General features: G+C 46.8%; 8 protein-coding genes across 18 annotated transcripts; 3 read left to right on the top strand and 5 right to left on the bottom strand.

The window, feature by feature from the left end:
• Positions 1-14,218: 14,218 nt before the first annotated feature.
• Positions 14,219-18,127, bottom strand: DNAJB13 (DnaJ heat shock protein family (Hsp40) member B13). 2 transcript variants are annotated; one of them, XM_021550098.3, is made up of 8 exons: positions 18,011-18,127; positions 17,477-17,580; positions 17,087-17,248; positions 16,546-16,703; positions 15,712-15,825; positions 14,932-15,045; positions 14,769-14,845; positions 14,219-14,434 (listed from the first exon to the last, which is right to left on the bottom strand). In XM_021550098.3, exons 1-8 carry the CDS (start codon positions 18,076-18,078, stop codon positions 14,287-14,289), a joined length of 945 nt encoding a protein of 314 aa, XP_021405773.2. In that variant the 5' UTR covers positions 18,079-18,127; the 3' UTR covers positions 14,219-14,286. The 2 variants fall into 2 exon arrangements, with proteins under 2 accessions (XP_021405773.2, XP_021405774.1); XM_021550099.2 differs by lacking the exons at positions 14,219-14,434; positions 14,769-14,845; positions 14,932-15,045; positions 15,712-15,825; positions 16,546-16,703 and adding an exon at positions 16,724-16,967.
• A 107-nt stretch (positions 18,128-18,234) lies between these two features.
• Positions 18,235-27,744, bottom strand: PAAF1 (proteasomal ATPase associated factor 1). 2 transcript variants are annotated; one of them, XM_021550084.2, is made up of 12 exons: positions 27,587-27,744; positions 27,469-27,509; positions 26,970-27,073; positions 26,583-26,672; positions 22,828-22,926; positions 22,031-22,181; positions 20,812-21,006; positions 20,387-20,478; positions 19,990-20,105; positions 19,343-19,425; positions 19,016-19,098; positions 18,235-18,648 (listed from the first exon to the last, which is right to left on the bottom strand). In XM_021550084.2, exons 1-12 carry the CDS (start codon positions 27,631-27,633, stop codon positions 18,571-18,573), a joined length of 1,179 nt encoding a protein of 392 aa, XP_021405759.1. In that variant the 5' UTR covers positions 27,634-27,744; the 3' UTR covers positions 18,235-18,570. The 2 variants fall into 2 exon arrangements, with proteins under 2 accessions (XP_021405759.1, XP_021405760.1); XM_021550085.2 differs by lacking the exon at positions 26,970-27,073 and having other exon boundaries at positions 27,587-27,634.
• A 7-nt stretch (positions 27,745-27,751) lies between these two features.
• COA4 (cytochrome c oxidase assembly factor 4 homolog) lies at positions 27,752-28,483 on the top strand. 2 transcript variants are annotated; one of them, XM_021550129.3, is made up of 2 exons: positions 27,752-27,795; positions 28,150-28,483. In XM_021550129.3, exon 2 carries the CDS (start codon positions 28,156-28,158, stop codon positions 28,402-28,404), a length of 249 nt encoding a protein of 82 aa, XP_021405804.1. In that variant the 5' UTR covers positions 27,752-27,795; positions 28,150-28,155; the 3' UTR covers positions 28,405-28,483. The 2 variants fall into 2 exon arrangements, with proteins under 2 accessions (XP_021405804.1, XP_031361631.1); XM_031505771.2 differs by having other exon boundaries at positions 27,791-27,826.
• Positions 28,484-29,459: 976 nt separating this feature from the next.
• On the bottom strand, positions 29,460-33,929 carry MRPL48 (mitochondrial ribosomal protein L48). The gene is made up of 8 exons (XM_021550093.3): positions 33,820-33,929; positions 33,062-33,114; positions 32,778-32,815; positions 32,383-32,468; positions 31,622-31,794; positions 30,361-30,463; positions 29,769-29,858; positions 29,460-29,677 (listed from the first exon to the last, which is right to left on the bottom strand). Exons 1-8 carry the CDS (start codon positions 33,838-33,840, stop codon positions 29,603-29,605), a joined length of 639 nt encoding a protein of 212 aa, XP_021405768.2. The 5' UTR covers positions 33,841-33,929; the 3' UTR covers positions 29,460-29,602.
• A 3,233-nt stretch (positions 33,930-37,162) lies between these two features.
• Positions 37,163-80,172, top strand: RAB6A (RAB6A, member RAS oncogene family). 2 transcript variants are annotated; one of them, XM_021550171.3, is made up of 8 exons: positions 37,163-37,487; positions 62,176-62,234; positions 64,693-64,746; positions 66,288-66,393; positions 68,190-68,301; positions 69,015-69,108; positions 74,965-75,031; positions 77,125-80,172. In XM_021550171.3, exons 1-8 carry the CDS (start codon positions 37,418-37,420, stop codon positions 77,187-77,189), a joined length of 627 nt encoding a protein of 208 aa, XP_021405846.1. In that variant the 5' UTR covers positions 37,163-37,417; the 3' UTR covers positions 77,190-80,172. The 2 variants fall into 2 exon arrangements, with proteins under 2 accessions (XP_021405846.1, XP_021405848.1); XM_021550173.3 differs by lacking the exon at positions 66,288-66,393 and adding an exon at positions 66,115-66,220.
• A 4,124-nt stretch (positions 80,173-84,296) lies between these two features.
• PLEKHB1 (pleckstrin homology domain containing B1) lies at positions 84,297-90,045 on the bottom strand. Of its 3 annotated transcripts, none has more exons than XM_021550105.3 (7): positions 89,951-90,045; positions 88,919-88,978; positions 88,310-88,462; positions 87,355-87,457; positions 86,498-86,537; positions 85,649-85,754; positions 84,297-85,573 (listed from the first exon to the last, which is right to left on the bottom strand). In XM_021550105.3, exons 2-7 carry the CDS (start codon positions 88,953-88,955, stop codon positions 85,437-85,439), a joined length of 576 nt encoding a protein of 191 aa, XP_021405780.2. In that variant the 5' UTR covers positions 88,956-88,978; positions 89,951-90,045; the 3' UTR covers positions 84,297-85,436. The 3 variants fall into 3 exon arrangements, with proteins under 3 accessions (XP_021405780.2, XP_021405781.2, XP_021405782.2); XM_021550106.3 differs by having other exon boundaries at positions 88,919-88,981; positions 89,951-90,023; XM_021550107.3 differs by lacking the exon at positions 89,951-90,045 and adding an exon at positions 89,824-89,872 and having other exon boundaries at positions 88,919-88,981.
• Positions 90,046-92,214: 2,169 nt separating this feature from the next.
• Positions 92,215-221,172, top strand: FAM168A (family with sequence similarity 168 member A). 3 transcript variants are annotated; one of them, XM_077781204.1, is made up of 8 exons: positions 92,308-92,407; positions 157,938-158,025; positions 205,596-205,676; positions 210,315-210,440; positions 212,589-212,731; positions 214,233-214,407; positions 215,730-215,859; positions 216,543-221,172. In XM_077781204.1, the coding sequence occupies exons 2-7, from the start codon at positions 157,956-157,958 to the stop codon at positions 215,840-215,842; spliced, it is 708 nt and encodes a 235-aa protein (XP_077637330.1). In that variant the 5' UTR covers positions 92,308-92,407; positions 157,938-157,955; the 3' UTR covers positions 215,843-215,859; positions 216,543-221,172. The 3 variants fall into 3 exon arrangements, 2 of the variants coding, with proteins under 2 accessions (XP_077637330.1, XP_021405809.1); XM_021550134.3 differs by lacking the exon at positions 92,308-92,407 and adding an exon at positions 131,368-131,455; XR_013339444.1 differs by lacking the exons at positions 215,730-215,859; positions 216,543-221,172 and adding an exon at positions 131,372-131,455 and having other exon boundaries at positions 92,215-92,407; positions 214,233-214,345.
• RELT (RELT TNF receptor) lies at positions 220,791-227,414 on the bottom strand. Of its 3 annotated transcripts, XM_031505784.2 has the most exons (12): positions 227,224-227,414; positions 224,969-225,064; positions 224,689-224,746; positions 224,341-224,430; positions 224,104-224,258; positions 223,937-224,022; positions 223,448-223,681; positions 223,216-223,296; positions 223,044-223,125; positions 222,777-222,962; positions 222,579-222,701; positions 220,791-221,978 (listed from the first exon to the last, which is right to left on the bottom strand). In XM_031505784.2, exons 2-11 carry the CDS (start codon positions 224,992-224,994, stop codon positions 222,614-222,616), a joined length of 1,086 nt encoding a protein of 361 aa, XP_031361644.2. In that variant the 5' UTR covers positions 224,995-225,064; positions 227,224-227,414; the 3' UTR covers positions 220,791-221,978; positions 222,579-222,613. The 3 variants fall into 3 exon arrangements, with proteins under 3 accessions (XP_031361644.2, XP_077637329.1, XP_077637328.1); XM_077781203.1 differs by lacking the exons at positions 224,969-225,064; positions 227,224-227,414 and adding an exon at positions 225,242-225,553; XM_077781202.1 differs by lacking the exons at positions 223,937-224,022; positions 224,104-224,258; positions 227,224-227,414 and having other exon boundaries at positions 224,969-225,186.
• Between the last annotated feature and the right edge of the window lie 1,046 nt (positions 227,415-228,460).

Here is a 228,460-nt window from a genome sequence, read left to right as displayed (position 1 = left end):
TCAGGAAGCTCCCAGGAGCAAGAAGGCCACTCAGAGACACCCCCAGGGACAGAGGACAACCCCCCAAATAGTTTTTTCTTCAAGCCCCTCTTTGCAAACCGGGCATGAGGTTTATTTGTCCCCAAAAATGGTTTAAATTCAATGGAACTTGCAAGGCCCTCATCCAGCAGAGCTGAAGTTGCTGAGAGACTCCCTTAAAAATGCATCAACCCAGAGATCAAACATATTTCTGCCTATTTGTAAAGTGCTGATAAATCATGAGACAAGCACAAAAAATAATCCAGGACACTGAAGGTTTTTCCACACTACTCATGGCATGATCATTACAGAAGCATAAATAGAACAAAGCCTCATACTCGATAGTCTTGGCTTTTTTTCTTTTTTGCACTAGATGAGCCACAGATGTCCTTTACAGAATAAGTTATAAAATACATGTAAACATTTGTCACTGTGTGGGTTTTTTTTTTTTAATGTCTCACTCCTGCCTTTCAGTGGGACTTTGATTGGACTCCTTAGGAAAAGCAATGAGAAAACTTTAATTAAAATTTTGCTGCTCCCTGGACATCTGTTGTAGAATGTTATATAAAATATTTCACATGGTTATAAATACACATTCATCTTTTATTTTAAACACATTAGTAATTGGGTTTTATGGGGCCATGGGGATTTATTAGGCACAGGATTGCAGCACCAAAGGCACACAAAGGGATGGGGACATGGATGGGATCCTGGGATGATCCAGCTTTTTATAAAAAACCCCCTTTTTGGGGAAAGCTTTTTGCCAGCTCCCACATGAGCAGTGCGTGCTTTGCTTCTGGGGTTCCAGTCACACTTGCCACTGCTCTGCCACTGCAAAGATGACTCCAATGTCCTGTGAACCAAGGGTATTTGGGGACAGTAATGGCCCACAGCAGCTCTGGTCCTTTCTGGAGCTCTATAAATGGCTGTCTACTCCAAGGCATTCCATGGAAAGTAGCTCCTCAGGATGTGTTTTTTACCCCAGCCAGTCAAAACCAGTGATGGAGAGCTTTGCAGTCATTGCTGTCACACTTGGAAACAGTGCAAAGAAGACTGTGAAGGCTCATCATTCCTTTATTCACCTCCTCTGGATGACCCAATCCCAAAATGGGATGATGTCTTTTCCAGAAAATTCTGAGAGATGTTGCAATGAGTTTAAAGATGCATAATAAAATCTTGCTTAACAACATGGTTACCAACACAGCCCATAAGCATTTCTGGACTAAGTCTCAGACTTTCTGAGGCTTCTCTCTGCACATCATGTCAGAAGTGCATTGCTAATTAACAGCAGCTGATTCTTGTGTTCCATTAATTACCAGCTGGGAGGTGCAGCAGCAGAACAGCTGCCAGGGGAATACTGCTCCCTCTCCAGGTCCTGCTCCTGAGGAGACAGCACCAGGACAACTCCTCTTCCACCAGCTTGAGCACTCTAGCCCCAAAGCTGGAGGTGATGAATAGAGCAGAGCAGTGCAGGCCGAAAAGGAATCTTACTTTTCCTTCCAGTGTCACATCAGAGCACGCAGGACAAGGGGAGCAAGTCAGCTGCTGCGTGGGTTTGTCATATTGGTTGCTTGTTTGATTTGGGACTTTCCCTGACCTCCCATTCCTCTTTATTTTCATTTTTTTCCCCTTCTGCACCCTCTTCAGAGCTGTCTGCCATGTTGGCCTCTCCCAGCCTGCGCAGATGAGCTTTCCAGCTCCAGGTGGAAGCAGCAGCCCTGTGCTGCCGACTCGCTGCAAAAGGAACATTTTGCCTGAAACAAGCAGCTTCAGTGAGCTCATGACCCACTCCAGTGCATAGGACGCAGACAGGGACCTGGGGCAGACTCCCAGGATTTCCCCGGAGCTGGTGTCCCTGTGGGCTTGTCCCCTCCCCACAAATGCACTGTAGGAAATCCAGGCTGGTTTGTAAAGTTTCCCAGCCATGCAAGAGGGACTTCCAATAATTCCTTATCATTAAATCACAGAAACCCAGAATGGTTTGGGTAGGAAGGGACCTTAAAGTTCATCTCACCCCACCCCTGCCATGGGCAGGGAGACCTTCCAGTATCCCAGGCTGCTCCAAGTCGCATCCAAGCTGGCCTGGGACACTCCCAGGGGTCCAGGGGCAGCCACAGCTGCTCTGGGCACCCTGTGCCAGGCCTGCCCACCCTCACAGGGAGCAATTCCTTCCAGGCTTGAAATTTAGGTCATTTGTCCTTGGTCCCCAGCTAAAGGAGGAATTGTTTTGTCTCCCTGCTCTGTGAAGAGAGCTCGCCATCCCCTCATATGAAGCTCAGAAATGCACACTAGAGCTGACACATCTCCGCCCCAGACCCCTGTCCTCAGCCCCGGCTAGCTCTCCTGCGGGGCGAGTAGGGCAAGTGGAAGCACCCTCCGTGTACCCGGCTGGGCTTTGGAGAGTGCTTGGTGGGTCCTGAGGTCACTGCTGATTCCAACGGCGAGGAAATGAGGAGAGGCACTTGTTGGGGGCAAAAATCCGATGTTTATTGAGGTCCTGCGGACCCAACAGCATCAAAGGGGGCCAGCCAACAAGAGCCACTGAGGGGTGCTGGCAACAGGTTACATAGGGAGAGGGAGGGGGGCCGATCAGCCAATGGGGGAACATACAGAAGTGACTCTGTGGGGATTGACATCTGGGGGATCCAGTGAGGGGGAGACAGGGGAGGGGTCCCAGGACCTCATCCAATCACTCGGTGCCCTGGATGGAAGTTTCCAGAGGTAGGGGAAGGGACACCGAGTGGCAGACAAGGCACTTGGGAGGGGGCAGGGAACTGGCTTGGCATTTTCTAGGGAGACTGACACATGAGGGAAGGCGGGAAAACTCAGGGAGAAAACAATAAAATATGGGGGTACACTGGAACAAACCATGACAGAATAAAGATGTAATAAAACATATAAAAACGCAGCTCCACAAAAGCAGCACAGAATCTGAAAAACAGAAAAACTGAAAACTGAGGCATCACCACTGACTTCCCAAAGCACAGCTGCCTCCCTGGCATGCTTGGGCTGCCCTGCCCTTGGCCTTTTCCTCTCCAGCCTCCCCTCTGTCCTCACTGTGAGCAGTGAGCTGAGGAGGAGCCCTCGTCCCCTTCCCTCCTGCTGCCAGGGACCACTTGAAATCATCTGGGGGAGGATTTTAACCTGCACTTGGGTGGATAGCTTGCCATGGCCCTTGTGCCCACCTGGGATCCCTGCAGTTGCTGCCACTGTGTCACCTGGACCCTTTTTGGTAGTACCAGGCTTGGGTTTGGAGATGGATGGCCACCCTCCTGTGAATGATGCTACTAAAACCCAGCCAGGGCACTGCAGAGATGGGACTTCCCACTGCCCTAAAGGAGAGGGAAGCAGCCACTGGCCACCAGGAATTGTCACAGGCTGAATCCTGGTGGGAGAGGTGGAGAGGATTCTTCCCCCAGGGGAAGAACATGCCTTGTTTCATGCAGAAGTGGAATTGGCAAGCCTGACCTACATTTTGGATGGCTCTGGTGCAGCAGACTGGAAACTGGGCGGCAGCTCCAGATTAAAAAAAAAAAAAAAAAAAAAAAAAAAAAAAAAGGAAAAAAAGTGGGGCAGGCTTTTGTTGGATTATAGAAATTATTAGCATGAAACACAGCTCTGTGTCTTATTTAATTGCATTAATTGAATGTTCCCCCCTCGTGTTTTGTATTCAAGATGCTGCTGGATATTGTATGGTAAATAGCCGCATACACTCTTTAGCCTGGCAGGGACAGAAAGGTTGAGCTTTGTTTTTACTCTGAAAACATATCTGGAATGAGCCCATACATTGGACAGTCCCACTAAAACCAGAAGCAGCTAAAGAATGAAAAGTGCCAATATTTGCATTTTCATTGTCAAGTTCCAAAATCAACACATTGAAATGCAAGATTAAGGCAAATTGCTCCTTCTTTGGATACAGCCAGCTCATCTCCAGGCTGCTGTGGTTTGCTACGCCTTGGGCTTTAAATAAAAGGGGAGGGATGGACACAGACATCAAGGAGCATCTTGGAAAGGGACAAAAATCAGGAGAGCTTCAAGTGCTGGGCAGCCTGAAGTCTGTGATCTCCAGAAGCACCTGGCTGATCTCAGGGAAGTTGTTCTTTTGAACACCAGGGATGTTTTCTGCTCCTTCCTCCCCACAGCTCCTCCCGGAGAAAAGCGGTACCGAGTGGACGTGGGGACAGCTGCTCCGACACAAAGATTTCCAAAGGTTGGGATGCTGACATCCTGAAAGGGAAAAACAAAACCCGTGGGACATCTCCTCCTCACACCATGGAGAAGGTTTTGGGGTCTCAGAGAGCCTCTTGGCTCTCCCTGTGTCTGCAGCTGAAGAGGAGCCGGGGCTCCTGTGCTGGGGAAGGCAATAATTGCTTTTCCAGCTGCATTACCCGGCAGCATCCTCTGCTCCTCGCAGGCACCAGGAGGTTTTATTGAGCCCTTCACGGCTCCTTTGTTCACCCACCCGGGGCACAGAGTCACTCAGAGAAGGGCCACGACAGGGACATGGCCCTGGCAGGTCTCTGACAGAAACTCGGGAAGGATTCCAGAGGACGCTGTCATTCCCCTCTGGGCACTCCTGTGGATGCTCAAACGCTTGGCTGAAATTCCTGCACAGAGCTCACCCAGCCCTGCAGCCCTCACGGACAAGGCGTGGATCCTGGGAGAAAACGCAGTTTGATTTGAGGGAGAGCTTTAATGGTCAGGTGAATGGCGAGGCAGAGGGACAGGAGAGGTGTGGAGGGGCAGAAGGGAAGGACAGTTCTCACCAAGGCTTCCTCTGCTGCTGGACCGGGCAAGCAGGGTACACACACACACACACACACAGAGGTTTCCCCCTTTTCACTCCATAAAAGCAGTTCTGCTGCTGTTGAGCTGTTGAGGATTGTCTCCAAAGAGAAATGGAATACTTTCCTTATGGTGAACCACAAAAGAACGTTACTGCATCCTGTTTCCTATGGCTTATAAATAGAAGGAGGGGAGGAATGACTGGTTAACTGTTTGACCTCAGCTTGGGAGGAAGAAACCTCCCAAGAAACCTCAGGAACTCACCCCATTAAGCATACAGGAAAATGGCACAGATCTGGCGCCTTAATTATATGCTAATGACATCCGACTGGGAAGAAAAGCTTCAGAGGTCTGAAGGAAAAATACCTGACTGAGTTTTTTGGGTTTGTTTTTGTTTTTGTTTTTGTTTTATTTTGTTGGGGTTTTTTTTTGTTTGTTTGTTTTTTTTTAGCATTTAAGAAACAAAACAAAACAAAACAAAGCAGACTGAAGAAGCAGGTGAACCTTTGACATTTGTGTTTGATTTTCAGCCCTGAAGCACAAACTGAAAACAAAACAATCCTGCTGCAGAGAGGTTTGTCAAATGTACAGATTTTCAATGACCCTTCTGTTCATAATCTTTTCCTGACTCACTTTTAGCTAAGATTGCAAATGGTCTTCACCATCACCTTCTGGTCAACTTGTCTGCAAAATAATTAATATTTTCCTATAAATTTATTTGCTCCACCTGGATTAAAAAAAAATCAGCTAATATAAATAAGTAGCAAGTTTAAGGAAAGTATCATCAGTTATGCAATCCAAGTATCTGTTATGATTTTTTTTACTTGCTGGTTTGTTTGAATTATTATTTCCCAACAACTTTGCACTACACCTGGATGCTGTCAGAAGCCTCTACTCATAGCAGAAGCTGATGATGACAGTTTTACTAATTCATATTTACATTCATTCTCACGTGGTGCATTTTTTGGGACTGAAATTGGACCAAAAAACCCCAACCAAAACCAGCTCAGCTCTTGGATGGATATTTTGCTTTTCAGTAGATGAGGTCTATAATTCTCAGCAAAGGCTGTGTGACAATCCCATCAGGTTTTATTTCAGATTTGGGAAATAGTTCTTGTACAATTCCCATACTTGTACAATAAACTGATGTTTGTTTTCTCCTTCGGGGCATAAATTGGATTAACTAGATTTCACTTCTTAACTGGGTTTAAAAAAAGAGTTCTAATTTATAAATTACACTAAAAATATTAGCCTCGTGTGTGTCACTGGGAGCAGCAGTCATGGGACACACCAGCAGGATTTTGAAAAGACACAAAAAGGAGTTTGCTTTGTTTACTGTGATGTAACCAACCCTGTAGGCAGAAGCAAAACCCCATGGAAGTCAGCTGAAGGGCATCAGCTTAACTTTGAGATAGGGCAGCCAAATCCTTCTATTATTGGGGCTCACCTGAGCAGGTTGGTTTGAGGGTGAAACAGAACTGGGTCCCTCTTTGCCACCTCTCAGGGCTGTCAGATTTGGCTGGCAAAACAAAGGTTCACCTTTTGTACCTTCTCATGTTGGAGTCATGGAACCAAATTCCATCTGGTTGCATCCCAGCCTGGGATGGTTTTGTGAGGGAGTGTGCTGAACAAAGGGCTGTGGCCCCCTCTGCTCTGCCCCACTGCTGCCTGCTCCTGCTCCATGGGGCTAGGACACAGATTCCTTTAGCAGTGTCTGCAGAGCTGGGCACTTCCCTCTCTGGAGGGGGATTCCTCTCCAGAGTTGGAGCACAGCAGCTCAAGGACAAGTGAAAGGGACAGAGAGGTGTTTTAGGAGGGAGGCCACACAGTGCCAGCAGTTCTGCTGGCTCAGCCAAGGATCCCAAGGGTCAGGATGGCGAGGAGACATTCAGGCACCATCAGCCTTTTGTAAAAGAAACATGTCCACGCATTATTAACACCCCCCCACCCCCCCAAGACCTCACAGCAAGTTTCTCTGCCTGGGGAGAAGTTTGAAGGCAGGTTCTTCTGCTACCTCCATCCCAGAGGAGAATGTTCCTTTTGATATTCCTTGTGCCAGCTCTATGCACACAGAGCCATCCCACCCACAGGGTGCCTCTCTCCAGCTGAGGATTCCCTGCCTGCTTCCAGCACGGTTGCTCATGGGATCTACAGGAATGCTAAGAGGGAAAACAAACCTGGAGGTGTCTGTGAGCACATGTGGAAGCGTGTGGCCACGGGTGACAACGTGGCTGCACACACATGTCCACAGGCTTGATCAGAGAGCGAGCAGCCTGCTTTGGGGGCAGCTGGAGCCCCTGGGAGTGGGGATGAGCAACAGGAGCTCCCATTCCATGGAGACAGGCAAAAGGGAGCAGGGAAGCTGTCCTCAGGTGCCTGCTGATCCCTTCAGCTCACACAGCAGCACTGGGCACTCCTTGCTCACCTCTGCTCTGTGGAGCTGCTCTTTGCAGATGAAGGATGTTTATTTAGCTTATGGATTAAACCAGCTGCTGCCACTGACAGGAACCTCACGTTTTTCCAGAGAGACATGAGAACTGGCCATGGTTCCCCTGTGCCCCCCTTTCCAGAGGGAATAACTGCTCTTTGTGACCAGGCTTGTGTTACACCAGGCTCTGCAGCTCCAGGGCTGAAGGCATGGAGAGGAAATGAAAGCAAGTTTTCTTGAGGAAAACCCCTAGAACTTGGGTGGCTGCTATTTTATTTTTTTTTTCTTTTAACATGAAATTATTAATTTCCTTTAGTATGGAAACTGAGATGGCATCAGAGAATACAGCCACTGAATCAGCTTGACTTGTTAAAATCTTTAATTACCTTTGGTGCATAGATGTGATGTGATGCACTAAACAAAAGGCTCTGGGCTTGAATAAAAGAGAGCAGCAGCCACAAACTCAAACACACAGCATAAAAACTGCAGGATTTCTCATGAAGAAAAGCTCCTGATCCCCACTCCCTTTGCTAATGCTGCAGCAGCAGCTCCAGCTGCTCCATATCCCACATCACACCCACAGCAGATGAAATCTGTCATGTGCTGCAGCCTCTCTGTGGGTCCAGAATGTACAACAATTTAATTCTGCCCACTTTTCCCTCAGCAGGACACCATATAATTTCCTTACTGCACTGCTGAGTTCCACAAAGCCTCGGAGACTCCTGAAACCTGGATGAAATTCCCATCAAAAGTTCCTGTAGGGAGAAACAAATCAACAGGCAGACAGGAGAGCCCACTTCCATGAGTAAAGCCAAATAAATCCTCTGCAGGACTGGCACAGTGCATGTGAAACACCCCCAATGGCCAGCCTGGAGGAGAGCCAAAGCCAAGGTGTGACATAGCAGGGACACCACTCTGCTGTGAAACAACCACCCCACAACACTTCCAGAGGGAGGCCCTGGGGGTCCTGCAGGCAAAAATCGAGCAGCCTGGAAAGAAATTGCCTCCTGATAGGGAATTCACCTCGGGGAACATGCTGAGGAAGCAGAATCCAAGGGAGGACATCTCTCCTGCACCTTGGAGCAGCTCCTGCAGCCTGATGCAACATGATGGCTGTGAAACACAAAAGATCCCAGAGGAAAAGATGAAAAGGTGAAATACAAAAGATCCCAGAGGAAAAGATGTCTCATGCCACTCTCCCTGCTGACTGACACGTGGCACCACATCTCCTCAGGCTCCTTTGAGCCTCCAAGGCTTCTGAGCACACCAAGCAGGGAGACAGAAAGCAATTCTCCTGCTGTGGGATGCCAGTTTATCTGTAATGCAGCTATAATTCCCCCAGTGTCCTTATTTCTGCTTCCCCAGGAAGGAAGGAAGGGAATTAGGGCTGTGCGGAGAACCAGAGTGCATTGATGAGATGATTGAATTAGTGAGCTGTTTCAAAGTTCACTTCAGCAGAAGACTCACAGTGCTTGGTCTTTGCTCCTCTGCCACCAGTGGCAATATCCCCACTAGATTTGGTGACAGCAGGAGCAGAGCTTCAGAGCTGACACTTCTAAAACCTCTGACCTAAGTTACCATGAGAAAACAGGGACAAGCCTATGGAAAGGCAGGCTTAGCCCAGGTTAAAGTTAAACTGAGCAAAAGGCGCAGCAAAGCAGAGAGAAGTAAGTGAAGGCACAACACTGTTCAGTGCTGATGAAAATCAGGCGAGTTTTAGTCAAGTTTTCCACAGGATATTTGAAAGTTTTGGCACTCTACCTCCTCTCTTTCTGATCAGCATCAATGTGGCCTCTGGTAGAGCAACCTAAGGATGTCCCAGTCAGGCTCAGGGATCCATCCTCTGGAATTTCAGTTCTCCCTGCAGATCCAGCTGTGGGCTCCCAAACTACGGGAGACTGTTCACTGACAGCCCTTCCATGGCACTGTCTGTTCTCAAAGATAACATCCATTTCTGCCAAGCAGAGCAGGAAAACAAAACACAGCACTCTTCAAGGAAAAGGATGTGATCCCCCCCAGAAACTGTCCTGTGTCACCAGGACAGACAGAGGAAAAGGCAGCAATTTCAGAGTCACTATTGCTCCTGAGGCAAATATCCTGGAGTTTACTGGAGAAACAAAAGAGGAAGCAGAAACGAGGAGGAGGCAACTTTTGGATTAGTATTTTTGGATTTGATTAAAACTTAACCAGCAGATTCTCCTGCCCTGTGTGGTGGCAGCCACTTCCTTAGCTGGCTTTCCAAGATGTTAAAAAGAAAAGAAAAATCAAGGGAAACAGTGTGGTTTTCCTGGCATTTAAACTATTTGGGGTTTCTGTTTTCTGAGCTATCTGGATGAGATAACAGCCCTATCTCAGAGTTTTCATTGCTGCTCCCTCTGCTTTGGACAGCTCTGTTCTGTGTCCTGGCAGGGTGATGTGTTTCTGTGCCTCCTGACCAAATTTACATATACCATGTTGTTTAATAAACTTTACAAACTGTATTTCCTCCTGCCAGTGTTGAAATTATCTGCCTTCTCTGAACGACAGACCCACACAGCCCTGAATTATCCAGGGCCTTGTGAACCCATTCCTAGCTGATCCAAAGGCTTTTCCTCCCAGCTTGGTGGAACCTTTTGTTGTTAGAAGCAACCAGAGTTTTTTAAAGAAAAGTGCCCTGAAGGGAATGTAGCCCCAACACCTTTTGGTGTATTTTTGGATTATTTCTAAATAAAACCTTTGAGGCTCAGAGGCACCACAGTCAGAGCTCAAAAAGGGGAAAAGGGGTTTGCTAGTGGTGTCCCTGAGCCCAGGGGCTGGGTTTGTAGCCCAGCAAGGGGCTTAAGAGATACTTTAAGCCTGGAATTTCGCAACAGCCTGTGAAGGAAGACTGGCACAGCTAAACCAAGCCCTCTCTCTGTCTCTGAGGCCGGCTGGGAGATGCCCTAAGAAAAGGCTCCAGAAGCAGCAGCCAGGGAGAGTTTGTGTGTTTGCAGATTGCCTGCAAGCTTCGCTAATCCCCGCTCAAACACGGAGCTTTGTAAGCTGATCCCTCCTTTCACACCGGTGTAAGACAGAGCGGAGTTCAAAGAGCAGGTAGCAAAACCTCAGAAAGGCCAGCTTTCAGGGGCTCACCCTGACCTCGGCATCCCCCTCTGGATGTGGGCTGCCCCTGGGAAGTGGGAGACTGGAAATGGAATGCTCTTCAGTGGGAAGATGTTTTGGTTCCCTCGGGGGCTGTCTGAGGCTCCCCGGTGTGGGAATCCAGGGCTTCCCTCTGGCTGCCCTGGAAGGTCTGGGACCCTGGCAGGGGTCAGGAACCCCCTGGACAGAGCCCCCAGAGACACTGTCTGGGATCTCTGTCCATGGAAAAGAGTTTTCAATCTTACAGGATGAATTACCAGCTCTGAGTGTTTGATATGAGTAATAATTAAGTGTGGCACGGGTGCAAAAGTAAAATTTTAGGATTCTAGATTAGGGGTCCAAAGGGGACAAGATGGAGGAAATTGGGTGTGTCTTGTCCTTTTTCTCCTTCTTCATGCCCCCCAGGTTTCACTGCAGTGTTGGCATTTTCTGTTGGTTTAGGCTGGGGACACACTGTTCAACGTAGGTGACAGATATTGGCACATTATTGTAAATCCAGCCCAGGGAGTTTCTGGTATTTAATGTTTGTAACATCCCACTGAGGGCAGAGCCCCACACGCTGCCCTGCAGGACAGAGCTGGGCAGGGCAGCAGAACATGTTAGAGATAAACAGAATAAACAACCCTGAAACCAGCACAGACCAATTATGGCTTCTGCTTTGGCAGTGGGGCAGAGAGACAGAGACTTTCTACAATCTCGGAATCATCAATACCTCAGATTCCGACACCCCGGCAGTGTTAATTTGCTGCTGCTGGAGGGTGAGCAGCTTGCCATTCAGCACTTCGGCTTTTCTGGAGTATCGCAGTGACACTGAAAACTCATTCAGGGGCTGTCTAGAGAAGCTTTAAATAGGCAAGTTTTCGTGTTTCTGACCTCACTCTCTAAAGATAAGTGTAATGGTTTGAGTTGCTGGCAAATAATGAAAATTTGCTTCTCAGCGTGGCTTAAGTGAATGCTTGCTACATTTGATTACTTCTACAGCATGGATCAGAAACAAGAGACAGATGTGAGTTGCCATGCACTCTCAAGATCAGAAAAATCTGTTTTTTGCAGGGTTTTGGGTTTTTCATAGGGAGCATCCCAGCGGTAACAGCACATCATCCCCCAGGAACCTCAGGGAAGGAACAGATGAGAATCCTGCAGGCTCCATCTGAATAATCCCGAGTCCAAACAGATTTTATTCCACAAACCTCCCGCTTCCAAGTGGTAAAACGGAGCTCCAGCTTCCAGCCAGCCTAGAAATTCATCCCGAGGAGCAAAAAGGGGGAGAAGGAAAGCAAAAAAACTGCAGCACTACGTGGTGAAGCCCCAGGGTCCTGAGTGAGCAGAGCGAGCTGGAAAATCCTCACTGGCACTGCTGAGCAGCAGGGAAATAAATCCCTGGTGGAGATGTGCCCTCTCCCGGCCTCCCCGGGAACGCCTACAGGGATAGAGGTGCCAAAATACTGCCCAGAAAATGATTTTGGGATGTTTCAGGTGGCGCAGCTCAGCCGCCAGAGCAGAGCCAGGTGATGGTACTCAGGAACACGATGGCGTTTTGACACTCTGGCACAGACAAGCAGCGAGTTAGAAAAGCAAAATGCACTTCTGAGTTTTAATTCCTCGTCTGAACCTTCCATCTGCCACTCTGAGAGAACTGGGAAGATTTTTCGAGAGGTGAAACAATTGATGACACTGACAATACATTGCTATCCTCCCTTTAAGAGGAACCAAGTGTTCACTCCTAGTGTAAAATTATATCAGTTCCTGCAGACCATAAGGATATTGAGCAAAAAAACACCTTCAACACTTAGTTCCTTTTGCTGTTTCCATCCTGTTACTTTTTTCACTGAGAATTTTGACTAATTTTCAGCAATTTCCTCTTTTTAAAATATGGAATATATATTTTTTTGTGAAGTGTAAGAGACAAGGAACATTTTTGAGGAAAATTCTGAGGTAATCTATAGCAACAAAATGAACAGTTTAGGCATAAAAAAATCTGAATTAATCTGTAGGGGAGATAATGAGGATTTTGATGTAAAAATGAGGTAATTAGAAGTAGACAGGTAGTAAAAATTATGAGGGTAACATCTGAGGTAATCTCCGTGGTAGAGAAGGAATATTTTGAGGTAAACTGAGGTGATCAGTAGTGGAGAGATATGGAAAATTTGGGGGTAAAACTTGAGTAGCTCTATAAAGCTACAACAAATATTTTTGAGGAAAAATCTTACCTGGAGGGGAGAGACTAAACATTTTGGAGATAAGACAGTTAATTATGAGGTCTCCAGGTAATAAAACATATGTCAAGGAAAGTGATTTGAGCTAGGAGTGAATGGGGAGCCCTTGGTGTTTGCCTGCTTATGGCAAATATCTGATATTGGCAATATTTGAAATTGGCAATATCTGATATTGGCAATATCTGATATTGGCAGTGTGGCTTTGTGCTCAGACAGGGATTCCTAGGAGGAAGAGGAGCCTTGGCCTCACCTGCACAGCTCAGGTGGATGTGACAGAACTGGGGTGGCCTGACAAGGCATGAACGGATTTCTGGGTTCTGGACTTGTTAAAACTTTTCACTGTCAGGTTGTAATGGGTTTCTTCTCAAGATTTCCTGTAGTACAGCATCCCTGGTGTCCCTTATTTCATCCAATGTACAAAAATAAAGGATTAAGTAACTGACAAATGGAGTCAGGGATGAAAATGGTTCCAATAAAATTCGGCAAAGCATACAGTAAGAAGACCGAACATCCTTTTAATGGCTGGAATAGGTAGGGATGAAAATGTTGGACAGAAGGGCACTGTTTTGTTTGAACTGGTGTCAGCTCTGGCTGATCAAACCCCCAGTGAGCGGTCAGAGTGGAGCTGTGCCAGCCGGGATGCTCCGAATCCTGTCATTCCTGTTTGCCGGGCTGCGGGATCGCGGCGGCGCCGGCTCGGTGCTGCCGCCTTGTGGAGAACCGGAGGCGCAGCAGGGCTGGGACCCTCGAGGCTCCGCGGGGCGATCCCCCGGGATCACGGAATTGTGCTGCTCACGGTGCAGGGGCTGCCGCCCTTTGGAGACATTTCAAAATAGCATCCTACAACATTTTGGACGCTGTTCCCAGAATTCCATTTGTAGCTGGATCTCGCTCCAAGCCTTGGTACAGCCTGGGGCTGGAGCAGGTTTTCCGGGAAGTGGAGCTCTCTGAGGACTGGTGCCCTGTGCATCAGGTCCTAGTTATCACAAAGCTGAGATGAACTTTGTAAGGAACCGGGAGTGGGTTTGGGGCAGCACCGGGACCGAACGGGGGTCACAGCCGGTCCCGGAGCCAGGACCGCAGCGGGTACAGCGAGCGGGGCTCTCCGCAGGCAGTGCTGCCCTCCTGTGGACACACCCGGTGCTGCAGCCCCGCGGGGCGATCCCACAGCCGAGAACGGCCCGAAACCCCACAGCCGCACGTGTTCCCTTCAGTACTGCTTTTCCCAGCACAGCATCCCATTATTCCTTATGGGCACAGTAAACCACCACAATGGGGTCTGATTGCAGCAGGGTCAGGATTTCCTCCCCTTCTTAGGGCACTCTCCCAGCCCTGGAGTGCCATTGGAAAATACAAGCGGTATATACAAGCGGAAAATACAAGCCTCTCCCTGCACTGTCAGGGCTCAGATTTAGTAGGAACAGATTCTGGGATTAGGAAAATAAAGCACTTCAGATGGTTGGCAGGATCTTGGCCACGGATGCCTCCCTCCACCCTCCTCAGGGCTGCAGAACTGCTGCTGCAGGGTGGGAGCTGGAGAGCAGAGACCACAAAGCCAGCTGGACCTGGGCCAGGCCTCAGGGCTCTTGTTTTAGGGTGATCCTGTGTCTTAGGGTTCCCTCCATTTGGAAGAACTTCTGTCTAGTCTGAGTTCTGGCTCCAAAGTTTATTGGGGGGAATAAGGCAGGGGGGAGAGGGAGAAGGTCACTGTCCCTAGGCCTAAAGGATGCTTTGCAGGAGTGTTTTCACCTCAGGGCTGAGCCTCCTGGGGAAGAAGATGTCAAAGTAAATGTAGAGGTTCCCCTTGCGCTGTGGGTCCTGGGACAGCGGCATTCCTTCCCCAGGCACCATTTTGTAGGACCTGGGTCTGCTGGGCAAAGGAAGGGGCTGAGAGGAGCTGTGGGATGCCATGATCCCCAGCCCCACCTGCAGAGCCCCACGTGGGTTTCTCAGGTTATTTGCTCCTCCAGCTTCACTCAGGGCCTGTCCTCCTCTTCCAGGCTCCAGCATCCACTCTCATCCACCCACACCCAGCCCTCTCCTTGCCTCTGCTCCCAGGAATGTGGCCCCAGACCCAAAGAGTCACCCACTGTGGACATCATCCTCCTCCTCCTCCAGCCCCACATCTGCTGGAAAAGGCTTTGGAGCACCCCAAGTTCCTCCCAAGTGCCCGCTCACCCCCATTTTGCCCTGGCACTTACTCCACAATGTCGTTGATGGGGATGTTCAGCAGCCTCCCATCCAGCATCCTGATGTCCAGGGTGCATCCAGTCAGTGCCTGCCAGGCATGGAAGGGCACCAGGAGCTGCTGCTGCAGCCCCAGAGTCCAAAGGTGAGCCTCTGGCCCCTTACTCAGCCTTTTACCTTTGCCAGGGAGATGCCGGCAACATAATGGAGGTCATTGTCAATCCTTTTGAACCTTGGGTGCAGCTTCTCTTGTACAACAAAGGTGATGTCAGCTGGAATTATGTTTGGGCCCTAATTGAGGGGGGAAAAGATCACAGAATCATGGAATGCCAGGACGGTTTGGGTTGGAAGGGACATTAAAATTCACCCAGTTCCACCCCCTGCCATGGGTAGGGACACCTTCCACGAGACCAGGTTGCCCCAGGCCACATCAAACCTGTCCTTAGAAACCTGAAAATTATATTATACTGGGAAAACTGACACAAATTCTTGCTCTTTTGTTGCTGTTTTGGCTACAGAGAAGAGAAAGGTATTTTCTTTCCTTAAGAGAAAAAGGAGTCTTTTATCCAAGATGCCTGCCCAGCCAAGGGCCAATCCCGAACTGTGTTTCTGCCAGGAAGAAAACCAGCCCTTTCAATTATTTTTTCTGTAATCTGTTCTGAGGAAAATCCAGGCAGGGATGGCTCCTCAGAGTGCTCCTGAGCACAGTAATGCTGAATCTCTCTGTTGGTCACACTGCCAAATGCCCTCAGCAGTGGAAAACCAGAACTTCTTCATGGAAGAATTTTTCCACGGAGTGGGCACAGGACTGAACAGCTGCCCAAGGGGAACATGGAGTCTCCTCTCTGGAGACATCCCAAACCCACCTGGATGAGTTCCTGCCTGTGCAGGGGTGTTGGATGAGATGATCTCCAGGGCTCCCTTCCAAACCTGATAATTCTGTGGTTCTGTGCTCACCTGGTCTCCTTCCTTCTCAAAGGTGATCCTGGTGCCACGCTGCCATCCCGGCTGCACATGGATGGTTAGGATCTTACACCTGATGGTGCTGGTCTGCCCGTCCTCATTCAGCACCTGGGCGTGCACAGGGAGGGGCACAGAGTGGGAGGGTCAGCAGCACTCTGCTCGCCAGAGGAAAGGGTAAGCCTGGCTTGTACTCCACACCAAAGTGGCTGTGGGTACAAACAGGATCAGATCACAGAATTGTGGGATCATTTAGGTCAGAAAAGATGTCCAAGATCATGGAGTCCAGTTGTTCTCCCAGCATTGCCAGGCCACCACTAACCCATAGCTTTAAATACCTCCAGGAATGGGGACACCACTACTACCCTAGGCAGCCTATTCCACTGCCTGACCACCCTTTCAGCGCAGAAATTTTCCCTAATATCCAACCTAAACCTCCCCTGGCACAGCTTGAGGCTGTTTCCTCATGTCCTAGAGCAGGAGAGACTCAGGGCTGGGTCCAGGAGACTGGGACAACAAGGAGGGGGAACAGAGGTCACCAAAGGCACAAAAAGGAGACACAATGCAGTGTGAAAATGGAATTTTGGGAGCCCAGAACACGAGCTCCTTCTCACTCATCTCCGAGATCAGCCCTTGCTTCCTACCAGCTCCCATGCTGAATTCCCTTTGCCAAGCTGGGGGGAAGAACACTGGTTCAGCTCCTCCTGGGTTTGGTTCTGATCCCTCCCTGTGACAAGCTCCTGGGGCAGGGCCATCCCCAAATCCCCAAGGTCCCACAGTGAGGGCAGAGCTCGCCCCCAAAACCACCCCCTTCAGCCCCACAGCCCCTACCCTGCGGGAGAGCTTAATCTTCTTGGTGCAGCCCTGGTACAGGTCCTCGAGGGACACGTAGAGATCCTGCACGATGGGGGGGTCCTGCCGCACGGCCCCCCGGCCTCGGGGCCCTGCAAAGGGTAGCAGCACCTTTGAGCCATCCTCGGCAAAGAACTCTGTGGGAGGGAGCAGAGGGACAGTCCTCACTGGGGTCAGAGCTGGGGGGCTCCTCCAGGCTTGTTACCTCCCAGCTGGAACCACCCCAAGTGTGTTCTTTCTTTATGGCAGCATCATCTCCCTAATCCCTCTTTATGATGGGAATCCCAGGAAGGGTCACAGGAGCAGATGGGGAAAGCTGACAGCCTGAACAGCACCTCCAGGTCTCTCCCTGACCCAGGACTAGGGGAAGTCAGGATCTCTCCTCCAAGCACCAGAGGGCTCTGAGAGAAGTTGGGGAGGAAAGCATTCCCAGAAAGCTTGATGTTCTGAGCTGGCAGCTGCCATGAAATCATGGCAGCCACAGAAAGACCTCAGCCAGTCCCAACGTCTCCCAACCTACCTGCAAAGGGGTTGTCCCCTCCAAAGAACTCCCTGAAGACTTTTTCAGGGTTGTTGTGGAACACGTATCCGACGCTCCAACGGTTGCCACCCGCATACTCCAAGGGGATGCCACCTTTGAGCCCCTCTTCCCCAAATTTGTCGTAGATGCCTTTCTTCATAGCTTAGGGAACAAGGAAATGTTGGGAAATGAGGGAGAGCCCCAGCCTGAGATCCAGGATTTGTCTGGGTGGAGGCTGGAGAAGAGGGTTCCCTCTTCTCCAGGGGAGACAGACATGGGTGTGCCAGTTCTCAGCTGGGCTGTGGGTCACGGAGCTGCTCCTGCCAGGGAGCAGGAATTCCCAGCCCCTTCCTGCCCCTGCAGTCAAAGGAAGGGAACAGTCCCACTTACGGTCGCTGAGCACATCGTAGGCCTCTGCCAGCAGCTGGAACCTCTTCGGGCCCCAGGGCTCCTTGCATTTCAGTGGGTGGTACTTCAGGGCCAGCTTCCGATAGCTAAGGAGCACAGGATGGGCTCAGGGGGACTTCAAAGTCCATCTCCTTCCCACCCCCTGCCATAGGCAGGGACACCTTCCACTATCCCAGGCTGAACGGGGCTTGGAGCAACTTCCAGGGATGGGGGCGGCCACTTCTCTGGGGAAGCTGTGCCAGGGCTCACCACCCCCACAGCCATGATTTCCTTCCCAATCTGCCACCCATCCCTGCCCTCTGGCAGTGGAAGCCATTCCCTGTGTCCCGTCTCTCCAGACGCACCGGCCCCATTCCCACACCCAGCCCGGGCTGCCCCCAGACCCTTCTCCCCCTCGCAGGCCCCACCGCGGGGCAGGGGGAAACCAAGGCCAGCCACGCACGGGGCCGCCCCGGTCCCGCCGCCACCCCGCTGCCCCCCGCCCAGGGTGTCTCTCTGATGCCGGGGGTCCCTCACGCCTTCCGGATGTCGTCGGCGGTGGCGCCGCGGTCCAGCTCCAGCACGGCGTAGTAGTCCAGCCCCATGGCGTCCCGTGGCTATGGCGACGCGCCCCGCGCCGCGCGAGGCACCACGGGAAGCGTAGTTCTCCCGCTCGCTTTCGAACTCCGCCGGGCCCGCGCACCCCTCACCCCGCACCTCTTCTTCTTAAAAACCCCCAAGGCTTCATGCATTAACACAGGTGCTATCAAAGCAGCGGTTTATTTCACTCCATACTGTGACAATCACTTTCACTGCACCCCCTCGCTCCCTTTATTTATTTATTTCCCCCCCACTACAAACAGCACATTTTCAGCACTGGAAATGCAACCACAACATCATTGCAACACAAGATCCTCTTTAAATTAAAAATTGATCCCAGCTTTTTGTGTAGTAGCAAAATGTGACCTGTTACAAAAACACTGTGTATGGATCCTGGTCATCACAACAGCCTCAAACTTGAACACACACATCCCAGGAAAATCAGCTTGGAAGAGCCTTTCCCAGACGCTTCTCCTTTATTTGGCTCCTTCAAACACTTAAAGGTCAGAAAGTTGGTATCTCCTCACTATCCCATCCCGGCAGCATGTGTAGATTTCCTTCTCCCAAGAAGCCACCTGAAGAAGGGAAAAAAAAAAAAAAGGGAACAAGATGGGTCAGGCAGCACCATTGCTTTTACCCTCAGGATTCTCCCAGCACTCTTTATCCACATTTTTTATAGGAACATAGCTCTACCAGACCTGCTCCAACTCCACCACTCCAGCCAGCTCCTGCACAACCAAGATAAAGACAGGGAATTCTGCAGAGGATTGGTTTATGCAAAATATCAGGATTATTCAGGTAGAAAAAATAAAGATAAACTCAGAAGTCAACTGTGTGAGGGAACCTGCTGAGGTGAAAAGCCTGAGATAAAGGCAGCTGCCTCCTGCCTGGCATCAGCTTTCCCTGCCAACCTTCTCCTCAGGGATACCTCACGTTCCTCACCTTGTACACAGGGTCGCAGTCGGCCTCGGTGAGATCCAGGACATAATCCAGGTCCTGCTGAACAATGAAGCAGGTGCCATCCCCTGCAAGGAAGGCACAGCAGCCAATCAGTGAAACCAGCCACGCTCTTCATTACTGACAGAAACTCCAGCGGGAAAAGGCTCCGGTGTGTGAGACGTGCCTTGGAGGCCCCGTTGTGGAGGGTCACGAGGGATATGGAGGCCGGAAATCCCAAAGCAAAGGGGCAAAAGGACAATGCCCAAAGAGCACAAAGCTCCTTGACTCGATTATAGGATTTCTAGGGGCAAAAAACAGCCCTGGAATTACCTTGGCTGGCAATAAATCCATCTCGGTACGGGAGCAGGGAAAGCACCGGTGCTCCCGATCTGTGGATCACCTGGATTGGAGCACTAGGAAAAGGAAGAGAAACAAGGGATGAGGATTGTTGTTCAGAGCAGCTGTGGCTGCCCCTGGATCCCTGGGAGTGTCCAAGCCCAGGCTGGATGGGGCTTGGAGCAGCTTGGGCTAGTCGAAGGTGTCCCTACCCATGGGAAGGGGTGGCACTGGATGAGCTTTAAGGCCCCTTCCAACCCAAACTATTCCATGATTTTTTCCTATGGACTGAGTTAGCAGGAAACAGCAATAAAACTCCACAGCTCAGTTCCAGTCCTGTGCTGGAATGAGGATCAGCGTAAATGTCAGGATCCACATGAGGGAAAGAAATGGGCAGTATGGGAGGGGGGAATATTGATAAGAACTTTTCTGCCCCATTTATCTACACGTATGCGCACACAGATTATACTTTTATAATTTTATAATTTTATATAACAATACACACAGCACACCAAAATAATGCAAGAGGCTCAGGATGCAATGGGATGCATCCCTTGGAAGTGGCACCGCCTGGCAGCACCCTCTGCCTGACTCTCTTTTCCAACCAAAACACTGGCTGTTTGTCCCAGGCACTCACTCACTTTGTGTTTCTCACATCCAGCTGGTAGATGTTCCCATCTTGAGTCCCTGCCAGAATGTAGGTGCTTGACAGGAATGTGCAGCAGTTGAAGGCATCAGATCCAATAAAGAGGAACACCTGAGGATTTGGGAACAAACCAAGTGTCAGGCACGTGGGACACCCACAAGAGGGAAGCATTTATTCAGAAGACAGTGCAGCTGCCACTGTTTAATTTTAAATACTGTCTTCTCTGTTCTCAGGTTAAATCCTGAGCAATTCTTACTCTTCACATAAAATTCTGTCCAGGAGGAAGGAGAGAGAGCATCCTTTTATTGCATCAGGCTTTGGCCTCTCCTCCAGTTTAGGTTTAACATAGCTCAATTCCCCATCCCAGTGCTCTGACAGCCCCAGATCCTTACTGGCTGCCTGCTCTGCAGTCCCACTCCTTGAAGCTTCTTGTCCTCTCGAGCCAGCAGCAGGATTTTCCCTTCTGTCCCCACCTCACGTTCACCTGGAAAAAGGACAACAGCTAATTCCAGCTGCACAACAAACCTTGGTGGGATCAGAACCCAACAGCTTGGATCGCCCCAGCTGAATTGTGGCAAGATTCCTCCAGATCCCAAGACACCAGGAAGGCCAGCAACCATGCAGAGCTCAGTCTTCATCACTCAGTAATGATGAAGGTTGATAGGGCTAAATTCCACCCAGGATTGGAGCACTCTGTTCCCTTCCCATGGTGCTACAAGGGCATGGAGCAGCTTTCCCATCACTTGGGATTACTGGGGACAAACCTAAGCAATTTGGGACAGGGAGATGAGGGGTATTTTAAGGGAAAGGCCCTTACTGGGAGGTTTCTCGGGTGTGCCCAGGTTCAGGGAGTTGTCAGCAGTGCCCACGGCAATGCCATTGACAGGAGAGCCACAGTCAGCGATGATGCCCAGGCACGCAGACTTCCCACAGTCCCAGAGACGGGCAGTGCCATCCCTGGAGCAGGACAGGACATTCCTTCCCCGATCCACAATGGCAGTGTCCAAAACACCTGCATGAAACCACAGACTGTGTTCATACTGACACGAAAAGCACCCGATTTCCCGAGCTGAACGCGACTACTGGCTCCAGACTACTGTCCCCAGTGACAGCAGTCGCACACAGACAAGTTGTGCTTCTAGAAAAAGGTGCCTGTGGAAGGCAACAGCTCCCAGAAAACTCCACAGTGTGGAACCACAAAGGGAAGATATTATCAATCAAATGATCAGCAACACCTCACCTCAGCCCGAGCTGGTTCCATGCAAAATGAACTTCTAATTTGGCACTTTTAAACGTTCCCATGTCCCCCCCCCGCCCCGGATAATCCCAAAAGCATCATCCCTGTTGTCCAGCTACAGCAACATCCAAAGAGCAGTGTCTGCTGGCACTAAGATCCCTTAACTACTTTATTTTACTGTGGGCTGTAAATTTTGGATCTGAAAAATGACAGTGGTTTTCTTAGCAGGGAACAGCCAGGTGGTCAGAAGATTTAAATGCCACTTTTCCTACAGAAGCTCAAAGGACAGGATAAGCCAAGCAAACAGACTGCAGCAGTTTGAGCTGAAGGAATAAGCAGTGACTAAAGTCACCTGGAGAGTGACTGGCAGCATCACTCTGACCAAGGTTCTGCCACACCCCCTGGTTTGGGTTGGGTACATGGCTGTAAAAGCATTTTCAATGCCCACAGATTATAGAATGTCTTGGGTAGGAAGGGGCCTTGAAGAACAACTTCCAACCCACAAATCATGTAAAAACAATGGCAGGTTCAGCACAAGATGGGTTTTTGAGTGAATCAAGTTTAGGGCAGCCAGCCATGGAGTTTATTAACCTCTCAATCAAGCCCAGCACCTCATGGGACAGGGAAAACCAGAGCCTGGACACAGCCATTGGCAGCTCAGGGAAGAGAGAATCTGGGCCATCTGATGCCACATTCTAGACATGAAACACAGAGTGCAGCAGGCTGGCAACTGGACATCAACCCTGGAGTGCAAGGCAAGTACACACACAGCAAATAAAGCATTTTAAGGGCTCTGTACCTCCTTTGTGACCTTTAAATGTTACTACACAGCTGGCATCTTCTGCTGACCAGATCTTTAGCTGGGCATCCATTCCCCCACTCAGAACCACGAGGCCAGATGGGAAAAACCTGCAACAATTCACATCATACACATGGCCTTCCAAAAGTCTCTGGAAAAACAAAGAACTACGTGCTAGTTCCATTGTCATCATCCTTGTGCCGAGCAGTTGTTGAGTTATGACACTGGAAATCTTGGCATTCTCAGGTGGGCAAAGGATTAAACTCAAATCCTCTGGGTCTGCATTGCTGGAATGGAGTGGTCTGAATTTTGGGCAAAGTGCTGACTTTGGGCCTCCTTCTACCATTTGAGCAGCTAATTACATAGCAGAAGATACAAACACAGGTTAAATGTCTTTATCCTCTGCCAAACAAGAAGCTGACAGGTCAAGCTCCACAAGAAGAAGCTTCCCTCTTTACTGGGAAAGCCACAAGCCAGGATGTACCTAATCCAGCACCAAAATCTTTTTTCCTCCCCTCTTCTCTTTTTCATAAGAAATTCAGTGCATTTACCATGCAGGTTAGGGGTTGTCAGTGACCTTTTACTCCTGAGTACCTCTCTGAGCAACATCCCCCTTGGGAGAGGCCACCTTTTCCAGCAGATTTGACTTAAAGCCTCCAAGATGTCCAATTTCAATTAGCTTTTCATTAAAAAGCCGGATTCTTCACAGGGTGTGGACAGCCTGACCAAAGCCATGGCCTTCAGGACTTCAGGAATGTCACAGACAACACAAAAATATCCAAGCCAGATGTTCTTACTCTTATTTCTCCATTTGCAGCCTGCCATATTTTCATGGTCCCGTCTGTGCTGGTAGACACTCCGAGTCCTCCACCACTGGATATATCAAGGCAGGTAATCTGCAGGAAGGTAAAAGCACCAAGAATTAGCTTTATATAATTCCGTATATAAATACTTCTGCTCAAGAGCCTAGTTCTGTACAGGGGAAGACCTGCTAAGCATATTCACTGCCTGTGACTCTGCAAGGCCAGAAAAAAAAAAAGGAATGCTGAGGCAGAAACCTGCACAAGAAGAAGCAGTTGCATTCCAGGTTTATCCCAGGTGGAAAAGAAATCTGGACTTTTCTAACAGATCCTGTAAACAGATGAGAAATAAGAAAAGAGCTCAGGGTAACTGGCCTGACTCACAAGCCTACAATACACAGTTTGAATTATTTATGAAGCCAGATTCACAGCCTAAATTTGCTGAAACACGGAACCAAAACTAGTTCTTTATATAAACTAGGGCCCCTCAGAAGGAGGACATTGAGGGGCTGGAGCATGTCCAGGGCAGGGAACAGAACTGGGGAAGGAGCTGGAGCACCCAGGAGAGGCTGAGGGAGGTGGGAAAGGGGCTCAGCTCCCAGGAACAGGGACAGGAGAGGGAACGGCCTCAGGCTGGGCCAGGTTGGACATCAGGAGGAATTTCTCCATGGAAAAGGGTTTTAAACAGTGAAAGGGAGGTTTCTAGTCCTCATCCCTGAAGGTATCCAAGGAAGAGCTGATTGTGGCACTCAGTGTTCTGGGCTGGGGACAAGGTGGGCATCAGGCACAGCTTGGGCCCGGTGATCTCAGACATCTTTTCCGACATTAGGAATTCTATGATTAGTGAGCTGCATTTGCATTGCGTTTTTTGAACTGAATTTTCAGGCTGTGGGTGGGGGAAAAAACCCTCTACAGCAGCAAAAGCCAAGGACAGGAGGAACAAGAAATGCAGATGGGCTCTAGACAGGACAGGGTTAAGTTTTCCAGCGGCAGGAGGGGCAGGGCCAGGAGAAGGATGTTCCCACCTCTCCCTGCGGCGGCGGGAAAAAGTTCATTTTTTTTCCTGCTTCCTTTCTTCCCGGCCAGGTCCCCGTGGTCGGTCCCAGTGCCATTGCTGTTCCCAGTGAGTTGCTGCCTTCGGTGTTCCAGTTCCCCTATCCAGCCTCCCACCGAGCGCCCGTAGGAACGCTAAATTCGGGAATACCAATCCCAAATCACCAGTCCGGCGCCCAGGGGTCGAGATAAGGACAGCTCTGCCTGCAGCGGGTTGGAAGCAAGTTTGAGCTGAGCGTCTGGAGTGTTAGGTACAGTCGCTGGTCACGATGTGGCTTAGTCAGCTCTTTGTGAAGTGGTACCTGTGCAGGTTTATATTTCCCTGCGTGGTCCTGATAAAGCACTTTAAGAGTTTAGAGAGATGGTTCAAGATTCTTATGTGCATGGATTTTGTGGTGACAACTTGTGGCATGATACACTACCTCCAGGAGATTGCTAATATTCCTTCCCAGTCCATGGGGGGAACGGGGGTTGAATACTTTCACAACCTTTTCTCCTCCTTTAACTCCTTTAAGCCTTTTAAAGCAGCTTTTGAGCTGCTTCTGAATACTGAAGAAAGCACATTGTCATTCAGTCTGCTGTATCTCCTCCCTCTGGTCTACATCACCTTTATGGTCTACTTCGTCTTTAGAGTTACAAAAGAGATTATTGGGAAGGTCTTTCAGAGAGCGGATAGTGATGAGTGGCATGGAAGGTGGGAGAAAATTGGCCAGGTTTTGAAGGAGTATTCGGCTCCAGTGGTTTGGAAGTTCACCCCTCAACAAATACAGGATCCCGTTAAAGTGGCAGATTACCTGAAAGAGAAACACTGTGGTGGTTCCAGGGAGGAACAACTTACTGCACTGTGCTGGGCCCTGGCTACTCTTTATCGGACACTGCTGGATACCAGCCAGTCCCCTCAGGAGGAAGAGGAGGAGGAGGAGGAAAACACAACAGGCACCGTGGCCACTCAAACTGCAGCTGCACCAGAGGAACAACCCATGCCAGGAGCAGTCACTCCTGAACAGAACACATCCAACACCACATTAGTTTCCTTAGTGAGGGATGAAGAGGATGACGATGATGAAGAGTCCTCAGAAGAGGAGGAAGAGGCAGAGCCAGAGATGATCAGCGAATCCCAACGTAAGCTGCAATTAGCCCGAGAACGTTTCACCCGCCTTCCAGATCAGTCCTTACTGCTGTGGCTGTATGAGTGCTGGTTTGCAGGGGCCCATGTGGATGTACTGCTGGACAGCTCTGAAGCCAAGCAGCTGGGATCCCTGCCCCGGGACGTGGCCATTGCCAGGGGTCTTGGGAGAAGGACAGGAACTCACAGCCTCTGGGTGCGACTGGTGGGAAGCGTGAGGGAAGCGTACACCGCGGACGAGCTGCTGGTGCAGCGGAAGAGGTGGAACACCAGGCTGGAAGGTGTTCAGTACCTGACAGAACTGTCCATGGCAGACATACTCTTTGGGAATACACAGAACAGTCAGTGCCTCAACGATCTGGACAGAGCCTGCTGCACCTGGGACATCTGGCAGGCGTTCAGAAAGAGCGCACCACTGCTCTACGCCAAGGCACTGTCATCGATCACGTGGAACAGGAACCTAAAGGTGCTAAAATTAAAGGCCTTCATCTGGGATTATGGACTGAAACCCTCTTCCCCTCCACAGGACAGCTTCTCCTATGTGGAAACACAGCCCAAGGAAGGTGCAGCCTCCGGTGATGATCCCTGCACAATATGCCATGAGGAGCTAGGCAGAAACTCGTGTGAGCTGGAGTGTGGGCATGAATTCCACAGAGAGTGCATCAGGACGTGGCTCCAGGAGCACTCCAGCACCTGTCCCATCTGCCGTGACTACGCTGTCCTACCTGCAGCTGTCTCTGAGTGTCCTGCACAGAAAAGCTCACAATGCTACCAAGCCAGGCCTTGGAAAAGATCACAGTTTTAGAAGAGCTCCCAAAGAAAAGCGCTAGAGACCAAGGTCTTAAAGAATGGACTGGATTGATTTCATAAGGCTCAGAAGTACAAGTGAAAAAATGGCAGCAGAAGAATCTTAAAGTCAGTTAAAAAAGCCCCTGGATACCAGTGAGAGGGATTGGAAGTCCACTGGTGACAAGGAAAAACAGTATAATGGATATAGATACATATCCTGAGACATTTAGGAGGGACAGCCTTTGATTAAGGAAATGATTCCTGTGCTTTTGTGTGTACAGTCATAGTTGGGTGGTGTGGGATTTGGGCATGAGGAGATGGGATAGAATGGAGGGGTGGGGAATGTCCTGGTTCTGGCCAGGACAGGGTTAATTTTTACAGACGCATGGGACATTTGGGATATTTGGTGGCATGCGTTTTGGGCTCCTCATGGTGAGTGGATCTGTTCGCTGTCCTATGCATTTTGTTAATTAACGCTGTTGCTACTGTTGCTTTTTTTATTCCATTGCCGTTCTCAGTAAATTGTTCTTATCTCAACCCCAAGCTTTGTCTTTTGTGCCTCCCATCCCTGTTTCCACCCTGCTGAAGGGGAAAGGAGTCAGTGGCATGTGGTCCAGGGTTTTTCAGTGGGAACACCATCCCTAAACCAGAAGTTCCATCTCCATTGCAAGCCCTCACACACAGATCCACAATCCAGGCCACACCTCGCTGTTAGGGCACCACAGACAGGGATATGAGAGTTGCCAGTCACACCCAGAGATTCCCACCTCACAAGGCTACTCACACTTTTCTGATGAATCCTATAAAAACTTGTGTATGGAGCCAGGAACTTGGTGCACACATTTTCATGAGGACAAGAAATGAGGATGCTTTTCTAGGGGGGGAAACAAGGAAAAAAGGAATTAGAAGTGCTGTTAGTCCTGAAACAGAGGTTGCTGAGGTAGAACTGTGGCTTGGACCCAGCTGTGGGATCCCAGAGCCTGAAAATTGACGGGAGGGTCACTGTGGGGCTCATCTCCTCAGGGTGCAGGTGGGATGGTAGGGACCAGCTCCAGGGCTCTGCACAGCAGGACAGGACTATGCAGGGCACAGGTGACAGCTTAGGCTGTCAGAGCAGCCCCCTTTATGCACGGGAAATGGTCACCAACCCTTCTCCCCTCAGCCCTGGCACCTTAGTGACTTCCCCGACCACGAATCCCTCGGAGGCCACGATGTCTGGGACGCCGTCGGAGCTGAGCCCGCGCCGGGTGACGCTGCCATACAGGGTGGGCTTCCCTGGGGGACAGCAGCCGTCAGCCCCAGCACCCGCAGGCGCCCCAAACGTTCCCTCCCATCCTTCCCCACACGAAACTCAAACACCCCCATCCCCTCCTAACGCCCTCGGGATCCCTAAATGACCCCGCACCCTTTAACACCAAAGGGATCCCCAAACCACCCCAATCCCTGCCAGCCCAACACCCGCATCCCCGTTCGAACCGCAGGGCACCCCAGGAGCCCCATTCCCTGCTAACACACGGGGCACCCCGCCACCAACCCCTGTCCCAAAGGCTGCCCCGGCCACCGCCATCCGTTCCTGCTCTTTGAACACCCTTCACCCCCAGGACCCTCTCGATCCTCCCCGATCCCCTCTCACCCCCACGGCTCCCTCGAGGCCTCTTCAGGCCACTCACCGGGGCTGCGGCAGCTCAGCCACGCCTCGCCCTCGTCCCTGCTGCAGAGACAAGAAGCGGCCGTGAGCGGGGCAGGGAGAGGGACAAGGACAGAGACAAAGAAAGGGACCGTTCCCACCTCAGCACCCGGCTCCAGTCGCTCTGGATCCGCAGCGCCGCCGCCATCTTTGCCGAGGTAACGCAGACACTTCCGCCTCTTCACTTCCCGTCGGCCCTCGCGCGAGCAGAAAGGGGACAAACCCACCAATCAACGACCGCCGCCGCGGCCGTGCCACGTCCCGGAAGTGCCGAGCCGAGCTCCCGCCTTAAAGGGACCGCGCTGCGCTGGTACGGGGCTGCCCCCATGGGTGGGGACTGGGTAGGGTGCTGGACAGCCCTGGGAAACGGGGAGCCTCGGGACGGGATCCCCCGGGAAGGGGGAGCGTGCTGGACATCCCCGGGGAACGGGGAGCCTTGGGAGGGGATCCGCGGGAATTGAGGAGGGTGCTGGACATCTCCGAGGAATGGGGAGCCTTGGGAGGGGATCCGCGGGGATTGAGGAGGGTGCTGGACATCTCCGAGGAATGGGGAGCCTCGGGAGGTTGAGGAGGGCGCTGGGCACCCATGGCTGGGGTGAGGTGCAGGGGATGCAGAGTGCTCCGGGTGTCCCCGGAAGGGCCCCGCCACCTCGGCCGTCCCCAGCGCCCCATGGCGAAGCCCGGGCACGCCTGGAGCCGCGCGGCGGCGGAGCGGGGCGAGGCGGAGGAGGGCGAGGATCCGCTGGACGCCAGGATCGCGCGGACCGGCTGCCTGGAGCAGCACCGGCAGCTGCAGGAGTGCATGGCGGAGCGGCAGGACTGGCGGCACTGCCAGCAACAGCTTCGCGCCTTCGGCGCCTGCATGGCCCGGCGGCAGCCGCGGCAGCGAGGGCCCAGCCCAGCCCAGCCCCAGGACTGACACCTTTCTGGCTTTATTTTCTTTCAACTGCTTGGAAACCCAGGTGGAATTGTTGGGAAATTAAATTTGGAGTTTGTCACCCCTCGGCTCGGTCTGTGTAAGTTGGAGAGGGTGGCTGGTTTGGAGGGTACAGCATCAAGCTGTAGCACAATCGGTTCAGGTTGGATATCAGGAGAAATTTCTTCATGGCAAGGAGTTTTAAACATTGGAAGGGACTGCCCAGGGAGGCTTGGAGTCCCCGTCCCTGGAGGTGTCCCAGAATGACTGGACATGGCACTCAGTCCTCTAGGCTGGTGACAAGGTGGGAACTGGGCACAGCTTGGACTCATTCCAGAGGTATTTTCCAACCAAAATGATTCTGTAATTGTGGATTTCCAGCCCAAAATGTCCCAATCCAGGAGCATTCATAGTACTCAGGCTGGGTCTTGGCTCCAGAACAGCCCTGACATGGATTTTTACTCCATGTCCTCTTGCCATCCTAAGGCTTTTCCCAGCAGTGATAAGCTCATGTCCCACAGGATGGGATTTCTGGGCAGGGGATTTATTTCCTGGGAAGCCACAGAAAAAATAGAAATGGGAGAAAAAGGGATTCTGATCTGACCACCACTTGCTGGCAAATAAGCGAGGAGAAAGAAAATAAAATTGCTTTTTGCATGTCTTTTGTCAGAAGGAAGGTTCCAGGCTATTTCCCAGGGATGTGGGTGCATGATAGCACAAGCAACCCTTGGACAGTCCCAGTTTGGGGAAGAGTGTAAATTAATGAGTTACTTTCTCTCTTTTTCACAAGCTGGTCCTTAGGGAGGGAGAGAAAAAGCCTCCAAACAAAACAGTTTCTGGAACAGTTTCCCCTGCCATCCATCAAATTTGGTTATAACAATTCCTGGGATTGTTGCTGCACAGCATTATTCATGCACAGTGGTTTCTGCAGAAATTCCCACCTATCAAAGCAAAATAGACAGGAGTTAAAAAAAAAAAAAAAAAAAAAAACAAACGGAAGGAAAGCAAACCCACATTCCATTGTGGCACCTTTGTTCCCAGTACAAACAAGTCAGAAATAAACATGTTACTTATTTTTATTGAGACAAGCTAGTTGCCAATAGTGGGACTTCCTTCCAATTCACCAAATTATCAGTACAGAGCTCATGGAAGCACCCTCTGGAGGCTGGAACAGCCCATGCACGGCATATTGTTCCTCACCTCATGACATTTCTGCCAGCAGCTCTTCCAGCTCTGGTCGAGACTTCAGTCGGCTCTTGAAATCAGCTTCTGTGTGCTGTGGAGGAAGAGAATACCACCACAAATCAGGATCACACAAACCCTTTCTCTGCTTCCTAAAGGGAGAGCATTGTGAAGTGTAACCATACCTGTTTCATCAACAGATGCACCCCCTCAGGCTGGCTACTCTGAATGATTTCCAGCAGTATGGGAGCAAATGTAGAGCTCAAACCGCGGATCTGAAAGCAGAAATGACAGAGCTGCAGGAGAACGATCCCAGGATACTCTGGGTTGGAAGGGTCCCTAAAGATCATCTAGTGCCACCCCTGCCTTGGGCAGGGACCCCTTCCACTCTCCCAGGTTGTTCCAGCTTGGCCTTGAACACCCCCAGGGATCCAGGGGCAGCCACAGCTTCTCTCAGCACCCTGCGCCAGGGCCTCCTCACACTCACAGGGAACAACAATTCCTTCCCAATATCCCATCCATCCCTGTGAGTATCTCCAATGACCCAGCCCCAAACATGACTTTTCTACCCCTCACATCAATTATTCAGCAGAAAACAGATAATAATCTTCTGCCTGAAACACAGAGCCAGGAAATCCTCCTGGGCTTCTAGTTCAGGAGCAACACTCAGCAGAAAACGTAACCAGACTTTTTGCTTCCATTTATGCCAAATATTGCCCTTATTCTGTTAAATGTTTGAGGGGTTTGGGGAGCATGTCATAGGATTCCAGCTCCTACCTGGACAACCCTCTGGTGGGTGGTAAGGACTGCATCCAGCTGCATTTTGGATCCCTTCTCTTCCAGGAACAGCACCTCGTTGGTTTTGGTGGGCATGGCATAGCTGCAGGAGTCAGAGGGCAGTGCTTAGGACAGGCAGGATATCTGCACCACTTTACAGAGATAGATGAATCTCTCTCCACAGCAGAGAATGGGGAAGGAGATTAACTTTTCATGGGAAATTAATTATGCAAAGGATGTATCTTGCAAATCAGGTCCTGGCAGAGGCTGGGTGTTTTGCTGGAAGGAGATAAGGAGGAAGCTCTGCAGCACCACTGCCAGCAAAAACCTGGACTGGCTACAAACACCATCCGGAGAACTTTTAACTTCTTCACAGTTCAAGAAAAGCAACAGTTCTGACTTGTTTTTTGGGACAGAGCTAAAATCTGCTGCTGCAATGCACCACTCAAAATACATTGTTGGCACCTCAGATTTAATGGGAATGTGACTGGGAGTGGATCAGACTACTCAATACTCAGAGACCTCGGCTTCCTCATCCCCATTCCCACATCCAAGCTCCATTCTACTGCCCACCTTTTCCCCTCAATTCCCAGTCTGAAGGGCAAATCCTTTCTTTCTCTACACACTGAGCCATGTCCAGCCTCAGAGGTACAGGTGAAAAGCACACATTTTAGACAGTCCCCACAGGTTTTATTCCCTGCTGGCAGCTCAGTGCTTTTCCCAGTGCTTGCAGTTCCCTGGGAGCACTTCAGGCACCAAGGTGCTGCCTGACATTCCTCACGCATTACAGTCAGTGGAGTGGCTGTTGGAATACACCTGTTTTGGAGAACTAGGGTGTTCCTGAAGCATCCTATCCTCCTCAATTGTAGTAGCAGGAAGTTCACCCAGCACTTTCAGGGTTTTCCCAAGCTCACTCCACTTTGGATAAGCAGGGTGGCATGCAGAGCCTGTATCACAAACCATGAAGGAAAACCAGCAGCAAATGTCAGCGATTCTCAGGCTCTGCACCCACAGGCTTAAAGCCTTTTCCTCAGAGGAAGGAGATGTTACAGCCATTTTTTCCCTTGGAATCTGCTCAAGTCAGCACCTGAAAAATTCAATGCTTCTAAATAAAGCATCCAGAATTGTACAGATACACAAAAGGAGAACACAGGGCAGGTGAGAGGTTTGGATTGCCATCCAGATGGGAATCCCTCAGGGAGACTGGAGTGCGGCCTGATGTGCAGGGGATCATAATCCAGAGGGACAGATTTCCTCATACCTCTCATTGACCCGGATGGAGAGACGGTTGCAGAGTCTGTGGACATACTGAGCAAAATGCTCCACCAGGCACAGATCATAGGAAGTCATCTGGATGTTGATGTCTCCATACTGGTACTCAGTACCAGCACTGATCTCTTTCATCTGCACTTTTTCCTTTCTCCTCTTTGGAACCTGTTTTCCAAAAGAAAATACAACCAAATAAAATACAGGGTATCTGTTTTGAACACTGCTGGGGATAAAGGTTCAACTCTTGGATGGTCTCACACAGAAAACACACTCAGGCTGTGATTAATTTCTTCCAGAGGAAGGAAAAAAGGAGCAAAACCAGTAGAAATAAACCTGCAGTTTATTTCAGTTCCTGCCTAAAAGGCAGCTGACTGCTTCTTTCCTCCTTCCACATCTCAGGGAGTGTGAAAAGGTCACATGCAAGTAAGAGCTGCTCACAAAATTCTGGAATGGTTCGGGTGTTAAATTCAGCGTCACGAGATTCCAAAGCTACTCACTCTCACAGGAACATACTAGACAAAAGGAAGTATTTCTGCAGTGTGGTGAGTGAGTACTTCATGGAGTCATGGAATAGTTAGGATTGGAAGGAACCTTAAACCTCATGCTATTCCAACCCCCTTCCATGGGCAGGCACACCTTCCACTATTCCAGGTTTCTCCAAACCCCATCCAGCCTGGCTTTCTGAGATGGGGCATCCACATGTTTCAGGATTACCTTGGGAAAGCAAGCACAGAGGGAACTCCTTCTGCCTACCTCCTTTGGGAGCAGGTATTTAAACTTCCCAATTCCGTGGGTAGGTCGGGACCTGTAGGATCTGTGGCAACCCAGGACTGCATCACCTGAAAATGAAAGCAGAGCAAATGCGTTTCCAGCTGCAAACAAACATCTACAGGTGCTCTGAGAGCCCCAAATTATGGTCACATTACACCACAGCTGGTGCCATCTGCTTAGCCAAGAAGAGGGCAAAAATAAGAAAATATTAGAAAAAAACTATATGGAAGTGGCAGAGCACCTGCTCTGGTTATTTAACCAGCCAAAAGCTGGCTAAAAAAAACACCCCAAAACAAAACAAACATGCTCCAATGTTTAATATTTATTGGAGGGAAGTGAATTTTTTGCCTCAAAGCTAGGTTGACAACAGACCTTACCTGCAGCACACAGACGGTTTTCTCTGGCTGTTGCTGCTCTGTAGGAAACAAAATAATGATTAAAAAGTCTGTAGGAAACAATGTAATAATTAATAACTCTGATTTCTCTCACTTATGAAAAACACGTGGCCAATGTCCTTTTGCAAATGTGTGGCCTTATCCCCATCCTACAGCCTTCAGCTCCCAGCTCAAAGCCTTACCTCCACTCTTAGAAGATTTGACAAAAAAAAAAAAGTAAAAAAGAAAAAAAAAAGGCAATTTTTTGGTCACATATGTTTTCTCACCTGCTGAGAGCCAACACCTGCCTGAGCAACACTCCCTTCTCCAAGCACAGCACCTGCAAGGGTTAAAACATGGCAGGGTGGAAGATCTGCTGGGAATTTTCACCAGGTTACTACACCCCTAGGATAGGACACGCGGGAAGGGCTGGAGCTGTGCCAGGGGAGGTTTAGGATGGGTATCAGGGAAAGGTTCTTCTCTCAGGGGTGCTGGGCACTGCCCAGGCTCCCCAGGGAACAGGCACAGCTCCAGCCTGACAGCTCCAGGAGTGTTTGGACACCGCTCCCAGGGACATGGTTGCATAGTTCATGAACAACCCTCGTGCTTGTCCCGCCTCCAAACGGATGGAGGGAAACACTCATCCATCCGGCAGAGCTTTGCTGTCGCCAAACCAGGGGGATAAACACCGATGTCCCAAATGTCCCAGTGTAGAGGGACAGGGATCCGACAGTGATTACGGAGTCGAGGGTTGTAATCGTGTTGGGTGTGTGAGGATGGGCAGCAGGGGTGCGTGGGTGCCTCAGACCCTGGTCCAGGAGCACCAAGACAGACCCAGGGCACGATCTGTAGGTCTGGACCCCTCAGGATCACCCCCACACTTCCGAAACCAAACCAGGGTCGGATCAGGACCTCCAGCAGCAAGGCTGGGGCTGCCTCAGCTGTCCCAAGGACCAAGGCTACTCTCCGTTCCTGTTCCTTCCCTTTCCTCTGTCCCCGCGTCCTTCCCAGTCCCCACTCCCCTTCCCCGTGGCCATCCCGCTACCTTCCGCACCGCCGCCATCATCCGGGACCGCGGTCCGTTGCTCAAAGCGCTCCCCCTCAGTGCCCCGGTACGCCCCCACTCAGCTCCCCCCGTCTCGCGGCTCCCTCCTCGCGTTCCGCCCACCGATGCCTCCCGGGAATTCTAATTTTCGGACAGCTCCCCGCTCCGCCCACCGAGAACTCCCGTAGGCAACAACTTCTGGACAACCCGCGGAACTTGCGGGGCCCCGGCGTCCTGAAGGAGGCAGCGGGGAGGACGCGGGGATGCGGGCAGTAATGGCGGACACCTCGCTCCCGCCTGCCCACACAGGGCGGGCAGAGCCGCCACGCGGCAGCGGCCGCACAGCGCAGCCTGCCCTGCGCCTATCACCGCGCGCCCCGCCCCTCGCCCGTCCTCGCGCACTGATTGGCCCCCAGCCACGTCCATCAGGGCGCGGCATGGCCACGTCGCAGGGCGGCGCTGGCCCCGCCCTAGCGCGCTGCAGCGGCCACCTTGAGTGGGCCGTGCTGGCGGCCATTTACTTAGGCCTTCAGGATCGCTTAAAAAATTCACATATTTACAATCACGAAATCCTAAGCATAGGAAGGCTGGGCTGGCGGGGACCTCCTCTCTGAATTCCCAGTGGGAGAGCAGGTGGGCAGGGGGCCTGCCTGGGAAGAGATGGGTCTGTGGTCCTCTGCCCGCTGGGCCTGACAGTCTGGAGCTGGCTCAGGAAAACCCACCCTGTGTCCCACTGCCTCTTCCACACAAATCTTAATTTCCCACAAGCTCCCTTCCCTCCTCCTGGCTCCCTTCTCTCCAGTCTGGCTCCAGTTTCCCCCTTCTTCCATAGGAGGTGCTCACTCTGGAGCCCACATCCCTGATCCCTGTTCTTGGAGCTGTTCCCTGCCTGGGAGCTGGATTTTGAGTCAGGATTTCCCAATCTGCTGACTGATGGCTGCTCCAATTTCTCTTGCTGGAGCTGTCAGAGATCCCAATGGACTTTCTCCCTGCAGCTCATCCACGTGGCAAGTTCATGTCCTGCTCTGTGACCCAGCCCTGTCCTGCATTTCTCAGTGCCTGGAGCTCCGGACACACACTGGACACCCTCGCTGTCCACCCCTACTGTGCTGCTGCATGGAGGGGACAGAAAGACTGTGAAAGGACAAGTTTTGTGTGTCTACCTACCCAGCACATGGAGAGAGCAGAGGGGATCCACAGCACCTTTGCTCTTTGCTCCACAGTGCAAGGGGACACGTGTTCCAAACTCCAAGCTGTGTTTTCCTTGCGATCCCAGGACATGACAGAACTGCCCACGTGGATGTTTTCCTGCCCTTTGATCCCACCTGGTGAGCTCCAGGCAGGGCCAGCTTGGGAATGAGGCTTGTGTAAGGATCATGTGGGAATCTGAGCTGGTTTAAGGCTGCACTAACACTCCACGAAACCTGCGCTTCTCCTCCCATGATCCTTGAAGCCCTGGAGGAAATTGAGGAGGGGCTGCTGTGACTGGAGGGGACTCACTGGTCCTGCTTTGTAGGGGAAGCTGGAATGAGCACCACGATTAAGAGCGGGTTGAGGATGACTCCTAATTCCCTGCCCTCCAATTCTGTGTGCCCATCGAGTGGGACTGCACCCCTTAATTCTCTCTGCCCCTCCTGGGGACTCACCTTTCCTCCACCCCCAAAATGTGGCTGAGGAGGGAGCGTTGCCCCAGGCTGCGTTTGGGGTAGGGCAGTAGCAGATTGCAGGGATTGTTGGTGTCCTCTGTGTCTGCATGAGAAACAAGTCCACCTCTCCACTGAGGAACATCTCTGACATCTATCATAGATGGATACATTTTAAGGCCAAAAGGGATTGTTAAATAATGGAATTCACTCTCCTGCACGTCATAGTCAATAGGTTTCCAGTGACTTATGGCTTTATGGAAGCAGATCACTCCTCTCTCTGTGAAAGCATCTTTCTCACAAAGGTTCCTCTCGATTTCCCCTGATACAAAGATAGTGCTGCTCTTGGCAGCTTGTTCTGGTGGCTGAGCACGTTAGGACACAGTCCTTATTTCCAACTGGAATGTGCCTTTCTTTACCTTTTGCATCATTTCATATCCCTGCTGCAGGAGCACAACTTCCAAACCTTTTTGTGACATTTACATGGAGAAGCTAAGGGGACTCGATGAATTCCTTTTTCTGCATCACACTAAAAACTCCAGGAAGCGCTTTCTCCTTTTTAAGGCTTCCCATGCCTTGCGTCCACTTCTTTTCAGATTCATCCAGTGATGAAAACAATCAAGTTCAAACAGAAACAGTGAAAACAATCAAGTTCAAACAGACCTTAGAAGAAAACCTCTGTTTTGCACGTCTCCTCCTCTGCCTTCAGTTGTTGTTTTCCCTGGGAACCATGGGAAGGATCCTGGAATGAACCCTGACACAAAAGCAAGGACAATATCTGCATTTAATATTTGAGATCACGTCAGGCCAGTGTGGATTCCCTTTCCTCCTGCAGAAGAGCAGCCACACAACCTGTGTGGAAGCACTCCCAGATGCCAGGTGCAGAGCTGGATGGAGATTCTGCTCATATCTATTAAAATTTAATAAATTTAAATTTATTTTAAATTTATTAAATTGTTTAAATTTAATCACCTGATTAAAAACACATTTTCCTTTTTTAGTTCTCTTATACTTCAATGCCTGGGTGAAAAAACCCCAGCCCTTGGTGAAACAGTTAATCACATTGAAGGAGTATAAATGAAACAATCAAAATTAGAAAGGCTTTCAAAACTAAACATGTAGCAGATGCCATTTCCCTGACTATCAGAGCAGCAATACTCTGGAACAATCTCCCAGTCAAAGTTTAAAAAGGAGGGGCCAGGACGCACCTGGAAACCTCCTAAAACACTGACCTTTGAGGGTAGAGTGGGGGAAAATGGGCAAAAAATAGTGAAAGGAAAAGGTGGAGGGCCCTGAGCCACTGTTGAAGGATGTCAGTGGGGATCACTGACATTCCTGGGAAACATCACCCTGCTGTGAGGGATCTGCTTCTCAGAGACGCTCCTCTGAAAGGAGCATCTGTGCCAAGTTAGATTCATGAAGCCTTTGCTTTTAAGGCCTTTGCTGGCTCCCCCCTCACGCTCTTGCCGAGAGTGAGAGCCGGGTACACCTTGCAGCCCTTACCCTGGTGCTGAGGACTGGAGGGTGGGCAGGCCCTGGCACAGGGTGCCCAGGGAAGCTGCGGCTGCCCCTGGATCCCTGGCAGTGTCCAAGGCCAGGCGGGACTGGGGATGGGAGCAGCCTGTGCTGCTGGAAAGCGTTCCTGCCCACGGCAGGGGTGGAACGGGATGACTGCCCCGTCCCTCCCAAGCCGCACCATTCCCGGCCCGTAGCAGAGGGAAGCGCGCACAGCGCGTGCGCGGGGCAGGCGGAGCGCCGGCTCCGGGAGCGCGGGGGGGCGAAGCGGCGGCACCGACACCGGCACCCGCACCCGCACCGGCGCCTCACCGGGGCTCAGCAGCCTTCGCCGGGGAGGAGGAGGACGAGGAGAAGAAGCAGGCGGAGAGAAGCGGTCGTGGTCGCGGGTGCCGCCGCGGGGAGCGGAGCGAGCGCGGGGCGGCGGCGGCTCCTCCATCATGTCGTCGGGCGGGGACTTCGGGAACCCGCTGCGGAAATTCAAGCTGGTGTTCCTGGGCGAGCAGAGCGGTGAGTCACCGCCCGCCGCGGGCCGGGACCCCCGCCCCGACACCCGTGGGGACACCAAGGGACCCCCTCCTCATCCTCCCCGACATCCTCATGAGCGTCTGTGACACCCACCCCCTCGTATGGGGTCTTATGGGATCCCCTCCTCGTTCTCCCCGACACCCACCCACTCTTATGGGGTCTGATGGGATCCTCCTCCTCACCCTTCCCGACACCCACCCACCCTCATGGGGTCTGATGGGATCCCCCTCCTCACGACACCCAGCCTCTGTCATGAGAGTCCCTTACACCCACTCGCCCACCCTCGTGGGGCTCCGGGGGTTCAGCTCTGGTTTAACCCCCCCACCCACCAAAGCCCGTCTGCAGAAACAGTTGCTGATTCATTCGGACCCAGCTCCTCTGGTTTTTGGGGGGCACGAGTCTCAATCCACAGTGTTAACTATATAAATACAGCGTTTTTCCATAATGGAGCTATGTCTTGGCAGAGCGATGCTCTGAATATTTAATTCAGTCAATGAGGTTTTCTTCCCTGTCTTTGGAATGAAAGAAAAAAAAAAAAAAACAACCTAAACAATGTCTCCTCCTTCCTTAGCGGAAGGCCTCTATCTCCAATACTGCATTCCAAATCTTTCCCTTGGAAGAATTTTCTGAAAAAAAAAAAAAAAAAGCTCCTTTATGAGATGCTTTGTGTAATCCTGGGTAGATACTGAGTGATCTATGACATAATGAATAGGTGCAAAATATTTTCTGTCTTGGGGCGGGGTATTTGCTCCCTCAGCCACCTTTGGTCTGTGTGGTAGGAGATGATGAAATAGTAGTTGGTTTTATTTTTTGGCCAAATTACTTGTATCTTGGTGTTTCCTCACTCAGATGTGGATGAGCTTGGTGATAAGGCTGCTGTTGAAATTATTTATCTGTACATTGGCAATTTCCTTTAGTCTCTTCCTTGAATCATTATCTTTTTAATTTGTATTTTTGGGGTCGAAACAGCTCTTCTCATATTAGGGATTTGGGGACCTCAAGTGCAACTCGATTATTTATTATTTTTTGGGTAAGTCATCTGATCTGCTTAAGTAAGGTGCTATTTGGCCAGCCATTTTATGAGGATTTTGGATGAGGGTCATGTGTAGAAAATGCTGGGGTTTTTTTCAGTGATTTTTTTTTTTTTTTTTTTTTTTTGTTGTTGTTGTTGTTGGTTGTTTGGTTGTTTTTTTCCCCAGGTATTTGATAACAGGAATCTGAAATATTAACAATGCATTTGCAAAATCCTTGGCTTGTTTACTTGTATTTCTGAGCTTCAATATCATGAAGCTTTTCAAATACCTCCATTGAAGGTTGTGGCACCTGGTGCAGAGCAGCTCTTCGTTCACACGTGGATTGCTTGTCTCCTCTAGCAGACATAATGTCAGATATCTGCTTCCTCTAAGATTTTTTTTTTCCCCTCTCAGCTAATCATCTGTTTTTATACTGGAAGGTTTTAAATAATTCCCAGTCACAGCATCAAACCTAGGGAGGAGAGAAGGGCTTCAGTGGGTACAGCACAGCGAAATCCTCCTGTCTGAATATTCCCAGCCCTGCAACTGCTGCCTGGGCTGGGGCTTAGGGATGGGTGGGAGCTGACTGGAATGCAGGGTGGGCTCCAGCCCTGCCTTTGCCTTTGTCTGGGATGCTGGGCGATGACTCTGTGCCAGCTCCGTGTCCGCGCATCCCGCGGGTGCTGCAGCGTGGGCATGCTCCGACACGGTGCTCTGTGAGTCTGCCTCCGATGGAGACACATCCCTTCCTGGATTGAAGCTCTTCAGATGTCTTTGTCATGATGTCATTCCCTGTCATTTTTTTATTTTTTTAACTGCCCGAAGGATGCAGAGCTCTCATTCCAAGTGGCTCCTGGAGGAATAAACGCCCTCATGATATTTGGAGAAAACTGCGGAGGGATCCGGTGTTGCAAAAAGGGAGCTGGAGTGGGCTGTGCTCACACCTTGTTCTTTGTCTGGAAGGTTAAGGGAGATGCAGAAATAAAAGTTTTTAGGATAGCAGCTTTCCAACCCAGGAGATCTTTGTGCAACTGTTGCGCTGGATTGCAGCATTTGCTTCCTGTTCAGATGAAAGGTTCTCTGCTCTGTTGGAAGGCCATAATTAAAGATATGCTCTGGCTCCAGTGGGGAGGCTGAGTGCTCTGGTTTCATTTACATCCAGGGACTTCAGGATGACAAGTGAAATGGTACAAAGGGCTGTGATGGCCATTAGCTGCCTCAGCATCCAGAGCTGGCTGGTGGCAGACCTGTACTGGCTGTACACATCCTCGCCAATAAATGTGTGTTTTATGGCTGAAGAAATCTGAGCTGCAGATCCTTACTGGGCAGGCTTTCCAGCCCTTCCATGGGAGATCTAGAAGCATCCCTGGGCATTTTATTTCCATTTGAGAGTGGGATTGCCTAGAGGATGCAGTGTGTGGTTTCCCCTGCTCTCCTCAGCCATGTTGTGGGAGTTCAGTGCTGTATCCCTCAGCATTTGCATGGACTGCAGTGTCTCTGCCTCGTGCCGTTCAGCACTAGCTGCAGATGCTCTTTCCTCTGCTAAGATGCTGATTTTCCTCGCTCCTCAGTCCCCCAAATCTTCTTGTCTCTGGGGCTTATGTCCCCCACGCCCCTCCCAGGCCCAGCCTGGGGACTTGCTGCATGTGCTGTAGGTGCATCATGAGCCTGCAGCACCATCTGTGCCCAGCCAGAAGAATCTTCACCTCTCTTTCCATTTCTATTTTTATTAACTTGTAGAGGGATACAGCACTAGCTGGCTAGGAGAAGGCAACTTCACCAACACTCTCCTTAATTGAATTACTTTTCTCAATGATTGAAGATTATACAGAGTTTAGCGGTTTTAAATATGCTAATCTTTGCTAAAAAGGCAGGGAGAGCTCTGAGTGCTGAGGGATTAGATAGAGCTATTGTGTGTGGGGAAGTGTGTTTCTGCTTTTGATCTGGTTTTATCAGGTGATTTTCATCAGTCCTAACACCTCAAGTTTAAGGAATTCTGATTTCTGGGTCACCTCAGGGAGTGGACACATCACCTACATTGGGGTAGCTCACAGTAAATGTGACACATATTTAAATATTAATAACTTCTTTAGTTCTGCTTTGCACAGGAACATCTCTACTTCTTAATAAATGGATTTTTTTTTTTTTAATTGAGTGGGCAGAAGTGAATGCTGGGGCACTGCAACAGAAATATTTGTTTGTCATGTGAGTTTCTACTGCAGCTTTCATTGGCGAACAGATCTGAAGGGCACCAACGTGTACAGAAAGCAAAAGAACTCCTTGTTGTCCCTCTGCCAGCATTTCTGCATAAGTTATTGAAGGAAATTAGAACCAGTTGCATTTGTTTTTTTTTTTTTTTCTTTCATCAGGAGCTGAGATTTTTAATATTGAAAACCCACTGATAAGTGCAGTGTAATAACTTTAGAGATATAACTGGAAAGCACTAATGAGCTGTTCTGTTGCATAACAATGTTGGTACAGGCACTGCTGAGCAGTGTGATGAGTCTCATTAGATAACTGGGGAGCTGCAGGTGCTCCGTGTGTGACATGGGGCTGGTGTAGCGCTGCTCACAGCAGGCACAGGCTCATTCCTGTGCTGCCTGAAACTCTATAGTTTCTAAGGGATTCACAAACTCCAGAGAGCTATTACCTTGTTGCACTAGTGGTTTAAAAGCTTATCTCCTCCCCTCTGGGTAATTTCCTAACCTTGTGGTCTTCCTGTGGCTGGGCCTTCAGATATTTGGGGTTCTGTTTGCGCTGTATGAATTTTCCATGAATTTCTAAACATAGACTTCACATCTGGAAGTGGAATATCAGCAATGCATCCCAACAAAGGGGTAGTCAGGCAGGAACCACCAGGAGGGCTGCATGGGTGAACAAGGAACTCCTGGACAACCTCAAACCCAAAATGGAAGGGTGGAAGTGGAGGCAGGTTGCCTGGGAGGAATGCAGAGAAATTCCTGAGCAGCCAGAGATCAGGTTAGGAAACCCAAAGCCCTTATAGAATTAAACCTGGCCACTCATCAGGGCCAGCAAGAAAAGTTTCTGTATCAGTAAAGGAGGACCAGGAGAAGTATGGTGTCTCTCCAGAAGGAAACAGGAGGCCTAGTTACCCAGGATACAGAGAAGGCTGAGGCACTCAATGACTTTCTTTGCCTCAGTCTTTACCTGTGTTCCTCAGGGGTCAGTCACGGGATTAGCACTGTTTAGCATCTTTGTTGGTGGCAGGTCCTTTCCCACCAAAAGTGTTCTGGGATTCTTTCATAGTGCAGTGTGCTTGGTGTCTGATCCTTCCTCGCTGTCCTGAAGATCTTGAGCTCCACCATTTCTCTTCTTTCTCTTCTCCATCTGTGAAAAATCCCTTCCTACAGCAACGTGTGGAAGAAGCACAGAGAAAAAGACATCAGTGTTTTGTGGTGCCTGTTCTCACAGTGCTTTTTGATCCCTGTCTATTTGTGGAAGCCTCTGAAGGAGCTGTGTCTGTTCTTGAAAGGAGGAGTAGCTGTGCCTTTCTGAACTCTGCTGTGCTGTTCTCTCTGCATCTCAGAAGTAATCTGTGAATTGGAAGGAAAATGATCATCTTTTTCTTGATGTGACTAATGGATTTTCTATCTGCAGCTCTTGGGGCGGTGGTGGTACCTGGCATAGGATGCAGGTTCTGGAAAGCAGATGCCTGAAAGCTTTTGCTGGAGCTGTAGTGGGACTAATGGAGAAACAAAGGCAGGGAAGCTCATCTGAGCCCACCTTAGCAGATGATGTGGCATTTGGGAATTATCAGAGCCAACAGCCATTTTTCTCAGCTTCAGTGATGGTTAAAAATCTGTCTCCTCTAATCAGTCTGTGAGAAAAGAGCTGCCTTTTAGTTACCTGCTAATTTAGCCCAGATGTTTAAAGGCGTTTTGTTGTGTTCATGCGTATACAAGTACCTGTTGTGTACACTAATGATTATAAAACCCCAAGCCAGCCAATCAGAGCAATCCAGCTAAACCCTTCAGTGCTTTGAAACGTGGCTCAGAAAAACCCACATGTTGCTGCCTCAACATGAGCACCATCATATTTTTCAAGTCAACCTCCAAAATTTACCTGTGAGTCCTGCAACCTGTAAGAACAGTAACCTTGTGATACATGAATGTTTCTGAACAGGCATGGAAATGCTGATCCATCTCTCCCAGTATGAAGCAGTGAAAAGACCCCTGAGATCATTGGGTGCAAGCCTTGGCTGATCAAGGACTTGATGATCTTGGAGGTCTTTTTCAACCTAGATGCTCCTGAGCGTCTGTAAAAGCACTGTTCTGAAAATTAACAGATATCATCAAAACGGTGATGGGTTTGACACATTAGTATAAATTATTTATGGAAGTAGTTTAAATGAAAAATGTGTGTCTTGGCAAACAAACAGCAGCCAAAAAGTGGACTTGCAGTGCAAGTAAATTTTTTCAGGTCTCTTTGCTTGATTTATTTACTGAGCTCACAAAAGTTGACAAGCTAAATGAATTCTTTGTTTTCCCCTCAGCATAAACCAAATTCTTCTGGCTCTAATATTATGAAAGGCCCAGGGACAGTGAACAATTCCATAAATTATTTTATGTCAGACATTTTCCTTTAATGTTCAAACCATGTTCTGGAATATTTGGGTGATATTAACTGGAAAAAGTGCTTTTTTGTGTGTTTCAGTACTTTTTAGTTCTTATCCAAATGAAACCTAGCGCATCACAAAAAAAAAGATAATCTGGGAAGCAAATATTGTGTGAAACTTAATGTAAATAAATTTGGTGGGAGCTCCAAGTTGTCAAGCCCCTTGCTTGCTTCTGCTACCTCCTGTTGGGTCTGGCAAAAAGGAGCTTTGGGAAGGAAGTCCTTATTCAGCTGTCCAGCTCAATAGTGCATTTAATTAATTTAACTTCTTATAGTGAGGGTGTAATGTGCCTGTTTTTTCCCCTGGTTTGTGTGTCCTTTCTGCTGGACCTGTAAACCAGGATGGGCATCTGCTGGTGTCACCATGGCATCCGCTGCCCTTTGAAGGAGCAGGGATTTTGGGGCTCACTTGGAAGAGTCTCCATGCCATGAACAGCTGGCAGTATCCCCTGGAGATGGCACCCAGCTATTCTGAGATTTACAGGCTCGTAGTGTTCTCTCATCCAGACGTGTGTAGGTGTTACCAACACACAGAATTAAGGCTTTGCTTTAACTCTAGAGCATACTTGCCCAGAATTGAAAGAGTTGGGAAGAAATACTGGAGCAATACTGATGGGCAGTATTTTGTCTTCTGGCAGAACCAGGAAGGGGCAGCTAAACCTGCTAATGGGAAAATGTCTTCACTTTCAGTTGGTCTTTTCTTTGTCTTGAATTGTGACCCTTTAAACCTCTGTATTATTAACATTTGCACCATATAGACGAGTGCCATTTATTCTGCTAAGTGACTTTCCTTTAATGGTTTGCTTCTTCAGGAGCAATCAGCAATTGCTGCAGAAAAAAATGACCCACTCCAGCATTTCTGTAATTAATGCAGGGGCCAGTTTATTCCATTTCACTAAATGCTTCCTGCTGTGCTTCCTGTCTATGCCCCTGTCTAGGTTTGAGTTACAGCAAGTTAATTTTCATAATATTCTTGATATGTGCAAGACAAAGAGAAGGGGGATTAAAGCTAGAATAGATGTGTAGCTAAAAGGAGAGGGGCCATTGGAGGGTGCAGCATCCATGGCAAAGCTCCAAGCAGTGGCTGATGCAGGATTGGCAAAATTTCCTGTCAGTGTGGGCTTTAGGTACCTGTTGTTGGAGTTGGGAAAAGAGAATTCTGTTAGCAGGTTGGGCGTCCTGGAGCTGCACAGGAGTGGGCAGACAGCATTGGAATAATGTGAGTGCAGCAGTGTTTCTCTGCAGCTTCCTTTTTTTAATGGAGATGTTGCCTTTTCTGGGAGTAGAAAATACTCATTCCTGTCCTCCTCTGCTGGTACAGAATTGGCTGTGGGAACCCTTAGTGTCAGTGACTGGAGGATTTTTTTGAATGGCCTGATGGAAGGAAGGCTTGGTAGAGAAATCTGAACTGGCTGGGTGGTGGACTCATCCAGTGGATGTCTGAGTGGTAAACATTCTCTTTTGGTGAGATGGAGATGGAGAACATTTTCTTTTAAAGGAAGTTCTGACTCCTTTCTGACTTTTCTCGGCAGCAGTAGGCATATGTTCATGCTAGAAGGTTTGCTGCCTTCTTTGTCTTGTCTATAGTAACTCACTGTTTTTTCCCCTTCCCCTTACTTGATTCTGCAGCAGTTTTTGGGTATTTTGTCCTTGGCTCACTCAAAATGGCTGAAAAGTCTCTTGTGTCCACATCAAACCCAGGATGGCTTTCCTCAAGCTGAGCTGGTGCTGCTGTTTGGGATAAAGCCAGAGGTGAATCCTTCAGCAGCGGCTGGACACAGCAGGAGGATGGGCTGGTGTCTGAAGACAGTTGGAGTATCATTGCAAGGAAATCCCAATCTTTTTGGTTTTTTCCTTTTTTTTTCCTGACCTTGGAATGCTTTACAAAGAGGTTTTCACAGGGTTGGTCTATTCCTCTCTCTCTCAGTGCTGGACTCATTCACTGGTTCTTGTAATTTCTTCTCAGCTTTTCTAGATGCCCTTAATATTAAATATTTATATATTCAAATCATAATTATATTCCTATTCTTTCTGTTCTTCCAGCCTCACATTTTTCTTCCCTAGCCGAGTTATCTTTCATCTTTTTTCACTGGGCAGTCATCAGAGTGGCTTTTCTCCACCACTGTACAATCATGACCATAATTGTCTTCCACTTTTTAATTTTTATTTCTAGTTGCTCTTAAACCACAATGTGACTTGGGGAAGAGGATGGGTTTTTTCCCTGGTACTGCATAAACACTAGGCAGATCAAACACTCGTGTCCCATAAAATTGACCTCTTTATTTGGATGCTGTAGTGCAACAGCAGACTTGAAAAAAGCTTTTCCTAGTGATAAAAGCTTTTCCAATCTTGGTGTTAAAATATTTCCACCCCTCTCTGGTGAAATGCAGAAGGCTCATAGGTTGCCTCTGTTTCTAGGCTTGGTGGACTCTCTGCTGTCACAGTGAGTAATTTACAGTTAAAAATAAATTCCTTGGCCTTGGGAATTTTACATTTTCACTTAAAAATACAAGAGAGATATTAGGAAACTCAAAAGGAGCCTTGTGTGACTTACTACACATTGCCTCTAGTAAATCCTGCCATCTAGAGAAAAATTTCCCTGGGGGATTGTATGGCTGATATTTTAAATTTGATTGTTTAGTCTGTGAAAGCCTTGCATGGCTTAGAGCAAGGCAGAGATTTGAGATCTGGTTTTGCCTGCCTGGTTCCAGATCCCAGGAAGAGCAAAGGCTTTTTTAGCATTACCTTTTGGAAACTGAAGGAGCAGAAAAAGTGTCTTATATGAGATGTTTTTAAGATGTCTTCAAACAGATCTGTGCTTTTGCCTGGATTTGATGCTTCTCAGCTGCTTGCCTAAAGTGCAGAGTCCAGAGCCAGCCTTGTGGTGCACTTAAAACTGGTTTTAGGTAGGGCCTGAAGACCCCAAAATATTGAATTGCTCAGGTTAGAAGCAAGTCTTAGAGAATAAATATTACAATTAAGTAGGAACTTAACTAGTATATATTCTTAATATGAAGGAATTGTTCTGGAAAATACTGTTGGAGGAGAGTATTTATTTCAAGATACTGCATCCCAGTTGGAGTGTAGATAATTCTTGTCTAAAGAATTTTCTGCTCCAAACCCAGTTTCTTATCGAAACACTTTTCTTTTTTTTCTATAGTTGAATCCCACAATTCCTTCTGGAATATCCATTCATCTAGAAAAGATCAGAATAAAACACCAACAGAACTTGTTCCGTTTACTACTTGGAACTAAATTTCTACCTTTTAAAGACTAGCTATTTTTATTTTTAAAATCCATAGGGATGAACATCAGACCTTGGGTTTGCAGACCCTTCAGGCTCTGTGGCCTTTTCCCAAGGCATTTGTGAAGCATAGCTGGGAAGGAACAAGTTTATTGTCAGCTGGCTGAAACTCCTTATGGAGAGGTCAGTGTCTCAGTTAGGAATAAGTTGGAGGAAAAGAGGAAGATTTTGGAGGAAAAGTTTCCCATTTAAAATGTAATGGTTTAACATCCTTTAATCTTAGAGTTCTTAATTTGCAGTGTGGGCAGCAGGAGCATCGAATGTCTGCTGGCCTCTATCCTGCCCCAGTTCCCAGGAGAAGAGCTGGGGCAGCTCAGGAGCAGGAGATGTGAAGGAGAAAAGGACAGTGTGGTGTCAGGATATCCTTCCCTTGAATCCTTCATGTCAGAGATTTGTAGGACTGTGCTGCCTGGACCCACACAGGTGTCTGAGGAGCCCAGAGCCTGCAGCTCACTCCTTCAGCTGTGCTGATCTCAGTTTCTATACGCTTTGGCTTTCTGTTGCTAAAAAACAAATTGTGGTTGGGGATTTTTTGGTCCAAAACCCCAGGATTCTGTGCTGCCTAGCCCACTGCCTGGTGTCCATGTCCTGTGTTTTACACCAGCTGTTTTCCCTCTGCCTGGCCAGGGAGTTTCATCACGTGCACAAACGCGTGTGCATCGGTGCAGCTCTGGTTATTTTTGCAGCAGTCCCCAGGTGTTCTCCACAGCCATCCCTGTCAGCTCAGATCAGCAGATGCCTAGAGGAGAGCTGCGCCTAATGAAGGTACTCCAGGCACTTTTTTCCTTACAAGTTGCCTCTTCATAAGCCAGGCTGCATCAACCTTAAATCAGGATTGTTTTAGGATCTTGCCCAAACTTGCTTCTGAAGAAGCACTCACCTGGGTGTCTGCCTGGAGAATGAGTTTGAGGGAGCTCCTGGGGAAGCTGTTCTGCACCTCCTGTGTGGAAAGAGCAGAGGACAGCTCCTAATCATTCCAGTGCTGCCCAGGAGATGGTAGGTTGTGGGAATCAGATGGAATCACTGAGTTCGAGAATGCTATATGGAGCTCTTGTCCCCTTCTTCTTTTTCTCCTCCTCCTTTTTTCTTTTCCATTTCTCATTCCCCCAGCAAGAAAATTGTCACCATAGTGTGAGAGAGCAGAAGTTTCTTTGTGGCAGTGTAGGGAGTCGGGAGAGGAGGGAGCAAGAGGAAGCATTTACTTGTTTTGCCAGTGGGATAATGGTGCTGGAGAAACATTAGGCAGAATTTAACTGAGTTAAAGGATGGAGGGAAGGGAAGGAGATGGTAATCCCTTGCATTTTAATAGGTCTTCTGACACTTCTCTAATTCCTGGCTGGAAATGGCTGACTTAGCAGTGCTTGTTGTTCTTTCAAGGGCAAAACATCTTTGGGAAAGAAGCAGGAACTTGTTCCAAGGGCTCCATTTGGCACGTGATCCAGGGAAGCAATGCCTGGATTCCCTCAGCTGGATGTTTAGTGCTCAGTGCTCAAAGCAGGGAATGTTTCCCTTCAGAAGTGCATTCTCAGGTGGCTGCTCCTGCTGCCTCTCTCTCTCTCTCTCTCTCCTGCCTCAGGAATAATTCTGAAGAATCTAGGAGAGTGTTTCCATGTTAGATAATGCATTAGCCTATCATTTGCAGTTTATTTAACAAAAGTTACTTTTGGGAAACATTGTTCTGTTTGAAGATTTTTATCCAGATTTCTGTCTAAACTGTCCATGAATATGGTTTGTTATGGGAACAAATACTGTGTTAAAGGTATTTAAACCAGAATTTCATAATTATGTTTTCAGTGTCGGCTTCTTCTTTCCAAAATGGTGTAGTAGCATTTAGTTTCTGACTTAAATTGAGGACATAAGGTGGCTGTAAATTTGAAGTCAGTTGAAGGGATCCCTTGTGCTTCAGCTGATGGAGGAGCTCTTGTCTCCTTCCCCTTTTGCCCATGTGGAATTTGTGCTTTCTAGAGCCACCCCCCACCCTTCCAAGGTAATGTCTGTCCAGAATGGCTTAATTATTTTTGCTACTTCTCCATATGTGGCATTTTATTTCTTTAAAGGCTTTTACAAACAGATAATTAGGTACTTAAAAATAAAATACTGGGATGTAAAAATTGGATCTTATGAATGTTTAATTACCAAAAGTCTCCTGGTGGGTTTTTGTTCAGTCCTGCACTGGTTTTTAATGGAAATTTGGAATCATAGAACATGGATGCAGTAGATGCTTCAAAAAGTGATTTCACCCCCATGGGCTTTAACTACCATCATATATAAAGTGAATATTGAGCCACCCTTGCATGATAATAATCAAACTTCACTATTGGGCTCTGAAACTTGATAGGCCAAATTTTTGTGTGAGAAGCAAGTGGAATAGAATAGAATTTACTAGAATTGAATTGAATTGAATTTTTAGAGGTGTCTCTAAAACCATTTAATTTGTCTCATTGTGCTCACAGCAAAGCTGTAATAACCTGGGATAAAGTTGAATTGTTCTGAAATTTCAACATAAACACTGTGATCCAGAATCCATACTTTGTCCAAAAATTGAGTTGCTGAGATGATGTTTATCTGGAATGGTGCTATTTGGATTGTTGGAGCAATAATAAGTGGGCTGTTTCGGGAAGAAGGAAATAGTAAATGCCACCTGCCAGGATGTCACTAGCTAGGATCTATCACTCTTCCTCCTTCCTTTCTCCAGTCATCCTCCAACTCCTCTGCCTCACAGATATGCTCTTCAATATGTTTTTTTTTTCTCACAGGAATGTGCTTAGAAATATCACCTAGCTAAATGCTCAGTATAGGAACTTCTTAGGATTTTCCAGTTGTGGAAAACGTCTTCTCAGAGTGAAACCCAGTGTTTAAAACCAGAGTGAGGAGTCCAAAAGAGGTGACTTTGCAAGAACTGCTGCTGTTCATCACCTTCAGAAAAAATAATTTCTGAGATGCAGGAGCATCTTCCCAGTGACATCTTCTACATGGAATGTCTTCCTCTTTCCAGTTTGTGCTGCACATGCCAGCTGAGTTGATCAAGTCCATCTGGAATTCCCACAGCTCAGAGCTCCTTCCTCCACTCACTCTGCCTTGCTTCTGAGAAATTTTGGGTTGAGACTGTGGTCACATGGACTTCTGGACTAAATCTTCCTTCTTTGTTAGCTCCTCAGTCAGCCACACCTGGTCGGGAGATCCCTGGCATGTGCTTTACAATATTTCCAAGTGCTGCTTTATGTTACCAGTGCTAATGGCTGAGGGTTCTGAGGCATTTTGTGAGCAGCAAAGATAAAATCCTTTGGAGAATATTTGAAGCCTCTTTGGAAACTATTTTAAAAACCTTAACTATATAAGATAAGAAGGAAAGCAAACTCCTCAGGGTGTGGTGAAAAAAATATCCTTGTGTGTCTGTAAATTTTGAAGTTTTTCTTCATTCCTGGCAAATAATGAGAGACTGCACAGAAGTCTTTGAAATGTAAAGGTGCCCTGTGAGTACCTTTTAGTTAATTAACCAAGTGATATCCATGAAAACATGAGTGTATCCTCCACAATTCCTGTTCTCTGGTTGGTGTTCAACTCATCCCCATAGAAGTGAAAGGCATCCTAATGTGGATTTCCCTCACAGCCACTGTACTGTAGATTTTAGCTGTCCACTCTGATCTGTGTCCTCCAAAGGGCCCCAAGATTTCTGCCCTGATGCTGTGGCACAGGATGGGACACATGGTGTCTTTTGGTCTTTCCATGCTTTTGTCACATGTGTCCTACATCTCTTAGGAGTCAGAACTGCTCGGGACCTTTCCTTTAGGTGCTTTGTCTCATTCCTTAGGGCTTGGGCAAAATTCTAGTGTCTCCCTGTTCTTTTGTTTTCCTTATCTGCACAGTTCCTGCAAATCTTAAACTTCTGGTTACCCTATCTTGGGTTTGTTCTTCCTGATTTGAATGAAGCCACATTTACCACACAGTGCAGCAATTGGCACGTGAGTTCACAGGCGTGTTTCATTTACCCCATGGCAGTATTTGGTTTTCAGCTCTTCACAGGATTCCAAGGCTCTTTCTTCAAGCCAAAACTCCTACTTTTCTTGGCTGTAGGAAGTTGAAGACAGTTTCTGACTTCCACACCAGTTTAACTTAAATTAAATTAAAGAAAAAAAAAACCACCCAGAATTCAGAAACACTTCTGAAGGCCTCAGTTACCTTCAGCCATATTTAATCCGAATATTTGCCCTGTCTGTATTAAATGATGGGAGATTCAGCACTCTGAACATGAGAGATGGCAGCTTTTCCTCCAACAGAAGACTGGAAGTCTGCCTCCTCACGTGGCTGTGTCACTTCCCAGAGGCTTGGTGTTATCATGGGGGAGGAGAACTGGGATTGCCTGGAGGTCTTCCACTTGTGACACTCCTTTTGGCTTTGTTGCTTTTAAAAACCTTTCAAACCGTGAAAATAGCACTGGTTATGTTACAGGCTTGGCTTGGAATTCCTCTGCAGAAAACCAGAAAAGAGATTTTGTCTCTAGGACATAAGGTGCAGATTTTAAAATTAATTTTTATAGCTCTGCTTAGGAGGTAACATTTCCATGTTTTTTTTTTATTTTACTATACTGACGGAGTAATTGAATTATTATATTTAATAGATCTGCTCCTTCCTGTTCAGCAGTGAGGGGTTGACTCTTGTTCATTCTTTTCTCCAATGGGATGGTAAAAAATGGCCCAGTTTTTATATGAAAACTTTTCAGTGTGCACCTTCATTGTTTATAAGAGCTCCAAGGTGTGATTTTGAGACAGAACCAGAGGCTGACCCGTTTTTACTGTTTCATTTCTTTGTGGCTGTGACTGAACAAACAAAACAAGATTTGTTTGCATTGTGCTCTTTCATTTATTTCCCATTTTGGGAGGAAGAGTCAAGCTAATTACTGACAAAACCCACAAGAATTAATGAAGCTATTTATCACTGGGTATTTTTGTCGCTGTCACAAGGCTTGGTGCAGATCCCAAAGGAAATCTTGCCTGTGTATTAATAATCAGGGATATTGTTCTACTTTTATCAACTCTGCCAGTGCTGATTAGGATTTGCTTAGTGGGAAAGAGTTCTGAGTTTGTCATTAAACTTGTAATGAGCCTCTGCACATTTTTATTGATCTGTGTGATCCTTTCACATCCAAATTGCAAAGGGGTGCTTTTCACAGCTTTATGTGTCCAGGCTGTGCCTTCTACCTTGGGGCCAGTCATGATCGGTCTTAACTTGTGCCTTAGTTTATTTCTGAGAAATGCAGATACCAGCTAAAACTAACTGGAATCTCCCTCAAGAAAAAAAGTGTGTAGTGCTAAATAAAACAGGATTCTAAATTGCCTATACACAGCTAACAGGCTGATGTTGCCTTAGAAAAAGATGGATAATACAAAATACTCTCTTCTGCCTCTTCCTTTTCCCTTTAGCTACTGCTGAGCTTTAAACACAAGTGACAATTCTTTGCTTCTCTTGCTGATTTTAAAATGCCCGGGGACTGCATAAAATGCATCCATATGGCACTGAATGCTTGGATCAGTGGCAGAGCAGGCTTTCTTCTGGTTGTCCTTCAATGTGTAGCTGTCAGCTGTGAAACCCTCCTGGGTTTTTGTATAGTATGCCTGGGAATGGTTGTGTAAAAGGAAGGATCCTTTGGGAGAATTGCTGATCTGCCTGTTAGAGGCAATTTCTTGTCCACTGGAGATGGACCAGTAAATACAAGTGAGCCAGCTCAGCTGTCTGAGTGGGAGGAGGAATCTTTAGGTGAGATGTGACCATGAGGAACAAGGGACTGTCCCTCTTGTCACTGTCTGCTTACATCTTTTCCAGTGGCAGAATACTCTTGGGGTTCCTTTGAGGAAGGGAAGTTCCACCTGAGCTGTTTAGAGTGAAAACCACAGCAGGGAGCTTGGACAGGATGATCTTTAAAGGTCCTTTCCAACCCAACCCATTCTGTGGTAACTCTTTTGCCAAATCTTTGAAGCAAACTATGGTACTGTAGAGCAGGAATTAGACCAGGGAAATGTATACTGCAGGATTAGGAATAAAATGAAATTTTTTTCATTTAAGGAAAAAGAGAGCAGGTTTTTAATAACTTTAGCTCTGCATTCCTAGTTACAGAGACTAATGTTCAGCTAGATTTAATCCCGAGTGTTTGTCTCTATCCAGATGTCTATCTAATCTAAAGCAAGGCTGAGAGCTTCAAATTTAAGACATAAGCCAGCCTTGAACTGGTAGATTTTGAGAAGCATCTCTTGGAAAGAAAGAAAGTAAATTCTTGATTTCTGCATTATATTGAATTTGACTAAAAAGCTGGGGAGTGGAGTTGCAGGCCTTGCTGGGCACTGCTGTCAGCAACACCCTGGGAAGAAAAACACTTTCTAGGTCAGAAAAGTGCATCAGCCTCTATTTCCTTCTGTCTTGGATGAATTATTGTAGAAAACAACACTGTGAATGTGCTCTGAGGTGCCCAAAGAGAAGAATGAATGAGAATTAATGAGCTTTTCAATCTAACACATATTTTCATAGTCATCTTTTTAATAAGGCAGTTACTGAAGTGTTAATCATTTGATTACTGGTTGTTGTAGATAAGGGAATAATTGGTCCCTTTTTGTAAATTATGGAAATACCTGACAGGAAGGGGCAGGCATGAAAACTCTTGTTTTCATGGATTATTACCCAGAGGGATTGACTGGAACTAAAACCCTTTGCTCTGATGACAACTGTGTGGGTTTTAGATTTAGTCAAAGAAAGAAACTGAGAGTTTCTAGCCAGGCAAAACGTCTGGGAAAGTGCTGGGAAAGAATGTAAATAATTCTTTATCTCTCTTGTTTTTCACATTGTTTATAGTTAAGTTCTATCACTGTGCGTCAAGCACTCTGCACCAATGGTGGTGGGTTGTTTTCACTTCAGAACCAATGGATTTGGTCCTTGCGGAGCTCTGTATAAAAGAGCGGTGCATTTTGAATAAACTGGAGTTTTACTCTCACAGCCTTCTGAGTCAGTCTCTTCATTCCCGTCCTGCCTCGACAGCGACAAACTGGATGACAACAAAATTCTGTTTCCTATGCTTCTCAGTAGCAAGGGCAGGTCTTTAACCACGATCCCAAATGTGTGTGAAACCTAATTTTTGGCGTGGCTTGAAATGAGTATTATTATGGATTTCTTTTAGAAGCCATTACAAATGAGCCTTTGGTGGTGGCCAGGGAGAAGGGCTGAGTCTCAGTGTCACTCCTCCTGAGTGCCAAACAGCTCTGGTGCTGTTTGAGAACATTTCCCTGAGCCTTGAGGACCTGCATTTCCCTGTTTTCCTGTATCTGTAATGTATAGAGCAGATATTTTTTAGTGTAACTCTTAGGAAAATCAAGTTATACCCTCTCTCCTGGGAAGAAAAAGCATGAGAAATGCAGGATCAGGCAGCTTTTTTCACATCCTTAGAGTTTAGAATGGTGCTCCTGTGCAAAGGGCCTGGCTCCTTCCTTTGTATCCCCGTTTTTGTAGCACGGGGGAACGAGCTGCAGATGATCCCAACAATTCTCTGAACAGCTTTCTGTGTGTTCATCTGCTGGGTAGGTGTCATTCCTTGTTATTCCCTGTTACATCAAGCCAGTTCACTTCACTACATGCTTCCCTTCCTGCTGCTCTGCACCAGACACTCATAAATATTCATGTGCACTTCCCTCCATCCATTTAGGCTTCTATCCCCGGCTTAGGGTCTGTTCCAGTTTGCTAAGTGCGGCTTTTTTTACCAGTGCTGAGGGCTGGCTGAGGGAGCTAAAGGCTGATGTCACACTTTCTCCTTTAGGAAGTTGCTGGGATGTTTAAGCTTTAAAAGGTTTTGCTCAGAATTTTCCCATCACGAAGAGCAGACCGAAGTTCAAGGCACCTGATTGCCACAGGGTAAAAGGAAAATGGAAATTTCCTCTGCAGCAGCAAAATTCTGGCTGTGCTGTTTCTTACTTCATTAAATGAGTAAAACTCACCTCTTCACCTTCAGCTCTAATAAAACTGTCTCATCTTGCCTTGAAAAGTCCAGTCCAGATAGAATCTTTGTAAGGACTAAAAGAATTGAATTTACAATGAGCAAGTAATCAACTTTTTGTTCAGGATCTCTCAGTACTTTGAAATACTCAGAGCTGTGTATACAGGGCAGAGGAAAGAGGCAAATTTGGTTATTCCACTGGTTCTTTGACCACATGTTGCATATCAGTAAATTCATCCCCATTTTGTGTGGAGCACTGGGACAGTGCTATTAGTGATCATCTGGAAAGGCATTAAAACCTGGGTTTTAAAAAAATAAAGTAGTTTTAAGGGTCTCAGCACTCTCCCATGAATCACAGAATCCTAGAGTGGTTTGGGCTGGAAGAGAACGTAAAGATGATCCAGTCCCACCCCCTGCCATGGGCAGGGACACCTTTCACTATCCCAGGTTGCTCCAAGCCCTGTCCAGCCTGACCTTGGACACTTCAGGGCATCCAAATGTTTCAGGATTACCTTCAGCTTCCAAAAGTCTCTCGTGTTCTCTGGTCAGTTTCTGTAGAGCTTTTAATTGTGATTGTTTCTTCTATAAATAGTCTTTGAATAACTGTGGTGATAGCTGTGAGGAGTTACTTCTTATGGCTTTGTCAACTGATGGCTGAGAAATGGAAAATAGGGAAAGGCCAAGTCCACCTTTCCATGGAGCTCAGCAAGGCTGAACAGGCTGCTCTGGAAATGGAATTGGACTATAGGAATCCTCCACTGCCCATCCCTGGATTTCTGTGTGTTTTCTCCTCTGCTCTGTGGGTACAGACCAGCCATTCTCAAATTGAGAGCTCCAGACTGCCAGCAATCCGTGAAGCCAAAGTAATTGATCCAGGACTATATCAAACAGTTTTCAATATTGCTTTTAATTAAAAGGCAAAATAAAAGCTTTGTTGTGGTGGTGACCTGAAAAGAAATAAAGGATTGGCAGGGATTCATTGGTCTAAACAGGCCAGCTGCAGTTGTTTGACATTGTTATTGATTGTGTCTGCCTTTCTGGAGTTCCTTTTCGAGGTAGGAGGCCATAAAACCTCCACAAAAGAACTGCCAAAAACCCGTTTTGGAGGTGGTTGCTCTGCTGCTGTCTGTCCTCATTTCCCCTACAGTCACGGACAACCTGCTGCCAGCAGCATCCTTGTGGCTATTTTTCATTGCAGGAGGCTCAGAGCAGGTTCTGCAGCCTGTGTCTAAGTTCTTGGAGGGCTTCGCCTTATTTTGGGGCTGAGGTTTGCCATGTGGGTGTTGTCTGCAGCCCTTTGAGAGCTGCTGGATCCCCATTGCTGGAGGGATTTAAAGCCCTGTGGATGCAGCACTTGGGGCCATAGGTTGGTGATGTTCTTGGCAGTGCTGGAGGAACAGTTGGACTCCATGATCTTGGAGGGTTTTCCCAAACAAAATGGCTCTATGATTTGTTTTTTTTGCATTTTGGAAGTATCCTTGTGAATACTACAAAATGTGTGCTGAACTGCCAAAGAAATACCTAAATACCAATATTTGTCACCAGCACATTGTGTGCAGGCTTCTCACTGGCCTGTGGTTCTGTGGGAAGCAATGCAGCTACCAATGTCCTTTGTCAGAGGAGCTGCTAATAATAAAAGAGAAGGACTAGGAGTGCTGGAATTGTGCTGAGGGGACTTGGTGTTCTGAGGGTGCTCCCTGTGCTCTGCGCCCTCCAAGCTGGGCGCATCTGCGGTCCCTGCTTTAATTTCTCTTGCCTGATCTCCGTGTTTGATCTCTGCCATGAGCTCCAGGCCATTGTTTGTCCCTCTTGGAATGGGTATCAAACCCAGAATCAGCTAAAATAAAGGTGAGTTGTTCTCTGGGAGGAATGAAGTCATATATATGTAAGGTAGAAAGTGATGGAGCATCTCTCGAATTCAAAAACAATATAAAGCAAACCTAAATTGTTCCCTGTTTTTCTGGGTCTTGTTTCCCTGGGTATTCTACATTAATTTCTTAAACAGAATCTTAAATAATGAAGCACATTTGTATAATAGGACCACAGTATAATTTATAACCTAGATCTTTAGGTTGGGAATACATTATCTTAAAAGGGGCTGTTTGAACCGTTTTGTTTATACTACTTAGAGGGATCCATGCATGGATTTCAATAAGGTTTATATTTTGCAGGCTTTCTACTAATTTTAGTTTTTCTTGATTTAAAAAAAAAAAATTATTGAGGACTGAAAACTGTAAGGAATTGGCTCAGTGGTCCTTTGGTCTGATCTCATCTCCCATCAGGAAAGAAATGGCAGAATAAAATAGGTTTGACAATAGAGCAGGAGTGGAATCAATAGTGAAAAAAAAATCAGGGTAAAAAATCCTTTAATTAGAGGAAGGAGATGAGACCTCCTCAACTGTGGCTTTTGCCTCTGCTCCCTGGAACTAAACTGGATTCTATCCTCCATGTTCCTCACTGTGACTGAGACAAATTCCACCTGACTGAGAATTCCTTGGATGAATGCAGTCTGCTGTCTTTGCCAGTGCCTTTGGATAAAGAATGAGTTTGGTTTCTTGCTTTGAGGGAACCAGATGAAATTTCCATAGTTTGACAGCGAATAGCAGAGGAGGATGGGGGTGTGTTTTTATTTTTTTAAAAGAAGCTGCTTTAATCACTTTAATACAGCATTTCTGTTTCCAGTGCTGGTAATGACAGACCTAAAAATATTCTTACTGGCTCATACAGATCATTTAAAATCAACTCTGTGCATCTTCCTTTTGGGGCTTCTTTTTAAACACAAATCTAAAAATGGTTCTGAGGCATTCATAATTGAGTACATCGTTCTTAGCAATGCTTTTCTTTTGGTGCCTTGGGTTAGTTTTTTTATTTTTTTCACAGCAAAATAATTCCAGTGAAGATTTTGAGGTGAGCTTATGTATGAAAAGAAGTTGTAGTGTCACTGGGGTTTATCCTTCAATCAAATCTGAAGGAGTCATGCAAAGGGCAAGTGAAATTTTGGGATTACACAGTGAGGAGAAGGCTTTCCTCATTTTCCTCCCTTTTCCTCTGGCTTTCAGCAGGCTGGATCTCTTAGCCAAGGCTGCTTCTGAGAGTTGGGAGAGGCCAAGGGCAGTTTTCCAGTTGAACAGTCTGGACGTGTTGATCACTTTTAGGGTTATTTTGCTTTAAAGATAACTCTTGGGTTTTTTTTTTTCCTGATTGCTGATGCTTTGAAAGTTCTGAACAACCACTAGGATGAAGTCAGTGATTTAAGTGTGGCTTCTCCAGAAGAATCCTTGGAGAGGTTGTGAATCTCTAGTGTGAATCTCTAGTATGAATCTCAACTAAGAAAATGAGAGGGACATGTCAGACCCGTTCCTCGTGCATCACACAGTCCAAGTGGCACAACCCCAATTCCTTTTCCTTGCAGGTCACTCCTGGCTGGTGCCTGAGCCCTTTGCAAATTCTGGCAACAAATGACCTTCTAATCCCGTGCTGGCAGGGAGGTGATTTGTGTTATCTGAGGGGTCTGGGCCCTCCTCCCCAGTGCCTCGTTAGAGCGTTCCACACGCGCTGTGGGAGCCCACCATGGATCCATGTCACTCCTGGGGCTGCTGCTGGTGGGAGCCCACCATGGATCAGTGTCACTCCTGGGGCTGCTGCTGGACACATGGATTTCCTCAGGAGCAGGCAAAAGGCTGCCTGGAAGAACCTGATGGAGCGACCTTGGAATGTCTCCAGCGGCCGCTGTCGGATCAAAGGGGCTGGAAGTACGAGATCAGCGTATTGATTCTATCTTGCAGCTGAGTTCTTGCTGTGAAATCCCTGCCAGGCAGTGGCTCCAGGCTTCCAGACAAAAGGGATTGACCAGGGTGACTCCATGAGCTGAAGGCTTGGAATTCAGCCCTCCTGGTTCATGGCAATTCCTCTGATAGGATCTTCACAACTTCTGTCTCAGACATCTCTGGTACTTGGCTGTTTGCTGCCACAGTTCAGTTGCTGATTCAGGAGGGTGTTGGTGTTTGGGCATCTCCTGGTTTCTCTGCTGAACCAGTGATCAAACCTTTCCTTTTAGGAGTTTCCTAATTTTATCTATCAGAACAGCCATTTTCTTCTTGTCCCAGAATATATGGGAACACTGCAGCCTTGCAAAATTCATGGGGATGGGGTGAGCAGCCAGTTCATGATGGGAGCCACTAGATCCAGATTCTTCCAGAGCTGATCCAGCTGAGGAAAACCATCTAAGCAAGTCAGATCCGAGCTTAAAAATCCCTGTTGCAGCTGGATCCCTTCAGAAGTGTACATTGATAGTTAAGATGATAGAAGGTGCTCTGAGGGCTGGAGCCAGGATGGGAGAGCTGGGGGTGTTCACTTGGAGAGAAGAAGGCTCTAGGGAGAGCTCAGAGCCCCTTGCAGCACCTGAAGGGGCTCCAGGACAACTGGAGAGAAACCTGGGACAAGGGATGGTGGGACAGGACACAGGGAATGGCTTCCAACTGCCAGAGGGCAGGGAAGAATGGGATATTGGGAAGGCATTCCTCTCTGTGAGGTTGGAGAGGCACAGGGTGCCCAGAGAAGCTGTGGCTGTCCCTGGATCCCTGTTCAAAGCCAGGTTGGACAGGGCTTGGTGCAACTTGGGATAGTGTCAGGTGTCTCTGCCCATGTCAGGAACTTGGGATGAGCTGGTCTTCAAGGTTCCTTCCAGCCCAAAATCTTCTAGGATTTTATAATCGCAGCAATTACTTAATGTTTGAAGCACAAGCGTGTGATTAGGAGCTATTTGATGTGGATTTTGTTGGATGGAAGGCTGGAAGGAGTCAAGAATTCATCTGGTGAAACCATTGTTCAGCCTCTTAATGACAGAAAAATGTCCACCATGTCAAGCTTGGTGTTGAAATAAATGGTTTCTTTGGTTAATCATTTCTTTACTTGGCTTCCTTCCTCTTCAAAAGATGCCTTGGATATAAATTTGTAGAGTGGAGTGACATTGACAACTTTGCGTGCCAAGGAAGGGAGGAGTATCCACTGCCCAGCTGAATTAGTTATTTTGAGGTTCAGTTGCCTCAATTTCCCAGTTCTGTGCCCTTCCTGCTCAGATTGTCGTTGGACTCGGCTTTTAGCTGCTAGATCTTGATCTGCAGAGGGAAAAGTGGCTGACAACTTTCCCTGAGCAGTAAGTCACTTGTGCCCCTCACCTTTCAGCTGCTTGCTGTGAACTCTGCAAGCTGCCTGTTTTTGTGCCAAAGAGTTCCTTCTCAGTTCCTGAATTGTTTGAGATTTTCCCTCGCTTCCTGTAGCTCTCAGTGTGTCCAGTCACAGCAAACCCCATTCCCAGCATTTCCTCCCCCCACCTCTGTCCCTCCAAGGATGTGATATTGACCTTTTTCTTGGAGTTGTTCCAGCAGCATACCAGGAATATTTTGGCCTAAAGGATATTTATTGAATTGCTGACTAGTGCTGCCCTGGATGTACTTGTGTGTGGAAATTTTTCCAAGAGATTAAATTAACTCACTAGATTAAAAAAAACCCAAACCAACATCTTAATGAAACAAAGCTGAAGTCTTGAGTGTCTTATCTGTTCCTTGGGCTATGACCGCTGGATTACTTATCCAGTTGTTTCCCATCTGGATTTTAAGCAGCTGGTTGTTCTTGTCTCTGTGTACTACCTTGTTCTGCTTCTCCCTGCTGAGCTTCATTTGCCTCCTGAGGTCATTTTGGCATTTTCCAAGATGAATTTGAATTCTGAATCTGTCCTCTCCCTTGCTTGTAGTCACTCCCAAATTAATGCCTTCTGTGAATTCATGGAACATACGGCCAGCAAGGCAGAACAGAAATTAGAGATAGAGTGTCAACTGTGGGCTTTCATTCCTGCCAGGATTCTAAAAGGAGTCAGTTTGGGTTTTTTAAAAGGAGGAATGGCAATGCCTCAGTATTGATGGAATTAAAACTTTGAGCAGTTGGTGTTAATACCATCTTGATCTGCTGGCTGTCAACATAAACCTGGGTCTGTTCAGAGAAGAAATGTCTTGGAACTAAGTCCATTAGGATGCTCTCTCCAAATGTTGTTGAAGCAGATACTTAAATATAAACAAGCCGAGCAGTACTTTATTTTCCCCCTCTTTTTGTTAAATGAGTGAAGGTAGGGTAGGGAGACTCCAGGAATAAACAGAATATGTTCATATTTTATGCTTTGTGGACAGATCCTGTCTAAGACGTGGCACTCAGAAGGGAAAAAATTTCTGGAACACTTTATTGTCCTTCAGGGGTCACGAGTTACCAAAGCAAATAATTTCCTGGGTGAGACTGGACCCATGAAGAGTTAAATGTGGCTGTTTGCATCAGTGGCCACGTGAGGAAAACCAGCTTGTTTGTGATGCTGCAAATCAATTCCTGGGATTCAGCCTGTGCTGCAGCAGGAGGGGATTTGGTTTGCTTCTCTGTGTCTCCTGAGGATTGTCACTGGGCCTGGAATGAATCCCTCCTCCCCTCACAGCAGCTCCTGGCTGTTTGTCCTGCGCCAACTCTAGCTGTTCAGCACATCCATGGGGCAAGTCTGAGTAAGGGATTCAGGAATCATTCCCATCTGGGATGTGCTGCTTCCAAAAACATACTCAGTGAAGGGAGTATTTGCTCTACCTTTGTGAAGGCAGCTTTTTAACTTGGTGGGAAACCTGATTCTGCCTCCGGAGCAGAGTATGTTAGAAATTCACATGGGAATTCAGATTTTGACTTGGGAAAATCTCACCTCTCAGAGTCTGCCTGCTGGATTCCTGTTTGTTTAGCCCTTTTTCAGGGCTAACTGAGGATGAAAATGTTGCTTAGTGGGATTCTGGAGATTTTGGTGACACTTCTGTGTTAAGATCTAAAACAAAGAGACAAAAGCCCCACAAAACTCACCCCAGAAATCATAGAATGGTTTGGGTTGGAATGGACCTTAATCTTGCCTTAAATCCCTGTGTTTACTGGATGGCCACCCTGGCAAAGAACTGAAATCCTTGGAATATTGCTTGGAGAACACAAGCTCTGCCTCAAGCACTCTTTCTTACCTTTTATCTGCACATGCAGTGTTTGGTGTCCAGCACAAGTCACAGAGTTCCTCTCCTCTGCCACTGAGATTGCAAATTCCAGCTGCAGTCAGGTTGGAAAAAAACCTGGGAGGTGATGCTGCCCTGAGAAACTTCAATTCCTTCCTAAATAACTGGCCTACAATTAAGAGGATTTATACACATCAAAATGAGGCAGCTGGAGATGTTCCAGTTCCTGTGGCTCTTGCTGATCCCTCCAGGTGAAGATACAGGAGAAGGAAAAAGCCTATGAAGTATAAGTTAGGCTTTGGCCCAGCTCTGCTGTGGTGTTTGTCTTAGAGGAGTAGAAAAATAAGTGTTGTAAGGATGATGGGGTCTGAGAGTGAGTAAATCCCATGTTTTATGAGTGAGAAGAGCTTTTTGTTGCTAATAATTAGTTATGGGGGCTGTTATCATTCAATGCAACTAAAATTACTGAATTACTTGGTAGAAAACAGAGCAATGAAATTAATTTTCATCTCAAATCACAAATATTTAAGGGTAAATCTGATGATTAGGAATGATACAGGAAAAAAATAGTGACTTTACAATTGTAAAGTCAAATAACTGCTCTTGTCCTTTTGGGAAGTTTAAGTGCGCATGAGGGATGTATAGGACACAGTAAACCATTTTTAAACCACATGCTTAAAACTTGCTCTGAAAGTGGTCCTTGAATCCATGGTTTTTTCTCTTCTTTTAGTGGGGAAGACTTCCTTGATCACCAGGTTCATGTATGACAGCTTTGACAACACCTACCAGGTAAATGAATCCATATTTTTGTCTTGTGTAAGAATCCTCTGCTATTGTGTCTTCCATTGCAGGAAGAGTAATTCCAGACAAGTTGGGGCACTGACCATGGACTTGCCAATTGTAAAATCTTAATTTTAATCACCAGCCAGAGTGTCACTTCTGGGTTGGATTCTGCTCCAGGAGTTTACCTGCTGCTTGCAGCAGGATGAGCTGTGGTTCTAAAGGAATACCCAAAGCACAGCCAGGGAATAGCAGTTGTTAAGTCTGCCAGGGTTTGTTTTTTTCCCTCCACCATTTTCTGCCAGACTATCACAGATCTAATGCCTGTGTGTGGATAATATAACAGTTACCAAGCTCTTTTAAACAACAAGTTGACACAAGCTAGAAAATAATACAAAATGTAAAAAAAAAAAAAAAAAAAAAAAAAAAGATGTTTACAAAACAATTTTACAAATCAGCACAGAGCAGTCCAGGAGAACACTCAGTGTTGCTCGCTCCCAGAATTCAGATATAAAAGTACTTCAGTTTCCTGAAGTGTGTCTCCTCCAAGTAGAACGTGTTTCTTGACTTGGTTACAGCTAGTGATGTTCTGGATACACGAAACTGAGAAAAATCTCTTCCCTTGTGCCTGGGGGGCGGGTTCAGGAGGTAAAAAAAAAAAAAAAAAAAAAAAAGGAAATAATGATTCTCCTTTTCCTCAGTGTCTATCCAAGGATCTCGTTGAACTGAGAGATTTCCCTCCTGCTTCCTTCAGTAATTCCTCCTTGCTGCTGCTAGGAAAAACGAGATGGGAAGTTCTCCCTGAGCTGTGAGAAGAGCCATGTTTCCACAGTGTGGGAGGGTTGGAGCACACGTCACTGCTTCCTCCCAAATTCCTCCCACTGTAATTACATGGACATTGAAGGCAGTTCTTTTATTTAAGCTGGGATTTTATCCTCCTCCCCCCAGTATTTTTCTTTTAGGAGTGCTTCTTTTCCTTACTGAGTTTGTGTCCCAGTTCTTCCTTGAGGAGCTTTCACCCTGTGTGCTTTAGGATGTCACCATGGAAAGGTGGTCTGATGTAATACATTAAATGATTGCAAAACCAGTGAGTGACACTTATAACAGTGAGAAATCCTAAGGGCTTCCAAGATAACTTGGATTTAGGCATCAGTGCTGCCTGCCCAGTTTGGGTGTTAATGGAGTTGGGTCAGAGCCATTCATCCAAACCCCTTGATTTTCCTGGAGTTGTGCCCGAGGTGGGGCCATACCCTCCTAGTGTGTGCTGTAGCTGGAAGAAGGAATCAGTCACAAAGCTCCAGGAATTTGGCCAGAGTCACACTGCCTGTTGGTGTCAGCCCAAACCAGACATTTTTGGATGCCCAGGATTCTCTAGAGACCCCTGAGACCCCAGTATTAATGCACCTGATCATGGATATCTGAAGCAGGAGGTGAGTTCAGGGATGATCTACTAGTTCTGGATGTTTCTGGCAGATTTTGAATGTATATTTTTCTGAAACCTATCATTTGAACATGGGGTTTTTATGTTCAGCTGTTAAAAATAGAAAGCTGCCATTTAGTAAAATACGTGCTGTGCATTGGATTCCTTCTGCTCACTGCTGGATGAGAGGAATTCAGCTGTGTCCCTCTGTCTTATCAGTAAGAACTTGCTGTGCTGTGTCAGAAACCCAAACATCTGCAATAAAGCCGTGTGATTGGAGGTGTTTATTTTACCAGGAGTCATTCCCCTCCATGGACATGCTGGGAATGATTTCCTTTGTGCTGTGTCCCCACATATCACATACCATAGAAGATCTGTTTTAGTAAAAGTCTGGTATATTGAGCATGCTGGAATCCACTCCTTGATAGTGCTGCTTCCCTGTGTTGTGGTAGGACAGGCTGGGAGAGGAGAAGGCTCCAGGCAGAGGTCAGAGCCCCTTCCAGTGCCTAAAAGAGCTCCAGGAGAGCTGGAGAGGGACTGGGGACAAGGGGGAATGGTTTCCCACTGCCATTAAGATGTTCTCCAGGAAGCTCCCACTGGTGTTGGGAAGTTCAGGTGCAGCTCTGCTACTTTAGGATGAACCAAGCTTTAGTTAGGGATCATGTAGGTGTCTGCCTTAATCTGCCTGGAAGAGTGAAGATCCATGGACATATTTGTCACTTGGGAAGAAGGCAGTGTGCCCATATATCCTGATTGAGCTTGGGGACACCAGTTTGTCACATGCATAAAAATCCCTGCTGCTACCCAAATAAATGTGTGGATTAAACTGTCAATATGCATGAACTGAAGTCAAGCTTAAAACCTTTTGTGCTTTAAGGAATTGTTCTGGTCATGGATATATTAAAGAGATTGCTTATTGAATCAAGCTGTATCTTAAAAATAAGTAGCCCAGCCTGTTTTTCTTGCAGCTTCTGCTGCTCCCCTGAAAATCACTGCAGGTGTTCCAACATTTTTTTAAGGGCTCTTGGTTTTCTCATCTCTTTACAGGCAACAATTGGCATTGACTTCTTATCGAAAACCATGTACTTGGAGGATCGAACAGTGAGTAAGATTTTGTTGCTCTTCTCTGTGAAAAGTAGAAATGAGGATCAGCATCTGGTTTTTGTGGAGCCCACACTTCTGAGATCACTGGGAAGCACAGGCTGAGCCTTCATCTCCCAGCTGCTTCCAGGCTGATGTGTGGTGTGGAGACACAGCAGTGGGGATGGGAAATTTAATGTCATCCTCTGTGAAGAAAGAGATGATACAGATAATTTGAGGGGTGAATGATGGTGGGAATCTGGAGAAAGAGGAACCATGCTTAACCCCTTTAGTTTTTGATGCCACAAGATGGGTAAAATACAAATTGTCAGATGTGGCCAGTTAATAGCTGGCTCCATCTTCTTAATACTCCTTGTTTAAAAATAAGGTGGCCTCTGATGAGTTCACAGATGAGACTTGTTTCCTTGCTTGGTGCAGTTTTAGCTCATCAAGTGAAATCACTCCTCTGTGCAAGCAAAGCTGTGGTTTAAAATGAGCTCAGATTCTTAATTAAGAAATTCGGCCTCAGTTCAGCTATTTGAAGAAACAAAACTGCAGTGCTGCAGAAGCTTCTGGTACTGGATAAACTCCCAATAAATGGGATTGGATAAACCCCCAGTAAATGGAATTTCATGGAAAGTGCCTGAGGATTAAGATGTGCTTTCCATGGCCCAGCTGGCTCTTGCACACCTTGCCAAACATGTTGTTTTTAGTGTGTCTTGCCTTTTCTTCCAGAGCCTTGCTGGTAAGAGCCATTCAGCCTCTCTGTGCACGTCACTTTGCAGTTTAGAGTTACAACAAGCATTTTATCCTTGAAAAACTGACATGAGTAGCCTTTCCAGCTTTTCCACCAGCAACCATCCTTCATGCTGCTGGAGGCTGCCTGTATGAATCCTGAGGAAGGAGAACAGAGCATGAATTTCTCCTGTAGGGAGAACTGCAGGTGAACATTTCAGAGAATGACTGAGACTGGAAAAGCCCTCCAAGATCAAGTCCAGGCATCCCCCAGCACTGCCAAGGCCACCACTAACATACATCCACACACTTCTGAGCACTTCCAGAGATGGTGATTCCATCACTTCAGCTGTAGCTTACTTGTTGGTCCTCTCAGTTTGGAAGCTGAGCCATTCCACTCCCCATCTTTTGGAAGGGAAGCATTTTTTGGGAAGCTGCACCCCCCCAGCTTGGCTGCTGTTACCTCTCAGGAGAGATTGCTGTAGGGAGACAGTGTTCTGCTGCTCCCAGTCCCCAGGCACCTCCTGCATGAGTTTCTCCTTTTTATTTAGCTACTTTTTGAAAAAAAAAAAAAAAAAAGAAAAAAGTAAAACATTTCTTTACTCTTTTATTTTTAGTGGCAGTTTGGCTTTTTTAATTTTCTCCCACCCACAGATCAGGTTGCAGCTGTGGGATACTGCGGGTCAGGAACGTTTCCGTAGCCTCATTCCCAGTTACATCCGTGACTCTGCTGCTGCTGTAGTAGTTTACGATATCACAAGTAGGTATTTTGCACTGGGTTTGACCTTTTTTCTTATTTTTCTTGCTTGTTTGACTGATTTTGTTAGGTACGGTTGCAATTATGGGACACAGCAGGTCAAGAGCGGTTCAGGAGCTTGATTCCTAGCTACATTCGTGACTCCACTGTTGCAGTTGTTGTTTATGATATCACAAGTGAGTGGGGGGAATTCTGCATTTCTAATACTCTGCCCTTTTCATCCTCTAGCTTAGCTTTGCATGTCCTCTCATGTCATCTGCTTGGACTTCATTCTGGCATGACAAAAACGTGGTTTCTTTGCTTGTTTCACACAAGCCCCGTGGTTGCTGCTGTTGTAATGTATAAACTGTCTCACAAAATGCCATTTTAACCCTTCCCTACCTCATTTTCTTCAGTCCTCCAGTCCTGCCTGCTCTTGTTGCACTCTTTCATCTGCTTTTCGGTCATAACATCATCTGTGACTTTTGGTCTTCATGTTCATGGGTATCTGAATTCTCAAACTGGAGACTTTTGTAGCTTGCTCCACTTCATTCACCCTCCCCCACCAAATGAAATCTGGGCATGGGCTGGCGGGGAGAACACATTAACATCACATTTTCCTTGGAATCAGCCACTCTCATATGCTGCAAGATGTAAAACTTACTACTAAGCTCTTACCCTTTAACAATTGCTCTTTCATTCCTTACTAAGGTATGTACATTTTTGTCAACTAAAATATTAGTGCTTCTTCAGCCCTGCTCCTTCTGTCCCTCCCCTCAGTCCAGACACCCCTTAACTTACCAGTTCCTGCACTGACAAAGAGCAGAAATTCTATTTTAGGGGAACTAAACCTGCAGACAATTTCAGTTCTAAACCAGGATTGACTGAGAACAATGGCCTAATTCTACACAAATGCATAAGGTCTTGTCCTTTGATTTATAAATACTAGAAGATTACAGCCAGGAATAGGGGCTTTACCTAGAAAAGCTCTAATTGTTAAAAATGGCACCTTCCTTTGAGCTAAAATTACAAGTTAGCTGTGAACTCTGAATTTTTTCCTGACCCAGCAAATTCAATATTGCCAAGCAGTAAAGGGAATTAAGGCACTGGCAAGTGATCAAGTCTTGGCTGTCTAGCATGCAATATATTACTTTGCAGTAGAAGCCATTAAAAAAAAAAAATCAATACTTTTCAAGAACTGCTGCAGAGGCCCCCCCTTTTTAAGTACTGAAACTACTTTGGCTGCTCAGATGCTCTTTGTGTCACTAACTGGCAAATGCTGAGCTCTGTGGCAGCTTCCCTCCAACTCCTTTTTCCCTCTGGGATGCAACTTCTCAAGCACTATAGAGTCTGAAATCTTTACCTTGCAGCTTTTAAGGGTGTAGCATTAAGTGCCTGCGAAGAGGTTAAATTTTTCCTTCTGGTTTTATGCAAAGATTTAGAAATTGTTTTGAAGGCAAGTGTTCAGTGCCATGGGAGTTGCTGCTATCTTGTATAACCCTGGGATTCCTTAGAGAAAATAAAAAGGGATTGGTTCAGGTGTACAAAATGCAAGGCTGGGATTGAGGATTTTTGAGAAGCAGGGGAACTGTAGGAACCTCTGGAGGTGCACAAGGCATGGGCTGTGAGGAGTGCAAAAATTAATCCCCACTCCCTACAGAAAATACTTCATGTTGAACTAAAAAAATAAGGAACCAAAACACAGTGATAAGACTTCTCATTTTAGGTGCTGTCAAAACCAAATTATAGATGGATTCAGTTCACTGTGGGGCTTTGAACCCACCTGTAATGAAGCACTTGCCCATCTGAAATTAATGCCAGAGCTTCTGTGTCCTTTAGTGGGGGTGATTCAGGGTTCCACTCGCTGATTCTTCATCACCCTCCTCTGCCGACTCCACAGAAAATGAAGCTTTTCTTTCCAAGTGCAGATGTATTTCCTGGTGAGCTGTGAGGGACACCTGCAGTGATAACCCTCTCCACTGTTCTCTGATAGATGTAAACTCCTTCCAGCAAACCACAAAGTGGATCGATGATGTCAGAACGGAACGGGGCAGCGATGTCATCATCATGCTGGTGGGAAATAAAACAGATCTAGCAGACAAGAGGTATGGGGGAATCATCCAGCTTTCAAATCCAGCTTTTCTTACTCTGCTGCTGTTTGCCCTTATTTTAAGGACTGTATTGTAATGTTTGTTTTTTTTTTTTTTTTCCTGGAGATGGTGTGACTAGAGAAATCTCAATTTTAAACCCTCTTTCTTTTGGCTAAGCCAAATTTCCATCACAGTTCTGTGAATGAGTTGAAAAACCATCATCAGCTTGTACAGATGTCAGGAGAAGAAGGGATTGTTGACTGCAGCCCACACCAGTGAATGAATAAAGTGGTTACAAATATTTGTTCTTAATGATGTTCTGCTTAATGGGTGGAACACATATCCAGGGAGAAACAGGACAAAATCCCTCCCAAATGAGATGGTTACACTTGGAACTTTGTTAAAACAGCTTGGTTTTGATGATTATTTTGGGACTGTGATTGCTAATTGTTCAGATATAAAAGCACAGCTTCCTGGAAAGGGATTTTGGGGGTGAACACTTGGCTGTTCTGTTGGAATGCTGAGTTCTGCTTGGGTGAAGTGGTGATACCTATCAGCAGCTGTACATTCCATGCAGGAAAAAAACCCAAAACCTTTGAGTGCTTTCAGATAAATCACTTAAAGGTTTGGGGTTTTTTTAAGTGTAATAAATCTGAATTATTAAGGTATTTGTCCAGATTTGGGTTTTATGAGGTTTCTCCCTCCTAACTCTGTGTTTTCTTCCCCAGACAAGTGTCCATTGAGGAAGGAGAAAGGAAAGCCAAAGAGTTGAATGTAATGTTCATTGAAACTAGTGCAAAAGCAGGATACAATGTAAAACAGGTGAGTGGCTGCTGGTAACGCCCTCCTTGTGGGAGGAGCACTTCCCTGGATCTTGGGACGCTTTGTCAAACGGGCCAGTGGGAATTGTAGTCCACACACAGCAAGCAACGCCTCAGAGCTGAATTGCTGGCTGAGGTTCTGAACGATCTCTGGCCTTGCGTTACATGATTTGGGACTTCCGTCCCCTTAAATAACAGGGGAGTTATGGAAGAAGCTTTGTGTGAACAGGATCTCACTTTCCTGGGTTTGTGATAATCCAGATTTGCTGTTTGGACTGAGAGTGAGGCACAAAGCTGGGGAAGCACAGGTCTGAAGACTGTTTGTGATTCTGTTTTAGTGAATGAAACAAACCAGTGAAGGAGGAACATGATGGCTTAAAATGCTTCCAGTGCACAGGGAGACAGAGCAACTGCTGTTCCCACTCTGTTGGAAGGCACTGGAAGTGGCAGAAAACATTCCTGGACAATCAGAGCTATTTATTTCTAGAAGATTATGAGTTGCTTTTGAATTGGGGAAAGCGGTGAAAGGTCTTTTGAACTGATGGGGCTGCAGAAAAATGAGGATTTATGTCCTGAGATGAGCTGTGGCTCTTTAAATCCAGACCTGGAGAACACATAAATTCATGGGTGTCATGGTCTAAAGGGGCTCAAGGAGAGCTGGAGAAGGACTGGGGACAAGGGGTGGAGGGACAGGACACAGGGAATGGCTTCCCACTGCCAGAGGGCAGGAATGGATGGGACAGTGGGAAGGAATTGTTCCCTGTGAGAGTAGGGAGGCCCTGGCACAGGGTGCCCAGAGAAGCTGTGGCTGCCCCTGGATCCCTTGAAGTGAACAAGACCATGCTGGATGGGGCTTGGAGCAACCTGGAACAGGGGAAGGTGTCCCTGCCCATGGCAGGGGGTGGATCTGGGTGATCTTTAAGGTCCCACCCAAATCATTCTGGATTCTGTGTGTATGGATGACATTCCATGTACATTTTATATATGTAGTTACACAAATGGTTTCTGTGCAGAAGGATACTAGGAGTGATAAAACAGGATTATAAACTACTTCACATTCTAGACAGAACTAAAGAGTCTGTTATTAAAATGTCCCTTGACTTTGCCTCTAAGTAGCAAAATGATTCCCTATATAATGGGATAATTATAGCAGTGTTACCTCAGAGCTGTTTCACCGCATCACCCACCATGGATGTGTTGGCTTCCAGGGTCCCCCAATTATCCTGTTACAACAGAGGCTGCCTTGTAATTAAGGTTTGGATTCTGTGCTGCAATATCTTAATGAGTGCTTAAACCCGGGGGTGTGCACCAAGAGCAGTTGCCTCACCAAGAACAGTGATGATGATGATGATGGTGATGAAGGAGCTCTGCACTCCCTGTTTCCTTCAGGGAGTTTCTGTGCCCTGTCACATTTCCAGAGGTTCTGTGTTACAGTGAGCAATATGTTCTTAAAATGTTTTTTTCCCCTTTTAGAGAAATCAATTTTGTTACTCCTTGTTATTTTGTTCCTTGTAACCTTGGCGTTCGGGATCCTGTGTCATTTAATTTTCAAGGCTATCAAGGGTCTCATACCTTCTACCTCAGAAGTCAACCACATAGAGCTGGCTAACCTGTGGAAGCCTGACTACGACACCAACTGTAGGTGGTGGGAAACCCATACTCAGGATTGAATCGAGCCCAGTGAATTCCTGTAACCTTGTTTAACAAATAAGGGGGAGGTGTTACAGTGAACTCATGGGTACTCTATTTCCCTTTCCGCGGGACCCTGTGACTCTGATCAAGATAACCCTGGACCCCTCCTTCCTGTCCCAACGGGGTTGACAGAGAGCCAGGGAAGTCCACCCTGTCCAAAGTCTGTATAGACCCCTGACATTTCCTGTTCTTCCTCTTTTGCCCCGCTCTCCCCTGGGACATCACAGAATAAAGAGAGCTGAACCATCATCTCTCTGGGGGTAAGAGCCTCTTTTGGGAATCTTTGCCATCTCCTGATATTCCTCCCTTCACAGCCTGCTTACCTCTAAGCTAGCCTAGGATATTTTGGGAGGCTGTGCAGGGGGGGGAAACATCAGCTCTGTAGCTAAGCCTCTGAGGGAGTTGTGGCTTTCAGGGCCAACTGGAACCCTGAGGATTTGATGGTGTGCACAGAGATGAGTGGATATTCAAAAATAATTAAAAATGGATTTTTCTTACAAGTTTTGATCCATGTATTGCAGGCATGGAGTGGGATTCTTGAGGATTTCAAAGCTATTCTATATTCTAGAATATTTGTAACTTTCATTTTTTATTAGTTTAATAAGCAGTTGTTTAAGCAATTATCAAAGGATGAGACCTTTAATACCACTGCTTAGGTAGCTCCCTGTTTCCTTGCAGCTTCTGTGCTAAATGGTGTGAATTTAATTTATAACTTAGTAATAAATTCTCTCCCAGTGAAATGGGAAAGTACAGCTGCAGAATGGATCTCCTTCCCATAACCTGTGTGAAATCCTTAATAAGCTGAATGCAAATTTGACCTTCCCATAACTGATAACTTCTCTCCACAATATATCCTCATCCTGCAGAACAATCACTATCTCAGTTAGTTTTCCTACAGAATTTTCATCCAGAAACAGCTGAATTTCTTGTCCTGCTCAGGGAGGGAATGACTGTGACTCTTCCAGCTGCTCCTCCTCAGTGGGAATCCAGGGGACTTTTGTCCTTTAGTGCTGCTTTTAGGTTCTGGTTCATCCTTTTCTTCTGGAAGAGATAGGAGGGAAAGGTACTGCCTCCAGCTCCCTGCAGATCCAGAGGGCCTGGCTTTGTGCTGGGACCCCAGTAGGTGAGATGCTCTGTACTTCCAACAGCAACTATTCCCATGCCAGGACCTTCCACCAGCAAGGAGGCAGAGGGAACTGTGCTGCTGCCAAGCTTTTCCTGCCATTCCCTGTGTCAGGAAAGGGGAGAGCTCTGAGGATGGCACCTCAGGGCTGGCTGCTGTTGGATCTCTGACTACAGATCTGTTTGCAGTCCCTGAGGTTCACATTTACTGTTCCTTCTGCCTTTGGGCAGGGAGTGTTGAAGGAAAAATGAATGGATATTAGGGAATAAAAGCGTTGGTAGTATCATTGTGGGGTTAAACCAGTGCAGCAGAGGGGAAAAGACTGGCTTTTGGATTCTGTAAAGACTGATTGCCACGGGAGCTTTAAGCTGGAGAAGAGAAATAGATAACTTGCTCCTTTTAATGCAGAGAGCTGTAGTCTCTGATTCATTCTGTCAGCCCTGAATAAGCTTTAAAAGACTTGGCGATTCCTGTTCTGTCTCGGCACTCTGTATTTCAGGGAATCTTATTGTTAGTCCATGGATTTCATGCCCAGAATATGTCAGGGTTCATTTTGATGTCTTGTAGAAGGAGAGGAGAGGGAGAGCTCTTGAATCGCTCCCTCCAGCAGTACCTGGCACACTCCACGCTGGCCCTGGAAGAGCCAGGGGATGAATGTGGTCCTTGGCAGAAGAACTTTCTCACGGCAGCAGCTCTCTGAGCACAGCCCCTCTGTGACCCTGTTCTCACAGAGTTGGGCTCTTTCTCCTGTCTTCTGATTCTTACCCATCTGATGGGCAAGAATTACCCTCAGAGTTGCGGAGAATGAGAATTAGGGAGAGATTTTTGTTTGCCTTGCGTTGGGGAACAGGTTTCTTGCCCGGCTTTTCCATCTGGACAGTGATCCTCCCATCCTTTCCATATTGCTGCTGGGGTGTTTATGCCTGCAGTCCTTTGTGACCCTGATCTGGTGGGATTTATTGGCTGGAGTAGCAGGAAAGGCACAGTTTGGCAAATGACTTGAAACTGATGGTGAGAGATGAGGCCTCTTTCCAGAGTTTCTATCAGGAAGCAGATTGCAGAGTTGAGTGCTGAAAGAGAGTTTGTGTGGCTTTTAGTCTTTCAGCTGCTGCATTTAACTCCTGCCTTGGAAAAAAGTCCTGGATGCTCATCAATACTTGTGTCTTTATACCCACACAAACATTGAAACATGTACATGTGTGTACAGACACACACTGGCTCGGGGCTGACAGCACCAGGAAGCTCAGAGGGCCCTGTGGGAAGGCTGCTTTCCAACCATCAGGAAGTTTCCCTAATTGGATTTATTCACATATGCTGGGGCTGATAAGCAGAAGGTTAATAAAAACTAAAGTTGAATTTTCTTAGTTGCCAAATTCCTATTTTTAGTCAGATAATTTAGGGGAGAAATACTGCTAAAAGCATCATTTTATTCCTGGTCTTAATGTAAAGAAAGGATTACTGTCTTTTAAATAGCCTTTCTGTCAGCAGTGTGGTTTAAATGCAGGAATTCCAGTTGGTTCCATCAGCTGAGGATTTTTTAAATACTCCTCACCCTTCCTCTGTGTGGACATTCCTGCCGTTGGTTTAGGTAGAGTTTAGCATCTGGAATTTTGTTACTTCCTGGTTGGCCTGTGAGGATTTCCCTGAGGTTTTCAGGGAGGCTGGAAGGTCCAAAGATTCATAGAAACATAGAGGGAGGCATACTAAGATTTCTTACTTTGGAATTGTTGGCTGAACTTAGGGAGTTACATCAAGTCCTGACTTCTCAGACCCATCCTTGGCTCAGATTCCAGTGTGTGCCAGATTCCTGCCAAGAAAGATCCCAGACAGACCTGGGGGCTTGCTCGTGGTGAGCTTGGAGGGGGCTGTCAAGCAACAAAGTTGCCTTGGGATGGTGGGAGCATCACTGGAATACTGGGAGCTCAAGTGGGGAAAGCCCGTTGGCAGGGACCTGTGGGGCTGGTCAGGTACCCACATCCCTGATGTAAACAGGCTGGCAGTGGCTTGGCTGGGTTTTCTGTGGAAAGTGGGTCACTGGGAATAAGTGGTTTAGCTTTGTGTCATTTGAGGAGAGGCAGGACAGCAGTGGAACACGCCAGGTCTGACGTCAGGCCCGCGGCACGCGATCCGGGACTCCTGTGCGGCACCGGGGATGCACTGGGAACATGTGATGGAGGAAAAGCATCCTGTGCAGAGGGGACAGGCAGCTGAATTCAGGTCACTTCTCCTGCATTATCTACAGGGTCCTCACCCAGAGGGCCCAGGAAGAGCCACGTGGTGGGAATTACAAGTCTGAACCTCAGGGGCAAAGGTAGGAAATGCAGGAGAGAGAATTGGTCCCATTCCATTTTGCCTCCTTCAAGTGGAATAAAACCATCAGGAGAATTGGGAACTCAGACCTTGCTGGGAAACTGGAGGTGGTGTTCAAGTGAGAGGCTTTGGATGCCTTTGTTCTGTGCTTTATACCCTGAATGTGGATATAGAAAAACCATGGAGTGGGCACCAAAAGATGAGGATTAGGTTTGGCTGCATTCCTTTATCTGTTCCATAGGAGCCTGAGCCACAGATAGGTGAGGCTTGGGAGAAATCCTTTCCATGCATCTCATTTTTTGACACTCTTCCGTGTGTGTCAGCTTGGCTGGTGTGGTGACAGGCTCCTTGATGGTGTGTTTGCCTTCAGCAGCATGTCCGTGCTCCGTGCTCCTCTGAAATCCTCTGGGGAGGTGTGAAAACCTAATTCCCACCTGCCATGGGGAGGTTGTTGGGGTCCATGGACATGCATGACAGGTGTGGAGTGAAATGCTGGATCCCACCCATCCTGTTTTCAGAGAAGGTGCAGGAGGTTTGCTGATCACAGCTCTCTGATCTCCACTAACAAGAGCTGTGCTTTGCCCTTTTCTAGGAATAAAGGTTATATTTGGTGTCAGGATTTTGGGGCTGAGCAGTGTAAATAGTGCTGGGGGATGTGTTGAGTCATTGTTTGAACTGCCTCAGCCGGGGGGAGCTGTTGTTTTCATCTGTTCGCTGTGTGGTTCTTTGCAGCTTTTCCGACGTGTGGCAGCTGCCTTGCCTGGGATGGAAAGCACACAAGACAAAAGTAGAGAAGACAGTATCCTTTCTGTGCCTGTGCCAGGCGTTACCCTGCACCAGGATAATCCACTGCAGCTCCTGGACATCGAAAAGAGAGGGGGAATAGGGGCAAGTAACCTTTGAGCTGAGGAAGGAGGATTGCTAGCTTGGAAGGCTTGGGAGCAGGGGTGCTGAGGGTGGAGGCAGCAGGGGAAGGAATGGTGATCCAAAAGGATTCTTTTCTGGTTTTTGAACGTGTGGAAGGTGGGAGAAAACAGCTGCAAAGAGGTCTGAACAAAACCCCCGTGGTTCTTGGAGACCTGACAGAATCCAAAACCAAGCTGTCCTGGAAGGGACCTCTGAAGCCCCTTCTCTGATCCTCCTGCTCAAAGCAAGGCTGACTCCCAGACTGAGCCAGTTTCTGCAGGTCTCATTCAGGGAAACCTGGGAAATCTCCAAGGATGGACATCCCATTAGCTCCTAGGGCAGCCTGTCACCCCAGGCAGCGTCTCTGTGGGGGGAGGAAGATTCAGCTGATGGGATCAGTCTCAGCCAAGGGAAAGCAGGTGGCTTGAGGGATGGAAAAGGCTTGAAAAGCAGTATGGCTGCACTGGAATCACCAAGCTGGCCAGGTGGGTGTGCTTGGAATAGCAGCTTTTCCAGGGTTGCTGGTTTTATTTGCAGCAGGGATCATGGAGTTGGTAAATAGAGGAGAAATTGTGCCTTGGAGGAAGGAGATTCCAGGAACTGTGGGAGTGGGACAAGGCTGGCACTGAAATTCCATCAGAGCATCTGATGCATGGGGAAAAGAAGAGTTTGGGAAAATGGGGATTGCAGCTGCTGAGTCACAGGCTTTGTGTGACTGGGACTTGAGTGATCAGAAATATTTGTTAAGGAGGTCCCCAAAAGGTTAATGAGCAATAATCTTTATTAATAATGTGGGATAGAGTGCACAGGCAGGGGCTATGGCAGGGAGTTGCATCAGCAGTCTCTAAATGGGAGTGCATTTAGGGCACTGGGAATTTGGCTTCCTGCAGCCTGCAGATAGGAAGGATGGATAAGGATCCTCTCTCCCAGGCAGCTGCATTAGGATTAATGGAGGCACTTCTGCAAAACAGGGAGGGTTCAAGGATCTTGACCCATTCATGTCCTGAGATGAAGCTGGCAAGGCTCATGTCAAGCGTCTCCAACTTAAACACACTTTAAGCTTTAAGTCAGCCTAGTGGACCAAACACTGGAGATGAATTGCCTGTCTTTCGTTTCCATTTCCATGTTTATTTTCTCCAAACCTCTTTAAAAAGCAACTTCAACCCCCTAAAGAAATAAGTTGGAAGCACCAGCTGTGTGATCTCTTTGCCTCTGTGTTCTGTGATAAGGAGAACGCTGGAGACTTGTGGTGAACAGCTCTGAGCTGGGGATTAGCATTCAAAGCCAGGGAGGCTGTAGCTGGAGGGCATCTGCTGGGAATTCCAGCGCTGCAGAGGGAGTCGCTTATCACAGGCAGGTTGTGAGCAGCCAGCTCTGCAATGACCTTGTAGGACATCAGCTGTCCTGGAAGGGGAATTTCAGGCTTCTGGCAGGGCTTTGCTGGCTGCGGGGGGGAGCAGAGAGGTTTAACTGAGCAAGGATTCGTGAGGAAGTCGGGCTGGCACAGCCGGAGCTCTGGGGGTGCACGCTGTGTGGTGGTGCCTGGGAAGTGGTGGAGCCCCCGTTCCCAGAGGGATTTAAAGACGTGTGGATGTGGCACTTGGGGACATGAGATGCTGGTGGCCTTGGCAGTGCTGGGGGACTTGGAGATCTCAGCAGGCTCTTCCAGCCTGAATGATTCTGCGGTTCTGCAGAAGCAGTGATCAGACTCTTCGGTGTATCCATCACTTGAATTTCCACAGCAAGTGATCAGTGGGGTTGCTGGGAAGAGCAGACTGGTTAGAGACGCGCATTGGGTTCTGACGTATTTTCTGCTGCAAATCTCATGTGCCAGTGCCAGGGCAGGAGGGGCAGGTGAGAAACCTTTGGTTTGGAGCTGGTCTTTTCCAGTATTTCAGTGGGAAGCACTGAAAATGCCATTCAGAATTCTGCTCTTGGTAGGGAAACAGAGTTGGAGATCAGTTTGCCTTAACTTCCTCCTTCCAGTGATTGACATAAAACTGGAAAAGCCTCAAGAGCAGCCTGTCAGTGAAGGAGGCTGTTCCTGCTAATACCATGTGGCTTCCACCTTTCTCCAGAACATCACTGCTTTCCCTCCCTGTCCTCTTCATTGACTGCAGTGTGAATATTGGCTTGAACCTTCCCCTTTCCGTAATAATGTATCGCAGTTCATCATCGCTGGCTGTCTCGTGGAGATGATCTTTAGCTTCACAAGCACACCCCCCACACATACACACACCCCAACAAAATGTCAGTGTCTTCATTATTTATAAGAAAAAAAAAAAAGCCAAAATACTCCACCGTATTCTAGGTATAACTTTAAAAAAAAAAAAAAAAAAACAAAAGAAAAAAAAAAAAGAAAATCCAAACAAAAAAAAAATAGGTACAATTTCTTAATATTTGTTCCTTTTTTAATATGTTATGATATTGCACTTTGAAATGATGGCAACTGAGTAAGTTTGGAATTGGACCTAGATGAGATGTATGTGCAGAAGAAGGCTTGCAAATCTGACCCATTGGAATTTCTCTCAGAAACTGGGAATGCGTAGACAGCAGGCAGAATCATGGGGGGAGGCAGCAGATGCCGAGGGTTGAAGGTTTATCCTTATAATTAAAACCAAATTAACCCCAAGCTCTTAATTGCGAGTCTGCCTGGTGTCCAGACCCAGCCTGGCCTTAGCAGGGCTTGGACACCGCCAGCTGCTGGAGCTGGGAATTCTCACCGAGGCAGCGGAGACACATTTCCAAGGAAGCATTACTGGGAAATACGGACGGGCTCTTCGGGATGAATGGCTTCTGGAGGATTTTGGGGGGAAGGAAAGGGTGGATGTGCATTAGCAAAATACTTGCAGGGAACAGTGAAATAGTGTTTCAAGTGCAAAATGAATTTTCAGAGTATTTTTTTTTTTCCTTTTTAAGTAGAAGACCAATGAAGTGAATTATTACTGCCCAAGAGACGGGAACGTAACAGTTCAGCTGTTTGGAAGAGAAAGCATTTTGCTTCTTTGTGTCTTTAGGGAAAATATTGAAATCAGGACTGGCACTAAAACCTGCCAAAGCTGATTGAAACCTTGGAAATTTGGGAGAAAGAGGGAAGAGCAGCTGGCTGCCCCAGCAGAGGGGGAATGGCACCCGCTTTTCCAGAGCGTGGGCATAGATCGGTGGGGAAGGGGTGTTTACTTTGATCTTACAGAATCCTAGTTGAGACATCTTAGATGGAAAGGGAGGGGCTTGAGTAGGATGGAAACCAACTTCTGATTATGCAGATTTATGCCTTTATTTTTTAGCTCTTTTTTTTTTATTTTTACGTTCAGTCTTCCAAGTTGGTTTAGTTTGGTTCTCTAGAGCTGTATAGTTTGGTTAAATAATTAGTAATTTAGTTTTCTATGGAATTAGGCTCAAAATTAACCCTTTTTTCTTTGATATTTATTTCTTGGCTTTAATTTTTTTTTACTCTTTTCAGTGCTGATTTTGTTGTTTTCCTTTGGCTGAGGAATCTGTGTAGAGCTTTGCTGATGTTGCAAGATGTAGCTACCTGAGAAACACGGAATGAAACACACTAGAAGTGCACCCTTTTAATCTTTACTAGTCATTGTGAAGTTGCTGTGTAAGTTAATAAACACAATTGTAAATACATTGTTTGGTGGGCGACTCTGGCCGAGTTACAGTGCAGGAAGGAATTCTTGAGTCTGTGTTGCGATTGTGATTTAAATGGACAATTGCAAGGGAATTTTCAGGCTCCTCCTTGGTTCTCTTCTGCCCCTCTCTCTACCATCTAAAATAACCACCCTGGGGGAGAGGAAGGGAATCTTCCTCACCACCACTTTCCCCAGGAAGCGGGCATAAAAGAGTTGGAATTCTTCATTCCTGAGGTGAATGCCAGGCTCATGTCCCGCCCTGGGTTTCTAGCAACTCTGCACAACAATAACTTAAAGGCAGAACGAGATGTAAAAGTGCTTTTCTAATGCAATATTAAAGGCGATTTTTTTTGACGTGGCATGTCTCGAAATAAACATCAATGATATGTGACAAAGGATCATTCTTTATTTAAAAGAAACTCTCTGGGGGAAGGAAACCTGGCTGCTTTTCCTTTGTTGTACTGTTCTTAACCGTGCTGAAATGCTTCATCCTGCTGCTTCTTCCTTTGCTTTGGTTTGCTTTTTTCTCCTTTGGTTCTCCATGCAGCTTCTGTTGGTCCTCATTTGGCTGTTCCCCACAAGCACATCCTTTTTTTCTTGCTTCTGATAGAACCAGCTCCCTCTGCTTCCCACAGTCCCAGGCTTTAAGCACTGGATTTAAGGAACTGGCTTAGTCCTTACGGGCTGTGATGGACCAGCAGCCTGGATGCTTTTCCTGGAACACCTGAGAGCAGGTTTGTCCAGAACTTGCTGGAAACAAAGGTCTGGAGAGCAGCATTCCCACAGCTCCGTGTTCAGCACGGCCTGGGGGCTGCAGGAGCACAGATGAGCCAGGTACGTTCAGTGCATGTCCTTCCTGATAGCCTGTGCTTAACAGGGCTCAGTCCTGTTCTCATCCCAGCTCTCCAGAGAGAGCACACTTCCAAGGTGAGCACAGGAGCAACGCGGTCTTTATATTAATTTTTTGGTTTTGTTTTGTTTTGTTTTGTTGTTGTTGTTGTTGCTTTGTTTTTGTTTTTCTTTGTTTTTTGCCATCTGTCTGTCAGGTTTTAGATTTAATTTTCTTTTGCTCTGTGGGCGTGGCCAGTGGGACCATGGGGACAGATGTTCTTAATGCTGACTTTTGTGCAATTTTTTTGAGTGAAGGTCTCGCCTCTGTTTCTTTTCTCCTCCCTGCTCTGGCTTGTTCGTTGTACAGTCCATCATGCAGCTATTCCATGCCTCACATTTTGTCTTGATAAAAGTAGTTGAAGAAATTGTGTAAGGGGAAAAAAAAGGTTCCTTTTCTTCATGTTGGAATGTCACTGGTACCTCAGCTCTGTTTGATAATATGAACCAACAACAAGAGAACAAATCCTTAGTGCTTGAACGAAATAAATACCTGTCTCATTGGAAAGCTCTGGGTCTCTTCTCTCAGCACGTGCAGCGCAGCGTGGGCGGGAGGAGCAGCTCCTTGGGGGGCTGAGGTGCTGCAGGAGGCTTTTGTGCGGTCAGGAGGAGTTTGGGGGGGCTCTGTGTCACCGGGGAGGTGCTGCAGGGGTGTGTTTGCTGTTGCTGTGGTGTCTCTGCCATTGTTTCCAGCGCCCAAGGAACGATGCCGGGGACGGAGCCCGGCCTCTGCAGCTGCAGCTGTGCCTTTCTGCTCCCTTCCCGCTCCTTGCATCCAGCTGCTGCCTCTGCTCCCTTCCCAAAGGCACCTTGTGCAGCCTCACCACTGCCTCAGCTGCCCTGGCACACGGGTGCACCAGGCCCAGCTTCCCTGAGGAGGATCCTCCTCAAGCCTCCTTCCTGCTGGAGATGGCATCCTGGTCTGTGGGGCCAGGGAGGTGAGTAAGAGCTGCTCTTTGGTGAGTTACCCTTTGCTTTCCTGAAGGAGAGGATCCTGGAATCACAGCATGGTTGGGTTGGAAGGGACCTTAAAGACCAACCAGTGCCACCCCCTGCCGAGGGCAGGGACACCTCCTAGCCCAGGTTGCTCCAAGCCCCATCCAACCTGGCCAGTAGAGAAGGGGAATTACCTGGATTTGCTGTGTGCCCAAACCTCGGTCTCTTGGTCAAGCTCTTTGCAGTTAAAAGGGCCATGAATAAATGGGTCGTGCAGCTGGAAAGTACTGGTGGAGATGTGCTGGAATTAGGGATATGGGAACAGTCATGTGGGGGGGACGAGTTCCTGGAGAAGGTTTTTGTCACCAGGGGGAGCTTCCCTTCCTTGTAGCCGGCACCTCCAGGTGCTGCCCTGGGTGGGAGCCTCTGCAAACACCACCTTCACCTCCTCGATTCCTCCAGGCTGCTGCCGTGGATAGCCTTGGGCTCTCACCTTCCACTGGGATCCCAATTCCCAGCTTCCCTCTGATGAAGGGGGTTTAGATTAAGCTGCAGGGACAGGGCTGCTATGGAGCAGGGAATGTGTGGGAAGCACCCACCAGCTCCAGAGGGTGCTCCTGGCTGCTCGCTCATGGCTGCACTGGGTCGAGCTCCCTCTCCCAGCCCAGCTCCAAAATCCAAAAGGGAGTATCTGGCTGGGGTTGGAGGGTGCTGATGGCTTCTTTGCTCGCTGGTGGGGCCAGCCCCGATGTTTCCAGGCTGGAGGAGCCACAGCATCCACCTGGCAGCATCTGCAGAGCTGCTGCAGCAGCCAAGCTGTCCCCTCGCTGCAGTTCTGCTTCCAGCGGCCGAATGCTCAGCAAATCAAAGTGCAAGGGCTCTCCCTACCTGCTGCAGCAGCACCTTTCTCCATGCTGGGCATGTCCCAGCTGCAAAGGAAGATAAGTGGGGCGGGCAAGCTGCGGCACAGGCTGCTAGCGCTCCTGCAGTCAGGGAGGCAGCTGCAAACACCCGGACCTCGGAGCAGCCTCTGCCTCCCATCTGTGCTGCCTCCTCCTCTGCTGCTCTTCCCTCTGCCTTTCTAGGCTTACTGGGCTTGGGGTTTCACCAATAGAATTGTTTTTTTCATCAGTTTGATTTTTCATCAGTTGGCAAAAATACCGATTTTATTTTCCTCCCCTCTTTAATAATTTTCCCCTTCCCCACCCTGGACCGAGTGCGTGGTGAAGTCAAATACGGATTTTTATAAAATATTTAGGATCCTCTTGTAGGAGCAGAATGTAGCTGACTGCCCAGATGGATGCTGGAAAGGCTGGGCTTGGGTGTGTCGGGAATTAAACTCCTGTGGAATTAACAGCTCTGCCCTTCCCGGGAGGATGAGTGGTAGGGAAGGGCTGGAGGCAGCTGGGTGATGATGCTTCTGCTGCCCTGCAGCTCTGCCCTGCTGGTGCTGTTTCCAAATCGAATTTTCCAGGCTTGCCACCTGTTTCTGAGGGTTTGGATATAAATTAGAGCCATTTGAATGCTTGCTGTTGGCCACCCGGAGAGCACGTCTGGAATTAGGATGTTATTAAAGGCTTGATTAAAGTTATTGCTAATTAAAACACTGAAGTGTCTCTCCCACAGCCAGGGGCTCCTCGGGTACAGAGAAGGGAGAAAATCGGATATATCCATACTCCCAGCACTGGTGATTTGGCACTGACCTTTCCTGCATTTATCCCAGCTTGGGAAGGGGGGCTGTATGAAAAAAGGAGGTTTGATCCTGACATTTCCTGAGTTGTTTGATTTCCAGAGAAGTGGGTTTGGATCCCAGCGAGGGTCACATGGCCCCCAGCTGATTCCTGTGCCATGGGATATTGTGGGATTAATTTTCTAGGCAGTTTGTGAGCACTATGGGCTCTAATGACTCGTGCCTGCTCCTTACTGCAGATCCTGTTTTTCCGAGGGGTTTTGGAGCTGTTCTGAGCTTTGCTCCGTGTTTGGAGCTTCAGCAACTCTCCCTGCTGGGAGAGAGGAGTGCTGCGAGTCTGGATGGGAGATGGGAATACAGCAGGTCAGCCCTGATCCCTGTCCTTCAGCATTCCTTGTCCCTCTGCTCCTACCCAGCGCCACTCCGTGCACCACAGCTCCTGGGAAGTCCCTCCTGGGTGGAGCAGACCAAGCCAGGTACTTTTGTGGGCTGTGGATCAATTGTTTGTGCTTCCAAAAGTATTTATATCATATTTAATTGCTCCTTCATTTAGCTCCCTAGTGCAGGGCCTTCCTGCCACCGGCAGCATGAAGAGCCTGGGAATTGCTGCTGGAGGCTGCTCCAGCACTGTCCTAGCCTGGATTGCTCCATGTCCCTGGATCTCTGGGAGACCAGCACAGCAGGAGAGAAGCAGGAACAGTTCCAGGATGTTCAGGTACTGCAGGGATGAGGAGCATGGGTGTCTGAGCTCGGGAAAAGGAGTTTCTACAGGTCAGCAGCTGGACGTGGCATGGGAAGAATGGACAGTTTCTAGGTCATGTTGCTATTGGTAACAAGTTTCCAGATCTTTCCATGTCCCAATCTGTCTCACCTGGGATTATGCACCAGGTCAACCATAAAATGGATATTGGATTGGTAAATTAGATCTTAGAGTAAAATTCTTCCTTGTGAGGGTGGTGAGGCCCTGACACAGATTGTTCAGAAAAGCTTCCCAATATTGCATCCATTCCTGCTCTCTGGCTGTGGGAAGCCATTCCCTGTGTCCTGTCCCTCCATCCCCTGTCCCCAATCCCTCTCCACCTCTCCTTTGGGCCCTGCAAGGGCTCTGAGCTCTCTCTGGAGCCTTCTCCTCTCCAGGTGAGCACCCCCAGCTCTCCCAGCCTGGCTCCAGCCCTGGAGCAGCTCCATGGATTCCTTCAGCAGCTCCAGGTGCTGCTGCTGTGTCCCCAGGGCTGAGGCAGCTCCACAGGTGAGGTCTCACCTGGGCACAGGGGCAGAATCCCCCCTTTGTGCTGCCCAGACTGGGGGATCAGCCCAGTACACGGGGATTTTGGGATGCCAGCACACGCAGCTGGGATGTGTCACAGGTTGGGAATGGGGACAGTGGCCCCGTGTCACAGGAGCTGTTTCACTCCTGTGCCCCCCCCTCGCAGCTGCAGTAGCTGTGGGGGCTGGATCCATGGCCCAGGATCGGCAGTGCCACAGGGAGGTGCTGGTGAGTGAGTGCTGCGGGCTCACAGGCACCAGGGTGAGGATGCAGTGGGGTGCATCCTTCTCTTCCCCCGTCCTTGAGAGCTGGGCTTTGTGCTGGAATTAACAGAGGTATGGAGGGGCTGAACCCCTGCCTTAGAAGCTGGGAGCCAGGTGTGGCTTCTGCTCTGCACATCAAACAGAACCAGGGGTTGTGTTCCACCACCTCAGGGGCTGGCAGTGCCTGACCCTGTGCTGGCCCTTCACAAGTGGAGATGCCTCATCTCATGAATACATGATACAGAGGAAGGAGCTGCTCTGCCAGCACAAATGGTGGTTCTCTTGCAGCTGAGCAGGATTTTTTGGGCAGCTTTGTCCCTTCTGTGCCACACCCAGAGGCTGGAACTCCTGGTTGGAAAGGCAGTGAGGCCAAGGGGAGGTGGCGACACCCCTGGGCAGCTCTCCAGGGAGACACAATCCTTCCCGGAGGTGGCCGAGGCTAAGCGTTCCCTCCTCATCCTCACTCACCCACAGGCTGTTTTTTCACTACCTTTATTAGACTTCAAAGAGGTTTTTTGTATTTTTTTTTCCTCTTTTCTGGGAGCAGGTGCACAGCAGGAAGGAGGCAGGGAGTGCAGGAGAGGATGAGGATGGTGTGTTGGGATATCCCAATTCCCTGATGGGCACAAGGATGAACTGACCCAGGGCTCTAAAGGCAGGAGCAGGCTGGGGTGCTGGTGTCACTGGTGGTTTTCTATCTAGCTGTGGGGCTTGTAATTCCTAAATTCAATGTTAGTCGTGGTTCTAGGATATCATCCTGCCTCTTAGGGGTGACACTTGGCAGCTGTTCCTCACCTCTTCCATCGCCCAACCAAAACCCTGAGCTGCTGCTTGTCCCCTGGCCTGACTGTGTGTCCCCCCTCAGTCCCAAATCCCTGCTGTGAAGATCCCGGCTTGGCTGCCAGAAAGGCTCCCTGGTCCTCGTGGAGAGCTGCCCTTCTCCCCCTCCCCAAAAATCAGTATGAAACTGAGGATGCTGTGTGTCCTTCCCACTCAGCTGGAGACGATGGGATATTCCCTGGGCTCTTCTCAGCCTGATTCCCAGGGGTTTAACTCCAATTCCTGAGGGTTATGCAACATTTCTCCAATTTGGCCAGGCCCAGGGGACCTGTGCAAGTTGGAAAGGAGTGGAAATCCTGCAAAGGTTTTCATCCTCCTTAATCTTTTACCCACCTCTTGAGCATCCCTGTGGTGCTCTCTGGTGCTGGAGCCTCTCCCCAAAAAAACACTTTAAAAGCCTCTGTATTGTGGGGTTCACCCAGTCAAATAACTTCCAGCCACTTCCCCCCAAATTAAATAAGTCTGTCCCCCTTCTCCCAAACCTGGAATTTCTGCAGCCAGCTCCCTGTGGAGATTTGGGATGGGGAAGCTCTGCCGACAGCCCCGGCAGCTCCCGGGCACTTTGCCAATGGGAATCGGGTGCTGTGGGATTCTGGAGTGGCTTTTGGGGAACTCTGAAGCACTTGGGGGTTATTTAATGCAGAAGCTAGGGCTGGGGGTAGGGTGTGTGGGGAAGTCTGTCCCCAGGGTGTTCTGGAGGGGCTGAGGGGTGCTCAGGTCAGGTTCCAAGGCAGGGCTGGGGAGCAAAGGGAGCCCGTGGCCCAGCCTGGTGGGCACTAAAACCAGCAGGGCATCCACATGAAGGAGCCCAGGGCGGCGCCGGTGGCGGCCCCGGCCAGCAGCCCCAGGGCCATCTGGTCCCCGGAGACGCGGTAGGGATCCTCGCGCACGATGACGTGGGTCACGCCGGGAGCTGCCAGGGAAAACGGGTGTGAGTGGGGGAGGGATGGCCTTGGCCACTCCCCCCCGGGGCCACTGGGCCACCCACCTCCGTACTGGTGGCCATAGTGGCCGGAGCTGATGTAGGCGGCCTGGTGGGAGTCCAGGGGCACGGTCTGGTAGTAGTCGTCGTCGTAGGGGTCATACACGTGCACCTGCGGCAGCGGCCGTGGGGGACTTTGGGGTCAGGCTGCCCCGGCAGGGAGGGGTCCCTTGGGAGGGGAATCTGAGCAGTCCCAAGGGCTGGGGACAGCCTGTGCTCAGGCCACGCTGACTCTGCCCCTTCCTTGTCACCTTAACAGTGTCCTTCTCACCTTAACAGTGTCCCTGACACCTTAACAATGTTCCTGCCACTTAACTCTGCTCCCATTCCCTTCACCTGTCCCTGTCACCTTAACTGTGTCCCCATTCCCCTTAACTGTCTCACTATAACTTTAACATCATCCCTGTCACCTTACCCATGTCCCTGTCATCTTAGCTGTGTTCCTGTCACCTCACCTCTGCCCCCATCCCCCTTAACAGTGTCCCTGTCACCTTAACTGTGTGTCCTTGTCACCTTAACTGTGACCCACCACATCAACTCTGCCCCCTTAATGGTGTCCCTGTCACCTTAACAGTGTTCTTGTGTCCTTACTGTGTCCCTTGTGTCCCTGTCACCCTCCACTGGTGCACAGGGTCCCTGTGGCTCTGTCACCTGCCATCAGTGGTGGTATCCAACCCATCCCCACCTTCTTCCCTGTGGCTCGAGGGAATTTACTCCCTGCGCCCCGAGGCTGCACTGTGGGTGTTGGGGAGCCCCCCAGCAAGCTCAGGGTTGGGGTAACCTCTCCGTGCCCAAATCCTGAATCCCAAATCCCATGCCAGGATGGTGTCCCTGCTCAGGGGGACAAAGCCTCACCGGGGTGGATTTAGCCTCCAGCACGGCCATCTTCCAAGCACTGCAAACAAAACAGAGGCACTCATTTTTGGTGGGTGCTGGAGGGGTGGGAATTGTCCCCTTCCTCCCCATGGGGACCTGGATGTGGCACTACTCTTTAATTCCCTATTACATGAGTGCTGGGTTAACAGTTGGGATTGGGAATGTGCTGGGAGGTACCCAACACCAGAGGGATGGGCACAGGGCAATCCCTGGGAATGGCACTGGCTAAAACAAGGGCAGGCAGGAAAAGGACACCTAAATTTGGGGGAAGAGCACATAATGGATGAATTTCCACTCAGCTGAGGTCAAGCTCAGTTGATGAAGTTCTGCTTGGCCACAGCATGTTTCCCTCCATCCAAGTTCAGCTGAACATTTGCCACTGCTAATTTTAAAAATTTTTATTTTAAAAAAACCAATTTATATAAAAATAAAATTATTTTTAACATTTAATTTCTAATTTCTTTTAGAAATAAACAGAAGTGGAACAGTGCTAAAAAGGGTAGTTTGCCTCAAGCCAGTGAGAGTTCACAGTCAGACTTTTTATTTCCAAATAGTGATGAAAACCCTTCTCCTCAGTCAGCCAAGAGGGGATTTCTTATCCATGAGGAGACTGCCCCATCAGGAGACTGACTGCTTAAAACCATCTGCTTTTGGCTCTGGATTATTCAGTGAGATCCCCAAATCTCCTCCTGCACCTTTGGCCCTGCAAATGCGTTTGAGAACAGGGGCTGGGGGCTGGTTTAACCAAGGGTGGGATGTGGTGAGAGCGGGCCAGGGCTCTCTTGTGGCCCAGGCCCTTTCCAGGCTGGGATAAGTGGGATGGAAAAGTCGCTTACACGGCGTCGTCCTCGCTCTCTGCACACAGCGTGGTCTTGGAGCCGTCCCGCAGCACCACGGTCAGCAGGCAGTCCCGGCTCCTCCCCTCGGGCAGCTGCACGTCTGGGAAGGAAAGGGATGGGGTGGGATCCAGCCTCAGCCAAGGAGATGTCCCACAGACCCTCCCCAGGCTCCAAATTCCTCCCGGCACAAGAGCTGGTGGGTTTAGTTTTGGCTCTGTCTCCACGTGGAGGATGCAGTCAGGCTCTCACAGGTTAAAAGCCAACACAAGGAATGAGCTGATGGGCAGAAACCTCCACCCCCATGGCAGAAAGAACATGGTAGGGCAGCAAACCCCCAAAAAGCTGCTGGAGGCCATGAGGCCGAGCTGCCTGTGCTTTAAACTTGCCAGGGCGCACCCAAATTTTGTAGGAACAGGAGATGCTTATTGCTAGAGTGGGATCATGAGCTCCAGCAAGAGCAAAATCTTAACTCCCTGAGGCTCGTGTGTCTTCCCCCATCCTGAAGCTTGGCAGGACCCTGTGGTGAGCACAAAGCAGTGGGTTTGTGCTCCCATGGCCACTCCCAGCCCAAGAAAGGCACTTTGTGTGGCGGCCGTGGGCTGCGGGGCCCGCCAAGCTGCTGCTTTGTTCCCCTTGTTTGTGCGAGACGTGAGCGATGAGTCAGGGCCGTGGGATCCTGTTTGTTACAAGCACAAGCCAGGAGGAGAGTTCCTCCTTCCTTCCTTCCTTGCTTCCTTCCCTCCTTCCTTTCCCCAGGAAAAGCAACAGCAGAGACCATCCAGCATCTCCTGGCTGGGAGCGAGGAGGGGTGAACGAGGCAGCCTGGGGTTATTAATGGGCTGATTTGGGGGTCTGCTGGATGTGCACAGGTGGAGCCTCGTTTGAGAGGAATGCAGCCACACGTGGGATGGGGTTGGGAATGCAGGGCTCGGGAGCGAGGGGTTCGGTTCACCTTTGCATTCACGGCCGATCCGCACGTCCCGACAGCTGTACTTGATGTGGATCCGGCCGTCCATGTCCTGCTGTGTCTCGTCGTGGTAGTAAACCAGGCTGCCATCCAGGTAGAGGATGAACCAGTTCCTCTTCCAGCGGCGCAGGATGGAGCCTGGTGGGACAGGGAGCGGGTGCAGGAGCCCAGCGAGCCCAGTGGGACACAGCCGGCACGCTCACAATCTCATCCCCCACACTTGGATCCCACCCGTGAGCCGCTGCATCCCACAGGACACCTGTGCCTGGCACAAGCATCCGGGGCAGTGTGAGCAGGTGGCTGTAAGCGGGAAAAGGCTGCCAAAAAAGCCATCAGGCCACTGGGTGCTGCCCTGCCGAGCGCACGGGAGCAGATCCAGCCCCGGACACAGAGCTGTGTGTGTTTTCATGGCAGGCAGCCCCTCTCTCCGCTGACGTAAATCCGCGAGCGGCTGAGCCACAATCTCCCTGCTGTCGTGGATTACCTGTCAAGGTTGGGGCTCCTTGTGTCCCCCACACCCCACCTCTTCCCAGCAAACCTCTCCGGGCTTTTCTGGAGGGCTCCCAACTCAGAAAGCTCAAGGATGGCACTTACTCTGCCGCCAAAGCCAGCCACTCTTCACCAGCGCCATGGCTGCCGCAGGCTTCGCCGGATCTGCTGGGATGGGAACAATAATGGGGTTAAAACAGCAGCTCCTGCCTCACCCCGGCTCTACCCATGGCTCTAGGGATGGGGATTCACCCTTGCTGCTCCTGGTATTTTTGGGAGATGAGCTCAGTGCCTGGGTTAATCAGGGTTAGGCCGACGTGGGATTTTGTCATCTGGGAAATGTCGCGAAGGAGGCGCTCTGGCCACCTTTCCTTTTGCCTTTAATCTCATTGGGATTTAGGGATTATCAGTCCGTGGAGGTAAGTGGAGAAATCCGGGCTGTGTATGAAAACAGGCAGTGCGTCCCCACAGCCCCAGTAACTTTCCATGCTGAACGACACCTACACTTGTTTATTTTCCCTGCCTGGATAGAAATGAGTCCTTAATAAGGCCATGAAGTCATCGCTCCCCAAGTCCCCGAGCAGAGCCAACCCCCAGGGACAGGCAGGAGCAGTTCCCTGGCCATGGCCCCCGTATCCACTGGGAATCCCAGCTCCCAGTGATGGGAACTCGGCAGCTTGGGATGGCCTCCAGGATCTCCCACCAGCTCCGGGGGCACGGCAAGCCACAAACACCCTCCCAGCACCTCTGTGCCTGCCTTACCGAATGCCTGAACCCCCGAGTATCCAGGTCCCCATGGCGTTTGCAGCCCTGGTACCATCACCTGTACTGCCACATCCCCAGGAAATCCCAGCCCATGGATACCCCCATCCCCTGGCACCCCCAGGTACCCCCATCCCTCTGCATTCACAGCCCTGTGCCACCACCCTCATCCCACTCTGCTTACAGTCCCTCGGTACCCACATCTGGTGCCCTCATCCCACATCCCTGACGTCTTCCCTGCTCCGTACCCACTTTTCGTTGCACGGTTCTGCCCCCCTCGGGAGCCCGCCCCTCTGAGTACCGGTCCCCCGGGCACTCTCCGTGCCCCGGCCCGCCGCCCCCGGCTCCCCGAAGCCCCGCGCATCCCTCACTCACCGGGCGGAGGCGGCGGTGCCCGCTGCGGGATGCGCTGCGCTCCGCTCCCGCCGCCCGGCTCTGCCCGCCCGCGCGGCTCGCCGGGAGCTGTAGTCCGGCACCAGCATCCCCGAGTGCTGCCCGCCGGGAAAACCCCGCTTCCCAGAGCTTTAGCCCCAAAAAGCTGCTGCCCGGCGCCTGCGCGGCCGGCGTGCCCGTGATTTATCCAGCAGCTCCCATCCGCGCTCTCTCCTCAAATCCTGCCTTTCTTCCGGACACGGAGCACATCCAGCACTGTGGGTGACCCTGGAGAGGCTCACCCGAGCAGGACCCCCGAATTTGGGGGTCTGGAGGGGGGGAAGCTGCTGCTCCACACCGAGCTTGGCACAGGGAGCGATGCCTGGGGCATGCAGGAATTTCCTCTGGTGCTGGGAATGGGTCTGAGGAGGTGTCTGGTGCCAAAAAGCATAAACAGGAAAAATCCAAGTTTTAAGCACCGAAGTGCTTGTCTGAAATAAATTTCCAGATGGAGCGAACAAAATCAAGGCTTGTCCTGGCAGGAATCAGAACTGTCCTGGGCTCTGGGACATGAGGTTGGATTATTTGGGGAAGTCAAGACACAAGTCAGGTGACAGCTGAGGCTGGGTCGTTAATAAAATATGTTTATTGAGCACATGGCAACAATTAATATATATTAAAAAATTCTATTCCAGCATGGTTTTCAATGTGAAGCCCTTTCCCCTCCTCTCCCTCACTCCAGCATTGGCTTTAATTCATTTTTCAGAAGGAATTAAATTAATCCAGCGGCCTGCTGGACGATCCCAAAGGAGTTAAATGGGAATCACCCACTCAGCCAGGCCACACTCACAGCCTTGTGCATCCCCCCGTGCTGGTTATGGGGCTGCAAAACATCCTGCCGCTGCTGAATATTCCCAAAATCACGGGAATTATTTGGAAATCCAGCTTTGCCCTGCCATGAGTTCGGAAAAATGTTCCGTTAGGAAAGGATTTGGGCTGAAATTTGGGTTTGTCCTGGGTTATTGGGCTACCTCTCCAAACAGACATTAATTGGAATTAGTTCTCAAAACTTTTCCATTGTGGTTTTCCTCTTGGGAAGGAAACGGTGCCAGTGGGGGATTTGGGGGGGCTTGGTCTTTTTTTTTTTTTTTTTTTTTTTTTGTTAGCTAGGGTTTCCAGCCAGCAAAAGGAGAGGATGCCATGTGGGAGTACACGCTCAGAAGAGCCAGATCCTGGATTCCCCCCGCAGTTTTCCACAGCAGTGGGGTGTTGTTTAATAAAATCCATGAACTTCGATGCCTCTGGTTTGTTTTTCCTCCAGCTCTGCCTGTTGTGGCTCATGCCTGGTGAGGATCTCCATCCCAGCCACAGCCTTCCAACACTCTTCCCACGTCTCAGGAAATCCCTGTCTTCCACAGGGGGTCTCCCCAGATTCCAGGGAGCTCTGGGGGTTCAAAGCTGAACGTGGGGACAGAACTTGCTGTTCCCGTCATCGCCACTCTCGGGACAGGTGGCACCTGGTGAAATCCCTCGGCAGCTCCTTTTCCTGCAGCCGAGCGTGTCCCGTTGGTGCCGCTGGAATCCCGCGGGAGGGATGTTTGTCATGCCCCGCAGCCAGGGCAGCGCGTCCCGGGGCAGGGAGCGGACCCCCGGTACCGCTGTCCCCGTTCCCAGGGCAGGCTCCACTTGCAGGGCTCGGGGCCCGCGACTCCCGGCGCCAATCCCCACCGAACCGCTGTCGTGAGGGGGCTGGGGCGGGGGAGCGCCCTCGCGTCCCTCCCGTGGGATGAGACCCACGGCACTCTGCAGCTCCTCCCGAATTGCTCCTTCCCTGCCCCGACAGGCTGAGGCTGCTGTGGGCGCGAGGAGCCACAGGCAGAGCTCTGTGGGGGCGGCACGCCAGGCCGGGCCCGCGGCTCCCCGCTCCCCTCCCGGACCGCGGCCCTGCGCTCGCCAGGTTATCCGGGAAGGGGCTCCCGGAGCCGGGATCAGATCGCGGATCGCCCCGGAGCCCCACCTGGCACAGCCCGGTGGGATTCCCGGAGCGGCCTTCTGCCGCCCGTCAGCCTCCTCGGACTACAGCTCCCGTCATGCCTCGCTGAACTACAACTCCCGCCATGTCCGGCGGCTCTACCCATCCTGTACTACACCTCCCAGCACGCCCCGCGCCCGTCCGGGCCCTGTCGCCTTATGTCCTTCCCCCGCCTGCAGCACGGACTACGCTACCCATAATCCCTCGCGCGGGGCGGCCAGCGGCGGAGAGCTGCTGCGGAGCGCGGAGCATGCCGGGAGTTGTAGTCCCCGCAGCGGCGGCTGTAACGGTCCCGCTGGTGGTACTGCCCCCTCTACCCCCCCCCATTCCCGGCTGGCGGCTGCGGGAGCAGCGGGAAGAGGAGGAGGAGGACGAGAGGGAGAGCTGCTGCACCGGCATAGGGGCCGCCGCCGCCCGAGAAGCCGCAGGTAAGGGGAGGGGAAGGGAGAGGGGGACACCCCCGGGTGACAGCGGCGGGAAAGGGGTGGCGGCGTGGGGGCACTGTGGTGATGGAGGGGGGCGGCCGGGGGCTGCCCCGGAGCGCACAGGGAGGGGGCGGCGGGGCAGCATCCCCCCAGCCCCGGGCGGGGAGCGGAGCGCGGAGCCCCGGGGCGGGGGGAGCCCGGCAGAGCCCGTGTCCCCCCGGGCGCACGGAGCCCGCTGCTCCCGGCGCGCCTGTCGCTGTGTCCTCGAGGAGCCCGCTCTCCCCGGGGGCTCTGCCGGGGGTCCCCCCTCCCGTAGTCCCCCGGGCTGGTGTCCCCCGAGTCCGCTGTGTGTCCCCGTCCATCCCCCCAGTGCAGCCTGTTGTTCCCGCACCGGGCTGTGCGCCCCCCCAACCCCCCCGCCCTTACCAGCCTGTTGCCCCCCAAAATCTGCTGTGCCCCCTTGGCAGGGGCTGAGTCCCCTCCAGGGGCTGTGCTCCGCCCCAGGCTCACCCCCATCCGTGGGAGCAGGGGACGGGATGCCCGGGCTTGGGGGGCATCCCCCAGGGATGGGCGAACCCCCCAAAATGTCCCGAGGGGCACGTGTGGCCGGCAGCGGGCATGGGGACCGGACCTGCCGGCAACTCCGTGCGACGGCCGGGGCCGGGCTGAGCCGCAGCCCTGTCCCGCAGCCCTCCTCTTCGGGGGGCGAAACGCTTTTGAAATGGGGATGAAATGGGGATAAAATGGTTAAAGGCTTCGCGGAGCGGGGGGATATAGGCGCGCAGCATCCACAGGAATGAAAGCAGGGACGTCCAGGCTGGGAAATGCGAGGCGGTGTTGAGATTTTTCTGCCCGGATAAAATGCGTGTTCCGGTCGGGTTTTTTTTTTATGAAAATGTGGATTATATCCCCAACCCCCTCCTCCCCCCCCCCCCCCCCTTTTTTTTTTTTAATGTCTTTTTAATAAGGACTGCTCACATGCTCTGTTGTTGGCATTGTGGTGTTCAGGGCAGCGAAGTCCATAGCTATATTGTGGGTGAATAATGTCAAAAAGGAGCTTGGTTTCAGTCCTTCATAGAAAGCAGGGGAGCCTGGAAGTATGAAAATGAAATAAATATTCATCAGCAGAAAGAGGTTTTCTACCGGGTTGGGTCTGGGAGGCGTTTTTGCCCCCCACTGCACATGGTGATGAGCTTTTGGGTTATGATTTGTGTCTCCATAGGCTGAATTTTATTTATTTGGTGCTCATTATTGTCAAGTGCAGAAAAATGAGCAGGTTGAGGGTATTTTTTCCCCCCTCTCCTGGACAAAGACATGTTGTGCTAAGCAGAAAGAAACCCCAGAAAGATTCTATTTCTGTTTTAATCTGAATATGATTTAAGATGCAGTGGTGTGTTTATTTTTGCTGTTAAATAGTGATGGAGGAAGTCAGAGCCTTTTTTTGTGTGTGTGTGTGTTTTTAAAGGAATGTGAATGATGGAAACATCTTTAGGGAAACATTTTGCTGGACTTGATTGCATCAACTGCATTATTTCATAAAATGTGAGCTGTGAAGTGGTTGTTGATTAGAACTCAAATTGAGAAGCAATGTTGAGCAATGTAAAGAAAAAGGAAATTAGTATGAAGAGGCCAAATGCTTATTTTCTTTTTTTTTCCCAGTTCTTTCTGATTCTGAATTTTAACTGTTTTGTAGATTCTCTTGATCCTTATGGTTGAGTCTATTTGAAAAAACACCCCAAACAACAACTATGATCTGTATATTTATTCTTGTTATATATACATAGTTATTAAAAGGACTGATATCAGCATTGTGTATTTTGCATTAAATTTATGTTAAATCTGATTAACTTTTGTTCTGTAAGTTGCAAATACCAACTTACCCTGTTATGCATCTGAACTTTTTATTTACCAAAGCAAATGTTGACCTTTTTTTAGAAGGAATCTTTCTCTCCCAAATCCTGTGCTTTTTTTTAAGGGAAAATGGGATAAGTGTTCCAGATGTTATTGTCCAGATCTGGGGGGTTTGTGGTGTATTCTTCAGCTGATTAAAATTCCTGGCTGTCAGCAAAGACACACTTTCTTTGGACAGGTAGATCTATATCCACTGGAACAAAGGGACTGGAAGCAGAATGTGTTTGGAGTTTGTTCAGAAAATATTCCTCGGCATGAGAAACCTAAACTGCAGAAAATTTTACATGGCATAACCGGAATACAGTCATTTAGGGAGAACATTTGTGGAGGTGCTTTCTGCTCTTGGTTGATACTCACCTGTCCAACTCCATGGTGAGCCTGCATTGCAGTGGTGAACAACCCAGGGGGGTTTAAAATCTTTTAAATCAAGTGAAGTTTCCCTGGTCCCCATGATCCTTAACCCACCACAGGGGTAATGGGGAAGAACAAGGCAGAGAGGTGCTGAAAACATTTCTGAGGAGAGCGAGAACGCTTTGGAGCAGCACTTCTGTGAAAGGCCTTCAGTACCTGCGCTGGAGGCATAATTAAAATGATAATTGAATTGGGGCTAAATTGAATTTTGTGCTGTGCCTGGCAGAGCTCAGCTTGGGAGGTGCACAGGCAGGGAGGTGTGCATGGGATCCAGGGCACTGCCTGCCTTTGGGAAGTTCTCCAAGGCATGGGCTTGGCTCCGCTCTCCCTCGCAGGGAAGTGGGATGTTCACCTCTGGGATGTCACCTGCTGGCAGAGCTGTGAGCAGAATTCCCTCTGGCTCTGGGTCCAGGTGTGCTTGGCAGTTCAGACCTTGCTCCTCAGGTCCTCGGAGCCCTGCGTGCTCCCAGCCAGGAGCCCTGAGCACGTTCCCAGCTCTTTGCAAAGCAGTTGTTGGGAGGGAAAGCAGCTGTCAGGAGGGAAACGCAACTTTGATATCTTCCTCTGTGAGCCCTCTCTTCCCTTCAGCACGGGTTAGGAGCTTCATTTGTCTTTCAGCCCTGCCTTTGGGGCTGCTGGGATCTGCGGAGGCCCCCGGTTTCCCTTTCCGCAGCACAAGTGCTCCGTGTACTTTCTGTTTCCTCTGTCATTCCCGAAGCCTCTCCGTGTGCCGGGGCATTCCTCTCCCTGTTCCTGTCCCAGTTAGCTCCCTCCTGTCTGTACCCTGATCTTCCTCATCAGCTGGGCTCAGTTTTGCTGCTGGAAATCCATCACTTCTCACGTTCAGTCCATAGGAATATTCGATCCGAAATGACTGACTGGCATGCTCTGTAGTATTTTCTTCTTGCTGATTCCAAATTCCAATCCCTTGGGCCCTCTGGATGCTACTGGATTCTCGTGCTGTGCATCCCTTCAGTGAACAGATGAAGATTTCTGTTTTGGTGACAAGAAATGAAATCCACTGCTCTGTTTTTTTACCTGTTGATGGTCTTTTAAGTCTCTGAATTAAAAAATACTGATTCTTAATATGTCACTGTTTAAAAGTGAGAATAAATTTTTAGGAATTATTTCCATGTGACTCAAATACCAGTTGGACAGATGCAGTTCTCCAGAGCTGTTTAAATTGTGTCACCTTCTTGTTCCTTCCACTCAACTGAATCACTTTGTTCCTACTTTTGTGTCAAAACCATTGATATCCCTAAATATCAGGGAAGAATGTCAGCAGCAGGGCTGTGTTTATTTATGCAAATTCATAGAATCCCAGAAGAATTTGGGTGGGAAGGGACCTTAAAGCCCATCCAGTTCCACCCCTGCTCATGGGCAGGGACTCTTCCACTATCCCAGGTTGCTCCAAGCCCTGATGTCCACTGTGGTCTTGGGCACTTCCAGGGATCCAGAGGCATCCATGGCTTCTCTGGGCACCCTGTGTCAGGGCCTCACCACCCTCACAGGGAAGCACTTTTTCCCTAGTAAAATTTGTGTAAACCTGATTTTTGGAGAAAGTAAGGATGTGATTGCACTTCCTATTTGCCCACCTGGGCAGAGAGATAGTAAAATCCATGTAAAATCAATGTAAAAACATGCCTATGATCCATATTTCATGTTATGCTCTGCTTTAACAGTGCTTTGTTAGGTGGATCATCTTGAGGTGGGATTTTATGTTTTTCCACTTGAATGGGAAGCAACAGTTGGGAATTTCTAGGATTTTCTTTTGCTGAGGACAGGTATGCCATGGGCGTCTGAAGCGGGAATCCCAGACCTGTAACTAAGATCCCAGGCAGCAAAGATCCAGCTTTTAAAGCATATCCAGCATTTGTAGATCTGAAATTTGTGGGAGCTCTTTATTTTCTTAAGAACCACATAGGTTGATGATGATTCTGTTGATGATGATGGTGATGGAGACTCACAGATTTTTTTAGAGTGAGAGTGGAACTTGGATAATTCTTCCAGAGCTCCTCTGGGTTTTGTTTACTATGGATATGCAGAAAACCCTGAGCACTGCACAGGAATTTCAAGTGACTGTGCTTTCTGGGAGGGAAAAATGTGGGCCTGCTGACGCTCCCCAGCAAACCATTTAGGAGATTATTGTCACAGGATTTATAAAAGCTGAAAAAAACACCCCATTCCCCTCCTCTGGTTTGTACCTACTTGTGCTTCAACCTGTCTCCCCTTTCTCTCCTTGGCTGAAAGGGTCACGTGGAAAACTGGAGAGTGGAAAAATGAAAAGCCAGAGCAGAAAACTGGGGTTTGCTGTGGTCTTGGTGCAATAACTTTCTCAATAGGAAGGCTAAAGCTGAAATGTATTTGTAGGCTGATGGTTTCTGCCTTCCTTGTCTCAGCAAGGGTTAGAGATTTGGGAGGATTATTGGAGACAAGCTTAGAGTATTTTATGAGAGGAAAAGTACTAAACTGGCAAAAAAAAAAAAAAAAAAAAGAATAGATGCCATCATGCCTGCTAGGCATGTCTAATTCTTTGATAAAATGGATAAAGATTGCAGACTGCAGCAAAAGTTAAAATAGACCATAACATCTCAGGGTCCGCAGGGTTTTTCCTTCTAATTTGCTGTAGAGCTTAATAAAAAAGATTTGCCTCTTTTATGGCATCAGGCTCTTTATCTGCCACAAATTAATGCCCAGTGCTTGAGCTTCTGCTTTCTCTGCTGTTAGATAGAAGCTCCCTAAATTTGATAACGAGTGGGTTTTACAATCCTGAGTTTGGAAAATGCATCCTGAAGACTGGTGAGAAGTTTTGAGCATAGTCTTCTTTGTCCCCATTTTCCATTCCATTCTTTATACTTGGATTTATAGCCAATAATGGCTCGCTTTTTAATGGACAAGGATTTTTGTGGTTATTTTAAACAAGGTCCTAAGAGGCCCCACAATCCCATGGACTGCCTGGGGCAGGGGTGTAGGCCCCATCCAGGGAGGGACTGAAAAGCCATGTGGATGTAGCACTTGGGGGTGTGGCTTGGTGGTGGCCTTGGCAGTGCTGGGGGACTCCATGATCCTTGAAAGTCTTTTCCACTCTCACCGATTCCATGATTCCACCTTCTCCTGCTGATTCGATGGACAAAGTAAGATTGCAGTTCCCGATGGCATTTTACCCAGGATAATTGTCATGCCTGTATTGACAGACAGGTTTTAGAGGCTTTTCCCTGCTGAAAAGTATTTTGTATGAAGCTTGTGAGCATTTAAAATGCAATTACTTTGGAATAGGTCTCTGTATAGACATTTGGTTCTGTAGCAGTTTATTCTACAAATAATTTTCTTAAGTTTTCTGTGTATGGTGTCACTTAATGAGACTTTAATGGCTTTTACAAAATATTTTCCAGTTTGCTCTTGACTTGACTTGCATTCACAACAGAAGTTTTCAAGCCTTAAAATGCAGTGCCATAAATTGGAGAGCTGGGTTCTTTTTCTCTACCATAGCATCCAAATCCCAGCTGTTGAGTTTTCTTGGATAACTGACTCTTTTAATACGGATTTGGGAGCTCAAGAAAATATTTCTTTGCATAATAAATATTTAAAATTTGAGCCCTTGGAAAAGCAAATGCGGTGGAACAGCCGAGGAGCGTCTTGCCTACGTTGTTTTGCTTTCCAGGGAAGTTGTGCTGCTGCTGCAGCAGATGCCAGGGACAGGGTGGATTCCTGGGGGATTCCAGGAAGGGTGGGACATCTGCAGCAAGCATGGCAGAACTGGGCATGGAGAGGAAGAACAAGTTTTTACAGTGTGGGTGGTAAAACACTGGCACAGCTGATTGCCCAAGGAGGTGGTGGCTGCTTCATCCCTGCAACTGTCCAAGGTGTCACTTCAATCAGTTTCTAAAATTGGCTAAAAAGCCAGTTGTCTAAATGCAGGTCCTTTGATATTCAATAACTTCTCCCTTTGGAGGGAACTCTTAATTCCATAACCAAGTGGTCTTTGGTTGTGGCCCAGTCAAACTCAAGGCATTGCCTGGGAAGTGCTGGGCAGGTTCTGTTTGAGGGGCTCTGGCTTTCCCATCTTGTTCCCTAGATTCCAGGTCTCCAGTGAACCTCTGGAGTGGTTCTGGGCTCTGGATGAAGCCCAGCAGAACCCCACTGCAGCTCACTTTGCTGGTGATTTTCCATGTGTGGCTGCTTTTAGTAGTCTGTCCCTCGGCCAACTCTGAATCTGCTCAGCTGCTTTGTTGACACATACAGTGGTCATTTTTTAACTGGGATGTCATCCTCAAAGGATTGTCTGTTACACTGCAGCACTTATCTTTATCACCATGGATCTCCTCCGAGGATGAATTCAGCTTTGCTTGACAAGGCTTACTTTCCATAACACTGACTTGGCTCCTGTTCTTTTTAAGCCCAGGTCCAGTCTGATTCAGTTTTCCCTTATTTTGTCCAGAGCTCATATCTGGCAAAGAGGTTGGTGTTTACTTGAGTAATTTTGCCCTCTCCTGGTGTAGTTGTGTTTGAAATGTTTGTCTTCCAAATTTTCTCCTGCGTTCTGAAAAATATTGCAGATGAGCCCTTGGGATCTCTGAAATAGTGGAGGACTCTTGGAGGACTCCATGGTTAAACATCCTGGGCTTCGGGGGCATCATTCCATACTGGAATGCAGAGCTGGTAGAGACCTTGGGAGACTTTCCAGTCCATTCACCTCCTCGAGGCAAGCTGAAGTGTCCCTAGAGCATCCTTAACTAATGTATTTCTAATTTTTTCCTTAAAGTTGTCCAGTCTTGGAGGTGCTAGCCTGCTCAGGAAGCTGGCAGTGAACACTTAAGCAATTTGGTTAAAAGCTTTTCCAATATCTTAGATCTTTTAGGAAGCAATTCTTGGCTGCCAGGGTGGGGAGGCCCTGGCACAGGGTGGCCAGAGAAGCCGTGGCTGCCCCTGGATCCCTGGAATTTTTCCAGGCCAGGTTGGGTGGGGCTTGGAGCAACCTGGGATAGTGGAAGGTGTCCCTGCCCATGGCAGGGGGTGGAATTGGATGATCTTTAAGGTCCCTTCCAGTCCAAGCCATCCTGAGATTTTGTGATCTCTGAGAAATGAAGATGCTTTGCTTTGCTGTTCAGAATAACCCATCTCCTTGTTTCTGTTGTCAGTGATGGGAGCATGTTACATCCTTCTCCAGTTTGTTTTCCTGGGCTGGCACAGTGCTTTAATGTGTTCTTATGGATTATTTTGTATCCAAACCTCTTTATTATTTCCTCAGCTTTCCTCTGTAGTCTGGTGTGTTTACTCCTTTCTCTGCTCAGACTTGGCACTGCGTGGCCTTGCCATCATTGTATAAAACAAAATAATGCTGGTTTCCACATGGCACTCTTAAAACAATCTGAACTGTAGTTTTTTTGTTTTGTTTTGTTTTGTTTTTGGCGATCCCATTGTACTGTTGACATTTTACTTGTGATCCAATATCCCCTCAGGGTTGTTTTCTCCTGTCCATCAGCCCAGATGGGATTTCTCCACCTGCACAATGTACACTGCTCTTGCACTCACTTTATTTGATTTCACCAGGCTCTTTTGGTATTGACTTATCCATGTTGTTTCATTTTGGCTCTATCCTATAATTGTTTTTATGTAAATTGTTAAATAATCTTTCTGGTTTCTTCCCATTGATTGTGAGGGGAGTTCAATCTCTGATTTGCCCCAGAAGCTTTTTCAAACATCACTCTGGAGCTGTTTTCCTTTTTGATCCCAAAAGCACTTTGAAACTTAGTGAGTGGATGATCGATATGCAAATTCCTTAATTTTTCCTCTGCTGCATTGTATTTGTGGAAAATCAAGTGATGCCAACTTTCATTGCAGTTCGACTCAATATCTTATAGGTCTTTTCCAGCCCAGATGATTCTATGAGCCTGTTATTATGTTGATATTTTGTTAAGATGATAACTAAAAAGCACAAATGTCATACAGGTTAAAATAAATTATTGAAATCAATACATTTTGCAATCTTGATTGAATTACTAAACTGAGATATATTTAATTACAAGTCTGTTCTTTTCCTGTACTGTCAAGGCTTCCAGTCCCATGATTTCTTCAGCTTTACTGCTTGTAACGAGGCCTAAATCAGTTCCTTGGTGTAACACATTGTCACCTATGATTTTGGGAAGCTAATCTCTTGTAATTACTTGCTGCATGAGATTTTCTCTATCCCTCCTGTCTCCTCCCTAACCCCACATGGGTTTTTTTTTTTCCCCAGTATGAACTCACCTACCTGTCTTGGTGCTTCCCAGAGCCTCCTTCTGGCTTCACCCATTAAAACACACCAAGTTTCTGCCCTGGAAATTCAGTTTTTCTGCAGTGTTGATAGCTGTCAGAGAGGTGAGCCTTCCCACCTTTTTTCTAGGGATATATTGCAGCCATCTCTGTCTTTCATGTCTCAACACAACAGGACTAACAATTTTCAAGTCCAGTCACATGCTCATTTTTTTCTTTCCTGCTGGCCAGGATTTCATTTGTTCCTGCTTGTTATCCAGACCCTCTACATTCATATATAGCAACAGAATTTTTTTTTTTTTTTTTTGTGAACGCTCTTGTCTGACTTTGTGCCTCATTTCCCCTTCTAAGTGTCCTTCTCCTGTGTTCAGCTTGTGCCTTTCCTGGATGCATCAGCAGTTTCATCTGGGAAGGTGTCTTATTAGTTGGAAAGATGCTGGCTCTGCAATCCGTGATCTCTCCCTTCCCTCCAATATTGCTCCATCACTCAAATCCAAACATTCTCTCATCAATTGCATCTTTTAGCTCAGGGCTCCACGTGCAAGGATCCTGTGGATGCAGTGTGGAGCAAACAGCATTGGGATTTAGAGGCACTGGCTTGCAAGAGGAATTTGCAGCTTGCAGTTCCTGCCTCTCCCTGAGCTCCAGGCTCAGGAAAAGCCACTGTCCTGCCTGGAAGCAGATTCCTGCTGCTTTGGGAGGCAGCTCCTACCAGCTCCTCCTCAGCTTCTCTTGGCACCCTCCAGCCAGTGGGAAGCAAAAGCCTGGCATGGCATCTGTGTGAAGACTGCCAAACCTTGACTTTGACTTTCCCTTGGAGCTCTTTTCCAGGATCCCTGAGATCTTTCCTCACCTGCTTGACTCCAGCTGATGGAGTTACTTCTTGTGGCCGCAGCCATCGGCCAATGTTGGTGCTCGTCTGTGGGAAGAGAAAATCCATGGCAGCCAGCTATTTCTTGGAGGGCATCGTGCTGATCCACAAAGCGTGTTTGCAGAGGCTGGTTTTCCTGAACTGTGCTGGAGAAAGCAGCAGGAAACCATTTTTCTCCATAATCCAAGCTCGTTTTTTCCTGCCAGCACTAAATACACACGTAGATTTTAGTGTGACTTTCACTGTGGGTGTTTCCCTGGATGCCCTTGACTTTCTCCTGCTTTCCTGATGCTCTCCACTGATGTTCCTGGCGCTTGACTTGTGTGTTCCATCCTGTTCCCTACAGTTTGTGTATTTTCCCCTTTTCCTAACATAAAGTCTGAAGTTCCATGTTTGTGTTCAGCCCTTGGGAAGCTTTTTTCCCTCTGTTTGTGGCCTGTGTTATGAGCTTTGACCAAATTCTACGTAACAGAATTGTCTTCAGTGGAGATTTATTTGAGATTAATTTTCAGCCTCATGCTGGACTTCTTCATTCAGGAGATCTCCCTGCAAGAGAACCCAAATCTCCAACCTTTTGTGTTGTGGTTCACAATTTGCTAGGGATGAATGATGATCTTGTGATCCGATGGTGAACTTATGCAGTTTGGGACCTGGAGGGAAATGAAAAGACTGCCATTTGCTTCTTTCCATGCCCCAGATTTCCCTCCAGATCCCAAACTGCATAAGCAGTGCCTCAGTTTCCCATTTGGAATGGGGGAAAAAGGGTTCTTAATGACAGATAAATGAAACATTGGAGAATTCTGCAGTGACAAGTGCCCCCCTTCTCTGCCACATGCAGTAATGGGAAAGTTGTGGTTGGGCTCCTTTATTGTGTTCTTTATTTAAAGTCTTAGACAGGTTTCAGAGCCAATTAATCCCTGTCATAGGGAAATGTCTCTCGTGGGACATCAGGGCAGTGGGGACTGCTCTGGTGTCACCCTCGCTCAGGTTTGCACTTCAGGCTGCTGCCTTTGATCTGTGCAAATCTTGATTTTAATCTTGTGAGACCTCTCTCCCCAGGACTGTGGTGGCAGTCAGGATTAGATGGGCTTTACTTCCTTGACAATCTTGTTTTTAAATCTGAAAGAACCTCAGCAGAGTTCTCTCCTGGAGCAGGGAGGGCATTGATTCTGGAATATGTTTTTTTGGTGTTATCAGGATTTTCTGGCTATCAGGATAAGCCATGGGGCTTGTGGATCATGGAGTTTTCTTCCTGTAGGAAGTTGTGTCTTCAGTTTAGGTTAGGTTTTACCTGACCTTCCTATGTTTTTTAATTTTTTATGATTTTTTTTCATATTTCTTGCTTTCTGTAGGTGTTTATATTTACCCAAATATAGTGGGAAGAATATTGGGTAAAACAATCTCTTATTTTTTGGCCTTTTATTTCCTCCTGCCTCTGGAGATACTGGCAGGGTTCCAGGAACATGGAACATGGGGGGAGGAGAAAACAGGGCAGTGTTTCTTTTCCTGCCTCAAGGTAGACACCAGGAGCCCTTGTACTTTTAGGGCTATTGCCATTAAGTAAAGAGGGAGGGGGGAACAATTAAATTTACTTGAGCTGTGTTCCCATGCAGATGCTTAGTTGGAGATCAGTGCTGTCTGCAAATCTTTTTATATTGCAATAATTTAATGGGAGTATCCATTTTAGAGTTACTGGGGAGTATCCAGAGTCTATTCCTGGTGTGGAGAGCGGAAATCTGTTTTAATTGGAGCAGTTTTCTGGGAGTTGTGTTTCCTGCCAGAGTGGTAACAGTAGGAAGGATCAGCAGCATGAGAGGTTATAAAACCCCTAGGCATTTCACATTTGTTTTAAGTAGCTGGATAAAAAAAAAAAAACAAAAACAAAACAAAAATTGGGCAAACAGAGACTGCACAGAGGATTTCAGAGACTGTTTTAAACCTTCCCAAAAACCACCTGAATCCATAGGGACACAGTTGCTGAGTTCCCTTCTGTGTTTGTTTTACTGAGTGGCTCATACTCAGAGAGCAGATAAAAATCCACTGCTGCCACAAATAGCACTCAATATTTTGGTGCTGATTATAATTAACCCTGGTGGTTTCTGCCTGATTTGGTTCATTTTTGTGTTTGTAGGCAACACACAGGAGTGCAGGAACAGACCCAATTAACACTGGGAAGTGAAGGCAGAGTGTTATCAGATAACCCAGGGAAGTTAGAGAGCTGGAAGCCTTTAAAAATAGCTTTTGCAAGATAACTGTGTCACTCTAATTTCAGAAGAAAAATGTGTGTAGGTACATTAAGTCAGTTTTGTTTCCCAAAATGCATTGAAAATCAAGCCGATCCATTAAAATTGCTTTTCCTTCAGTGTTTCATCTTAGAGGGATTCTTCTACACAGGGACAACTTATTCCTGCTTGGCACTGTGTCTGTAATGCACATTATTAGCAAGCTCTCGCAATTTTGTTCTCACATGCTAAAATAAAGTGGAAAATTAAAAGATTTTGTTTCACGTCCATCATCCCAGATTATCTGAGCTTTATTTCTGCATACAGTCTTTAAAGAATGGGTGAGAAGCCATCATTACAGATTAAAGACACCATTGTGTACTTAGTGGATTTTCACTTTGGGTTGTTTAGTTTCTCAAAACTTGTGTCTCTTTAAATCCATAGATCAGGAAAGTTGTGGAAATCCATTTTCCAAAGGTTATTGATTTCAATTCACCCACTCAGGATTCTGCCCTGGCTACAATAAACATCTCTTAAAAATGTAAGAACACCCAGAGACAGCCAAACCCCAAGGAATAAAAGGATGCTTAAAGACTTGGACTCTGTCCTGTTAGAGCAGATCTGCTTTCTACTTACAGCCAAGTTAATTTCAACTTATTTTAAGTTAATAATGCCTAAATGGGTTGCCAGTTTTTGTCATCACTAGGAAATTAAATTGAGTTGACTGTGCTTAAATTACTGTTTTCAATTAAGTAGCTCAAAGGAGAGCAGCAGCACTGAGAACTCACCCTGGTCCTGCTGAAACCTCTGGGATGGATCTAGAGATGCTCTTGTTTAAATTGTGACCTGGGAGGCATTTTAGTACCAAGTGATATTCTGATGGAGAAAAGTGACAGGATGTTAGCAAATAAATATTATATTAATCATATTAAAAATGGGTTCTTGTTGTCAAATGGGTAGGTTTTAGAAGGGTTTCAACGATCCAGCAGTGGATGCAACAGGATTTTGGGAGACTGGAGAGGAGAAGGATCCAGGGAGATCTTAGAGCACCTTCCAGTGCCTAAAGGGGCTCTGAGAAAGTTGTTGTATGAGAAGTGGTTCTCAAAGGGATTACAGAGCAGGTGGCTGTAAACACCAGCAGCAATTCTGTAACAAAAAAGGCCATTTTAATTTTTTTTTTTTTTTTGGGGGGGGGGGGGTTGTGGGTTTTTTTTTTTTATTATTATTATTTTTAGGTGTATGAACAAGAAAATATTTAGAAGAGAAAAAATTTCATTTTTGTATTTGGTGCTTGTGACTTTCCTGAGTATGATTTCCATTTCAACATCCTGAAATAGCTCCTGGATAAGTTGTAGGGGAATGGAAGAAATGCAAAAATAGTCTTGAGGACTAGAAAAAACACAGAGAGAAGCACAGAGCTAAGTCTGGTTGGCTAATCAGAGGGAGAGTCTGACTGCAGGAGCATCCAAGAGAAAATTCCAGGCACCGAGTGCCCTCCCATGCATCCAAGGGAGTTTTAAAGGGAGAACCCTTTAAAGTTGAACTGCCTTTTGGGATAAATGATCCAAGGAAAACAACACTTCCCATCTCTAAAACTAGTCACTTTTTGTTTAAAATTATAGAGACCAGTTCAGGGCATGTTCTTGTCAAGGATTAGGTTGGCTGTGGGTGACATTTAAATGATGAAATAACCAAGATTTTCTTCCCAGGCAAAAAGGATTGCAGGAAGGCACCAGGCACTGTTAACCCCTGGCTGTGGCACAGGGGTTGTGTGAGGGGGTGATGGAGTTTGCTGATTGAAACAGTAGTTTTTATTTCATGGGCCAACCTTCCTATTAAAATCACTACCTTGTTCTAGTTCAGCCTTTCTGTGGAGGAAGGATGGGTTTGGGATACAGCTCAGATGAACTGGAGCTGGAGACAAGCCCAAAAATGTTGTGGAGCATGTGGTGAATATGGGAATGCAATTGGATTGCTGGGAGTGAAGGTTAAAAATATTTTTATTTATATAATAAATGTATTCCCTGTATAGAATCACAGAATTATTAAGGTTGGAAAAGCCATCCAAGACCATGCCCAACCATTCCTCACCACTGATCCACATCCCCAAGTGCCCCATCCACACAGGTTTCAGTCCCTCCAGGGATGGGCACTCAACACTGCCCTGGGCACCTGTGCCAGAGCTGGACAACCCTTTCCAGGAAGGAATTTTCACAACATCCAACCTAAACTTCCCCTGTCTCAACCTGAGGCTGTTTCCTCTTGGGCTGTCCCTGTTCCCTGGGAGCAGAGCCCAACCCCACCTGGCTCCACTCTCCTGTCAGGGTGTTGTGCAGAGTCAGAAGGTCCCCCCTGAGCCTCCTTTTCTCCCCAGCTTCCTCATTATATGGGGGAATCTCTCAAAGCTGTAAAATACCTGTGGAAACTGGGCTGGTTTGGAATGTGATGTTTGTCTGGTGCGTCTCCACACAGGAGCAGTTAAGGGAGGGATTTATGCAGTGAACCACCCCTATAATTGGTGCATGCAAGCCATCTATAAACTTCCTTTCTCCCCAAATTGATCCAATCCCAAGTGTTCACCTCTGGCTACTGCATCCTGGTAAAATAACTTGGGGAACTGTATAAAATGGAGTTTCAAGTGGGTGTCAGCACCAGGTGAAACAATGCAGCAAGAATGCTCCGAGCAGCAAGACAAAGCCTCTGTTGAAATGCTGTGGCTCTAGGTGATGTCTTGTGGTACCTGGATGTCTCCAGGTGATCCTTTGTGCTCCCTGAGGCCAGATTCCACTGAGGGACACTGTTCATGGCATTCCCAGGAGAAGTGCACGTGCACTGATCAGTCTTTGTCTGCATCTCAGACTCATCCCTGCCAGTTCTGCCTCGCCATCAGAGCTCCTGGCCTGACTGATGTTTGAAGTGGTCTAAGAAAACCTCAGATGTATTGTCAAGGGACTCAGTGCTAAATAAATTATAGGAAAGATGAGATCCTAGCAAGCTTTTGAATAACATAAGCAAGATTAATGGTTTGGAGCCTGTTTTCTGAACAGTGGGACATGATTGATCAAAGAGCAAAAATTGTCTCTGTGGCTCCTTTGTACCAAAACTTTCAAGAGCTGAAATGAGCAGCTGAAGTAAGAAATGCAGAGCTTAGGGAAGAACCTTGTGATGAAAAACTAGGGTGGGAGGTTATGAAAGTACAGGTTGACAGCTCTGTCTTCTTTATCAACCTTTCCCCATAGGGATCTGCTGTAGAAGATTTTGGACAGGCTACTGTAGCCTGAATAGGTACTTTGAAAATTTTTTACAATATTTTTAAAAAATCAAAGACTTTCATTGTGCTGTGAATAAGATTTGAGTTTCTAGAAAGCTGGTTTCTTCTGCTATCCAGGGAAAAAAGAGCTGAAGAGGTGGAAGGCTGATCTCCCAGGGAAGGTGACTTTGCCTGAGGACCTGGGGAGAAAGGCAAGGGCAGATTTTCATGTGCCTCACTCCCTGCAAATAATGTTCCTTGCAATTCCTGCTCCTGAAGTCAGAATTTAGGACTTCGTTTCCATACTTGATTCTCACCAAAGGTAGAAAACTGTGGCTTGAATAATTCCAACTGATCCAAGTTAGAATGTCACTGAAACCAAGCAATGGGAAATGGCAGATAAAGGTTATCAAAGTTGCCCACACCAGCTCCCATGACTACACAATTTTCCATACAGTTCTGTAAAATGGCCCTGTGTGTTCAATGCATTGAAGGACACACATCCACTTCACTTAGCTGAAGAAACTGGGGTACAGAACTGCTGTACTTGATGGAAATGTCAGTTTTTGCAGTTAAATTTTGCTGTTCCATTCACTGAAGCATGTAAGGATGAGACTTAGGATGATATTCTGCCTTTTTTTGGTATCTTTCTTTAAAAGATGTTGCCCTGACTAATTTAACAGTGGGGATGGGCTTTCATTTAGCTCAACCCAAATAGCAGAGCTGGTATAAGAATAAACACAAATGTGCTCATTCAATATCAATAGAGGAGATTGATTCTGTAGAAACATTGCAAGGAGAAAGGTGGTTTAAACCCATTTGTTCCATCCCCAGAATAACGATGTGTAAATTGTGATCACTCTTGGACTACAAGTGTCAGTTTTAATTTGAGTCTTTTATAAACCACTTGGTTGTTGAACATTGCAAAGAAATTTAACCCCCTTGGAAGAAATCAGGAAGATTCCTGCTATTGAGGTAATTAGATACAAATTTGAGTGGGGATTTTTTTAAATAAAGATTAAATGATCTGTTCAACTGTTTCAGGCCCTGCTTGAGATACACACACCTGTGTCTAGCTTGTAGAGCATTTTCCTCGTTTATTAAGAGCACTTTCCTTGTGTTATTACTTAATTGGGTATCACAGGGATCCTGATGAGACAATGAAATAGTCTTAATTGCAGGCAAACTAAATGCATGATACTCCACAGGCTGGAGTGTTCCATGACACAACCCCAGCTTGTCATCTTGTGCTAATGGTCATGGTGCCTGCTTGGGGGAGAGGGAATTCCTCCTGGAATTAATTCAGTGTGAACCACAAAGCCAGGCTGAGCAGGGAATGGCTGAGGAGCAGCGCTGGAGACAAGGATTTGGGGGTGCTGAGGGATGAAAGCGTGGGCCCTGCCCAGGTGCACTGGCACCTGGAAACCTCCATGCCCTGGGCTGAGGGAGGATTCTGCCCTTGTGCTCAGGTGAGACCCCACCTGCAGAGCTGCCCCAGCCCTGGGGACACAACAGCAGCACCTGGAGCTGCTGGAGAGAGCCCAGAGGAGGTCCTGGGGATGCTCAGAGGGCTGGAGCCAGGCTGGGAGAGCTGGGGGAGCTCACCTGGAGAGGAGAAGGCTCCAGAGAGAGCAAAGGGGCTCCAGGAGAGCTGGAGAGGGACTGGGGTCAAGGGATGGAGGGACAGGACACAGGGAATGGCTTCCCAGAGGGCAGGGATAGATGGGATGTGGAGATGGAATTGTTCCCTGTGGGGGTGGTGAGCCCTGGCACAGGGTGCCCAGAGAAGGTGGGACTGCCCCTGGATCCCTGGAAATGTCCAAGGCCAGGCCGGACAGGGCCTGGGACAACCTGACCTGGTGGAAGGTGTCCCTGCCCATGGCAGGGGTTGGAACTGGCTGATCTTTAAGGTCCCTTCCCACCCAAGCCATTCTGGGATTGTATAAATGAAGCATTTTCCATTGTCAATTTTCCCCACTTACCAGATTTATGAAGTTTTCAGTGTTGGACAACATTCAGTTTTGAACCACCTGAACACTCATGGCTGTTTACATTTCCCAGGGATCTCTCCCCTTTCCCAGGGGTGTATCCCATTTCCCAGGGATCTATCTCATTTCTCAGGGATGTCTGTTTCCCTGCTGTTTCAAAGTGATAATTACAAAGGTAAACAACCATGTTTAACTTTTAAAAATAATACCTTAGACTTGCTTTTTGTGAGCATACACATGTGCTTCTGGACAGCCAGGGGCTTGTATGGAAACAATAAATTTATTCTTCTGGGATTAATCCCTACTCTGTTTCTTCAGCCTGATAATTTTTTTTTTTTTTTCCGTTGGGAGAGTGGAAACAAGAGTGGAAGAAGGAAAAAGCTCTTACCCATGTCATGTCTGCGTGTACTCATCTTTCCCAAGCAGCAGGTAGATGTGTCAAAACCATGAATTATGAATGGAGCTGCTGGAATGCTGCAGATCCACAGTGTAAATGACCTGTTTTATTCATCCCTCAGCAGCAGAAGTCCCCATGGGACTGGGAAAACCCAAAACCGTCCCATTTTCTGTGCTTGGGAAGTCAGTCCTGGATTATAGTCATTAAAACTTGGCAAGGAGAAGCTGGAGAGCTTTCACACCTTTCCAGTAAGGAAAAGTCTCTTGTTCAAGAGGATATTTCAGTTTAGAAAACAGTTGTCAAAGGCAAAGTTATGTTTTTCTCTCTTGGAAATGAACTCTTTTGCAGTGTGCCAAGGCATTTTTTTTAGGTTTAAGGGGAAGAGATGGCAAGGCCAGGAAAAGACAAAAGAAGGGACTGTGTGTGACACAGGAGCTGAGTTCCTTGTGTGACTTGGAGCAAGATCTGTCGTTTGTCTAGATTTTTGTTTTCCTTATCATTGGAAGGGAATTACTGATATTTCTCCATGGCTCTTTTCAGGCTTCTTGGATCAAAATTTTGCAGGGATTGATTATATGGCACAGAAGCTCTTGTAGCTCTGGGGTTTGGCATTGGTGCCACTCAAAAATAATGGTGAGAGCTGAAGAAAAAGCTGTTTTTTATCATGCTCTGAAGTCCTCGAGTGCCTTACACAGTCCTAGCAAAGGTAGAGTAGTAGTGAACTGACACCTTTTATCTTCTGGATTTTTGCATTTTGAATTTATGCCCATTCCAACAAGTCATCATGCAAGGAATTTGGAGGGAGGGAGTGGGAGGGAGGATCTGAATGGATTCCATTTCCAATCTACTTGTTGTTGTTACACCCAGTTTAATTTTTCCTCTTGTACTCCTGTGTTTAGCCACAGCCTGCGTGTGACTATATTCCTGGTGGGGAAGGGTGGGAGAGATGGATTTTACCATTTACTATCCTATTTAAGGTAGTTTTTGCCTTCCTTTTATTGCTTTTCTTAAACAATATTTTGGATTATTATTGTATTTTATATGAGGAAGGGCTGCAATAGGTATAATTTATTTTAAATACTCAATTTCTCCAAAAATATCCTAATTTCTTGCCAAAGAGGATCCTGGAGCTTTGTCTGCCAAGAGAAGAAATGGTTATTTCATATAATTACTTTTGGTTTTAAATATTTTTTTTAATCTAGTGCTGATTTTAATTGTATTTAAGTTAAGAATCCCAGCTTGCTGATTTAAAACATTTGATTAAAAATTTGGGCTTTTTTGTTTGTTTGTTTGTTTTTAATTTTTTTGTTCTCCTAAAAGAAATTTCTACTCCCTGCTTGGTCAAATATCAGTTGTACACTGCTGTCCTTTCAATTAAAATTAGAACTCCTTTATTTTTGCCACTGCTTCTCTGCACACTTTTTTAAGCAATGGCATCTAATTCGTAATTTGAGAGGCTTTGTTTAATTTTTTATTGTGTAGGAAACAAATAATGATACATTTCAGTGGTGATGTGTGCTAGAAACTAATGTCAAACTTCCCATGGAATCTGGAATTCAGATTAATACAGAGTGGGGTCCACAAATGTTTGTGTTCATAGAACAACTTCCCACTTGATGAATTCCTAAGAAAAGCAGCAGATTTCTCCCAGAACAGACAGGGATGCCAGCAGCAGGATTGATCTGACAGGTGCTCTCTTAGAATCCAGAATGGTTTGGGTTGGAAGGCACCTTAAAGATCATCCAGTGCCACCCCCTGCCATGGCAGGGATACCTTCCACTGTCCCAGGCTGCTCCAAGCCCCATCCAACCTGGCCTTGGACACTGCCAGGGATCCAGGGGCAGCCACAGATGCTCTGGGCACCCTGTGCCAGGGCCTCAGCACACTCAGAAGGAACAATCCCATCCATCCCTGCCCTCTGGCAGTGGGAAGCCATTCCCTGTGTTCTGTCCCTCCATCCCTTGTCCCCAGTCCCTCTTTCCGACTGTTTCAGAAAGTATAAGATGTGAAACTATCTCAGCTTGTTTGGTGTGGAAGGTAAACATCAAATTGCTTACATGAACAATGTTGCTTTTTTCCCCCATTTTCTACCCAGATATTGAAGCGCTCTCCTGGTGCTTGGATTTTGTCACAACCATTTTGGATCCCCAAATTTGTGTGTACCCACCTGAAGAGGTTTTTCTCAGACTGTGTGAGTGGAGCAGGACAGAGCAGGGCTGAAGTCGGGGCTACCAGGCCTTGTAAAACAATTTCAGTGTCTCTTTGTGGGGATCTGTTTGTCTTGTGATCCATCAAAACCCAGCTGGGGAATTTGTCCGGGCTGATGGCTCGTTTCCTCCTTGGAGAGACCTTCAAAGGCTGCCGTACAAGTAGCTGACATTCTTCTTCACAGACACATGGTTGTTCCAGGAGGTTCATTAATGCAACGCTGCCTTCAAGCTCTTTGGAAATTTAAGGGTCTCATTCTCTCATTTACACCAGTGTGGAACCGGGTAGGAATTGTAATGACTTGAGCTTTTATAGTCTGTGTACAAAAAGGGAGATTGAATTTGATGGGTTTGGTGGGAATTAAGATCAGAAAGGAATATTAGATCATCTATTCTAATCATGAGTAAATTAGATGGTGCAAATTCTGAGCAGAAAACGAAATGCACGCTGTGATTCCTTACGGGATGAACTCTGTCACAAGGAGCTGAAGGGTGAGAAGAGAGTGTTAATTGCTGAGGCTGCTCTGGTGGGGCATAGCTGATGTTCACTTGGGCATAATCCATGCAGCAGACTAAAAGGGAGTGGTATCCCTTCTTCCCTGGACTTAATTTGATCCTTGGGCTTATCCTGGGCACTGAGCATGGTGGGCATGATGCTGCCTGAGAAGAGGCTCCTGCAGAGTTTACATTCTCTGACTCACACCTTTGTAGCTGCTGTTTAGGGAGCTGCAGGCTGGTCTTAGATGGGTGCTAGTCTCCTCCTTGCCAGATCAAAGAAGTCCAGCTTCTTCACCTGGTTTTTCCAAGTCCTGTGCTGTGTGCGGTTTGGGACATTAATTACTTCCCTTGACTGGCTAGCCAGAGCCTTCCACTGCCCAAAGGGGCTCCAGGAGAGCTGGAGAAGGATTTGGGACAAGAGATGGAGGGACAGGACACAGGCTTCACACTGACAGAGGACAGGGTTAGGTGGGCTATTGGGAAGGAATTCTTGGCTGTGAGGGTAAGGAAGCCCTGGCACAGGTTGCCCAGAGAAGCTGTGGCTGCTCCTGGATCCCTGGCAGTGTCCAAGGCCAGGCTGGAGTTCTAACAGTCTTTAGAGTCCCTTTAGGAATTCTGTGATTCCTCTTAACATCAGCTTGTGTTGTTACTCAAGTAGTCCATGGTGGTTTTGGACAAGATAAGCCCAAGTACCAGCCCTGTTTTCCTTATTTCTGGCTACCAGCTGGATTTGGAGTTACTGATTGCTGTCCTTTGAGCACAGTTGTCCATATTGCATTAAACCCACTGAGACACGTTTGTTTGACTGTAATTATTGCCTTAATGCATAACTGCAAGGTTTTTACAGACTTGTTCAGAGCCTCCAAAAAGGAAAGTAGTGTAAAATGGATTTACGTGTTCCAAGATCAGGAGGGACTGACATCATCCTCTGTTTGGATGAAAGACCCTCCCAAAGCTTGGGACTGAGCATCTTTTTTCTTTTGTTTTTTTGGAAACAAAAGTAAAGATATTGAGTCCAAGATTTATTAAATCCTGATGGATCCTTCTGATCTGCACTTGGAAAGCTCTTCTATGTTGGCCTGGCCTTTTATCTGCTCAGTCTTCAGATGCTTCTATTTTATCTATTTCTAAGTTTCCAGAACTGCAGAAAGCCTTTCAGCCCAGTTTAATATGGAATAAAGCAAAAAGCATGGTTTGATTCCAGACCAAGTCGGTCAGACAAGAGTTAGATAAGTAAAATTAGACTTGTAATTGGAATGCGTTGTAGACAATTAGTTTTTGTAAATGTGCGTAATTTAATCCCAAGTAAAGTGTCAGGAGGACCTTGCTGTGAAAGAGGTTAAGGAGTAACATGTATAATTTCCAGGCCTTCTGATGCTCATGTCTTACATAGCTGGAGAGGAGCATGTCCATCTATCTGGTGGCAGCAAAAAATCCACCCTCCAGAAGGTGAGTCAGGGCTTCTGTTCTGCCTTTGTTTCCCTGTATTCATTCCAAGAACAGCCTTCATAAATCCATGGGGGATGGATGGTATAGCAGCAGTGATTTATAGAATCCTCCATAAAAACCCAAGAGCCAGGCTGTGAGAGTCCATTCAGCTTTTGAGGAAGCTCCTGAGAATTGGGATCTGATCTCATCCCAAACCCTCGATGCGTGCTCTCTGTGGCAAAGGGCTACAGGGATCTCACCCGTGTGGTTACACGGCAGTACTCAGGATGTTTTTCCTCCTGCCATCCTTTTGTCAGGAAAGGGGCAGCCCTTCAGCCTCCAAGGTCAGCCCAGGAAAAGGGCCTGCTTCCCAGACATGTGGTACTCATTTGCTTGGAATTTTTGACACCGCTTATTACAATCCGGTGCAGCTGCAAGTTCCCAGGCTCTTAGTTTTGGGGTAGGATTGAATGGTAAGGGAGGAATACCCAGCTTCTTCCTGGAATCTTACAACACAGTGCATTCCCAGGATTTAACAGATCCTGTAGCATTATGGTTGTCCTTTATAGCTTTAGGAAAGCAAACTCAGTGTGCTGGGGTCCCCAAGAAGGGGTTGGTGGTGCTGGTGACCGGCTGCACCTGGGCTTTGCTGGAGTTCTCCATGTTATTTACGGCTCACGGGCTGCACTGAGCGTGACCCAGGTTCTGTCGGTGCAGATGTTGGGGCTGGGGGTGGGTTCCACAGGAGGAATCTGCAAAGGGGACTCGCAGCTCAGTGTTAGTCAGCTACAACAAATGCAAAGCCTGGAAGAGCAGGTTCTAGTTTCTTGCCTTCTGCTGTAATAGCAGGAGCAGTGCAACCGTATGATTAACGGCGAGAGTCTGAAAGTAGCAGGATAATAAATACTGGGAATTCAAAGGAAACCTCAGCTTTTGGCAATTACAGAGTTTGTGCAGCAGAGAGATGGAGCTTCTGACTCCAGTGTTACTTGTGACCTACTTGGAACTGCAATGTTGCAAGAGACTGTTTGTTTAATACTCAATTGCTATTTCTTTAAAGTTATACCATATTCGGGTTAAATACAATCCTTTGAACATGGACTCATAGATAAGCATTCTCTTCAGAAAATTCCTCCAGTTCTTGTTGTCTTAATTTTTACTGCCAGCAAGTGCTCAATGTGTTCCTTCTTTTTCCATTGCAAAAACCCCCACCCCAAACCTCCATAACCTTTCCTATCATGTATCCAATATTTTATAGAGCAATCACAAAGGGTAGTAAATTGAGTAAAACATACTATCCTTGGCAGGATTTCCCTCATGACTAAATCCAATATGAACAAAGAGGACAAGGGCAAATAACTTCACTTATTCAGGTCGTTTATCATAAGAATAATAAAAATTAGATAGAAAAGGCCTATTAGATTAGCTCTCTTCTCTTCCATTTTGCCAGTTCTGGGTTGTTCTCCACAGTAACCTTGTGAATTTTTACTTGTCCAAATGGAAGAAAGATAATTTTTCCTGCTGGTTATTATTTTTTTGAGTGGAAAAGGATGGATGGTTTTTCCATCTGGGCTAGAAGCACTTCTTGTGCTTCTACAAGGCTCATTTTTAATTTCCACAGCTGTCTTCAACAGTCTTATGTTCCTCTTTTTGGGCACCATGATCTTATCATGAAGCATTTCCTAAGATTGGGCCCATGTTTTTAATTCCACCCCATTATTCCAGTTGTTCAAGTATTGGAATAACCCTGAGGCCATCTGTAACAATTTCACCCCATTGTGTTTCTGCCCTTCAAGTGCTTGGCAGATTAATGTACCAATAACAACAGATTGTTCTTGCTGTATAGTGGGAAATGTTTAGAAATGCTCTTCAGATTAAAATAATTTAAAACCCTCTTAAAAATTTGTTTTCCCCCTCCCCCCTGCACCCCCTCCCCCCCAACAGAGAACTGCCAGGGAAGTATATCTAAGATTACTTAAACCACCCAAAACAATAAAAACAAAGCCTCTTACACTGGTAAAGGACCATGAAGAGCTGGAGAGAAGTTGTTGGTGCAGCAGCTCTAGAGCTTGTGTTTTACTCCACACGTGTGATTTAATTGCTGTGCTGAGCTTCTCACAGGCTGAAGAAAGCAGTGGAATGTTTTTAACCTTTGTTGCTCTAAATTAAAGGTATGTCAGTGTTCAAAAAATGCTGAAATGAATATGGGTTTGGAAGGAGTTAATGTTTAAGGAGTGTATGTGCCTATCTGCTGCTGAAAGGTCACTGAGGAAATTCTTCAATTATCCCAGTGTTGTGGGGGTGCTGCTGAAATGACAGCTCTTGTTCTGTTTCCAGAAAAAAAAAAAAAAAATGGATTGGGACTCTGGAGCAAATGGGGATGTGTCTCATGTTGCTGGGAAACAGGGAATTATTGAATCATGTCACAGAATCCCAGAGTGGTTTGGTTTGAGAGGGACCTTAAAAACCATCCCATGCCACCCATTCCATGGGCAGGGGCAACTTCCACTATCCCAGATTGCTCCAAGCCTTGTCCAGCCTGGTCTTAGACACTTCCAGGGATCCAGGGGCAGCCACAGCTGCTGTGGGCACCCTGTGCCAGGGCTCTTCCATCCTCACAGGGAGGAATTTCTTCCGGCATCCCATATATCCCCACCCTCTGGCAATGGGAAGCCTTTCCCTGTGTCCTGTCTTTCCAGGCTCTTGTAAATAGTCTCTCTCCATCTTTCTTATTGGCTCCTCCAGGCACTCCAAAGCCACACGTAGGGGGCTGGAAGTGCACGTGGCCAGGGCCTTTTCATCTCCCAGCACCCCCAAATTCTTCTTCACAGGGCTGTTCTCAATGACTTCTCCCAGTTTGTTCTTATACCCCAGCACAGTGCAGCACTTGACCTTGCTGAACCTCATGATTCCCTTGAATCTCCTGCTCCTCAAGCTTGTGTAGGTCCCTCTGGATGGCCCTGTCCTTCAGGAGTGTCCCCTGCACTGCTCAGCTTTCAGGAGCAGTGGTTGGATGGAGGAAAGTGGTTTGGCACGGGGTTGGAGCATGCACTGTGAGGTATCCCGTGGATCCTGTGCCTGCAGGTCTGGGACCCCACACGTGTGTCATCTTCATCTCCTGTGCACCTCGAGGGTGAATTGCTAGAAGTGGGACTTTGGAGGGAAAATAAGGGAAAGGAATGTGGCCAGCTCAGTCAGGGGAGAATTATGTGCCTTAGTCTCTTCTCGTCCTAAAGGAGTCTCAGCATCCAGGGCTTGGACCTCCCCAGTGTCTGCTGGGTTCCTGAATTACTGTAGGCTCCTGGGTGATGTTAGGGAAATCAGGCAAGTCTATAATTCATGAACAGGAGATATATTGAATGTGACAGGGAAAACAAAGAGAAATTAGGATCCACAGAATGAGCATTTGTGACAGCAGCAGAGGATTCTTAGAAGCTGCTTATGGATCTTAGTGGAACTGATGTGCTGCTATAATAAAGGGAAATAAACCTTTATTATATAATAAGGTGGCTTTTTTTGAAAATTTGTTTTTGACACGTGTATTTGGTTATATTTTAGTCTAAAAATATAGAGTCTCCTAATCAGACATATAAGAAAATAAAATTTTATGCTTAACAACATCCACAATTCTTCTGTCTCTATGGCCAAATCTCATGTGTTGATGCCACTCCTGGGCATCGTACATCCTGATCCCTGTGTGGGAACACTGATCTGAGGGATGCTGTCCCTGTTCTCTGGGGCTCTTGTGTTGTGAAGTTGGTCTGCCTTTTAAAATGGAAGAGGGGACTACAGTCTGTGTCACCACACAGGGATTTTACTTAACAATGTTCCTGTTTTGGGAAAATGGTTTCCCTGTGAAATAAAACCTGCATCCTTTTGCTCTGTTCTCCATAAAATCTAGGGATGGGAGGATGGCCATGTACAGACTTGCTGTACATTAATTTTGTTTGTAAAAGCACTGTAATTATACAGCTCTCCTGCCAATTTGGCACAGGAAGACAAGGAAAATCCCAAGCGGAATGCTTTCCCTGTGAAAAGTCTTTCTGTAGGGTTTTTTCCTCCCTTAGCTTGAACATAATAGCCTGATTGGCAAACCATTTAAAAAATGAATTGCAGGGCTTCCAGTGTGAAATGATTGGCTCCATAGGAGTTATGGCTTTTACAGACATGGGGGAAAAATCCAACAGTGTCGCCGAGATCCACTGGGATGTCCTTTTGGAGAGCCTGCCAGGCTGCAGTGACCTGGAATGCATCCAGCTGGTGCGTCACCTCTGCTACCAGCGCTGCATATTCTTCAGCTTTTAACTCCATTCCTGCTCCCAGTGGCAGCTGTTTAATTCTTCTGCCAGAGATAGCTTCAGGAGGGGGGGCGTAAAAAGAACTGCAAATAGAGGGATTGTTTGGAATATTGGGTCTAAACATAGATGATGGTGATGGCTGGTCCCATTTTTAGCTTCCTAAAGAAACGAGGCTTATCCAGAAGTGACATCTGCTCGTCAGCTGCTTCCTCACAGGTTGTGAGTGCAGGGGTCAACGTCAGCCAAATTTTGATTAAAAACCAAGTTTTGCTCCAGGTTTTGGGGTTTGATGAATGGGGACATTTGACTTAGGAGCTCGGTGGTAATTACTTTTTGACCACGTGGCTGCAGGGCAGGGGAGGCAGAGTGGGTCATACAAAGCACAGGAGCAGGAGAGGAGGAGTGCTGGTGTGTGAGCTCTGATATAAGGGCAGAGAATAAAAATTGTGGCCAAACCATGTTCCAGTAGCTCGCTGTCTCCAAGAGCGGCCTACCAGTGTCCCTAGGCACGCTCCCACCAGGGAATGTCTTCTCCTGCTCTGTTCTCACCTCTCCTTGTGCTGTCACGACCATTTGTGGATCACTGAGGCTCAGGGAACGTTTTTGACCGTGTTATTTGGAGCTTAGATGAGCTTAAGGCAACCGTGAGAGTGAAGGCCAGCCTGTCTGAGGCGCCAGTGGCTCCTGGCAGCCCACAAAGCTGCTTTGCCTTAAGGTGCCCGGCTCTGAGCAGGATTATCCGGCTGCCTGGGAGAGTGCCATGCTTCTAAGTGGGCATGGAAGCGTCTCTGGGAGGAGGAGAGACAATTCCATGTCACCTCAGTGTCCCCCTTGGTGCCTGAGCAAAGGTGACACGTTGAGCTTCTCGGCTCGAATTCTTGGGGTTTCTCTCCTGCGCTAGAATCCAACAGGCTCCTTCGAAGGGTCAGAAGGGACCCTGAGGGATCATCCAGGCTGACCAAAACCTTCTCATCAAATTCACAGCATGTTCTTAAGGGGCTGCTGACAGGCGTGAGGCATTGGCCACCTCTGCAGGAAGCCATTCCAGCATTTGACCACACTTTTGGTAAAGAAATGCTTCCAAATGTCCAGCCTGGAGTGGCCAGTGGGACAGTCTTCCTTTGCCTGGCTCTTGGATGCATCCCAGGCTGTGGTTTGCCTTCTCTCTGGCTCCAGCTGACCAGCACCCCCAATTCCTGTCTGCAAGGCTCTCCAGCCACTCCTCTCTATGGATTTGGGTGGATTTGTACAAGCATCTGCAGGACCATGGCTGGTGAAGGCCACGTTCTGCTGGGCAGGCTTTGTGGCCGTGCGTTCCTGGTGGGAAAGAGGCAAGGCCGTGTCTTTGGGAACTGTACCAACCTGGAGAGTAAAAGCTGCTGCATTCGTTTGGGAGAGGATTTTGCCCTATTTGGGATCTGGCAGAAATGTTTTAGGATTTAGTGTTGGGGAAATGCTGTGGCTGCACAGCTCTTCAAGGCGCCCTCCCAGAGTCTGTGGGGAGCTCTCAGCCGAGGGAAGTAAACTGGTGACCTGGAAAAAGAAAATGAAGGAAACAAGATTAGTCTGCTCGACAGGGAATGCCATCCTGGGATTTATTTTGATTGCTGTAAAAGTAGCAGCCTGAAAGACTTTATGCAAAGAAAATTTGTGTTTTCTAATTGGAGGGGAAAAAAATACATACTTTTGAGACATATATGTAAAAATTATAGAGATTGGTTCCTGGCTGGAGGCTCTGGGAGTGCTTTGGAGAGGCCACTCTGCATGATATCCTTTATTTAGCAACTGTCATGCCTGCTTGTAGGATCTGTGGTGATAGAACCTGTCCTGGGAAACATCTGAAATCCAGAATCATGAAATATTTAGTGGACCGTTCACTGCTAATGGGCTCCAACCCTGCGCCAGCACCACAGGATCAGTAACAAAAGGCTCTGTGTACCAGTGCCAAGCTGCCTGAGACTGCTCTGAGTTTGTTCAAGTCTTATTTCAGGTTTTATCAAAAGAAAAATCTGAGTCCAGCAAAGCAGGGTTTGGTTGGTTGAAACCAGCAAAAGCTTGTTTTATTTTCCTTGCTCAGAGGAAACCTGGGATATGTCATGTGTGGCATACACAGAAGTGAGTTTTTTTTTTTTTCAGCAGTAGATAAATTGATGTGAGAAAAAATACACAGTATTGATTTTCCTTTTCCTGTGGCTTTTGAGAGGTTGTTAATGCAGCAAGTACACAAGAGCACTCATATGTCTGCACAGTAATCGCTAATAAATTGACTTTCTTAAAAACAATTTTTAGTCTGTAGTTTCAGTGACTTGATTTGTGGAGTAGATGATATCTCCTGGCACATAATTACTCATTTTTGGGCCATGTAAAAGGGGGGAGGATAAATTTTCCTGCATTATCTGTAGCACTGAACATCTCTCCTATTACTCACACAAGTTTTTTCTCTGTGTCTTCTTCCTTGCTGAGCAAAGAGGTTTTTAAGGATCTGGGGCTTTTCTTAGTGTTAAAATTTACAGTACAGACACTTTCTAGAGCTAATTCTTGTGCATTCTGATGCAGCAGTGGTTATGATCATGACAAGGACAATGATCTATACTAAGGGGACCAACAATTTTTTTCTCTCAGTGTCTCCAGAGTGACTGCAAAGAACTTGTTCTCCTCTGGGGAAAAAACCCAAACCTGCAGTAGGACCCATGGTGATAATCACATTAACAGTCCAGTGACAGCAATTTGATGACATGTGACAGAATGTGACATGCCAGGCCCTGTCAGTCTGGTGGTGGTGATGATCTGAGGACACCGAGGAAGGCAGTGGGCAGGAGCTGACCCATGGAGTGGGATGAGGTGTTGGTCCATGCTTGGGGAATTGTGGTGGGTGTCCAATGGAAGCACTTCCAGTCCTGATGCAGAGGTGGGCACATGGTGATGCTTTGGAATCACTGGTGTTCATGGACACTTCTGTGATGCTTTTTGTTCTTGCTGTTCTGGGCTTGCAGTCAAAATTTGGTGGTCACTAACATACTAATATTTTCTTCCCATTATCCAGTGCAGGATTACATTGTGTCCAGTTTCTCCTGGAGATGGTCTACACAGTCAGTATTATCTGGGGTTTGTTGTCCCAGAGGTTTTGTTCTAAAGGCTTATAGGTTGCCATGGTGGCACAGGGACCATGTTGTCACTGTTGTGAGAAAGACACAGACATTGATTATGTTGCTCTGAGGTGATTTATTCCCAATAAGTCCTTGTCTTGGCAGTCATCTGGTGATCTCAGCTCTCATGACAGTGATCATTCTTCATTATCTTTCCTGACAGCATTTTCCTGATTATTCCCCTGGTTTTTGCTGTTATTCTAATGTCCCACTTGTTTTTAGCCACTTTTCTGGTTTTTGGTCTCTCTTCCCATGGTGGTTCTCAAGGTCCTGCCAAATCACAGATCTCTACTCAGGAACTTTCTGTGGAGGAGCAGTGAATCTGTGGAGGAACTGCAGTGTGAGGTACAAAGTGAAATTTAGGACTTGTAATTCTTGCACATTCTCAGCATTGTTTCCCCCCCAACTTTGTCCTGTTTACAGTGCAAATGGTTTCTGCAGGAGGGCCGTGGACATCTGTGTGTTTGGCTGTTTATTGCAGAAGGCTTTTAGTGGGTCAAGGAAGCACACAGAGGGGAGCTTTTGGAGTGGCCTGTGAAATGATTTTGCTTAGCTTTGTTTTAGCACTCCTTGCACAAACCTCTTCTCCCTCCCCTTAGGTCACAGCTTTCCAAGCTGTGCCAGCAAAAGCAGAGTCGGGCTCTGCTAAACTCAAATAAAGCACAGGGTGCGTTTAATTTGCATTTGTGCAGAGGTGCTTAATTACAAACACCTCTCCTCCTGCCACAGTACTCCTGGTAGTTCCTTGATTGCTCCCAGTAGGGAGCTGAGCAGCTTTGAGGGTGAATGTTGTTCTCTTAGATTTAAGAAGGTTTTCCACATCCCAAGGAGTGATGTGCTGTGAGATGGATGAGTCAAGGTCAGTGGTTTGATGTTCCCAGAGGGCTGCTTATTACAAGAAATAATCATGGAATCACAGAATATCCTGAATTGGAAGGGTCCCACAAGGATCATTTTGTCCAAATCCTGGCCATGCTCAGGACAACCCCAAGAATCCCACCATGAATCCCACCCCAAGGACGTGTGTGAACCTCCCTGAGGGGTCACAGTGAGACCAACACATCTAAACTCTCAAGGATTTGGTAGGTAGGGTAGCATGCACCATCTGTAAATCCATGGATGGACTGGAAGGAAAATTTATGGTAAGACAGGAAAAACAACCCCAAACCTGAGCTATTGCCTGAGGAAACATGGGAATCCCCCATTAGAAAGATTTAGATTAGAGAACACATCTGCCAGGAGTTTGGCTCTTGGAATTCCATCAGGGAAGTCCCACCTTATCTTCTTCTAGAGAGTAAAAAACAAACAAAACACAACACCAAAAAACCCACCAAAACCCATCCTGAAAATACATTCCATATCTGTCTTATTTATATGCCTAGACTTGGGCATCCTCTTGCAGTGAGAGATGGTCCCAGGATATTCCAGGTCCTACTTTGGACATGCAAGCTTTAGATCCCACTTGGAAATTGTCAGGGAAGTATTTTCTCCTGAAATACAAATATCCCCTTCTAACCCCCTCAAGAAACATTAAATCCTGTTTGGAGGAGTGAAAGTGCAGTACAACATTTAGTTATAAACTGAATATTTCCAAGCTATGTTGACTTAGAGCATCTGCTAGTGAAACATGTCTGCTCTGCAGACAGTTTTTGTGCTTGTGCTGTGCAAGCACATTTCAAACAAGAGCAGCAAATGTGCTGCTGAGAACAATCCAGTGGTGCTGCTTGGGTCATTTAGATGACTTAATAGGTCTTTTCTTTTTCTTTGCTATCTGCATTAAATCAATGATTCATATAAATTATGCCAAAGGGAGTTAATAGTTATTGCATGGTATAAAAAGCTGCCAAACTAAGGGCAAAACTCTGATTGCAGTGCATGAAATAAAATGGAGCTGTGTTCTGACTGCTGAAAGCATAAAATGGCTGAACCTGTCACCCCTACCAGAACAGCCTGGACTGGAATTCCTGTGGAAACAAAGGTAGCAAAGGAATTGTAGAAGCAAAGGTTTGGTGACTGTGGCATGTTTGAAGGTTTTGGTACATTTTGATGTCTTCAGAACACACAACAAACATTAAATGTGAACGAGCCAGCTCAAAGAACTGTGCTTCTCTGGTTCTGGGATCTGCAGAGGAATTTAGGAATTTAACTTTGTTGGTTCAGTGGGAGTTGAACTCCTAAATATCTTAATGAGAATGGACTGTGGTCTGTCTAATATGGTTTATTTCTCATCTCTGCAAGAGGGGCACTGCTACCTTCTCTCTTGTGGTCCCCCCAGCACATTTTCAGGGCTGTTTGAAGAGGAATTGGTGCTTCTCTGGAGCTTGATTGTGGCTTTTCCAGCTTTTCAAGGTTGGACTTCATGATCTTGGCTGTCTTTCCCATCCTGAAGGATTCCATGGCTCTCAGAGGGAGCATACAGCAAGGGCACTTGAAGAAAAGCTCAGGTGCTACCCTTTGCTATGGAATATTTCTCACTGTAGCCAGTGGAGAAGCAAAATAGGATATGTCATATGTTACTTAATTTTGATGTGCATTCTGCACTAAATCTGACATGGCCCTTTCTTAGGGAAGCTGCATTTTGCATGGAAGAAAGTAAAACAATGAGAAGTTCATGGAATTGTGGAATGGCTTGGGTTGGAAGGGTCCTTAAAGCCCATCCAGTTCCAGTCCCCTGCCATGGCAGGGGCACCTCCCACTATCCCAGGTTGCTCCAAGCCCCATCCAGCCTGGCCTTGGACACTTCCAGGGATCCAGGGGCAGCCACAGCTTCTCTGGAAAACCTGTGCCAGGGCCTTACCCCCTCTCCCAGGCAAGAATTTGTTCCCAATATCCCATCTGATCTTGCTCTATGGCAGTGGGAGGCCATTTCCCTTTGTTGAATAATTTGAGAGTTGAAACACTGCCTGTTGTATGAAGGAGAATGGAAAAAGATACACTTTTAGGAATTCTTTGGAGCTAAGTCTGGGTTTTTTTCTGCAAGTAAAAGTAGCTTTCAAATAGCACTGGGAAATAAAATAGAGGAGCATGTGGAATATGTAGGTCTGGGGTAGGGTGGAGGAGGACAACATTGAGGAGATGTTAGCACAGGAAAGTGTTTGGCATGAGAAGGTGGATTTGTAGGAGCCAGTGGGAAAGTTCAGGAGCACCAAGACACACCAGAAACCTGGGAAATGGCAGTGCCGGAAATGAGGAAATCCACACTCTACAGTGACTAAAGAATTAATAAGGGACCATTTCTGGCCTGCTTGGTGACCTGACCTGACTGCAGAAATAAATGTGTGGGGTAAGGATTAATGTGCCTTAGGCAAGGTCCATGCTGGGATTGGAACAGGAAATGATTAAAGTCTTTTGCAAAAGCTGGAGGAAAGCTTGTTATTTTGCTCTAATATTATCAGGAATTTTTATAATCCATGTGCAGTGTTGAGGAAGGTGAAGTACTTGAGTGTTGGGGGGGGCTCCCCCCATGATCTCTTTAAAAACTAGGGAATATTACTCTACATTTTGGTGAGTTTTCCACCAGCACTGTAATACCTGGCCCTGTGTGGCACAGGGAATTAAGTGAACAAAAATCAAGTCTACTGTGGCAGAAATTGCCAATGACTTCTAAAGGAAGGAGAGATTGGGACTGCTTCAAACAAGTGCTTAATAAACCCCAGTGAAAGAAATGTTGACTTAACTCATTTTTAATTGCTTTTAAGCTCTTAAGTGAGTTTGTTATTGAAAGTAATTAAAGGCCTTGAAAGATTGTGGGGAACTTTGGGAACACCTCTATGGAAAGGCAGTTACTCACCTTAAAATAATTTTTATTGCTACCTAATCTGTCTGAATTGCTCAATTAATTCCTTAATGAAGTGTGGTTCAGCACAGGGATGCTGCTCAGGTATGGCAGAATGTTGTGCCTTGGGTATAATGGAAGGCAAAATACCTGATAAATAGTCAATTGTTGCTTTGAGAAACTTTATGGATAAATAAAAAAAGACCAGTCAGTTTTGTGAAGCCCTTTTTTGACCAGGACTCCTTTTCCCAAGACGTACATGAGGTCTGGAATGGGTGAATTTTCTAGAGCTGAAAGGTTTCCTTGCAGAATCACGGTTTAAACAATGTTTTCATCTGTGTGGCTCAGTTGGTTTTTCAGATGGAAATAACTCCAGCAGGAAGTGTCTCTGTCAATACAACAATCTGCAAATTGATTTTGTTGTCATGTTTCCATTGAGGACGGTGGAGAAAATATTACAACTCTGCCTTGTGTGGCTGCAGTGGAAAAAGGCTGTTCTTAACCTGGAATTCAGGTAGAGAGAGAGGATTCTGCCCCTGAGCTCAGGTGAGACCCCACCTGCAGAACTGCCCCAGCCCTGGGGACACAGCAACAGCACCTGGAGCTGCTGGAGAGAGCCCAGAGGAATCCATGGGGATGCTCTGAGGACTGGAGCCAGGCTGGGAGAGCTGGGGGTGCTCACTTGGAGAGGAGAAGGATTGAGGGAGCCCCTTTAGGTACTGGAAGGGGCTCTCAGTGCTTAATTTCTGTGCTCTATTAGCAGTAGGATCTGTCTCCCCAAACTGCTACGCAGCAGTGCATTGAGCTGAATGATTCTGATATTCCAGTTATTCGGAGTTTGGAGATTGAAGAAAAACCCTTTCCTAAAGACAGCCTGTGTAAATTGAAGTAGATTATTAAACCAGACTAGAATTTACTGCCTTTTGCTTTTCTAAACACAATGAAGTGAAAATCAAGAATGAGGGCATTTATCTTCAGCATGTATTTTTCTGGATTACAAACTTTGCAGATGTGGTGCAGTGCGATATTTCTTGGCAAACTGGCATGTTTGAAAGACTGGCCTTAGATAAATTAGTCTCTTTTAAATAGAGCTAAATATAAAAGCAAACCAGCTCTCACTCTGTTTAAGTCTCTTTTATCTGCTGGTAGGAGTTCAGATTAGAGTGTCTGACTGAAATATCTTGAATCCACCCATCCTGCTGCTGCATCAACTCCAGCTCAGCACCTGAAATCCAGAGCTTGGCAGGAGCAGGGAGCCCTGTGCTGATATTTCAGTAGCAGTTGTCCTTTTCCTGCTCTTTGGCTCCAAAAGCAACCCCTCCAGTTTTCCAGGGGATTAGACTCCTCTTTTTTTTTTTTTTTTTTTTTTTTTTTTTTTTTTTTTTTTTTTAATCAGTGACTGTGAGTAAGTAAAAATGCGGATGGGATTTGCTGCTTTTCCTAAGCTCTGCCCTTCTGGCCTTCTGCTGGCATCCTCCAGGTGGGAAAGTTATTCTAAGGATACAGTGGACAGGATGTCAAAGAGAGGTGTGGTCAGGGGTGGCATTTAGAATCCTGATGTGTATCACTTGTCTTTCTTGGGGGCCAAGCCAACAGGATGTTCCTGGAGAAAGGATGATGCCAACTTTTCCAGTTTAATGCTTTCCACACTTTTCTTGCCTCTTGAGTTGTTACTTTGATCCTGCATGTAAAAAATGAAGGAGGATCTTGGAATATTTAATACTCTGGAGTTTCAAGAAGCTAATTTGAGAAGCTCATTGCACATCTGGAGATGTTGAGTCATTGTGTATTGTTCCATGGAGTTTTCCTGGAGGGATGTTTTCCCGTGGTGGATGTGTGCAAGGTGCTGCTGAAGCACATGGCCCTTTTCACCCTCTTCCTTAAAAGCTCCTTTTCCTCCTGACTGGCCAAAGCCATTGCTGGTGACTCCCAACAATTCCAATTCTTCCACTAGCTGAGTGCTGGAGATGTGTCTTTGGCAGGAGGAAGCTCAGGAGCTGGAGGCAGCTCTGGGAGCCTTTCCCTCCTGAGCATCATCAGTGTTTGGGGAATCCAGGGATGAATTCCTGCTGGTGCTGCCCCTCTTGCTCCGTGCCAGTTCTGGCTGTTCCTGTATTTCCTAACTCCAGGGTGAAGCTGTCCCTGGGAGCTTCCTTCCTTCTGTTCTGTTCCCGGTGCTGGGCTCCCTGGGCTCTGCTGGTCCAGCTCTCCCAGGGCCAGCAGTGAGCCAGATCAGGGAACAGCAAACCCAGGTTATTTTTGACCTGGATCCCTTCCCTAATCCAGGTCTCAGTACAGCTCTGGGCCAGTCCTGATGGCACAAAGGCAACTGCCAGTTTTTAAGGAGAGGAAAGACAGGAAGGTGCTTCCAGCCAGGAATGACCCTGTGGTTTCCTGCAATGTTCTCTGCCTTCCAAAATTATTTCTTTCCATGCCTTTATTTCCTGCTAGGTATTTGCACAGATGTTTTTACTTCCAGTTGCTCCAGGTGGATTTTTTTTTTTAATGTGCTCTGAGCAGAATGGAACTTGGATCCATTCTGGATAATCTGTATGTATTCACTAACATTTTGCCCTATTCTTCCAGAATTTAGGTCCTAAGTGCATTAGGCTCCACCTCTCTGTGGTGTCTGCTTGCTCATGGCTTAACACTGCACCCTATTGCCTTTAAATTCTGTTTCTTTAATTCCATTCCCTGTGTTGAATAAAGGTGTCTGAATTAATCTTCACAATGAACCTGCCAGGGCTTTTCCCAATGTCCATATAGATCCCCATTAATCCCTCTTTTGTAATGCAGGGAAGGCTTGTGTTGGAGTGTTTTGCTTTGATTTTTTTTTTTTTTAATAGAGGAAAAGGCCACACTGATGCTGCTTTCACTGAAAGGTTTATTTTTATTTCTAAGACAACAGTTGCATATAATTTTTTATGTTGCACTTAATGCAGGTTGACTGTTGTGAGCCGTAGAGTCAATATTTCCTTCAATTAACAATAATCTTAGATAATGAAATTGTTTTCTTTTCATTACAAAGTAGTTTGTGACTTAGAAACCCTGAGGGGCCTTATAATATATAACTTGCACAAGTGAAAATAATTATTCCAGAGTCAATTCTAGAAGAAGTTTAGGAAAATTGTTGAAAACAGGCAGTAAAGAAAGTGAACACTGACTTTTGGGGAACTTTTCCCTTTCCATTATGTGGGGTTTGGTTATTCAGAGGGCTAAACCCAAAATGTTGTGTAATATGATTTGACCCTGCAGAATGTCAGACTTTTGCTGAATGTTTTTATCTTCTTTTGATAAGCAGTTGTGGAGTGTATTTTTTTGCTACCACTATTTTATCAGAACCCTCTGCAATTTACCAAAGCAGGTGTTTTAATCACCAATTAACAGCAGGTGTTTTAATCACTTAATTAACTCAATATATTTTATAATCCATCTACCCAGCTCCTATCACTGGAGTCCAGTTTTGTGGAAAGAAGGAAAGGAAGGGATTAAAATAGAAATATAGAAGAATAATTGTAGTAAGATCATCATTGAAGTGTAGCTACTAAAACAAAAGAAGAAAACTAAATGAGAGGCATAGGAAGGAGGATAGAATTAAAAATCTTGTTTTGCTGCTTGAAATAGCATGTGGAATTGATGAAGATATTAGGGAATGAGCTTCCCTACTTAGTAGCTGCAGTAATCTTAGGAAATATTAAGGGATTTAATCTCTTTCATAGCAAGGAAAAAGTGGGAAGGGAAGGAAGAATTCTGGGCTGCAGGAACCTGCTTTGGTATCTTTGCTTAACTTGCTAAGAAGGATGGAGAGGGACTTTTTATGGAAGCTTCAGTGACAGGACACAGGGAGTGGTGTCCCACTGCAGAGGGCAGGGTTAGATGGGATATGGAGAAGGAATTATTGGCTGTGAGGGTGGTAAGGCCCTGGCACAGGTTGCACCACAGAGGGCAGGGCTGGTTTTTTCTGTGTTCTTGAAGTTTTCCCTGACTAAATCCCAGATCACACTCTTGATGAGCAAGGTTGTGCCCACAGGACTTCTCAGCCTTGTGCTATTTCCCTAGATTTTCCAAAGGCATACCTTCTCACAAATTCATTTGGTTTTTTCTTGTTCTTTAATGAATGCCTTTGCACTTCCACTCAAAGACATTGATTGGGACTGATGGTTTTTCTGCAAATACATCCAAATTTGGTCGATCCTGACTGTTCCCTGCCAGTTTTTGAGTGGTGGCAGAGGGCAGGGATGTGTGCTGGCAGCTGGACAGCCTCCTTCTCTGCAGCTTTTCACAGCTTCTCTCTGCAGCAGCAGCATCCACTCTCTCTGAACTGAATCATTTTGACTTCTGGTCAGGAAAAGACAGAAAAGGGACCAAAAAAATCCAAAACAGGGTTAATCTCCTGTGTGGCAGCACAATGGGAGCAGGTATTGATGCTGTTGCGGCTAAAGAAACATATAGCACCAAGGTTAATGAGAGGTGGGGACTGTTATTCTCCCTCTCTGTAGCAGCCAGAACTGAACAAAAGGGGGAATGTTTGGAGAATCCCTCAGCATTAAAGGCTGTGGAAGTGCTGTCCTCCTGCCAAATCCTGGAAACCCTCTGGATGTTCAGCACCATTGGACACTCACCTTTAGTGCTTGTCAGCAAGAGCTATGGACTTCCTTGGTTTATACAAACATGAGGATGTGAAAATACCCCAAAATGGGGACTTGGAGCAAACTGAGGTATCAAAGCAGCTCTGAAATGAAATAATAATGGTGAAGGTGTGGGGATTGAGGTGTGGAAGCAGCAGAAGGAGTGGTTGGTGATCCCGTGGTTGATGCTGAGCCTGGTACAGCAGGCAAAGCTTGCTTTCCTGAAATCTAATGGGGGAGGAAGACATGAGGGAAATGGTTTTCTCCCCCATTTGCCTGAACACTTATTTTCAGCTTCTTTCTTGCCACAAAAGGAGTAATTTGTTTAATTTTACAAAATGTTACTGAAGCTGTTGGAAGTGAAGCTGCAGCCCACGTCTTCTTAATAAATGAGTGTGTGTATTCCTGGAAGGAAGTTAAAATGGGGCTGTGTTATATTTGGTACCTCCTGAAGTACCGAGGCTACTTTGAGTACAGAATGTGCTCTGAGAAAGACTAATTTGCCACTGCAGAGCCTGATGGGATGAGATTTGTCAAGTCCTTGTCTCTTCTGAAATTCACTTACACTTTCCTCTTTCTCCTGAAGATATTTTAGGGTTCCATCTCTGAATTGAAGGGCCATAAAAACAAGTCAAAAAGCCTGAAACCAGAATTAAATTCCAAGGAATGAATATGCTTCTTATAATGTAGAAATACAGAAGTCAAGCACCCATGGAGGCAACAGGTAGAGAGGTTCCTGACCCGTTTTCTTCAGTGTGCTCATGTTCCTGCTAGCACCAGGGTTGGGATTACTGGGACATTGGAGCATCAGCAGGGTGGGTTTTGACTTCTCTCCAAGGATGCCATCTCTCATGGCAGGTGGTGGTTTCCTGCAGGAGGCAGGAAGAAGAAAGATTCAGTAAAAATTAAGATTTTACTGTTTTCTCTTCATTTACAAATTCATGCTGTTTCATTAGCTGGCTGGAATGGTGTGGCGGTATAATTCTACTGGGAAAGGTGGGCTGTACCAGCACTCCCTAAAAAAACCTCAGTTGTTTTACTGGATTCAATGTTTTCTGCCTCCTGCTTTCTCCCTCAGAGTGTTTTTTGAGTGAATGCAAACTAACAAGGATCAGTGGTTAGAAACCATAAAAAAATATTTAATGTAAACCTTTTGGTACTGGGTTGATTAAAATAAACAACTGTTCCGAGGAGCTGGTCCTGCTAATGGGAACAGTAGGGTTTCTGTTCCTCCCTATAATGTATAAAGCATGTGGAGTGCCTTGAGAGCTTTTTTAGGGTGCTGCACTTCATTTTGAGGGATTTCATTTTCAGTTTTTGGAGCTTTTGTGTCAGCTGGGAAGGGAGGATGTAGGAGTAACATGTAAAACTCAGGCTAAAACCTGTTTAGTCCCAAATCCTGACAAATAGCTGGTAAACAAGTATTTAAATGAAAGCTTGGACTTTATTTTTCTCCCTGTGGGAAGCTTGGTTGTATTGCCAGCTCTGGTATCCCTTCCCTCTCCTTGTATCCTGTGGCTCCAGAGCTCCTCCTTTTTTTGCCTGCATTTCTTACATGTCCCATCTCTCCTTCTGCTCCAGTGGAGGTGAAGACCACTCTGAGCTGGGAAGAGCCATGTTTTCTTCCAGCAGGTTTTCCACAGAGCCTCACAGGTGTTTTTCTCTCTCTGTCCTTTCTGCTGCAGAGCTCTGGAATGCTGTGAAGACTCCCTGCCCAGGCACACTCCTCTCCGGATTATCTCCATCCCAAGGAAGCTCGTCTCCAAGAGGTACCAGTTCATCCTCTCTTTGTGCCCTTCAGTTTTAGTTGCTCCTCCCAAAACCCTTCCCCTGCTCCTTCCAGACAGGAAAGCCTTGGATGCCGTGGAGATTGCAGCTGTTGCTGTTTGATACGGTTTGGATTCTTCTTTCACTATGCTACAGAAGCACTTTACATTTTCAAATGAGAAGTTATTTCTGAGTCGAGAAATGCATAAGCTGAAGCTCCAAGCAACACTGTGTGCCTGGTGTGTTTTATTGTGTTGATTTAGAAAGTTTATAAACATCGGGTCTTCAGCAGCCTGAGTAAAACACACAGTATTTATGTGCTGCTCCTATAAAGAATTGTGAGAGGGATTATTTTTTTAGTGTTCATTATTCGTAATATCTTCCTAGTAAATCATACATTTTTGTTTTATATTAAAAAGGAGACCTGTGTTCATTAGCTGGGTCAAAATTCGCCAGTTGATACAGACACCATTCCTGATATAAAATTCTGTCATTTGCCTGGAGACAGGCAAATTGTTTTCTAATAGTGTCTATTTCTTGGGAGAAGAAAGCTGGAAACAATGTTTTCAGACAGAAACTTTGCAGAGTAATTTGGTTGGAGCAGTTTCTATCTTAACTCCTTATTTTGGTTTATAGAGCCCAGCATGATGAGACCTGAGCAGGTGAAGCCCTTTGAGCATGTACATATATATATGTGTGTGTGTATGTGTGTGTGTGTGTGTGTGTGTGTGTGTGTGTGTATGTATATATATATAAAAGATAATTTAATATGTTATAACAGTGGGAGAACATGATCTACAGGAGCTGTGAAACAGGAACGTGCTCCCTCAGGAAATCCCTCTGGAAAGTGTGCTGGGAAATGTCCCTGTGTGCCTGCCCTTCAGTTTTTCCTTAGGGAATCACACTTCCCTGTTGAGCAGAGAAAATGCAGGGGTGGCTGAAGTGTCTGTCTGACCTCATCCAGCTGTTCTTGTGCAGGAATATGGAAAAAACAGGCTTGACTCTATATTTTTTTTCCATTTTATATGTTCTGCTGCTCGCTTAATGACATGAACTTTAAATGTCAGCTGCTCTTGGGTCTGCCACACTGTGTTGGGATCAAACTTTTGGTCACACTCTGACCCTTATCCTCACAATAATTTAGCACTCCAGCCCTGCTTTGGGAAAAACTGCCCTAAATCAATGCCTCCTCTTTGGGTACAGATAAAATCCAATATTTCTTCCTCTCCCACCACCCCAGCTTAGGTGGGATGAGACAGAAAATACCAGGGATTTCAGAAAAGCTTTTTCTTGCTTCTGCCAGCTTTGAGGCAACAACAGCAATCCTCTGTCCATCTTCTGATCCCCCTTTTTCCTCTCTTCATACTAGAAAAAAGGATAAATTAAAAAAAAAAAAAAAAAAAAAAGAGGCTTTGAAGCTTCTCCTATCCCTTTTTTCTTTATGTTTTCCCCCATTTGGGCTGTGCAGCTTTTTTGGGATCTGCGAAGCAGAAGTCCAGGACTGTGGAAGAGGAGAGGCAAAGCCAAGGGTGGGTTTGGTGGGTGCTGAGGGGGGAGAAGGGGCATAAAGAAAGACTGGAACTGATGGGTGGGAGATCCAGAGAACAAGATTGTGTTTCAAGAGGGAATATGTGAAGTGTTGGCTTTGCACAAGAAGGCTCCTGCTCCAAAGGCTTCTGGTCCAATCCAGCTCCAGAAGAAATTTGAAGCTCAAGAGTGGAATTGATGGAGCCTGTGGAGACTTGACTGATCAAGCAGATCAAGTTTGCTCTCCAGGCTGTGATTGCCTTGCTGGGGATCTCCAGCAAATATTTTCTTTTGGGTGACTTGATCTTCAGTTGAACTGTCAGTGTTCATTCAGAAATCAAAAGATGGAGGAAATTGAGTTAAACTTGAATGTGTGAGTTCTCCGTGTCTTAGCTTACTTAGGTTGTTTCTTGTTTGGGAAATACCCCACTTTTCCCACATCCTAATTGAAATTCCAGCAATTAAATAGTTAAACATGGGGGGTGTGTATGTGTGTAAAATCCATGTGTTTCTATAAATGCCTCTCTTATCTCTGTAATGGTTTGGTTTGATGTAAATATTTTTAAATGTGCTTTTATGTTAGGCTGGTTTTTATCCAGTGTGTGTGAGTGGAATTTGGAACTGGGCCTGGACTTTATACTTCTGCTTCTCAATGTTTCTGAACTCGTGGAAAATTCCTGGACTTTAAGTCTCCTGAGCATTTCTACCGGTTTGGTGGGCTCTTCACTGGGCTGGATATGCACTGAATCCAGAGGTGAAGTGGAGCATTTTGCCAGCAGCTCTTGGACACTTCAATGCTGTTGGGAACATCATTTTGTGAATTTCTTTAGCTCAGGAGCGAATCCTTTGTTCACAGATCTGAAGTTTTCCTGCATTGCCAGCTCTGTTTTGGGGAACAAAATTCCTTTCAGAGAACATGTGATACGGAAAAAGAATTCTGTCAAGCCAAGTTTTGTGCTGCATCCAGCTCTGGGGCCCCCAACATCAGGAGGACGTGGAGCTTCTGGAGAGAGTCCAGAGGAGGCCCCAGAGCTGCTCTAGGGCTGGAGCCAGGCTGGGAGAGCTGGGGGTGCTCACCTGGAGAGGAGAAGGCTCCAGAGAGAGCTCAGAGCCCTTGCAGGGCCTGAAGGGGCTCCATGAACTGGAGAGGGACTGGGGACAAGGCATGGAGGGACAGGACACAGGGAATGGCTTCCCACTGCCAGACTGCAGGGTTAGGTGGGATATTGGGAAGAAACTGTGGCAAAAACATTTTAAAAGGGGATTTTTTAGAGGAGTGGATCTGACTCATAAAAGTATTTGAAAGAGTGTTGCCTAGGATGAAATACTGGGTCATTAATCTTTATAAATTCATCACCTTATACAAGGAGGAAGTTGCCCTGTGTGATCTATTACAGCGTATTTAGGTACGTCACAGAATCCCCAAATGTTTTGGGTTGGAATGGACCTTAAAGCCCATTCAGTGCCACCCCCTGCCATGGGCAGGGACACCTTCCACTATCCCAGGTTGCTCCAACTTGGCTTGGAATACTCCCAGGGATGGGCAGCCACAGCTTCTCAGGGCAGCCTGTGCCAGGGCCTGCCCACCCTCACAGGGAAGAATTTCTTCCTAAGACTCATTCTAAACCTCTCTGTCAGTTCAAGAGAAGGCTTCACTCCCCATTTTCCTGTCACTCCAGGCCCTTGTAAAGAGTCTGTCTTCATCTTTCTTGTAGGTTCCCTTCAGGTCCTGGAAGGTCACAATTAGGTCACCCCAAAGCTTTTCTTTTCCAGGCTGAGCAATCCCAAATCTCCCAGCAGAGCTGCTGCACCCCTCTGATCACCTTGGTGCCTTGTCTGGATCGGCTCCAACAGCTCAGCAGCAGCAGCATGCTCTGTTCAAGGGCTCTGTGGCTGAGGTGAGCTTATGGGAAACATCCTCCCTGTCCCTCCCACCTTTCCACAGCGCCTTCCCGCAGTGTTCTCCACATTCCTGCCCTGACAAAAGCCATGCTGGAAGCAGGGGCCTTTCTCTCAGATGTATAATTCAGCCCCTCTTCCCAGCGTGCCAGCCTTGTTTGTGTTGATGAATGAATGTTCCCTGTGTACAGGCTGCAGATTACTCTGCTCCTGGAGTACAGTCCTGCTTAATGTACCTGGTTCTGATTAAGTGCATTTGAATTTGGGAGTGTGCTTAATGAGCTACACCTTTCACAGATTCTTTTGTTAATTCAGAAAAGCTGCCTGCTCTGATTTATGGTGCCAAAAGGGGTAAACTGCCATTAAAAGCATTAATTAGTCTTGGTTGACTGCACAAAGAATAGACTTGGTGTGAGCCAGTTTTTGATTTAGCCCTTTGATTTTTGCCTAAGCTTGTTAGAGGGTCTGTATCTCTGGCTGTCTCATGCTGGATTGTATAATTAGAATTTTGTGTGACATTCTTGGGCTGAAGGAGCAAGAGCCAATTATAATCAATAAAGTTGTAAGGCAATTGGGCAGAACTTTGCAGATAGTTTAGTACAGAAGTATTCCTTTTTAACATGTGGAAGTGATAACTTGGGTTTGTCAGATTGGCAGGAACGATATCCCGAGGGTTTGCTGTGAGCCCTGGGCATGCTGGTAAACCTCAGGAAGAAAAATATTCTCAGGAGCCTTTGGATCTGCCCACTGTGCAGTGCTTCAACTGCATGTGAATTCCAGAATCCCAGAATGGCTGGGCTTGGAAGGGACACAGAGGTCATCTAGTCCAATCTCACTGCTCAAGCAGGATCCCCAAGAGCAGGTAACCCAGGACTGTGTCCACCATCCTTGGGATTGTGGGTTTTGACTATCCCCAGGGAAGGAGACTCCACACCCCCTCTGGGCATCCTGTTCCAGTGCATGGTCACCTCACAGCAAAGTTCTTCCTCTCATTCAGGTGGAACTTACTTTATTCCAGTTTCTTCCCATTGCCTCTCATCTTGTTGTACCACCCAGCAGAGCCATGTGGTAGCACTGGTGGTTTTTTCTTTTCATCTTTATCCATTTTCTACAGGCTAATTGGAAAAAAACCAAAAAGCCCTAAACCCTGAAGCATTGTTTGTGTTGTATCCTTGGAAATCCTATATTATATTGATGAATGTATTTCAGTGTCTGGTAGTTCCTGTACTTCTCAGTTCTGGCCATCAACTCTCCACACAAAAGTTTGAAAATTAATTAGAATGCAAATCATAGCCTAAGCTTTCTTTCCAGTAGACTTTCCATAATTATGCTTGACTGCAAGAAAATAACAACACAATTCCATTGCTATAATTTTGGTAATTGCCTCTGGTCTGTCTGAGAATTAAGATTTCCCTCTGTCTGTATAAAGTTTCCTTCTGTCTTAGATATTATCACATTAAATGCTCCATAAAAAGAAGGTTGGATTGGACTTACATCCCAACTTGTCCTTAAGGAGCCAACAGTTGGATCCTCCATCTCTGCTTTAATTTCCTGGAAGAACTAGAAGGTTCCTTCTCCCTTCTTCCTGGATGCCTGGAGAGATGATGGTGGTACCGTAGGACTTTGGAGTATTGAACTGGAAATATCCTCTGGATATTCAGGGAGATGGGAACTGCCTTTAAAACACATCTTTAGCAAAAATTGGTTCCTAACAGCAGCACAGATCTGAAATGACAAATATCTTTAGAGGCATGGATGTATTTAAGAGCTGTATTCCCTTCTGCCTTCCCTGAACACATGCAAGTGAGTTTCCAGCATCTGCTGTGTTTGGCAGATGGATTTTTGGGTAAGAGTGAAAGCCTTTGAGCTTCTGTTTAGTTTTTCACTCTCAGTTCAGCACATCCTTGGAGAGGAGTCCATCATGTTGGAAGCACTGGAACAAGCAGGAAAGTGGGAGCTCCCCCTCTCTTCACAGCCACAGCCTGGGCTTGGTTATTCCCAGCTCCCACAAATGTTCCCAGCTTTGTCTCTCCATTATTTATTTTCCTTTCCCATTGAAGGAAGTGGTTCTTTCCAGAATGAGAAGCATTAAATTGACTTAAATGCTTTGTTTGCCAAAGCAGCTCTTTGAAGTGGATCTTTCAAGTTTCTTATATGATCTGGGGTTTGATGAGACACATTTTAACCCAGCAATCTCATAGTAAGGGAGAAAGGGAGGGTGGAAGGAAGAGAAGGAACCTTCCAGTTCTGCGAGTTTTGATCCTAACTCACAGAGTTTTCTGTATTCCCTTTTAACACTTGACTTGCGCTGGAGCATCCAGATGTTGCGGGGTGATCCGTGGGATCAGCAGGATCTCACTGGTCAGCTTTTCCAAGCGTGTCTCCAGCATTAAGTCTCAAACTGGAAAGGTAATCCCCTCAGGAGGCTTGACCTACTCTTCAAATGACTTTCTCCTGTTCTTTTGAGACCTTGGATTTTATTCGGATGGCTTTTTCCTCCTCATCAAGGCGTCTCGTTTAATTGCTGTGACTGCCAGGCAGAAACCTCACTCTCACTCTTACAGACCTCCTTTTCTTCAGATCCTTCATAATAAAGTGGTTTTTGGAGCAGGGCCAGGCCTTTAGCCCAAAGTGTCTTCTGGTTTCATATCAAACAAGGGACAGCACAGCCAGATTGCTTCCCTAATCCCTCTTCCCATAGACAGAGGTGTCAGCACTGTCTAGACATTGGTGTTCCATGTGCTCATTCAAGGCTGAAGGTTCCCCCTCTCTCCTTTTCATCCCACATAATTGTTCTCAAAGCCTCCTAATCTGCCATTGCTCAGTGGATGAAATCCCCCATACAATTTAGCATGGATGTGTCCAATTTGGGAGTAGGTGGTCTGTGCCCCTTTGGAGCAGAATCAGTAAAACAGGATGAGTGAGATCCTGCTGCTGTACAGACCAAGCATTTAAAATCTCTTTTTTCCCCATATTCATGTTGTATCCAGTCAGGAGATACTACACAGTAGCTGTTCTAAAACTTTTATATTTCTTTTATGGTTGTTTAATGCCTTTCTTTGCAGCTTTTCCATGGGGGAGTGGGTCCTTACTAACTACAGATTTGGAGTAGGAAAAGGAACAATTCAGCTGGTTTCCTGGTCCTTTGAAATTTTCCTTCTACTGATGGCAGGTTTTGACCTCTTCCTTCTTTGGAAGTGTTCTGCTGGGAAGTTTAGCTAATGGGAGATCATTAGGATCCTGTTTAGCCTTGGATGTGGTCTGGTTGTGTAATGGAGAGGTTAGGTACAAAAAAATTAGGAAAACTGAAGACAAATTGATAGCAGAGCAAAATCACAAATTCTTTCTGCCCAGAGTTCTCTCTCATTTTGGAGTTCCTTACAACCCTTTTGGGGAAGAAATTTTCCCTGGGAGCAGAGCCTGACTCCCCCAGCTGCCCTCTCCTGTCAGGACACTGTGGCTGAAAATTCCTTGGCACTTCAGCGTGCTCCCTGTGCCTGTCAGTCTTTCTTTCACAGCTGGGAACAAGGAGAATCGTTGTGTTTTGTGTTCTATACAGCTGAGTGTGTCATTTCAAGTTAAAAATAAGACATCTTTAATGTCAAGATTGCAAAGTTCAAAAAAGCAGAACGGGGCTGGAAGTCAATAACTGCACCTTCAGTTTGTTCTATATTTATCTGAGGCTTTATCAGCAGGATTTCTGTCCAGGAGTCACTCCCTAAAAAGTCATACATCCATGAAAGATGAGGGCTATGGCAAGTGGGGGATAATTGATTGCTTATAACTTGTGAGACCACCTAAAAATGAAGTTCCTTGTTTCTTCTCTAGGCTCTTCTCTGTGTTCAGCCTGGTCTAGTGAAAGGTGTCCCTGTTCATGGAAGGGGATGGGTATGAGATGGGCTTTAAGGCTCCTTTCAACTCAAACCACTCTGGGATTCTAGGGAAACAAGCAGCACTCTACATTTGTGGAGCTGCTGTTGCCTTGTCTTTGGGTGGGTCGTGTTTGAAAGGTGTTTCTTCAGCAAAAGTGCCTGGAATGAAGCTGATTATTCATCAGAAGTTACCAGTAAAGGTGTTTGCTGTTGTTCCCAGATACTGCTCGATGATTATTTTGCTAGTTCATTAAGGGCTTGGATAGGGATTTACAAGCTAATAGCTTTGGTTCCTCTGGTGGACTCGGGCTAGAGCCCCTAAATATTTTGCATTTAATGTTGAAATAAAGTGAGATTTTGGAGTAAGAAGCCAATTCTCTTGTTAGTTTAAAAAGTATTACAGGTAGAGAGTTTGCAGACTGGGGACAATAATTGGGTGTAGCTGTGGGAAGACCACAGCAGCTTATCCACCGTTCCTCCTCCCCTCCATTTCTGCTCTTCTTGGGGTGGAACAGTGACCCTGGGATGTCACCAGAGCATCCTTGGGCTCCCTTCCTCCAGCTGCCAGAGTGCCGGAATGGCAGATTCCCATCCCCATGGTGCTACTGGCCTGCCAGAGCATCTCCCTGCAGTTCAGCTGTGAATCATTGCTTTATTTGTCACGTGCAGCTCCAGCCTGGCTGGAGAGCCTTCAGTCAGAATTCATGGCTCTCTGCCAAGGCACTGCATTGTTGTCAGAGCCCCTGAGCTGATAAAACACATCCTGACTGCACAGTATTGCATCCATGGCATTGCATTCCTGCATGTGAGCTAATTAATGAGCCTAGGAATTTGTTGGGTTTAGCCCTGGGGATTATTGAGTGGGTGTGGGTGTTCTAAACTGTTAATCCGTATATTTTACTGTTGGAAAAATTCATTTTCCTGAGGGTTATTTGGCACTACAAGTGCATCAGCAGGATCTCTGTAATGCAATCAGAATATCTTCTACACAAGAGGAAACGTGTATTCTTTTTCCTCAAACAAAAAGACAACTTGCTTTACAAGGAAAAAAAAATTTCCTTTCACAACCTTAAAATAATTCACTGGGGAAAAAGAAAGCTTTTGTCTTATGAAGGTTTTGTGTCTGCAGGATCCCAGCTGAATGCCATGTAGGAATTGAGTGGTGCTAGTGTTGATTTAGAAAAAAAAATCAGAATTCCTTGGACATGGGAGGTTATCAGTCAAATACTGCTTAGAGAAATTGTAACGTGCTGCCTTCAGCACCTCACCCAGGCACGGGGATGAGCGATAATGTGAGCAGAGTAGGCAATGTAAGATCTTCACTTTTCTCCTGATAATTTAACTAAATTATCAGTTTATAGTAGGAATATCTGTTAGTAAAATGAGAGGAGAAAATCATCCTTACACTTACAATGTCCTTGTTCTCATCCCCGTGCTGCAGAGCTTGCTGCCAGTGCAGTGAGAGCATTTCAGGATTCCCTGTGGCTCTGCCTTCCCCTGTGTGTGTTTTTATAGAGTTCCTCTTCTTGTCTGCTACTTTGATTCTGCTTTTTCCTCAGAAGGCCACACACAGAGCTGAACCTTCAGTTCTCCTCACCATTGTCATCTTTCGTGTCATTTTCTTTATCCTTTTCCAGTCCCACCTGTGAAATGGGTGTGGTTTAAAAAAAGAAAACCCAAATGCCAGGTATATGATCTGGTGTTTGTGTTGCTCTGCCATGGCTCACAAATGAGAGTCGGCCTCAGAAGAGACACAAATGAGTTTTACTGGCTCTTGAATGTTTTTGCAGGCTGACGAATTTAAAGCAGAGGGAATTAAAATGTAGAGGTGCATCTGGGAAAGGGTGTCCCACATCTGCTTTATGGAACCCAGCAATGGCACCAGAGGAAAGCGCAGGAACTGAAGGCCAGGAAGTTCCACCTGGATGTGAGGCAGAACTTCTGCCAGGGATACCTTCCACTATCCCAGGTTGCTTCAATCCCTGTCCAGCCTGGCCTTGGACACTGCCAGGGATCCAGGGGCAGCCACAGATGCTCTGGGAACCTGTGCCAGGGAAGATTTCCTTCCCATTATCCCATCCATCCCTGCCCTCTGGCAGTGGGAGCCATTCCCTGTGTCCTGTCCCTCCATCCCTTGTCCCCAGTCCCTCTTCCAGATCTCCTCAAGCCACTTTAGGTACTGGAATTCAACTGAGAAATGCTGCTAATTTTGAAAAAAAAAAAAAAAAAAGAAAGAAATGCAGTATTTAATGCACTTTTTTAGTCATTTGGCAATTTCATTTTCATTGCATGGATACAAATATTACAGCATTCAATCAAGCATTTTAGAATCTCCATTATAAGTGATTTTTGGATAGCCAAAAATTGCCTCTAGGGGAATCTTTCTAAAACATCAGCCACTGCAATAGGAGCAGGATTTATTATTTTATTCAGCATGCACACGTTACCTTGTCTTTCAGCTGATGATTTCACTCTCTGCACTTCTCTCAGGGCTCTCTGAATCTTCCAACTTAATTATGACTGTTATGAATAATTTATTCTACACAAACATTCCTTTGTCTCTTCTGTCTCTTCTGTCTCTTTCCCAGTTTCCACTGCTGGTCCCTGTAAAGGTTCTGGGAGCACCTTGCTGTTACCCTTTTGGGAGTCTGAAAATCCCATGTTTAATACACGCTGTTTCCTGTATTTGCCTAGCTGCTCCCTAATCCATAACATTCCCTTTTCCTATTGTCCTATAACTTTAATTTTTTAATACTGTCTCGCTGGGGCTTTTGTAAGTAGCTTTTTGAGGTGGTTTATTCCCCAGTCCTGGACTCTTTAGCCACAATTGAAGGATTTGGGTTGAGTTATTTTGCTTCCCATGCTGTGCCTATTTATCTGAGTGAGGGCACTGCAGTATTTCAGCCACTTTACTTCATGGGAGAGGAGACATTGGCTAGTTCCATGGTAATCGTTAGGACACTTGTTAAAGATAAGGACAGTGCTGTTACATACTGAGCGATTTGAATGTGATAAAGTGTTTTCAAACACATCATGGACAAGGCATTCTGAATTTCCCCTGACTTTTAAAGTAAACAATATTTGGTTTTATTGACTTTAGCATGTATTGAGTTTTCTGGAAATTACAAATCTTTCTGTACTTGGAATAAACATGGAGCAGATCTGTATTTGCTATTTTTACTTTCTAGCTTGTTTAAGGTGTTCTGTACTTTTGTTTAAGCTCATTTTGGTTTGGATTTTGACTCATTTGTTTCCCATGATTTTGTTTTCTACTGAGCATCCTCCTCCCTGCTCTCCTGTTCTCCCATTTTTTGGGGGCTCTCTCACATTCCTCAAGCAGCCCACAGGCAGAGTCTTTTGCCTTTAAGTTTTCCACCTTTGGACTCTTCTTACATGAAATGATCCGTATTTTAAATCCTCCTGTGAACAGATGCAAATTTCTATGTTACCCTACTCACTTTAGAGAACACTGGCTTTTTCCCTGTCCCAAATAAGATTTTATTCTTGGCAGGGAAGAGCTGAAGTGCTGTTTGTTTGCAGAATTTCCAGATGACTGACGGCATGCTCAGCCCTTGGAGTCCTCACGGTAATCACAGCTCTTGCTATTGGAAAAACACATCAGAAATCCCAAAATAAAGCAGGGAATGTACAGTATTCCCAAGTTAGGAACACCATGTGTGGCTTTTGATGGCAGTTTGTTTGATTGTGAGATGTAGGAGAAGTGAAATCATACAGATGCGTTCCAGGGAGAGCCAGAATCAGAGAATCAAAAAAAGAGAGCCTTTTTTTCCTTTTCCTACTCATCCAGAAACACTTAGGAATGAGCAATTCCACTCTTTGTCTTGTTGATGGCTGTTTTCTCCTGGTATAAGGAAATACTTTCCACTTGTATTAGACCATTATCTCACACGGATGTGGAGCAGATTTCCATTTGCTGTTCTTGGCTGGGAAGGGCATCAGGAGAGAAATCTGCGGGAAGTTGGGGAAAAAACCTGAGAATATAAAGTGCCTTAAGCTGCTCGACTGTGTACTCTGACTTAGCCTGAAAATTCCTTTTGTGTGGGGTGCCTGTGGTGAGAATAACTAGGGAAGACACTGTGCCACTGATGAGGTTGCTGCTGTATTACTATTTTTATTTGGGACTGGCAAAGCCTCTTGATGCTAAATCCCTCTCCCACAATAATTCCCAGCTCTTTCACCTGTGTTTCAGGAAGCCTTTGAGAAGGGAGCTATCAGGTCAGATTGTCTTCTTCTAATAACTAGAAATCCCCTGGAATTTCTTGGTAAATACCCTGTAGGATGTGCTCCTGGTATAGCTACCCGGCCAAGTCTGGCCTTGGAATAGCTCAAAAGCTGTAAGTAAATATGTTCTTGGAATTACATTTTAAAATTGGTTTTCATCTTTAACTCATTTTGAAGTTAAAACTTAATTATGAATATTAAATTCAGTTTAAAGAATCCAATTTTCTTCTAGTTCTGCATTAAATGAGCAGCCAGAATTCACCTGGTGGTGACAGGTTGGGAAGGAACATTCTCTGAGGTGGCCTAACTAAACTGCAGACTCTAGCCTAAAACTGTATTTTAAACATTAATTTGCATAGAATGCAGGTCCTATCTTTCAGAAAAAAAAATAATTATCTCTCCCCCAGCTGGCCCTATCTATGATGAAACTGCAGTGGAAAAGCAGGATTCATGCTTTGGAAAAAGGGGTGTTTGCCAGATTCTCATCTGAACTGCAAAGAGCAGCTTTGGCTTTGAAATGAGCCATGAGTTCACGGTGCCCTTCTATGGATGAGTGCCTGAAGGATGGATTTGGGCAGTGCTGTTTTTCTGGTCCTTTGTGTGACGTGGGCAAGTGCTTGATATAAAATCCAGCAGAAAATTCCCCCATGTGTTTTGTGTTGTTGGGTTGTGCTGGTTGATTTAGAAGGGGACATTGAAACACATGTTGGCAGCAGTTAAAAAGGACAGTGTTTACTGGTCATCCCAAATGGTCTCATCCCAGGAAACATCAGCTGTTTATGCTGCTCAAACCACTGGAGCACTTCTGGAATAGGGAAGCTCTTGCAGCTGTCCCAAACTGGCACCTCAATGAAGCACAAAGAAACTTTACCCTGTCCAAGGTGCCTTGGATGTGATGTAGAAATCTGAGATGCCAGGCAGAGTGAATTTCAGCAAAGCCATGACAGCCAGGAGCCCTTTCTCAAATTGTAGCTGATTTCTGGGCCAGGGAACTCCTAACTGGTGCAGTTGGCTGATGTAGTATGTTTTGGTCTTGTTTTGCTGCTCTGAACCAAGATTACTATGAGAAGAATGAGAATTAATTGTAGCACCACTGGATTAATTGTACACTGGAGTTCCTGCCCTCAGAGTTGCTAAAAGTTTGTCTGGATTAGCTCAGGAGCAGTGCAACAGTCCAGTACAATCCCTGTGGTCCCAAAGGCCCATATGTGGAAAAACTTCGGGATTTTGAATAAAAAATGAAAAGAAAATAGACACAGAGAGCATATAAATATTTTATCCAACATGCATCTTTTCTGCAATTATTAAATACCTTGAAAAGATCTCTTCCAATCCAGGTCTGTGGATGATTCTCCAATCCTGCTAGTGAGGAATGGTCAACTCTGCTGTAAATTACAAAATGTGATGGAAGCTGAATTGGTACAATCTGATTGACCATCTTATACTCTGCTGCCTGAAAAATTTCATCTCTTTATTCCAAGGCTCCTGAAAACAGTTACTCTGGAGTTATTTAGTTGTGACATGACCTGGCTTGTCTCAAAGTGACACTTTGCAAGAAGTTAATAGAGCCATTTGTTTTCTCATACTGTAATTGCTTCTTGAGCCCAAACAGCTCTGTGGATCCAAGGAAAGCAGGAATCGAGAGGGGCCAAGTGTTGAGGGGCTGTTCTGAGGCTCTTGGTGTGGACTGAGACTCCATGGCTCAACATCCCATCCACCCCTGCCCTCTGGCAGTGGGAGCCATTCCCTGTGTCCTGTCCCTCCATCCCTTGTCCCCAGTCCCTCTCCAGCTCTCCTGGAGTCCCTTTAGGAAGGGCTCTGATCTCTCCCTGGAGCCTTCTCCTCTCCAGGTGAGCACCCTTAGCTCTCCCAGCCTGGTTCCAGATTTCAGAGCATCTCTGTGGCCTCTTCCTATCATTTAGGAATAGCCAAATTTCTTTATTTTTTGAGGTAGATCTCTGTCATTTCCTTTGAGTTTTGCTTTATGTTTATGGGTATTTTTAATGTGGTTCCAATGCTGTGAACAAGAATTTTTGACTTTCTTATCTGTGAGCACTGATTATTGACAAAGGTGTGAAAAGGAAAGTAAAATCGCATTTACTTTGATAGAGTGTGGATTCTGACCAGATACTGGGAACAAATTCTTCCCTGTAAGGGTGGGGAGGCCCTGGCACAGGGTGCCCAGAGCAGCTGTGGCTGCCCCTGGATCCCTGGCAGTGTCCAAGGCCAGGTTGGACGGGGTTTGGAGCAAACCTGGGCAAGTGGAAGGTGTCCCTGCCCATGGCAGAGGATGGCACTAGATGAACTCTGAGGCCCTCCCAGCCCAAATTCTGGGATTCTGTATCTTCCCTTGTCCTCTTGCTGTGTCCAAACCTGGCAATGTGTCTATAGCATTTTTGGGTGAAATACCTGCTCTTGGCATGGTGCCGCTGATCCAGCCAGCCAAATGTTATGGAAGACTGAAGCTGGAAAAATTAGACCTTGTTCTGCAAGTTCAGGGATTCATAATGATTCATCTTCAGGCTGTTTGAAGCTGAGGGAGCAGAGCAAGACCCAGCAGTTGCTGGTGATGAGAGCAGGGGAGCTGCCAAGGCACGGGCAGTGGCATTCCCTGGATTCCCTGGCTGGAAGGCTTTCCTCAGCCTCCCTGTTGAAGAGAGAATGAGTTTTTAGATGCTTTAAGGGCCTGTTCAGTTCATCTCTCCTGACTTTCTCTCAACCAGACCTGGGACTTCATGTATAATGTCACCTTCAGGTCTGTGGCTTCCAGTTAAACCAGTGCTTGTGCTTCAGAGAGATCTATATTCCATATTGCATGGGTTTTCCTCAATAAAGGAGTCATGAAATAGTTTAGAAATCTGGACAAGTATAATTCTATGGAGCCACTTCAGTTAACCTGAAACCTCTGTTAGTTGATATTTTTGGATTGATTGGTGATGGCTCTGTCAGGAGATACACGGACCCTTATGAAGTCTCCAACTTATGTCAGCAATATGTAGGATATATGGGATATGGGCCAGCAGGTCACCTCATTAATGCAGTCACCCCAAAATCCTGGTCAGGAGGGGCCCAAACCCAGCCCAGCTGCAGCACAACTTCAGCCCTCTCCTGGGAAGGGGCATGTGGGCTCAGACATCAGGTTACAGCAAAGCAGAACAGGGTAAGGTGTGTGATTGCTCCAAGGCTGATGCTGATGAGAAAGAAGTGATGTGCAGCCATAATTAACAGCCACTTAATTGAGTGATTTGCCCAGACTGTATAGGATACAAAGCAGAATGTGTGAACACCCAGCCAGGGGTGTTTTGAACTTTGCAGGAAATGATCCGAGGTGGTGGGCAGAAGCTGCTGGAGCAGCTGCCAGCCTCTTTTTTTTTGGTAATGTTGAGAGTTCCCAAACCTTTCCAGGGCTGCGCATACTCACTGCTCTCATCACCCCTGGGAAAGTAAACCCCAGAGTTCCTGCTGCTCATCTGAAGCCCTACTTTGTTTTTTGAGCAAACACTGCACAGCCTTAAAAGGCCCAACAGAACAGGATGCTTTTTCTTTGCTGGTGAAAGCAAGTGTTATGGACTGGATTACAAGATGGGAAATGGAGTTGTATTTTTATGGGGCTCTTTTGTAATTGCAGGATTATGTCTAACAAAGATCCTCTTCAGCAACACCAGTATTTCATTCCCTTTGGAGGCTGGTGACCCCAGGGCTTTCCTTACCATGTTAAACTCTCTGAGATGGAGTTTTTCACTCTACATTCAAGATGGAATTTCCTTTTCCTGCTTCTTAGTATTTTGTTAACCTATTTTAGGAATGATTTCTCTGGATTTATACCAAATATAGCAGCCATGACTCAGCCTCTGTTCCTGGTTTTGGACTTAGGGATGCTCTTGATGCTTTTGCATTCCCTCTGCCTCTGTAATTTCCCCCTCTAAGTTTCTAATCTGGTCCCCCTGCATTCCTCCAGGGGTTTCCTTCAGTTTACATGGCTTTCCTATTGATCTCAGGATTGTCACAATATTTTATAAATGGGCAGCAGCAGAAGAATTCAGCACAGGGGATAGGACAAGGGTGGAATGGTTTTAAACTGAAGGAGGGTGAATTTGGATTAGATCTTGGGAAGGCATTTCTGTCTGTGAGGGTGGGGAGGCCCTGGCAAAGGGTGCCCAGAGAAGCTGGGGCTGCCCCTGGATCCCTGGAAGTGTCCAAGGCCAGGCTGGGCAGGGCTTGGAGCAGCCTGGGATAGTGGAAGGTGACCCTGCCATGGCATGGAGTGGAATTGGAAGGTTTTTAAGGTCCCTTCCAACACAAAGTCTGTGATTCCATAATGCACCATATCCAGGCTGTCAGACTGTTACAAAGCCTTCAGCTGGCATTTTAATATACAAGTGACAGATCTGGAGCTGCAGTGTTCTTCTGGAGCTCTGGGGAGATCCTGTTCCTCCACGTGGCACCTGTGGAGCAAAGTTCCTTGGAAGCTTCCTCCCCAGCACGGGCTGTCCTCTGCTGGAGCCTGGCTGGAATCAGGAACTCATGGCACACATTGTCCAGGAGCCATGGCTGAGACAGGCTGCACACAGTGGGTGCAGAAGGCTGCAGAGGCATGGGAGGCTTGGCAGTGATGCCAGCTCTGAGTTCCCGAGGTGGTTCAGGGGCTGATGAGGATTTTTTTGAGTGCCCTCTTAATTGCTGGTAATTGGCAGCACAGCCTGAGCAGTTCTGTCTCGTGTTCAGTTCTCTGCCTGCTCTGATGTCTGCAGAAGATTTGCAGGATCAGATGGCAGCAGTGAATTGCAAATCAGGAGGATTAGCATTTGTATCAAATATGCTCCAGCAGAAGGAGATTACAAGTCCTGGGTCAGCAAGAGCTCAGGAGTGTAGCTATAGAGCTCCTGCTGCTGTGGGGATGGGAATTCTGCTCTGCGCCTTCTACAAGGCTGCCTTGACAGATCATAGAATCATCCTGAGCTGGAAAGAACCCACAAACATCAAAATCCAACTGCGGGCCCTGCACAGACACCCCAACACCTGTGCATTCCTGAGTGTCCAAACACTCCTGGAGCTCTGGCAGCCTTGGGGCTGTGCCCATTCCAGTGCTCCATTTGGGTGAAGAACTTTTGCTAGTAATTATATTTAGATTTAGCTTCTGTTTGTGTTGTCCTGTTAAAATACAGAATAAAATCCTTCCAAAATGGTGTTCCCATCCTTCAGTATAAGACCTCACTTTCTCCTTCCAGCCAGTGGATAGGTATTTTACATCAGATAAAAGACCAGGGGAGGAGCAAGCACACATTTCATGGGTTTAGAGATGTTTTTAGTGTTGGCTGAGCTGAACAAATGAGGGATGTGAGGACATCAATGGCAGCTTCACCTCAGCTCATCCACATCGAGTTGGAAATACCTGCGGGCTCATGTTCATTTACAAACTAAAAGTGGGAGCAGGGGAAACCTGGGCTTCCTCTGCCAAGGGTTTAAACATCTACAGAACACACAGATGAGTTGCTGCCTGTGGCAAACAGGCTGCCTGAGGGGGAAATTAAAAGTGCCACCCTAAAACCCTTTGTAATTGCATTTCCATAGCCCTCAGCCACACTGGGAGGACAAATCTGACACTGTTGCGCTGACACCAAAATCTGGGCACAGCTGGGTTTTATTTTCCAGAAAAAACAGAGGCATGTGAAGTGCATCCTCCTCTCCTTGTTTTGTGTACTTTCCATCTTCCTCTGGCTTTGCACTAGGGGTGTTCTGCACGTGGAGGGATGCTGGTGGGATGGCACAGCCCCAGTAATGACAGTGAGGAACACCTGTGCCCTGGGAAATTTATGTGGAAATACTTTATGGAGTGTTGTTCCCTGTGTTCTGATTCTAAATGCAGGCACCATTGTGTTTAAATTCACCTAGGTAAAGAAATTAAAATATAAAATATATATTACAAATGTGATTAAAGGCATATCATTAATTGAAAAAGAATAACCAGATCATTCTATAGTTATTGAAAAAAGTCAATTTGGGAAAAGAATATAGAGAAGGGGGGACACAGCAAGAAGTGTCTTGCTGTGTAACATTTGTTCTTTCTGAAGTGTGTTTTCCCAGGCTCTCTAGATCGTAGAGGTCGTAGCCACACTCATAATTTGCCCTCCTTTTCTTTCCCTCAAGGACATTTTTTTTCACTCCTGTTGCCTGGCAATTCCTGTGAAGGTTGCCCAGGCCCTGCCCTGTGCTTTCCCTGTGCTCCCTGTGCTGGTTGCATTGTCCAGAGAATGCACATCCAGTCTGGTTTCTCTCCTACCCACAGTCTGTGCTGCCTACTGGGCTGCTTATTATATATTTAATTCCTTCTAGATCTCCTGTTAGTTCTTCCCTTGCTGTTGAAATCATCTCTCACAGCTGAATTAATCATTGAACAGAAACCAGGAACTCAGTTGCTGTTGTTTATTAAGGAAATTAAAAACATGCCACTAGTATTTCACAAAATATCTTCTGGGAATACTGAGTTTATTTTCCATGCATGGAAAAAAACTTGTGAATTCATTAAAAAATAGAGCAAATCTTACCCAAATTAGTCCCACACCAGACTGGAGGTTTTATCACAGTTATTATCAATTTAGGCATTGTCAGAAGACAGAGAAATCTGGAGAAAGGAAATCTGTCTCTTGAGTAGGTGATGTGCACCTGTTGTATGATTGATAGAGTTCATTTAAGATGAAAATTGAATTGTTAGGGAGAAATGATGGCAGAAAGAAGCCTTATTATGTGCAGAGATGAGGCTTATCAGCATGAAAAGAAATGTGTCACAAATTGGTTGCAAATCAAAAGCCTGATTTTTTCCTTCTTTTTCAAAAAGGCACAAATAAGGGTATGCACTGTAAATCATGGAATTGCTGTGTAATGTGTGCTGGGATCTTTTGTGCAATATAAGAAGGCTTTTTCTCTGTAGAGTTTATAATATGAAGCTGTGAGGCTACAGACAGCTCTGTGTGCTTAAACCAGGTGGGTTTATTCTGGCTACACTTGAGTGTGTTGTAAAATCAACACTGATTTCTAAGAATAATTAAATTACCAGTCATAGGTACAGACATAGAATTGTTAAATTTGGAAACGGCCTCCAAGGACATTGAGTCCAAATGTTTCCCTGGCACTGCCACCAAGAGTGGGATTTGGGACAAGGGATGGAGGGGCAGGACATAGGGAATGGCTTCCCACTGCCAGAGGGCAGGGATGGATGGAATTTTGGGAAGGAATTGTTCCCTGTGAGGGTGGGCAGGCCCTGACACAGGGTGCCACAAAGAAACTGTGGTTGTCCCTGGATCCCTGGAAGTGCCCAAGGGCAGGCTGGACAGGGCTTGGAGCAGCCTGTGCTAGTGAAAGGTGTCCCTGCCCATGGAATTGGTGGAACTGGAGGATTTTCAAGGTGACTCCCAACCCAAACCATTGTGTGATTTTGTGACTGTTTAACCTGCATGGATGCTGAAGCTCTGGCTTTTGAAGTGGCTCCTCTGCTCCTTGACCTTGTGGCCAGGAGGGATCGATCTGAGACGAGTACAGATGTTCACATGGGAAGGCCGATGTTTGCTTGGTGCTTCAGACTAATCTTTTCCTTTTGAACATTTCCAAGACACTTCCAGGACTTTTTTTACTGTATTTTTGCTCTCGGCACTCGCTGTTATTTTAAGAAAGAAGGGAATGGCTGATCTGCAATTTCTGCCCTGCCATTCATTCTACAAATTGGTCTTATCTCCCTGATAGGAAACAAGGAAGCAAAGCTGGGTTTTCCAGCCATCATAGGCTGGAGATTTAGTAGTTCTTTTTTTCCTCATATAAACTGCAAGCTGTAAGCTCCTTCAAACTTCTTTTCCCACTCTTTAGTGCAGGAAGGTATGTCCAGAAGTCTGTGAAAAGTGTTAATTGTTGATTTGCTGTGGCCTTTCAGCCCTTTCTTTTGTGTTGCTGCAAAAGCATTCCTGGTTTTGGCCTCCTGGGCTGGGAACCTGAACAAGTGTTTAGGTGAATAAAAGCACTTCAAAATCTTCTGTAGTGTCAGGCTGGAAAATTTTTGGCTTTTCCAGTGGTTGTGAACTATGAATATGCTAATTGAGTGCATATTGCATGTGTTAGGGATCATGCCATACATGCACTGATTATTGCCTCTTGTCCTTTATACAGTGTCTGCCACTAACCTCTGGTAATTCCTGTATGGAATGTTTGACTTGTGTTTGAGGCCTGGGACAGCTTTACAGACATCTGTAGCCTTCATTTAAAGATTTCTATTGTGGTAATCTCTGTAAGCTTGCTTTCTGTTGTGCTGGTTGTTTTACTGAGCTCTGCCTATGATTGTTGTGATTTTCTTAATTTCTTAATTTGAGTTCTGTTTGTTCATCACTTGGCAGCTTTCCCCCAAAAAGTCAGCAACGTCTTTTGCTTATTTTTCAAGTGGTACTGAGTTGCCCCATATATTTTCTGGATTTTGGTGGGGCACATCAAGCCCAGCATAAATCTGGAGTCTGTTTTTCTCCTTCCATGTAGCTTGGTTTCCAAATGGAGTGAGGGAATGCCACTGCCTGCCTGTCCTATGGATGGGAAAGACTTTCAGGCTCCTGGGCTTGTTAACACAGAGCCTCTTGCCAAGACAAAATTACAAAAAGACGATGATAAACAAACTTCTTGCCAAAGCTCCCTTCCTGATGACAGATTTAGCCTGGGCCCTCCTTCATCTTCCCTGGTACTGCTTTGTTTCAGAACGAAGATTCCAAAATATTTAAGGAAGAAGGGACTGTTAGGGAGGATTGATTCCCTCTGTTTGCACTGTTCATCCTCGTATTTCCCAGTCTCTAAACCCCATCTGGGTCCATCCATCAGCATGAGCAGAGGAAGAGAAGAGGACAGGGAGAGATTTACTGTGCTGCCCAATGGGAAAGTGGGGCTGTAGCTGCTCCTCAACCCTGCCTTGGGTTTCCAGTCTTGACCAGAGAAGAAATTCCAGAGGTGACCAGAAAACAGGATCTGGGTGAAGACTGTTAGAGAGCAATGAGGTACAACCATGGCTGGAAGTGACAAATTACAGCCAAAACCTGCAGCACAGTGGATTTAACCAAATAGAGCCCAGGAAGGCCTGACCCATCTGTTATTAAAAAGATATCTCTGCCCTCATCTGATTTTAATTCCAGGAATATTGTATTGCTGATTGCTACCTTTGTATGGTGTGATTGACTCCCAGACAAATGTAGATGTTTATCCTATTGCAATCCATGGGAAGGAGTCATGTTTCAGTATTTGGGATATAGCTTCAAAGGGATTCTCCTATCTTGGGGGCAGTAATTATAAAAATGGATGGAGAGTAATTAGTGGTAGTGGTTGGAAATTTTGGGGCAAAACATAAATTAAAGCTTGGTTTTGAGGATAATGTGATGGAAAGTGGATATTAGACCTGAATCCTGGTCCTGCCAGTATGGTCTGGTTAACTCTAGAATCATGGAATCATTTAGGTTGGAAAAGCCCTCTGAGACCATTGAGTCCATCTGTGAACCCAGGCCAAGGCCACCACTAACCCGTGTTCCCTGTACACTTCCAGGGATGGTTATTCCACCTATCCCAATGGTCCCAGTGAGCTCACCCTTGAACCCATTGCTCTCCTGAATCTTCTCTGCATCTGTAAAACAAAGCCAAAGAGGTGATCCATTATTTAATATTTTTAAAGAGCTTGGAAGGGGGAAAGATGGTATTTATTAGTATTAGAAGTTGTGTTTTTATGGATTTTTCTCTTGTGTCTGGTTGTTCTGTCTTGACTCCTGCAGTGCAGCTTCTCTTAGGAGAAGGAGCAGTGGTTGGCTGGGAGAAAGGTGTGAAGCAGCACAAGAAGGCTCAGATAAGAAAGATAACTAAGAATATTTTGTTCTGTTTTTTGTAGTGCCTGGGTGATGTTGTGGGGTGGACGTTTATAATCCAGGCTTTTCCCGGTGGCCAACCCAAATCTCCCAGGCAGTGCTTGTGGAAAGGAAGGAGCAGAGAGAAGTGTCTTTGAGCTGTGTGTTCCAAGAGGCCTTTCCAGCAGAACATAATGAAGTAGGATAGGGAAGACAACAGAATGGAGATAATCAGCTGGAAGAGGCTGTAGCTCAGTCAGAGAGCACCGAGTACAAGAGTACAGCAGGGTTCATCTCCAAAGGGAAAGTCAGCAAGGCCTCAAGTTAGAGAAATTAATAGGAATATATCAAGGAAGTTATTTGAGAGCTGCTGAGAATGTTTTTGGACTCACTGGGGCAGATATGTTAGATCTTTTAAAAAATACATGTATTTATTGGTTACCTGCTGGTGAAACCCATCAGACTTGCTGATAAAAGGCTGAGAATTTGCAGCACAGAATTCATCTGCATGAACACATTTTCTTCGCTGGAAACAAGTTAATATAACCCCAGATGTGCCAGAATCTTTTGGTTTTTGTCATTCTGAAATTTCTTGTGGGGGAACTGATTCAAGGCCAGGTTGATTGGGGGGCTTGGAATAACCCAGTCTGGTGGAAGGTGTCCCTGCCCATGCTTGGAACTGGATGAGCTTTAAGGTTCCTCCCAGTCCAGACCAGTCTGTGAGTATATGATTCAATAATTTCTCATTTATTTAGGATCAGAGGGGTATTTGTGTAAGCTCTGCATAATTCAACCAGGCAAACACAATGTGCAGGTATTTCGCCACCCATATTCAGGTTTACCTGGGCAACAAGTGATCCCATCTTCCTAGGCCTTTTCAGGGAGGACAGGGATTTCCTGTACAATATTTCAATATGCAGTCTAAAACATTAAATTGAATTAATTACTGAATTATCATTTTTTGATCCTCTGGCTTTTAAGCAGATCATAAATTCAGCAAATGAAAGGTTGAGATTTTTCCTGCCTCATTTATTTTTTGGGGAGTCCAAGGTCAGCAAATTCCAAAGTCAAGAGCTGCTTTATGCTTATAAATTATCCATTTCATTTTTTGTACAATGAAGACAAAAGGGCTTGTTGCTGTTAGGGATGTCAGGCTTTTCTCTATTGGAAAACCTGATTATTTAGTTCTTCATCTCAGAGGAAGCAGCAGGTGATGAGAATGTGGCTCCTTGGGGTTTTGTCTCCCAGGACACTCTCCTGTGTCTCCTCAGTGAAGATCTGAGTGCTCCTGTCCTGCTTTGGAGGTGGATCTGATGGAAGATGCTGTAGGATTGTAAAGTTTTGGGAGGTGGGGGAGATCACCTGGAGAGGCAAAGGCAACCTGGGACAGTGGGACATGTCCCTGCCCATGGCAGGGTTTGGACTTGGATGATCTTTCAGGTCTTTCCCACCCAAACCAGTCTGGGTTTCCATGTGTCAACCTGATGTGTTCACATTACATAAATAAATAAATAAATAAATAAATAAATAAATGAATAACATATATATTATATAAAACCCTGTTACATTTCTGTAACAAGTTCAATATTTTGTTTCACATGAGAGATGTTCAGTCAGCTCTTAAGGTGTTGCTAAAAAAAGGATAAATTAAAGAAGAAGCTGCTCATTGTGGAAACAAATCTCCAAGCTTGTGCCCACTGTCCCAGACTTTTTTAGGGAAAGGTGGGATGTACCCTTGTACCTTGCCTAAATTAACTTTTAACAGATGAATTGGAAGGTAATTTAATTATTGTTTGGTGGATCCTAAGTGAGGGTCAAGCTTCAAACGACTTAAGGGAAAAATTGTCAGAAAATTAGTGGAATTTGCATGGAGTGTAAGGTCAGGAGGCCTTTTCATGTTCAAGGAGACTTTGACTGAATATTATTAGCATGCAATTTGTATAAAATTCATTTAAAGAGGTGATGTGCAGGTCAAGGAAGAAAAGTATCTCTTTTCTTTGTTCATACACTCTCATGTTGGTTTTGTGCCGCCTGATGCGAAATAAATTGCTTTTGGCACATCGAGAAAATAGTAACCTCTCTCCTGAGCGTAAGGAACGGGGCTCTCAAAAGGCATTGCATCCCAGTGCCACAAAAAACAAGGCAATGGGAGTTTAAAGGGAAAATCACCTTGACACAAGGAATGACTTGAAAGAAAATGGAAAAAATGTCTGTTGTTCAGAACAGCTCCCTTTTCCACTGTTTACTCTTTTCTTTTCAAGTTCAGAGCTACTATTTAATTTTTGGAGAGCCTGAAATATTCACCTGTCCATGTCACTGTTTTAAAAACCCTGCAAAATATATTTATTTCTCTGTTTGTAAAGATTTCATTCCTTTGTTCTGAAAAGATAATGGTAATAACTTCATTAACTTCCTGGATTTTCCATGCCTGCTTTGTTCTTTTAGCTTTTATATTGGGTCAGAGGTTGGACTTGATGATCTTGGAGATCTTTTCCAACCGTAATGATGAGGGTTGCAAACCCCCCTGTGGAGGTGGGGGGATCTGGGCACAGTGTTTCCAAAGGCACCAAGTAAACCAGTGATGGGGGAAAGCAGTGGGATGAGATGTTCCTGGTGGCCTGTGTCTTGTAGGAGTTTGGAGGTACAGTGATTCCTGATTCCCAGGAGTGGGGGACACACTCATGGAATCAGTCATTAAGTTTGGGAAAGCCCTCCAAGGCTGGAAAGGCCCTCCAAGGCTGGAAAAGCCCTCCAAAGTCATGGAGCCAAACCATTCCCCAGCTCTGCCAAGGCCACAGTGACCCATTCCGGCCCTCCCTAGTGGCTCTGTTTGCCCTTCATGTGGAGCAGTTGCTGGTGGGATGGGAGTGTGTCCTGCAGTTTCACAGGGAGGATAAAACAGATGAACGTGTAACCAGGTTACAGCCACAAAGTATCCCGGGACTGTTTGCTAGCAGCTTATTCCCATGGCATTCCTGCTGGAGTTACTCCTTGCTGGAGTCTCTCAGAGCAACTGAGCGTGGCTGTCTCAGGGATTAGGAAGCACTGGAAGCTCTTGCTATAGAGCAGCACTGGTGTTTGTCTGTTTATAATTAATTTTTAGTAGTCTTTTTGTTGGGCATTCATGGCCACAAGTGAACTCCGCAGGTTCTGGCAGTGCAGAAGGTTTAATTTTGCTAATCTTGTTTAATTCCCATTTCAGTGTAGCTGTTTCAATGCCACAACATGGTGCCTGCAATGAATTTCAAATATATTTTTGGATGGCATTGTCTTTCAGAATGGTAGAGAAAATCATCCCTCCCAAATGCAGTTTGCAGGGGCTCTTTCCTGCTGTCTGGAAATCCCACCCTGCATACAAAGCAGGGAGGAAGCACAAACCTCTTCCTCACAAGCTCTCAAGCCCCCACCACGGTTGCAACATTTTTATCTGGGATAAAAAGCATTTCTTTCATCTTTCTCAATAAGAGTGTTTTGCTTTTACCATTTGGTACAACACCTAATGCAAGCCACGCATACACAGTCATTTTTTTTTCCCTGAATTATGATTTTTTTTAGTACTCTTTCCACACACAAGAGTACAAATGAAATGATGCTGGTATTGAAAAGGCACTTTAGAAAAGCAGCCACGATACCAAGCCCTTTCTGGGAGCAGGTCCAGCTGTCACTGGTGGTTTTTGGGAAGGAACAAGGAAAAGGTAAAGTGTTACCCTCCTATATTTTATTTCATAAAATCACAGAATTATGTGGGTTGGAAGGGACCTTAAAGCTCATCCAGTTCCATGGGCAGGGACCGCTTCCACTAGATCAAATGCTTCAAGCCCCATCCAACCTGGCTTTGGGCAGTTCCAGGGGTGGGGCAGCCACAGCTTCTCCAGGCAGCCTGGTCCTACACTGATTTTCTTAAAGATCTTCTTAATGCTCTTAATGATGTGTGCTAGTGAAGCCACTGATGGAATTCGGAGTCTCCCTGTCTCTTCCCACTTGCTTATAGCCCTGGCTTCCTTTGCTTTGAGGATGGCTCCTTCAGTGCTAACTTGGGGGTGGAGGGACAGCTAATTAATTAAGCACTAATTGTTGTCAAGTCAGTCGGTGCTAACATGTAACGTTTGACTTGTTTACTCTCCGGAGGTGAAGTGAAAGGCGTTAATGATGTAACAAATTGTGTCCCCATCATGAGGGACTTGTTTGGAGAGAATGGTGTTATTTATGAACTGTAAAATAACACATTTTAACAAAATCCCCAGATTTTGAAGCAAGATGGGTTTGGTTCTGGTGTGAAATTACCACTAGATAGCTGTGGAGACGAATGCATCGGCTAATAAAGCTTAATGACTGATTTTCCCATTAATCAGAACTGAGAATGTGCTTCATTAAGATAATTAACTGAGCCAGTTGCTTAACTGACACTTAGGAGACACAAATTCCCAAGTTACTTGCTTTCCTCTTAATAAAACCCACAAGAAGCTGACCCGGCTTTGTTGTTTTTATCAGAGAGGGGAGCACAAGGGCTGTGGGAATCTCTCGCTCAGCGACAGTCTCCCGTGGGTCGGATCGGGGGTGGCCCTGCCCAGCCCCGCACAGGAGCCCAGCCTTGGCCTGCAGGTTTTCACAGTCAGCTCACGCTGAGAGCTCACCAACACTTGCCCTCCTCCATCTCGCCAGCGGCCAATGGTCTTTTATCTGCTGCTTTCAGAAAGGTCAGGTCTTCAGCACAGTTGGTTTTATCACCCAAGAACTGCTCGCTCTTCCAAGGGGGAGAATTCCTTGCCTGACTCTTTGTTCATCTCAAGCTGGAAGTGGGGTCATGAGTCCTGAGCCCCCCTGGAGCAGGGATGTGGAAGATGAATCTGCTCCAGGTACATTTGTAGGCAGAATATGCAGCGCTGGAGAAGTTGTGGGAATTAACGGAGAGATCCAAAACTTGAATTATTAAATATGCTATCTGGTTGTAATGTCTGGTTGTAAATCCCTTCCTTCACAGCTGTCTGTGTCTGGAATTCTAACAGGGCGATGCTATCAGGACTCTGCACAGACAGTGACTCGGGAGCCAACGAAAGGCAACCATCTCAACTCTGCTTTTCTTTTGTCCTCAGAGTTCCTGGTCTTCCACCATGAATCCTGTTTACAGCCCTGTCCAACCCGGGGCTCCCTACGGAAACCCGAAGAACATGGCCTATACAGGTAGGACAGCTGGTTGTGGCTTTTCCTGGATGGCTGCATGTGGTGGTGGCTAATCCCTTAATGAAGGAGAAAGATTTCCCATAGGGAGCCGGATGGGACCGTGATTCACAGGGAAAACCCTGCAGCAAAGCCAGTGCAGCAAGGGTGGTGAGAGGAGCTGGGGCTGAATTCATGCAAAGAGGATGCCCTGGAAATCGTAAGGAAAAGGAACCAAAGGGCTTTTTTCTTTAGATTAACAAACATGCAGGTGCTGGGACAGTCCAGCAGGAGGGCTTCCCTCAGGAGCTGCCTGCTGGGATAATCCAGCTATGGAAATGAGGATCCCACAGCTGAGAGCCCCTTGTTTAGAGAATATCCAGGTATTGTGATAGGTGATGACTTAAGCTACAGTATTGGCTGATTTTTTTTTTCATATATTTCAAGTTGTGCTTTGGTTGAATTAATCTTTACGTGGAAGAGCAAGTCTGTTGTCTGTTTGAAACCTTCTTTAGAACTGAGTTGTCTAAAAATGTCATCCTTAATACTCGAGAAAGATGTTTACCATCATTATGTAACTAGTGGGGAACTAAAGTGTGCTGGTATGGCAAGAATTCATTTGAGAGAAAAATGGTGTTTTGGAAAAAGAAAATCTCAATTTAGGTGTATCTGGTTTTTTCCCTGTGGATTATGTTCACCTTGACTTGCTTTGATCTTGTAACCCCCTTACAAAATCAGTCCTGGAAAACTCCTTTTTATACCATTTTGGGGAATGTAATCTGCTACTGGGTGTTGTGTTAGGGCTTCCTACTTTCTATGTGCATTGACTTTCACCTGATGTGTGGAATTATTTGGGAATGTGCTTTTGTGGAGGAGAGTGGCCACCAGCAGATGGGAATGAACATAAAATACTCTCAGCTGCTTTGTGCATGAGATATTCTGGTTGAGTTTGGCAGCTCTTCCAGCTGGTGGATCAGAAGGGCTGTGAGGAGCCCTGTCTGAGACTCTGCAGAGCAGAGAGTTCCTCAAAGGCATTTTGCCCCATTTTTATTCATCCTTTCTTTTTTCCCATTCCAATTTATGCAGCTGCTTTGTTAGAGATACTGTAGCTTGGGGGAACTTTGGTCTCACAGTCAAAGCATGAGAGGCTTGGAAAAAAAAAAACAATCTCGGTGAAAAAGTCTCTTCAAAAATCTCCCCATTGTGAGAGGACTGTGGACTCCAGCAGCGCTTGGGTGATAGAACGAGCTCATAAGTGCACAGTTATTTTCCTGCTCTGGAAATAACAGGGATTTTGTGGCTTTCCAGCACAAGAGGCTACTTCTCTCCCACTTTACATTGATTTTTTTTTGGCATGTGGTTAAAGCTCCACCTTAATATCCACTCAATGTACATTTCTGTATCTGCTTTCATACAATCCTGGTGTCTTAGCAGCTGCATTCTGGCACTTGACAAGACAATTTAATTTAAATATTGAGGTGCAGATGGGTCAGAATTTGGACCTTGACCTTTATAAAAGAATTTTAGAGGGAGAATGCTGCTTTAGATGAAGGGATTAATGGAATTTCAGAATAGTTTAGGTGAGAATGGACCTTAAAGCTCAACTGGTTCCACCTTCCATAGACCAGGTTGCTCCAAGCTCCGTCCAGCCTAGTCTTGAACACATTAATTCTGAAGGAATTTGGAAGTGGAAATCCATTTGGAATTAGTCAAGTGCCAACATTAATGGAATGTTGTTTTCTAAAGTAACCTGCTGGTTGATCAGTCTGAAGTTCCTACTGTGTCCTTAACTCTGTAAAATTTGACTTAGCCAACTTGTGCCAGCTTTGATCCATGCAAGAATCAGGAGGCGGTGGCCCCCATGGTTTCATACCAGACTATCCTTCAGGGATTTGTCTTCCAGAATTTGTGGTAAATGCACTGAAATCAGTGGTGGACATACAAGATAATCTTGGAGGAAAAAGTTGGACACAGATCAGACTGGAAAAAATAAAACAAGGTCCTTGGTTATGTCAATGGTAAAACAAAGAAACAAATGTAGGACAGCAAAGCAGGGATATTCCTGCTGGATTGTTCCATTGCCCAGGTGGAAGGTAAAGCTGAACTCTTACAGTGATGTCATAGACTAGAAGTCAAAAAGCACTTGATTTAACAGAAAAGTTTGTTGGTTTTTTTGGTTTTTTTTTCCTGGGAAAATAGTATTACAAATCCTTTTAAATCTGAATTTCTTTGAATATGTAATGAAAGACTCAAAGTTTTATAGTGAATGAGGAGGAGAAAATTTAAATTTTATCCCCTGTAGAGAAAAGACAGGCAACTCCTGAGAGTGGTCTGAACAGCTATGAAAAGAGCTGTGGAATAAAACTCAGGTGGATAGAGTCAGGAAGAAGGCAGGGATAGTAATGAGGATACTAGCAGGTTGAATTCTGTGCTTTTGTGTGGGCTTTTTTTTTTTGTGCTAAATGTGAATGCTTTATACTACTTAATATTTTGTTTATTATTTTTATTTATATGATAGCTTTAGGCTGAAATAATGAGTTTTAATATGAGTTTTAATGATTTTCTTCTCATTCTGACTTCCGTGTTGTTTCCTGGCAGAGCAGAGAGAGAGGTCCATTGTGAGATAAATAATCTAATTTTTTCTGCCAGATTGGCTGTTAGGGAAAATAGGAAATCCTTGAGTTAGGGAGAATGGGAAATCCTTGGCCCATGCTCAAGTACTTGATGAAGCATCCGTTTATTCAGATTCTTGATTTTTCCATTTTGATCTTCCTTAATGGAAATGTGAAGGACAGTTATTTCCTAAATCATTTTTCAAGTGCAGTCTAGATTGGTTGGATCTTTATGGGAAATAATAATTACATTTATAAAAGGAAGTTTTAAAATACAGTTACTTGGTGAGATAAAATCAGAATTGTTCAACTCATAGGAGAAATCTTTATGAAAACAATCCTTGTGTTTGAACTAAGGGATTTATTAAGCACTTGTGGCTTCTCCTTCTCCCCCATTTTGGGGTCCTTAGAACTCCCAGATCTGTTAAATTGCACCCTCCTTCCCATTCTTCATTGGAAACTGAAAGAGGAGGAGAATAACTTCTGCTGGCAGTGTTTCCTGCTGCTGGTTGAGCAGCTATGAGTTGAGGGAAGGTGACACAGGGAGAATATTCTGTTTGCAGACAGAGCTACATCTGCCCAATGCCAGGTTTGTGCTCCAAGTCCTGGCTCCTCACGCCTGGCTGGTGACAGCTTCCACTCCGTTAATTCCACGCATTTTGGAACATCAGCAGCAGTGTTTCAGCCTTGTTTACTATTTAATTAAACCAAACTGTAATTAAGTTGGATTTTCATGTAAGCTATTGTATTAATTGAGGCTAATTTGTTTAAGGCCTCCAAATTGCTTTTTTGTTCTTGGTAGAATTCACTTTACCTGCCCCAAAAGGGGGCTGCCAAAGCACCTGGTGTTCCTGTGGCACATTACCCTTCCCATTTCCTTGCACCCACTGCAGGAAGTGCTGCAGTAAATAGATTAGCCCATTGGTGTGGAATCAGGGATGAAGAATCAGTCTCTCCAGGAGCTTGTTTGACTTCAAGCGTGAAACTATAAAGTGTTTGTGATAGCTCACACCGTTTCCCCTCTCCCTACAGGAGCTGATTAATATGCTGATAAGCTGCTGTGATTCATGAACCTCCACTAGGCTGACTCTGTGTTTGCTGCAGTTATTCCTAAATAATAAATGGTAATAAAATCCAAGAGCCCAAAGATGCGGAGCTGGTTGGGAAATCTCCAGGGGTTTTGTGTCGTGGCAGTTCTCAGGTCCTTGATGCAGCAGCATCTGCTCGGGAGGGATGCTCACAGAATCCTGGGGTGGTTTCTGGAAGGGAGCTGGAAGAAGATCTCATTCTAATCCCCAGCCTTGGGCAGGGATACCTCCCACTGTCCCAGGTTGCTCCAAGCCCCAGTGTCCAGCCTGGCCTGGGACACTTCCAGGGATCCAGGGGCAGCCACAGCTGCTCTGGGCAGCCTGTGGCAGGGAATAATTCCTTCCCATTATCCCATCCATCCCTTCTCTCTGGGAAGCCATTCCTCCTTGTCCTGTCCCTCCATCCCTTGTTCCTAGTCCCTTTCCAACTCTCCTGGAGCTCCTTTAGGCCCTGCAAGGGCTCTGAGCTCTCCCTGGAGCCTTCTCCTCTCCAAGTGAGCACCCCCAGCTCTCCCAGCCTGGCTCCAGAGCAGAGGGGCTTTCCATGCAAAGGACCCCATCATGCTGCTGAAGAGCAAGACACATCCCTGATTTGGGCTGTTTGCAGCACTCCCAAGTTGAAAATTCCCAAGTTTTGTCATTTTTTTTTTGTCCCCAAGGTGAAACCACAACATTTGTTTGGACATAATGATGAGCAGAGGGAATCTGTGCCCTCCGGCCGTTGGTTTTGTTGGCAGGACAGGATTCTCACGTGTGTTCCTGTCATAATCCCTGTCATTTTTGTTCACTGCTGAACCTCAGACACAACTGCACATGTGAGGAGTGACCTCATTTACTCCTGACTGTTTCTTTAATTTATTGTGATGTTGAAAGTCAGTGGTCTTCGATGTTCTAGAAGATGGAAGGATCTTCTGATAGGATTTCTGCTGTCGGCTTTTAATCCTTCTTTGCATACTCTTTGTGGGACAAAGATAATTCTAGGCATGATTTCAGCCTTCCTTATTAACTTAAAACTATAATTTGGCTGTGTTGTTCTCTGGAAATGCTGGGCCTTTGATGGCAGATCAGCTCCTAGGCCACACAAACCATGTTCTTTTACAACTACTATGTGAAAGAGGATGAACCTTATATTTTTTTCCTCTTTCTTTTTGGCATTCCTCAGCATTTTCACAGGGAGCAATGAGGAACACGGTGCAAATGGCAGGGTTGAGGTGCTCTCTCCTTCCTTCTCCTTCTGCTCTAAGATGTGCATGCATGTCAGCCCCTTCCATTGATTGGGAAATGCCACTCCTGGATTTAATTAGACGATCCGTCGCGTACCGGGTCTGTAAAACAGGAATTCTAAACCGTGTTCAGGGTGTTGAATTGATTTCAGGGTGATTAAAAATGTATGAAGTGGATACAGTGAATATTTTTCCTCTGGCGTTTCTTCATGTTTATTAATTGGTGTGTATAGAGCAGACAGGAAAATCCTACTTGACTGGGAGAAGAATGAGCTGTGACTTTTGTAGGCTCTCATTGTTTTCATGTTTAAATGTGTGATTTTCGTACGGGAATACTTCCAAACAACTTGCTGAATTCCTCAGTGGTGGAAGCTGCTGAGTTTCAGCACTGAGATCAACAGTGGATAAATCACCATCTTCCTAATGAATTAACTCAGGGACTTTCTTGAGGTTGTAAAAAGCATAAGCCATTAAAAAAAAGGAGAGAAGAGTAGTATGTTGTTTGGGAGAAAGAAGCAGAGGGGCTTGGGTCAGATTAGGGATGTTTGTGAGTGGCAGAGGTTGCTTAGGGCAATGGTGGAATCATCATCCCTGAAATTGTTCCAAAGCCATGTGGACGTGGCACTTGGGGACATGGGGCAGTGGTGACCTTGGCAGTGCTGGGCAACAATTGGACTCCATGGTCTTGGTGGACTTTTCCATCCTTAATGACTCTTTGGTTCTAAAATTATTCATGACATCCACTCAGCTCCTTTGCAGATTGGTCCAACTGATGCCAGCCTTCCAAGGAGCTCAGAGAAACTTTGGGAAGCATTCCTCACCCCTTGTTTTGTAATTGTTTGGAGAAGGTTTTACAGGCTTTTGAGTCTCCTTGTATTGTGAAGAAACAGAATAGTCTCAGATCTTAAAAGCAAACAAAAGTCATGTTCTGTTTTCCCAAATGACCTTATTGTGGGCCTTCTCCTCCTCCAGACTCGGGTGAGTCCATGCAAGTGGTTTATTTCTGCCTCATTTCTTGGCTGCAATATTGATTTTGGTTTTCCTCGTGGTGGAAAAAAAAAAAAAGATTAAATGGCCATGCTTGAAGAGGGCTGTAGAAAAATTGGGAGGCAGAGAAGTAAAAAGCCTAGGTGGGAAAAAAAAAAAAAAGATGGCCTTTAAAACATGTTTTGAAGAGAAAAGTACTCCATTTAAAGAAACTAAAAGGTGAACAGAGAATTTTCTTGTATCTCAATTGCTTTTATAGAGTACAGACACATCTTGTGAAGTTCTTCACTCACCTGGGGAAAAGAGAAGCTTTATTTTTAACCATGAGCCCTCCCAAATTTCTGTCTTAAATTTCATATAGACAAACTCTTAAGTAGTGCTTTCGGCTTTTAAGGACACATTCAGTATTAAAATTGATTACTGAAGGGTTTTTTGTTGTCTCCTTTCTTAGTGTGTATATATCAGAGAATGAAACTGGGTTTGGGTGACTTATTAATTTCTAATAATTGTGTGTTTCTGAGCCATCTCCTTTTTCCTTGTTTTAGCCATGATCAATTGTTTTCCATTTAAAACTTCTTTTTCTGCATGTTCCTTTTGCTTCCATATCTTTTCCTAAGTTCCTCTTGCTTTGCTCCTGAACAAGGAGCCTCTGTGTAGGAAATCAAAATCACATTGGCCATTTCAGCATCACAGAATCATTGAAGCTGGAAAAGAGCTTTAATATGATCCAAGCCCAGATGTTCCCCAGCACTGCCAAAGCCACCACTGCCCCAGGTCCCCAAGTGCCACATCCACACAGCTTTGAAATCTTCCAGGGATGGGGAATTTGGGAACCTTTGCCACAGGCTTCATGGAGCTGGAGTGTGACCTTGTCATTCTGCAAGCTGGAGATGGGGGTTCATAACCCAGGATGGAAACATCTCCTGGCCCCAGCACCCCACATTTCAGTGAGTCTCTCATCCAGAGTTAAAATCCCACCCAGTCTAAAATAAAGGCCTTTTCCTGCATATTTCTTTCTTCTACTTGCAGTTCAAATTAATATACTGGCTTGTTTTCCTCTATGCATGTTTGCACCCCACACATTCAATACCTTTTAAATCCCCAGGTGCTTCAATTAAATGATTGCAAATAAGCTCCAAGGCTGCCTTGTGATCCATTGAAAACCCTTAATATTTGCTGCCTTTCCTTCCCCCCCCACACCTTTTTTTTTTTCATCTTGCACAGCAAATAAGTGGTCAGATCCTTGTTATGTTTTTTCAGGCTGAAGGTAATAAATTAAAATTTAGTGGCTTGACTTCTGCAAAAATGTTTTTAGATTAAATATTGAGTTTTTCTTCCTTCCTGGTGCACAATTATTTCTCACACCGGGCACAGTCAATGTGATCCAGCACAGAGGTTTGTACAGACAGAAACATGAGCTGGCCCAGGCTTGGAAAAGGCTTTTATGAGCTTCAGAAATAATTCCCTGGTTTGTACCAGATCTGTTAATTACTGGGTCTGTTTTCCTACTGTGCTTTATACCTCATATCTTATTTCTAATTTAATGGGGATCAGCTTTCCTGAAGCGGAGCGGTTGAGTTTATTAATTACAGAATCCCAGAATGGTTTGGGTTGGGAGGGACCTTAAAGATCCTCCAGTTGCAGATCTGTTTTGCTGTTCTGTTTCATTAGACTTAGCCTGGTGTGAAGCCAAAATCAGGTGTTGCTCATATGCAAATGCATTCATATACTTATTTTAAAGTGTGTGTGGCTGCCCTTCCCTCTCCCTGTGCGCGCTGGCACTCGGCCCCGTTTCATCTGATGCAGTACTGGGCTAGAATTTTAATGTCTCTGCGGCCAGACATGATTTATTAGATCCCAAAGCCCTGGCTCTGAGTGCAGGAAGAAAATATTGCAGCAGTGAGCTGCCTTGGCACTGTTCAAATAAATGAGTCCTGAAAGACTCTTTGGTGTTGCAGCCTTTTTTCCCCTTCTCCTCCCCTGGCTCCCACTGCTCCTTCCCCCAGGCCTGACCCCTGGATTTCTGCTGGTGGTGGGAAGTGCTCCTTTCCTTGCAGGAATTGCCACCTCCAGGTCTTTTACAGGAATGGATTTGTCAATGGCCTTGTCATGTAAAGCCCTTTGAATTCCTAGAATGAGCTGCTATCCTTCATCTGGGAAAAAAAAAAAACAGCTTTTGTGGCAGGGTGCAATGCTTGGGCTCCTGGTGATGAACTGATGGTACAGAGAGATGATCATGGAATTCCAATATTTGAGTTGGGAAGGTTCCACCTCATACCATGGGCACGGACACCTTCCACTGTCCCAAGCTGCTCCAAGCCGTGTCCAACCTGGCCTTGGACACTGCCAAGAGATCCAGGGGCAGCCACAGCTGCTCTAGGCACCTGCCAGGGCCTCACAGGGAACAATTCCTTCCCAATATCCCATCCACCCCTGCCCTCTGGCAGTGGGAGCCATTCCCTGTGTCCTGTCCCTCCATGCCTTGTCCCCAATCCCTCTCCAGCTCTCCTGGAGCCCCTTTAGGCCCTGGAAGGGCTCTGAGCTCTGCCTGGAGCCTTCTCCTCTCCAGGTGAGCACCCCCAGCTCTCCCAGTCTAGAGCAGCTCTGGGGCCTCCTCTGGAACTGCTCCAGCAGAGCTTTATCTTACCCGTTCTGAGCTCCCACTTTAGCAGAGACCTGAGGAAAGACAGCCAGGACTTCAATATTCCCATAAAAGCAGCAGTGTGTGACCACCACCCCATGCTGTCTCTGCTCCTCTCCTCTCTGCTCCCCAGCCCCTCCTTCCAGAGAGCTGTCAGCCCTGAGCCCTTTCTGGGAGCACCTCTGAGGAGTTTCACTTCACCAACAAAATAATGTCCAGGGACAAGTAGAATAAAGAGGAAGTTGGGCTGAAAAGGTGGGGTCTCAGAAGTCTGACAGCAGTAAAGAGGAGGGTTTGGGAGGAGAAGTACAAGGAAGAAACCCTGGAATTGTAACAGGTGAAACTTCAGAGCTCATAGTTAAACAACATCCAGTTTATGATTGATTTGTTGCCAACTATTTATACTTAAAAATGACATTTCTGTGCCTCACCATTAGAGACCTCATGTTTGGCAGCAAAGAGCATCCATCTCCAGGGAGAAGAGGTTGATTCCGTGGCACTCCCAGGAGATGCAAAGCACATGGTGACTGTAAATGAAATCACATGAGGGAAAACCTTGATTTTTACAGATGAACAATGAAGAGTTTCATTCAGAAATATGAATGTGTTTAGACATCTGAACTTCCGTTTACATCTAGTTCTTTTTATTTCAAAATAGGAACTCTGTTGAGGTGAAGACCATTCTGTGCTGTGCTGAAGGCAAAGAGAAGTGTGTTCTGTGCAGGCACTCTGTGGCCAGAATAATTTTTATCTCCCCTTAAAAAAGTTAAGGAAACAGTACTATAATGTACTATCATAGTAATTTCAGGGTGAGCAGAGCAGTTTTCCACAAAAGTAACAATTATGTTGTCACCAAACAAGTCATGGTTTGCTCTGAGCCTATTAATATAATTGAGGGTCTCACCAAATGCACGAGCAGCAGGTTGGTCACTTACACCCAACACCCCCAGCTCTCCCAGCTGGCCCCAGAGCAGAGGGACTCCAGCCCCTGGAGCCTCCTCAGCCTTCCTCTGGACTGGAAATCCAGATTATTTTCCCATAGTTCGGGTGTCTTGAAAAATCGGACATTCTGTGAACTCTGGTTTGAGAAGAGATTGTCAACATGGGGCTTGAGTCACAAAATCCCAGACTGGTTTGGGTTGGGAGGGACTTTAAAACCCATCCAGTGCCACCCCTGCCATGGACAGGGACACTTCCACTATCCTAGGCTGCTCCAAACCCCATCCAGCCTGTCCTTGGACACTTCCAGGGATCCAGGGACAGTCTCAGCTTCCCTGGGCACCCTGTGCCAGGGCCTCCCCACCCTCACAGCCAAGAATTCCTACCCAAAATCCTTCATCTGTCAAAGGATTCTCCTCCCTGGGTTTTTTTCCCGTCCTCTTGGTGCTTCACTTTGGCTGTGGAGTTTTAAATTTTTCTTTTAATCCCCACAGTCCTATATCCCTCCCTTGCTTCTCCCAAGCTGTCTGGTTCCTTGAAGGCACTAATGTGGAATTCTCCCATGGAAGATGCTGGATCCATTATGAATAAAGATGAAATGGAAGTGGAATGCTTTCCATTAATGTAAAACTTTGGTTATCATGACAACAGGTTACAACTCTCTTCATTGCCATGACAATCTCCTGCAAAATTGTTAAAATGCTGGCTTATGGTTATTTTTAGTTTGTCCTCTATTCCCATGGAGACCAACTTTTCCTTGAAGTGTTTGATGCTTTGTGCTTGGAGTCTTTAATGAACCCCACAGAAGTCTGGAAGTCAGGAAAGGCAGAGGCCTCTGAGGTCAGCCCATCCCTTCATCAGCCTTGAGGGATGCTTGGTGCAGCAGCTTTGCCACTGCTTTTGTTGTATTGTGGGCACTTCTTTTTATTATTATTATCTTCTCTTGTGTGATTTTTAACATTTACATTTCCTGTTGTGCCCGAGCTCTTGTATTCTTTGCCTATGGCCCTACTTTTTATTGTATTCTTTGCATATGACCCTATTTTTTTGCATTAAATTCTGTCTGAAAACTTTACATTTTGCATAGGCCACTGGGAAAAAAAAAAATACTAGGGAAAATGAAAAACTATAGAGGAGCTTGAACAGGACACATAAAGTGGTAATTTTTTAGTTGCTGGGGTTTTTTTTGGGAAAAAAAGTCACACAGAAATGAACTTTTCTTTCTGTCAATTTACCAAGAAGTTTTGCTGGAGTAACATTTGCTCAATCAACTGAACATTTACTGGCTTTTAATTAATATATTACAAATCAATAAAATATTACAAATCACCTCAAGTAAAAAAGGGAAATAATATTACTTTGTGATCCTCCTTTGTCCATGGGCTTTGATTTTTTTCCTCAGGTCTTTCTGGAAGGTGGCTGAGACTGTGTAGGTTTTTTATTTGTATCCATCACACCCTGAATGAGGGTTTTCACTGAACTGGGGATTTTTTTTTTTTTCCACATCTAATAACTGTTAGAGGTGTTCAGTAGTTTCTAGACATCTTAAATTGTTGTGTCATTAATACCAGCTGAACTCTCAGCTCCATTCAACCTTCCACTATCCCAGGTTGCTCCAAGCCCCATCCAACCTGGCCTGACACTTCAGGGATCCAGGGGCAGCCACAGCCTCTCATACAGATAATATTTCTATCAATAATTTTAAACCTCTAGAGAGGCTCAGGAGCGTCTCATTGATGATAAAAATCTCTTCAAATTGTGTAAATCTTTATCTCTCTGGGATAATGATATCCTTTTGCTGTTAGGTGACTCTATATCTTTTTACAGCTGGTAAGAGCAATCAGAAGAGTTTTTAATGCCTCTTGCTTGCAGAATCTCAGTGCTCATCAGAGTCCTTTTGCTCTCTGGTGTGTGTGAGTTTGCCTTTTCCATGCAGAACACAAATAAAACATGAATTCTGCATAACACAGCCCTCATCTCTAGGATTGAAAGGTTATTTTGGCAGCAGGATTTCCTGGGACGGCTGATGGCTCAGTTCTACTCTGCAGATACAAGGGAGAGTATGAAATATGGTGGGTTTTTGTAGCACTAACAGTGGTGGTAAGATTTTTATCAGGATGTTGAGATGCAAGGAAGATAAATCCTGATGCTGAGGTTGGAGAACTTAATTGAAATAATAATCCATAAATCCCTTTATTTTTGTTGTTGTTATTGTTCTGCTACATGTAGAGGACATGGCATAATTACCCTGATTTGATGTTGATGTTGATTGAGAGTTGTGTGGCTGTATTTAAGTGTTCCCACAGAATTCTGGCCACTTGCTGTTCCCAGAATAATTCCTTTGCCCTTTCCATGTGTGGTTAAGAGGCCATTTAGCTTTCCTCAATTACTACTTTTTTCTAATGTCTGTTGATTGGTAGTGAAGGTTATAACTAATATAATATATGTAAGGTATTGATAACACTGCTTATGTTTTTCGGATGGAGTTGTTTTTGGTCCTTGGATTTTTGCTCTTTTCACATTATTTAGGATTGCAAGGAATAGTATAGAACAGAACAGAATAGACCACTACTGTTGGAAGGGATCTCCAGCAATCATCTCATCCATCTGCCTGCCTAATTCAGGGCTGATCATGTTATTAAGGGCATTATTATTTGATTTTTATTTGCATGTCTGTGACCAGTGAATTAATTTTATGAGACAATGTTGGTTATAAAATCCACCATGATCTGTTCTTTCTCCAACTTTGGGAGCAGCAGCTACAGGGAAGTGCAATGAGAAATCTCCAGGCATGGAAAAATGGAGTTTCCTTCCACTGGCATGTAAGAGAAAATTCAGGAGGTAATGTGATTTTAGAAGGAAGGGGGACTTTTTTCAGATTTTCCTATGGGAATTGCCCAGAGAAATTATGGCTGCCCATCCTTGGGAATGTTCAAGGCCATGTTGGACACAGCCCAAAGCAACCTGACCTAGTAGACGGTCCCTTCTAATCCAAACCATTCCAGGATTTTGTAACTTCTCCTAAATCTAGATCCTGCTCCAATGCCTTTAGGAGTAAGCAAAGACATGGGAACAAAAAAAATATGTGCAAAATTTTTACACACCCAGGAGATTTTCTCTCTATGATGACACACCCCAAAAAGCAGGCTTGGTTTCCTCAGCCTAGTTGGATATTTTAGCAAAATTACGCTGCATCAAATTTCCAGCTTGACAAGATGTTTCACATCCTTGGTTTTAACTGAATTTGGGGTCAGCTCTCCCAGGGCTTCCTGAAGAAGCTCAGAATGAAGGGCAACACTTTCACTTTGTTTTTCCTGTGAAAAAATGTCTTCAGGATGGTAGCCTGGTGTAAAAGAGCAGGAAGAACCGGTGTGCAAGCAAAGGGAAATTCTGGAGGCGTTTGCGTTAAGCTCAGGATCAAATCCTGCTGGGCACTGACTCAAGTGCCATCGATCCATCCCGTTGTTTGCCTTCCAGCTCTCACATTAAGCAATGGTTAAATCATCCCTGGGGCTCCCTTTGACTAATTGACCACGCAAGGTGGTCCAGGTGCTTCTCAGTCGCTCCATCTGGCAGCAGCTCCAACCCATCTGACCCTGTTCTAGCCTTGGAGAAGACTCTCCTGGGAAGTTTATCCCAAAATCGTTGCTTTCAGAAGTGTTTAAGGAGCAAAGTGAGGTACAGCAATAACCAGGAATTCCTGCCAGTCTGCAAGCCTGGAGTGGCTTTGACTGTGAATAAGTGCATAAGAAACAACGGGAGCAAACATTACCTATTGGAAAAGCCTGACTCCTGGATATTTAGGAAGTGTGGATGTTCAGGCTTCTGACATACTCCTTCAGAGCAACTTTCCAAAGTAAATGGAAAGCCAGTCACCTTCAAAAGGCAGGGAGTGTCACCCTGAATTTCTCTATCCACCTTCGCCAGGCAGGAGGACTTGGCATCCTCTGGAATGGGGAGATTTGATGGATGGCAGGGCTTCTAATGTTGTTGGCAAGCAGTGCCGGTTCCATAGGATTTGGCAATGTTAGAGTCTTTTATTTTATTATTCCTTATTTTTAGAAGAATCTTGCAGTTTGCTTTCGCTCCTGGTGTAAATCAAGAGCCTCCACAGGGAGGTGTCCAGATATTTCCATGCATGGCACACATTCCACGTCCCCAGTTTACTGATCCAGTCACTAACCACAAGCCTTTCCTTCCGTGCTGTCAATCCCAACACACTTTTCCAGTGAAACCAAGGTCGTTTCAATCCCTCAGTTGAAGAAAGAACCTGCCCACAGTTTAAAATCAATACTGGGGGTGAGATTATTTTTAGATACAAGGCGAAGCCCTGACCCCAAGCCCCCACAGGTTTATCCCTGCCTTGGCTGTGTGGGGCTGGGAGGATGTTCCAGCAGGGACCACTGCATTTTCTTCCGGCATCGCCCTCGTTATTCCCGAATGCCTTCGGTCATCTGTAGGGAAGCAGATTTATTCAGTTCATGTGAGCCCCTATATAATCATCCCTAGATCTGCATTAATGTGCTGAGCAAGTGGAACTGGTTAATGAGAGGAGGAGAAAGGAATCTCTTTTTGTCCCTGCAATGCTCTTGTTCCTGGAAGCGGAGGGGAATAATTAACATTCCAGCCAGGAAGCTGGTTGCTTCAGCAGTGCCTATTGATGGAAAACGGGGGATACAGGTGAGCTAATTCCAGCAAGCCACAGGCTTGATGTTTAGCTCTGCCTTTGTTATATAACAAGTTTTTAGGTCTTCAAAAAAACCCATTTCTAAGCAGAAATGACCTTCAAGGAATGGTTAAAATAAGAAAGCTGATGTCCCTTTGGTTACCGGTGCACAAACTCATCACTTACATAAACAGGACAAAGGCTTTAATCTCCTTTTGAAGTTATTTGCATATTTATTGAGGTTTGCAATGCCTTTTTCTTTGGGATCCCACTGATCTGGAAGTGAAGGACACACATGGCTGGAAAACCCACTAGGTTTCCCTGAGGTTCACATCAAACTGGCTTGTTAGTCCTCGAGGTGGGACAAAGTGGCAGGATTCAGCTTTGCTGTGAAGTCATTAAACCAAGAACTTCTTGTTATGTCTATGCATTTTTACTTGTTGTTCAACAACCTTCAAGGTATTTTTTTTCACCCTTGTTACTCTTTAAAAGAAGGAAACCTTTGGGGTTTTGAAATTAATTTCACTGTAGGTTCATTGAAATTCCTTTTCTTATATGGGATTTCAGCCTTGCTGAGTAGCACATGACGATCATAATTAGATTGATCAACAAAAATGACACCTCCAAAAGCTCTTTTGAGACAAATGGTGCTGCACACTCAGTGAAGGTGTTTGGAGAAGTGGTTCTACATTGGTTCCATTGCTTTGCCATTAACCCCACTGGGAGTCCCTCCATCCTTAGGGTGGTTTTGTGGCTGAACGTGAAGCAGGGACCAAGGTCTTTCATGCTTCAGTGGTGCAGGCTGTCCTTGCTCATCCTGGGTGGAGTAGCCAGCAGCAGTTTTGGTGCTCATATTAAAAACCCCACAGACAAACCCCAGAACATTACAGTTTTGTTAACCACATCTTGCCAGGGTGGGAATTCTCCAGGCTGCAGGATGAGACAGGTGCTGTGGACAGCAAGGGGTGGCCATAATTACATTGCAGAGTGCACCTGAACATGAGCTATTGCAGTAATTACTGTTAAATGCTGGCCTATAATTATAATCCAGCGATATTCCCGGCAGAAACCTTTGTGTGGAAGCTGTGAGGAGCTGTTCTGCATTGGTGACTTGGAAGTAGCTGGAAGAAATTCAAAACATCTTCATATAAATTACATTTTGGTCATGGTCTGCTCATCCCCAGGGCTTTGCAGGCACAGGTTCCCCCTCCTTGACTCCTCCTGCCTCTGAGGCTGCTTTGAGAGCTCATCTTTCCCTTTTCCCATCCCCACTAGCAGGATTTTCCTCATGGACAGCAGCAAGCTGGGAGCAGGTTGGGCTCTGCTCCCAGGGAACAGAGACAGGAGGAGAGGGAGCAGCCTCAAGCTGTGCCAGGGGAGGCTCAGGCTGGATATTAAGGAAAATTTATTCATGGAAAGGGCTGTCCATCCCTGGCAGTGGTGGAGTCCTCATCCCTGGAGGGATTTTTGTGGGTCCCCTCAAACTCAGGTTATTTTGTCACTGTACATTCCTGTAAAACCTCATTTTTAAGGCTGGTCCCAGGTCTTGCTTTGTGCTGCTCCAGCGCTCTGCAGTGGTGGGCAGGGATCAGGTGAAATCCTTGGCATTAATGTGTGCCCTCCACAAAACCTGCAGGCAGTTTTGGAAGAAAATTCCACACTTCCCTTGTATGTGAACTACATGAAATTATTTTCAGGAAACGTTTCCCTGATTTTGAGCATTTCCCCCCTTTTGTTAAATCACTGGCCAATTTATGTCAGAATGTCAGAACTGAGTCTGATTTTAAAGCAGGCTTGGACTTGGTGTATATCATTTAAAAAAAATGAAATGTTTCTGGATTCCCATCCCTTTGACTGGAATACACCTGGCTTTTGGGACTAGACACATGCCATGCCTAAATCCAAGGCTTTAGAGATAAAACATGACACCGGGATGCCTGACTAATCTCCTGCAGGGATGCTGCTGGGATAAGATAAGGAACTTGTTGGGAATGGTTATTATTGTCTGGGGGAGGGAGCTGGCAGGGCCCAGGCTGCCAGAAATGCCTGATAAGGTGCTGCAAGCCTGGCACCCACAGCTCCTGCCCTGCTGCCTTTTCGGGGCCTGCCAGAAGATAAACCAACATCTCTGGTTGCAAACCATCCCAAAGGACAGCAGTGGTTCCTGATGGAGGGACTCCCTGCAGGGCAGCTGGGGGCTTGTCAGGAGTTTTCCTCTGCAGGCAATTCCAGGAAAATCAGAATGAGCTGTTATTGGGGTGATAGTTACATTCCTGTTCTTCCTAATGCTCCCCTGCAGCAGTTTCAAGGGGCTCAGCTTGCAGGTTTTATTCCCTCCAGTTCCATGACCACGCTGACATTCTCACATTCTCCTTATCTTTTAATCCCATTGACTGATATTTTTTTTTTCATTTTTTCCCCTCCCTGCTTGTGGATTTACGTCATCTTTAATAAATATTGTATAAAATACATTTTATTCTTCTGTGTGAGCAAATAGGATTCTCTGAAGAACAGGGCACGACATAATTTTAAAATTGAAATGGAGCATTGAAAATTTGCTTTTTTCCTGTAAAAACATTTCAGATGTGTTCAGTAGGATGTAGAAAAAACAAGGGAAATATATCAGAGGGTAAGAAAAGAAAGAAAAATAAAAATCTTTGTGGTCCTGATGATTTTGGGAGGAAAAAGAAAAATATTTTTAATGGGTAAATAAATCTGTTTTAATTCCAGGCTGGGTATTGAATAGCTGGTGTCTCTAGTTGTTCCTAAAGCCCAGAGGGCTTAGGAAAATCCCTCTCCACCTCCTTGAGCTGCTTCAGCAGCTTTTCCAGGCCTTCCTTGAGGTCTTAGCTCTGGGTTTGGATTCCTGCAACTCCCCATTTTGTCCCAGTTTAGCCCAGTTCTTTTCCTGCCTATTCAGCCCAGGATGTGACACTGATGTTACATTTCATTTGGCAAATAAACTGAAAACATAATAACAATTGCATTCTATTTAAGGAATAATTAATATTTATTCTTGCCTCAACACCCCATTTGCCTGCCAGCCAGTCTGCCTGAGTTTAATACAAATTATTTCATTCAACTCCAAATGTTTCATTTCATTCATTTATGAGGAAATTAAAGGAAGTGAAGAGGGAAGAGAGTTGCTAATTTTCATAAAATCACAGATTCCCAGGATGGTGCCTGCTCCATTTTGGGTTAACACTGGAACAGGACCAGAGTCCAAATGAATGTGCAGAAAGTTCGGTCCCCAGGATATTTTTCCATTTCTGCCATAAATTTGAAGCAGAGTCACTGGATAATTCAGGTTGGAAAGGTCCTCTGGAAATCCTCAGGTCCAGGTGGGGTCAGGTTGGTCAGAGCCTTATCCAGTGGACAGAAGTCACGGACGTTTTCTGGTTTTTGGCAGGTTTTCAGGTTTTGCTGAAGGAAGTTCTCCTGGCTCTGTTGCCAGGTTTTGAAAGCACAGGATTTCCAGAGGATCCAGGATGTTGTAGCTGGATATTTGCACTTTTATATACATTGAGCCAGGCTGGGAGAGCTGGGGGTGCTCACCTGGAGAGGAGAAGGCTCCAGGGAGAGCTCAGAGCCCTTGCAGGGCCCAAAGGGGCTCCAGGAGAGTTGGAAAGGGACTGGGGACAAGGCATGGAGGGACAGGACACAGGGGGAACAGAGAGCAGGAATAGTGGGAGCTCTGGTAATCAAATACGGCACTTCAAAGCTGACCCCATCTCCTCCTCCATGGCTGGACCAAAAGCTTCCTTTTAGCCCTTACAAATACACAGTTCTTCCTTTTCATCCTTACAGATTTCCTTGGAAAATTTTATGTCTTGTATGAGCAGACTCAGCATCCTTTGCTGCAGTAGCAATCTGCACACTGTGGTACTTGATATTTTTTTTCTTTTTTTTTTTTTTAATTTCCCCAAAAATTGCAGACTCTGTGGACACAAAGCCTTTGCAGCTGCTGCCACTTTTTCAATGGATATCGACATCCTCCCAAATTCAGGGGGATGAGTCACCTGGCAGGAAGAGGAAAAGAGCAGCAGTGCTGTCTCATCCCAAACACATCCTCATTCATAGCAATGCCTTGGGGTGCTGCACGTTGTATGTGGGGAACATTTGCTTGGTTTTGTTTTCCAAGGATGTGCAATTAGTGGGGATACAAAAAGCTGGTGCTGCTCACAGTTTCTGGCATAGCAAATGAAAGAGTTACAGCTGAGAGAAGGTGGGAATTGTAGTTATGGAACTGTTTGGGTTGCAAGGGACATTTAAAGCTCATCTCATTCCACCCCTTCAATGGGCAGGGACACCTTCCACTATCCCAGGGTGCTCCAAACCTTATCCAGCCTGGCTTTGGACACTTCCAGGGATCCAGGGACAGCCACAGCTTCTCTGGGTACCTGTGCCAGGGCTCACACCCTCCTAGGGAACAATTCCTTCCCAGTATCCCACCTAACCTTGCCCTCTGGCAATGGGAAGTTGGGAAGTCATTCCCTGTGTCCTGTCCCTCCATCCCTTGTCCCCAGTCTCTCTCCAGCTCTCCTGGAGCCCCTTCAGGCTCTGCAAGGGGCTCTGAGCTCTCCCTGGAGCCTTCTCCTCTCCAGGTGAGCACCCCCAGCTCTCCCAGCCTGGCTCCAGCCCTGGAGCAGCTCCAGGACCTCCTCTGGACTCTCTCCAGCAGCTCCATGTCCTGCTGCTGTTGGACCCAGGGCTGGGGCAGCTCTGCAGGTGGGGTCTCACCTGAGCTCAGTTGCAAAATTCCCCCCTTCCTCCTGCCCATGTTGGGGGATCAGCCCAGAACATGGGTGGTTCTGGGCTGCAGGGAATAAAGAAAGGAAAAAAAGCTGCAAGTATAGCAGAATTTTCTCCCAAGAGCACTGCCCAACATTTTCCTGCCTTCCTCAGCCCAGGACACATTTCCGGGTTATCAGGGTGAATCAGAGCATCACTCAGCAAAAGCTCAGCTCAGTTTTCTTCCTGGAAAGCTGACTTGGTCTTGCAGTTGAGCTCATCTGGACTTTAATTTCCTTATTAATGATCTTCTTTCTAGGAAGCAAAGTACAAATCCAAGAAAACAGATGATGGTCATATCATATCCCTGTGCTGTCTGTCCAAAATAGGACAGGGAAGGCTGAGTCAGTGCCCTGTGATATTGTGTTGTGTGAAATTCTGCCCAAATTAAGAATCATGAGGAAGTGCTGTGTGCTCCTGTTAAAAATGCACATCCAGGGAGTGGTGAACATCTCCCTGTCAGCTCCCAGCTTTTCCTTCCTTGCCTGTGTGTATTCTCCTTATTCTTTATTTTAACAAGGTGAAATGGAAAAGGGAAGACCAAATTCAAGAGCCTGATTTCACTGGAACAGGTGATCCTGATGCACACAGGTGGCATCTTTGGTTTTCTGACCAGATTCCTTCTGCATATTCAACTTACTGCTTATGACTGAATCTTTGTGAAGCAAAGACTTTCTTGAATATTCATGGAATTAGTCCTTGGAACACCCTGAACTTGCATACCTAATCAGGTGATATATTTACCTTCTTAATCCCTCCTGACCTTCTTCCCTATGTAAATGAGACAATTTGAAAGCATCTACTTCAGCACTGGATAGGCGATCCAGCTGATTCCTCTTACAGTAATTGCAGTGCCTCTTCCCAAAGTTTCTGGGAAGAATCTTCAATCTTACATCTCACTTGGCTGTGCTATGCCCTTGACCACTAATAAATTAGTTTTAGCTCATTTCTGTTTCCTTTAAAAGGAAACTGCATCTGCATTTTTTGATTCAATCCAAAGTCTGCACAAATTACACCCAATGAGTGGCAGAAAATGGCTTTAAAGTATTTTCTGTCAGGTAAGAGACCAGCTCTCAATCACACATCTTTTCAAGCTCTTTCTTTGTAGTAGTTTAAAACATTGAGAGATTATTCCAGTAGTTTTCCTGGACATCCATAATGCCATATTTATTATCACAGAATGGTTTGAGTTGGTAGGAACCTTAAAGATCATCCAGTGCCACCCCCTGCCATGGCAGGGACACCTTCCACTGTCCCAGGCTACTCCAAGGCCTGTCCAGCCTGGCCTTGGACATTGTCAGGGACCCAGGGGCAGCCACAGCTGCTCTGAGCACCCTCTGCAAGGGCATCCCCCCTCTCACAGGGAGGAATTCCTTCCCAAAATCTCATCCATCCCTGCCTTCTGGCAGTGGGGAGCCATTCCCTGTGTCCTGTCCCTCCATCCCTTGTCCCAAGTCCCTCTCCAGCTCTTCTGGAGAAGAGGCCTTGGAATGGCTTCTCAGGTCTCCGTGGAGGTTCTCTTCTTAAGGCTGAAAACCCCATTATATTACATCCCATTACCATCCCACTACATTAATTTTAGTAAATAAAAATAATAAAGAAAAAAATAACCCCGCAGAAATACAAACAGGAGACAAAACAGTTGTGAAATGATTGGTGCATGATGAAATTTGGACAGAAATGCCACATCTCAGCCAACTTCAGGCAAGGTCTCGCTGTCATGGAGAATGAATTCATCCCTGACACTGATTTGATTATTCACTCCAATAAAACAGGTTATTGACTTACACAGGTACTGTAGGAGCTGCAGCACGTCCTTCTTTTGCACTCTCCTGCATGGAAATTGGAAACTGGAGCCACTTTTTGGTGCCCTTAATCATGAAAACAGCCCTGAACTTGTGTACCTTGTTGCTCAGCTGAGCTGTGATGATGTGGAGACAGAGCTTTGTTGTCAGCAGTACCTGAAACTGTGCTGGGAGTATCTCCTCTTCTCTATAAAATAATCATGGAGGGTTGGGAAAGTCATCCAAGACCATGGAGTCCAACCATCCCCCAGCACAGCCATGATTACCACTGGCCCATGTCCCCAAGTGCCACATCTGCACAGCTTTTAAATCCCTCAGGGACTCCACAACTGCCCTGGGCAGCTGTGCCAGGGCTGGGCAACCCTTTCACTGAAGGAATTTTCCCTAATATCCAGCCTAAACTTCCCCTGGCACAACTTGAAGCCATTTTTTTATCCTGTCCCTTTTTTCCTGGGAGCACAGCCTGTCCCCCTTCTCAGGGAGCTGTAGGTTGGAATTCTCTTCCCTGTGATCCTGACACTGTTGTACCTCATTCCAAGAGATGATTACCAGGCAGTGACCAGTTATAAATTTCTGCTGAAAAAGGGCAGGGATTCCTTGAGCTAGGGAAGGATAAATTCCATGAAAGGAGCTGCTGTCACCTGGGGTGGTTGTTCTGGAAGACAAACATCCCAAGCAACATGGGTGTGATTTGACACAATCACAGAGAATTCAGGGATGTGCATGAAGGGAATGTTTGTTGAAAATGTGGAATGAGAATCATTAAGACAAGTCAATAGGCTGCTGAGAGGGATCTTAGGAGGGTGGTGTGAGGATGAAGAGAGGTAAAACGAGAGGTGGAAGTTTGGAAGGAAGATAAAGCACTGAAGTTGCAAAAAGCTAAATGAGGTAATTTGTGCCGTTTATAAAAGTTCTGTGCTGTTGCAGAAGCTTCAGGAGGACCTTTTGATTCTGCTGAAGCTCTTCAGATCTTCACTTTCATGTTCTTTTTCATAATCTCTTTATCTTTTGATTTACCAACACCAAAAGGATCCTGCAAGCTGTTTGAAACCATAAAGAAAGAAGTTGCTCTGTTTATTGACCTCTACTTGAAAGCTGAAAACCGTACTTCAATTTTTCAGATGTTTTCTCATTCCACATCCTATGTTATTATAAACATTTGTCTTTCAAGCATGGGACAGGCTGAGAGATGAAGAATTATCAGCCTGGTGCAGATCCTCAGAGTTCACGTAGTTCCTTTCTTTCCATGGCAGGAGCCTGAAAGTGTCCAAGGTCCATCCCAGAATGGTTTGAATTGGAAGGGACCTTAAAGCCCATCCAGTGCCACTCCCTGCCATGGACAGGGACACCTCCCACTGTCCCAGGTTGCTCCAAGTCCCATCCAGCCAGGCCTTGGATACTTCAGGGATCCAGGGGCAGCCTGATCTGCTCTGGGCACTCTGTGCCAGGGCCTCACCATCCTCCCAAGGAACAATTCCTTCCCAACATCCCATCTAACCCTGCCTTCTGGCAGTGGGAAGCCATTCCCTGTGTCCTGTCCCTCCATTCCTTGTTCCAAGTCCCTCTCCATCTCTCTTAGGAGTGTTTTTCCCAATATTTATTATTTTACACCTGTCACAAGTGGATTTTGTTGGTTGTCATTTTGCTTATTCACTAACTTTGTGCAGGTGTTCTTTCCCCTTCTATTCCTTGTGCTCTGTCTGGCCTGGCTGGTGTTATTAATATATTGAACTGGCAGCTTTCCTATTTTCCTACTCACTTTTCATTGTTAATCCATATGTCAAACAATTTTGATGGGTTTGCTTTTCTTCCATAAGTTAGCAGAGAAGTGATGCTCCCCTGGATTAATACAGAATTTATGGAGTGTCCTCCCCGAGCCAAGGGATTGCTGATATCACAGCAGCAGCACAAATCAGCTCCAGTGGGAGCCAGACAGAACACCCTGTCCAGGACACTAAGCCTGGGTCAGCTCAGGCAAGGAGCCTTTTCCCCCTGTTTAATCCAGCAGGGAGCTGATATCTTTTCATGGAAGTACCCAGTGATAGCAGTAGTGATGTCTGGAACATTTGGTGGCCAGATCTCACGGGAAGGGGTGAGGATGCTGCAGAGGGTGGATTCATCCGTTTGGAATTTAATTCTTTTCCCCTTGTTTTGCCTCTCATTCCTTTATCCACTGCCAGATACTAATTTGAATGCATTCTCGTTGCACTGTTGTTTTATTTTTTTCCTGCCAGCCTGTCTATGCTGTATTCCCAGTTAATTTTCCAGAGTACAGGGAGCTTCTTGGACAGGGCGGAAAACTCTTCTGATGTACAAGTCTTGCATTGAATCATAAAGCTCCCTTTTGTGTCATTTTCTAGCAGATGTAACTCACTGTGGGAATTGTGTTTGTGGTTTGGGTTCTTGGGTCTTTCCTATAAATCATTAGGAAAGGATACAGAAGCTCTGGCTCTGATTGACAGCTCAGTCCCTCTCTCATTACTCCACTCTTCTTTATTTACTTTTTTCATTAAGCCTAAGGGGCGAACTGCCCACATAAACAAAATATCAAGAGTTAATTAGCTTCAACAGGAATTATTAAAGCTATTCCAAAATTCTAAATTATCCCCTGTTAACAGACAAATGAGCACATATGACTCCATGCTCTTCCTCTACCACATTCTTCATTCCCAGTGTCACTTCCAATCACAGGAGGTCCTTGACACCACTGAGAACACAGTGCCCAGAATGAATCCAGCACCTCTGAGTGCCCAAATTCAGGTGGAAAATAGATTTCTGTTTCATATATATGAACCTGTGCTTGTTGTAATTGCAAATATGGAACAAAAAGATACCATTCCAGGGGAGAGGAGGCAGAAGCAGCAGGATCTGAAGTGCAGAAGAGGGGTAGAGAAAACATGAAATAGCAATTATTGAATAATTCTGTGTCAGACCCTCTCTGGGTAGTAAGTACCAAAATAATTTGGTTTGGAAGGTTGTGGTTTGCCGAAGGATTTGCCTAGTGAATTTCTGGGCAGGGAGTGAGGCTGATGGGCTGGCATTTCCTTTTTTGAAGGTGGGTGTAATGTTGCTCTTTTCCAATCACCAGGGACATTCCCCATCTCCATGACTGTTTGGAGGTGACAGAGTGGCAGTGACACCAGCCAGTTCCCTTGGCACCGTCAGGCCCATCCCATCTGGCACCATGGACTTGTGTATGTGCACACTGTTTAAATGGTCTGTAATTCATCCATCCTTTATCAACAGTTGTACCTCACTCTCCAGACTCTGCTCTCACTGATCCACCAGCAGCTTTCCACAGGATCCCACTGATCCCCTGAATAAGGCAAAGTCTGTTGAACTGGAAATTCATATATTCCTCATTTATGTTCCCCTCTCTTCTTCCCTGGTAGCATGGCATTCCTCCTTTTTCCCAGAGTCAGTCCTATAACATTGCCTACATCATCAAATCACCTCACTCCCCTGCTTCTCCTGCATGTTCTGCTTTGGATTCTCCTCCAGATCCATGGCATCCATTCAGCCTGCATATGTCACCACCCTGGGACATTGAAGTGTGACAGGAACTGCACTCCTGGCCCAGGAGAAAGCACTGCTGTTGCCACATGGATTACTTGGAGTCATTGGATTTCCTGCTCCCTACAGTGTTGATCTTCTGCCCTTTGAACTCTTCAGACATCCAGTAATGTGGGTGGTGAAGTTCCATGGGAGAGGGGACCAGGGAAAGCATCCAAGACAGTCAGAGAAGGTGAACATGAAACTGCAGGAGGGATAAACAGCCTGAGGGTTGCTCTGATCCAGACTTGGATGAGCATTTTAGTCATGTGAAAAATGCAGGTGTGGGTGAAGTAGAGAGAGGATGTGGTGGAGCTTGGCCAGAAAATTGCCACTGACAGGAAAAGCTCTCTGGGGCTATTTAAAGATGCAGGTTTGGCTTCTCTATTTTTCACTATTTTGTGGTGTTAATTTGTTTTGCTGTTGATGCCTGACTGATGTCTCGCAACGCCTACTCCAGAGACTCTCAAATTAATTCCTACTAGGATTTGTTTCACAGAATCACAGACTGGTTTGGGCTGGGAGGGGCCTTAAAGCCATCCAGTGCCACCCCTGCCATGGACAGGGATACCTTCCACAGTCCCAGGCTGCTCCAAGCCCCAGTGTCCAACCTGGCCTTGGACACTTCAGGGATCCAGGGACAGCCACAGGGATCTGGGCAACCTGTGCCAGGGCCTGCCCACCCTCACAGCCAGGAATTCCTTCCCAAAATCCCTTCCATCCCCAGGGACTGGATGGAAGTGGAAGCCATTCACTGTGTCCTGTCCCTCCATCCCTTGTCCCCAATCCCTCTCCAGTTCATGGAGCCCCTTTAGGCCCTGCAAGGGCTCTGAGCTCTGCCTGGAGCCTTCTTCTCCTCTCCAGGTGAGCACCCCCAGTTCTCCCAGCCTGGCTCCAGCCCTGAAGCAGCTTCATGGATTCCTCTGGGCTCTCTCCAGCAGCTCCACATCCTTCCCATGTTGTTTATCATGGATGGGTGATGTTGGGATGTACTTTTAATCAATGTCAGGGCTAACGTGTTGATTTTGTTCCATCAAATTATATCATCTCTCCTGACATGTATTTTCCTTGAGGGTTCTCTGGATGTGCGAAGCTTCAGCTTCTCTGCCAAATTTTTAGGGTTTTTTTCCTTCTTTCCAAGGAAAACTATCCAATAATAGAGCACAGAAGACTGTGGAAGGCAGAATGGTGTTTGCTGTGTTCAGTTCATTTGCTGGAAGCACCTGGTGGCCATTTAGAGAAAGGGATAAACTTCTGTGAAACACAAAAGGAAACACGATTAAGGCAGAATTGACAACTGTTTCTCCAGCCATTGTTTGTCATCATGCTTTGGTGAACAACATCAAGAGGAAAATACTTCATTGTGATGTGGATAGAGATATTATTTATTTGTACTGGCACAGAGTGGCTTCAGCTGCCTGGAAACACAGCAAGATGAATCAGGCCTGTTGTTTAACCTTTTCCCATCCAGGCTTATCCCAAGGATTACGCAATTAAATTCTTGATTAAATTGAAAATGTAATTGAATTTATTAGCTCTAGGGAGTTGGTGAACAAAGTTTATTGGTCCTAAGTGGGAAAGATGTACAGTGAAATGAGGGGCTCATGGATTGCCCACTCCACTGCCCATCACTGCACCAATGCTTGTCTAAAAACCCATCAGGAATTCCATAAAAAGTCTGAATTAAAACCTTTAAAAAAAAAAAAAAGCAGAATTTTAAAACCCAGGAAAAACTCCAAACCTCTCATTTTGTCTTAATGTGGAGCCTTTTTGCATGAAGGAATCTCGTTGCTTCTCCTTGAATTATCTAGCTTTTTGGAGAAGGGAATTAAGACTTAAAGCAGCATCTGCTACCTATTAACATTTTCCCCATTGTGATATCACTGAACTAGTCCAAGGGGGGTTTTTTTTGAGAAATCATGGTATTTTAAATACAACCCTGCTGGAATCTGTTCCATGTCTGTTCCAGGAAAACTCGAAATTCTGGTCTGTGCTTATCCCAGAAAATCACCAGGTAAAGTCTGGTTTGAGTTTGGCTTTTGCCAATGTTTCCAAGCAGTTCCCTCTCTCCATCTCCAAGGTCACGTGCCTCAAAGATGGAGCTGCAGGACATGGATGTCTTACATGAATGAGAATAATCTCACAGATGGGGGAAGGCTGGGAGTGAGATAAAAATTACAGTATTAATTTTTTTTTCTCCTTAATTCTGAAGGACAACGGAACTTCATTATCCAATCTGCTTAAAATTGAATGACCTAATGAAATTTCACACCCACTAAATTTAATCATGGATTACTCATGTGGGATTTGAATCAGATAAAAAGGATGCTTCAGATATTTGGTAGCAATTGCATAAGGTAATAAAAAACCTCCAGTGTTCTTTGTCCTTTTCAGCAAATGTGAATTGCTTGACCTACTTTTCTTTTCTTTACTTTATTCCTTTTTTTTTGGTATTCATGACCCCAACTTCCTTCTGGGCATCACTGAACAGTCAGTCCCATGCTCATGTACAAACAAAAGGATCTCAGGAGTGCTTCCTCCTGGGTGCTGGGGATGCAGGTGGATTATTGCTTTCGCTGCAGCAGTTTGAGGCTGGGAAAAGAAAGAAATGTTTTACAGTCACTATCTTAGCTTGTGTATTAAAGGGCCAGGCTGATAAGAGGATCTTGTTTGTGGCAGGTGAGGGTGGATGATGGATTAAAATTCTGCTCAGGGCTTTGATTGAGGGTGGCTGCTGAATGAGCTTTTGCAGATCACTTTACCCCCTCCAAACCTTCCCTGCATGGATTTCACCCCTCCAAACCTTCCCTGTATGGATTTGAGTGGTGTTTGACTCACAGGGATGTTCTGACCCCCCCAGAATTGGCAGTGCCTGTTCAGGAACGTTGACACAGTACATGCTCTGTGCTTACTACCTGTGGTTTTCCCCTCCTTCACTGTTTCCTACAGAGCTGACCAAAGGGTGAGGAAGGTTCTGGAAATAGCAGCTCTTCTGTATTTTTAGTGGGACTTTGGGGTTTGGGATCTACTTCAGGCAGCACCCCAAGCACAGAGCATCCCCAGGTCTTGCCCTAGAGGCTCAGAGAAGTGGAGCCTGGAGTCCCTTTTGAGAAGTGTACAGTCAAAGGAGCCTTTGGAATAGATACTGGGTATTTAGGAGGACTCCTGGATTTTCCTTGTGGGAAATGGAGCACACAAAGTTGCTTTTTGACCTGCCCTGAGAGAGCAGCACAAGCAAGGCTGGGGTGCTGGGAGAACCAATGAGTTGGTGTCTCACTGTGGGAAAAGGGTGGCTGAGTGAGGATTAGGTGATGGAGTACCATGAAATAAGCACAAATTCCACACTCTTGATAGAGGAAAGAGAGTTAGTCAAGTTGGGTAAAGGGAAAAATATGTGTGCTAAGGAGATAATCTTTCCAGTAGTATTTGGAGCAGACAGTGGTGGTATAGCAAAACTTCAGTCAAGGTTGAAGGAAAAGCTCTTTTGATAGTGGAGATATGAGAGGTTCTGGCCCCTGGATGGGTGAGGAAAGCTGTGTTTAAGAATGCTACACACAAAGAGTTTGGAATCTCCCACCAGCAGCTGAAGACAGGGATGAAGTTTTCAGTGCAAGTGACAGGGAAGATGTTGGATACAGTCAGTGGAAAAGTAATAGAGGCTTGTGGAGAAAAGTCTTGTACTTCTGCTCCCTCAGAACTTCAGCTGATAGATTGGCATCCCTGATGTCCATGAAGAGATGAACACAAGCTGAAATATTGTTTGGATAGGATGGCACAGGTCTGTAGGAGACACCACTTGAGTTTTCTGTTAGAGAGTAAAGACCTTTAAATTCCCCTTCAGGAAGAGCAGAAGTTGGAGAAGCCACTTCTTGATTCAGAGCCCAATTGTCCAGAGTACAAAAAGTCAGAGGAGGAATGGCTCAAGAAGGAGAGAAAAACAGCCTTTGTTGTCAGATCTTTCCTGCTTTTGCAGAGCTATTACTCCGAAGCCTGTGCAGTCCCTGCTGGGTGTCCACTGGGTGCCCTTCATCCTCAAAAAAAAAAAAAAAAAACCCAAAAAAAAAAAAAAAAAAAAAAAAAAAACAAACCAGGAAAAAAGCAGCTTCAGACATATAAAAGGATCCATCAACAGACTGAACAGCAGCTTCAAATGTTTCATCAAGGAGTAGGAAATCTCATCACAGCTGGATTACCCACCAGCTTCAGGGTTCTTTAAGGTCAAAAAGTAGTTAAATTGTAGGGAACAGCAGGAAACAAGGGCACTGAGACCTCCTCTCGAGGCTGCTGGGTGTGAGTCCTGTCTTCCACACATGGCCCACAACATTTTTGTTCTTATAATCCCTTCCCAGGAACACTTTGTAGGCTTAGAGAATTTTTTTTTTGTGTGCCAGTCTTTTCACAGAACCAGAATTAAGGGAATTTGCTGCCTAAAAGGTGTTCTGTGGTCTTTGCAAACACTTTGATGTTCCGGGGTGGTGGTGGGGGCTTTTACCACAATTCTCCATCACCCTGCAGGATGATGCCAGGGCTTTTTTTAATGGAAATCTGTAATTTTTGTTGGCATCTGTATGTGCACATCTAGGAGTGATGGCAATGGTTGGGCAGGAAGGGTTTCTGGCCATATTTATCCAGGGATGGGAGCAGAGCTGGGGAAGCTGGGACAGGCTGAGGGAGCTGGGAAGGGGCTCAGCCTGGAGAAAAGGAGGCTCAGGGGGGACCTTATGGCCCTGCACAACCCCTGACAGGAGGGGACAGCCGGGGGGGTCAGGCTCTGTCCCAGGAACAGGGACAGGAGGAGAGGGAACAGCCTCAGGCTGGGCCAGGGGAGGTTTAGAGTGGAGATTAGGGATAATTTCTACATGAAAAGTAGTCACTGCCTAGGGAAGTGATGGAGTCCCCATCCCTGAACAGCTTTAAAGCCACATGGATGTTGCATTTGAGGACATGGGGCAGTGGTGACCTTGGTAGTGCTGGAGGAACAGTTGAACTTGATGATCTTTGAGGTCTTTTTCAACATAAACCTTTCCATGGTTTTGTGAAGCAAAAGCAGTGTGTTTGGATCTGTTCACTGCTACCAGCGACAACAAATCTCCTCCACTGCCAGTTCCTTAGGAAATAAATAATCAGTGGTTTAAATCAGATCAGTGCCAGTCACAGATTGTACAGCCTGTGTGAAAAACATGTGTAAGGCCAAAGAGTAAAGTCAGTGATCGATCAGGGGCAGCTGAGGCTCACACAAGAAGTTGTTGATGCAGGATACAGGGGAGATTTTTCCTCTTTTTTCAGTCTCCTGCTTTACCTGCAGAGAAGTGCATCCCTCTCCTTGGGAGACACCCCTGCCTGTCTTCCATTGTGCTGCACTTTTAAAGGCCTGAATTTGTTGTTTAAGAGAAAGCCAAAATACAAGACTGTCTCTTCCTGCATGGAATGCAAATTCTTTGTATGTGAGATGTTCCATGTGTGCTCCTGTGCTGAGGCACACTCAGAGCTTCTGATCAGAGGGTCAGGACACTGGGAAGTGGCAGAGGGTGGGAAATACCCTTAGGGATATTCCAGAGTCATAAAATTACAGGACAGATTGGGCTGGAAGGGATCTTTAAAGGTCATCTTATCCAAGCATCCCACCATGGGTTGTTCCAAGCCCCATTCAGCCTGGTCTTGGACACTTCCAGGACCAAAGCCTGGAAAAATGTGGCAAGTGGCGGAAGGAAGAACAGCAGGAGCTGTGGAAGAGGAGAGAGTCTGGTCTGCTGGAGGAGAAAGGAGGAAGCAGCAGAGACACTTTGAATGGGTGTTTTGAAATATGCTCGGAGTTAATTTTATCCAGAAGCATTTGACATGAATTTAGATTTGAAATCAGCATTTGCTCATTACCGAACGACTGATGAATGCCAAATCAGGTCATTACTCTTGGAGTGGCTTTTTATCTTCTCCCATTATCTGGGGTTGCTCAGATCCTCTTCAATCATAGTTGTCTTTTCTGGATATAATTGGGTCTAAGCAACTAAGATACTAAATGAAGTGTTGATAACAAGAAGAATTGTTCATCTCTCTAAAGATGGTTGGGTTTTTCTCCTTCCTCTCGCCCCTGGTTTGCTGAGGGCTTCTCAGCAGTAATTGTTATGAGTTCTGTGCATTCAGATGTGTTCCATCACTGTCAGGATGTATGTACCTACCCTCCCTGCTGGAGCACATGAGCTGTAGGAATTTGCCTGCAGAGCTGAAGTTCCTCTGTCCCCATTCCTGAAGGCTGTTCAGAGAGCTCAGCAAGTGCTCGGTGGGAGAATAACAAAATGACCTTAATACCTTTGGAAACTCAACTACCTTGTTTAACTCAATAACACTGAGAGGAAATTGGTTTCCCTTCCTAAAAATGTCTCCTCTCCTCCTTGGAGGAAGGGATGAGGTTTCCATTTATCAGAGCAGTGGAAATCAACAGGAAAATGCTACCGAGTTCCTGCGGCGTTTTTAATAGAATAAGGAGGCAGTGCCCTTCAGCTGTTCCTTAGCCAAACCAAATGTTTGGTGAGCCTTGCTAATCTATCCTGGCAGGACCAGAGCCACCTAACAGCAGGAAATGTCACCATGGCCAACTGCTAAAATAATATTATAATTGTGCAATTTGTATTCCTGCGGGAGAATCCGGCCACATGCTCCAGCAGCTCAGATCCCCTGGGCTGATCCCCCAGCGTGGGCAGCAGGAGAGGGGGATTCTGCCCCTGAGCTCAGGTGAGACCCCACCTGCAGAGCTGCCCCAGCCCTGGGGACACAGCAACAGCACCTGGAGCTGCTGGAGAGAGCCCAGAGGAGGCCCTGGAGATGCTCCAGGGCTGGAGCCAGGCTGGGAGAGCTGGGGGTGCTCACCTGGAGAGGAAAAGGCTCCAGGGAGAGCTCAGAGCCCCTTGCAGGGCCTGGAGGGCTCCATAAACTGGAGAGGGACTAGGGACAAGGGATGGAGGGACAAGACAATGGGAAATTACTATCTATATCTATATCTATATCTATATCTATATCTATATGTATACCCATTGTACTGCTGGATCCCCACTGAACGTGACAATGTCACTTTGTATATTTTCTCTCCAGCACACAAAGCTGAACCTCTTGAATTTGCAGGCTTCAGTATTTTCCCACATCTAAATCAATTTTGGACATACCAAGCCTCGTGCTCCCACATAGTATCTTTACACTAAATATCCTACTCCCACCTCTTGTCATTTTTAAAAATGGAAGCATGGCCCAAGAGGTCCTGAAGGGCTTTTCCTCTCTTTACACAGAGCTTTTGATTCCTGGATCTGTTTGAAAGTGTCTGAGGGCTTTCAAGATAAAATGCAGTTGTCTCCTTTTCACTCCTCTCTGGTAGGCAGAGGCAATGCCTTTGTTTCCAGACATAGCTGAAGTGCTGCCATTCCATTTGAAAATCCCATTAATCTCATGCATCCAATGATAACATTTAAAAGTAGTACAATATATGATTGGTTTTCCCCAGGCATCCCTTTATTCAGTGAACACACACGTCTCTGTGGGAACAGGGCTTTGGGGGGAACTTCACAGGGAACTTGAGGGAAATTCCCCAGGCTTAGACCTGCCAGGATGTCCCTTTTTTACTCCTAAATCATCTCCAGTTTCCTCCTCCTGCAGGCACTGCTGGCAGGAAGATGAAGCTGCTGACATGGCTTTGGGTCTTTATCCCCAGGTACAGATTCCTAGACTGGTTTGAGTTAGGAGGGACTTAAAGCCCATCCAGTGCCACCCCTGCCATGCCAGGGACACCTTCCACTGTCCCAAGCTGCTCCAAGCCCCATCCAGCTTGGCCTTGGGCACTGACAGGGATCCAGGGTCAGCCACAGCTGCTCTGGGCACCCTGTGCCAGAGCCTCCCCACCCTCACAGGGAACAATTCCTTCCCAATATCCCATCTATCCCTGCTCTCATTCAGTTTAAAGTCATTCCTTTTTGTCCTTTCACTCCATCCCCTTGTATATATTTATTTCCCCCCAAATTCTTCCCTTCACACAAATAGGAGGAACTGGGTGCCACCTGATTCTTCACATTTTCACCCATTAGAAATTCAGCTGTATGGTCATGAGGAATATTTGTACTTCAGCAAGAACAGCATTGAATTGTGAACAGATTTAACCATTAAATTAACTACTACATTTCCCCTCAAACACAGGAAGATTTCTTTGCACCATCCGGCTCATCACCTTTTTTTCCCCCCAGATAAACTGATGTTCCCTGTTCTGTGGGGATTTAACTCTCTTTGTCTTCAGCTTGAACACTCCCTTAACTATATTAATCTCATATTTCCATCAGAAGAGATTTTTGAAAGTCTTTAAGCATATTTTGCACAGGTTGGAAGACTCAGTAAGCTGCCATCTCACTCTTGTTACTCTTCAGATTTGTAATTCCCCAAAGATAAAGCAGCATTAGGAACAGTCCTCAGTTTTCTCTGGAAAGTAATTTCTGATTTCCATATTAATCAAAAATAGCTTTACCTTCGTCCTGCCCTAATCCTAGGAATAACACAGGAAAAAGATTACATTCTGTAGATGTCAGAAAAGCAATTAAAACTTGCACAGAGGAATCAAAGGGGGAAGGAATCTCACCTCTTTATTTTGTGAGCCGAGCAGGGAAAGACCCTGACCTCCAACTGTTTGTTTCTTATTGGCTCCTTTTCTTTTGAAGTGCCTGCTAGAATCATCTTTAATATTGCAAGATTAAAATACTGGGCTTTCAGCAGGCTGAGAGGGTTCTAGTGATGAGAAGAGACATTTAAGGAGGGTGAGGATTGGCTGTGAAGAGCCTGGAATTTGCAGTTAGAGAGGTGAGTGACTATTAATAGCTATGTCTGCAGAGATGGATATTCCTTGATCCTCAGGGACTGGAGTGCAGGGAGAGCATGCTGGAAGACTCCCAGGCTGGAATAAAGGGAGCCAGGAGAGAGGGGCAGGTGAGGCACTGCCTGCTCTGCTGGGTGGCAAAGGTTCTGCTGCACAAGTGTGGAACTGCAGGAATTTGGGAGGTGTGGGGGTGGTCTGAGAAGCAAAATCTGTCACAGCTGGCAGGAGGATCGTGGGGAAGAACAGGGATAAATGTGGTGGGGCTGGATTTTGGGGTTTCACCTGTCACATGTCACGTGTTTGGGTTTAGCCAGGGTGTGCTGTGGGTGAATCGGGATGGGAAGGGAGGTGGGAGGTTTACCTTGGCTCTTTGGGATGGGGTCCTACCAGGGACAGGTTCAGGTGTAGGGTAGGAGAGAAAGACACAGCAGAGTGGAATGGAATGGAATGGAATGGAATGGAATGGAATGGAATGGAATGGAATGGAATGGAAGTCTGTGGAAGCCCTTTGGAAAGGGTAGAGGAGCACATAAGTAGATGCTGCTGGGGTGTGGATTCTGTGTGTGCGGGATGGATTTCCCAGTATCATGCTGTTGCTCTTACCTTGAGGAGAGGGGATTTTCCCAGAGCTGCTCTCCTAAACATTCAGTTTTTCAGATTCCTGCAGGGTGAACACTGAAGCTGCAAATACCAATTTTTTCAGACTGAACCTTTGAACGGAACCCATTTTGCAACTGGACTGATTGTTGTAGATCCCTTCCAACTGAACAATTCCATTCTAATCTCTTCTATTCCTTCCATTCCATTCTTTCCTTTTAGTGAGCACATCTAAGTGTTCCCTGGAATGTGTGACATCATACCCACAATAATTCTCTTCCTGAAATACTTCTGCTGTTAAATAGGCCCATTCTGGAAATTCCTTTCCTCCACTTGGCTGAAACCCTGGACCAGTCCAAGGCACAGTGGTCAAACTTTGAATTCCAAAGGCCTGTGTTTATTGCAATAAATTTCTCCAGCAACTTGCCATGTGACTGATGGTAGTTCTCAACACTGAACTTTTTCTCTTGCTTTCCCCATGCACTGCAACTCACAATATGATCATGGATTGACTTTAATTAGATGGGATACTGGGAAAGAATTCCTCCCTCTGAGGGTTGTAAACCCTGGCACAGGTTGCCCAGAGAAGCTGTGACTGCCCCATGATCCCTGAAGTGTCCAATGCCAGGTTGGAGGAGATTTGGAGCAGCCTGGGGTAGTAGAAGGTGTCCCTGCCCTTGGCCGGTGTTTGGAATGAGATATTTTTTAAGGTCCCTTCCAACTCAAACCAGAGTGGAATTTTATACAAAATATTCTGCTACAAAACATTGCTTCCTATTTTATGGCATAAAAATAAATTTCAGTTGTGACTTACAGCCTGTGAGAGCCCTTTATAAAGCTGTTTTAAAATGAAAACTCTTGAGGTGTTTGTGTGTTAGTTTATTTTTGATAGGGAGAAAAACCTGCTGCAAAAAGAGATGATTGTCTTCATGCATTTTTAAACCTTATTCATCCAGAGCTGTGACAGTGACAAACTGGCCTCAGGTCATTTCTTCTCCTTGACATTTGCAAGCCTGATACATTTTTCCAAGCTGTGACTGCCCCATCTCTGGGAATGTCCAGGCTGGAGGGGGCTTGGTGCAGCCTGGGATAGTGGAAGGTGTCCCTGCCCACTCAGGGGCTGGAATTGGATGAGCTTTAAGTTCTCTTCCAGCCCAAGCCATCTGTGATTCTGTGGTACTTTGAACTAATACACATTTCCTGAAATGCTTTTAATGTAAATTTAGAGAATTCCAGATTTCTAATTAGTTTGTTTTACTGGAAATTAAATGCTAAACCTTAGTCTTTCAATTCTTGTTATATTTCCCAATTTCGTTGCTGTTGGTGGTCCTGTAATTTTTGAAAAGGATTGGGTCAGAAAGCCCAGTTCTTGATGGCATCATCTGGATTTTGGATCTCATGTCTCGTTTTACTTTATTTAAGGATAGCAGCTTAGATTTGAGCCACGGGTGACCTGGGGAAGCAGGGGGTGAGTGCCACATGTTAGAATTCCACCTGGGAAATTAAGCTGGTGTTCAGTTGTGGTTTCCCTCAATTTATTGCTGTGATGAGATCCTGCAGGACAGTCACTGGGCATTGATCTTGTCCTGGAGATCTGCAGAAGTTCATTGACATTGAACAGGAGCAGTGCCTGACCAGCTGCCTGGTGGGTATTTGACCCAAAGGAGTCACTCTGTGCCAGCAAGGACACCTGAGATGTTACTGAAGTGACATCAAACTGCGTTTGACCCGCTTGATGTTTGCCAGGTGACCTGGAACTGGCACTTGCTCGTGTTTAAAAGAAGCAGCAAAATCTTCAGGAGTGTTTCCTAAGGCTGCTCCATTGCCAGTCTGTTAAAAGCAGATTCCTGGAGGAAATTGCTAATTTCTTTGGGCCATGGAAAAATTTCCTCAGAGCCTCTTTTGCCATCACAGGCAGGGACACCTTCCACTATTCCAGACTGCTCCAAGCCCTGTCCAGCCTGGCCTTGGACACTTCCAGGGATCCAGGGGCAGCCCCTGCTTCTCGGGCAACCTGTGCCATGTGTGAATCCATAAAGAGCTTAGAAATGAGGAATTGTCTCAGTGTTTTATAGAGCTGAGGATTTAGAATAATTTTAATGCATTCTTTACATTGAATTTTTAAAATAACCCTGTTCAATTAAATAAATGCTGTTTCTGCTTGCCCTGCTTGGAAGTAGACCAGGACTTTGTGGATCACAGGAGGTCTCCAACATCCTGAGATGGAGTGGAAGGCACAAATCCAGGCAGAGGAAGATTTCAGGGGATCTAAAGGGAAAGTAGCACCACTGCCTACAGAAGAGCTGGTGAGGGACTGTGTCAGTCATGTTGTGCCAGGATAAATAGAAACTTGGTTTATTTTATCTATTTTAGTTATTTTTGAATGTAGAAACAACTCAGCCAATCCTTTATTTCTCAACTGTTCCTGTTAACATTTTTAGGCAGAAGGCAAAGCCTGCCAGGAGTTTTGGCTCTGTAGAGTAAACAGGGTGCCCAGAGAAGCTGTGGATGTCCCTGGATACCTGGAAGTGTCCAAGGCCAGGTTGGATGTGGCTTGGAGCAAGCTGGGACAGTGGAAGGTGTCCCTGCCCATGGCAGGGAGGGAACTGCATGAGCTTTAATGTCCCCTTCCACCATTCAGTCATTCTCTCCATAATCCATACTTATGTGTATATATTGCTATTTTTCAGTTTCAAGTGCCCAAAATGATATTTTATGAAGTGTATTTGATGCCATGAATTAATGGCAGTTTTATACTGTTGTTTGTTTTGAAGTCCCTCTGAGAGATTCCCCTGGATGCCTCTTCCCTCTCCTTATCTTCGCTCCTCGCTTAAATCATCCTTCAGGTTCTGCTGGTAAAACTGAAGCCTGCTCATATTCTGAGTCCCAAACCATAATTAGTCATCTTCCCTTTTTTAAGCTGATTTTTTCAACCCAGCAGCCTCCAGTACGGGGTGGGGGGGGGGGGCTGATGTGAACTCTCTGATTTTATTTTGCTCCACATCGTGCCTTTCACTCCTTTCACTTCAGAGCTTTTCTCTTTTTCCCTCTCCCTTTTCCATCCCAGTCCGTTACTCTAATTTGCTATTCCTGGAGGGACTTGCTGATCCTTTTTGCTGTTTCCCAGCCACGCTGGATGTGTTATTTTTAAGGCAGCCTCACTACCTGCAGTACAGTGACTCATTTTGGATTTGCCAGGTCCCCACGTTCCTGCCGAGAAATCGGCTCCTGGATTGAATTCCTGAGAGGATTGTTAGGATCACAGCAGAGAATCCCCAAATCCTTGGAGGATGTTAAAGTCACAGCCCTAAACACAACCCAACATTACCCTTCTAAAATGAGGGGGCACAGAGTGTCCCCAGGACCTTTAATTCCCCCTGTCCCTGGAAGTCTCCAAGGCCAGGTTGGATGGAGCTTTGAGCAACCTCTTTTTTTAAATCCCTCTGAGGATGGGGACTCCACCACTTTCCTGGGCAGCTTGGACAATCCTTTCCATGAAATAATTTTTCCATCCTCCTCCCTCGCCCTCCATCTGCCATCCATCCTGAGAGTCACAATGCCAGTTATCCATGTAAAATAATTGCCCCTCAAAAATCTTGGGATTTTTTTTTTAAACAAGACTGCATAGTTCCCTGTGTTAAAAAACAAGTAAAAGAGGATCTGCCACAAATTTATCACTTTTTACTTGCTTGAGTAACCAGGAGGATGCACCTCAACCATAAAATGTAATTTACTTAATTAGTAATTGTATTGCTGAGTTGGACCAGTGTAGAAATCCTTGTTTTAAAGCAAGAAAATGTAAACTGTGCTAAAACATCCCAGGCTGCCACCCCTCAGCTATGGGGTTTATTATGTTTGGAGTTTCTTCTGGGCTTTTTTTCTTGTAAGGAATAAAATATTTACAGAATGGAGGGAAGAGATTTATATTTGCTTTTTTTGTATTTATTTTTTTTTCTTTCCAAGCTTTCTGAGGAGATGCTCTACCAAAACATAAGGTGCAAAACCATAACTCTAATTCCAGTATTCCCAGAAACTGGTTGGGTTTGTGGTTTTGGTTTGGGGTTTTTTTTTTGTTTGGTTGGGTTTTTTTTGTTTGTTTGTTTGTTTTTGTTTTGGTTTTGGTTTTGGTTTTGGTTTGGTTTTTTTTAGAAGAGGGATTATAGGCCATGAACATGGTTTATAACACTTCTTTAGGAATTGAAAAATTCAGTTTATGAATCAGAAGTAGTAAACACTGCACAGCCCCATGATTCCAGTGCTGTTCTTCCTCCCTGGATTTTGGAGAGTTGGGCAGGAGCTGGTAGGGTTCTCAGGGGTCAGGTGGAACAGTCAGGGAATCTCTTCTCATCTCAGCTCTTGGCTGGAAAATCAGTAACCAAAACCTTGAGATAAGGTGGGACCACTGTATCCCTGCTGCCTTTCTGCAGAACCTTTGCACTTCCAAGCTGGTGAAATCAGATTTTATTTCCACCAGAGCCGTTTATTAAACAGCACTGTGGAGTTTTGCCAGTTCAAATATTAGGGATTCTCGTCTCCCCCCAAGCATAATTTGAATCCCATCTCCTGGCTCAAATACATGTGAGAGACCCATTAAGCCTTTTAACACCCAAAACCTGCTTTTGTTAATATTCTCCATGTGCTCCATCTGCTGCTGTGTTTGTCCATAGCCAATGGATTTGAGAGCAGTTCACTTCTCTGGTCTGAGGCCAAAATGTCCAAAATACCGTATGGACATTTGAAAGTTAATGAGCATTTAAAAAATTTCAATATCTAAGGCTGTTGTAATCCCTAAATCTGAGTCTTCCTTGAGTTTGGCCTCTTCTTGTAACACTAAATATTTTATCATTTTGAATTTTTAGCTTTGCAAATGAAAGTTATGACATTTGTGCTTTGAAACTGGCCCTTTGGGGCAGTAATTTGATTTGTAACATTGTTTTGACTGTTCTGGAGCTGCCTATTACTAAAATGAACAGAAATAGGAAATTTGGTGTCCCCAGAGATGTTGTTTAAGGGTGTGAATCAAGGATGAAATCAGGAGGATACTGCCAGTGCTAGAGGACAAAGTGGAGTGTAAAAAGCAGAGATGGGAGCCAGGACTGTGTTTGTGCTATAGAGAGATTTAATTAAGTCAATTAATTGATGGATTACTGATTAATTGATTAATTACCAGGCAGTTTCTGTTGTGTTAATTGTTGATCAAGCACAGGGCAGTGCTGGGCACCTTGTCTTTGGCCACACACCTGGAATACCATTTTTTAAGGCAGCTCCAAACCTGGTAAATTCAATTCAAGCATTTGGAGTAAGAAAAGCTAAAAGCCAGGATCTTTTTGACATCACCTCTTTCAATCCAAACCATTCCAGGATTCTATTTTGTACCCAGTTGTTGCAAACACCAACTTGGCAGAAAAAAGAAATCACAACATACAGAAAACAGGGACAAATTCCCAGTTCCAGAATCTAGGAAGGCATCAGGAATCTGGAGCAGTTGCCTTTCCCTAGCTGGAAGCACAGAGGTTTTGCATGGACCACACTCTGTGACAGAGCAAAAGACTAGGGTTTGAATGATACTCTTTTTAGCTCCTGCTTGGGAGCAGAGCTGAAAAGGATGGATTGAAAATTAGCCAGATGAACAAGTGCATTTTGGACATCACAAAGGGCTGTTTTCCATTACCATTATTGTAAATATTTTGCTGTAACCTATAACATGAGGGCATGGAGAGCACGGAGTCCTGCCTGCATTTCCATTTCCAACTCCTCCAGAAAGGAGGAAACCCCTCTGCAGCTGCCATAAAAACTCTGCCAGAGCAGACCAGGAGCATCCAGGTGAGGCTCTCCTAGCCCTCCACAAATTCAGGGGAATGGCAAATTCATGATTGAAAAGCAAATGAAGACATTCTTGGGAGTGTCCAGGACCTGGCTGGATGGGGCTTGGAGCAACCTGGGACAGTGGAAGATGTCCCTGCCCATGGCATGGGTGGCACTTAGTGGGCTTTAAGGTCCCTCCCATCTTAAACCATCCTGAGGTTCTAATACTACATGGTCTGTTTCAAGCTGAGCACTCTTCTGCCATCTTAATTTACTTTAAATCTTTCCAGCTGAATATTTCCCTGGGGAGCATTATTGGATAAGGTTGAGCCACAATTGAGTAGTTAAGAAAAATTGCAAAGGAGTTTCTTTATCTCAGGCTTCCACTTTCTGTGGAGCAAAAAACCCTTTTAGTTTATCAGTAGGGGCTGTTCATATCCTAGTTTGGATTTTTCAAATACAGAATGAAGCACATCATTTCAAGGAGAATCAGTATTGCACAACTTAAACCCTTTTCCAGAATTTCTTTCCCACTGAGCCTTGTCTGAACACAGGAGAGGATATGACACATGTCTGTGGCCCAGAAGTGATACTGATTGACAGTCTGACAAGTTCTGTCACTTTGGTTTATTTATAGTGTGTGCACTAAGCAATCAACAATCTCTCTAATATTTTTGGACAGTTGCTCCTAGTTTTCAGGACGAGTTTTGCTCATCCAAATGCATCCCATACCCAGAGAGGTGCAGTAAGGCCTGGAAGGTTTGTTTTGGATGTAGGTGGGAAGTAAAACTGAGGTGGAATTGAAATAAGAATGGAACAATCTCTTTTGTCCTACAGCTTGCAACTGTATTGAGCCTTAAAAAACTAGTCTGAAAATAAGTGTAGTCTGACGAAGAGAAAATCAGGGCAATGTGTGTCCAAAACAGTGCTCCTATCACTTCCTTAATATCCTTTTAAGCTTGTAAATTCTCCTAATTCCTGGCACGATGAAGGAAACAGCTTCCAGCTGACATGTGGCATGGTGCAGCCACAAAGTCCCATGGAAGAGTTCTGTGCAAAATCATCTTTTGCCCAGCCAAATTCCCAGTAGGAAGCAGCCAGGACTCTGCAGTTCCTCAGGGCAGGGAGGCCCCACCATCCATCCCCTTGCCTTTGACCTCCAGCTGGGAAAAGCTCCTCCAAGCAGGCAGGACCCCATTGTGTCAACACTGTGACCCTGTGGAATGGAGACAAGCAGGCAGTGCCACGTGTCTCAGCTGTCCTGCCAGGGACTGGAGGCTTTGTCCCCATCACCCCGTGCTAGAGGGCCCTCTGCCACTCCCAGCCCTGTCAGCAGTGCTTTCTTAGGAGTCTGTGCAATATAAAAGGAAATGGTCATCAAAAGACAATATTTCCTGCCAGATCCCTGTGAGTTTTGTGGGGATTTTGGGGCGCTTGGGTTTCTCTGTGGGGTTGTGTTATGGGTGATGCCTGTGGAGCTTCTGTCCTTCGCCTCCAAGCATTGTGCTCACCATGAAAAATGTGGATAAGCCCTAAGGAAAATTCCTTAAGGAGCTGTGCTTTCACACAAATGGAATCTGATCAAGCTGTGATCCTGGGGAGGGAGAGGAAGGAGGCAGAAGGAGGTACAGACAGCTTCTCACCAGAGAGGACCTGCACTCTTCCTTCCTCATCTTCTGCTCTGCAAGTCCAGAGCTGCCTCCCCTCCTGGGGAGCCTTCCTCCTCTTTAATGTCTTCACTATCCTGGGAATGTGGGGCTGGAGTGATGGGATATTGGGAAGGAATTCCTTCCTGGGAGGGTGGTGTGCTCTGGCACAGGGTGCCCAGAGCAGCTGTGGCTGCCCCTGGATCCCTGGAAATGTCCAAGGCCAGGCTGGACAGGGCTTGGAGCAGCCTGGGATAGTGGAAGGTTGGTTTTGCATGGCTCTGTGTAACAAGCAGGCAGTAGTTGCTGTTGATATAAGGGGAAGGACCCTTCAGGGGGGAAAAAGAAACAACTGTAAAAGGCCTCCAGGAGCAAGATTGTCAAATGTGAGAGCAAATCTTTTTTTAAGCCCTTGCTGTGTCTGGTGCATTCACATTCATTTGACTGCTCTGCTCTTGGGCTGATGAGGCTTGAAACAGTAATAAGGGGGTGGCATTTTTTCATGGGAAAAAATGTATTTATTATCCTCAGAGCCTTCAAAAACGCTGGATTCTCAACCATCCATTAAGTTGCTCTTCAGAACAGTCCCACCCTTGCTTTCAGCTTTTCCTCTATTTTTACATGTATTTAGCATGAGTGGGCTGGAATAGTTTCATGGCAAGGAGGTGAGTGAGTGATGGGATAGCTGTGGTTATGTGGGATGCTCAGTGGGAAATAAAACCTCCTCCAGCCCCTGGGCTCCTGCAGCATCCAGGTGCATTTACCTGGCTGCTTGTCCAGGGAGAGGCATCGGGAGAGGTTTGGGTAGCACTTGCCATGGAAATGTGTCAAATGGATCTATGTGATGAGGGAAGAAAGGAAAGGTTATCCCACCCTTCCTGCCCTAAGCTGGCAGAGCAGGGTTCACCCAGAGATGTTTTAAACAGTTCTCACTGAGCAGGGAAGGTCTGGCATTGCCCTGTGTAAGAAGCTGCTCAGAGGTCACCTCCCTAAATCCCTCTTGCTGAGGGATATTCCCTAGGGACAGCTCCCCAAAAGGCAGGAGGAGATGCCCAGCCTAAGCCTGGAGCTCTGCAGATGTGTGAGGAGCCAGGCAGGCTGGGAAGATCCTTCTGGAATGAGATTGGCTCATACCATGGGAGAGCAAGCTTTGATGACACCCCTGCTGCGAGTCCTTTGGGAAATGCTGGAGCTCTTCCTCTCTGGAGGCTGGTTTCTGATGCAGGAGGAGTTTCCAGATGTCCTCCTCCGCTCCTTTCCCTGTGTCCCCTCTCCATCACATCACCAGGCACGTTCTTGCCGGTGTCACCTCTCCCAGCAATCAGCATTCAAGAGCCTTTGCTGCAAGTCTGGCTGGTGGAGGCTCCAGTGGAGCTGTGCCAGGGAGCCTACATGGTGTCTGCTCTCTCATTTCTCACTTCTGAGGGTAATTCCTCAAGTACCAAATCAGCACATCATTCATTTCCCAACATGTGATTTTCTGCAGGAATAAATTTCCAATCACTCGAAAGGGAATGGATTTACAGCTGTGTGTAGTTGAAGGCATGAAGTTTCTCACGTTTTTTGTCCTGAGAAGGTGCTTGTAAATCCTATTTTCGAAGAGTTTCTGAGGGCTGAGCAATAAAGAATGATACATGCTGGATGGACTTAAAATAGAACATGAAAGTGTTGTGCAGGGGAAAATGCTTTGGCTCCATCTGGCTGACCCGAGGAGGTGATCATAAAGCAGAAATGTTCCTGGGGCTGCTGCAGCTTCAAAGCTGTCATTTAGCAGAAACAAAGGGGTGGACAGTGGCTAACAGGGTTTAGAGGGAGGATTGGTAAAACAGAAGCACAGATACAGGTTGGAAAAGCTCTCCAAGACCACTCAGTCCAGCCATTTCCCCAGAACTGCCAAAGCCACCGCTGACCCACGTCCCCAGGCACCACATCCACATGGCTTCAGGCATGGGGATTCATCTATGCTCTGGGCAGCAAATTTACCTCATATTTATCTCATATTATCTCAAATTTACCCACCTGGGAGCAATGAATGCCACAAGAGGGCCAGTTTTGTGTGGCTGCCTGGCTTCTCCTTCCAGGGAATGGTGGTGGTTAATTGAGCTCTCAATTGCTGCAAGTGCGGAGCTGGAGTCCTTGGCAGCTCAAGGAGCTGAAGTGTGATTTTACAGTGCTTTGTCCTGCCCTTAGATAAGGGACTTTATCATCTGTCCCTGTAAAAATCCTTGTGACACGGCCACTTTGAGGAGTCTGCACTGCTTGAGACTCGAGAAGGAAAAGACTGGAGGAGAATATTTTGTCTTGTAAATTAATGTCAGCTGCTCGTATCAATTAAGGCCTTGATAGATAATGGTCAATGAAACTACTCTTGAAGAAGTGAAATGGCACATTCTGGAATTCAGTGTTGTAAGTGACAATTCCCAGTGGGTGGGAGGCTGAGACATGGACCAAAGCATGGGCTTTGTAGCCAAGGAGAAGCAAATTCTCTTTCAAGAATTTCAAGAGAACCTTCAGAGCCTTAGCACTTGTATATTGTCATGGTTTGCGTGTTATTTAGATGATTTTGATACAGAAATATTTAAAATACATGAAAAATTAAAGATGGCTTTTAAATACCTAGATGATGCAGCTTCGTGTGCTTTTTGCTTTGCATAGTTATTGTGTAGTGATTTTTAAAGCAGTTTTCCAAAGCTGGAGTGCTGTGTGTTTTCCTTGGGGAGGTGATTAAATGAACACTGCCTTTCTTGCTCCTATTGATTGTGGAGATGATATTCAATTAAAATAAGCCACAAAACAACTTTGGATTTCTTCTACGAGGAATCTAATAAATTTTGTTCAGTATTTTTCATCTCATTTTCTTTCCTTCTGCACCAAAGGATCTTTTCTTTCTCTTCCTGACATTTGCATGTCAAGTGGGTTTGAGCCTCTTGCTATTACTTTTCATTCAAGGTGACGAGGCAGGACAGACATGGCAGGAGGGGAGAAGTGGCAAAAGCAGGAAAAGGAATTTACAAAATTTTTATATATATATATATATATAAATTATGGAGTAGTTTTGAGTCAGAAGAAACTTTCTAAAGGTCATCCAGTGTCCATGGGCAGGGACACCTTCTACTGTCCCAAGCTGCTCCAAGCCCTGTCCAACCTGGCTTTGGACACTTCAGGGATCCAGGAGCAGCCACAGCTGCTCTGGGCACCCTGTGCCAATGTTTTTTCACCTTCATTGTAAGAAATGTCTTCCTCATATCTAATCTAAATCAACCCTCCTTCAGTTTGAAACCTTTCCCTTTGTCCAATCACAACAGGCCCTGCTAAATAAAAAATGCCTCATGTATTTTTAAACCTGCTGGATGTTGTGTGCTGGGAATTTCCAGGCATGTTTCTTCTGGCACAAATTGCCCCAGATTCTGCTACTTTCTTATTTCTCGCTATGTCCAAAAAAAGGAGCTAACCACACTAATTTTCCTGTACCTTTCCCATCTCTGCTTTGCCTTAAAATAGAAAGGACAAGTTTTCTTGCTGGAGGTCAGCACTTATCAAAGTTTATGAGATCAGAGTGTAGGATAGTGCAGAGCAGGGCTTCTTTTTGCATCCAAAGCTATTAAAGCTTCCTTGATAGAAATCATATTTATTTGAGCTGAAATACAAACCCAGCCATAACTTACCTTCAGAACAACAAAAGATACCAGGGTAAAGAAGAGTCCTGCCAAGCAGAAATGAAACCCCCCCAAAAAATGAGGAAGACCAATTGAGTCCCCAGTCCTGGAGGATTTTAAAATAGGTGTGGATGTGGCACTTGGGGACAGGGGTTAGTGGTGGCCTTGGCAGTGCTGGGGTGTGCTTGGACCTGATGGCCCTGAAGGTCTTTTCCAAGTGAAACAACTCTGTGATTCTATTAATACACAGTTGCCTCCATCTGCCTGAAATAAATCCTTCAGTACTCAGCTGGATGGAAAATCTTCCCCAAAGCCACACTTTTCTTGTGGCTCAACGTATTTCAGGCTCTTTTTTTAAGGTACTACCCCAACATTGCAAATTTTGGTCTGAGTAAAGGAAGTTTTTTTCCCTGATTTTGACAGTGGGTGAGTGCTGGTGGCATCTCAGAGGGCACAGGTGAAACATTCGTGGCAACACATGACTGTGTCTGTCATGGCTGGTGACTAAAGACTGGTAATTAAGGATTATTACTAAAGACTGCGGCAGTTTGTGGGATTCAGGGCTTATTTGGGGGAATTTTCCAGCGGCAAAGGTTAGAAGAACCTCTTGGAGCCCCAAGAACCTGTCATCTAGATCCCTTCCAAATGAGCAGGGGACTTCCCAACACCATGGCACACACAGTCATCATCATCTGTGCCTGTGGCAGAGAATTGGGATGATCTTTGAGGTCCCTTCCAACTCCAATCTTTATGGGCTAAGAAGGTAAAACCCCATGGAGAAACACAGGTGGGAGAATTTTAGGGAAAATACACTTCAAGAAGTGAGCTGGAGTTCATTTAGCACCCCTGTCCAGATTGTCAGGAGGAAACAGGAAGAGTGTGGAGCAATCAATGTCCTGGAAAAGATATGGTTGTCTTCTAATGAACTGGAGAGAAGGGATATTTCTGATATGAGATCCTCATCATCAATGCTCTGCTTGCAATCACTGGATCTGCAAATAACTTTCTAAGGAGATTCTTGATTGCTGAAAGGCTTTAGATATTCCTGGGTATGATGAAAACAGAGTTCTGTGTAGCCTAAAGAAAAAAAAAATCTGTTAAACTGCTGCTTATCCAACATTAACTACAGCAATTTTTAATTAACCTGTTTAGAAGCCAAATATATCACTGATGAAAATGAGAGGGTAGAACATCCAGTCATTTATTCCAGTACAGTGGCCATGATTGTTGAATTAGATTTATTCAAATGAACCGCAACATTTTGCCACAGAAGTCAGTGGTGCCAGGGTTTGAGAGCAGTGGGATTTGGGGTGTGGGAGGGGGGACTGTGCAGCTCTTTTGGTGCTCAGAAGAGGGAAGTACAGACCCACGCTGGCTTTTTATTTAATAAAATAAAATATGAAGAAAGATGGGTGTAAATCCACTGCTAATTACCTCCTTCCAGCCTTTGCTGGCAGCCAACAGCTAGTATCAGTGGGGCTTGGCATGGAAACACTCTCCAGGGGCCATTCCATTGGCTCTGCTCTGGGATGATGGCCAAGGGGACACACAGATAAACCGGGTGGTGGTGCACAGCACAGCCAAATTGTCCACCAGCAAAGCAGGATTAACGTGTCCCATTCACTCTGCCAGGGGGATTTACTCAGCAGCACCTAAGGAGGATGGAGTTTTTTGGGTCTTACTCTTTTTTGTAGAGAAAACCTGCAAGAAATTGAAGGAAATGAAAAGCAAAATGGTGAGCAGAGACAGGACCCCAGGGAAGGGCTGGAGCTGTGCCAGGGGCTGTTTACGTTGGATTTTAGGGAAAGGTTCTTCCCTCAGAGGTGCTGGGCACTGCCCAGGCTCCCCAGGGAACAGGCACAGCCCCACAGAGCTCCAGGAGTGGAGGACACCTTTCCCATGGGTGCAAGGGTGGGATTTGGGGTTCCTATGAAGGGCCAGGGGTTGGGCTGGATGCTCCTTGGGGTCCCTTCCAGCTCAGGACACGGTGGGATTCTGTGGGAAAGGAGCAGACTGAGGTGCAGAGGTTGTGTCTGTGCTCTCCACAGAGCACAGGAATTTCCAGCAAAGTAGGAGTTGGATGCACCTGCACTGTGTGGGAGCACACAGGCTCTGGGGTGTGCCACGATTTGCAGTTCCCCACTTCCATCATACAATTCCCCTGAACCCCCTGTGACCCTTCCCAGTGAGGCTGATGCAAGCTGAAGATGCTCTGCAGCCTTGCCCAAAGTGCCCATTAAACCCTGCATGGCTCCAAAGGGTCCTTCCAGGTGGCCTGGCAGGTAATTGGGTCCCTCCTGGGAGCAGCACTTGTGCAGCCATGGGTGAATCCAAGGCTGGCATGTTTTCCTGCAGGATCCCTGCCTTCCCTTCATCAAGAAACTCTGCTTAATGGAAGTGCTGAGCTCTCCAAAGTGCTGCCACGCAGCCCAGGAAAACCTTTCTAGTATCGCTGTGCTGGTGGGGTTTTGTACCTGAATTCCACATTCAGAGTATGGGTTTTCCCAGCAGTTTTCTCCAAAGCACAGTGAGCACACCTGCATTCCTTGTTTCCTACAGGAATAAAGATGAAATATTGATGATGTCACATGTGGAGCACGTTCATAGTCCTTCCTGTCCCCAGAGAATCCACCTCTGTTTTCCCTTGGTGGCCTGTGTGCTCACACAGGTTGTGTATTGCTCTTCAGGGCTGCCATCCCTGCTGAATTGATAAAATCCTCATTCCTGTTTTCCTCTCCTTTCAGGTTATCCAACAGGCTATCCCACTGCTGCCCCAGCCTACAATCCCAACATGTATCCAACCAGCAGCCCCGGCTACGCCCCAGGTAAAAATCCTGAGAAAGGCCTGAAAACTTTCCTTGCTCATCCATTTGCAAGCACACACTGGAGATGAAAAATAATATCTCACCCTTCAATTTGACTTTTGGTTGCTTGCAATGTTTATTTTGTTTATTAAAAGTGGTTTTGCCTCAGGAGAGCTGCAGGATTTTACCACTTCCAAATGAAGCTGCTTTTGGAGCTCAGTGTGCAGCAGGAAGAGCTGCTTGCATAGGGAGCACAAAGCTGGACTTTGTGCCAGTCTTGCTGAACCATCTCTTCCCCTTAATTGCCAAGTTTTCAGTCTCCCAGTTGTCATAAAATCGGTGGATCTCCAGGCTCAGGCACTTTCCAAGGCTGATGAAATAGGAATGAGGGGTCTGTTGCCAAAATCTTTTGGTTTTGTCTTCTCCACATCACAGCTTACACATATTCCATAAAACTGTTTATTGTGGATGATTCTGGAAGGGATCTGTTGTGTTTTGTTTGGATTTATGTGCTTTTAATAAGGTCTTTAGCTGCATTTCTTCCCATTAAAGCCTTAACATGGAACATGAAACAATTTTTGTTCCCCTGGATTTGTGCTGGCCACCCTCCTTTCCCCTGAAGGATAAAACACTGGAGGAATTAAATCCATAGAATAAGAAAAAGCCCATAAATTTCTTAGTAGCTTGTCCTGCCAGAGGCTGGCAATGTCCTCCCTGCTCAGCCAGGAATGTAAATACTGCAGCATTCTGGCATTTTGGCCTGGATATTAAAAAATGTCATTTGTCCCCAGTTGTGCAGGCAGCAGCTCCTCCACTGAGTGGGCACATGGCCAAGTGAACACCCAAGTGAAAGGAAACCCCACATCACTGAAGGATAGGGATTTTTGGGGTGTCTGAATTGTTTCTTGTACATCTTAGACACCATTTAATCATTTCCATCTTGGAAATCTCCTGATATCCAGGGAGCTGACAGGTGGTTTTGCACGGAGATCAAAAGCCTCCCAGTGGGGAACACAGCTAAGCACTAAACTAGCGAGGAAACTATGAAGATTAAAATTCAGAAAATAAATTTGAATTAAAATGTTGAAACTTTTCATAGAGTTTCCCATAAATCTCGAGGCCAGGTTGGAGAGACCTGGTTTAGATAAAGGTGTCCCTGCCCAAAGCACAGTGTTAGAGCTGGATTGTCCTTAAGGTCCCTTCCAAGCCAAACTATTCTGTGATTCTGTACTGAACAATTTTTACAGCTCTTGAAATCAATACTGTTTAATAGCACAGCAGGATATGAAGCCATTTTAACTACTCTGGGGAGCAGTAGAAGGCTCTGATGCTCAGGACCTCCCAGCACCACACTCAGTGGTCCCTTCTCAATGGAAAGCAGACTTCCAGGAGTAAAAAAATAAGAGATTTTGAGAGCTAACTGATGGAAAAGAAGTGCATAAAATCTCCCGGCAGTGGGGACATGTGACAGAGTGACAGCATCCTCAGCTGTGTTAAATGGAATTGGGCTGAGCTAATTCTGTGGTTCAGTGGCTGAGCTAAAACCTTCATCAGTACAGAGAGTGTTTCCTCAAATTGAAGGAGCTGCTGTCACACAGGAGGCTGGAAAAAGCCTGGAGAGGAATGTGCTCCTGGTATCCTTCAAACTCACTTGGGGGTTAAAATCTTGGACTTCTGAAACAGCAGACTAATTCTAATTATGTTTTTAAGGGATTTTAGACATTGAGTCTAAAAAAGAAAGAGATGCTGCATGTTCCCAGCAGAATTACTGCTCCTGAACATCCCATCCATGGACAAGATCCTGTTGCAAAGCTCCCAGGCTTGGCAGGAGGTGGTTCCTGCTGGCAGAAATCCCTCCAGCTCACTAAAACAAATCACAAACCAAGGGTTCATCTGGTTCTCCAGATGGAGATTAACCAGGGAAAGGTGCCCTCAATACTGCTGGGAACAGAGGTTGGAAAGGGTGGGAAGAGCTTGTGGTTTCTGAATTCTTGGGAGGTAACTGCAGGCAAGATCTCTTGAACAGAACCATTCTGTCCCAGCTTGTTCACCCTCTCTGCTCCACCTTGAAGATGCTCCTGCTCCCTCTCAGATGTCTCTTGCCTCAAACCTCATGAATTTTGTTGGATTCCTTGCAAAGTCTTGGCAGGAGATCAACCCCTGAGCGAAGATAATTCCAGTTTTCAAATCCCACCCGTTTTTACCCTGATGTTCTCCAAACACTCCCTGATGCTTCACTGGAAGTCAGCCATGCCTCATGCTCTTCTCTTGACCTTGTGGCTCCCAAAATCCTGGGATCTACATGGGAAATTAAATGGTGTAGTGACCTAGGCTTTGCAACAGCATCAAAGAAACAAGGAACTTGGAGAAGTCTGGAGTCCCCTTGGCCCAGTCCTCCAGTGAGGAAAGGGAAATGGTGACTGGAGCCTGTCTTGATCTCTCCCTCTCCCAGTGCCAGGTTTCTACTGGATATTTGCTGGTGTTTGAGCCCAAAAGGTATTAAGTTACTCCCCTGATAATTCCAAAGGAACCCTACGAGCAAGGGCGTGAGTTCAGCTGGATGATCCTTGTTGATCCCTCCAAACTCAGGATGTTCTGTGATTCTATTAGTTCTTTTCCATTCCAGTTCAAGTTCCTGCCTTGTGTGATTTTCCTGCTGCATTTTCCAGTTTTTAGAGGGAGAGACCCAAGGCAAAACACCAGCATTGCAAACTCATGCTTGCAATAAGCCTGTTTTTTAGGACACTGTTCTTAAAAAAAATCCCTTTAAAGTATGCAGAAATGAGCATCTAAAATCACTCTGCTGCAGAGACACAATTTAAAAAAATAAAATTATGTATGTCTTCATTAAGCCTGGTGCATGTTCCCTCGCAGGCATTCTGTCTTCCTCATGGTTGTTTTGTTTTAACTTCCTTCATTAAAGCCTCCCTTTTTTATTTTCCTGAAAGTAGGACAAACACTTTGCTCATGGAGGCTGGCTGAGGCTGGAGCTGTGTTTATTAATAATGCAGGGCAGAAGTAATGGCTTTGCAGTAGTGCCCTTACAGAACAGGACTAAAATCAGCTTCAGAAATCAGGGATCTGTGTGGGACAGGACAGAGGCTCTGATCCCCCATTCCTGCTTCTGGATCCTGCCTGGAGGGAGTGCTGCTTTGCAGAAGAGAGTTGGAGTATCAGCAGTGCTCTGAGCCATCCTCTAGAGGTGCCCACCGACTCTTTGGTGACACCAGTGGGTTCCCTGAGGGGTATCTTGGGGTCTGGAGAGGTGAATATCCTGTAGTGCCTCACAAGGCTTTCCAAGGATAAAAGCTCCCATCCCTTTTGAGGCACTCAGGCACAGGACTGCCTAGGGAACTAATCTTATTGCAAACTTTACTCAGGGCTGGAGGCTGTATCCATCATAAATGAGGTTGTTAAAGGGAAGCAAGATATCCTACAGTGTTTGAAAGGGTTCATATTTTTGTCTTTTCCACTTAAAGTATGTCCTGAACATTCCCACATCATCTAAAGGTCCTGTCAGGAAAACAGAGCAGTCCCAGTGCTGCAGACACCCACAGCTCACATTGTTTGCTCAGTTCCCACTGGTTGATTTGCCAGGGGTTAAACTGAGAATTAATAAAAACTGTTTATTTTATTTATATGCAGGTGAAAGGATAAACCAAATCCAGAAGACACTGGTTGGAGGTAGCCCTTAAGTGATATTAGATAGTCATGACTGGATGTGATCCCTGTGAATTATTGCAAAGGACCAGGAGGTATTTCTGTTCCTGGAAGCCTCCTTGATCCACCTTTTGTGTAGTTTTAAGTGATGGATTCTCCAAGGATCCATGATTTAATAAAGAATATTCAGAGCTATGGCAATCTCCCAGCCATCTCTAACCCAAATTGCCTTGATTTTGTGGCAGGTTTAATGTGGAGAGGGAAAACCACAGAGAAAGGGTTCGTGTAACGTTGGAATGAATTGTCTCACCAGTCTCGGAGATTAAAACCTCTGTGAAATCCAGAGGCCAAAATGAATCTGATTCTGAATAAAAGCATAAGTGAGGGAGTGTTTCTGTGGCAGCACTGGGAGTTGCTCTCCAGTGTGATGTTCCCGAGTGCAGCCTAGCATGGAAAATAAAGCAAGGCAGCCTGGAAATCCTTAATAACTCCCAGACCTTTGGGAGAGGGCAGAGACTTGGAGCAGAAAATGATCAGTGACTGAGTGGAGGAGAAATTGGGCTTGAATCTCTGACTTCCCACAAACCTCCTGGTTTTCTGTTTCTGCACTCTCCAGGAGGTGTATTTCCACCCACTGGGATATGTCTTGCTGCTGTGGGCTGTGGCCCCAGTGCCAATTCCTCCCCAGTCCGGAGGATTGATCCCGATCATTCCCAACTTCCAGCCCTGTGAAACTCAAGATTTCCAGCTGTACCTTCAGAGAGGGTTAATTCAGAGTCTGAGCAGGTGTGTAAGGTGTGAAACATCCTTGCTTAGTCTTGGGACTCCAGGAAGATTTCCAAGCCCTGACCAAGGCGTGAAGTCCCTTCCATGGGGCTGAGCACCTCAGGGGTAGAAACTTGAGGGGAAGAGATAAACAAGGTGATTCCAAAGTGACATAAGTGTGGGAAGTTGTCTCTCATTGCTCTGTGTGACACCTCTTCTCTGTCTCCACTGAAGCCACACTTCTGATGAAGCAGGCCTGGCCCCAGACCTCCTCGTCCTGTGCCACCGAGGGCACCTTCCACCTCCCGGTGGACACGGGCACCGAGAACAGAACCTACCAGGCTTCTTCTGCAGCTTTCAGTAAATAAACCTTTCTTTCTGGGGTGTTACTGGGTTGGGTTGTGCCTGTTTGCCTCCCCTGCTGGAGGTTGATTTGTGGCCAGGGTTATTTGGGACCACAGAATCAAAGGCTGGCTTGGGTTGGGAGGGAATTAAACACCCTCTTGTTCCAACCCCTGTGGGCTCCTTGCATTAGACCAGGTTACTCCAAGCCCCATCCAGCCTGGTTTTGATGGATTAAAACCATGAAAGATCATGAGAAGGAGAGCACTGACCCTCCTGTTACTCCTGCAGAGGAGGAATTCCAGTGGAGAAGGTGAAACCTCTCTCTTAGCTGTGTGTTGGATCCCTGGGAGCAACGTGGGGTTGTTCACAGGTGTTTATCTCCAAAGGGACATTATTCCCCATTCCCTTAAAACTGAAGAATTCCAAAATGAATCCTGATTTCCAAGGAACACTGTTGAAACTCCCACCTTGTAACCCAGGCTGGCTGAGCAGGAGCAGGGGGAGGAGATGCCATTTAAGGATCGCAGTCAGACAGGCTTTTCCAGTGCAGCCTTGTCATCTCAGCCCTGAAGAGGGTAAGTAGTGCCTCCAGGAGGGCTGATAAGCTCCTTGATAAACCCTGGGATGCTTTCCCTGGTATGTGGGGTGTCCTTTGGCCCCTGCTTAATCTGGGGCATGAGTGGTATGGGTCAGAGTGTTCCTCACCTTACAGCTACTCCAGACTCCTTTTTCCTACTAAATTAAATCAATTACACAGCAAGGTGAGAGGAGGAAATGTAGTTTTTCTTTATAAAAAGAGTTATTAAAAATGAATATTTTAAAAACCTTTGGGAGACTTTCTCTTGGCAAAAGGATGCCCCTACCATTCCTTGGGGTAGGAGCTGTACAGCGGGCACAGTCCAGCCCTCAGAGCATCTTTGTGGCCTCCTCTGGACTCTCTCCAGCAGCTCCATGTACTTCTGCTGTGTCCCTGGGACTGGAGGCTGCTCTGCAGGTGGGGTCTCACCTGAGGGAGGCAGAGGGGCAAAATTGTGGACATCCTGTCAGTTCCTTGCCCAGCTGAGGAATCCTGCTTGTGAACCTGGAAAGAAGCGGCAACGGCAACATAGAATTCCCCACTGAGCTCTTTTTCCCCCACAAGAAGCTTTTGTAGAAAAACATTTCTGTGCAATCCAGGATCAATAAGGCTGAGATTTCTTGAGTGACATGAGGGATTTAATCAGCAATTTTAATAGAAGCTGGAGCTTAAAGGCTGGCTGCTGCTGAACCACAATGCGGCAGCAGCACAGGCCACACTAACCTAATCCTAATAAGGTGTTAGTCATAATTAGGTTTTAAAATTGTCTGCCAGACAGAGAGGAGCTTCCATCATCTCATGTCATTAAACCTTGTTTTCACATTGTTTTACCTGCGAGTTGTTCTGTTTTTTCCCCAGTTTATAAACACAGCAGATTACCTCTACCTGGGTTATTATGTTTTAATTCCTTTTTAATATAGGAGATAAACTGTCCATGATTCATCAGTCAGGAAACAGTGCAAGTCTTGGTATTCAAAGTGGTGAAACCACACAGGCTTGAGCAGGTCCACACCTCTAGACACCTCTCAGAAATGAAGTGTGACAATGAGAACTGGCAGCCACTGAGGTATTTGTTTGAAAAAAAAAAGTTCAGAATAGAGAAAAAAATCCAGTAGATGTAAAACCAGGAGGTTGGTTGGTCTGTGGATGACTCTGGAGGAGTCCTGATGGAGGAGGCTGCACTTCTGCTCCGATCAATATTTCAAACCTTTTCCACTTCTCATTCAAAGATGGTTGCTCTCCTGCTAATGTGAGTGAGGAAGTCACAGCTATTCCCCTTGTTAATTAACACCTGTTTTTCCAATCTGCAGTAAATCAGGAGGGGGTGAGATGCTGTTTGGGAGTTCCTAAAAGCTCTGTGTGTTCTTCGCCCTGTTTCAGTGCCTGGAGAATGAAGTGGCCTCCTCTAATTGCTGAATTAATTGAGTAAATAAGTTAAATACGTGGGAGTGTTTTGGCTGGGCTGAGCCTCGCCTTCTCCTCTCCATCTCATGCAGTCTTTGGGGCCCGTTTGCTGAGGGGATGGTTTCTCCCAGCCCTAAGCAGCCATTCCAGGCCCTGACTGGGACCCTTCTTGTGTCTGGCAGGGTACACTGCGGGGACTCCCTACAAGGTGCCACCGACCCAGAGTAACAACGCCCCTCCTCCCTACTCGCCGTCTCCGAACCCGTACCAAACCGCGATGTACCCCATCAGAAGTGCCTACCCACAGCAGAACCTGTACACCCAGGTAGGTGCCACCTCCTGTCCCCCCAGCCCACCTGAGCTCCCTGCAGGGCCAAGCAGCTCCGTCTCTGGCATGGAGGGTGCTGCCATCACCTCAGTATCCCCGCCCACTGAAAATCCCAAGCTGCTCAGAGCAGCGTGGCCCTACAACTGCCCTGACTTTTCTTCTCCTCTCTTGTGTTGAATAACCCGCCTTTCCAGCAGCTGCAAATCTCATGGAGGGGTTTCCCTGTGCCTTGCTGAGACTGGAGCATCTCACTGATCCACTGTCAGCAGGAACTGCATAAGGCATTGGAGTCCAGCCCTCCCACCCCTGCACACTGGCTCTTCTCTAATCCCAGCCACAGAATATGCTTTTGTCCTGTGAACATCTGTAGCTCCTGAAAGAAAGAAGTGGTGGAATAGTTGCCCTGCATGTCCTTTTCCCCTTAATCCAGACCTTAAGATGTTCTCTAATAGGGCTTTCACTAATGCACAGTAAAATCTCCCTTTTGCTGATTCAAATCCTTGTTTTCTTTCCTCCCATGCCTCGTTTGCAGGTCGTGAGAGTGCTGCTGCTTGTCCTGGGGACAGCAGTTCTCTCCCTCGTGCATCTCCTCCTTTCAGGACATTCACTATTTTACATGTGAAGTTTTTCTGTTGGCTCCTTTTATTCCTATGCATCCTTCCCCCCTTGTTTCAAAACCCTGCAAGCCTTGGCAGCCTGGATTTTGGGGCACTGTTGGAAACCCAAGAAGATGACACAATACCTGGACCCATCATCCTTCCATCTCTAGTTCCTTTTCTACACCAGCAGCCGTTTGTGTCCAGTCCCGGTTTCATCCCACCAAAGGGAGGCAGCAGGGTTTGTCCTGGATGGATTTTGACTGTTGCATTCCACATATCCCCAGGTTCAGGTCTCTAGGTGATGCCTCAGGTTTTAGCTTTCACATTTTTCAGGTTCTGGTCTGCCTAGGTGTGTAATCTGAGCTTCATGTTAAGTGTTGGTAAGTTCTCTTCACAGAGCAGAGAGACAAAACAATTTTTTCTCTAGCTGGGGGCCAAGGACAAATGATCCAAATCTCAGGCCCAAGAGCATAAACAATGGTGAAATGAAGAGAGAAAAGAGGAAGGATGGGACTTCATAAGCTAAAGCTGGAATTGGATAATTAACTCCAAGATGCAAATGGAGCAGAATTTATAAAAGTGAGAGACCCCATGACCGGGCATGCATTTTGGGACCATTTTGGTTCATCTTGGATGCAGCCCTAGGTGGGCTCTTGTGCTGCCCAAGGTGTATCCATTAAGGCCTTTTAATAAATCCCTGCTTTATTCTTTAACTCTGTCCAGTCTCTGCTCTAGCTCAGCCTTCCCAAGGTATCACAGGCACAGGAGCTCGTGCATGGGAAGCACCAGCCACCAGCCCTTCGGCAGTGCTCGAGTCACAGAATCGGGGAATCCTTAGGTTGGAAAACAACCTGGAGTGACGCTGGGATTTTTTTTGGTTTTCCCCCCTTCTACAACAGGGAGCTTATTACACCCAGCCCGTGTACGCAGCCCAGCCTCACGTCATCCACCACACCACGGTGGTGCAGCCCAACAGCATCCCCTCGGCCATCTACCCGGCCCCGGTGGCCGCGCCCCGCACCAACGGCGTGGCCATGGGCATGGTGGCTGGCACCACCATGGCAATGTCAGCAGGTAAGGAGGGAGCCCTTCCCCTGCTCTGAGGCCCGGGCAAAAAGAAATTCCCTGTGCATCCCAAGCGCTGCCAGTTCACCTGCAGGCTTTGCTTGCTGGGTACTGATCCTTTGCAAACAAAAACGCAGTAATTTGCCCCAATCCTGATCTGACTCAGCAGAACAGACCTTTGGTTTGGCTCACTCCTGCATCCCTAGATATATTATTCTGTATCCTTAAATATATTGTTCCTTCCTCTGTCTGTTCCAAAAGTGAAGGACTAACCAGATTGGTCCATCCTCAAATAGTTGTATATCTCTCAAGCTCTTTTTTTAAAGACAGTTATGGTCATGTTTTTGTTTGACAAAATGAATGTTAACCTTGTTTTATCTATCCCAGTTCCTCTACATTTTACGTGCAGATTCTAACTGCAGTTAATTGATAGTACATTAAGTAAGATAGAGGCTGGTTTTATTTTTTCCAAAGCCGGTATTTTTCTCCTTAACAATTCTTAGGATTGTATATTGAATTATGCCAAGAAATACATCATTCATCCTTCTGCATCTGCATTAGCTGTGAAATAGGAGTCTGTAACAGGACACAATCCCTATTCCAAGCAGAGATAGTGCAGCCTGGATGTGACAAGAACCACTCTGAGAGATTTACTGTTGCTTATACTGAGAAGTGGATAAATGTAATTAATACACGTGGGATGTGTTAGAATTTCATTAATAACATTTGTGGAGAGATACCCAGAAACTGAGGATTTGGTTTGAGCACCCAGTTGCTCCCAGAACAGAGTAGTCCAGGGCTGTGTTCTCCCTTCCCATGAAGGCATTGTGCAAATTCTGACTTAAAATCCCTCTGTTGACTGGCTGCAGACTTAAAAAAAGGCTCATCTCAATTTTCCTTGGAGATCTGTTGGTTTTTTTCCTCATCTCCCTTTGCATCCCTCATTCACTTCCAGCTTGTTTCAGATGTGTGTAGTGATTTGCTGTCCCAGTTTAGTCCAGTGCTCTCAGCAGGTTGTGGCCAGCTTTGCTTCCTGTCTTTAGGGACAAGGAACACTGTAGAAAAACAAGGAAAACCCTTAAGGTTAAGAGCCAGAGGTAGCATGGAGAATCTGCTGGAGCTTCAGGTGTTCTTATTCTGTTTGTGGTGCTGGCTAATCCCAATCACGTGGGTCTAACACCTTCAAATCGGGTCTGGCAGGCAGAAGAATTATCTGGGGAAAGGGAAAAGGGGAAAGGGAAAAGGAGGCAGCAGATGCTGTTCCTGCCCCACTGTACCCATGGATGCCAGCTCCTCTGCTCCATGACAAGTGTTTCTCTGTGTCCCTGCAGGAACTTTGTTGACCACCCCCCAACACACCGCCATCGGAGCACATCCAGTGTCTGTGCCAACGTACAGGGCTCAAGGAACCCCCACCTACAGCTATGTACCTCCACACTGGTAAACCACTGGCCAATCCATGTGAGTGCTGCCTCTCACTCTGAGTGAGCCTCCAAACCCCATCCAGCCTGACCTTGGGCGCTTCCAGGGATGGGACTTCTCTGGGCACCCTGTGCCAAGGCCTCCCTGCCCTCATAGGGAGGAATTCCTTCCCAATATCCCGTCTAACCCTGCCCTCTGGCAGTTTGAAACCATTATCACTGCATTCCACAAAGATTCCCTCCCCATCTTTATGTCACTGAAATATTTTTTTTTCCCCTGCTGGGAGACCACATTGTTCATTAGCACCGGGGTTGCCTGCAACTGCCTGTGTGTTCCTGTCATGCTCGGATCCCAGAAATCCCAGCTGCTTGTTCCCTTGGCAGCCCTTGGCCCATCATGCCCAATGATGGCCAGGCAGCTGATGGGAACATCACATCCAGCCCCGGGGTTATCTAAAATCTCTCTGCCACACCAATTACACCGGGCTAATCCTGCCCCTCCCAAATTGGTGTGCAATTAGCAGGGAGCAGCCCATCTGCATATTTGTAATCCTCTGGTTGGATACCACCAGCAAGCTGCTGCTTTCCCAGCTCCCTTGCCTGACAAATTGCCCACAGGGACGGTTAAATTCCATATGGATCAGCTCCACGTGGTGCAGGGGTGCAGAGAGGAGGAGAGCATCCTTCTAACTCCCTGTTTTTAATGTATTTGCTCTCTTCCAGATCCAGAGTCAAACATTGTATGCAACTACACAAGTCTTACATCGGTGCTGTGGTCGCTGGGCTGCAGCGCCTCGTCTGTTTGCAAGAACAAAAGAAAAAAAAAAAAAGTGCAAGGGTCACTTTATGCATTCTTTAGTGGTTTTTGTAAAAGCTGCTTTTTCTAATCTTCTGCCTCTTTTTTTCTCCCCTTCCTCCCCCTCCCACAAGAATTGTGTAACACACATACTGACACTGAGCAATAGTCAAGTTCTCTCTTCAGTCCTATCATTTGAAAGCTCAGAATCTTCACTTTTCCAGCATTGCCCAGCTGAGTGGTGCAAAGATCCCCCCCACTTCTTGTTCGTTTGGGTTCTTTTTGTTATTTTTCTGTTGTTGTTGTTGTTGACAAGAGCCTAGATTTTTTTTGGCTAGTAAGAGTGGTTGATGTTCAGGGTACTATGTGAAAAGCACAGCACTGGTAGGCAGGCTTATTCCAATTTGGTTTGGGTATTTTTAGTTGAAGAATATCAATTATTCAATCTTTCATAACATATTACAAGAAAATTGGTGTCTTCCAGATAGCTGTCGTGATAGATTATAAATGCATTATCTGCAGTGGAATTCTGAACTCATCCCTTCTTTTTGTAGGAGTAAGAGAATATAAATATAATTAGCAACGTAACACACTTGTCTTAGGAAGCACGAGGACTGGTCACCAGCGGGTCTTTGGTCTGCTTTTTCCAACTGGGCAAATGGATTGTGGGTGATGGGAAGGGAGCAGCGGGAAGACTGTGTGCCCTGGGAGCATGTTGAATCCCTTGGGAAAACAGGATGCTCCCCCTCAGCCACGTCCTGGGGCAGTGTGAGGGAGAAGGCGGCTCCTTCCTTGCATGGCTGCTGTTTGCAGGCAGAGATGTGCTGGGCACCTGCTGAGGGAAGCAAGATGTCCAAAAGTTGGGCTGGAGAACTTCTCCAGGTTTAGGGTTTAGTCTGAGGAGTTCCTCCAGGTTCATGGTTTGGTCTGAAGAGCTTCTCCAGGGTATGGTGGTGTGGGAAAAGAGGGTGTCAGGTTGATGGAGATGAGTTTTCAAGGCAGGGCAAGGGAAGATGGGTGCTTGAGCTTGCACCCATGGTGTTGGCAGGGCTGAGACCAGACTTCACGCCCTCCTCGGCTGTTGAGGTATCCCCCTCCCATTCTTTGGGTTACAGCTCCAAGACTTCCAGGAGGAATGTTTATCCAAGCACAAATACCAGCACCATGGAGAAAGGCCAGGAGGGGGATGATGTCTGGCTGCTCTGCTTGGAGAAGTGGGAGAGAAGGAAGCAATAGCAATAAACACGTCGCCTCCTTCACGGGAAGGCACCTGAGAAGAGGTGACAGAAGGGAAGGTGATCCACAGTTGACATGGAGCAGGATGGGGGACACCGGACACACAAAGGCTGTGGGCATCAGGGTCATTTTGGGGGGGTTTAGCTTACTCGGGGACATGGGGACAGGAAGCTGGTGACACCCCCCTTGGTGTGTCCAAGCAGAGCAATAAGTTGTCTTGAGGACAGCAGAGGCAGTTTGGATTTGCAGACAATGCTTGTGGCCAGTTTGTTTTATATCCTTGTCACTAAACCCAGCATAGAAACAAGGTTTTTGGGATTGTATTGGTTTTTTTAAAGACAAAAGTGTGGTTGGGTTTTGATTTTTGTCTCAAGTGTGCCAAAAGTGTGCCATGCTCTCGGTAGAGTCTCCCAGCTTGGCTTCTGCTCCTGGAGCTCCTTCCCTTGAGCATAGGCCAGGTTGGGGAGTAACAATCCTAGGGATCCCAGGAGGACTTTCCCTCCCACTGGTTGGTCCCAGGAGGTTTGTCACGTTGGGTGTTGGTGTTAGCACTTCTGTTTGGGGGGTCATTTGGTTGATTCTGCTGGTCTTGTTTCTGAGGACAATCTAGAGCAAAGCTAGATTGTCCTCCTCAGCCTCCTCAGCCTCAGGAGGAACAAAGTGGGGGAAGACTGTGCTGGGGGTGGGGGGGGACACCAGTGCTGTGGGGTGGGGAAGGGGCACCCTTGGGCTGCACTTTGGGTTCATATTGCGGGAAAAGAGAAGGAAAAAAGGAAAAAGAGCCAATAATCAGTGGGTTCTCCCATTTGGCTCAGCAAGGCCAAGGATTAGTAAAGAGCAACAGAACCTTGGGAAGTAACACCAACACATCATCCTTCCACTGTTTGTAGCACACTTTAGTTAAACCTGGGCCAAAAAATCCCCAGATCCTAAGAACTGAAGAGTTCTGAGATCCACTTTTTTCCCCTCTCATGTTGACTTCGTGTTATGTACCAGGAGCTGTCAGCATTGAGTCAGGTCTCCCAACTTAATGGGGCTCTGGTTTGTGGGGTCCAGCGAGCTTTGGGATCCCAGCCTGGGCTCTGCAAACCACCTTTCCCAGCAGACACCATCCCGCCACTCTCCCAGACACCCTGCACCACTTTAGAAACTACTCCTAAAATTTTGGCCCACATGTGGAAAAGAGATGTTGGGCTTTGTCCTGGAAGGAAAAGAAACATTAAAGGTGAGGGAGAAAGCCCCAGGAGCTGATTGTGGTGGAACACCCAGTGTTCCCACTGATGAGACCTGACATGGGGCAGCTGGGTTTTAATTCCTTTGCTTGGATCAATAGCAGATCCAGTGCTCCTCATCCCATTATTCCCAGGCAGAAATACTCATTTACCGAGGTGTGGAGAAGGGAAATATTTGCCACCTGTTGGACCAGAGGCTTTAGTGAGGACATTGGGTAACCAGCCTTGAGCCACTGGGTGGAACCAGGGCCACTACATGGTGCCAGCCTTGGGTAGTTCCTTCCCAAGGTGGGGCTGCGGTGGTGGGGAGATGTTCACTGCCCTTCCTTTGATCCCAAATCTTTCCTTTGGTCAAGTCATAGCTTAACTGAGAGTCTTGGGAAGGTCACAGTGGGGGACGCTGATGGGGGCCACCAGCTTCTCAAATATTTGGTTCAGCAAAGCTTTGCAGATGTTGGGTAAGGAAAAGGGTTTTCCACAGTGAAGGATCACACAGGGCATCAGGAGGGGTTAAACCATCCTTAGCAGCTGCTGAATTGTCTGAGATTAAAATTCCAGCTAAAGAGGAAGGAAAAATAACTCTGAACCATCCCAGATCTTACCTTTACTTCAAAACACAAGCTGCGATGCAAGATTTGGGGGGAAAATAGGATTTTAGTGGTGGTGGTGACTCCCAAACCCCAGGAGCCCCCTGAAGCCTGAGGCCATCAATGCCTCCAAGTGGCTGAACCCTCCAGGCAAGGATTTGTCACTGTATGTTATGAATAATAAATCAAGCAGTTCAGCATTGTTGCAGTTTTGGGATGTAATTCCCAGGAAATGTTATTTAAGGGGTTTGTTGTAATGAGGGATGTCCAGAGCATCAGATTTTCCTCCAGCCACCAGCATCCCACTGAATCTGGTCCTTCCCAGAGAGACCCCCCTCACTCTTTGCCATCCCCTCTGGGAAGGTGGGGATGATGTGGTTCCCAGATAGAGGGCATGAAATGGGATCCTGATTTTTTTAGCCGGGTGGAAAACAACATTTGAGGCTTTATTTTTGGTAAAATCCAACCAGCAAACAATAGCAATAAGAGCTGCTGGATACTCATAAATCCAGGTGTTTTTGGTTTGAGTTTTTTTTTTAATTGCCAATATTTTCAGGCCCTCCAAATGTAGTGACCCTCTGCCCATCTTCCCTTCACTTTGCTCCTGAGCCAGGATCAGCCTCCAAATATTTTCTCTGCTGTGTGTTAGCATTTCCCTTGGGAAAAAAAAGGGAAAATAAAGCCTGTGATGGAGCTTGAGAGGGAGGAAATCTTGGAAAAGGTGGCATGTTGCACCATGGCACTTGGAGATTCTCTGGCAATCTAGGTGAAAGAACTTGTGGGAATGTTTGCAGGGCAGGAATAGCAAAATACTGTGGTTTAACAGGAGCGATTCCCATTTGGAAACGCTCGATTGTGTGGCTTGTAGGGAATAATCTTGATGCAACATGGCCACTTGCAGCCTCCCTGTATCCTCCTGCAAGAGATGGAGCTGGGAGATGGAATTTTCCAGGGGGAAAGGGGTTCAGGATCAGGGGAGGGATTTGTAGGGAAGCATGGGAAGGTCCAGGATCACACCCAAACCCTTCCCTTCCCACAACACGGCCTCAACCCACACCAGGCTCCCACCCCTCTCTTTCTATGTAATTAATTTTAAATTGATTTTGACCACCAGACCAGCTTGGTTTTAAGTATTATTGGACCTCTTAAATAAAAATAAATACCAAAATAAATTCCCTGAAAGAACAACAACAAAAAAAATTTAAACCCAAGAGTAACCACGTCTTCCAAGTCTACATCTCACAGGTGTGTAGGGAGCATGGCCTTGGACTGATGCCCTGGAGAGCCCCACAGCTTCATTTTGTCCATCTGAAGTGTAAATTTGGGATAGTTTTCCCATTTGTTTTCTGTTCTGGTTTTGGTTCTGAAGATCAAGTCGTGATCTCCCTGACAGATTTCAGCCAAGAGTTTGTAACTGTACGATATTTACTGTAAGATGTAGAACATTCGATAACTATTAAAATGTTTCCCAAAAAATTAAATAAATAAATAAAAGAGCCCGAGAGGGTTTGGTGGTTGGTTTTTTGGCACGGTGATGTCGTGGAGAGGTGAATGGGACCAGCCATGAACCCTTTTTTGGGTTGATGGTTGAGGCTGATGGTCTCCAACCCAACCTTGGGTGGGTTATCGCAGTGATCCCAACATGGCCAAGCCAGTGTGATACCATTGAAGCAATTCCTACGGAAAGTGAAATGTGTCATCTGCATGGTGAGCATCACCACTGTGTGGTCCTGAACTGAGACTTTGGAGACCAGAGGGTGGATGGATGCAGGAGACCAGCTTTGCTCAGAGCAATCCATGCCCCAGCTGGGCTGTTGGGAAGGGGGGAGTCACTCCGTGATCCAGTCATTCATTCTCCTGCAATGCTGAGCGCTGGCACCAGGTGATGGAGGGAAATCAGGAATTCATGATGGTCCTGGAGAGTTCAACAGACCCAGAAGGTGACCATGAAATGGTATCCAGTGTCCTCTGTGCTTCCAGTGGAACTGTGTTGTGGCATCATGGTTCCCAGAGATTATGATTCCTGTGGCCATCACCACCGGCATCGCAGCTCCCGGACTATCTATGAGGCCACCATGCCATGGCCACCATCAGGCCTCAGAGACAGAATCCTCCTCACCAGCTAAGCGAAACGCTGGGTTTGCTGTGCTGCTCTTGGACACCTTGGTGGCAGGTGCAGAAGCTGAGCTGACACCTCCAGCACTTCGCAGCTCTAAGTGGGACTGGCTTTCACACAATGCCCAGTGTCCTCCACAGGGCCTTTCTGGGTGTCACTGACCCCTGAGGCAGCCCCCAGGCCAGGTGCCTGCTGTGGAGGACAAGGGATGGACCACAGGTGAGCCTGGATTGGCCCCTTTGCATCACCCAGGGTGGCAGGAGGCACTCGGTGTCACCCATCCATGGCTGTCACTACCCAACCCAGACCTCCGTGGCACGGTTTGTTGAGGCTGTTTCCCCTTGTCCTGTTCCTGTTCCTGGGAACAGAGCCACAAGGTCCCCCCGAAGCCTCCTTTTCTTTGGGCTGAGCCCCTTCCCAGCTCCCTCAGCCTCGCCTGGGGCTCCAGCCCCATCCCAGCTCCATTCCCTTCCCTGGCCATGCTCCAGCCCCTCCATGTCCTTGTGGGGAGGGGCCCAGAGCTGGCTGGTCACAGCAGCAGTGCTGCTGGTGGAGGGGACACGGGGACGTGAGTGAGGGCACGTGAGCCCGTGCAGCTGCCTATGAGTCACGCAGCAGCCCCTGGCCGTGCCACCCAGTGCCCGGCCCTGCCAGCGCCCTGCAGCGAGGGACACCCCTCCCTCCTGCCTCGCTGTCCCCACACCGTGTCCCTATGGCGTTAATGCTCCATTTCCCAGCCTTCACAACCCCTCTGTCTGGGGAGGACCCCAGGGCTCCCCACCACCCTCTCACCTCGTGGGGGCCCTTGGTGCTGCTCCATCATGGGGTCACATCCCGCTGCCGGCGGGGAGGGGACCACGGAGGGGCTCCCCCCCTGCCTCGCTCCTCACCTCAGGGATCCGGGACACCCGAAACCTGTTGGAGAGCAGCACATCAGCCTGTCCCCCCGCTTGCAGAGGGGACACACACGGGGGGGCTGTCCCTGCTTACCTGCCAATAGAGAGGATGGTCACCTCACTGGGATGAGCCCCGGGCTTGGGGACTTTGGTGGCACTGAGTGATGGCAGCACCTCGGGCCACTTCTGGCTGCAGCGGGCACATGGGGCCGGTCCCTGCACCGTGTGCAGGTGCTGCTGGTGGTGGCAGGTGGGGGGAAACTGAGGCAGAAGGTGCAGCCTGGGGAGGGGGGAAATGCCGTCAGCATGGGGGTGGTCCCACCATGAGGAGCCCTCAGTACAGCCTTAGGGGACTCTTTACTTATTGAGGGGGGCACAGCTCGGTGGCATCAGCTGCTGCCTCTGGTGCTCCTTCAGCAGCTCCTCCAGCGCCGCTGCATTTTCTGTGTGCGGAAGGACACCAAGGGGCTGGGGGTCACAGGGCTCTGGCCCAGGTCATCCCCCTCCTCCCCCTTCCTGGGGACCCCCCCGACCTTTTTTCTCGGTGATCAGCCGCACCAGAACCCCGATGGTATCCTCGTTAGCATCCTCCAGCTGGTAGATGGAGCTGGCACCTGGAAAGAAATCAGCAAGTCAGGGAAAACTTGGTGATGGGGGATGAAGCAACCCAGGATGCCCTGGGACAAGGAGAACCAGAAACTACAGGAATGAGCTGAGCAATGGATGTGGGATCACCAAAGGTGTCATGGCACAACCAGGGCTCACCGGTGCTGCTGATCTGGGGCTCCTTGCTGGTGGTGCAGTGATAACCCTTCTTCTTCAGCAGGTTGCAGACCAGGATTCCCAACAATCCCATGGCACAGAAGACCGGGACGATGGTCAGTACGCCTGCCTGTGCTGCTGCTGCCTCCTCCTCTTCCTCACCCAACAGGGTCACACGTGTCCCGTTGGTTCCCGGTGCCCAGCCCGGCATTTCGGGGCTGCGGGCTCGCCGCCGTCCTGCAGGGAGGCACAGGTCAGCCTCAGGGAGGGGCTTTGTCGGGATTAAACCCCGTTTCCCCAGGAGCCCCGCAGCAGGGCTGGATCCAGGGAAGCAGAAGCCGCTTGTGTCGTGAGCAGAGGTGTCCTCAGCTGTCACATCCCACCAGGACATCCCAAGGGCCACACACCCCGTGACGTCCCCGGGCCGAGGGCCGGCACAAGCTCCTGCATCTCCCCCGGCCCTGGGTTAACACCTCCGGCTCCAGCACCCACCTGGGCACCCCGGGGTGCCGCGGGGAGCAGCGGCGCAGGGCAGGCACCGGCCCCGGGGCTCCCTGTCCCCTCCGGGGCTGTGAAACCTGCGGGGCGGGAGGGGAGGGTCAGGACACGGCCCCCGAGGCAGGGCAGGGCTGGGGCTCGGCGTCCCCGGCTGGGCTCACCCCGGCAGGCAGGCTCCGCAGCGGCTGTCGCTCGCCGCCGTCCCCGCGGCCAGCAGGACCCTGTTCCCGGCCCGGCACTGCGTGTGAGCGGCGCAGGACGCGGCCCCCAGCGAGAAGGTGCCGGGGGGACACGCCCGGCACGTCCCCGCTGCATCCTGCCGTGGGGACAGGGGGGTGAGCCGTGCGCGGCTCCCGCAGCCTCCCCGGGCCCGGCTCGCCCCGCTGGGCTCGGCTTACCCCGGCGGGCTCCTCTCCGGGCGGGCACCCCGCTGCGCCCTGCTCCGGGCCGCTGCAGCTCCCGGCGCCCTGGGTGGGTCCGCTCAGCACCTGCGGCAGGATCGGAGCGCTCAGGGCCGCCGGCTGCGGCTCCCCCGCTGCCCTGCCGGCAGCGCTGGGGCTCCGGTGGCACATGCCACCCTCTCGCTTGTCCCCGGCCAGGAGACGGCCTTCTCCCGCGGGGTGAGGGATGTGAACTCGCTGGATGCACCGTGACGGATGCAAACCCATCCCTATGGCCTGTATAGTGCTGAAGCATAGGAGAGGCAGAGGGATGGGATGAGATGGGACAGACGAGGCCATACTCACCCCCAGAATGGTGACAAGCCACCAGTGCATCCCACTCCTCTTCATCACCCGGGGAGACCTGCCCAAGGGGAAACACCAGGGTTATCATCCAGGGAAAGTCCCACTGGAGAAGTAATTTGGGGACACTTTTTCTCCCTTCCGGGGTGCTCCAAGGTATCTGCCCAAATATCCCTACAGCAGCAGTCCTGAATCATCCCCCAGAAAGTTATTTTACGGAATGCCCAGCATCACCCCTTCCCTTGGAGATCCCAGCTCCATCCCAAACTGGAAAGGGACCAACCTCAGCAGTGGAGTCACACCATTCATGCAAGGAGCAGATGATGCCAAACAAAGTAAAAGAAAGGTTTTTCCTGCTCCGGAGGAAATCCTTTTGCATCTGTCACAAGGAAATGAAGTCATTAAAAAAAAAAATTAAAATATTTAAATAAAAACTCAAACAAAACAAGAGGTGTTTCCCAGAGTCTCACCCCCCACCCTGGGCTCAGCAATTGGTTGTTACAATTAAAATCTATGCTGACAGCACAGGGGAAGGAAGGAAAAAATAAATAATAACCCAAACCCGGATCCAGCCTCCACATGGAAATCCTGCCGCCTGCATGGAAATCCTGCCGCCCGCATGGAAATTCCCCCTCGGTCGTCACGGTCCTGTGAGAGCCCTGGCAAAGCTTCATTACAGCCTGTGCCTGACGAGTTTCTCCTAAATAGTGGCCAGCACCACGCTGAGATGCAGCTAATTACACGTGAAGGGGGTCCCAGGGGTGAGCGGGGCTGAGCTGGGTGTTTATAGGATGTGGGTTGGGACAGCCAAAAGGAGCAGAACCCAAAATGGGCAGAATCCAAAATGGGCAGAACCCAAAACGAACATCCTCCATACTCCAGTTCCCTCCAGTAGCTCCCAGTACAAGAGCACTCCTGCAGGGTGCCAGCATGGAGCCAGCCCAGCTCCTGAATCCCCCTGGGATGTGAGATGTGCCCCTCGAGCACAAAGGGATGGTGGTAGCCTGTGCAAGCTCTCCACCCTATAATCCAATAAAACTCCAGTTTAAACCTAACGTGAAGCATTTTAATTCTCTGGGGCTGTGCAATTCAAGCGCCTTAGGGACACTCTGAGATGTCTGGGGACCGACTCTGCTGGGGAAGAAATGGCCTCAGGAGGGGACAGGAAGGTCCCAACGTGGCTGAGGGACCACAAACATTCCACATCATGATAACTGGATCTAAACACCACCAGGAGCAGGAGTAAAGCTGATTTGAGGCAAAGCTCAATCCAGAGATTAAAGGCATCCCTCAGATGAACAAAATGCGGCCATAGGGATGCAGGAGGTGCAGGGACTGGCAAGTGCCAGCTCCTGCTTGGCACTGGAGCTTTGCCCAGGACTCAGCACCCACTTTTGGGGGCAGCTTGGGGCAATCCCAAGTTGGGATGGGGTATGCAGGCACAAATCCCCAGCTGATGATGCTGGGGAAGCCCGGCTGCCCTGACACACTCCTAAACCGACAGAATTTGCTGCTTCAAGAACCAGAGAAACCCAAAAAATAACCGCACCAGTGCCAGACCTGGCTGCTTTTGGGGACACTCCAAGCCCCGTACCCCCACCTGACTGGTGCATCAATGCCAACGCACCAGAGGAGGCGACTTGGTTTTGGAAACCTCCCCAAATCCCTCCAGATCACATGAGCCGCTTATTCCCAGCCCCCCTAAACAGAATCTGTAACCCAAAACTGCCCGCCGGGATTCCAGCGAGGGCATTCCCTCCCCGTGGGGGAACAGGGTTTCACCGCTGGCTCCTGCAGACAAACGGAGGGAAAAAGGAGCAACTGTTCGGGAAAACTTTAGGGAACAGCTGCCGGAGACAGCCTTGGACAAGGAGGGGATTGTCCGGCAGATGGAGCGAAACTCGGCATTATCGCACTGCTGGGGCCCACGGGAGCAGTGGGAAACGAGCGAGCCGCCGCAAAATTCCAGCGTTCAAGTCCGAGCATCCCCGGGGAAGCGCTGGGGCGGCGCACAGCCCCGGCAGCGGCACGTCCCGGGGTGCAGCCCCGCGCCGCAGCATCCCGCAGCATCCCCGGCCCTCTGGCTCCGAGCCCTGGGATTTTCCAGCTCCGGCAAAAAATAAAAAAAAGGGAGGAGAAAAAAAGAAAAAAAAAAGACCCGACGCGGCTCCTACCTCTTTTCCCAGGCAGCTGCTGGTGAGTATTCCTTAACCTACTTTTTCCTCATTTCCACCCTTTATTTTAACCTACTTCGACGCTGCAGCAGCCGCAGGGGCTCTCCCCAGCGCACCCCACTCCCGGCGGAGCCCTCCCGACACCCCCTTGAGGGATAAAGCCGAGACAAAAACACCGCCCATCTTCTTCAGCGCAAAGCGGGGGTCGAGCACCCCAAAAAGCACCAGAGCCCCCCTCCCCGCGCCACCCGCAGCTGCAGTAACCCCAGCCGCAGACCCCCGCATGGGGAAGCGGCCCTTTAAAGGGGGATGGCCCGAGCCCCTCCGGGCAGAGGGGTGTCCCCGTGCCGGGGGTGTCCCCTACCTGTCCCCGCCGCGGAGCCCCCAGGCTCCCCCCAGGGCCGCCCCGTCGCTCCCGCCTCCTCCTTATCAATGAACCCGCGGGCGCGCGCCAGCAAACCCCGCCCCCCGTGACGTCACGCGGCGAGACCACGCCCCCCGGCTCCCTGCGGCAGCGCCACCTCCCGGCCGCGGCGGGGACTGCGGGAATTACTAATCCCGGCCGGGGGAGGGATTTGGGATGGGCTTTATCCCGCTCGGAGGGAAAACGGGCACAACCAGAGCAGGGTGGGTTGGACCTGCCCAGCAAGAATTTAAATTTAAAAAGAAAAAGGATTGTTTTTCTTTTTTCTTCCCCATGTGGGCCCGCTTTCCTACCTGTCCTACAGCACACCATGCCTTGTCCTGTTCCCTAGGGGACAGTTTTCTCACAGGGGAAACACGCGGTTGCCGTCAGGCCTGGTGTTCCTTCTATTCCCCTCGGTTTTCCCCAGGACGACCTGGTGTCCCCTGTTCCGCAGTTTGTCCACCCGGGGTGCGCCACGTCCCGATGCTCTATGGCACAAGGGATGGATATCCTGATATCCCTCTCAGGCTTATCCAGGACAGAATGACTGCGCCACAGTGGTGGAGACCGTTTCTTCCTCCCACTGGAGTCTTAATCACCAGTGGCACCAGTGGGTGACATTCCCAGTGGTACCAGTGGGTGGTGGGAGCCATGGCCGTCCTCACCCTGTCCCTGCCACCCCATCCCGAGGGGAAGGACGAGACCACGCTGGGATCATTCTGGCACGGGTGACCTTTAATAACAAAGAGCCCCCAAGTGACCGAAATCCCCCCCGCCTCCTTTCCCAAAATAACCTCATCATCCCAATTATAGCACACACCCACTCACTCCGCTGATGGACAGATGGATGGCTCCATGTGGGATGGCAGCATTCCTGTCACTCACCCAGCCGTGTGGGACTGGGGACACCCTGATTCATCCCTGTCACCACGGTTGTCACGTCTCCCATGGGGACAACAGGGTGTCCCAATCTGGGAGCACTGATCCTGGATCCTGGGGTGAAAGCAGGAAAATGGGGGAGAAAAAGGGCAGATGGGGGAGGGCTGGTCCAGCACAGTCGCATTTTTAGGGTCCCTCACACTGTCACCCCATTGTAAGGGTGGGGGGACAGCCCTGGTGGCGGGCGGGGAATGCGATGATTGTTCTAATCCAGAGATGCTTCTAACGTCAGCAGCGCCTTCACCCCACTTCCCAG

This window comes from Lonchura striata, chromosome 2 (assembly GCF_046129695.1).
Source record: "Lonchura striata isolate bLonStr1 chromosome 2, bLonStr1.mat, whole genome shotgun sequence".
NCBI lineage: Eukaryota > Metazoa > Chordata > Aves > Passeriformes > Estrildidae > Lonchura > Lonchura striata.
The sequence above is the reverse complement of the archived record's forward strand: the minus strand, read 5'-3'. Positions and strand labels throughout refer to the sequence as shown.

Coding starts and splice junctions, on each gene's coding strand:
- PAAF1 (XM_021550084.2), bottom strand. CDS start 27,633: ATGGCGGCGGCGCTGCGGATCCAGAGCGACTGGAGCCGGGTGCTGAG. Junction 27,510..27,586: donor GACTGGAGCCGGGTGCTGAG/GTGGGAACGGTC, acceptor TTGTCTCTGCAG/CAGGGACGAGGGCGAGGCGT. Junction 19,426..19,989: donor CTGGATGTGAGAAACACAAA/GTGAGTGAGTGC, acceptor TCCTTTTCCTAG/TGCTCCAATCCAGGTGATCC.
- PLEKHB1 (XM_021550105.3), bottom strand. CDS start 88,955: ATGGCGCTGGTGAAGAGTGGCTGGCTTTGGCGGCAGA. Junction 88,463..88,918: donor TGGCTGGCTTTGGCGGCAGA/GTAAGTGCCATC, acceptor CTGTCCCACCAG/GCTCCATCCTGCGCCGCTGG. Junction 87,458..88,309: donor GATCGGCCGTGAATGCAAAG/GTGAACCGAACC, acceptor TTTCCTTCCCAG/ACGTGCAGCTGCCCGAGGGG.
- RAB6A (XM_021550171.3), top strand. CDS start 37,418: ATGTCGTCGGGCGGGGACTTCGGGAACCCGCTGCGGAAATTCAAGCTG. Junction 37,488..62,175: donor GTTCCTGGGCGAGCAGAGCG/GTGAGTCACCGC, acceptor CTCTTCTTTTAG/TGGGGAAGACTTCCTTGATC. Junction 68,302..69,014: donor ACAGATCTAGCAGACAAGAG/GTATGGGGGAAT, acceptor TTTCTTCCCCAG/ACAAGTGTCCATTGAGGAAG.
- RELT (XM_077781203.1), bottom strand. CDS start 225,306: ATGCGGGCGGCAGGATTTCCATGCAGGCGGCAGGATTTCCATGTGGAG. Junction 222,963..223,043: donor AGCTGTGCCCCCCTCAATAA/GTAAAGAGTCCC, acceptor CCCCCTCCCCAG/GCTGCACCTTCTGCCTCAGT. Junction 222,702..222,776: donor ACCATCCTCTCTATTGGCAG/GTAAGCAGGGAC, acceptor GCTCTCCAACAG/GTTTCGGGTGTCCCGGATCC.
- MRPL48 (XM_021550093.3), bottom strand. CDS start 33,840: ATGATGGCGGCGGTGCGGAAG. Junction 31,795..32,382: donor AATACCTGCTCCCAAAGGAG/GTAGGCAGAAGG, acceptor TTTGGAAAACAG/GTTCCAAAGAGGAGAAAGGA. Junction 29,678..29,768: donor TGCATCTGTTGATGAAACAG/GTATGGTTACAC, acceptor CTTCCTCCACAG/CACACAGAAGCTGATTTCAA.
- DNAJB13 (XM_021550098.3), bottom strand. CDS start 18,078: ATGGGGCTGGACTACTACGCCGTGCTGGAGCTGGACCGCGGCGCCACC. Junction 17,581..18,010: donor GCCGACGACATCCGGAAGGC/GTGAGGGACCCC, acceptor TGTGCTCCTTAG/CTATCGGAAGCTGGCCCTGA. Junction 16,704..17,086: donor AGGGGACAACCCCTTTGCAG/GTAGGTTGGGAG, acceptor TCCCTCCCACAG/AGTTCTTTGCCGAGGATGGC.
- FAM168A (XM_077781204.1), top strand. CDS start 157,956: ATGAATCCTGTTTACAGCCCTGTCCAACCCGGGGCTCCCTACGGAAAC. Junction 212,732..214,232: donor AGCAGAACCTGTACACCCAG/GTAGGTGCCACC, acceptor CTTCTACAACAG/GGAGCTTATTACACCCAGCC. Junction 214,408..215,729: donor CACCATGGCAATGTCAGCAG/GTAAGGAGGGAG, acceptor GTGTCCCTGCAG/GAACTTTGTTGACCACCCCC.